The sequence below is a fragment of the Triturus cristatus genome, chromosome 8 (genome assembly GCF_964204655.1).
Source record: "Triturus cristatus chromosome 8, aTriCri1.1, whole genome shotgun sequence".
Taxonomy (NCBI): domain Eukaryota; kingdom Metazoa; phylum Chordata; class Amphibia; order Caudata; family Salamandridae; genus Triturus; species Triturus cristatus.
In genome coordinates this window covers 837536382-837759716 of record NC_140591.1, presented here as the reverse complement: position 1 = coordinate 837759716, position 223335 = coordinate 837536382, and the positions used below count along the sequence as shown (strand labels likewise).

General features: G+C 43.1%; 1 protein-coding gene across 2 annotated transcripts; it reads right to left on the bottom strand.

Moving 5' to 3' along the window:
• Positions 1 to 110105: 110105 nt before the first annotated feature.
• On the bottom strand, positions 110106 to 223044 carry PIGA (phosphatidylinositol glycan anchor biosynthesis class A). Of its 2 annotated transcripts, XM_085622319.1 has the most exons (6): positions 222749 to 223044; positions 216194 to 216962; positions 183846 to 183978; positions 143698 to 143830; positions 140467 to 140673; positions 110106 to 112974 (listed from the first exon to the last, which is right to left on the bottom strand). In XM_085622319.1, exons 2-6 carry the CDS (start codon positions 216900 to 216902, stop codon positions 112723 to 112725), a joined length of 1434 nt encoding a protein of 477 aa, XP_085478445.1. In that variant the 5' UTR covers positions 216903 to 216962; positions 222749 to 223044; the 3' UTR covers positions 110106 to 112722. The 2 variants fall into 2 exon arrangements, with proteins under 2 accessions (XP_085478445.1, XP_085478446.1); XM_085622320.1 differs by lacking the exon at positions 140467 to 140673 and having other exon boundaries at positions 222749 to 223025.
• Between the last annotated feature and the right edge of the window lie 291 nt (positions 223045 to 223335).

The following is a 223335-nucleotide window of genomic DNA, read 5'->3' as shown; positions in this document are numbered from 1 at the left end:
CACATGCCACGGGCGAGACTTATTGGCTGTGCCAACACTTGTTGGGAGCGATGAGGGTCAACCTTGTACAGCTGAAACACACTTAAAAATAAAAGATGGAGAGGTGTGACGGTATGTTGACAGTGTCTTTCCTTGAGCCCCTTAGGCCTCTAATTGCGCTGAGGAACAGAAAAATGTGGAGTCTCTGAGCCTTGCTGACAGTGGTATTTGTTGGCAAAGAGAGAAACTGCGCTCATTGGGCTCCCCTGCATGAAGCATGACCGTGCGCTTCAGAGAAACCATCCTATTTCCACCCAGCTGTGAATAGTAGTAGCCATTTTGGGCCTACGCTACACATTGAGACTGCAAACAAGGCTGGGTTTGAGGAGGAGCTCAGCCCAACTGGAGAGCAGTAAGGCGGAAGAGAGATAATCCGGCCTGAGTTCATGGATGGGTGGAATGAAAATTAGGCAGGATCCAGCTTATGTAGTGTCCTCCACATAATCAATGGAGGTGCTTGACTGAGTTCCTGCTTCTTCCCCATAACATTTCTGAAGATGCCGGTGTTCCCCTGGTGACAGGAACAATAAAGTGTTAAAGTAAAACCACTAGATGCCTAAACCTAAAGAACCTGCCAAACAAAAGGGACTTGAGGATTACTGTAAGTATGCACTGAGAGGCACCCACTAGACCTGCCAAGGGATAATTGTGCCAAGAAAGGTGTGACACTTGTTCATTTAACGAAGGAAGACCAAAGGGATTTCTGGCTGAGCTCCTTCTAAAGTTTTACGATATGGTGCCAACCCAGCTCAAAACACTGAACTAGATATGACCACTGTTCATGTTGAAATGCCCAAAGATTCCCAAGCTAGTGGGGAGCATGTGGAGACAACCAAAAAGTAATTGTGGCCCTGAATCAAGAGATGGAAAAGTCCTGGTTGGTATAAACCCATTTAGAGTAGGAACTGAAGGATATCTGAGATAAGTGTATGGATTTGGATGACAGATCATGCAGGGACAATTTCAGAAAACGCAATGTGAAAGAAGCAAAAGGGGATAGATGTTGTCAAGTATACAGATCTCTTCTGAACTCTCCTTCAAGAAGACGAAAGCTTAAAAAACCTGATTATCAGAGTCCACAGGGTCAGAACTCCCCCTCCCCCTGAGGAGCACCAGAGGCTCGACTTAGAGATATAGAGACATCATAGTGAAACTGGGCTCTTTGCAACTCAAAGGTAGAATCATAAATTCTAAAGAGAAGCAAAAAGCTCGGAAGACAGAGGACTTTATATGTCGAGGTCACCCTGTAACATTTTTCCAGGATCTCTTGCAGGACACACTGAATGGATGGACCCAGAAACCAGAATGGCAGCCAAATGAGATGTGAGAGAAATCACGACTAACAAGGAGAGCAATAAGTAGACTACGATAAAACAACAATGGATTAAGTGTGCTGGATTTAGAAGCACGGGACGGTGCGACCTCACATCCTCTACCTACCTGAAATAAGGGCGGACACAATGCTAGAAACAGCTATCTTATTTAACTCCAGTGTGACTATGGCAGGTTCAACCTACCATGTGAGTCTTCGTGGGGCAGGGGGACAATGGAGGAAAGGGGGACCACAGCACATTCCATCACTGTGCTAGGGATGTATTTACTTTCTTCCCTCAGGGGAAAGCACTAATGTTTGGGGTTTGAAGTTAAGTTGCTTTTGTTGTGCAGTTGGTGGGGGGGTAATAAGGAAATCAGTGCTGGTTGTCAGGGATTTTCTATCTTCGCGGTAGTCTGGCTTCGTAGCATGAGAGGTGCACTGATACTATGGGTTAACACAGTCCTAAATCAAGCGCAAATACCATGCCTACTATTGGTAAATATTTTATTCTGGAATGTTAGGGGCCTATAGTCCCCCATTAAGTAGCATAACAAATGAAGGGATATAAGGAGGGACAACCCAATATATTTTGCATTCAGGAAAGACATTCCACTAATGCAACACAAAGCATGTCCTCTTTGATATTGGGCTACCACTGCAACAAAGAGATGTGGATTGGTGCTCACCATACATAGGAAACTCCCTCTCCAAGTTGGCAAAATGATATGTGACACATTAGAAGGCAGGTTTGAATACTTTGAGGGACACCAAGGGGGGAGTGCCATTGTCATACTCACCACATATACACCGAATGCTAGGCAGTACATCATTTATTTCTCTGTATTTGACAAGCTGAAAGAATGGGCCCTTCGGGTACTTCTCTGGGTGGCAGGCTTCAACTCAGTCCTTGTTGCTACACTAGGTAGGCATCCCCCCAAAAAAATCATTATAGGGAACAATGTTACAGACCCTACGGAATAAATTTCAAGACCAGGGTGTCATAGATATCTGGAGGGAAACACATGCTCAGGCTATGGAAGTCACTAAGGGCCCAATTATGAATTCCATGGTCCATGGGACCGCCAAACCCGTAGTGGCGGCCCCTGAGCCGCTAGACTGGCGGTCCACCTGCTATATTACAACTACGGCGGTGGGACCACCACAGATCTGCTGCTACCGCCAGGATCCTTGATCCCATGGCAGTGGTGCAGCGGTCTGAGGATTAATATGCTGGCAGTGCCACAGTGGCACCACCAAGCATATGCCCTCCTTTTCATGGCGGTGAGCCCACCATGCAAAGGGTGGCTTGAGGAAATTAAGGGGGCCCTACAAGGCCTCCTGTTGCCTCTGTGCATGGAGATGCATGCAGGGGGGCACAAGTTGTGCCCCCATGTGTTTTTGGCACCCATGTTCCTGCATGGACAAAAATGCACAACATTGTGCATTCTGTCCGTGCAGGAATGGGCTGTGGTGCTCCTACGACAGTACCTTTCTAAGGCTCTCCTATGAGCCTTAGAAAGGCACTGCCATGACACTGCTGCCACATGACCGCCTGCCATGATTATAGCTTGTAATCTGGCGGGCGGACTGACTATGGGTTTGGTGGTCTTGGAGCTGCAGCCTGCTCCAAGACCGCCAAACTCGTAATCAGGCTCATACGTTTCTACATTAATAGATCCTGCTCAAAAATAGATCTAACTTCGAGTACTTATTCCATTCTGCAATCTACAAAATCTGTTACTTTAGGGACGAATGCAATAGTCAACCATTCTAAGCTCACTCACAAACTGGATTTCGGGCTGTGAGCCAATAGAAGCAGTGGCTGGATATTTGGAAGATCTTTACTGAGGGACTGGCATCATAGGTGATCACTCCAAATATCCTCTGGGATGTTTTTACCCAAGTCTTTAGGGGTCAATACACTGCTGTGCAGAAGGTGCAGAGACTTATAAATAACCTTATTAGAGAAAAATTAGAGGCAGAACTTACAGCAGCAGAGCAGAAACATTGAAGTCCAGTACTCTTAAGCTTCTTCATGAAGTGACATCCAAGAGGAGATAACTTAATCTTCTGTTGATGGAGAAATCAGAAAAATCATTTTTACGCTTGAAGCCAGGTTGTTATGAGAAGACCATCTCAAAGCTATGGTAAGGGAGGTTAGAAGACCTGCCAAACCTGCGGGGAGGGTGGGAAGATACTTTATTGTATAAAAGGATGAAGGTATTCATCCTCCCTAGAAATCTATACAATCAACAAGGTATCCCTCTGAAAGAAGAGACACTCTTTAGAAGGGGGTTGTTACGTGCAGCACCTATACACACCTTCCAAAAAAGGTGAAAAAAAGGGAAAAATCTATTTTATAAATAACCCTCACCCACTCTAATAGTGCCATGCTTCATCATCGGGTTCACCCTGACCCTTAAAAGTCAGGGTGGGCTCAACCATGTTCCAGGGAGCTCTTTCAACATTATTGTCTAGGAGGCATAACACTAAGATACAAATTCCTCATCCACTACCAAGGTATCCCTTTATTAGTGAGGTGGATGGGAGAGATTAAAACCAAGTTTGAATGGAATGTAGGATATTTTGATTCCACAACCGTTTAATTCACCAACATGTTTCAGCATTACGCTATTGTCTAGTTTAGGTCCTGGATTTTCATCAGGGTGGGTTGTTTTTCTAATACTCCCCCAGTGACCAATTTTTATGTAAGAGTTTTCTATGTGGCATACATACCGAATCAAGGCATGCATGGCTTTTCATGGCTGTGTAGATATGGAGTAAGGCGAGGCAGTGGTGCAAGTCGCTGCCTTGCCTTACTCTGAGTGAAAGAGGCCTTCCATGGGTGTTGCTGTGGATGTTCCCACTCAAAACCCATGGAATTTGACACAGCCCCAGGTTCACTATATCAGGCAAACCTAGGGCAGCACCAAAACCTTGTGCCTCCCCAGAGCAGGCATAACAAATGTTTAATTTCTCCCCTTTTTTCCCTCTTTCTATGTGTGGTGCATTCTGCAGCACACATAGAAAGATAGAAACGCCTCTTGTGATTGTTTTTGTGCAGGAAAGTGCCCCTTTCGGCACAAAAACAATCCGGCCAACAATACAGACACCCTTGCATCATGGTGCAAGGGTGTCTGTATTGGCGCATGGATGCAAAATGTGCGCTGGCTGTAAGGACAGGAATGCACTGTGTCTTGTAATATTGTCCTTACGAGTTGGCATAGGTCAGCGCAGCAAGAAGCCTTGTGGTGCTGCCGTATGCCAATTTCTTGTAAATATGCCCCCTAGTTTGGTACTTTTCACAATACCCATGTTTTCCATTTGTATTACAAGCCGAGGTACCTAACTAGAATGGCATAATTTTTTATTTAAGTCAATGTTTTGAGTGGAAACCCAGGTTTCCAAGTGCAAGATACCGCAACTTATTCAAAATGCATTTACCGCCATGTCATCCTCTGCACATGAGCTAAGACAGTAACGGAGCACAGAGGTCGAATACTGGGAAAGGTAAAATTGGATGAGAAACAGAAATTGAGACAGCACACATTTTCATGATAGTTGTTTTTTCAAGTAGTTTCCTCATATTGATGGACAATCTGGTCATGGATATTGACTCATTTGAGCCAGTCAGTCAGTCAAAATTAACTTTATTCGGCTAATTAAAGCCATAAAAGTACAACAACAAAAAAGAAAGCGGGTCATTCTGCAAACATTATAATACATGGATATATAATCCATAATCAGTTAAGATCCCACCATTTTAACAACCATAAAACAAACATATAAAATGAATAAGTAGACAATAAAACCATAAAACAATTCACAATCATCATAAAATCCTACTCAACACGTAATTCATGGTCTGCAGCCCCCTTGGGGAACAACAAAATAAGATACACACCATCGTATAATGTGTCCATTCATACAAAATAGAACACACATCATAAAAAGCATGACGAGAAAAAAGAATACATAAATAAGAGATCAGCCCACCATGACATAATTAGACCTGGGAGTAAAAAATAAAACTTGCCCTACATACACTTGCTCGTATTTACAATTAAAATAAAGATGAATTCATATTAGACAAGACTGCAACATAAGAAAAATAAAAATATGTTCTTTTAATTTTTATTTTACATAACATGATTAGGAACCATGTCTGCAGGCTGACTCAAGGGGAGCCTATTCCTATGTCTAATCGCCCCGTTAAACAACTGGCTACCCCAAAGCAGACCATAGTTGACGCTAGCGTTTATAAATAGACCAACGCCGGCCTAACTTGTACAAAATTGCAACTTCTAAGCAAAGGGAGGATAAACGTTCTACGCAATAGATTGTAATAGGCACAGAAAAACGTTATATGAAGAGTATCTTGATCTGAGAAGTTGTCACAGGGGCAGGGATTTAATGTGCCCTCTTTAAAGTAACCTCTAGGGAAGGCTAGTAGCCAAGGAATCATATTCAGTCTAAATCTTGTCAGAACAAAAAGATGATAAGGTTTATTTATATAAGATAGATATGGTTGCATCTGTTGGCCCGAGCTCAGTGTGACAAATCTTCTCACCATAGGGTTTTTTCAATTCGTTCTCCTCCCTTAATCCTTTTCGTCTGTCTCAAAACTGCTTCATGAGGTCTCTAATGGCCAGTTTACCCAATGCTATACGACTCAAGAATAAATCGGGGCAGCCAAGGATTTCCATCTGGTCCTTGATGTATTTCATCCAAGGAATGTCTAATGCCCTTTCTAAGGTGAGACAGTCTTGGATGCTCAGTTGATTTAAATTTAGGGTAGGTTGGGCCCAGATTCTCAACCAACGTAGTAGAGGCGCAACCGCAATCTGATCAGAAATAAAACTGTCGCGGCGCTCACTTGATCCTCTCCTCAGGATGACGCTGATGCTTATGTAGGGTTCCCCCTCCCATCCGTCCCCAGCCCGGATTCGTGTAAATGACCCTCGGGCTCAGGAGACAGGTGGGTGAGGGAAGGAGAGAGTCAGCAGGGATAGACACCTGTAATGAGACAAAGAGAGAGGATTTAGTTGCTTCTCCTTCTCTCCCGGAGGCAATCCTATTTTCCCCTGGTGTCCCCTGCGTTACCTGTCTCGTCCTCTCTCCCCTGGTTGGGTGGAGCTGTGATCAGAGCTCTGGTTCGGATGGACAGGGGCAGCACAGCTCTTGTACTTTCGCTCTGGCTGAAAAGGACCCAAATACGTCTTTTGAGCCTCTCAAAGGCGCTACCACTCGAGACCCGGGAATCCGTGGGGTCGAGGAGCGCCTGGGCGAAGGGTGCAGGCAAGGAAAACACGGGGGTCAGGAACACTCTCCCACCGCTGGTGGCGCTTCCACTCAAGGCCCAGGAATCCTTGGGGCCGAGGAGCGCCGGAGTAGCGGTCTCAGAGGGGGTGCTTCCTGAGGGGTGTCTTGGCAACGGACACACCCACTGGGGAAGGGTGAAGGTGAACGGAGGGCACTCACCTCAGGAGACTGTTAGTGCCGGTGGAAAGTCGGGTGATTCCGGAGACGGAGGGCGCAGGACGGTGGGCACCGGTTGTCCGGCGCTTCAGGAGGCGAACTCTTCAGTCGCAGAATCCGGGTTAGGCTGTGGTTCGGGGAACTCAGCGGGGTCCGTAGATGCGGGTCGTGGGCCGTTGGTCAGCTGCTGATTACGAAAGCGAATCATTAGCGCCGCCTCTCTGCGTAGTTCCGTCTTTTAACCAACCGCGCTCCCGGTCACGTGGGGGAGCTCGGTTGCTACGCCTTGTGGGAATTGTAGTGCCGGCGGGATTCTCCCTTGATTCGGTTCCGCTCCGTCCTGCCCACGCGATGATGACAGCACATCCCCCTTCCCACCGCTTCCAGCGGCGGGAGAGGAACCGGGCTTGCGTGGACAGCGGCGGTGGAAGGACGCAACCAGGCGTGTCGCATGAACAGCAGACGCTGGTTCCCAGGAGTTCTCCTCTGGCCCATACCCTTTCCACGCCAGGAGATACCACAGCTTGCCCCTGACTAGCTTGGAGTCGAGTACCTGTCGCACCACGTATTCTTGTTCGTGGTGCACCCAGACTGGGTCCGGAACTTTTCGGACCGGACAGAAGGAGGGTTTCAGCAGGGAGACGTGGAACACGGGGTGTATGCGCAGGTGATTGGGCAACCGCAGCTGGACAGCCACGGGGTTCACGTGTCGCACCACCGGATACGGACCTATGTATTTTGGTGTGAATGCACTAGGTTTCTTGAACCGGATGTGTCTGGTAGACAACCACACCCTGTCGCCTTTGTGATATTCCGGAGGGTCTCGGCGATGTTTGTCTGCCTGGGCTTTATACCGTGTCTTGGCTACGTGCAGATTGTCTCGGGCTTGTTTGAGGGCTGCGTGAATGGTTTTGAGTCTGTCATGCACCTCGGGAAGAGTGCTTCGGGCCCTCGGGAGGAGAAAAGGGAGAAACCGGGGGTGATGTCCTGACGTAAGAAAGAACGGTGTATGGTGAGTGGAGGAGTGTTGAGAGTTGTTGTAGGCAATCTCCGCTACCCAGAGCCAGTCCACCCATGACTCCTCGGCCTGATCAACGTAACAGCGCAGGTACTGCTTCAGGGTTTGGTTTAGTTTCTCTGTTTGGCCGTCCGTTTGGGGATGGAAGCTGGTGGATAGCGCGGAGTGTATGCCCAGTTCCTCACACCAGACCCTCCAAAAACGGGCGGTGAATTGTGATCCCCTGTCCGATATTATCCCTAGGGGAAGGCCATGTAGCCGGACCACGTGGAGCAACAGTAGTTTAGCCAGAGCTCCTGCCGAGGGTACTTGTTTGCACGCGATAAAATGCCCCATTTTTGTGAGGTAGTCGACGACGACTATTGCCGTGCAACCCTGGTCCTTGGGCAGACCTACTATGAAGTCTATGGAGATCTTCTCCCAAGGGTACTTCGGGGTCGGAAGAGGCATCAGGAGGCCTTGCGCTTTACGATGATCAGTCTTCATTTGGGCGCAGACAGAGCAATTCCGTACCCAGGTCAGGACATCAAGGCGAACAGACGGCCACCAGCATTGTCTTAACACCAACTCCAGGGTTTTGGTCCCTCCCGTGTGACCGGCACAGGGCACGTTGTGACACCAGTCGAAGATGAGTTTGCGGAGTCGAAGAGTAGGGAGTAACACTCGAGAGCCACACATGGGAAGGCCATCGTGGGGTCGCCATTCTTTGTGCCGCTTCAACCAGGCCGACCAGGCAAATGTCTGTATTCCTTTCCTAACGTTCTGCAGGAACGACTCGGTCTTCAGACTGCCCACCACTTGTTCTGGTGACAGAATCGGTTGATCCGGGGTCTCCGCCATGAGGCTGGGGAATTCCTGACGAGACAAGGCGTCCGCCTTCCGGTTTTTGCGCCCGGCCGAAAGGTAACGAGGAAGTGGTACTCAGCAAAAAAGAGCATCCATCTTTTCTGGCGGGGCGTGAGATGACGTGCAGAACGGAGGAACTGAAGGTTGCGGTGATCGGTGAATACCGTCACCTGATGTTGCGCGCCCAGCAACCAATGCCGCCATTCAAGGAACGCTTCTCGTATGGCGAGTAGTTCCTTTTCGGAGATGGTGTAATTCAGTTCGGCCGGGCAGAGTTTTCGAGACATGAAAGCGACCGGATGGAGCTGTCCGGTGTTGGGTTGCCGCTGGGATAAGATAGCGCCGACCGCTACGTCGGAGGCGTCTGCTTCCACGATGAAGGGAAGGTCGGGTTGGGCATGGCGTAAAACGGGAGCGGAGGTAAACGCCTCTTTGAGCTACTCGAATGCTGTTTGTGCCTCAGGAGACCAGACGAATGGAACCCCTTTTCGCGTTAACCGAGTGAGGGGGGTCACCAACTGGGAGAAGTGGTGTATGAATCTCCTGTAGAAATTCGAGAAGCCAAGAAAGCTTTGGACCTCCTTCACCGATCCTGGCTGGGGCCACTCCGCTACGGCTTGCACTTTGCGATGGGTCATCACCTGTCCGGCAGGGGTCAACATCACTCCGAGGAATTCCACCGACGTTACGTGGAACTCACATTTCGTGAGTTTACAGAACAATCGATGGTCTCTCAGGGCTTGCAGTACCGACGTTGCGTGGTGTATATGGTCGTGTAGATTGGATGAAAACACGAGGATGTCGTCTATATACACCACGACGTACTTGTCCAAGAAGTCCCTCAGCACTTCGTTGAGGAAGAACTGGAAGGCAGCCGGGGCGTTACAGAGCCCGAAGGGCATGACCAGGTATTCATACAAGCCGAACCTGGTCTTGAAGGCTGTTTTCCACTCGTCCCCTCTTCGTATGCGAACTAGGTGGTATGCTCCCCGGAGATCCAATTTGGTGTAGATGTTGGCTCCCGTACTTGTTCCAGGAGTACCGGAATCAGTGGCAGTGGGTACTGATTCTTTATGGTCAGTGCATTGAGAGCGCGATAGTCTATACAACAGCGGAGTTCGCCGTTGGTTTTCGGGATAAAGAAGAGGGGAGACGCCGCCGGAGATCTCGAGGGACGAATGAAGCCCAGTTTCAGGAATTCGTCCAGGTATTCACGGAGATGTTGGGTTTCTGGGCCCGTGAGGGCGTAGATTCGGCTGCATGGGACGGTAGCCCCTGGTATCAGGTCAATGCGGCAATCGTATTGCCGATGAGGAGGTAAGTCTTCAGCTCTTTGTTTATCAAAGACGTCTGAGTATGGAGAGTAACAGAGCGGGAGAGCGACGTCTTTTTCGGCGGCTGTGGCCACATGTTGTTTGGGGGTGACACCCGCTTCCGGGCGCCCCTTCACCAGCCGACACTGGCGGTGACAGAAGGCGGAGTCGAACCGTATCGAATTGTTTGCCCACGTGATTTGGGGTTCATGCATTCTCAACCAGGGCAACCCTAAGATGAGGTTGCAGCGGGGAGCGTGTATGACGTTGCAGGTGAGCCATTCGCCGTGGTCTTCCCCTATGGTGACCCACATAGGAGGGGTTTGGTAGGGGATGGGACCGGAGTCCAGCTCTTTACCGTCCACTGCATAGACGAGTTCTGGCTGGTCTTTGAGCAGAAGTGGGATTTCCAGCCTTTCAGCTTCGGTCCTGTCTATGAAGCACCCGGTGGCTCCGGAATCGACCATGGCGCGAACGAGTCGGGGGGTGTAGTTCACCACCACGTATAAGGAAATAAAGAAGTGATTGGGCTCCTTGGTGACGTCGGATTCCGTAGAAGGGATCATTAAGCGGCTTGAAGTCGTCCCCTCCTGAACCTTCAAGCCCTCGAGTTTCCCATCGTTTCTTCGTTGGTAAGGGTTGCCGCTTGGCTGGGGCGAGATCGGCCGGTCTTGGGGCGTACAGGACATTCACGAAGGAAGTGGCCCTTCTTGCCACAATACAAGCAGAGGCCCTGCTTGCGTCGATGGTCACGCTCGCTGAGGGTCAGGGATGCTCTCACCGTCCCTATGTCCATGGGCTCGGGACGGGTCGCTGCGTGTTCTGAGGTACGGGGATGTTCGTACGATGCAAGAGGTTTCTCCTTGTGCTTGTGGTCTCCTTTTCTTTCCCTCAGACGATATTCCAGGCGAGAGGCCAATTCGACCATAGCCACGCAGGTGCGGGGTTGGGGGTCGACCTGGGCGATCACGTCCTTCAGGTCTTCCGAAAGCCCTCGGTAGAAGATCGCTGCTTGTTTAGATTCGGGCCAGTCTGTTTCGGCCACCAGACGTCGAAAGCTGTTGATGTAGCAGAGGAGACCGGTGTGGCCTTGCCGGAGTTCAAGGAGGTCGCCATCGGCGGAGAAGGTGTCAGCCCGGCGATCAAAGGTCTTTTCGAATTCCTGCCGAAAGGTGTGCCAGTCGTACAAGAGGGCGTCGTCTCTCCGAACGATCGGAACCGCCCATTGTGCAGCATCTCCGGCCAGGTAGGAGATGAGAAATGCTACCCGGGCTTGGTTAGTTAGAAACAGTTTAGGTTTGCATTGGAAGTGCAGCAGTATCTGGGTCAGGAACACCTGCACCTTCTGTATCTCCCCATGATATTGTTCAGGGGGAGCCAAAGGCACGTGTGCTGGCATTTCTTCTACCACTTGGGGCGTGGTGGTAGGGAACGTGTGTCCTGCATCAAAGGGGTTTCTTTGAAGGCGGTCAAAGCGGGCATTCAATGCCGCTGTTTCCGCCCGAGATGTGGCTAACTCAGCCTGGACTAAGGCCAGAGCGGCAACCACGTCGTCTAACGAGGCCATCCCTACCTCAGCGTTATCGGGAGGAGGATAATTCGTGGGCTAATGATTCTGTCGCGGCGCTCACTTGATCCTCTCCTCAGGATGACGCTGATGCTTATGTAGGGTTCCCCCTCCCATCCGTCCCCAGCCCGGATTCGTGTAAATGACCCTCGGGCTCAGGAGACAGGTGGGTGAGGGAAGGAGAGAGTCAGCAGGGATGAGACAAAGAGAGAGGATTTAGTTGCTTCTCCTTCTCTCCCGGAGGCAATCCTATTCCCCCCTGGTGTCCCCTGCGTTACCTGTCTCGTCCTCTCTCCCCTGGTTGGGTGAAGCTGTGATCAGAGCTCTGGTTCGGATGGACAGGGGCAGCACAGCTCTTGTACTTTCGCTCTGGCTGAAAAGGACCCAAATACGTCTTTTGAGCCTCTCAAAGGCGCTACCACTCGAGACCCGGGAATCCGTGGGGTCGAGGAGCGCCTGGGCGAAGGGTGCAGGCAAGGAAAACACGGGGGTCAGGAACACTCTCCCACCGCTGGTGGCGCTTCCACTCAAGGCCCAGGAATCCTTGGGGCCGAGGAGCGCCGGAGTAGCGGTCTCAGAGGGGGTGCTTCCTGAGGGGTGTCTTGGCAACGGACACACCCACTGGGGAAGGGTGAAGGTGAACGGAGGGCACTCACCTCAGGAGACTGTTAGTGCCGGTGGAAAGTCGGGTGATTCCGGAGACGGAGGGCGCAGGACGGTGGGCACCGGTTGTCCGGCGCTTCAGGAGGCGAACTCTTCAGTCGCAGAATTCGGGTTAGGCTGTGGTTCGGGGAACTCGGCGGGGTCCGTAGATGCGGGTTGTGGGCCGTTGGTCAGCTGCTGATTACGAAAGCGAATCATTAGCGCCGCCTCTCTGCGTAGTTCCGTCTTTTAACCAACCGCGCTCCCGGTCACGTGGGGGAGCTTGGTTGCTACGCCTTGTGGGAATTGTAGTGCCGGCGGGATTCTCCCTTGATTCGGTTCCGCTCCGTCCTGCCCACGCGACCATGACAAAAACCCGCACCCAGTTCCTCATGTATGTTAAAGATTGGGGTGGATGCGGGGACCGAGAGCAGTTTGCGCATAAAAATGTTCTTGGCCCCTTGAATTTCTTTGACATCTGTATAGCCCCAGATGTCGCTGCCGTAGGTCACCATGGGAACACACTTGGCATTATAAATCTTCATACGTGCAGGGAGTGGTTTTGATCCTATTCTTTTTGCAAAGTCTAGAGTAGCCTCGATGCTCTAACTAACACGTTCTTTTTATGCACACGCTGCGTGCACCATGAGTGTTGGTCATCAAAAAGAACCCCTAAATAGGGAAAAGCGGGAACTTTTACTAACTCAACTCCCTTGCAATAGAATTTAGCCTTCGCTGCCCTCCTTGAGCCAATGGCCATGGCATACGATTTTTTAAAATTAGTAATTAAATCCAGCGACTCCATAAAATCTATAAAAGAATTTAAAAGCCGTTGCAGCCCCCTTGCAGTTCTGGCCACCAAAACCGCATCATCGGCATACAAAAATGCCGGAATCATTTTGGTACCGGCTATAGGTATATCTTTACAACAGGAAGTCAGAGAATCCCCTAATTTATTAATATAGAGGGTGAACAGCAAGGGGGCCAATATGCACCCCTGCCGAACCCCTCTTTTTTCTGCCCAAGAATCTGTCAGGCTGCCATCTTCATTAAAACGTACTGCCGCTATTGTGTTTTCGTGGATGGCAGCAAGAAATGAAATCAGGTCAGCATCTAGCCCTATATCTGTAAGAATCAGCCACAGCTTTGACCTATTAACAAGGTCAAAGGCCGTGGTTAAATCCATAAAGGCCAGGTGGAGATCCCGGCGCTTTGCAACTGTGTACTTCCCTATCACCAAATTGAGATAAGGCATTGGTCCAGAGTGCCCTTCGCCTGCCTAAAACCGTATTGGTGATCGGAGACTATGCTTGCTTGGTCAAGCCACTCTGTTAGATGTGCCAAAACAACTTTCCCCATGATTTTGGCTGCGGAATCAAGGAGGGAAATGAGCCTGTAGTAAGCCGGATCATCCCTTGACCCCTTTTTAAAAATTGGTATAATAACCGCCTTTGCCCATGACGGGGGAAAACCAGACACACAAGCTGCATTAAAAACATGAGTTAAGATCTTAGCCCAAAGCTTGGGGTCTGCTTTATAGAGATCAGCCGGTACTCCATCAGGAACTGGAGCTTTCCCCCTAAGAGTTGATGTAATCACTTTATGAACTTCATCAATTGTAAAAACAAGAGGGGAGCCTACTAGACCAAGAGCGGGTTTCTCTGAGGAAACACCTGAGGTAGTGTCACTATACATTTTTCCAAAATGTTGCACCCACATCTCAGCGGAAACTAAAGAGTCTTTACTGGAGTTTGGTGTATCGTCAAACAAAGGACTGTTTACAACAGACCAGAATCTAGAAGTGTTGGCCAGCACACTGGCTTGGCTAAGCTCCTCCCAGGCCAACGCCCTTAACTGCCTTTTCCTATTCTCTACTGCAAGTTTATAAGCCTTCCTTACATTTTTGACCTGTGATGCCACCCTTGGTTTTTGCTTAAGCTCCTGCATGAGTTCCTTATGGGTGGTCATACAGGTTTTGTCAAACCATTTTTTAAATTCTGGGCACCTTGGTCTACTTGCTGTAGTTAAATTAGAAACAACCTGCTTTACAATTAAGTCAAAGGCATTAAGAATGGATCTTGGTTGGGAATCCTGAACAGATCCTAAACTCCTGGGCTCAGTTAGTAAACAAGCAATCAATAAAACTTTCAGGGGTGATCCTTTCCCACCTCACTCTACGGGCTTGATCTTTAGGAGCAATATTAGCGTTAGTAAGTTGAGTCATGATCCTTCCCTTATTGACAGCATTTATGTAAAGGTCCAATATTAGTGGGTTATGATCACTAACACAGTTTTTTGTAACACTTAATCTCCCTATTACCGACAACAATGGAGATGAAACCAAAATATGGTCAATTATACTGTGACGTGCATGACCAACATACGTAGGTATGGGAACTGTCCTGTTCGATTGCTGGAGGCAAGTCAAGTTATGAGCTGATAAAAGACTTTCTAAAAAAATACCAGACGAGGTGTGTTCAAAATGGGTTAGTCCCTGAGGGCCATGTTCCTCCTCCAGCCTGTCTAAACAGTTAATGGGGCAAGTATGAATGTTAAAATCTCCCAAAACTAATATATCATTGTATGCTTCTGAACTATCTCCATAGTTTTCCAAAAAGGCCATAAGAGCCCTAAGATGCTCTGTCTCTCGAGTTCTAGTAAAAGAATTATAAAAATTAACCACTAGGAGAGTTGGTAAATTCTTCCCTGACAGTTCTACTGCTAACATGTGAGGAGAACAGGAATCAATCGACGTTGCATTATAAGACAGCTTAAGATTGATCATCAATAATAGCCCCCCCCCCTGCTCTGCCCATGCTGGAAGGTATAGCGAATTTACAAAAAGATATAAACCCATCGAGGTAAAAATGGTCATTAGATTCCCATGTTTCCTGTAGGGCTATAATATGGTGTGTAGCAAGAAAAAGTTCCCAAGAGACGTCACCCTTTTTTGTCCTTAAGCCGGCAATATTCCATGTTAAAACTTTCATTATGTCATCATCAGTTATAATCAGGATAAGACCGGATTTTACTATATTAGCTGGAATAATTTGATTCAAAGAGCAAGGAATAGTGGAGTTCGGCAAACTGACCATGGGAGCAAGAATTTCTTCGTCCGGTGTTTCAGAGAAATTATCTAAGATAACAGGTGCTACATCAGGAAGAGATAGTCAGTCTTGGGCATCCAAACCAGAAAAGGCCTGAAACCTATTAAACAAAGAAATAGGGGAAACAACCGACGACGAAAGTCTTGAAGAAGGCTTATAAAAATATCCCAATGGCAAGGCCCAGATACAGTTAGAGTTCTTAAAACAGCAATCCAGGGCCCTCAATATCGATTTAACAACCAATGGGTTACGGAAATTGATGACCACACAATCCCCATCGATGTTCTTTGGCGATTGACCCACCCACCCAATTCTGCGAACCATAATGATGTTGTTACTCATAGGTACCCTAAACCCTTTGTGTTTGGATAACAAGACTGCAGTTTTGTTATGCAGTTGGGTCCAAGATTCAGTTTGATCTGGCCTAAGAGGTGGCACACCAGCCAAGACCAAAACATAAGGACATGCAGGCGGGGGTAAGTCTAATACATCTCCAGAACACTTAACATTCAGAGAATTCATCACATTGGGACCACCCCTACGGTTATTACTGTCTCCGGTAATAGGATTGGCCTGGGCAATGGGGAATAGTCTCGGAGGTCCCGCAAACTGGGACGGTATCTGATCAGATGGATTGAAGGAATTAACCATACCGCCTGTCCCCGGTCCTTCCGGGCCTGGATGTGTATTATTCCCCCCGGGACCAGATGCCACAAATAATGATCGAGATGTGGCAGGAACCCATTACCCATGCTAGCTTTGCCTGCTATGTGGGCCAGTTCCCTGTTGTTACCCCCCACAGGCCCATTCACTTAAGGTATTTCCGGAGCCATAGGGGCTTCGGCTGCCCCCCGTACTGAACATTGACACCCACATACCTCCTGATTAGCTGACGCATTGCTAAACTTTTGAAGATGCAGCAATTTTTCCTCAATCGCCCCTAATTTACATATCAGGGGCGCTAAGAGAACAGTTATTAAAGTCTCTAAGCGTTTCCAATGATCAGGGTCACTCCCGATACCCGCCATGGTATGGAGGTCAATGTTTGGAAGATGGGCCATACCACCATCGGCTTCTAGAATCTGATTCTCGTGTAGCCCTGTATCTTGGTGCATAGATTTAGGTTTATGCTTTTTCCTCTGTGCCACACTTCCACTTGTGCATTTTGCAAGCGGCTCACCATTGCCTCCCGCCAAGGATTTAAAGGAGCGTACCGTGCTTTCCCTTACAGCTCTTTTGGGTCCGGTAGCATGGTCACCTTGGGCTGAACAGGTCGTGGTTAAAGTATGGGCTAGAGATGAAACCGGGGGTGCAGGGGGATCTACTGTCTCCGAGGATAAATTAACCATCGTCTCCTGAACCAGACTCATTACCAGATTTTGGGCAAGATCCAGATTACTTAAGTTGCCCACCTCCGGTACCCCGATGTAACAGCTGAATAGTCAACTAGCTCCCCATCAGAACTTGTAACTGGAATAGCCAAGCTTAGACGATCCAGAATTTGCAGTGCGCCCAAGGGAGATTTAGCCATGATTATACCTCCCAAAGATGACCTTTTTTGTCCTGCATATGTATCCAGGGAGAGTCGTTTTTCAGTGAGCTGAATTTCATGTGTTAAAAGTGACTCTGCCCTTGTCAAAAACACATCCAATGTTCCCACAACCCTCACCCCCGCCCGCGCTCCTGTAGCCTTACGTTTGGTCGTCATAGCCTATGCCTGGGAATATATATAGCACAAACTTCTGGGCAGTCAAACAAACATATTAGCAGATTATATAATAACCTTATGTGGCAGCTGATGTCCAATTGCCTCGTATGACTAAGAGCGGTGGCCCAGCCCTGCCTCCTCCTGGCTCGGACGGGCGCAGGCGCAGCCCGGGCACGCTCGCGTGCGTCTCGCGCCGCGGGAGTGTGGAGATGCTTTTGTTGCACCTCCTGGCGCAACTACGGCGTCACAAGGAACGCAAGCTTTGGAGGATTCTGGGGGCTGCAGTCCTCCACTCTGCCGTTCCCCTCACGGCTGGACCGCAATGATGGCAAGTGCTAAAGGAAGCCGTTTCCCTCACAGCGCAGGCAGGAGTAGTGCACAAAGGCGGCCGGTACCCTCACGGCAATGGTAAGAACTGTGGAATTGGACTCATTTGAGCAATTTCCTCCACTGTGCCACAATAGCATGAGTCTAAATGCAGAGAATTTTCACAGTCAAAGTGGTGGCATTATAATTTCCAGCAGCAGCGGAAACTGATTTTTCAAGAAATTCTAGATCATGTTCTTTAAGTCACTAAAGAGCACACAACAACTGTCAATGCACTGTATCAGTAGCTTTGGTGAAAACTGAATTACATTTAAAAACTGTTTTGTACAAGGCCCAAGTCCTAAAAAATAAAAGTGGGTGGACTAACCTGGTTTGGCAGTATGAAAATGACATCATGGCAACTGACTTCACGGCGTGTGACAACGCACGTGGCATTACAGGAATTGACATCACAGGAAGTGGCATCATAAGCTACGACTTTACAGGAAGTGGCAGAATAAGAAGTGACATCCGATCTGAAGACCTTACATATATGTTTAGCAGGCCTATCATGAGGACTTTTGAGCGAATAACCTCGATCCTTTTACAATGAAGTGCAATGAAGTGCAACTCGAGAGCTGATCCAAGGAAAGCTATTGTGCCTGCCTTAAGAAGGTTGTGTATATTATTTGTACACAAAATATATGGGTGGATGTACGGGAACGCCAGTGCACCGCCCATGTAATGCCTACCAGACATGTGGTAATCCAAGGCAGCAAAATGCAATGCCTTGCCTTAGTTTTTATTTTTTACAAAGCCACTGTTTATTTTATTTGTACACAACATACATGGGTGGATGTACTGGAATGCCAATGTACCACCATGTAATGCCTACCTGACATATGGTGATGCAAGGCAGCGCTTTTGTTTGTTTTTTTAACCAGGCCACGCAAAAACGATCCTATGATGCTATTTACTCTTTGTATGTGTGCTGCAAAATGCAGTACAATTGTAAAGAGGAAACATAGAGGAGAAATAAACTTATTTCTCCTTGTTACACCAGTCTCGGGTAGACTCACTAGTCTGGTGCAAACCTATGTTTACAAGTCTTTATATATTTGGGTTTGCATCAAAATACATGGGTAGATGCACTGGAACGCCCAGGCACCACCCATTGAATGGCCTACCTGACATGAGGCAGCGCAAGGCAGGGCATTGTGCTGCCTTGTGCTTTTTGTTGTTTTTACAAAGCCACACAATTGCAACCCCTACACAAAATCTAGGCCTCAACTTATACATTTGTTTTTTACATTGCAACATCCAGCATCCCCCACTCTCCCCCCCCCCCCATCATGCTGGGCCCTGGGTGCCTGAAAAGGATCCAAGATGAGTGTGAATAGGGACTCCAGGATTTGGAACTCCACTATTATGTGGCATAGGTATAGCAAATCGCCAGGTGTGTCACACCTGAAGACAACCGGGGCATGTAGTATCACCTGATTTACTTTCTTGTGTTGTGAACTGGTGAGGAGGGACTTCATTGATGAAGCATGCCACCTAGGTGTTCAGAAAAAAAAGTTAACTGCATGGGAAAATTATGCAGGTACTACCACACTTCCCTTTTCAGGCCCTGGTCATTTCTAAAATTATCTGTTGGGAGGATGTACTAGTGTCTTACATCCTTTCTCCAGAAATGTATTTTTAATCGCTGGTTGTGTAATGCCTCTTACTGTAGGTTGCTCCATGCTGTCCTTAGGAGGACTTTTCAGTCATTTACTATTACTGATAGACGATTGTACTCCTCAAGGGGAGTTCCTTCTCTTTGGGACAATTTACCTTAGATCTATATTCAATGCAGTTTCAATGAGGTACACATTAGTGTAGATATCGACCCTGCACCATCAATCAACACTTGGAAAGTGGCTTCTAGGGACAAGAGCTATTAGTAGATATGTATATGACACATATTGAGCTTCCCCAAACCAAACCTTAACACTGACACACATAGAGTGGATGGATGAGGAGGCAGGAAAATTGTATCCGATTTATTTACATCAGAGTATTAATGAAACATTGACACATTAACGCCATGTATTATTGTACCATGATGTTAGCGACACTAGCTACAACAAATCACCATGTCCATAGACTTGATAAGACAATTCATGATAAACAAAGATTGCCACATTTCCCACCAAGTGATCTCTCTGTGCAGAACTGAGTACTTTCTTTGTCCAGCACATAGAAGCGTGGACCTGCTTGCCCCTGTACTATAACCTGCCCATCCACAATCAAGAATGACATCAAAGATGGACACAGTTGTGTCATTTCTCGCCTTTGACCCGGTGGCGTGGGGAAGATGTTGGGGGTATCCCTCCAGCGTTTCAGCTATTCTGTTGAGAGCCAATGATATGTGCCCATGGGACTTGGCCACCTAGGCTATAATTACATTTTTCTGTTTCACAATCACATGTATTGCTCTTGTGATAGCACTTATCTTGGCAGTCAGAGCCCCTTTAGACTTGTTCACATTATTTGAGAGGATGTAAATGGCACCCTTGCAAGAGCTGCCCATCCATAAATATATGTCAGATAGTGTTTCCTGTATTGCCTTCAGAGTGGTATTCCTGGAGGCCGCCCCTATGTCTGTGAAGTGGTCATTTGTGCCTGAAAGATACAAGTTCTTGTTTCTGATCCGCACCCACATAGCAGTTAAGGGCTCAAGGTTCATGATTGCATGGTCATCCCTCACTGCCATAAATGTAGTGTTCTGTCTGTCTATACCCTTCTGTTCCACCTCAAAGTATTTCACCTTGCTTATCTCGTGAGACCATACTACACTAGATCTTTGAGCGTGTTCTCTCTCATATGCAGTAATATGTATGTATGTGTGGAGATGATGTCATCGATTTCCTGTGCTGATGCCTCTATGTCCTCTACTAAAAAATGATGGTCCGATCATCATCAGTACATGGGAAGGAAGGGATCTTTGTGTATGCAGCATCAAAGTCTTGTGTGGTATAAACACTTGATGAGGGAGGACCTAGATATACGCAGAACATGTAACAATGTGAAGTGCTGTTACACCACACATATCACGTGTTATAAATACACTTTTAGATGTGTTCTAATTTAGAGACAGGAATGGACATGGTCACAATTTCTATGGTCACTGGTCATGAGACATATACAGTGTTAGTCACAGACGCAAGAGAGAGATGGCCCACTTAATTTTCATTGCTTCGGGATGTGCCAGGGCACATGTACTGGTTAGTCGCTGTTGGGCACTCTACAATGCTGTGTCTTTTTAAAGTGTGAGAGTACTCTTCATGCGGAGACGCATTTTATAAGCTGCTGTGTAGTATGCCCTATACATTATTTGCCCTTGCATGTAGTATATATGATAGAATTTACCTTTTCACGTTACTTATGGCACTATGTGGTGGGTGTATGGCATTTCTCCTACCTGCAGGCTGGATGTAAGGCTGGTAGGGAATGTGTCTTCCATGTGTGAGGGTATACAATTTGATAATTAGAGGAGAGCATATTAGCACATGTGAACGTGAAGGCTCCAATGACCCATTGGGGTTGTCTCTTTTGTCTCTTCTTGAAGGTTTGTGATGTCCTTGCCTTGGAGTCCCCACACCAACCCTGGGATAGACAGAGTGTCCATCTACCCTTTTGTAGCAGTGAGTTGGTCCTGGAACTCTGTTCCATAGCTTCTTGATAGGGCTGCTTACAGTTTTGTGAAAGTGCCTCTTTTGTGCACCACTTCAAGTCATGACCGCTTTTTGAACTTTTGTGGTCCTCCTCGCAGATGCCACAGAATTCTAGCTTCATTCCCTTGTGTGCCTGATGTGTACTCCCTACAACTTGCTCTTCCCTCTAACGCAGCCTCTCGCTTTCTCTCTTTGTCTTGCCATGGGCTCAGCAAGGGGAGACAAATACAAGAACATTTGGTCCCTCTGCCTCATCGGCGTGCATCCTCCAGCACCTTTGACCCTGGGCAGGCCATTGATATCTGCTGAAATTTCTGTAACTTAGCAGGTGTACGACCTCATAATTTGTGGCTACAGGCATTTTGAGCACATTTTCTAAAAAAACGTTGCTCTAGGAGGAGGGAGCATCGCAGAGCTAGATCTGCTAACTACAGAGTGCAAAGATGTGTGCGAGATGTCTAGCATATTTTCTCTACTGGACGTGTACAATTCCAGTATAAAATCCTACACCTAGACAAACTTTAACACTATTCACATATTGGAAGTGTTCTGTACAGTGCAGCACACGTGCAGTGTGTGAAAATATCCCCAAATTTAAATATTACTCCAACTTAAGGCTTGCTTAAAGGAGGCCTTATTGTTTTGCAGCAAGGCCCCACCTCACAACATTGGATCAAAAACCATGGGTGGTAGCGTGTAAACACTGAATACCAACCACAGGATGTCCTCTTAACTCAAAGCAGTGCAAAAAGCAATATTTGTGCTAACTTAAGGCTATTTAGTTTTCAGTCCAACAAAAAGTTTTGTATTAAAAAAGTTAATGCTTCATTGAGACTTTGAGCTAGTTTGCATCACTTTGCTTCGACACAGTCGGTATGAAGCTGCCCCCTTCATGTTTTCTCTAGTTTTGCATTTTTTTCTTCATGTGTATTTAAAGTGGTAGGTCTTTCCCTATCAGCCATAGGCAACCCTCTCCTGGAATCTCAATTCTCCCCCCACCCCCACCAAAAAGGTGGTTGAGGAGAGGATTGAGCCAGGCCACCTTTAAGTGGCTCAGTGAGGGAAGAGTCCACCAAGCCCATCCCATTGGGTTGCGCCTTGCCCTACAGGGGTGTACTAATTTGGGCTTATACCATTACTGGCTTTATACTGCCCACTTTTCTAGACTGCTCCCTGTGCTTCCTGGGTGGACTCCTCAAACATATAGCATGGCTGTTTGTAAAACACCCATTCTTATGGGTTGTTGCCTGCCTTTCATGTGGAGACTCCTCAAGCATGTAAGATGGCAGATTATATTAGGTGCTCCTCTACCGCTCCAAAGTGGAAACCTCAGACCTAAACAGCTTGGCTGGTTGTATCATGCCCATTCCTGTGGCCAGCACGCTGTGTTTCCTGTGTGGACTTTAGAGGTATGTAATTTAGCTGATTGCATATTACTCCTACCTATGGGTTTCTCCCTGCTGCTCCCAGAGATCATATGCCACGGCTGGTTACATAATATCTATACCTATTTGTTGCTGCATTTGTATAGGTAATGTCATTCATATGGGTTACTCTTTTGCTCCTCTCCTGCCCCTGTGTGGACTTCACAGAGCATATACCATAGTTGATGGAATATTGCACCTGCCAATTGTAGCAAGCCCTGGGATTTGACATCCATTGAGAGGGCGGGAAAAAAGCAGACAAGTTTTTTGTTGTTGAGCCAGCCCCGGATATCTGAGTGGAGCTAGTCTCAGTTCAAAAGCTCAGTATATGACTGTAGTCAGATTTAATGCACACTACAGATACCCAGGAGTCAATGATGGCAGTGTTTTAGGTGTTGGAAGGTAGTGAGTTATAATTTTGGGGTAACTGCTGTGTCTTGTCTGCATACAGTTGTAGGATAATTTCTTGCTTGATTACAGGGCCCATCGGAGTTGCACGTGGACGTTGACTCCTCCCTATGGAAAAGGAGAGAGGAGTTTACATGAATCCAGATGGATGTACACATGCTATTGGCGTGGAAGAAGATGAACCAACTGAGAACTGTATGCGTGATGCTAATATAGGTGGAGAGTAAGGAGTGGTGTTTAACAGTGCTGAAAGTTACTGATCTATTGAGCATGACCAAGGAACTTGTCATAACTAAATTGTTTTTTTTTTTGTACAGCAGGGCTTGTGAAAACCTGACATGTAGGCTTGTTGAAGATAGTAGCCATCACTGCAGTTTTAGGTCTCGCATAGGGCAGCGCATTCGCTGCCTCTACAAGTCATGAAGTAATCTGGATATGTGTAGAATCTCCGCCTACTGCAGCTGTTTGTTAGTAATTGGTTCCTGAGCTTCTCTGTTTTCTTGTCTTCGTTTTTGACAGGCTAATGCGCTTTATAGATCAAAGTTTTATTTTTTCAGGAACGCCCATGCAGCACCGCCTAACTGCAGTAAACATGCAGTAAGTGGCTTGAAGGGTTTCTGTTGGAACTCTTTTGTTTCTTTCGTGGCTATTGCTTTCTGCTATGTAGTGTTTTTTTGGGGGGGGATATATTTGCGTTCGTTTTATTACTTTTCTTTATCGGTATTTAAGAAGTTTCTTTGCTCTGTATTTGCAGTGTTTGATGTCTTAGTTGCAAAGCACACTAGGATCCCGATCTATCCGGTTCATACGATGCTGCCTCACAACCCCCTCCATGCCGATTCCAACAAGAGTGCGTGAGGGGAAAAGGATGTAGCGCGCGTGTTCCTCCCTTCGAAATTTCACTCTAGTTGCGCCTCTGCACCTTGCCCATGTACAGATTAGATGGCGCCACAAGTAAAGACAGTCAAGCACGTCACCAAAAGGCAAGTACCGATCTCTCAATGTTCCTAGTTGAACAATTACCTGCCTGCGCATGCTGAATTGTTCTTGTGGCAGCTCGCATAGCAAAACTGTTGTATTTATCGCACAGTTTTTGACACTTTCCCGGTTTGCACGTATTGAAACAGTGCTTATAAAGGATTGTTTAAAAGCGTCTTTAAATAACTTACTACAATTTTGAGATTTACACGCTTATTTTCTAGCATTTCCGTATGTTACCAGTTCTAAATTGGTCTTGTTGCAGTACGCGCTGCAAAATTGTTAGTATTTAATTGCAAATTGTTTTGTGCTTTCCCAGGCTTCACGCATTAAAACTGTGCATTTAAGATGTGTTGGAAGGATTGTAAAAGAGCTCCTGTAGCTAACTTTCTACAATTTCTATGTTTACATACACATTTGCTAATATTTCCATTCCTGCACACATTTTAAGCTTAAAACTTCTCATTAAGAAATCCTTTCCTAGGGCTTAATTTGTAACACATCTAATGCTAGTGCGCCTATTAATGAGCAGATTTAAATAGTATACTTTATTTAGGGGTAGCTTGCTTAATATATAGCCCTGAAACTGTAGGATTGGGCAGGACTAGTGCTTCAAAATCTTAAACATAGCTATTTATTGCATTAATGATGATTAAATACTCATTTTCTTACTGCTGCGTTTTCTGTGATTAATTTGTATCTTTAGTGTTGCCGGGAGTCTTATTAAATAGTTCCTTGTAATGTTAGCAGAGATCCTATTAACAGGTTCGGCATGGTTCACACTTCAGATTTATGCGTATACATAACTGGTGCAGCAGGTGCAGTGACACCAAACCATAGGCTATTAACTATATATTTTTTATTGGACGCCCATATGCACAAAAACAAACACTAAATATTTTAAGTAAAGCTAATTTTTTTATGTACCTGGGCGTAGCAGTGACTTCCATTTTTTTTTTGGAGCTTAGCATCCTGCTGTTAGTTGTTTTGCAGCTCCCAGATGCTGCCAGGCACCAGATTACAATCTTTACTACACGGCTTAAAGCACTTAATTAGCCTGGTCTGGTTTTGTTTCCAACTCTTGAAAACATGTCACACTATAGCAGACTTTCGGTCTGTGTTTTTCATTTGAACTAAATGGGAATGCATTACAATAGCTTTGCCCAGTTACAAAATAAACGTACGCAAATTGTTTTGTTTAAATTGTTTAAAGCGTATTGCCTAAAACATATACTTTTTTTGTAAACACGAAACTGCTTATATTTTTCTACACGTTTAAAAGCGTAGTTGAATTTTTTTTTTTATAAGTAGTTATTTCATCAAGAAAAATAAAGTGCCTGGGTTCACATTATTTGGCAGTTTAACGCAATGTTTTCAGCTTCCTGGATTATATTCCTTTTGTTAGTTTGTTACAGAGAGCACATAAAGTATACATAATGTGGCTTTAATTAAAATTAAAATATTGTTACAATATCGTCTGAAACTACAGCTAAATAATGGCTTTGTTACATTTGCTTTTATAGTGCTTAATTTGTAGCTATAGTGGTGGAGGGGCTATTATAAAAAGTTAGTCTTTACAGTGTATTTTGGGCGGTTAATTTATTGAACAGTGCACACACAAACTGTGCACATGTGTTGGTAAAGTTGTTTTGGAGCTCAAACTGCCAATGCTTATGTTGCAGTGCCCATGGGCCAGCGCTTTTTGGATTGTGATTGCTTTGTTTTATTTTCCGGCATTTTACAAAGTTTCCTGGCTCTGGACTCTTTGCTCAATTTATGAACTCTTTAAAGTTCACGGAAACAGTGTAATTGGCTGCGTGCACCTTGTAGGGATTAGGGAAGGGTACACCGGTGCACATTTTAAAAGCAGTCAACCTAAACCTTGCTTCCATCTATAGCCACGAGTGTTTCTGTAACGCTGGTTTTAGTACAGTGCTTATTTGTTTCTATTTCTTATGACGTGGTGAAAGGCTTTAAAATGTGTACTAGAATGTTAGCAAATATCTTATTAAGAACATGGTCATGGTTTAGAGTTCACATTTATGCGTATGGATTAGTGGTGCAGCAGGTGCAGTGACACCAAGACACAAAGGACGGAGGGACCTGCCAAACCGTGGTTATATGCATTTTAAGCACCAGCACAACAGCTAGAGACAAATTAAATTACTTCTCTCCTTGAAACGTCTTATTAACAGATCCTTTCCTAGGGCCTAATTTGTGACGCATCTAATGCTAGTGCACTTATTAATTTTCCGGTTTAAATAGCATACTTTATTTAGGGGTAGCTTGCTTAACATTTAGCGCAGAAACTGTAGGAATGGGCAAAAGCCATGCTTTAAAGGCTAAAACAGAGCTATTTATTGAATGATGTACAATTTATTACTATCTTTCTTACAGCTGCGTTTACTGGACTGAAATTGTATTTTTAGTGTTGCCGGGGCTTTTATTAAATTGTTCTTTGTAATGTTAGCAGAGATCCTATTAACAGCATGGGCACGGTTCACACTTCAGATTTAGGCGTATACATCAGTGGTGCAGTGATACCAAGACACACAGGACAGTGGGATCCTTAATCACTGGTTATCTGCATTTTAAGATTCTGAACTACAGATAAAGAATAATTAAATGGATACTGGTTGCTACCCGTTTTTTTTGCATAGCAGTGTTTTATGCACGTTTGTTGTAGCCCGACTGTTATCACTATTATCATGCCTAGTTACACATCCTCAGTGTCCGCAACTGTTCACTGTTTTTCCTTTTTTTTAAAAAAAAAACAATAATGCCTTAAAGTTGCCGAGACTCCAATTTAAATGTGCACCAGAATATTAGCAGAGATCCTATTAAGAACATGGGCATGCTTCAGTGTTCACATTTATGCGTATGCGTTATTGGTGCAGCAGGAGCAGTGACACCAAGACACATAAGACAAAGGTGCAGGACAAACAGTGGTCATATGCATTGTAAGCACCAGCACAACGTATACAGATGAGCTTAATTGCTGCACTCCCTGAAACGTCTCATTAACAGATCCTTTCCTATGGCTTAATTTGTAACACGAAGTGAACAGAAACAATGCTTATATTTATAGCCACGATTTTATCTTTAATGCTTTGTTTTAGCACAATGGTTTTTTTTCTATATGTTATAATTGGTTAGAAGGCTTGGAAATGTGCACTAGAATGTTAGCAGATATCCTATTAAGTACTTCAGTGTTCAGATGTATGCTTATGCATTATTGGTGTAGCAGGTGCAGTGACACCAAGACACATAAGACAGAGGGGCCATACAAACAGTGGTCATATGCATTTTAAGCACCTGTACAACGGATACAGATGAGCTAAATTGCTGCACTCCCTGAAACGTCTCATTAACAGATCCTTTCTTAGGGCTTAATTTGTGACACATTTAATGCTAGGTCGTTTATTAATTTGCCGGGATTAAAAAAATTCCTTTATTTAGGGGTAGCTTGTTTAATATGTAGCCCAGAAACTGTATGAACGTGTAGGAGTAGGCCTTTAAAAGCTAAAACATACCTATTTATTAATGTGATAATGATTCAATACTAGCTCTTTGACAGCCGCGTTTACTGACTTAATTTGTATCGTTATTGTTGCTGGGGCTGTTATTAAATTGTTCTTTGTAATGTTACAGTGTGCATAAAAACTGTGCAAATGTGTTGGTAAAGTTGTTTTGGAGCTCAAACTGCCAATGCTTATGTTGCAGTGCCCATCGGCCAGCGCTTTTTGGATTGTGATTAATTAATGCTTCAAAGTTGCCGAGGCTCCTATTTAAATGTGAACCAGAATGTTAGCAGAGATCCTATTAAGAACGTGGGCATGCTTCAGTGTTCAGATTTATGCGTATGCGTTATTGGTGCAGCAGGTGCAGTGACACCAAGACACATAAGACAGAGGTGCTGGACAAACAGTGGTCGTATGCATTTTAAGCACCAGCCCAACGGATACAGATGAGCTAAATTGCTGCACTCCCTTAAACGTCTCATTAACAGATCCTTTCCTAGGGCTTAATTTGTGACGCATTTAATGCTAGGTCACTTATTAATTTGCTGGTTTAAAAAACATACTTTATTTAGGAGTAGCTTGTTTAATATGTGGCCCAGAAACTGTATGAATGGGCAAGAGTAGTGCTTTAAAGGCTAAAACATACCTTTTTATTAAATTAATTACGATTCAATACTAGCTGTTTGACAGCTGCATTTACTGGACTTAATTTGTATCGTTAGTGTTGCTGGGACTGTTATTAAATTGTTCTTTGTAATGTTAGCAGAGATCCTATTAACAGCATGGGCATAGTTCACACTGAGTATTTAGACGTATGCATTAGTGGTGCAGCAGGTGTAGAGGCACCAGGACACAGATGTTAAATTTTGGCGTATACATCAGTTGTGCAACAGGTGCAGTGTACCTGCTTATAGTCACCAAACCATTTCATCGTTGGCTCCTGACTAGATTCCGATTCAATTTAATACATTTTATTTTGGGGGATTATCCGACTTGGTCTAAACCCGAGGATGCTGGATTATGCTCCTGTGATAATTACTCTATCCAAGATACTTTACATTTTGTATTATTTTGTAAACACTATTCTGTGATTCGTAAGAAGTTCTTGGTTCCATTACTTAGACAGAAGGGTTTTCTTCAGGCCAAACCTGCTTTACTCTATTTACAAATGTTAACCAATAATTGGGAAACTTTTTGTATAGCGTCTTTTCTTGTGGCTGCAGTCAGGGTGAGGGGTAGGACTATAGTCAGTAGAACTTTGCCGCTTGACTAGAAAATGGCATGAACTCACGGACTGTTATTCTTCATGTGACCATGCCTGTTTATGCACTTTAGCTTCTTGAGCAATGAAATATCTTTTAGGATTGGTTTTATGATGAAATTAATAGTGTTATTTATTGTATTTTGTATGTGTATATGAATGTAAATGTTGTGTGTACTTTTATGATTTTAATTAATCGATTAAAGTGGATTGAACTGAACTGAACTGAACTGAACAGGTGCAGTGACACCAAGACACAGAGTGTGTCCACAAACAGTGTGATGTTAGTTTGATATTATTTGTTAGCATTACACAAATTCACCCTGAGTCTTGACTCCTCGCTAAATGTACGAACTATTTAACATTTTCAGGAAATGTCTTCCTGATTGTGTGCACCTTGTACGCATGCGATACCGGTGCATATTTTAAAAGCAGTGAACCTAAACCTTGCTTACATTTATAGTCACGGGTGTTTCTTTAATGCTTTGTTTTAGCACAGTGCTTTTTCCCCCCTATATGTTATGACGTGGTTGAAGACTTTAAAATATGCACTAGAATGTTAGCAGAGGTCCTATTAAGAACATAGGCATGTTTCAGTGTTTATATTTATGTGTATGCGTTATTGGTGCAGCAGGTGCAGTGACACCAAGACATATACAACAGTGGGGCCTGCCAAACAGTAATCATATGCATTTTAAGCACCAACATAACAAATACAGACCAATTAAATTGCTGCACTCCTTGAAACTTCTCATTAAGAAATCCTTTCCTAGGGCTTAATTTGTAACACATCTAATGCTAGTGCGCCTATTAATGAGCAGATTTAAATAGTATACTTTATTTAGGAGTAGCTTGCTTAATATTTAGCCCTGAAACTGTAGGAATAGGCAGGACTAGTGCTTTAAAATATTAAACATAGCTATTTATTGCATTAATGACGATTGAATACTCATTTTCTTACAGCTGCGTTTACTGTGATTAATTTGTATCTTTAGTGTTGCCGGGAGTCTTATTAAATATTTCCTTGTAATGTTAGCAGAGATCCTATTAACAGGTTTGGCATGGTTCACACTTCAGATTTATGCGTATACATAACTGGTGCAGCAGGTGCAGTGACACCAAACCATAGGCTATTAACTATTTATTGTTTATTGGACGTCCATATGCACAAAAACAAACACTAAATATTTTAAGTAAAGCTAATTTTTTAATGTACCTGGGCGTAGCGCTTTGTTTTTAGTGCTTTCTTGTTATTTATTTTACGGCTTTTGACGGAGTTTCTTGGGTCCGTACTCTTTGTAAAATATGGGCAAACATGAACTATTTTTATTTCTTGACGACAACAAAGTAATAGCATTTTGTGTGCATTTGAAAGTATGCGATTGCGAAGGGGGGAGTTGTGTTTTTAGCCCTTACTTCAGCAGTGACTTCCATTTTTTTTTCGGAGCTTAGCATCCTGCTGTTAGTTGTTTTGCATCTCCCAGATGCTGCCAGGCACCAGATTACAATCTTTACTACACGGTTTAAAGCACTTAATTAGCCTGGTCCGGTTTCGTTTCCAACTGGTGAAAACATGTCACACTATAGCAGACTTTCGGTCTGTTTTTCGTTTGAACTAAATGGGAATGCATTACAACAGCTTTGCCCAGTTACAAAATAAATGTACGCAAATTGTTTTGTTTACATTTTTTAAAGCGTATTGCCTAAAACATATACTGTTTTTGTAAACACGAAACTGCTTATATTTTTCTACACGTTTAAAAGCGTAGCTGCAAATTATTTTTTATAAGTAGTTAGTTCGTCAAGAAAAATAAAGTGCCTGGGTTCACATTATTAGGCAGTTTAACGCAATGTTTTCAGCTTCCTGGATTATATTCCTTTTGTTAGTTTATGTTACAGAGAGCACATAAAGTATACATAATGTGGCTTAAAAAGAGACTTAATCAGTAATTGGCATTTCCCTCATTATTTAGACCGCAACAAGATGCAAATGCACAACTAACTTCTCCTCCCACCGATTCATATTGAGACAAACCCTCAGTCATTAAATATGGATTACGACTGCCTTTAACCAACAGCGCTACTAGAAAAGAGGCTAAATCAATAATTGGCATTTCCCTCAATAATTGGCATTTCCCTCAATATTTAAGCCGCAACAAGACGCAAATGCACAGCTAACTTCTCCTCCCACCGATTCATATTGAGACAAACCCTCAGTCATTAAATATGACCCCACCAAACCACACCCGGACTCTAAACTCAGGTGCCACGGACCCAACTCAAGGTCCATAAATTACCCAAAAAATATGATCAATAATGCAAAAAAGAACCTAAAGCACAGATCCATAAAACAGCACCCAGAAACACTTATAGTAGACAACTACCACACCGCGACTAATGGCAAGACGAAAACTAACTTCATCCTTCACACAAATCGGCCAACTAAGTGGAAAAACACCTTCCTTCTTTACTTTCAAGTCGCCAAGTCAGTAAACATTCCCTATGGCGAGAAAATCTCCACTACCATCTCCCCTAACTTTAAAGGGGAACTCACAACAGAACAGGAAACATTCTCATACAGGCCACGGACCCGCACCTCACCATTTTTGATCGACACTTCCCAACATTACTCTCCTCTCCAACTCTTCAGGATCCTCAAACCCAATCTCCTATATCCCCCCTCACCCTGACAGCAAACCCTGAACCAATCCAATCTCCCACCCCAGACGACCCACATCACAACTGATGGACATCCACCATCACTAATTATAACCTCAATACCCCTATCATCACACTCCGCCGTCAAACACCCATTACAATGGCTCCAAACGATACCACCAGGTCCAGCAAAAACACAGTTAAGAAACACCACAAGGTGGATCCTAAGCTAAACAGATCAGACTCAATTGACAATCCTTCCGTTACTGAACACACTACAGATACCCCCCCGACTTCAGGAGTCCTGACTCTACCCTCGCAAACTATACACAACTCCATTACTGCCCCTACTCCACCTACCCAAATCATCTCCATATCCAACGCCACCGATAAGCCCTTGGGCACTGACCCCCCTCAAACCACGGCACACTTGCACTCCCCCGACCGACCACCACATGCCCAAACAGCCCACACTCCCAATCCCACTGCCAATCCCCTGGACACGGACCTCCTCCTAACCATTGCTCAGTCCTCGCCCTTGGACCCAAGACCCACTACACCTCCGCCTAACCCCTTGGCCAGAAGCAACAACGACCCGACTCCTCATGTCCAATCTATCCACACTCCTAATTCCAATGATGCCTCTCAATCCCACAACCTACTACTCTCTCCTTCTACTGACTCTAGTCATACACTGCTACAGATGAAGGCATTATGCCCTTTCAACGTTCTTACCCAGTTACTAACCCGAATGGAGCAGAAAATAGACTCCCTAGCGGCAGATATCCTGCACCTACAACAAGACCTCCCCAACCGAATTAAGCCACCTTACTCACACAATCCGGGTAGCTTCACACCTTCCCCCCAGACAATCTCGTTCATGACCCCGCCTGGTACACCATGGCCCACCAACCCTATGAGGAATCAGGCTCATCGACTTAGCCGAACTCTCTGCCCTATCTCAGAACGAGAAGCAGAGGAGATCAACGAATCGTAACTCGCAGTAAGCCAGAACACGGCCCATTTTGCAATCCCTGTTATAGTGAGCACAAATAGAATCCCTACACCTGCCAGCTCGCCAAGACACCCTGTACTATACAGTCTATACATACAGAACACACCAACACTGAGGCTCCTCGTCCTCTATCGTGCATGCTCCTCAACTGCAGATCAGCAGTACAACACGCCACAGATATTGCGGAAGTTATACTTGCGGAAGAATTAGACATCGCATTCCTTACAGAATCCTGGCTCAATGACCATTCTACCCCCATCCTAGACCTTCTCACCCCTCCAGGCTACAACATCACAAGACACGACAGACCAATCAAAACAGGCGGCGGCCTAGCTATCATTCACAAAGAAGGAATACAGCTACAGCTTACCAGAATAAAATCCACTGAATACCAGACTCTCGAGTACCTAGGTGTTGAACTTACAATCAAAGGCACCACTCCCATCAAATTTCACACCATCTACCATCCTCCTGAAGAACTTCACTGAAGAACTAACCAACCTAATAACTCACTTCTCCCTAACAGACACAGAAGACGTGTTCCTAGGTGACTTCAACATTCACTGGAACAACCCAGAAGACACCACTACACAGAACCTCTACAACCTGCTTGAAATAACCAACCTCAAACAACTTTGCAATGGACCAACACACATCAAAGGAGCAACACTGGATACGATCATCACCAAAAAGGAGCTGATCTTGCTGAGATCGATTCCTCCCATTGACTGGTCCGACCAACACCTCATACTATTTAATATTGACTCACATGTCAGAAACCAACCAATACGATCTGACAAACCAAAGTACTGGACCAGGAATATCAAAGGAGTCCCTATAACCGAACTGGAATCCAGGATTCATGCCCAGCTACAACATTCCAATATGACGGCTGATGACCTCGCAGCCCATTTTAATTCCGCAATGAAAGAGATGTTAGATCAAGTAGCTCCACTCAAACTCAAAAATTTGAGATCTACCAAATCTAAATCCTTGTTCAATGTAGATCTTAATAATGAAAGACAACAACTCAGACAATCGGAAACGACTTGGAGACTAAACCCTTCGACTCTCCACGTAGCGCAACTTAGGTCAACCAGACAGGCATATAAAAAACACATCTTTAGAGAAAAGGCCACGTTCTTCCGCACCCAACTAGGCCAGGCAAAGAATAGACCTAGAGAACTCTTCAACATTATAAAAAGTCAAACAAACGTCACACCCTCACAAGAAATAATAGCCACCAAGGATCGATGCGAAGTAATCGCCAGCTTCTTCACAGATAAAGTCACAAATATTGAGCAATCCTTCATCCAAACCCCAAAGCCTCCCTCCCCCGCAAGCTGCCCCCTTTTAACCACCCCTAACCAAACAGATCAAAATCATACCACGGACAACGGTTTCCAGCTGAAGAATGGCGCCAATTGGTCGAACTTCGAACTCATGTCAGAAATCGAAGTCTTCAATATAATTGCCAGCTCAAAGCCTACTTCCCACACTTTGGACCCCCTCCCATCCACAATAGTAAAAAATCTCAACCACATCATTGCCCCTTTCTGGACTAAAATCATCAACGCCTCTCTCACCTCAGGTTGCGTCCCAGACTCCCTACAAGTAGGACAAATCACCCCTATACTCAAGAAACCAGGGACCGACCCCAACGAGCTCAACAACCTCAGACCTATCTCCAACCTTCCGTTCCTAGCTAAAACATTAGAGAAATGCGTTCTCCAACAAATCACCAAACATATTGACGGCTTCAACCTGCTGGACACCTTTCAGTCGGGTTTTAGGAAAGGCTTTAGCACTGAAACAGCGATGCTCAATATTTCAGACGATATCCACAGAGCCTTAGATGAAGGTGAGGCCTGTCTCCTCACCCTTATTGACTTATCAGCGGCTTTCGACACAATAAACCACCCAGCTTTACTTGCGGCTCTGAAGAGGCGTTCTGGCATTAATGGCACTGTACTAGAATGGTTCAGGTCTTTCCTCCAGCACCGCTCGCAACAAATTAAAATCAACTCCTGCCTCTCGGCTCCAACACGAGTCAAACTTGGAGTCCTGCAAGGATCGATCCTCTCACCATCCCTCTTCAATCTCTTCATGGAACCCCTTGCAATTATTTTGAAGCAAGCAGGGGTTCAATACCACCTTTATGAAGATGACACTCAAATATACCACAAAATCAAATCACCCAAGGATGTCCAACACCTCAATGTCACGCTAACCAAGATTCAAACCTGGTTTAACGCAAACCCTTTAAAGCTGAACTCGGAAAAAACGGAATTAATACTGTTCTCTCTGAAAAGTAACCACCGACCAATCCAAGACTGGCTCAAGAAGCTTGATGCCCTAAACTGCCCCCTCGTCCTATCTGACTCGGTAAAATCACTAGGCATTACCCTGGATAAGAACCTGTCAATGAAAGACCACATCAAGAACTCTGCAAAAGGTGCGCTTTACTCTCTAAAACACCTGAAGAAAATTAAACCTTTCATTCCCCAGGATGATCTTAAGACAATTGTACAATCCCTAGTCCTTTCTAATCTGGACTACGGGAACACCATTCTAACAGGTGCTTCATAAGCTCACCTAGCCCCACTAAGGTCAGTCCTTAACATAACTGGCGGAAAAAGATTTGAACACATCTCACCAACCCTCAACGCACTCAACTGGCTTCCCATGGAAGGTAGATGTATTCACAAACTGGCCTGCATTACACACAAGGCCCTCCACACCCAATCCCCCAATTACCTGAACAGCAAACTGGTAAAAGCAGGAAAATCAAGAACTCTGAGAAGCACCAACTCACTGCTTCTCATCCCCCCGAAATTGAAAAGGAAAGTGACCCAATGCCGTTCCTTCTCTGGTAATGTTCCCAGGATATGGAACACACTCCCTACGGACCTCAGATGCATCCCTACTTAAAAAAGGACCTGAAACTCCTGCTCCTCAACCAATACTTCTCTGACCAAGCCAACCAACCTATGCATCAATAGACTAATGGACTCCCCTCTCACGCTGACTTTCAATGATGGGGGTTATCTGACTGTTCCAACCACTGGCGTTTTTCACTCTTTCACTGTATACTTAAGTGTGATGTCTTTGCTTATATATTTATACATCCTCATGTCCTGTGATGTAGTGCAACTTTTTCTTTTCCTTTGTGTTTGTAAAGCGCTCTGATACCCACGGGTCTAGCTAGCGCTATATAAAACTTTATAAATAAATAATAAATAAATAAAAATATTGTTACAATATCGTCTGAAACTCCAGCTAAATAATGGCTTTGTTACATTTGCTTTTATAGTGCTTAATTTGTAGCTATAGTGGTGCAGGGGCTATTATAAAAAGTCTGTCTTTTACAGTGTATTTTGGGCGGTTAATTTATTGAACAGTGCGCATACAAACTGTGCACATGTGTTGGTAAAGTTGTTTTGGAGCTCAAACTGCCAATGCTTATGTTGCAGTGCCCATGGGCCAGCGCTTTTTGTATTGTGATTGCTTTGTTTTATTTTCCGGCAATTTACAAAGTTTCCCGGCTTTGGACTCTTTGCTCAATTTATAAACTCTTTACAGTTTACGGAAACAGTGTAATTGGCTGCGCGCACCCTGTACGGATTAGGGAAGGGTACACAGGCGCACATTTTAAAAGCAGTCAACCTAAACCTTGCTTCCATCTATAGCCACAAGTGTTTCCGTAACGCTGGTTTTAGTACAGTGCTTGATTGTTTCTATTTTTTATGACGTGGTGAAAGGCATTAAAATGTGTACTAGAATGTTAGCAAATATCTGATTGAGACCATGGTTTAGAGTTCACATTTATGCGTATGTATTAGTGGTGCAGCAGGTGCAGTGAAACCAAGACACAAAGGACAGAGGGCCTGCCAAACAGTGGTTATATGCATTTTAAGCACCAGCACAACAGCTAGAGACAAATTAAATTACTGCACTCCTTGAAACGTCTTATTAACAGATCCTTTCCTAGGGCTTAATTTGTGCCACATCTAATGCTAGTGCGCTTATTAATTTTCCGGTTTAAATAGCATACAGTACAGGTACAGTGACACCAAGACACATAAGACAGAGGGGCCGTACAAACAGTGGTCATATGCATTTTAAGCACCCGTACAACGGATACAGATGAGCTAAATTGCTGCACACCCTGAAACGTCTTATTAACAGATCCTTTCCTAGGGCTTAATTTGGGACACATTTAATGCTAGGTAGCTTATTAATTTGCCGGGATTAAAAAACATCCTTTATTTAGGGGTATCTTGTTTAATATGTAGCACAGAAACTGTATGAATGTGTAGGAGTAGTGCTTTAAAAGCTGAAACATATAATATTAATATAGTATTCAACTTTAATATTAACACTACAATATAATGTATATATAAATATATATATTTCACAGACTCCGTTCTTGCAATTCCTTTTCCTCGGAAACAAACAGAAGCGAACCACCAAGGAAGTGCTCAATTTTTCAGTTTATTGCTGCCACCATGACCGCTATGACGCGTTTCGGCCTGCCTCGGCCTTGTTCACATGACGCGTTTTAGGAGTTATCATAATCTATTTAAAGTGACCTGTGCCTCTCACGTGATTTAGCATGGACATTGAAAAAATACTGCAGTTTTTCTTTATGTGAAAAATCAACAACATCAAGACAATGAACTTTTGTCAGATCATCTGTGTACATTGCTCATATAAATATATGTAAACATGTATTGATGTAAACTCATACATAGTCAGTACTATTGTGCAAATCAGCAATTATATATATATAAATAAATAAATACATATACATTGATATACAATTTTAAAACAAGAATATATGGTTAAAATCCAATTTCTTATAAAATCGTATGAAACCTTCGTTATTCTAAAAAAAACATTAAAACAAATATTGTTCTTTTGTAGTTTGTACAATCAAAGGTAAGGTTAAGCATTTTGTGCAAATGGTATTATTGCCTTATAGGAATTTATATTTACACTTGAATGTGTTATGTCAAAAGATTTTTTGTTCCTAAACGTGTTGCTGATCGATCTAAAAATGCACTATGATAAACTTGATCTGCTACATTATCTTGTTGTGTATTGTACATGCTGTTATTAAAAAGAATAAATATATTAATAAATACTATCCTTAAGTGTAAAAAAAAATGATGTAAACATGGACCAAACCATGGTCCTATTTTGAAGAAATGTGACAAGAAAGGGGTGTGGAGGGACTTGGGTCGTGTACGTGAAAATTAATATAATATAGTAATTTTTGTATGTTTTTCTCAAATGATTACACAATATAAATATTGAATATTAAATCGCAGTATGCTGATTTATCGGTAAAAAGATATTCAAGCAAAAAGTTATTATTCTAAAATAATTCACACTTAAGTTGTTAACATATTATAATAATATTATCATGGAGGGATTAAGTTTTTATATCAGTTCATCAAATTCATCATAACCATGTGTGAAAATCTTCGCTTGAATTGTGCCCATTGCGGGTCTTGGTATCTAATTCCAAGATGTATTGCGTTTCAAGCCTTCTTAATTTGGCTTCTCTGTTCCCCCACGTCTGGACACTGGTATAGAATCAATCAAAAAGTAGGAAAAATGTTTCAAATCACTGGCATGCGCTTTTTCAAAATGTCTTGCGACTGGGTATGCTTGATCTCGATTAGTTATAGCTCTCATGTGCTGCAATATGCGCTTATGGGCTTGCAGTTTGCTGCTTCCCACATATTGCAGTCCACATGAGCAGCTTAAAACATATACCACATATTCAGTGCGGCAAGTAAGAAATTTCGAGATTTTCTTGGATGTTTCTGAAAAGGGAGTTTTATATGTGGTTCTGTTGTTCCCATATTGGCATGCTTTGCATGTATTACATTTGACAAAACCCTTTCGGTTAGACAACCAGTTAGTAGACAGTTTAGTTTCTGGGCTGCTATTAACTATTGAATCCTTCATAGATTTTGCTTTCATAAAAGTAATGCTAGGATGTTTGGGCATTAACTTTCCAATTATTGGATCATTTTTAACAACTGACCAATTTTTATCAATTACTCTACGTTTGGCTTTTTGCTCTTTACTGTAGGTTAAGATCAGTCTAGTTGTAGTGCCTGTTTCTGTTGCTTTTGGGAATTTCTTTACTAATAGATCGTCTCTTTTTTTGGCATTAGCTTTATTGATGGCTATATCTAGGGTCTTTGCAGTATACCCTCTCTCCAGGAACCTTTCTTCACTTTGTTTTTGCGCTTCAGCCAGATCTGTTGTATTATTGCAAACTCGACGAATCCTCAGCATCTACCCATAGGGGATACTTTGAATAAGATGCTGAGGATGATGACTTGTTGCGTCAGTAGGCTATTACCTGCCGTGGGTTTTCGATATAGCTTTGTTTCCAATTTCCCATTTTTAATGTAAACCTCTACATCCAGAAAGTAAACATTAGATTTGCTGATGGTAGATGTAAAATGGAGATTGATATTATTATTATTGATGTTATCGACAAATTGTAGTGCTTCAATTTCTGTACCGTCCCATACTAGAAATAAGTCATAAATGTAACGTAGCCATATTTTTATATGGCTATCTACATGTTGTTTAAACTCTTTGTTCAATATCATCTCCTCCCACCATCCCATATGCAGACAGGAGTAGCTAGGGGAAAAACATGTCCCCATAGCTATTCCTCTGGTTTGTTGATATACATTATTGGCAAACAGAAAATAGTTATTTTCCAAACAGTATTGAATCATCGTCATTAACATTTTGCTATGATGAGCCAGATTGTATGGCCTTTTGTCCAAATAGTACTGTGTTGCCCTCATACCATCTTTATGGTGAATACTAGTGTATAGTGATGTTACATCAAGGCATACCAACAAATATTTTAGATCCCATTGAAATGTCTGTAAGTGTCTCAAAAAATCGCCAGAGTCTTGAATAAACCAAGGCAGATTTTTTACCAGATCTTGCAGGAAAAAATCTACGTATTTTGATGTGTTCTCTAGTAATCCTCCGATAGCTCAAATTATGGGCCTTCTTGGTGGTGTTGTAGCATCTTTATGTAGTTTTGGAATAAAATAGATTGTTGGCATTTCAGGGAACTCATTCTTAAAAAAATTCAATTCCTCCATGCTTATCAAGCAGGCACTTCGCCATACATTCAGCTTTGTGTAATATAGGTTCCATGAAGCACGCACTGTTGGCATATTACTTTTTTTGTAACACTTCGTTTCTTCCAATTGTCCCAATGCTTCTTTCATGTATTGGTCTTGAGGCCAGATAACAATGTTCCCTCCTTTGTCCGAATTTCTGATTATTATTTGATCATTTTTTTGAAGTTTTTGCATCAACTTGTTATATTCTTGTTGTTGATATGAATATCTTTTTTTTAATCTTTCAGTGCATGATTTTAGGTTCTTTATTCCTGTCGTGACCAGTTCGTTGAGTATATCCAAAGAATCTCTGACACTTGTAGGCTGAAATGTGGATCTTGGTCTGAAATTAGTTTGAACTGTATTGAAGCCCCCCACATTGGGGCTTGCATCATCATTGGTACTTGTCGTATTTTCTGATATTAATTCCTGTAACTCAGCCAATAACTGGTCATCCTCTATACTTGTTATGTTAGATGTGGTTTGATTTTCGAATTCAAATATGTTGGTACTGACTTTATTCATGCCACTGCGATTGGTCAAATAGAATTTTCTTAATTTAAATTTTCGAACAAATTTGTAAATCTCAACTCGAGTACGCGCATAGTTGAAGTTATTTATGGGACAATATGATAAACCCAATTCTAAAAGTTTCATTTCAGCATTGTTAAGAATCATTAGGGACAGATTTACCACTGTGTTGTTTTTTTTTTCAGTTATTTTCGCTGCCATCTTTTTTTGTATTGTATCTTCTTGTTGCTCGTTGCGCCTCCGATTGCACTGGCGTCTTTCACCTCATTTTCTGTTGAGCCTTTGCTTGTTTGTGAGAGCTGATTTCGCGGCCTCAATGTATGTCTCCGATCTTGCCTCAAGCAGTCCACTTCTTCTGCCAGGGAGAATTTTTGAAACCCAAACCGCGTCGTCATTCTCGCTTGCTCAACTTCATTTTCACTCTCAACAGCAGAACTCAGGTCGGTTGCCGATGATGAGGAGGCCCCATTTCTCTTATATTCTAGTGTGCATCCGTTCGCTGATTTACTTGTTTTGATGTTTTCATGGCATCATATTTTTTCGCGAAAGTAAATACTTGTCCTTGCTTGTAATCGAGCTTGTCCCTCTGAAATTTAAATGCTTTGCGTTTCTTGATTACATCTTCTTCCTTTTCCAATCTGGCTAGCATGTCATCTCTGTATTTTTTAATTCAAGGTGTTATTTCAAGTTTGTCAATTTCAATGTTTAAATCCTCAATTTGTTTTTGTAGTTTGGCTCTGTCACTGTCTGCATATTTGACCAGTATTTCCACCAGTTGGCGTGACGATTCCAAGTTGCTTTCTGCCCAGTCTCTTAACATTTGGGGATCAGGGTTTGGAACAATCATGATTCGTAGCCCACGCGGAATACGTCCCACTTGTAAGTATCGACCCAGTGATCGGTGTTCCCACCATTTCGACTGTTCCATTCTCATTAGTTTTTCCAATCTTTTAAATAACTCTTTGCTATTAGTATTCCCCCCTTGTGTCAGGCTTCCCCGAGCCGGCACTAAATCCGGTGTGCTGGGGGCATCGTCAAACATAAGATCAGCCGCTGCCTCGCGGCTCCTTAAAGCGTCAGCGGTCATGGCAGAAGCACTTTTAAAACTGTTTATTATTGTCTTTGTGAAGGCAATATCGATGTAATATCAATGCCTTGATGTGCACACCTCCTTTACCGGATATTCCCACCCGTTCCTACCTGAACTTGTGGTGATCGATCCCTGGGTCCTCCGACTCGATTTTCGTCGCCGCACTGCAAGTGGAATCTTTCTCCTGGGTATCCGGGGGCTGCTGTGACTGTTCTCGCGCCGAGAATTCCAACAATTTCCGGTACATCTACCAGAGGTAGCTTCCTGTCACAATGCCCAAACAGCAAGGAGGGGGTTCGCCAATGCTGAGGAAGCTGTCTCAGCAAAAATATTTCACAGACTCCGTTCTTGCAATTCCTTTTCCTCGGAAACAAACGGAAGCGAACCACCAAGTAAGTGCTCAATTTTTCAGTTTATTGCTGCCACCATGACCGCCATGACGCGTTGCGGCCTGCCTCAGCCTTGTTCACATGACGCGTTTTAGGAGTCGTCATAATCTATTTAAAGCTTGCTTAACATTTAGCGGGAAACTGTAGGACTGGGCAAAAGCCATGCTTTAAAGGCCAAAACTGAGCTATTTATTGAATGATGTACAATTTATTACTATCTCTCTTACAGCTGCGGTTACTGGACTGAAATTGTATTTTTAGTGTTGCCGGGGCTTTTGTTCTTTGTAATGTTAGCAGAGATCCTATTAACAGCATGGGCATGATTCACACTTCAGATTTAGGCATCTACATCAGTGGTGCAGCAGGTGCAGTGACACTAAGACACACAGGACAGTGGGATTCTTAATCACTGGTTATCTGCTTTTTAAGATTCTGAACTACAGATAAAGAATAATTAAATGGATACTGGTTGCTACCCGTTTTTGCATTGGAGTGTTTTATGCACGTTTTTTGTGGCCCGACTGTTATCACCATTATCATGCCTAGTTACACACCCTCAGTGTCTGCAACTGTTCACTGTTTTTCCTTTTTTTTAAAAAAACAATAATTAATGCTTCAAAGTTGCCGAAGCTCCTATTTAAATGTGCACCGGAATATTAGCAGAGATCCTATTGAGAACATGGGCATGCTTCAGTGTTCACATTTATGCATATGCGTTATTGGTGCAGCAGGTGCAGTGACACCAAGACACATAAGACAAAGGTGCAGGACAAACAGTGGTCATATGCATTGTAAGCACCAGCACAACGTATACAGATGAGTTTAATTGCTGCACTCCCTGAAACGTCTCATTAACCGATCCTTTCCTAGAGCTTAATTTGTAACACGCAGTGAACAGAAACAATGCTTACATTTATAGCCATGATTTTTTCTTTAATGCTTTGTTTTAGCACAGTGCTTTTTTTCCCTATATGTTATAATTGGTTAGAAGGCTTGGAAATGTGCACTAGAATGTTAGCAGATATTGTATTAAGTACATGGGCATGCTTCAGTGTTCAGATTAATGCTTATGCATTATTGGTGTAGCAGGTACAGTGACACCAAGACACATAAGACAGAGGGGCCGTACAAATAGTGGTCATATGCATTTTAAGCACCTGTACAACGGATACAGATGAGCTAAATTGCTGCACTCCCTGAAACGTCTCATTGACCGATCCTTTCCTAGGGCTTAATTTGGGACACATTTAATGCTAGGTCGCTTATTAATTTGCCGGGATTAAAAAACATCCTTTATTTAGGGGTAGCTTGTTTAATATGTAGCCCAAAAACTGTATGAATGTGTAGGAGTAGTGCTTTAAAAGCTGAAACATATAATATTAATATAGTATTCAACTTTAATATTAACACTACAATATAATGTATATATAAATATATATATATATATAATATAATAGTGTTAAAATTTAAGGTGAACTCTAAATAAATGCCATAAAAAAAAATTGTTTCATACGTATATAGACATAAATATATATATGTGTGTATATATATATTCACTGACAAAAACATAGGTTTCAGGCACGTTATAGTTAGGAATTAGCATTTAAAAAACCTTAGAAATTCACTGAAAAAACCATAGGTTTCAGGGGCGTTATAGTTAGCTGGACTTTTCATTCGTACAAAACCATTGAAATTCCCCCGTTATAGTTAGTTAAGCTAACTATAACTCACGCGCCCGCAATGCACTGCTGATGACGTCACATATTACATCACTCATGACATGGTCAGTGACATCACTGATGACATCACTGATGACATCTCAAATGACATCACTGATGACATCATCTTTGTGATAGAGTGGCAGACCTCCTCTCCCCCTAATATAACCTTTGATACACACATTCAAAAATAGAAACTAAAATTTTCAAAACAATAGACATACCAATATCAGTTACAACAACCTATTCAGTAATTCTAAGATCCACATACACATCCACTCATTCACCAACAGTCCTATACAGTCACTCATACATGTACTCACTCATCATATGTACTCATACACCTATACATCCTGTTACACAACGCCACTCATCCATAGAGTTACTCACACACATAGTCACTCATGCTAATAAAGAATCAAACATCCATTTACTTGCATATACAGTTATACACACACCACCACACTTACTTCTACAGAAACGTACACATACTTAGTCTTTTAAACAATCACTTATATAAACACATACTTATTCATACAGGAACTCTTTCAATCTCTCACTGTCACATATACTCACTTATATACACCAATAGTCACATATACTAGTTTAAAACATATGTAGTTACTCATAAAGACACTATTGAGACAGTCATTCACTCACTAACACACCCATGCACACACTCATCCACCAATACAGTCCTGCACACATGCTCTCTTCAACACATACAAACAGTGAGTCACACATTCATGCACTTATGCACTACGTAATACCCCCACCGAACCATACAGACACTCAGACACTCATTCTGATACTCAAAAAACCAACTAATAACCTATATAGACACTCATGTAGCTACTCACCAACCCATGCAGCCACTTATACACAAAGTGAGAGACTGATACAGATATTTACATATTTAAACATTACTCACTAAGCCATGTATTCACTAAGATACACTTAATCAGTCAGTTATACAATCTATTTTTCAAAAACAAATCATCCATTTAGACACTTATATACCCATTTATTCTTCCATCGACCTTGAGATATACATATATAAAACATATGTAATTTTCAGAAAAACACACATTCACTGGATGATGTCATCAGTGATGTCATCAGTGATGTCATTTGAGATGTCATCAGTGATGTCATTAGTGATGTCATGAGTGATGTCACTGACCATGTCATGAGTGATGTAATATGTGACGTCATCAGCAGTGCATTGCGGGCGCGTGAGTTATAGTTAGCTGAACTAACTATATCGGGGGAATTTCAATGGTTTTGTACGAATGAAAAGTCCAGCTAACTATAACGCCCCTGAAACCTATGGTTTTTTCAGTGAATTTCAAGGTTTTTTAAATGCTAATTCCTAACTATAACGTGCCTGAAACCTATGGTTTTTTCAGTGAATTTCAAAGGTTTTTTAAATGCTAATTTCTAACTATGGCTACAGAGATAGGACATGTGAAGAAAGAAGAAAAAACGCACAGAAAGAAAAAAAAGTAATGCAGAAAGAAGCAACAGAAGTCCTCAAAGACCAAGAAAAGTGCAGGAAGAAGGATAATGTGCAGAAAGAACAAACAGAAGAACAGAAAGAAGCCTTGTTGCAAAATCATCCTGTACCCTCAACTTTTTCAGACGGATACTGGTGTTAACTGAGTCTGACTAACCAGTCCTAGAGCCAGTGCTATGTTAAAAGACACTCAGAATACAGTGAAAACACCTACATACACTAGGTAACACTATGCATTGGGGTCCCCCTGTGATCAGCATGACCTCCTCTGTAAGCCCCTAGTATATAATAGGGCAGGTGATTAAAACTACCTCTTAAAACGCGCCACAGGGCGTGTTTGCACACGTCATCTCAGGCCCCGTCCCCTCACTTCCCCACTGTGTAAACACGCCCTGTGGCCGTTTTAAGTTGGGAGATTAAGTTCATTTGAATCCTGAGCGTCCCTAGGGTCAAACTAGACCACTAGGTACCTCCAGTAAGCGCCACAGAGCTGCGTTGCAGAGAGATGTAAAAAGGGGCACGGCCTAGACCACCTCTCTGTAACGCAGCGCAGTGGCGCTTACTGGAAGCCCCTGGTGGGCTAGTTGGCCCCCAGGGTCCCTCAGGATTGAAAGGGAATTATTTCCCCAACTTAAAACGTCCCACAGGGCGTGTTTGCACATGTCACCTCAGGCCAGGGGGTGCATTTGCAGAGTGCTGCTAGGAGGGGGCGTGGCCTCCGGCGCGATGCCGGTCTTTTATTTATTTTTTTAAGAAGGAGGGCTGTGTGGCCCCCCTTCTTTTTCTAATTTACTGGCCCTGGGGACCCCATCCCCCAGGGCCTGCACCCTAATTTTTTTGTTTTAAAAAAAAAAATGTGGCCCTCCCAAGGCCTTAATCGGCCCCGGGGACCCCAACCCCCGGGTCAAGGCCTTTTTTTGTTTTTATTCTTTAGGAGGGGGCTGCGTTGCCCCCCTCCTCAGGCCACTTATGGCCCCGGGGACCCCATCCCCCAGGGCCGGCCTTTGTTTTTTATTATTTTAAAAAAATATATATTTATAGAAACACTTAGGACATGCTGGACAAACCGTATGTACCTATCACCATGACGATTTGCGTGATAATCATTAAAAGGCAACTATGCATAGAATTAATCCACATGGAATGTATTTACACCGCTAGTGAAGCTCTGACGTGTCTGACGCCCTACCGTGCCTAATCCCGGCGCCCCCGCCGGTGGGTACTCTCCAAGTAGACACCCTTGTCGTTTATTTATACAAACATGGGTAGCTATTGACGGGCACATTTAATATACACGCACACCAAGCCATTCAAAGGGGATTCCACAAAAATTCAACCAAACTATGCAAGAAACCCCCCTCACGGTTAATAAAACACACATCCACCACCGGATGTGTAATACTTTTTATTTTACTCTCTGGAAAGGAGACGAACCTCACTTGAGAGTCACAGTGTGCTCCTGGCTGAGCCCAATGCTGTGTTACACCCACCAGTGCCCGCCGAGTGCCTCACACCTCTGTGTTGTATTCCACCAGCTAGTGCGTATGCTATGACACTCTAGCCCATGTGCACTGTAACACCACCCTGTGAATATGTCGTGCCGCACTTGCCTTCGCACGGGTTATATTGCCCGATCTAACGTGCCTTCCTCAATGCCTATGTTATAACGCACAGCGCTATGCCATACATATTACAATCTGGGATCCATATCTTTGTCACAGTGCATATGCAACGTTACACTCCCCAGCACATATTTTATATTACAACTTTAGAGACTAGTTAGGTTACACAACACTGCCCTGTGCATATTACACTCCAAGGCGCATATCGCATAGCACGAGCTAGTGCCTGTGCTATCTCGCGCTCTCCAATGAATCTGTCATTGCGCACAAGGTATTGCATATTATATTTCACGCCCCGGTTCATCTTATATCACACTTTTTGGGGCATAGTTTATACCATATACTATATCTAGTTTTCATTTTCAATCGTGCTCTCAGGACTATGTTCTATATAACACTGCGTCCACCTACCCTTTTCACGGACATTACATTTTGCGATGGGGGGTGGAGGGTCAGGGGGTATTTCTGCCAAGTGAGCCCGGAGTCACAGTCACAAACGTCCTCTTCTTCCTGAATAAAAGTGAGATTATGCTGCATACTTGTTCATATTTTAAGTAGTTCGCACAGACACACATTTTAAAAACAATAAAGTTCCTAATACCCACCTTCTCTGAACAGTTAGCTTGCTGCCCCATCCACCTCCTCCCTATCCTCTGTTGTCTGAATCCATGGACTAGCCTCCTCCCTCCTGCCATGCATGGTCTGATGTGCTGCCACTGCCCTCAATTTAGTATGATGTACCAGTCCCCTCCTCCTGCCCTCCATTGCCCAATTCTATGGCCCATCATTGACCTCCTGCTTAGCCTCTGTGCTTAGCTTGCTGTCCCTATTCTCCTTCCCCCTGCCATCCGATGTCTTTGTGCATGCCCCTGCTCCATCCCATGGACCTGCCACTCCTATCTACTCTGCGTGTTCTGTTGAGCTGCCACTTCCCTCCCACCTGCCTAGCATTGTCAGATGACTGTAACCTGTCCCTGCCACCTCCACCCTGCCTGTCCACATGCCATGCCCCTATCCCCTTCCTCCTGTCCTCCATGGTCCATTTTACTGCCACACCCTTCTGCCCTCCCTGGTCTGTTGTGCTGCAACTGCTCCTCCTGCCTGCCCCGTGCGGTCTGTTGTGAGGCCCCTTCCCCTGAACTCTCTTGTCTGTGCCCAGGTCCTGACCCTCCCTTCTATCCTCCATGGTCCTTTGTGCATGCCCCTGCACCCTCCTTCTTGCCCATCATAGCCATTGTGCTGCCACTAACCCTCCTGCTTGCCATGCATGGTCTTCTGTGCTGCCATGGCCCCTCCCACCTTCCCTGTGTGGTCAGCTAGCTGTCCCTGCCCCCTCCCACCTTCCCTCCATGGTCTGTGTGTATGACATCATAGTCTCATTGTTGCTCTCCATGGTGTGTCTTGTTTCTAGTGCCCATACTGCCTGACCTCCATGGTCATCTTGCTGCTCCTGCCCTGCCCCCTTGCCCCAGCCCTCTTTTTCCATGTGCAGACCCCTATTCCCTCCGTCCTGGCTTGCCTGTTCCATTGTAATGCCCCTGATCCGTCCCTCCTGCCCTTTATGGTCTGTTATGCTGCAGCTTTCTCTCCTGTCTGTCCATTATGGTCAGCTAGCTACCATTACCTCTTTCCCCTCTGTTCTCTGTTGTCCATGTGCATGGTCCTGTCCCTCCCTATTGCTTTCCATGGATTGTTGTGCTGCACTCCCTGATGCCTGCCCTGTAGGGTCAGTTTGGTGCACCTCTCCATGTCCCTCCTGTCCTCTGTTATCCGAGTCCATGTCCCTACCCCAATTCCTCCTGCCTACCATCATCCAATGTACCATACTTGCAAACATTTTGAACTTGGTAAGAGGGAGATTTTGAAAAAAAACTGGGGTATTGATTTTCCCCTTTGAGTTACATTAAAAAAGAGGAGATTGTAGACAGGAGACAGATCAAGTAAAGCCCATTTGAGCTTAAAAACATTGGACGTTTCCTGGCTGAAACGGGTCTGTTGGCATGTATGGTTGTACTACCACTGCCTCTTCCTTCTGCCCACAATGGTCTATTATATTGCCACAGCCTCTCTTGCCAGTCCTGTATTGTTGGTTTGTTGCCCCTGCCCCCCTTTCCACTGCCCTCCATAGTCTGTTGTGCTGCCACTGCCCTTCCTGCCTGCCCAGTGTGGTCAAATTGTTGCCTCTGCACTCTCCTACCTGCCTTCAATTTTCAGAGTCCGTGCCCCTGGCCTCTGCCTCTCAACAGTATCCCAATGAACAACTAGATTGCTAACATTCTATATTTATTACAAAAGTGTGGAACGCCTGACGTCATCTTGATGTAATCAAAACTGTAATACCTAGAGTATTTCCTTTAGAAATTACATATATGAGAGGGTCTTATTTGCATCAAAATTATGGTTAGTGCTCTAAAAAACTAAAATGAGGACATATTTTCTGAGTTTTCAAATAGCGACAAAGAACTTTTAAATTATTTGTAATCTTTATTTTTTTTATCCAGTTGACCACTTGATTAAATGTTGCACCTAGGCGAGAGGATGTGGTGTTACTTCCAGAGCTGCAGACTTTGCAACTGGGGAACCAGGTTGGAGTTTCTGCTTCAGCTAAACATTCTGTGATTCTGGCCAAATCACTTAATCTCCCCATGTCTACAACCAGAATGAATTTGATCTTGTGTGATGTAACCAATGCTCATGTAAAGCACTGCAATACCTGACAAGTCTGCACTATATAAAACTGCAAATACACAAAAAATAAGTGTTTTGCACACTTCTGTCATTGGGCTACATGTGGGCTACATCTGCGTGATATTTGTGCTGCATTTGGGCTCTTTTGTCTCTGGTGGTCATCTTGGGAGATTTATTTGTTATGAAGTTTCCTAATTTCCTCATTTACTGCAGTCTCCTCAGTAGGAAATGCTTTCAGTTTTTTACTTTGATTCCATCAAGAAGGTATTCAGATATGTCACACATTTGCCATAAACTCTGAATGTTAGCACTCCAGTTGCTCATTAGATCACTGTAGTAAAGCTACTGCTCACCACTGAAGTCTGCTGCTGGTATTAAAAGTGTATGTTTCAGTCTGCATGTCAGAATATTTTTATGAAATAGAAGAGAATTTGAGAAGTCAAAATGTGCCCTAATTTTTCTTTCTGCAGAACTATTCATAATTTCTATGGGAAAATGAACCCCCTCATTTTGTTCCATTGTAAATTAAATGTTTTAAGTGTTACCACTTTATTCCAATCAAGATGGCTTTAGGTGTGCCATACTTTTGTCATAAGTAAGACTGTTAGCGCTCTAGTTGTTCGTTAGAACACTCTGGGACATTCTGTCATTGGGCTATACTTGGGCTACATCTCGGTGATATTTGGGCTACATTTGGGCTCTTTTGTCTCTGGTGGCCAAAAAAAACAATAATTAATGCTTCAAAGTTGCCGAAGCTCCTATTTAAATGTGCACCGGAATATTAGCAGAGATCCTATTGAGAACATGGGCATGCTTCAGTGTTCACATTTATGCATATGCGTTATTGGTGCAGCAGGTGCAGTGACACCAAGACACATAAGACAAAGGTGCAGGACAAACAGTGGTCATATGCATTGTAAGCACCAGCACAACGTATACAGATGAGCTTAATTGCTGCACTCCCTGAAACGTCTCATTAACCGATCCTTTCCTAGGGCTTAATTTGTAACACGCAGTGAACAGAAACAATGCTTACATTTATAGCCATGATTTTTTCTTTAATGCTTTGTTTTAGCACAGTGCTTTTTTTCCCTATATGTTATAATTGGTTAGAAGGCTTGGAAATGTGCACTAGAATGTTAGCAGATATTGTATTAAGTACATGGGCATGCTTCAGTGTTCAGATTAATGCTTATGCATTATTGGTGTAGCAGGTACAGTGACACCAAGACACATAAGACAGAGGGGCCGTACAAATAGTGGTCATATGCATTTTAAGCACCTGTACAACGGATACAGATGAGCTAAATTGCTGCACTCCCTGAAACGTCTCATTGACCGATCCTTTCCTAGGGCTTAATTTGGGACACATTTAATGCTAGGTCGCTTATTAATTTGCCGGGATTAAAAAACATCCTTTATTTAGGGGTAGCTTGTTTAATATGTAGCCCAGAAACTGTATGAATGTGTAGGAGTAGTGCTTTAAAAGCTGAAACATATAATATTAATATAGTATTCAACTTTAATATTAACACTACAATATAATGTATATATAAATATATATATATATATAATATAATAGTGTTAAAATTTAAGGTGAACTCTAAATAAATGCCATAAAAAAAATTGTTTCATACGTATATAGACATAAATATATATATGTGTGTATATATATATTCACTGACAAAAACATAGGTTTCAGGCACGTTATAGTTAGGAATTAGCATTTAAAAAACCTTAGAAATTCACTGAAAAAACCATAGGTTTCAGGGGCGTTATAGTTAGCTGGACTTTTCATTCGTACAAAACCATTGAAATTCCCCCGTTATAGTTAGTTAAGCTAACTATAACTCACGCGCCCGCAATGCACTGCTGATGACATCACATATTACATCACTCATGACATGGTCAGGGACATCACTCATGACATCACTGATGACATCTCAAATGACATCACTGATGACATCATCTTTGTGATAGAGTGGCAGACCTCCTCTCCCCCTAATATAACCTTTGATACACACATTCAAAAATAGAAACTAAAATTTTCAAAACAATAGACATACCAATATCAGTTACAACAACCTATTCAGTAATTCTAAGATCCACATACACATCCACTCATTCACCAACAGTCCTATACAGTCACTCATACATGTACTCACTCATCATATGTACTCATACACCTATACATCCTGTTACACAACGCCACTCATCCATAGAGTTACTCACACACATAGTCACTCATGCTAATAAAGAATCAAACATCCATTTACTTGCATATACAGTTATACACACACCACCACACTTACTTCTACAGAAACGTACACATACTTAGTCTTTTAAACAATCACTTATATAAACACATACTTATTCATACAGGAACTCTTTCAATCTCTCACTGTCACATATACTCACTTATATACACCAATAGTCACATATACTAGTTTAAAACATATGTAGTTACTCATAAAGACACTATTGAGACAGTCATTCACTCACTAACACACCCATGCACACACTCATCCACCAATACAGTCCTGCACACATGCTCTCTTCAACACATACAAACAGTGAGTCACACATTCATGCACTTATGCACTACGTAATACCCCCACCGAACCATACAGACACTCAGACACTCATTCTGATACTCAAAAAACCAACTAATAACCTATATAGACACTCATGTAGCTACTCACCAACCCATGCAGCCACTTATACACAAAGTGAGAGACTGATACAGATATTTACATATTTAAACATTACTCACTAAGCCATGTATTCCCTAAGATACACTTAATCAGTCAGTTATACAATCTATTTTTCAAAAACAAATCATCCATTTAGACACTTATATACCCATTTATTCTTCCATCGACCTTGAGATATACATATATAAAACATATGTAATTTTCAGAAAAACACACATTCACTGGATGATGTCATCAGTGATGTCATCAGTGATGTCATTTGAGATGTCATCAGTGATGTCATTAGTGATGTCATGAGTGATGTCACTGACCATGTCATGAGTGATGTAATATGTGACGTCATCAGCAGTGCATTGCGGGCGCGTGAGTTATAGTTAGCTGAACTAACTATATCGGGGGAATTTCAATGGTTTTGTATGAATGAAAAGTCCAGCTAACTATAACGCCCCTGAAACCTATGGTTTTTTCAGTGAATTTCAAGGTTTTTTAAATGCTAATTCCTAACTATAACGTGCCTGAAACCTATGGTTTTTTCAGTAAATTTCAAAGGTTTTTTAAATGCTAATTTCTAACTATGGCTACAGAGATAGGACATGTGAAGAAAGAAGAAAAAACGCACAGAAAGAAAAAAAAGTAATGCAGAAAGAAGCAACAGAAGTCCTCAAAGACGAAGAAAAGTGCAGGAAGAAGGATAATGTGCAGAAAGAACAAACAGAAGAACAGAAAGAAGCCTTGTTGCAAAATCATCCTGTACCCTCAACTTTTTCAGACGGATACTGGTGTTAACTGAGTCTGACTAACCAGTCCTAGAGCCAGTGCTATGTTAAAAGACACTCAGAATACAGTGAAAACACCTACATACACTAGGTAACACTATGCATTGGGGTCCCCCTGTGATCAGCATGACCTCCTCTGTAAGCCCCTAGTATATAATAGGGCAGGTGATTAAAACTACCTCTTAAAACGCGCCACAGGGCGTGTTTGCACACGTCATCTCAGGCCCCGTCCCCTCACTTCCCCACTGTGTAAACACGCCCTGTGGCCGTTTTAAGTTGGGAGATTAAGTTCATTTGAATCCTGAGCGTCCCTAGGGTCCAACTAGACCACTACGTACCTCCAGTAAGCGCCACAGAGCTGCGTTGCAGAGAGATGTAAAAAGGGGCACGGCCTAGACCACCTCTCTGTAACGCAGCGCAGTGGCGCTTACTGGAAGCCCCTGGTGGGCTAGTTGGCCCCCAGGGTCCCTCAGGATTGAAAGGGAATTATTTCCCCAACTTAAAACGTGCCACAGGGCGTGTTTGCACATGTCACCTCAGGCCAGGGGGTGCATTTGCAGAGTGCTGCTAGGAGGGGGCGTGGCCTCCGGCGCGATGCCGGTCTTTTATTTATTTTTTTAAGAAGGAGGGCTGTGTGGCCCCCCTTCTTTTTCTAATTTACTGGCCCTGGGGACCCCATCCCCCAGGGCCTGCACCCTAATTTTTTTGTTTAAAAAAAAAAAAATGTGGCCCTCCCAAGGCCTTAATCGGCCCCGGGGACCCCAACCCCCGGGTCAAGGCCTTTTTTTGTTTTTATTCTTTAGGAGGGGGCTGCGTTGCCCCCCTCCTCAGGCCACTTATGGCCCCGGGGACCCCATCCCCCAGGGCCGGCCTTTGTTTTTTAATATTTTAAAAAAATATATATTTATAGAAACACTTAGGACATGCTGGACAAACCGTATGTACCTATCACCATGACGATTTGCGTGATAATCATTAAAAGGCAACTATGCATAGAATGAATCCACATGGAATGTATTTACACCGCTAGTGAAGCTCTGACGTGTCTGACGCCCTACCGTGCCTAATCCCGGCGCCCCCGCCGGTGGGTACTCTCCAAGTAGACACCCTTGTCGTTTATTTATACAAACATGGGTAGCTATTGACGGGCACATTTAATATACACGCACACCAAGCCATTCAAAGGGGATTCCACAAAAATTCAACCAAACTATGCAAGAAACCCCCCTCACGGTTAATAAAACACACATCCACCACCGGATGTGTAATACTTTTTATTTTACTCTCTGGAAAGGAGACGAACCTCACTTGAGAGTCACAGTGTGCTCCTGGCTGAGCCCAATGCTGTGTTACACCCACCAGTGCCCGCCGAGTGCCTCACACCTCTGTGTTGTATTCCACCAGCTAGTGCGTATGCTATGACACTCTAGCCCATGTGCACTGTAACACCACCCTGTGAATATGTCGTGCCGCACTTGCCTTCGCACGGGTTATATTGCCCGATCTAACGTGCCTTCCTCAATGCCTATGTTATAACGCACAGCGCTATGCCATACATATTACAATCTGGGATCCATATCTTTGTCACAGTGCATATGCAACGTTACACTCCCCAGCACATATTTTATATTACAACTTTAGAGACTAGTTAGGTTACACAACACTGCCCTGTGCATATTACACTCCAAGGCGCATATCGCATAGCACGAGCTAGTGCCTGTGCTATCTCGCGCTCTCCAATGAATCTGTCATTGCGCACAAGGTATTGCATATTATATTTCACGCCCGGTTCATCTTATATCACACTTTTTGGGGCATAGTTTAAACCATATACTATATCTAGTTTTCATTTTCAATCGTGCTCTCAGGACTATGTTCTATATAACACTGCGTCCACCTACCCTTTTCACGGACATTACATTTTGCGATGGGGGGTGGAGGGTCAGGGGGTATTTCTGCCAAGTGAGCCCGGAGTCACAGTCACAAACGTCCTCTTCTTCCTGAATAAAAGTGAGATTATGCTGCATACTTGTTCATATTTTAAGTAGTTCGCACAGACACACATTTTAAAAACAATAAAGTTCCTAATACCCACCTTCTCTGAACAGTTAGCTTGCTGCCCCATCCACCTCCTCCCTATCCTCTGCTGTCTGAATCCATGGACTAGCCTCCTCCCTCCTGCCATGCATGGTCTGATGTGCTGCCACTGCCCTCCATTTAGCATGATGTACCAGTCCACTCCTCCTGCCCTCCATTGCCCAATTCTATGGCCCATCATTGACCTCCTGCTTAGCCTCTGTGCTTAGCTTGCTGTCCCTATTCTCCTTCCCCCTGCCATCCGATGTCTTTGTGCATGCCCCTGCTCCATCCCATGGACCTGCCACTCCTATCTACTCTGCGTGTTCTGTTGAGCTGCCACTTCCCTCCCACCTGCCTAGCATTGTCAGATGACTGTAACCTGTCCCTGCCACCTCCACCCTGCCTGTCCACATGCCATGCCATGCCCCTATCCCCTTCCTCCTGTCCTCCATGGTCCATTTTACTGCCACACCCTTCTGCCCTCCCTGGTCTGTTGTGCTGCAACTGCTCCTCCTGCCTGCCCCGTGCGGTCTGTTGTGAGGCCCCTTCCCCTGAACTCTCTTGTCTGTACCCAGGTCCTGACCCTCCCTTCTATCCTCCATGGTCCTTTGTGCATGCCCCTGCACCCTCCTTCTTGCCCATCATAGCCATTGTGCTGCCACTAACCCTCCTGCTTGCCATGCATGGTCTTCTGTGCTGCCATGGCCCCTCCCACCTTCCCTGTGTGGTCAGCTAGCTGCCCCTGCCCCCTCCCACCTTCCCTCCATGGTCTGTGTGTATGACATCATAGTCTCATTGTTGCTCTCCATGGTGTGTCTTGTTTCTAGTGCCCATACTGCCTGACCTCCATGGTCATCTTGCTGCTCCTGCCCTGCCCCCTTGCCCCAGCCCTCTTTTTCCATGTGCAGACCCCTATTCCCTCCGTCCTGGCTTGCCTGTTCCATTGTAATGCCCCTGATCCGTCCCTCCTGCCCTTTATGGTCTGTTATGCTGCAGCTTTCTCTCCTGTCTGTCCATTATGGTCAGCTAGCTACCATTACCTCTTTCCCCTCTGTTCTCTGTTGTCCATGTGCATGGTCCTGTCCCTCCCTATTGCTTTCCATGGATTGTTGTGCTGCACTCCCTGATGCCTGCCCTGTAGGGTCAGTTTGGTGCACCTCTCCATGTCCCTCCTGTCCTCTGTTATCCGAGTCCATGTCCCTACCCCAATTCCTCCTGCCTACCATCATCCAATGTACCATACTTGCAAACATTTTGAACTTGGTAAGAGGGAGATTTTGAAAAAAAACTGGGGTATTGATTTTCCCCTTTGAGTTACATTAAAAAAGAGGAGATTGTAGACAGGAGACAGATCAAGTAAAGCCCATTTGAGCTTAAAAACATTGGACGTTTCCTGGCTGAAACGGGTCTGTTGGCATGTATGGTTGTACTACCACTGCCTCTTCCTTCTGCCCACAATGGTCTATTATATTGCCACAGCCTCTCTTGCCAGTCCTGTATTGTTGGTTTGTTGCCCCTGCCCCCCTTTCCACTGCCCTCCATAGTCTGTTGTGCTGCCACTGCCCTTCCTGCCTGCCCAGTGTGGTCAAATTGTTGCCTCTGCACTCTCCTACCTGCCTTCAATTTTCAGAGTACGTGCCCCTGGCCTCTGCCTCTCAACAGTATCCCAATGAACAACTAGATTGCTAACATTCTATATTTATTACAAAAGTGTGGAACGCCTGACGTCATCTTGATGTAATCAAAACTGTAATACCTAGAGTATTTCCTTTAGAAATTACATATATGAGAGGGTCTTATTTGCATCAAAATTATGGTTAGTGCTCTAAAAAACTAAAATGAGGACATATTTTCTGAGTTTTCAAATAGCGACAAAGAACTTTTAAATTATTTGTAATCTTTATTTTTTTTATCCAGTTGACCACTTGATTAAATGTTGCACCTAGGCGAGAGGATGTGGTGTTACTTCCAGAGCTGCAGACTTTGCAACTGGGGAACCAGGTTGGAGTTTCTGCTTCAGCTCAACATTCTGTGATTCTGGCCAAATCACTTAATCTCCCCATGTCTACAACCAGAAGGAATTTGATCTTGTGTGATGTAACCAATGCTCATGTAAAGCACTCCAATACCTGACAAGTCTGCACTATATAAAACTGCAAATACACAAAAAATAAGTGTTTTGCACACTTCTGTCATTGGGCTACATGTGGGCTACATCTGGGTGATATTTGTGCTGCATTTGGGCTCTTTTGTCTCTGGTGGCCATCTTGGGAGATTTATTTGTTATGAAGTTTCCTAATTTCCTCATTTACTGCAGTCTCCTCATTTGGAAATGCTTTCAGTTTTTTACTTTGATTCCATCAAGAAGGTATTCAGATATGTCACACATTTGCCATAAACTCTGAATGTTAGCACTCCAGTTGCTCATTAGATCACTGTAGTAAAGCTACTGCTCACCACTGAAGTCTGCTGCTGGTATTAAAAGTGTATGTTTCAGTCTGCATGTCAGAATATTTTTATGAAATAGAAGAGAATTTGAGAAGTCAAAAAGTGCCCTAATTTTTCTTTCTGCAGAACTATTCATAATTTCTATGGGAAAATGAACCCCCTCATTTTGTTCCATTGTAAATTAAATGTTTTAAGTGTTACCACTTTATTCCAATCAAGATGGCTTTAGGTGTGCCATACTTTTGTCATAAGTAAGACTGTTAGCGCTCTAGTTGTTCGTTAGAACACTCTGGGACATTCTGTCATTGGGCTATACTTGGGCTACATCTCGGTGATATTTGGGCTACATTTGGGCTCTTTTGTCTCTGGTGGCCATCTTGGGAGATTTATTTGTTATGAAGTTTACAAATTTCCTCATTTACTGCAGTCTCCTCAGTAGGAAATACTTTCAGTTTTTTAGTTTGGTTCCATCAAGAAGGCATTCGGATGTGTCACACATTTGCCATAAATTCTGAATGTTAGCACTCTAGTTGCTCATTAGATCACTGTAGTAAAACTACTGCTCACCAGGGAAGTCGGCTGCTGGTATTCAAAGTGCATGTTTCAATCTGCATGTCAGAATTTTTTTATGAATTAGAAGAGGATTTGAGAAGTCAAAATGTGCCCTAATTTTTCTTTCTGCACCACTAATCATAATTGCTGTGGCAAAATGAACCCCCTCAGTTTGTTCCTTTGTAAATTAAATGTTTTAACTGTTACCACTTTATTCCAATCAAGATGGCTTCAGGTGTGCCATACTTTTGTCATAAGTAAGACTGTTAGCGCTCTAGTTGTTCGTTAGAACACTCTGGGACATTCTGTCATTGGGCTATACTTGGGCTACATCTCGGTGATATTTGGGCTACATTTGGGCTCTTTTGTCTCTGGTGGCCATTTTGGGAGACTTATTTGTTATGATGTTTCCTAATTTCCTCATTTACTACAGTCTCCTCAGTAGGAAAAACTTTCAGTTTTTTACTTTGATTCCATCAAGAAGGCATTCAGATGTGTCACACATTTGCCATAAATTCAGAATGTTAGCACTCTAGTTGCTTATTAGATCACTGTAGTAAAGCTACTGCTCACCAGGGAAGTCTGCTGCTGGAATTGAAAGTGCATGTTTCAGTCTGCATGTCAGAATGTTTTAATGAAATAGAAGAGGATTTGAGAAGTCACTCAAAATGTGCCCTAACTTTTCTTTCTGCAGCACTAATCATACTTTCTATGGCAAAATGAACCCCCTCATTTTGTTCCTTTTTAAATTAAATGTTTTAAGAGTTACCACTTTATTCCAATCAAGATGTCTTCAGGTGTGCCATACTTTTGTCATAAGTAAGACTGTTAGCGCTCTAGTTGTTCTTTAGAACACTCTGGGAAGCTGCAGTAGAACACAAAGGAATCAACTGACAGTCTCTGCCCTTGTTGGATGTACATGTTTTACTGAGAATGTCAGACTTCATTCTCCCATGACTGAGAAAGATAATGTGAATTTACAGAAAATATGCTCTCAGTTTAGCTTATTGATCACCTTCCAAACCTCTGTGGGAAAAGCATGAGAAAATAGTTTTCTCTCAAACATGATTCATGATATCACAGCAGAAGGCTTTTTCACATGGTAAAATCACCTTAGAACACACCATAATTCCTAAAATGAGTATGGTACCATCAACAAATGATTTATAATGTAACTAAAGTCTTAAAATCTTCTATTAACTGCAAGGCTTTTTAATGAGGTGCTATCATGTATATTGGTCCCAAGATGGCTGCCAACACTTCTTGGATGAAGTGCTGACAGCCAATCAGATCTCACGATGAGATGTGTGGTTAGGCTCCGCCCAGAGATATATATATGATTTTACTTTTGATTTCCTCAGGAACTACTGAACGGATTGACACTAGATATGCAAAAGGCACATCCCTGACCTGAGGACTACCTCTTTGCCAAATTTAAAGTAATTCTGTTCAGCCGTTTGGGCTGTACCTTGGACTAAAGGTCCCTATGGAAAATTGCATGGGAAAAACGCGTTTTGGGACCCCCCTTTTTTCTCAGCCCCCGCTTGACGAATGCCCCCGAGACTTTTAGGGTACAAGCGGAGAGGAGCGCCCCACCTATTTTGAAAATTTCGCGAGGATTCGTCAATCGGCGCCAAAGTTATTCCAAATAGAATGTTGCGGATTTCCTATGGAAACACGGTCCTAACTATAACTATCTACTGGCGACCGCCAGTAGATAATATATATATACACACATATATATATTTTAAAAATATATATACATGTATTTTTAATATAACGCTACAACTGCCCGAACAGTGAGAAGCACTCTAACACCGGCACTGACTTCAAGTCCTTTATTAGGTACAGGTACCATCGCCTGCTGATACCTTAAGCAGCTGTACACCACATACGCCTGACGCGTTTCGAAGATCCAAACTTCTTTCTCAAAGGCTGGTGGTAGTGAAACAGGTAAGCACAGTCAGGGTTCTCGCCACACTTAAATCCACATCATTGCGCATCATGTGATTGATTGCTCTGTATGAGACAGCGCAGAGTGTTATGGGAGTGGAAGTCCCATTAGAGAGGGCCAAATGTTCTGCCGGAAGATTGCAAGCCCGTAGATGAGCCTCAGCAGGTGGGGTACCTTTATCCTGGTGTCGGTGCTCCGCATATCGGAACTGTAAAATCACAACTCCGACGGCTCCCTGGGTTCCCGGGGTGGTGCTTCTCGGCGGCGGGGCTGCCGCCAAAATATAACGCTACAACTGCCCGAACAGTGAGAAGCACTCTAACAGCGGCACTGACTTCAAGTCCTTTATTAGGTACAGGTACCATCGCCTGCTGATACTGCGAAAGACATCGGCAGGCTGACATCTTCCATACCTTTGAAGGAGCTTGCAGCTTGAGAGCTCCGTGTTGTCCTCGAGTGCCTCTCGCAACGTGGGAACAAGCAGAAGCAGTGATGTTATGGCGGCGGCCCTGCCGCTGAGAGTGCACCACCCCAGGAAGACAGGGGGCCACGGGGGTCGGAATTCACCGGCATCCAAATGTGGAATCACAACACAGGATTGAGGAGGAGCCCGCCCGCTGAGGCCCATTTGTGGGTTTAAAAGAATATTTTTCAGCAGGATATTTACACTGCAAAGGGAATAACTTCCTGCCGGCACTTCAACTACCAGAACACTTTGCGCAGATTCATGTAGAACAGCCCATCAAGGGGCGCGCAATCACGTGTATAAAAGAGGCAGTGACCGGACTGTGTTTTAATTCATTTCACCATCAGCCTTTGAGAAAGAAGATGGCTTCGAAACGCGTCAGGCAGTACTGGTGATACGACTGCGAAAGACATCGGCAGGCTGACATCTTCCATACCTTTGAAGGAGCTTGCAGCTTGAGAGCTCCGTGTTGTCCTCGAGTGCCTCTCGCAACGTGGGAACAAGCAGAAGCAGTGATGTTATGGCGGCTGCCCTGCCGCTGAGAGTGCACCACCCCAGGAAGACAGGGGGCCACGGGGGTCGGAATTCACCGGCATCCAAATGTAGAATCACAACACAGGATTGAGGAGGAGCCCGCCCGCTGAGGCCCATTTGTGGGTTTAAAAGAATATTTTTCAGCAGGATATTTACACTGCAAAGGGAATAACTTCCTGCCGGCACTTCAACTACCAGAACACTTTGCGCAGATTCATGTAGAACAGCCCATCAAGGGGCGCGCAATCACGTGTATAAAAGAGGCAGTGACCGGACTGTGTTTTAATTCATTTCACCATCAGCCTTTGAGAAAGAAGATGGCTTCGAAACGCGTCAGGCAGTACTGGTGATACGACTGCGAAAGACATCGGCAGGCTGACATCTTCCATACCTTTGAAGGAGCTTGCAGCTTGAGAGCTCCGTGTTGTCCTCGAGTGCCTCTCGCAACGTGGGAACAAGCAGAAGCAGTGATGTTATGGCGGCGGCCCTGCCGCTGAGAGTGCACCACCCCAGGAAGACAGGGGGCCACGGGGGTCGGAATTCACCGGCATCCAAATGTGGAATCACAACACAGGATTGAGGAGGAGCCCGCCCGCTGAGGCCCATTTGTGGGTTTAAAAGAATATTTTTCAGCAGGATATTTACACTGCAAAGGGAATAACTTCCTGCCGGCACTTCAACTACCAGAACACTTTGCGCAGATTCATGTAGAACAGCCCATCAAGGGGCGCGCAATCACGTGTATAAAAGAGGCAGTGACCGGACTGTGTTTTAATTCATTTCACCATCAGCCTTTGAGAAAGAAGATGGCTTCGAAACGCGTCAGGCAGTACTGGTGATACGACTGCGAAAGACATCGGCAGGCTGACATCTTCCATACCTTTGAAGGAGCTTGCAGCTTGAGAGCTCCGTGTTGTCCTCGAGTGCCTCTCGCAACGTGGGAACAAGCAGAAGCAGTGATGTTATGGCGGCGGCCCTGCCGCTGAGAGTGCACCACCCCAGGAAGACAGGGGGCCACGGGGGTCGGAATTCACCGGCATCCAAATGTGGAATCACAACACAGGATTGAGGAGGAGCCCGCCCGCTGAGGCCCATTTGTGGGTTTAAAAGAATATTTTTCAGCAGGATATTTACACTGCAAAGGGAATAACTTCCTGCCGGCACTTCAACTACCAGAACACTTTGCGCAGATTCATGTAGAACAGCCCATCAAGGGGCGCGCAATCACGTGTATAAAAGAGGCAGTGACCGGACTGTGTTTTAATTCATTTCACCATCAGCCTTTGAGAAAGAAGATGGCTTCGAAACGCGTCAGGCAGTACTGGTGATACGACTGCGAAAGACATCGGCAGGCTGACATCTTCCATACCTTTGAAGGAGCTTGCAGCTTGAGAGCTCCGTGTTGTCCTCGAGTGCCTCTCGCAACGTGGGAACAAGCAGAAGCAGTGATGTATTTTTAATATACAATAAATATACATATATTACTATGTTTTCTAAATAAACATAAAAAAATTAAAAGTTGAATATTATTATATTTATAAGTTTACAGTTTATATATTAAAGTTAAAAAACATATCGAAATAAATATATATAAAAAATGTATACATACATTTTTATATATATACACATATAAATATAAATATATAAATACATATATTTATAGAGATAGATAGATATATATAGCTATATATGTGTAAAAATTACAATGCCACTAACTCTAAATTTTGCAAATGCGAAACCTATTGCATTGGAAATGCTTGTTTTAGTTTTATCTCCACGACTTTTTCCACATTCTCACTGAGAAACAGTGGATGGACAATGGTATAGTCAATAAGCTTGGTCAGGTCTATATTTTTGTTTTCACTTTGTTCAACATTCACCTTGGGGGATCTTGTCACTAACGAGAATAACCACATTTTCTATTACTTTGGACAAAGCCATGTTTTTACTGACTTCCCAAATTTCAACACACTTGCTCTCTCTAAATCTCTCAGAAGTGTATACCACAGCAGTGCTGTTGCCATTAAGGCCTCCCTCCTAGGTGTGTTATCTAGTAAGCAGGGACCTTTAGTGTGTCAGATGTACGACATCGCAGCCAACACATAGGTTGGTAATATTTAAAACTATTAGCCAGTTCATATGATCTATTCTCTATGACTGATTTATAGGCAAGTCACGGGGATTTAAGTTGTATGTGCTATGGTACTGGTAATCAATTGAAAGGAGATGCTGCTGGAGAATTGTGCACCCCCCCACAAAAAAAAAATCAGTTTTAAAGCTATTCTGGCTGTCATATTTTGGAGCAGTTCCAGTGTCTGAATAAAATGTTATGAAGCTTACAGCGGAGCCGGGTGGCACTGTGCTTTTTAAAGGAGGATGGGAATGTGCCATCACAGGAAAAGGTGTTGATAATCAATTCCTATGCAGCAACAGCAGTAGGAGAGAATGCATTGTTGAGCAAGTAAGGCAGCCTATGTCTGTCCTGGGAGCTTGTTTTGAGGGATTGTAGGATGTTGACTAGATCATTGATGATGAAGTCTTTGAAGCTGTACCATTCAGTACTTTCACATGATATGAGGGAATGATTTGTACTCATGAGATACATTTTACCATTATGGGTGTTGATAAAAGCAGGATTTAGGGTGGGTATTTTTCATGGAGTAAGGGATGATGTTACGTGTAGTAATTTTTGACTTTGCAAATTGGCAGTTTAAGCTATATGGCAGATCGTGCGAGAAGCCCTGATTTCAGTGTGAACCTGTTGAAAGTGGCCTCAAAAACATAGCCTGGGCCACAAATAACAAGGGAACCAGTCTTTTCAGGAGAAAACTAGAAAAGTCTGTAAATGCTGCCAAAGAGTTGCGTGTAAAAACGTGGCTCTGACTAGGGGTAGCTGGTACTTGTACACTTGTCATGTTGAGCCATTTGCAGTGCTTTAGAGTTGTGTGTTGGATCTTACTCCACACAGGTGATGTTTGTAATTTGGTTACCCTTTCCTCTCCAGCACCTCTCAAACACTTTGTTTCTCAGAACAGAGTCTTCACCCCATGACACAGGAAGTCCCTAGCAGCATTGGCCAACCCAACAAAGTCCTAGGCTCTTGCTTCTGTGACCACCATCTTTAACTGTATAGATGACCACAAGAGAGACCTTGATTCTGGTGTGGCCCTGCTGACGATGTTCCCAAAATAACTAGCCAAGCCAGAAACAATGATGGAACCTGCTTTATGCAGTAGAAAAATAAATAGGCCAGATTATGGCACAATTTACCCAGGAAATCGAGCACAATCAGTAATTACCTAGGATTTAGAAAACAATAAAACCTGACTATTACCCCAAAATAAAACAACTCCCAGAAGATCATATAAAATATTAGGTTGAGAGATCATATCACTCCAATGGGACACCCTAGGGAGCCAACAGTGCTACGGGAGAGTTGAACACGGTCACTCCTAATCCCATACATCCAAATGCAGCCAGATGGCTCCCTTTGATTTAGAGGGTTACGCCCGTAGAGCAGCTGTGTGAAACTAAAACTGATGAAAGGATTAATGTTTATTTACTACATTTACTACAACTGTGCACAATCTCAATATAGTGCGCTAACCTGTGGCCCATAAAGATGTCATCAACAGAAACCTCCATTTATAACATTTGTAAGCAACGATCATAGGTACCAACAGGCACAATTCTGTCCAATCTTACACCATCCCCAACACCCATGCCTATGTGCTGTAAAGCTACTACCTACACACCACTTCCACCCTGCTTTCAAAACCCACACACTGCATACAACGTCTACCACATTGTCCAAATTACAGCTTCCACCATGTGAACGACACACCCACAGGGTGCCAAAGAACACAATGAAAATCAGAAGCACTGCACCTCATGAGGGATACAAAGTGCTATATAAATGACACCCATGGAATAGGTAGTTGCTCAACAATCCAGAAAACACTTCAGACCTCAAAGTAGTAGGCAAAGTGCTATATAAACATCAGAGCAATACGTAAAACAAGCAGTCTTGAAGAAGGTTGTACAGGGATTCATATCATTTCATGTTTTTTGTCATAGGCTTGTTTGTATCGATAATTTGGGTGTTGTAGGCTTTGCTCAATTTGACATTTTTCGGTGTGGATAGGAGCCAGTGTATCAGTAAGGATGTTGATGAAAACGCTGGTGGTGTCAGGATGGTGCCAAAATCTGCTCGTTGGGAGGAAGGTAAGTCATGGGTTGCTGCATAATTAATGACAATGGGATATTACTGAATATGTTTTAGTGATTCTGGAGGACACTGGCTGTCTTTTTTCTGATGTAAGGTGAGTGGAGATGGCTGGCCAGCCTGCCTTGAAAGAAGGGAAAGTGGGTGGCGCTTATTCCTGACAGGCTAGGATATTTTATTGGGTGGGTGTAGGTATAGTTAAGCAGGTGGTGAGGTTGAACAAGGAGGAGCTAACAGGTGGACTCTCATTGAATACTGTTATGTTTTGTATATTTCTTTGCGCATGAGTGTATTCATGCACATGCTATTTCTTTGATATATTTTGCATGTGCATGCCTTTGTTATAATTTGTATTTATCTGTTAATCCCATACCTCTGCCATGTTCTAGATCCTATGGGAGTTAGGACCTGCAGATGCAAGGAAACAGAGCAGGCAAGGCTGTGTCTGGTGTTAACTCTGTACACTGGAATTAAGACTTAAATGGAGGATATTACTTTTCAGTTCAGTCACCATTATCTCGGCTCAATGAGCCATAAAAGTGCACAGTGCAGAACAAAATATATACTTTAAAACATTATAAATACAAATCTTAGCTCATGACTATATGTAAAACAGTCATATAACATCCGTTGTCAAAAAAGCTGCCAGAGTGCTCAGACAAAAGCCAGAGGAACAAAAACCTCGGCAAAAAGTCCATAGGAGTGGGCTCCTTAAGGGTCCACTATGTCACCCGGGTTTTCTGAGTTAAATATCAAATATATAGAAAACAATCAGTACATAGAAAAAAAGTATAACTATCAATATACAAATAACCATTAAATATCCACCTAAAATTCATAAAACATCATATAAGAACAGTAGCCCTCTGCTTAATGGCACGTTCAATATATATGGCAGCAGAAAAGCAGATCTTGATCGTGGGCAAGGTTAGCAGGTAGATGAAAGCAGCTCTGCAATAACGAGATTTGCTGTGAACAGTGCAGACTTCGTTTAGAAGCTGCTGTCGGACTCAGACTCCCCACACAGATTGGGCCCAAGTAAGACAGGCAAACACAACAAGAAGAGCAAACCTGCTGAGGCACTGGGAGGCTTGTTGCTGGAGAGACTGTTAGGAAGTCTTCCAGGTGACAGCAGTGTTTTCAGTAATGCGAAGACAAACGCCCTGGCTGCAGGCTGTCCAGGTGGTACAGGACACTGGTGGGGCTGACCAGGGCGTTACCTTTAAGTTTCAATTGACGTTTTGAAAGTCCTTAATGTCCATGGATCCTTGTCTTTTGGTTCCTTGGTTCCTTAGTTGTCTTTACTCCTTAATGCAAGCGTCAGTTCTTAGGATCGTCGCCAAAATTGTTGTAAAGAAAGATACAGAGTCCATCTGTACATGTAGGTTACTTCTTTATTAGTAGCTTGGTTCCAGTGTAGGAGATCAGGATAGTAGGAGAAGATAGATGGCTCAAAGACAACCCCACCAGGAGCAGGCTCCGAACAGCTCAGCCGGAGTTGACTAACTGACTCTCTAACACAGAGAAGCACTCAAGCATTCTATGATGTCATGGAACATTCTGATAGAGCAGTACAGTGGAGAATAGTAGACAAGTAATTTACTACACTTATCATGTGCCGATAAGCAGCAGTTTAACCTCGATTACCCCTTCATTTTCAGTTTTTCTACGAGCTTTAGTGTCTGTGCCTGCAGGGAGCTACATTTGGGAACTGGGTGAAGTACACATTTTGTTGTTTATTTTGGAACATTGAGCACAAGCTGTTTTAATGCTTCTAAATTGAATTTTAAGATAAGTGAACTAGTCCCTCCAGAGTGAAGTGAGGACACTTGTCCAGGAATTTTTATTCCTTCAGCTTTTACCCCACAACGTTTCAGCAAACTAATCCTATTTTTGGGTGAAGAAAGGATGCTGAATTTCCTTTGTAATCTTCGCCATGGCTACACACAGTTTTTCTCTTCAATCACTGCAAGCATTTTGGCTGGCAGGGGGAAGCCCATGCATAAAATGGGTGGAGTGGAAGGCTTACTTCCTAAACTTCCTTGATACTAAAGATGAGAATGAAAAAATGGCCCCAGCTCGGAAAAAGAAAATATTTTTACATTCAGTTGGGCCAGAGGGTTTGACAGTTTATGAAGAAATGTCTAAAACACCAGGTGGTGGGGATGTAAATCTGTTTGAAGAAACGGTCAAGGATTTTGATAACCATTTTGGCCTAAAGTATGTATAGGTATTGTGAGATATACTGGTTTTTTTTTAGAAGGAAGTAAAATAAGAATGAAAATGTGGGCATAATGACGGCCTCTTGGCCATTGCGTGTTTAATTGCAATAAAATGTGTTATGAAAAAAATGTGGACGAGTTTGGGGCTGCATTAAGAAAATTAGCGAGTGATTGTAAGTTTGATCATTTGCAGGAGCAGCTCATTAGGGATCAAGTAGTAATGCATGCCAAAGATCCAGCTATACAGGAAAAGGTATGGATAAATGTAGATGCCGAGCCTAAGGATATTTTAGTCATTGTAAAGAAGGAATAATTATCTGGTCGTAGGGCCAGAGAATTAAAAACGGAATCATCTGAGGAGACTGTAACCAAAAATAAAGCAAAGCCATTGAACAAATCTAAGAAAGAGATCACGAAAGGCCAAGAGTACCTTAAAGATAAAGTGATTTTTAGGAGCTATCATTGTGATTGCAGTTCACATCCTGCATCTAGTAATTTTGCCCAGCACTTAAACAAAAGTGTGCAGCGTGTGGTGTAATAGAGCATTAGGCTAAAGTTTATAAGAAAAAGAAAGGTAAAAAAGTTAGGTGTGTGGACGGAAAAGTAAAAAAAGACATACTATTTATAATTCTGGTGAAAATATGGAATATTTTGAGTCCAAAGAATTGTTCGTTTTGAATGTTAATGAGAGAAGCATAGGAGGAAGGAAAAAACCCTTATGTTTGATGATGATTGGAGGTGTGGAAGTACAAAAGTATGCAGACTCTCAATCACTCAATCAATCAGGGTTTTATAAGTGCACTACTGACCCATGAGGGTCTCAAGGCGCTGAAGGGGGTGGGGGGGAGGGGATCAGCACATCTGTTTAGCCAAATAGCCAGGTCTTGAGAGTCTTCCTGAAGTTGTTCAGGGAGGGGGCGCGTCTGATGTCTGCCGGGAGCTCATTCCAGGTCTTTGCCGCAATGTGGGAGAAGGATCTTTCGCCTGCTCTGGCTCTGTCGATGCGCGGGGTTTTAGCCAGTGCGAGGTTAGAAGATTTTAGGTTCCTTTTGGGTACGTGGAAGTTGATTCTGTTGTTGAGGTATCCAGGTCCTGTGTTGTGCAGGCATTTGTAGGCGTGGGTGAGGATTTTGAAGGTGACTCTTTTCTCCAAGGGTAGCCAGTGGAGCCTTCGTAGCTGATGGCTGATGTGTTTATGCCGGGTGATGCCGAGGACGAGACTGGTGGCGGTGTTCTGTATCATCTGGAGTTTGCGGAGTAGGGACTTGTTTATGCCGGCGTAGGGCGCTTTTCAATAGTCCAGTCTGCTGGTGATGAGTGCGTGGGTGACTGACTTCCTTGACTCAGGGGGGATCCACTTGAAAGTCTTGCAAAGGGTGTTGAAGCAGCTGGTGGTGACAGCGACTCTAGATCTCTTTTCACAATTGTTAATGAAGATGTATGGAGGACAAAGTTTGTCAAGCTGTTAGGAGAGCCACTGCTACAAATAGATATTCACCAAGAAGGATTTTCAGGGAAAAATAGATATTATTGGGTACAGCCCTTTGGTTTTCAGGTTTAGGAATAGTGAGTCTTGTGGGAAACTATACATTTCAAGGCAGAGTCCCTCTGTTCTATGTTGGAGAGATCGAGGAGAGCAAGACATTATTTGGAACCCTAACAATCCTGATCCTGTCATGATAATGAGTGAGGGTGAAATTATTGGTGCAGAAGTGTTGAAGAATTTCCCAGAATTGTTCTGTGGCGGTATAGGTAAACTTAAGAACTTTGAGCATAGTATAATTTTGAAAAAAGATGCATGTCCCAAGATACACAAAGTGAGGAATATTCCCTTTTCTCTCAAGGAAGAAGTGGAAAAGGCACTAGATGAGCTAGTTAAAGCTGACATAATTGAACCTATTGAGTCCTCAGAGTGGATTTCTCTGGTTTTGGTTGCTAGACAGAGTAGTGGGAAAATAAGATTATGCATAGACTTGCGCCATTTAAATTACATTGTTGTGGACAAATTTCCTCTTACTAAAATGTTAGTCTTGGTGAAGGATGCGGGATGGTTTTCTACTATTGATCTCTCAGCAGCGTTGTAAAGACCACAGGAAGAGGCAGAGGTAAGTGAAGCAGTCTTTATTGATGAATAAGCCCTGACACCAAAAGGCGTCTAATCCAACCAGCAGTCTTCCTCCAACTGCCACCCTCGCCCAAGGTTCTACTATAGAACAGAAGGACATCATAGAACTATGGGCGAGGGCTCGCGACCAAGAGGGGCAGCGAGAGGCAGGTAGCGAGACCTGAACAAGACGGTATAACGCATGCCAGTATGAAAGTAGAGTAATAAACACAACACATCTCCTTATTTATAACGATTTGTAAAAGAAGGTAGCGGGGAAGGGAGAGGTAGGAAAAATGAGCAAGGAGTGCGCATAGCCTAAAATGGGATACAGAAAGGAAGAGGGGTTAATCACATCCAAAATCCTGTAACCTTTTTGGTAGTATTATTTCTCTACCATGTCTGCTTATAACAGGTTCCCTGACCATAGTCCCAACAACATGGGGACCGTGGGGGTGTGAACCATCTTGTGTAGTGTCAGAAGTTTCAGCAAGAGATGCTTCTCTTGCTATGTCTGTGACGGGGTCAAGTGAAGCGCTAACAAGGGTTTCCTCAATGGGAGTGTTGTGCTGAGGTCATCTTCGGAAAGCTCACTCAAAGGGACACTTAGTGCAGAATCCCTTTCATCCGTGTTGCAGCTCTCACTAGTGTCATCATCCGGATTGCACATAGGAACACTTAGTCTAGCATCTTGGTTAAAACTCTCACTAGTGTCTTCATCTAGAAGCCAATCATATCTAGAGGAGGTGGGTGTACTCTTACGCTCCTGAATAGGGTGCTGAAAGGCCATGGTCCCATCCCCTCTGCACAAGGATAAGGAAGAAAAGTGCCACACTTTCCCATCACTTAACAGTGCGGAATTTTAGTGACCATGAGGGGTTGTGAATAACGGTTAAGTCCTTTCTTAATAAAACCACTTCTTTTCACTCTGACCCAATCAACTACGTGAATGGTGACAAGTTTGCAGGCATGTTTGGAATCGTAGTATTTCATGCTAGTTTGTTGGGAGAGTGAAGTTCTGCTTTTTACTTTTTCCATAGACCAGTCAACTTTCTTTGGGGTCAACCACCCAACAGTATCTTTTGTGATAGGTGTTCTACCTCTTAACAGCACAAATGGGCTAGAACCCGTGGATTCACAAGGTGTAACACGGAAGGCACATAGGTTGCGTACCAATTCCTTCCTCCAAGAAACCTCATTGTGATTAGCGAGTTGTAAAATGCCCTTTATAACACAATTAAATCTCTCTACCGCACAGTTGCCAGTGGGGTGGTAGAGAGAGGTAGTTTTGTGAGAAATGCCATTATCCCTGACAAATTAAAAAAAATATATCAGATACAAATTGTGGACCATTATCAGTCACAATGCATTTAGGCAAACCTCTCAAGAACATTTTTTTGTATAAAATTAACAATGGCTTTAGCGTCTGCATAACGTACAATATCTACCTCGGGCCATTTTGAGAAATGGTCCACCAGCACAATGAGGAAGAATTGTTCACCGTTCTCCCAAATGGGAACACAAATGTCCATACCTAATCTGGTACAGGGCATACTAGGATTGGACAACGGTTGTAGGGGCGGTCTGAAAGTGTGTTGGGACTTGTCAGAGTTCTCACAAGCCGGGCAGTTCCTCACTTTCCTCTCGATTTCCAGGTCTAACCCAGGCCACCAATAGGAATTTGTAATTCTACTTTTGGTCTTGCCAATACCTAGGTGCCCTTCATGGCAAATGTCAAGGAGTTTGGACCGGAGTGAGGTAGGGGGTGTGACTTTACCATTCCTAAGGATAAGGCCACCTTCACAAGACAATTCATGCCTCATCTCCCAGAAAGCAAGTAATTGGTGGGGTAGACTATTTTTTATGGGCCACCCATCTTTGATGTACTTTCCCACTTGACACAAAATGGCATCATTCTCTTGGGCTAATAACCAATCAGCTCTTGAAATACAGGGTACCTCATCAAGTATGTTAGCCACGCAGAAGGATTCGATGTCTAAGGTGGATTCACCCACATCAGGTAGGGGTGCACGGCTCAAACAGTCGGCAACTACGTTCTTGAAACCTGGAACATATTGTACCTTGTAGTTAAATTCCATCATTCTGACTGAAATACATGCAAGGCAGGGGGAGGCACTTTGCAAACCTCTAGTAGTTAGAACCTTGACCAGGGGTTTATGATCACTTCTTAGGGTAACATGAAACCCCCATATGTACTGCCTAAAGTGCTCTAAACCCCATGCACACACCAAAGCCTCACGTTCTATTACAGAGTATCTCTCCTCAGTGGGTGTGATGGAGCGTAAGGCAGAAGCGATAGTCTTTTCGTTGCCCATGCTATCGACCTGGCTTAAGACAGCTGCCAGACCCCTACCACTAGCATGTGTGGTGACAATACTGTGTAGAGAGGGGTTGAAACCTTGTAAGGGTGGGGCGTTGCAAATGCCATTTTTGATTCTGGTGAATGCTTCTTCACACTTATCAGACCACACAAATTTGTTACCCTGTTTTATGAGTTGTCTAAGCAAGAAGGTTTTGGAAGAAAAATCCTGAACACATTTAGCGTAAAATTCAGATAATCCTAGAAAGGCTTTTACTTCGTCCTTGTGTTTCGGGGAGGGAGCTTCTTTTATAGCAGATAACAATTCTTTTTTCGGTTTGATGCCTTCCCCACAAATTTCGGGTCCTAAATATGTAACACTGGTCTCAGCAAATTTGCATTTGCGAACCTCAGCAGTGAGACCATAATTCTCCAAAGTCCGTAGCACCCTGGTTATACCAGCATTATGCTCCTCTCTGTTAACACCCATGACCATTATATCGTCCTGAACAATTAATAGGTTGGGTTCATCTTTAAACAGTATGTGCATGAGTCTTTGGAACATGGCCGCGGCAGAGGCCAGTCCAAAGGGACATGAATTTTACATTGGAATTTCTTTTCTGTTTGCTCTGGCACATTTTAACAAAATGGCCCAAAACACCGCATTAAGTACATTTCTGCTTACGGGAGGGACATGTCTTATCGTTAGCCAAATGAAATCTGCTGCCACATCTAAAACATTTCATGTTCCCTGTCAACATGGCTCTAGGGGTAAAATATTTCTTTTGGGTCGAATCAGGAATAGGTTTTTGTATGATGCTTTTAAAGTTCTTGACCCTAGCAACTGTGGGTTGTTCCTCTCCTTCGGGTTTGTGCTTGTCATCAGAAAGGACAGCTTTAGCACATCTCCCGTCAGTTCTGCTCTCTTGATGGTGTCAATGACTTCTTGAAGGGGGGATTCACCTTTAGCCCATAATTTTTCTTGGATGTTGCGATTGGCAGCTCGCATTACTATTTGGTAGCGAATTAATTCATAAAGCAACTCACCAAATCGACACGGCAAAGCCAAGTTCTTGAGTGCAGCCACAAAGTCTTCAATTGACTCCTCCGAACTTTGTTTGCGATGGAAAAATGTTAATCTGTGGACTGAAACACATACAGTGGGTTTAAAATAGTTGGTTAAATCCTCAAGAGCATTGGTGTAAACATTGCCTTGACTTGCTGGTCTGGGTTTTTTATTGATACGATTATATATTTTCATAGTTTGCGCGCCCAAACAGTGCAGTAGAACTTCTTTTTCCTTTCTGGAGTTAGCTCCTCACCATCCTCCTCGAATGTAGAGATGTAATTTTCGAAGTATTCATGCCAGTCCTCCGATTTGAGAGATGAATCACCAGGCGCAGGGATGAAGGGTTGAGGAGGTGAAAGGTTCCAAACGTTACCAGACGCCATAGAGTAAATGGGGTGAAAGAAGAAGGAACAATAAATAACAGAGAAGAAGAAGTTGAAGCAGTGAAGGAAAGATAATAAACAATTCATTTGTAGAAATGGTGTTCGTAAGATGCACGAAGCAGTGTGTGCATCACTGAAGTATCCAGGGCGTAGTACTTGTTGTGCAGAATAGTGGAAATGAAAGGCAATAGCGATAAGTATATAAAGTGTGCGTATCACTGATGAAGGGACACACTAGAAAAGTAAGTGATAAATAACTAAAACATTCAGTGTAGGTCTGAAGAAAGTGTGTGCATCACTGTTGAATGGCTCTCAAAATAGCCGCTATAACAGAAACGCACTGTGTAACTTCTGAAGAAAGTGTGCGCATCACTGTTGGATAGCCCTTAAAATAGCTGCTATAACTGAAACGCGCTGTGTACTCTGAAGAAAGTGTGCACATCACAGTTGAAAAGACCTCAAAATGGCCGCTGCATGGTGAACACGTAGCCCAAGGGAAAATGGCGTCCACGCACATGCGCTTCAATGACGTAACAAATGCGCATTAATGCCTCAAGGTGGGGTCTGAGGAAAAGCGCAAGCATCATGTTGGTTGGACACAGGCGGGCACCTCATGGAAGGTTAGGTCCAGTAGTAATGACCCAGGAGCAGCACCTCTGCGCGCAGCTTAACAACAAGGACAAAGCGCCAGCAGAGGGGGAAAGCTTCAAGGCGGAACAGATCGCAGAATGGACCACAAGGATCCGGACGCGTCAGAACGAAGTGAGTGCTGGAAGGATGGCTCTCCTTTGTACTGACGTGTATTATGAAATACAGTTAAATGAAGAGTAAACGTTTTACTGCATTCATCACCGCATAGGTGGTTTCCAATATGAAAGGCTGCCTTTCAGACTAGCGTCCTCCGCTGCAATCTTCCAAAGATTAATCTTTCAACGATTTAGTATGTCAACAAAAAATGAGAGGGGGGGACCAGGAGCTAGTTTTGGTCCAATGTCCGTGCTCCAACGTGACTTGTTAAATCAATGAGGACATTGTTCCGGGTTGGAGGTGAAAAAATATTAATAAACACCTGCTCAACGGAGGAATAGAAGAATCAGAGAGTAGAAAGGGAGACGGGAGAGAGAGAGAGAGGGTGGAGGGGAGAGAGAAGTGAAGGTGAAAGAGGCAGAGAGATATATCCCCGGTATCAAGGATCCAATCCCGAAGGGAAGGGCTCAATTTTGCCTCTTAATTGCCCTCACACACCCCGAAGGATGTCATGCTTCATCATCGGGCTCTTTTTGCTCCTCGTCGGGCCGGCGCTGCAATGCCCCACAGTCCCCCGAAGGGTCTCTTTCGCGGAGATCTTTTAAAGAGAAAAGCCGATAGGTGAGTGCGAGTGTGTGGGATAAAAAAAGGGGGGGGGGAATCCAAAAAATTGGTGGTTACGTGCGTGCAAGGTTTGTGAGTAAAATTACCTAGGGGTGTCCAAATAAGGTTTTTTAATAAAAAGACCCGGAGGTCAGAAAGTCACTGGTGGGCGCAATGTGCCCGTGTGACTCAAAATAAGGTCGACATGTTTCACGCCTGCTTAGCCTACAAAGATCAATGGCGTTTCTTCAGGACCTAGCTATGTGAAAAGTTGTGCACGGTGTTGACGGGGGTTCCGGGTTTAGGTAAGGTAATCCGCGTGAGTGAGAGGTTGTGCTTGGATGGAGACCGTGAGGTTCAATGACCTAATGAGCAGTGTATGTCTAGGTATTGTTCCTTAGAGCGATCCAATACTTGTGATACCTAGAAAGGATATAAAAGACAAGGGGAGGTATAGAGGAAGGAGACAACAAGATAAGAAAATATGTAAAAGGGGGGGGGGGTTATAAATACGTGTCAGATGACGCATGGCAAGAACTGTCCATACCCCTGACTGCCATCCATAAAATAGTGTCTCAATCAGTCACATGGTAGCTCACAGAATAAGTAGAACATGAATTGGTACCACATCGAACAAACGACAAACATTACAAACGTAACAGCAAAGATGTAAAAAAGAGTCAAAATTTGGGGAAATTTGTAGTGGTCACAAGGTATCCCCGGTCATGATGGTCGACCTTTGTGGTCAGTAAAGTGGTCAGTAACCATGGCAGGGTGCCACTCACATGGCGGTTGTGGTCAAAATGCTAAAGTGAGCAGTACCACGATGCGTTGTGCCATGCGTGGTGTCCCAGAGGAGAGCAGTGTCAGATTAATGAAAGAAGGTTAGCCCAACAGTAATGTTGGACTAGAATATAATCCATACAAATGTTACACATGCCCTGGCTATGTAGGGGTATAAAATTGTCCAGGTTACTGCATGGGTTCGTGTGTATTCTCTACTAACCCCAGAGGGGTAAACCATGCGTAAGTAACAGAAACACTAAAATCAAAAACAAGGGCACAGTTCTGCTTACCCTCGTGTACATGGGCGAGGGTTTCCTAGGCTTGACCGTTGGCTGCCCGCACCCTATTTGCTGAATAGAAAAACACAGGGGGCAATATTACCACTAGTGCCCCTGAGCGTAAACATGCTGCTTGTGGCTATCGTGGTTGCTGCTTGCGGGATCCCACCATGGTGGGAAGAGGTACTCACGGTTACGTCAGGTGCCGGCTCGTTCCGCACCTACCCTCTGCCAGCGGCTGCCTGCAAGTGGTGTGGGCTGTGTTAGGTATCGCTCTAAAGTAGCTCCTATTAGGGCGTCTCCTACTTCCTAGTTCGTGTGTGAGTAAAGCTTGGTAATGGCCGCCGGGTGCTGCGCATTCCTATGTAGTGTGGTTCTGAGTACACCGTTTTCTAGAATGATCTTGAGGTCCAGGAAAGGTATGGTTGATTCATTCACTGTCCCTGTAAATCATAGATGTGGGTTGAGTTGGTTGACCCATTCCAAAAAGGCATCACAGGTGGTTCTTGTTCCTTTCCAGAAGATCAGGATATCGTCTATATATCGCTTCCATATGATGAGGTTCTCTTTGTATGGATTTTCGTCTGAGAAGATATGCCTGCTCTCAAAGGATGCCATGTACAGTCCAGCCAGGCTTGGCGCAAAGGTGCTGCCCATGCTGGTACCTTGTATCTGGTGGAAGATAGAGGTCTTGTACATGAAGAAATTTTGCTTCAAAGCTATAGTGATCAAGTCCACAATGAAAGCCACTGGTGTGTTGGTTTGGAGGTCTGCTCTTTGTAGTAGATCGTCTACAACCTCGATGGTGGCGTCCTGCGGGATATTGGTGTACAAAGCTTCTACATCCAAAGTCAGAAGTAAGTCAATGGGTTCAGTGTTATTCTCGTTGATTGCCTCTATCAAGTTGAGCACATCCCGTGTGTCCTTAAGGTAAGAGGTGGTGGTCTGGACCAAGGGCCGGAGAAAGTGGTCGCTAAACTGACTCAGTGGTTCCAGGAGAGAGTTAATACCAGAGACAATAGGTCGTCCTGCCGGGGAGTCACTCCTTTGTGTATCTTAGGGAGGACGTAAAAGTAAGGTGTCTTTGGGTCATCGTTGATTAAGAAAGCCGCCTCCTGAGGGGAAATCCAGCCCTCTGTATTCGCCTCGTTGACCAACATACTGATCTGTTTGGATAGTCCCTCAGTAGGGTCTGTATTGAGTTTGCGGTAGTATCTGGTATCACTGAGTTGTTTATCACACTCAGCCTTGTAGTCGTCAATGTCCAGGAGGACAGTAGCGCCCCCTTTATCTGCTGGTTTGATGATAATAGTTTCGTCCCCTCTGAGTGATTCCAATGCCAAGCGTACTTTATTTGGAAGGTTATTATAGGGAGTGCCCTGTGTCAGCCGATTTGTCTCATTGAGTACTGCCTTCTCGAATTTAAGGACCTCGGAGGGGACCATCATGGTGGTGGGTGTAAATTTGGATGGGGGTCTGAGCCCAGAGTCATTTCTATCCTGGATCGGTTTCCCCTGGAAAAACGCTTGGAGTCGTATTTTTCTGAACAATTGATGTAGTGCTAAGGTCTCCTCATCACTCAACCGTTTTTTGGAGAGGTTGACAATTAGGGTCTTTGGTTTATCATGCTCCTGGTTTGTCTTTGTTGTTGTTGACCGGCGTCTTGCCACTGTACTTGCTTCTGACCTCTTCTTCTCCCTCTGCCTCTGTATTGAAAAGGAGGTGGCGGGTTTGGGAAGAAGGGTTGTGGATAGCCGGGCTGTACATATCCTGGCTGTGGTCCGTTGAATGCTGGGAACCACATGGGGCCTTGAGGCGGATAGGGAGGGTGGTGGAAACCATAGGGGTGAGGTGGAATATGTTGGGGTGGGGGGAGAAGGCCAGATTGTTTAGTTGCTCTCCCCAGCTCCTGTCGCTCGAGTTGCTGTAGTCCGACTGCCCTGAGTGGTTGGATGATGTCGAGCCATCTTCTGAGAGGACATCATTATCTGTAGTCTGATGGGTAGACTTTTTCTCTGTCAAATTTCTTGACATCTTTCTGGAGTTTGGTAATTTTCTGTTGTAGTAGATAGTCACCGTGTTCGTTCATCTCATTGTTGTCTCTGCTAGGCGTGTTTTGAAGGGTGAAATGTTGATGCCCGTTTTCAGGCCATCTTCAGAGATCTTGATCTTGATGATCAGGGCTTCCGATAGGCGTTTGGCGGTACTGATGATAAGGTTCAGCCAATCGCGAGTATACTTCCAGGCGATCTGGCTCCATTCTCTTTTGAATATAGGATCATCTAGGAAGATGCGCGGTGCAGTGCGTACAATGAGACCATTGGGGGCTGCATTTGCCCTGAGATATTCGGTCATTATCTGACCATGTAGTGTTACTTTGACCAGTGTTTTCTTAAGGGCAGTCAGTGAGTTCCAGTCTCCTTGGGAGCAGGTGCATGACATATTGCCGTCCATATCAAGTATTGAAGGTGTTTTCAAAATTTCGGAGACAATGTCTTCGCCGTATGCGAGACCTAAGTTGTCCCCCATATTGGATGTTGTCATGTTCACAAAATGTGGTATATAGAGCAAGAGAGTGTAGAGAAAGAGAAAGGGAGGGGTCCCTCGGCTGTGCCGCCGTTCTAAAACTATGTCAACAAAAAATGAGAGGGGAGGACCAGGAGCTAGTTTTGGTCCAATGTCCGTTCTCCAACGTGACTTGTTAAATCAATGAGGACATTGTTCCGGGTTGGAGGTGAAAAAATATTAATAAACACCTGCTCAACGGAGGAATAGAAGAAACAGAGAGTAGAAAGGGAGACGGGGAGAGAGAGAGGGTGGAAGGGAGAGAGAAGTGAAGGTGAAAGAGCTCTTAAATGTATTTGTTTCGTTTTTTGTGATTTTAGGCGAAAGTACTGTGCAATTTCAACTCCTCACCTTTTCTAATTCCACTTACTCGCACCATAAAATTTGACTACACGTCACGCTACTTTGCGTCTCTGTGGGGGGTTTTTTGTAGGATAAGTACAATCTACGGCGCCATCTTTGTTAGCGCTCTAGCTGTCGCTCGGTGGGGGCTTTAAAATCACGCCCATGCCAGCGCGCAGCGCAACAGCTGACTTGCTGAAGGAAATTGTGCTTGTCGGACAGGAACGTCCGTAGTCGCTAATATTAGGCAGCATTTCTCTTTTAAAGCCTTTATTTTCCTCCCTCGCGTTAGGAGGAGGGTAGGAGCTCTTAAATGTATTTGTTTTGTTTTTTGTGATTTTAGGCGAAAGTACTGTGCAATTTCAACTCCTCACCTGTTCTAATTCCACTTACTCGCACCATAAAATTTGACTACACGCCACGCTACTTTGCGTGTCTTTGGGGTTTTTTTTGTAGGATAAGTACAATCTACGGCGCCATCTTTGTTAGCGCTCTAGCTGTCGCTCGGTGGGGGCTTTAAAATCACGCCCATGCCAGTGCGCAGCGAAACAGCTGACTTGCTGAAGGAAATTGTGCTTGTCGGACAGGAACGTCCGTAGTCGCTAATATTAGGCAGCAATTCTCTTTTAAAGCCTTTATTTTCCTCCCTCGCGTTAGGAGGAGGGTAGGAGCTCTTAAATGTATTTGTTTAGTTTTTTGTGATTTTAGGCGAAAGTACTGTGCAATTTCAACTCCTCACCTGTTCTAATTCCACTTACTCGCACCATAAAATTTGACTACACGCCACGCTACTTTGCGTGTCTTTGGGGTTTTTTTTGTAGGATAAGTACAATCTACGGCGCCATCTTTGTTAGCGCTCTAGCTGTCGCTCGGTGGGGGCTTTAAAATCACGGCCATGCCAGCGCGCAGCGCACGCGCGCAGCGGGCGCGCCGATGGCGTGCCAGGGGCGCGCCAGAGGCAAGCCCGTCTGCGCCCGTCCGCGCCAGGACGCCGCCAGCCGCCAGACATCTTGATTGTTTGCAGTCATCTAGTCCTGCTAGGATTCCCATGCGGATATACACACGTGAGCAGTTGATGTCCTTAAATAGGGTGAGCTGTAAGGGCCTATGCCACAATCCATTTGAGGGCCCCTTCTCATGTTTGCACTGTAAGTTTCAATGCATGCAGTGTTATTGTTCCACTACACTCCCACCTCCTCTACTTGACTGTATCTGCTTACCTAACTCCTTGAGGTCAGAGCCTATTAGCCATCCGCCTCCTAGTGGGCAGCCCCAAGCATGGCATTGTATCCTAGCCAATGTTAGGTCCTTGGTTAGACATTCTGCAAATATATGGGATATTCTCACCGACCAGAAGCCCGATATAAGTTTTATAACTGAGACCTGGCTTAAACCCTCTTCCGCCCCGGCCATTGCTCTAGCCTTACCTGAAGGCTATCGTATTCTTAGGCGTGACAGAATAGGTAAAATGGGTGGAGGCATAGCCATAATTCATAAAGAAACACTGGCTGTTACCATCCTTGATCAGCTGGGTACGGAAGCATTTGAATGCATTGTTTTCAGACTAGACCTATCTACACGATGTATCTGGAAAGGCGCATTAGTTTACAGACCGCCTGGCTCCATATTAAATTTCACCAATCAGCTACTCGAATTTATTTCTCCCCATCTTATTACCACACGTAAATTTATCCTACTTGGGGACTTCAACATCCACAGTGAAGATGCCTCTAACCAAGAGGCCACTCTATGCATACAGGATCTAGCTGCAGGGGGTCTAGAGATTATTAATACTGCCCCCACACATATTGCTGGGCATACTCTGGACCTCATTTTCTCCAACTCCATGGATATTAAATGTGGTAAAACGATACCGCTTATTTGGTCCGATCATTCTATGATACATTTTCAAGTGTTGGGTCTTATGGACCCTGTCCTGGTGTCTAACAACACCTCTAACACACGCCTCTACCGATCCTGGCATAAATTAACTACCAACCATCTTTCCTTACTATTCTCAGAGTGGGACTGGAACAGTATGCAAGAGGATGTGGTTCAACAGCTCGATCTTTTTAATCTGAGAGTTAGCAATTTACTGGATAAAGTAATTCCTCTCAAACGCCTCAGATTTTCACCTAAAAGCACTGCTTCTGGATGGTACACGTCGGATTTGCGTGCTGAGAAAAGCACCTGTAAAAAACTGGAGCGGTCTTTGCGTCGTTCACACGATGAACATACTAAAATCTTGTATAAAGCAGCTATGACAACTTACCATAAAAATGTTAAATTAGCCCGTAAATCTCATATTGCAGCAACTTTGGAGCAGGCGGGAAATAATGCAAGGTTACTTTTCCAAATTGTACATGATTTTACAAACCCCAAATCTTGCCAGACTAAGGATAGCTTTTCCCAGTCACTATGTGACAATATTTCCTCCTTCTTTGTGCAAAAGATTGAGAAGATTTATCATAATATTATCTTATCCAATAGTTTTGCTTCTAGCCCTGCAGAAATCATGTTACAACTAACTACCGAGGGACCCCGTTTGACTACTTTCCCCCCTATTTCTGTCACCACTTTCCCCCCTATTTCTGTCACCGATGTACAAATTCTTCTGAAATGCACCAGATCTGGATCCCCACTGGATATTTTACCTGCTAAAATCTCTTCCCGATTTGCGGCCCTGCTGGCACCCCCAGTTTGTTCGATAGTCAACGCTTCTTTAAAATCTGCGACTCTCCCTCCAAAATGGAAACATGCTCAGATCATTCCGGCTTTCGTGCTAAACATAGCACTGAAACGTCTCTGGTGGAGGTAGTGGATAATATCAGAATGGCTCTGGACCAAGGTCAAGCGGCACTTCTGGTGCTGCTTGACCTATCAGCAGCTTTTGACACCCTTTCCCATCAAATTCTCATACAAAGACTCCAGGAGATTGGTGTGGAGGGATCTGCTTTTAGGTGGCTGACTAATTTTCTGTCTAACCGTACTCAGGCAGTGGCAATGGGGCCCTTTACATCGACTCCCACACAGGTTACCAGAGGCGTCCCGCAGGGCTCATGTTTGAGCCCCACCTTATTCAATATCTTTGTGACGCCTCTGGCCAAACTGATGAGAGACCTGGGGTTTAACCCCATTTCCTATGCAGACGATACCCAGCTCCTCCTCACCTTCGATAAAACGAGATCCGACACACATACCATCTTCTCTCAGGGCATGATGGCTATTGCCGCCTGGATGAAAACCAACTATCTCCAGTTAAACTCTGAGAAGTCTTAGATCCTGCTATTCGGAGGTGCAGACATCTGTTGGACACCAAGATGGTGGCCTGAGGAGCTGGGTAAAGCCCCTGTTCCTAAAGAGGTAGTCAAAAACTTAGGCATTAAGCTTGATAAAAAACTCACGATGCAAACCCACGTTAACACCATTGTTGGGTCTTGCTATCACATCCTAGGTTTACTTAGAAGAGTTTTTCCATTGCTTCCAATTTCCACCAGGAAGACTTTAATTCAAGCATTACTCATGAGCAAGATAGATTATTGCAATGCTCTTCTTCTCTCTGCTCATGCCGCCTCTTTGGACAAATTGCAGGTTGTTCAGAACACGGCCGCCCGCCTAGTTACTGATTCACCAGCTAGGACTCCTTCACAGCCCCTACTGCGGGAATTACATTGGCTATCAATCAGGAAAAGAGTGCAGTTCAAAATTGGTTGCATGATTTTTAAGGCTATAAATGAACTTAGCCCTCACTATCTTGCTAAGAAACTGATAATGTATCACCCTATATCCTCCCTCAGATCTGGTTCGCAGAAATTGCTCTCTGTTCCTAGAGTAAAGAAAGCTCGCTCAGGTGGTAAGGCTTTCTCATATCTAGCTCCTACTTTCTGGAACAGTCTTCCCCTCTTCCTTCGAATGGAAATGCCCCTCTCCCGCTTCAGGAAACTTATGAAGACACATCTTTTCTAGCTTACTGACTAGTTTGCTGTTGCTAGTGCAGAGATACCCCCAGGGGTGATTCAGCGCGATATAAAATTATAAATCAAATCAAAGAGGCAGAGAGATATATTCCCGGTATCAAGGATCCAATTCCGAAGGGGAGGGCTCAATTTTGCCTCTTAATTGCCCTCACACACCCCGAAGGATGTCATGCTTCATCATCGGGCTCTTTTTGCTCCTCGTTGGGCCGGCGCTGCAATGCCCGACGGTCCCCCGAAGGGTCTCTTTCGCGGAGATCTTTTAAAGAGAAAAGCCGATAGGTGATTGCGAGTGTGTGGGATAAAAAAGGGGGGGAGGAATCCCAAAAATTAGTGATTACGTGCGTGCAAGGTTTGTGAGTAAAATTACCTAGGGGTGTCAAAATAAGTTTTTTTAATGTTATGGGACCCCTGGTAGAATAAAAAGACCCGGAGGTCAGTAAGTCACTGGTGGGCGCAATGTGCCCGTGTGACTCAAAATAAGGTCGACATGTTTCACGCCTGCTTAGCCTACAAAGATCAATGGCGTTTCTTCAGGACCTAGCTATTTGAAAAGTTGTGCACGGTGTTGACGGGGGTTCCGGTTTTAGGTAAGGTAACCTGCGTGAGTGAGAGGGTGTGCTTGGATGGAGACCGCGAGGTTCAATGATTTAGTAAACACATGAATTTCAGATGGTTCCAAGATGACATCTTGGTGTTTGGAAAGGACAGAAGTAAACATGACAACATTTTGGCTGAAGTTTGTGTATTTTGAAAGAAAGTGATTTGACTGTGGAGCACTCTAAGTGCACGTTTGGGGTACAGTCAGTGACACACCTTGGTCATGTCTTATGTAGTGAAGGGGTCACCACCAAGTCATCACAAGTTTAAGCCATTCATAACATTCCACACCCAACCAATAAGGATGAAGTGAGATCTTTTCTTGGTTTAGTGGTGTTTTATGTGAAGTTTGTCAAAGGTCTCTCCAATAGGGTTTTTAACATAAGACAATTGTTGAAGTGTAAAATGATATTCCTTTGGACAGATGTTTGCAATTTAGAATTTGAAGACATAAAAAAGTAATTAAGGAAGCACCAATTTTAAAAAGCTTTGACCTGGAGTTTGAAAATGTGGTAACCGTAGATGCAAGCAACAAAAGTTTGGGAATTGTATTCTCTCAAATAACTTTACAGAGGAAGGAGAACATTATTGCGTATGCTTCTCGTACGGTGTCCTCCACTGAAGAAAAATTACCTGGAATAGAAAAGGAGACTCTTGCTTGTACCTGGGCTTTGAAGCATTTTATATCTTTTAGTTGGGGTAAGTGTTGCAAAGTCCACTTTGATTACAAACCTTTGGTTAAGCTGCTTACCACCAATGGTCTGTTTAAAGCTTTAGCCAGGATAGCGAGAATGTCCATGGGATCACTGTCAGAGTCAGAACAGAGTCAGAACAAGCGATGCTGTAGGAGTAACCACAATAGGTTCCTCCCAGCTCGCAGGTACCCTGAAGGATCGAATTCTCACTATAATAGAGGTACAGATACTACAGATCTGACCCCTAAAACAAGGGCGGTGAGTACAAAACACCTACCCCACAATAATTTTGGTGACCCATAGGGTGCTCCCAACACTCTTCGGTCCTGACTAAAGCCTCCAGAGTTCCCATGAGGCTGAAACATGTAGACCATCACCAGACCACCACCAGTGCATTGAACCGGTAACTAGGTTTTTATATGCACGACAACTTTTTAGTTTCCCATATCATTAATCTCAAGAATAAAGGATACGAGATTTGATACAGGGAATTTGATCATTTCACATATTTTTGAGCACAAACACGCCCTCTTTTATTTCTGACCGCTACTGTAGAACCAGTTGGTCTTCCTCCGTGTGGAGGTCAGCATATTCACAAAGGAAAAGACCCAATGATCATGCTGGTATGGTGCACGGAGGCGGAGAACCAACATATACCGCCCATCGCCTGTGTACGTATATGAGGGTTTTTTAACGATGGCTTCCCACGTTAATTGAGACCTTGGTTACACAGGACAAGTGGTCCATTTCCCCCCATTTTTGATATTTACACAGTGGCTATTGACATAATGGCCCCATTGGTTTTACGGCTAAGTAAACTTATTGATGTGTTTTCTAGGGGGCATGTAGTCAAAGTGGTAGATTAGGAGCAAGTACTTACATTTCTTGATGGAGTCTTTGTGGATAAAGGGTTACCTGTGCAGATAATTAGCGATAATGAGGTACAGTTTGTGTCTAAAGTGGCTTGAGAATATTTAAGTAAAACTGGTGTCAAGCTTAAGACCACCTCTTTGTACAATCCCAGTGGGAATGGCATGATCAAGAGATTCAACAGCGTACTTAAGAATGCCATTCAGCTTACTACCAAGAAAGGAGGTGATTGGGAAATCCAGAGTTTTAAGACCCTGTGGATGTATAGGACCACTAACCATGAAGCATTGGAAGCTTCCTCTTTTAAAGCTATGAGGGGAAGAGGAGTCAGGACTACATGTAATCCTGAATGGTTAATGCAGGCTAAAGATTCCACCACATCGGTGGAGACAGTAAGGGAACACATTGTCGGTAAACACAGCAAGTACAAACAGATGCTCGATCTCAAGAGAGGATCTGTAAATGGTGTCAATAAAGAGGGTATGTTGGTCAAAGTAAAAAAACCTTGGAAAGTAAACAAAGGTGAAAGCCAGTTTTCTGATCCTTTGCAAGTTACCAAGGTTTTGCGGAATGCAGTGTTATCAAGTGATGGTAATGTATGGAACCTCAGGATTGTGGTTTTAAATAGTTATTGCAATTCCTGGAACACTGCCGGTGGCAGGGCAAGATTTGAGTTGGATGAGGAATTAGCTTAGGAAAACAAAATTGATTCTGAGTCAAGTTATAGGCATGATTACAGAGCGGGGGATGTGCAGTTGGAGGAAGAAGGAGTTACTGAGGAGGAAGTACAGATCAGTTGTTGAATCTGATCAGGGAAGTGAAGAGGTTGTGGAGTCTAAGGATATCGAGGAGAAGAGTAGTGGCAGAGAGACAGTTGACCCACACTTTGATGGTAACAAAAGAGTTCGTGTTCAACCTAGGTAGATGTCGGATTTTGTGTGTGAGACAGATTTGATTAAGTAAATTTTTGTTTTATTGTATAAATGTTTTCATTGATAAAAAAGGGGAAGATATGTTTTATATATGTATTAATGCGTGTGAGTTCTTTTAAAGCCTGTGTATGCGTGTGCTATTTCTTTGGTACATTTTGCACGTGCATGCCTGTGTATTTATTTGTATTCATCTGTGAACCTTGCGCCTCTGCCGTGTTCTAGATCCTACAGGAGTTAGGACATTCAGATACAAGGAAATGGAGCAGGCAAGGCTGCGTCTGGTCTTCACTCCGTATACTGGTGTTCCAACTTAAATAAAATATATTAATTGTCATATTTGATGGACCTCATCATTACACACACATATGGGGAGGCAGAGAGAGTGAAATACCCAGAGTACGCTTTCTATGCATTTTAGATGGAAGCTGCAGAGATGATAATGGAGATTTTTTCAATAAGGTGCTTGGCAGGAAATACATGTGATTAAAGTGAACTGGATGACCCGCAATAGAGGGAGGCATATAGAGAATCACTCATACGAGAACCAGATACCACTAACAGAGTTTGATTAAAACAGTTGCGATCAAACACTTCATAAGAATACAACAAGCAATTTAGTTTCAGTGAAAATACACACCTTAAAGCCTAAAAATAGTATTAAATAAAACCATAATTAATACAGCATCACTAAAAGTAAAATATGGACAGACAGATACATAGAAAGATAGTTTTAACTCCTTTGGAGTGGTAGTTATTGCTTAAAGTAGAGCTACTTTCAAAGATTGGTGCTAAAGCATGGACCTGTGGACTGATTCAAGAGCACTTGAAGGCTCCCAGTACTCGATCATAGTCTACATTATAGGTCCTTAAACATTTTTGAAAAGAATATTCTATGAATTTCACAACCATTATCGTTTGAGGCAGGTGGAGAGAATAAAGGCATTGTGAGTGCGGATCGTCTATGTAAATCTTTTGACAACGAATCCCGTCTTTAAAATTTTTTATTTTTTATTTTGGTCGGAGGGTACATCACAATCAGAAAAAAGATAAGAGGACATAACAAAAATTCAGTCATACTAGACATATAGGTATAAACAATAGTAACTATACATTAAAATGCGTCCAAAAGAAGAACATTCAAATAACATGCAGTACATTCTAGACATTGTCTTGATTCTTAAACTATTTCTATATTCGTCCAAATTTTTGCAATGAGCGAATACATCTAGTTTTAGCCATTGCCCATTCTCTCTCGTTGATATCATACATAAGAGATAGTCACTCTGATAAAGTGGGAGAATTAGGCGTGATCAATTCTCTCGCAATACAAAGACGGGCAGTTACTAATATAATGGACAAGAAGCTCCTGATCCCGGGATTATCACACACCTTAAGCCCCAACATAATCTCTTTAGCAGTAAAAAAAAGGTCAAATCCCAGGCGTTGACCAATATATTGCATAACGTTCTCCCAAAAATCTAATAGCTTAGGACAAGTATAAAACATATGAACAATATTGGTTACCCTCTGGCTGCACTTAGGACAGCATGTTCTATCCCCACCAGCTCGAGCAGGTACCTGCAATGGTTGCTGCCATCTGCTGATTTTCTCTGGAGTATAATATAACATACAAATAGTATGAAATTGTTGCAGTTTTAAGTTGATAGAATGTATAGAATTATCAAATGTATCCAGTGCCAACGCAATTTCAGATATATCCGTAGCAAGTGTCCCACTCCATTTATTAGCTAAATGGCTAATATCAGCGCTTTTTAGATCGCGGAGCTGTAAGTACATAGAACTAATTCCAGCTTTAAGCGCTAGATTTAAAAAGTGTGTAAGTAGTGGATGAGAGTGTGGAACTTGCAGCCCTTTTCATAAGAAGTAATCCCCAAGTTGTAAATATTTAAAAAATGACTGATGTGGGAGAGCAAATAATCGTTGGAGATATGCAAAAGTGGAAAAACCACAATGATCATATAATTGACCCAATCTTTCAATTCCATATGTTGCCCAGCTACAAGCTATAGAGTCATGGAATATACTCGGGAGAGATGGATTACTCCATAAATCAAGGTGTTCATGATTAGTCAGATCTTCAATAAGTGAAGAAAGGTTAAGAATTTTATTCCATATACGAACCATATCTCTAATGGTCTTAAACCACACTCTTTTGTAATAATTGGGATCATTGAACCTGTACAAAAACATTTGTCTATCTGTACTGAGTGCCAGAATTAGCCCAAAATATGGCTGTTTATCGATTAATAAGCTTTGTAATCGCCCAGAGAGTGCATCTCAAAAGTAAAGTTTAAAATCAGGAAGTTGTAAACCTCCAAACTTATCATGAAACTTAAGTAAATGTAAAGCCCAATGTGCCTGCTTATAGCCCCAAATGAAACTACTGACTGCACCCTCTAATTTATTTAAGAAATAATTGGGAACCTGAATAGGAATAGCACGAAATAGGTATAAAAATGTGGGTAAGACTGTCATTTTGATTATATTAACAACAAATCCTGCATAGATGAGACATAGATACTTGTATCGATCCCTGCAACGGCCACCAAAGAAAGCGCGTTGCCAGCCAACCAGCAGTGTTACAAATGCCGAAGAGAAAATTAGCCTAATTCCTTTAGAAAATACCACGCAAATACATAAAAAGTCATATGGGATGCGTCACCCACAATAAAGATTGCGGCTGCAATTCAGAGGCTACTACATACCAATTCTTCCCTTAAACTGAAAATAACGTACAGAGAATTATGCTTTGAAAAAATCAATCCTTTATCTTTTTTTCACATTTTACTTAAAAAAAGGAAACTGTACAAATATATTTTAAATTAAATCTCTAATCTAAATGAATTACTATCCACTAAACAAATACTCATTAAACCCATAAATTGGGTTTCTAAACACCCCTAAATCACTGTAAAACAAATATTTACGATAAAAACTATAGTTAAGATAATCTCCTTATGTATGATACTTATCTGCTCAGAAGCAGCTAACAAAAGAGAAAGAAAATAGAGGACAGGGAGATTTAAGAGGACTTGAGGATTCCATTCTTTGTGAAGAAGTTCTGTGTTCTGATTCCGAGATCTGAAGTATTTCTGCTCAGAAGAGTGAATAAAGGTTTTCTGTATAACGCTAGCCTCCTGTCTTGTCTTGCCGTAAAATCCTGCACAGATGAGACAGAGTTTTTTTTTTTTAAACTTTAATCAGCCAACATGGTACATATGCCTTAAGGTCATCCTTCCAAAAAAACAAGGAAGAAATACAAGTACCTCATTCCCTGGTGATGGGAGTTACTATAGAAGCATTAGGAGAGCTAGAATCCCCATAGAGAAAAGAGATACAATAAACCCAGTTTTAAAACTGTAGAAAACTTCAGAGCAGAACATATGGGTATTCCCTCCTTACACTGATATATGGTGCACAGGATGACATCTGGTGCTGAATTCTAAAAATTGTCCTTAACAAATAATGTCTAGAACACACTAGTCTGAAGTGATACTTTGACATGTTTTCAGAAAAGGTCTGATCACATCCCCAACAGGCGTGACTAGCAAAGAGGGGCATCCAGCCTAAGCTTAAGTTCTTCTTGACTTCTACACACCCTTGAAGTTGAATATGTCTCACTGGCTTTGCTGGGGTATTGACTCTGTTTTTGTTAGTACTGGGAAGAGCTGTAGTTGCAGTAGGAAATGTAGGGTCCAAAACTGTGAGGTTCCTTTTTCTCCATATTACTGCCTTCTATATAAGCATGATCGGCAACCTTGGAAAGAAGTGACAGAGTTTGCAGTCTCTGTGATTTTTTCCAATTGCAAATAAAGCTGCATATCCATGCTCGTCTAATAAGGCTTTACTGCCAAATGGTATGTTGAGTATTATCACCTGCACTTCAAGTTTAAATGAGGCACTCTTAAACCAACCATATTGATGTAGAACCACCCCATTCATCATCTGCCGAAAGTTGGTATTCATTCAATGAGGCATGAGGTAGACCTATTTAATGGAGATGCCTGGGCAGAAATCATTGTGTCCGTTGTTGAAATAGGCCAGTCTAAAAAGGCTTGTGTAGGGATAATTTATAGCGATGTGTTAAAGATGCTGCAGTTGATGAGGGGGCTTGTCAACATTGACATGGACGAGGGTGTAGAGGTTGAGGACAATAGTTCGCTCATCGACAATGATCTTGCTGACAAGACATCTCCCTAGGTAGTCGCTATGAACAAGGAGGAGATTGATGTTGTGGAGACTGTCAATGAGATTGATGTTGATAAGGAAGACAACATCAGTCTTGAAGGTGTTGTTTATGACTGCCGCAGAGGTGTTTGGCAGTAAAGTCACATACCTTGCTACAAAGGGATTTGAGGCGGTCAACACCACAGTGGTTGGTGAAGACTCAGATAATGACAAATCATGCGTCTGGGTTTACAGGCAGTACTAGAGATTTTTTTTGACCAGCCAGGCTGAATTTCCAGACTGCTCTGCTATGCCCCATGAAAAGATGCGAGTCACAGAGAACACCTTAAAACTGCCTCAGGTCCTGTTCATAATTATGTACAGTATTCTACGGCACCCCTCAGCAGATCTCCTCATCCACAGCCAACATCATTTGAAAGGCTATGTAGGATTGGGCCAGTTCACAGCTGCCTAGTGCTCATAGGTGCCCAATAGTAATTGTGAACAGAGCACTGGTGCAGCTGAGAGATGCCCTCCTCTTAAGTTTGTCCCTGAAGGAGTAAGGTATCTCACAGCTGCCTCAGTAGCCTGCTCCCCATGGAGAAAGTGCTGGCTGCTGTTATGTTTCTCTCTTGCCTTAAGGGGTAGTGAATAGGGCATTCAGTTTATTTTACAAACACCATTGGGAAGGTTGGGAATACCCAGATTATCCCCTCCACCTCTGTCCCTGATCCAGGCATGGACGGTTTAATAAATACCATTCAATTAATCTGTTGCTTTATGTTTTTTAAACCCTCTTTCTGCTCCCCTTTGGTAAGGTAAGACAAGGCAAAGGGGCCAGTTGCACATATTTCCCACCAGCTTTGAACAAGTGATATGGTGTAAAAAAATCCCTTTCCCTGCACTTGGCAATCAGTGGGAAGCAAGGGAGTATTTTCCTCTTACAGTGAGCGATGCAAAAGGTACTAATGCATCCATCAAGCAATTGGTCAATATGCTGGAGATAAGGGACGATGGTGCCATCCTGACCATGGGCATTACTTTGGGGTTTGTTTAAGGAGGGGAGGGGAGGAGTGATGTCTTCCTCTGCAGCAGCTTGAAAGGGTTTATTTGTTTGTTCCCAGCCGAGGTTGGGGTGGTATGTTAATCCCTCAGACCAGGATGTGGTGGGGTAAAGAGGTGTCCTTTTTCGGTTTAGCCTGCACCACGCTTGCGCTGTGCTTGTGAAAATTCTTGTATTTATTTATCTGAAAAGGGGGCTCTTATCAGTTCCAAACGCCGAATTACTGTGTTCATTCGCTTTAGTGTGGAACTTCCCCTGCCTGCCCGCATTTACGATGCTTCTAATAAAGCTGCTCACACTGTTTAGGCCCCACTCACTGTCAAAATAAGGTCTCTTCCCACGGAAAAGGCAGACAGCTTCTAATAGTATGCTGGAATGCTTGTTTTTTATTACTTAGTTGTGTAAAGCAGCTGTTTTAGCCTTAGAACATTTGTGGCATTTCCTATTCATGCCCGAGTACCTTTCTTTGCACTTTGTAGGCATTATTGCGTTGATTTTGTCAACTTAATCTATTTCGTCATTATGATCAAATCCTAAATGTTTTAATAAACATTGCACATTAAAAATAGAGTTCATATACAAGCGCTATGCTATATTTTATTTCTAAACAGGCAGCCACAAGTGCAGTTACCTTGCAGACAACAGGGTGATGATTTGAATAGTGCAGCAGCACTGAGCTCAATACTGGTTGGAACTCCTCTAAACACAAACTATGACTACATTTGACTACTAAACAGGCAGTCACAATTACAGTTAAAAGGGGCTTGATTTGAATGGTGCGACTAAACCCAGAAGATTGCTAAAATGTAAAACGAAACAGTCAAAAGTATAGTTACCTTGCAGATACAGTGTCATGAATTTAATGGTGCAACAGGTGCAGTGACAGAGCCCAGAAGTTGTCAGAACTCCTCAAAACACACAGTATTGTTATATTTGACTACTAAACAGGCAGTCACAATGTAGGTCTCCTGTGAGTCAGTCTTCGAGTGTTGATTGTTTTGACCCCTTGATCCAAGCTTTGCGTATTTTTAGATCTGACTCTTTGCCCACTAATGAGCTCATTTTTAACCCTGGTAATATTGTGTCTACTGTTTCACCTGGTAGCCCTCTGCTTTCTTTGTCAGAGTCTATAATTCCAAGTTAGGTTCAAACACTTATTGATCCTACTAAATTGCATATTATTTTGTGGAATGTAGCTGGACTTAGATTCAAAATATCCCTTCCAGATTGGAATGATTAATCAAACAAATATGACATTTGCCTTTTACAAGAAACCTCGTCCGTGAATTCTATCCATAGGCCAAGTTATCTCAACGTTTTTGACACTGCTATTCCTAAGGGGAAGGGCTGCAGGGGGTTTTGTCATTTGGATCCAAAACACAATAAATTGTAAAGTCCACCAACTTAAAATTGGTTCTCATAATATACTGGGCCTTCAGTTAGTTATTGGTAGTAACCTCTTGGTAACCATTCCTAATATTTATGTAAGGGGTCAAGCAAAGGGTCAGTCTCATGCACTCTACAAGCCCTCAAGCATTTTCTTGATCAACATCTCTAACAATATTTTCTTATCTTAGGGGGCTATTTCAATCTTTCGATTTGAGCCATTGTACAACCATGATGTGCATATAACAGGATGAGGACGCTGCTTGGGCAGTCCCTCTTCTAGATATTCAACCTATTCACATATGGGCTCGTTCTGCAGTCCATTTAAAGGCACTCACAATTGAGCATGGCTTGAGGGCACTTAAGGGCCATACCAAATCTGACCCCAAGTGTGCCCACACCTTTAATAAGCCCTTTCATAAAAGTCATATATACTACATTTTAGTTGATCTGAGATTATCGCCAACAGCCATTGATAAGATGGTGTTAGCAAGAGCTGACAGTGACCATAATCCCTTATCTGCAACTTTTAAGGCATTTTGTGAGTTTATTCCCTCAGATATCAATACACCTTCCTATATAAGGGAGGTTATCCTGACAGCAGATAAACGTCATCTGAAATGGCTCCAGATTGTTCATCGTCTAGAAATCCTGGTAGTCATTCAAAAAGAACTTAACTTCGTTCTCACGCAGATTCTGGAGGCCCAAGCGAGAGCTCCTGACCAATTGGTCCTGATCCATGGGGTATTCTTTGAATGTATTTAATCTTTTTATTACCATCTCTAATGTAACTCACAGGAAGAATAGAAGTAAAAAAGCAATCATGGTATAACAAAGAATGTTGTTCAATAAGCCGTTCATTAGCCAATGCCATAATAACAAAGATATGGCCCATATACCAGTACCAAGGAAGATATACAAAAAGGCTATTTTACAAGCCAAAAGAGACTGGGCCGAACAAAGGTGGAGGGCCCCTTTATACACATGCGCTACTGCTGATATTTTCAAATTTTGTTCTTTGATGGCACAGGGCCGCTCCACAGCCACACAGAGTCCGGCCAATAATATGTCCGCTTCTGATTGGGTAAACTATTTTGGCAATTTATATTCTGGTGAACATGTAAACTCCACAGTATCAATAGATATCCTGATTTCCAAAACAATCACCAGTCCTACGCCTATGTTTGAAATAGCAGATATTGTACAGTCTGAATGCCGTCTCGTGTGGGCGAGCAGCTGATCCTAATGGCATCCCAACAGACATTCGTCTTATCTGATATAGAGGCTTGGTCTCATTATATCTTAGCCTTGGCCAATACAATTGCAGCAGGGGCTCCTGCCCCAATTTGTGGAAAGCCGCCACAGTCATATATATATATATATATATATATATATATATATATATATATATATATATATATATATATATATATATATATATATATGTTTTCAAAAGTTACCCCTTCAGATGAAGGGCACACTCGGGATCGCTCCTCATTACAGGTAGGTTTTGCAGCCACAACCTCTTAACTTCGGCCAACGCGTTTCGGGCAGATACGCCCTTCTTCATGGGCCATAGGTGAAGATGACGACAAAGAAGCACTGCCAGTGAAATCCCTCTTTTATTTCAATCAGCATGTTCAATATCACCCAATGCATTCTGGGACTGGTAGTGCGGAAATAACTAACCCATGTGGGCGTCGTCAAAGTCACTCCTTAAAACAATCAAAGTGGGATTACAATGTGCTGCCCGCCTCACTGTACAATATATTTGGCATCTCCCGCTCCACTCGAACTGTACAATCCAAACAGCAAGCAGACCCGCGTGGTCTCGGGGAGATGCCAAATATATTGTACAGTGAGGCGGGCAGCACATTGTAACCCACTTTGATTGTTTTAAGGAGTGACTTTGACGACGCCCACATGGGTTAGTTATTTCCGCACTACCAGTCCCAGAATGCATTAGGTGATATTGAACATGCTGATTGAAATAAAAGAGGGATTTCACTGGCAGTGCTTCTTTGTCGTCATCTTCACCTATGGCCCATGAAGAAGGGCGTATCTGCCCGAAACGCGTTGGCCGAAGTTAAGAGGTTGTGGCTGCAAAACCTACCTGTAACAAGGAGCGATCCAGAGTGTGCCCTTCATCTGAAGGGGTAACTTTTGAAAACAAATTAGTGACCAGCCCTTGGTCACGGAGGAGCACCACCGCCTGTGCCTCGTGGGTCCGTGTGCTGTTGGAATTGATCAGCTACACGGAAGAGGTAATTCCTGTGTGGCCGCTGCTACATCGGAGTTCCACCCCAGAGACCACGCAGGTCTGCTTGCTGTTTGGATTGTACAGTTCGAGTGGAGCGGGAGATGCCAAATATATTGTACAGTGAGGCGGGCAGCTCATTGTAACCCACTTTGATTGTTTTAAGGAGTGACTTTGACGACGCCCACATGGGTTAGTTATTTCCGCACTACCAGTCCCAGAATGCATTGGGTGATATTGAACATGTTGATTGAAATAAAAGAGGGATTTCACTGGCAGTGCTTCTTTGTCGTCATCTTCACCTATGGCCCATGAAGAAGGGCGTATCTGCCCGAAACGCGTTGGCCGAAGTTAAGAGGTTGTGGCTGCAAAACCTACCTGTAATGAGGAGCGATCCCGAGTGTGCCCTTCATCTGAAGGGGTAACTTTTGAAAACACATATATATATATATATATATGTGTAAAAAAAAGCAACCAATCAGCACCATCCCATTATAGGCTAATAAACCTTATAGACTGTATTCAGAAGGTTTTTAGTCATTGCCTTCTCCACAAAATACAAGACTGAATTGAGGAGAGCGACATTGTTAGCCCATTTCAAGCAAGTTTTTGCCGCAGTGTCTCAACCATTGATCGGGTTTTTCGTTTTGTATTAATTGTTTGGAGCACTGTTTTGATCAGTGGGACAGCCTTTATGCCGCTTTTGTTGACTTAAAATCGGCTTTTGATTTGATTCCTCCATACAGACTCTGGAGTGTTTTGGCTGACTTAGGAATGCCCCTGATATTTTATCCCTTCTCATTTGTTTGCATAAAGATAACTATGCATTCATTCTCAGGTGGGATGAAGAGGTGTGGGGGGGGGGGGGATTCAGGCACAGCTGATGGAAGGGGTACCAGTGTGTAAAGGTGTTCACATGGGCTGTGTTCTGGCAGAAGCTGTTTTTACGTTTTATTAATGATATTGTTCCCTTTTTGTCCAAAGTAAAAGCAGATGCCCCATCTTTGGCTGGTTTCAAAACTCTGATTGTTTTATTCACGGATGACACCCTGTTGATCTCCAAGACTCCATCAGGGCTCCAGTAAATATTGACTCATTTTAGTGAGTTCCGTGATGATCGGGCTTGGACATCACTAATCTTAAAACCAAGGCGATGTTCTTTAACTAGCTTTTAAGGGTAGCTTACTTGCATGGGGAGGTCCCCTAGAGAAGGTTGATTCTTTTGCATACCTGGTGGTCACATTTGCAGAGGGCATGTCCTGGCATCTCCATATCAACAAGGCAACTACCAAGCTCAAACAGATTTCAGGTGTAATACTTAAGGAGTTTTTTACATCAAACACTAAACTTATCTCTCCTGCACTTAAGATCTACGAGGCCAAGTGGGGACTTTCAAAACATGACGATCTCATAGTAACAGAGAATAAATTCCTTAGAAATCTTGCATTGCTTCCAGTGAGCACCTCGTTGTACACATTGTGGAGCAACCTGGGTGTCAGTGAGGTCTCAGGCAAAATCTCCTTGCTGCCCTCGTCGTATTGGAGACGCGTGTGGACCACTCCTGAATGTGTCCACTTTGCAGAAAGCCTAAAGGATGGTAAGAAGGCCGACCAAATCAATAAAATCGCATGGCTTACAAACAATGAAATCAGCATTGTACTTGCTGGGGCTCCATGACCTGTGGGATCATCCAGCTTCATCTGCTTTTCCTTCCAAGGCTTTGCTGAAAAAGAAATACTGGTCACTCTTGGTGGCTGAAGTATCTCGGAAAGCAGCCACTGCTAAATTGACCAGGGATTTCATGGACATTAAGTCTACATGGGGACTCGAGTCATTTTGGGATTTAGTGTCTGTTCCACTTCATAGGAAATTATATTTTGAGTTCCGAATAGGCACTTTACCTCTTAGAGTGCTTACATCAGGATGGGCTGGAAATGGAGGCACTTTCTGGCCCATCTGTGTCTCCCATGTTTTGTTTGCGTGCACAGGTTACTCACCCCCTTGGCAAACTTGTCTTGAACCTATATGCAGATTAATAGTTGCACATAGTCATCAGGAAGCCCTTCGTATTTTAAGATCAGATTCGCACCCATTAATGGCTATTTCCATCGCTAAATTCCTGGGTGCCATGTGGGTGTCCGTAGTAAAGCTCTTTGCTGTCCTCCAGATGATTTTATTTACGTGTACTGTGTTTGGTATGCACCTTTTGCTGTTTTAATGGCACTACCCCATCTGAACTGATAACGAACTGTGTACATATTATTGTTTATAAACAACCAATAAACATATAATTAACCTATTTCTTAAAAAAATAAATATCTGTAATAACTTACGTATTTTCTTATACGATCTATCTTATGGTTGATTTGTATTAGGTTTTATATTTTATTTACTGTAAATGGATAGCACTTTTATGGTTCTGGTGGCCGAAATAAAGTGATTTTGATTGATTGAGACTAAACAGGCAGTCACAACTGCAGTTAACTTGCAGTTAAAATAGACTTGATTTGAATGGTGCATTGGCACTTGGGCCAAAGGCTCCCGGGAGTCCACAAAACTCAGATTATCGCTAAATTTTACTACAAAATAAGACAGTCACGACTGCATTTATCTAGCAGGCAATAGGGTCATGATTTGAATGGTGGTGCAGGTGCACCAGGACCAAAAGCTCTAGGCACCCCAATAAACACCCAATATGGTTTTACTGTACTACTATACAGACAGACACAGTTGCAGTTATCTTGCACTTAAAAGGGGCTTGACTTGAATGGTGCAGTGGCACCTGGGCCAAATGCTCTAGAGACCCCACTAAACGTAGAATATTGCTATATTTTACTACTAAACAGGCAGCCACAAGTGCAGTTATCTAGCAGGCACTAGGGCCATGATTTCAAAGGTGCTGCAGGTGTAATGGCATCGGGCTGAAAGTTTTCAGAACTCTTCTAAACACCAAATATTGCTATATTTAATGACTAAATGCGCAGTCACAAGTGTAGTTACCTTGCAGGCACTAGGGTCATGATTTCAATGGTGCAGAGACACCGGGGTCCAAATCTCTAGAAACCCTCTAAACACCAAATATTGCAATTTGTTACTACTAAACAGGCAGTCAGGAGTGCTGTTACCTTACATGCATGATTTGAATGGCACAGCAAGTGCCGTGGCACCAGGCCGAAAAGTTGTCAGAACTCCTCTCAACACATACTATTGCTATTACATCAATTGATTCTAATATTTCCCTCTTTCATGTTTCAAAATATTTTTATTACTTACCTGCACTAAACCACTAGTAACAGCACAATATATTGCCTTTTTGTACACAAACAAGTCATAACACTTTAACAGATTTTGTGTAACTTATATTGTACAACTTACAACAAAAAATAGCTTTTTATTAATGACATAGGCGAAACCTAATGCATTTACCAATGCCTGTTCTTGTTTTGATTGCTAACAGACTGTCTGACAGGCTCAGGAGAGATCTGCTTAAATGGGTCGACCTAAGGCAATCCTGCTTTTACATTAGGCCTCAAGGGACTCAATGTGGAGAGGTGTGGCTCACTGGTTAGAGGCGGCAGACCCGTAAGCAGAGGACGGCCCGGGACCAGGGTTCGATTCCCGACGCGGCAGGGTCGTGGACCAGGGTCAGCGGGCTCGATAATTCTCGCCTCGGTGCCTACTCCAGTCAGGGACCACACTCGGCAACTCTGGGCATTAGCTTGCCTCATCTTCACAACGGCCCCCCCAGACCGCCGGGGATGCTTGGTCGCACCTTAGAGATACCCATTAGGGACCATCTCTCAGAGTGAGCCAGGACGGGTTCCCCAGCGGTCGAAGCGCGGAGATACTCCTCCGGGAGTCGATTCTAGCGCTATATAAACCCACAATTAAATTAAATTAAATGTCTCTCCCGCTAAGCTATTTGTTTTCCCCCTATTCGTACACATTGGGAGGGCTGACCAGTGAGCGTCCTATGTTCCTGTCCCTAAATGAAGCATGTGCATTGTAAACCTGCGTCTCTGAGATTTTGTGTTTATTTAAAGTCAGCACGTGGACCGCTAAACATAGTTTGGTTTTTGACTGGCATAGGGACCTTTGTTTATTTCAAAGAAGTGCGAAGTCTATGCTCCTGCTGGGCATGTGTGAGAGTTGCACAAGGCACTTTCTCTTTGCGTTACATGAATTAAGCTCTCTTCTAGTCTAGATCAATTTCAGTCTTAGGGTAAATCAACAACAAAACCCCATATGTTCCCATTAAATGCGGTCACAGTCTTTTGTATGGGTGATGGTGCCAAATATCAAGCCTAGTTTTGGCACCATAAGGTCCAAGCTTCATTTTGACATGGAGGTAGCAGGAATAAATGTTGAACTTGGTGATGGCGAGGCTGTATTATGAACGGGTTCTACTTCAGTGCCCAGACTCAGAACAGCTCCATGCATCTGCTTTTGCTGAAGCGCACAGTAAAAAAACAAAGCAGTAATTACCTCTTCTGTACGTTACTATGTACAGCTGATACACCAATTCAAGAATGTATTAAGTTAATGTATGCAATATAAGAAAAGCAGTTTCAGCAAAAACGGCTCATGGACCTTTTCTAAGCCTGCTACTGGGCTCTAAATATATTGGTGATATGCCCCCCCCCCCCATCCTCTGGAAGAGGGTCTGTGCCTCCTACGCATATGCTTTTCAGACCATCAAGATATCAACCTAAGAACAGGAGTGTTGGGTGCACTGTCTTAGAGGAGAACATCCATTCGGGAAGCATTCGGATCATCAGTGATCTTTTTGCCACAATTCTGATACAAGAGCATTCAGAAAGCAAAGCTCTGTTTTCTCTTACTAAAAGTAGATGCGGGTGTGCAGATTACCCTCGTCTAAGACTTCACTCTAAATTCAGGTGCAAACCTGCTGGCCACTACATACCAGTGTGCAGTGAACAAGTAATCCAAAGCCATATGAGGAGAGCAATGCTCCCAAAATGGTAGTGGAAAAGTTTTGGGGGTCCAGGAACATTGTGGGTAGTCAGAAGGACATACGAAGTGAATTACCAAGACTTCAGTAGGTAATAGCGGCAGAATCCATCACAGAAAGACTCAGATGTAGCGGCTGCACTTGTATTGCTTTGACAATGAAGGGCACTAAAGCCATCAAACTACAGCAAAATCTGGTGCTTTTCACTTTCTACTGAAATGAAAGGTTTACCCAGTGGTGTTTTATTTGGTATAACAGGTTTTAAACGAAAACCAGACACTCAAAATAGTGCCTAACAATACTGTCAAACTAAGCACATAAAGTTAATTGTAGATTTTACTATTCTTAACTCCACACCTATACATCAGGACAAAATGTATATTGCAAAAAAAAAAAATGGAATGTATATTTGACGCTCTAATGATCGGCTATACCAACAAGGACTTGATATTGATGCAGGACGATATTTTGTCACTCAATATTGTGACTCACATTTTCGACCTCAAATACTCCTTCAGGTTTTCATAACCACCAAGAACAAATTCTTCCACAAACGCCAACCTTGTTGAGATTTTCCTTTACTACATCTCCTCCTCAAAATTATCTGGGTCATTTAGGTTATAATCAGAAGGCATGACTACTTAAACAGTATATAACTTAGGCCCTCGATAAAGAATCTCTCCAAGCTCCCAAAAGGCCAGAACCACGCACTATGGCTCATACTTGGTCTGCAATACTCATCTGGAAGAATCATTCAATTGGCTTGCCAAAAAGGAAAAAAAAACACATCCCTCTAAGATTACTATCCAAAGCTTTGCAGGCCCATGACCAGTCAAATTCCATAGGCCACCTGCCGAAAACCTTTTCATCTGTCCATCTATTTAGCCATGTATATAAGGTTCAGGCGCAGATCCAACCACACTCAAGGCTCCTTACTCAGGCTCGCCCTCCTGGGATTGCTGAGACATGAAGGGGAGTTCCTGAAGGTCAGTCTCTTTGGAAAGTCTCAAAAAGGCTGTGTGGGAGGGATGGGCGAAAAATGAATCTAGGAGGCTTGATATGTCTCTCAATTTTGGCGTTTTATTTTTGGAAGAAGTCCAAACAACAACAAAAAAGGAAAATTAAGTTCAATTGGTGTGTGAGGTTGTTGGATATGCTTTTGGTTCTGCTGTTCTCTTAACAGTGTTTCTCCTCTTTTTCTTTCCAGATCAGAACTTCTGTGGTGGTACAGCCCAGGATCTCAGGGAACAAAACAGGGAGAGAGCGGTGAGTAGAACAGTCCTAGTTTTTTTTTTTGTACAGGACAGGGACCCTCACCACACCCAGGAGTATTAGTCAGAGGTCTTATTCTGGTGAAGACTGAGGTCACATGCTCCCTCTGCCCCTCTCTTCCTCTCACTCGGTTAGGGTTTTGGGCTCTTGTTGTGACAATTAAGGGCCAGGAAAGGGGAAGTGTGCAATGAAATTAAGTGGATTTGTGCCAAGTCAATCCTGGTTGTCTCGTGCTAGCTATTTTCCTTTTTCTTGTATCATCACAGGCAATTTTACTGTACAGATAGTATGCATATCACAGAGTAAACTTTTTTTTCCGTTTGACATTTACAGTTCTACTGGCCTTTTCCTCAGGCCAGGCATCAGGCTCAAAACAAATGGAGGTGCGACAAACCTCTATGGGCCAAACTAACAAAAAAACAATGAAAGAAAAGAGTTGTGACCTTCGCGGAGTGCTGCTGATCATGCGTTAGTTGTGTTCCCAGCCCCGGGTTTCCTCTATGTGCCACCTGACTTTTTCTATTTCAGCCCGGACCTTCCTCTCCACCTCCCCCCTTCCCAAACACATACCATAGAAGCCGCAACTCTCCTGAGTTGCGGCGGGGGATATATACCTCCTGGGGTGACCACCACTCTTCACTCCAGTCCTACGGAGTTTCATGCTCCTCACCCGCTGTCCTCGACTCTGTTGCTGCAGAGGATGTCCTTTCTCGTTCGTTCCTCCAGGGCCAGACTGACCGTAGCGGGCACCGGGCATTTCCCCGGTGGGACGCCAGGGTTGGGGGGCTGGTTTTGGGCCCCTGGAGCCGATTTTGTTTCAGGGCCGTTTTTGCAGCATAGCTGCAATATCGGCCCTGAAAAAGCTGCAAAATTGGCGAAGCAGGCCATGGGAAACAGCTCGGCCGCACCCCCAACCCCCCGGGCGGCCGGGCAAGCACTTTGCCGAGCATGGTTTTGGTCCCCAGTCCGGCCTTGCGTTTCTCCTTGCGGTGACACTTGGTTACTCGTCGTCCTCCGGGTCGGTTACACAGGAAGGTTCCTCTCCTGCTGAGACAGTCTTACAACCACTTTATTCTACTCTGCGTATTCTGGGTACTGCCTCCTATTTCCCCTTTCTGGTCCATCAATGCACTCTTTACTCTCGTCCCGACCCCATGATTGGTTGCTGGTATCTGTACGCCCCCCTCCTTCTGCCATCAGCGGATTCACGGCAAAAGGATTAACCCGTTCCTCTTTTGTTTTTCAGGGTAGGAGCGGTTGGAACTGGGATGAAAGCGGTAAGTTAGGGGTGGATACGGCTGTCGGGTTGGGGTCCCTCAAGGGTAATGATTGTATTTGGGGAGCGGGGCATGATCTTCCTCGTATCCCCTCCACCCTAACTTTCTTGTCTGCAAGACATGATTCTACAGGGTATTGTGATAATCAGCGTTAGTCTGGTTTCTCCCTTTTCTATGATAGGTAAAGAACAGGAAGGGTTGTAATGCTATAAACCATCTCAGTGCCCGGTCATTATGCTCCTTGTTGCAAGACAACCATTCCATGATCCGTATACAAAGTGAATTCCCGGGACTCGATAGCCCATTTGATGGCTAAGGATTCCTTTTCTATTACGGCATAGTGCCTTTCCTGTGGGAATAATTTGTCGCTGATGTATATAACTGGTCCTCCTTGACCGTGTGAGTCCACCTGGGAGAGAACTGCCCCCAAACCTTGCACTAAGGCATCCGTTTGTAAAATGAAGGATTTGGTACAATTATGGCTGAGGAGGACCGGTTCAGATGTGAGGGCATGTTTCAAATGGCGGAGGGCATGCAAAGAAATGGGTGATGAGTTTTTGAGTTCTTTCTCTGTTTTGATGTCCTTCCTTAATAAGTCAGTTAGAGGGGCAGCTGTGTGAGAGAACTCTGGTATAAATCGCCTGTAATACCCCAAGACGCCCAGGAAGGCTCTCGGATCCTCTTTGGTCTTGGGAAAGGGTTGGTTTTCTATGGCTGTGACTTTCTCCCTTTGGGGTTTGATACAACCTTCCCCCAAGAGGTACCCTAATTATTTTACAGATCTAGTGGCTATAGGATTTTTGGCTGCATTAATTGTATTGTAATTTCATTTGTATAGCGCTTACTATACCGGACGATGTGGTAAAGGGTTTTTTCAGCGAATAGCACGATACTCCAGAACCCATAAAGGATTAGTATAGTGAAATATGAAAATAATTTGAGTGGTGGATAGGTTAGTCAGTTATTTAGATTCAGAAGAATAGCGGAAGGATAGAAGAGGGAAAAAAGGTTTGTATTATATAGTGCCTGTTACCCCTGATGGGGTGTTGAAGTGCTTTTTTGGCAAGTAGCACGCTACTCTGGAACCCATAAAGGATTAGTGGTGAATTAGTATAGTGAAATATGAAAGTAACTTGAGTGGTGGATATGTTATTCGGATAGAGAAGGGTAGCGGAGGGATAGAAGAGGGAAAGAGGTTTGCATTTATATAGCGCTTGCTACCCCTGATAGGGTGTTGAAGCGCTTTTTTGACAAGTAGCACGCTATTCTGGAACCCATAAAGGATTAGTTGTGAATTAGTATAGTGAAATATGAAAGTAACTTGAGTGGTGGATATGTTATTCGGATAGAGAAGGGTAGCGGAGGGATAGAAGAGGGTAAAAGGTTTGCATTTATATAGTGCTTGCTACCTCAGATGAGGTGTTGAAGTGCTTTTTCGGCGAGTAGCATGCGACTCTGGAACCAATAAATGATTATTGGTGAATTAGTATAGTGAAATATGAAATTTGAGAAGTGGACATGTTTGTCTGTTATTTTGATTGAAAAGGATAGTGGCGGGATAGAAGAGTGAAGGATTTAGACTTTTTGTTTGTTTGTTTGTTTTGGAGGTCATAGCAGTAGGAGGAGGCTTGGAATGAGTAAAAAGGGATGTGGAGGGGAAGAGTTTAGAAAGGCTTGTTTTGGGGGATCTGTATAGTAAAAGAGGTGTCCGATGATGCAAGGAGGGGTAGAGTAGGGGAGAGTCTAGAAAGGGTTAGGGATGAATAAGAGAGTGGATGAAGAGGATAGATTGATAGAGGTATAGGATGAGAAATAGGGTAGTGCATTGGAAAGAGTATGGTGAGACCCCCCCTCCTTTAGTGCTTGAATCACTCTCGCTAGATGGGATAAGCCTTGTTCACAAGAGGTGCTATAGATAATGATACCGTCTATATAGGCGGCTGCAAAGGTGTTACAAGGTTTCAGTATTGTATTCATAAGCCTCTGGAAGGTTTCCGTGACACCATGTAAACCAAAGGGTAACATGGTAAATTGGTACTGTCCTGCTGGTGTGGAAAAGGCTGTCTTCTCTTTGTCTTGTTCCCTTAGCGGCACCTGCCAATATCCTTTGCAGAGATCTAGGGTACTAATATACTGTGCCTTACCCAATTTTGTGAACATTTTGTCCACCTGACTAAGTGGATATGAGTCAAATGGGATATTTTGTTAACTTCCCTAAAGGCAATGGAAAACCTGATGGATCCATCAGGTTTAGGAACAATGACTACTGGGGAATTCCACTCGCTGGTAGAGGGTTCTATAATCCCCATCTTAAGCATCTGCTGTATCTCGTTTTCAACAGCCTCTCGTCTGGATTCTGGTATTCGATAAGGACGCAGTCTGACTTTTTTCCTTGGAAGGGTCTGTATTGGATGTTCTATAACTGAAGTCTTCCCAGGAGTTAGAGAAAATACTCACTGGAAGGCGTGTAAACAAGAGTTTACTTCTCGTCTTTGCTGGTCTGACAGGTCGGGTCTATGCTTGGTTGATATAAAGGGGGAGGATTTTCATTAGTTTCTAGCAAGCTTGGCTCCTTCCCACTTCTTTTAAAAGATGAATGTGAAATATCTGAGTATTAGTTTTCTTTTCTGGATCCATTTCGAGACATTGGGTACCTGGAGTCATGCGTTCTACCATCCGAAAAGGACCTTGCCATTGCACTAATAGCTTATGGTCAGAAGTGGTCATCATAAGCAAGACTAGATCTGCTACCTCTAGGGTCCTTTCTTTGGTCTTTTTGGGCTTGCTCTAGATGGAATTTCACGATGCTTCAGATTTGGTGTACTTGATTTTTTAGGTTAAGGACATATTTAGGTAGAGGTTTACCCCTTTCTGATTCTTCCTCACACTCTTCCTTCAACATGTCTAACAAGGTACGTGGCTGTCGCCCATAGAGTAATTCAAAAGGGGAATACCCTGTGCTCTTCTGCGGTCTACATCTAATGGCAAACAGGGCTAGGAGCAGCATGTCTTCCCATTTGCGCGTTTACAGTTCTAGCAATTTTTTGTGTCACTTTAAGAGTGGCATTATATCTGTCCACCAGCTCGTTTGGTTGTGGGTGATAGGCTGAGATCCGTATCTGCTTAATCTTGAGTTGTTGACATACTTGTCTCAACAATTTGGAAACAAAAGGTGTTCACTGATCGGTCCCAATTTCCAGCAGAAACTCCACCCGGGAAAATATGCTCATCATAGCCGTAGCTATCTGCATAGCATCGGGCTATCTCAGGGCAACTGCTTCAAAAAAGCAGGTTGCGTAATCAATTAGGACATAACGGCACCCTCTTTGGGAGGGAAGAGGCCCAATCATGTCCATACGCACCCTTGAAAAGGGTTCTTCTATTATAGGGAGAGGTCTTAGTAGAACCCTGGAAGGTGTGGTCCTGCTATTTGTTTGGCAGATGGGACACTCTTTACAATACCTACGAACATGTTGATATATTCCTGGCCAATAGAATTTTTCTAGTACAGCTTTTTCTGTCTTTTCTTCCCCGAAATGTCCTCCCAATAAATGAGTATGGGCCAAAATTAGTACTTTCTCCCTATATTGCTGGGGAACTAGCAATTGTGGGGTACAGGTTTTTCCCCCCTTTTCGATATAGTAGACCCTTATGTAAAAAGAATTGGGGACATACTTGATTGGGGTCATCCATGGGAGAGGCTCTGTTCCAGGCCTCTTTCAGGGTAGGATCTTCTCTCTGAGCAAGGTGAAAGCTCTGGTCATTTTTGCATGTCTTCTTCCTCGGACCGGGCTAGGGCCACACGGTTCCACTCTTTCTTTTCTGCCTTCTGCTTTTCCAGGGGCTTCCCTTGTGGCCATCCATTTTCTGGCATCTGAAAGAGAGGGGCTGTTTGTCTCCATTCTTCCCCTTCTTTCCAGGACTCTTGGAGAAGACTATTCATGTATGGATAGTCTCTTCCCAGTACTAGGGGTCTCAGGTAGTTTAGGGATCAATCCCACTCGCAAGGGTATAGGTTTCATGGATGACTTATGTTAGACCTGCACCTCAGTAGTGGGGTACCGATTATTATCCCCATGCACACACTGTATGTTTACCATATCAGAAATAGATTGCACTCCTACTGAAACCGCCTGAGGTTGTACAACGCTCTGTAAACACCCAGTGGCTACTAAAGCCCACTGGGGTTCTCTATTGACAGTGACCTGGTAGTGGTAACGAGGAATGGGTCCTACCTGGTTGCGATATAGGACTCTTGTCAACCCTACGTCCATTGGTTCTTCTTTTTGAGGACAGGCTTGTGCAAGGTGCCCAAATAGTCCACAATTAAAGCATAGTGGTCATGGCGGCGGGCCACAGGTCCTGGCATTAGTGTGATGGTTTCAGCTTTACACTGGGATGGAGACTTTTGGTACTTTGACAAAATTCCTCTGGGATGCTTCCACAGGGCCTCCTAGCTGCCTTTCTAGAATTCCTGTGCCGGGTAATAGGCACTGGCTATTTCTACAGCTCTGTGCAGGGTCAACTGGGAATGTTGATTAACCCACCGCTGTATGTGGGGGTGTAAGGGAGTTATTGTTCCACATACACTTTTTCTACTATCCCTTCTTTGGAAGACGTTGAGGGTCTCAACCACCTATCAGCCAGATTCTTCACTCTGTAATTTAAAGCTCTCAGGGTTTCTTGGGTTCCTACTTTGATTTGTCGCAATTGAATGCTGTAGGTTTCATCATCTACCCCCATCCTTTCTAGAATGCTCTTCCTAACATCTTCATAGGGGGTGAGACCAAGAGGATTAGCGGCTTGGTATTCATCCTGGAGGTCGCCTGAGAGGAACAGGCCGAGAAATTGTCCCCATTTGTCAGCAGGCCAAGCGGTTGACCTTGCCATTCTGTCGAAGTTTGCAAAAAGAAAAATCTGGATCTTCTCCGGTCACCTATTTTTGCAGAGGGCAAGGTTGTTTGGGTCCTCTGTTGGCGGAGTGCATCTGACAATTTACTGATTACAGCCTCTTGAGACTGGCTATTTTCCTTGGCCACAGCTAGGAATATTTCCATAATCTTTCCCAGTTTATCTTGGCCTTCCATCATCTTATGCACAATAGCCTCCATTGTCTCTGATCCCACTTCTGACACCAGGTGTGGAAGGGATGGGCAAAAAAATTAATCTAGAAGGCGTGATATGTCTCTCAATTTTGGCATTTCATTTTTGGAAGAAGTCCAAACAACAAAAAAAGGAAAAAAAAGGTTCAATTGGTGTGCGAGGTAATTAGATATGCTTTCGGTTCTTCTCTCAACAGTGTTTCTCCTCTTCTTCTTTCCAGATCAGAGCTTCCGTGGTGGTACGTCCCAGGATCTCAAGGAAGAAGACAGGGAGAGAGTGGTAAGTATAACAGTCATAGTTTTTTTTGTACAGGATAGGGACCGTCACCACACCCAGGAGTGCTAGTCAGAGGTCTTATTCTGGTGAAGACTGAGGTCACATGCCTCTCTTCCTTTCTCTGTTACGGTTTTTGGGTTCTCCTTGTGACAATTAAGGGCCAGGAAATGGGAAGTGCCTAATGAAATTAAGTGTAATTGTGCCGAGTCAGTCCTGGTTGTCTCGTGCTAGCTATTTCCCTTTTTCTTTTTCTGGTAACATCACTGGTCATTTTACTGTACAGATAGAATGCATATCACGGTGTAAACGTTTTTTTCTGTTTGACATCTACACAGTTCTACAGGCCTCTTCCTCAGGCCAGGCAACAGGTTCAAAACAAATGGAGGTGCGACAAACCTCTACAGGCCAAAAAAACATAAAATAATGAAAGAAGACATTTGCAGAGTATTGCCGATCATGCGTTAATTGCGTTCCAAGTTCCAGTTTTCCTCTATGTCCCACCGGACTCTTTCTATTGCAGCCCGGACCTTCCTCTCCACCTACACCCCCATCCCGGACACGTACCGCAGAAGTTGCAACTCTCCTGAGTTGCAGCAGTGTGTTTAAACCTCCGGGGGCAACCACCACTCTTCACTCCAGTCCTCTGGAGTTTCGTCCTCCTCACCCGCTGTCCTCAACTCTGTTGCGGCGGAGGATGTCCTTTCTCATTCGTTCCTCCTTGCGGTGATACAGGCTTTAACGTCATCCTCCGGGTTGGGTACAAGGGCAGGTGTCTCCTTCTGCTGACACAGTCTAGCGGCCACGTTGTTCTCCTCTGCGTATTCCAGGTTCTGCCTCTTGTCTCCCCCTTCCAGTCCATCTATGCGCTCTTTACTATCGCCCAACCTTCTGATTGGTTGCTGGTATCTATACTTCCGCTTCCTTCTGCTGTCAGCGGATTCACGGCAATAGGATCAACCCCTTTCTCTTTTGTCTTCCAGGGAAGGAGATGCTTATCGTGCTGGGATGAAAGAGGTAAGTTAGGGGTGGACACGGGTGTCGGGTTGGATTCCCCGAAGGGTAATAGATTGTATTCGGGGAGCGGGGCGTGTTCTTCCTCACAGGCCTAAATCACTATGAGCCCAAAGCACAGAGTTATCACGCTGCTTAGAATCACCATACATTACCAGCCAGAGGAAATCATATACAAGACTCTCTTGGAGGGGACACAGTGGGTGTTTAACAATTTTAAAAAATGAAAGACTTAACTGGTGTTGCCAGCCGGCTCGCGCTCCTCTGCCTCCAGTTCCTGGCACCATGGACCTCACATTCTATCCCTGTGCTGCTCTCAAGCGCCTGAGCAGGAAGAATTAACGCTTGCTCAGGCACAGGGGCCTGTGCTGATTCTCCAACCCAGCTGCGCTATACAGCTGGGTTGGAGAAACCTAAGTGTGCATGTCAGTTTGGTCAGCCTAAGGAGGCCGGCCAAACTGACATATGCACTTAGAAGTGCACATACTACTCGTACTCCCCATTTCATGGCCCGGCCTCGCCCCTCCCTGCACATTCTGGCTCATCCAGCAGCTGAAAAATAAAACTATAATAAAACATTTTTTTATTTTTCAGCTGCTGGCTCTGAGCCAGAGGGGCAATGCTCCGCCGCTATTGCGGAGGAGACTGCGCTGCCTTAGGTCTACCTGTTAAATCTTAACTGTTTCACTATGCATCAAGAGTATTAAGAGGGAACTCAAAATGATTGTGAAACTGAAAAAATATACTCACTATTTTGAACTAAGGGTTTATATCAGAAAGCAGAAGGAAACACGGGTGTGAATGGCAAAGGTGTTTTACACATTTAGCATGAACAAAATTAATGATATATATATATATATATATATATCTATGTAAACAATGCACTTTTTAAGCACATTAGGTCACAACATAAGCTACATTAAACAGATTAATCAGAGGTTCAAGAAAATGTCAGTGATGTCCAGTTTTTTAAGGAGACGAAAGTACATAAGTATAACAAAAACATTTTGGGTGCATTTTAAAGCACTTCTATGCTGATATTTTTAGCGAGAAAGATTCCAGATGAGCAATTTTAAAGCTGTAAAGAACATGTCAACACACCAGGAAATATTATTGCTTTAAGTGTCGTTTTACCTCATTTTTATCCTGACATCCATTTAATAACTATATTTCAGATGCCCACCTACTTTCAACTCAAAAACTCTGCTGCAACATCTTTAACAGTCTACAAAAAACACTGGCAAAGCCAATAAGTCTGGCTTGTAATGTCCTCCTGTGTAGCTCTTGGCTTTGACCAATGCCTACATCTACGAGGGCAGAAATGATCAGGCATGGCAAACAAAACATTCATAAATAACAGTCTGTACATGCATGGGAGGCCATTTTAGAATGTGTTGCATATTTTGCAATTCTTTATTGTTCCAAGATGGCTAGTAAGTTTAGAAGCAATTGGTAAGCCATAGTGAAATGGTAAAGGATGATAAAGTATGCAAACAGTATTTAAAGATGGCCGCCCTTTTGTGTGCACACAGCAGTCTTTAAATGCTTTTTGACATACTTTACCACTGGTTAATTATTTCAAGGTGGTAGACGGCCATCTTGGGGGTGGTGAACTAATAATAAAGTATGAGAAAAACCATCCTAAGCTGATCACACTAGCACCAATGACTGTGCAAGACACAGTGTGCTTTGAAGGGTAGCAAGCTACTTTGTCATGGTGCGATATAATAAAAAATAAAAAAAATAAAAAAACATTGCAAACAATGCCAATAAGTAAAGAAATGGCAAGATTGGCCACGAGCGCTGGCACTGAAGTATACTCTTTTTGGAGTCACATGTGCAAACAAGCATGAGCTAAATGCCATCACTCAGTTTGGAAAGCCAAGGACTGCAGTGGGCTGACTTATTGCCCCATCCTGCGTGCTGTGGTTGGTGGAAGCAAAATGGGAATGGCAATTTAACAGACCAATCATAAGAACACATATGATATCAATAATACTGCGATAAACAACAAAAGATTACTCCACTTTAATGGGAATAAGTATTATTATTGTGCATATCGGTTGTTCATATTGGGAATAAAATCAGCGAGTTACAGTTCTTCCAAACCAATGAATAACGGATGTGTTTAGACTATATAATATGAAGGCAACAAATTAAGAATAATAAGGATTCCGATTACTTACAAGCATTAATGCAACCATTATCATATATTCTCTGTAAATAACTCAAAACTCACAGCTCCGTACTCTATGTAACTGGTTTTCAAAACTACTTTGGTGAAAACTTGTTTAAGATACACATGAACTGCACAAACATTATGGTACCAGAACATCACAAACTAAATATCGGCTGGAAAAAATATTGTGTTCTAAATATGGTTTACAAAATTGTCACCCCAGTGGAGTTAATTGAAAATAGATACGCAATGAAGTGACTTTTCTAGTTATTATACTTGCCAGACGATATTTTTGTTCTCGATATTCTGAAATACAACCGCAAAAACATCAAATCACAGTGACAGGATATTGTCAGCATTGACTGTTCTGGTCTCACACTTTACATTTTTGGCTCTGCGACTTGCAACACTTTTCTTAGAAGCTCTGGAATAACTTTTCAGTGCAATTTCAACATCAAGTAAGCGGGTTAAAAGCAATACATGGCACACATTCACTCAAAATATCAAGGCCGACCATTTTGGACTTAAAAAAGGGATACGTAGCAAGTGCAAAGACCCCTTAAATGACGAGATCCAGGTGTTCTAGCTAGCATACAAGCAGAGGGAGCAATACTCAATGCTTTTAAGAGCAAACTAGAAGGGTCTGAAGTCATCTGTCAAAAATGAAATCCTAGCACATTTCAGAATTATTAGGATGATAAGTGGGGTAAGAAAAGTCAAAAATCACATTTCCTTGAAACAGATGATGCCTAAGTCACAAACACTAGTGCGTTTTAGTATCGTTTCTACCTATCATGGGTTTTTTCTGTACAATTCTTGCAGCTTTGTAAACACGGGAAAGAGCAAACAGATTGCAGCCAATGTTAGGGGGGGGGGGGGAAAAGTGAAATATAAGAATAAATATAACTAAATCCGTGGCAGCGGATATAGGCCACCAACCTCATCTAGTCCTCCATTTTCAGAGTGAAAATCCTACTTGCTCTCAGGCTCTAACCATTTGCCCAACATTTCGCACTGCACTGCGAGAGTGATCGGCTGATAAACATTATATATAAACAAAATAAATATGTGTAAAAGCTATTTATATTTCAGTGTAAAACATATCTATTATAACCGTATACATTACAAATAAAACCATCTGTATGGAGACTAATGTATTTTCCACATACTATTGATTACTGGGAAGCGTATCCTTATGTGAAATAGGCAGCACACATGCGCAGTCCGCTGTTAATATGGAGTCACAATAAGATTCAAGCGAGGCAGTGCATTTACGGGTTTAAAATCTGACAAAAAACAGGTGACATTACTGCATGATTGCATTGGTTTCTCTGTGGAAAACCTTCCTATTAAAAACTTTGAAGCAGCGCAGCAGAAAGATCAAACCTGAAGAGGGCCTCTTGAGAGAGAGAAAAGAAAATACACGATTCGCTCTAACTGCTTAAATGACATGCAACAAGATGTGTCATTACTCCACCTTTATGGGTTACCGGAGGTCCATGGTGACATCATAGAAGTTAAGGAGGAGTCATTGAAGCGAACGTGGCTGTGAGCTGCACCCAGGGCTGGGCGACGGAAAATCGAGAGACCGTTTTGATGATCAGTGCCCCTGACTTTAGTTTTAAATCCTGAATTAAAACTGTAGTGTTAGGATGCATTTTTTCAAAATTTGTTTGTGCTAGGTACTCTACTCCACACTATTTTCCCAAACACCCTTTTAGGATGTCGTACTCACTCGGTCATTGCCTACCACAAAAAAGGGCGTCTTTTGATCAACGGTCCTATTGCTATCAGTAATGCAGTAGTGCTGGGATCCAAGGGTGCACGGGGGGCACTGTATGTCAATTAAACAAACCAAATGTACAGTCATACATAAACACTATAGTGGTTCTTTGTCCATGCTCTACAAATTCTCCTTTTGTTGCATTTAGTCACTCAAACTTTGACAAGAATTACAAAACAAACAGAATAATCTTTTTACAAAATATTCGACACCAAAATGAGTGGGAGACCCACTGACGCACAGTTGGCTTAAAATACAGTATGCACCTGATGTATAAAAGATTATTATTATTTTTTTTCGAGGAACAGCAACACAAAAAACAATTAAAAAAAAAATCTATTAAGATTTAAAACGTAGGCAGCTCATTCTTCCACATTCCCCTAGGACTGTTCACGGCAGTTTTCAAATTAAAAAAGTTGCATAGGTTTTACAGTTTTCCTAAAGTTACCATATCACAATCCTAATTTGAGGTAGAATGTCCAAGTACTCACACTCATTAGAGGCTTTCAGCATTTTGCTACAACACTCTGGTAAGTAATGCACCAAAATATTATACACATGCACCTACGAAAATAATTATTCTAAGTTACAATGTATGGTGTAAACAACAAAAGTAGATGACGTGAATTGTGAAGGTCTTGAGTTCCCCAGTAAACAATATAAATATTCTAAGGCCGGTCCTTTTTTCTACTTTTTTCACTAGAATACTGTTGAGCCCATGGTCCTTTGGGGCCTGTAGCGTCCACAGCTCGATCAATGTTGGAATCTGGAGTTATCCAGTTCAGAAATACAAGAAAAACAAAGCTAAGCACAGTGAAAAGAGCAAATATGTAGCCAGTGACTGAACCACAATGAGTGATATATCTGTTCAGTCTTTCATTCATGGGTAATACCACTTCTCCAGAGACGCGATCATAGACCTATGGGAGAAAAAGAATAGGCTGGTTATAAACAGAACACCTAGCAAGAGCGGACAAAACTATATTTATTGGGTCAGAAAAAATCCACTAGGATCAAACAAACAAAAGCACAATAGCAATCGACCAGAAAAACGAAAATATGAATTGTGTGACTTGACTTAAAAAAAATAAAAATTAAATTATATATGGATGCCGTACAAATAGAACATTGAACGTTGTGTATACACTTCTTGAGGGTGTCACTGGCCAGGCTGAGGTGGAAGATAAAGTACATCTTGGGAAGACGGCGACACCGGGCAAGGTGTATTTTACATTTAGACTGGCTTGTCAACTCTAGACTAAAATAAGTATATATACAGTGAAAACACAAATTCTAATCAAGGATAAGTATAAACATTTATTATTTTTTTCTTTGATATTCCTATTTCTTTTTTATATAGAAACATTTTTTAAAGTAATGTATAGAAAAAGATAAATATATTTACAATTTAACTGTTAATCTATGAACCACATATATTCTCTCCCTTTGACAGTTGATACAATTCATATGCTTTCATGACTTTATATTTCAAATAGTACAATTGTCATAATTTCAGTTCATTTACACACATCATATTTTTCTTTTTTCAACTTTAGTCAAAAGAAGTGTATATTAAAACCCATAAATCACAAATAACTTTATGCACAGAGACTGGCGGCTTGTTGACAAACAACGCGTTTCAGCTAGGCCTTCGTCAGGACTCCGTCACAGTGGTTACTAAACAGAAAATAAACATCATTATAGTTTAGAGTTTAAATGTCCTTTTAAATAAATGAAAAAATATGTATAGCAATGCTAGTTACCCAAATGATAATGGGATCTAGTCTAAGGTTTCTTTCCTTGAGTCCGTATCAAACAGCGACAGTACATGCATTTGAAAGCTAGACTTATAATATGCGGACTTAGTCCTTGATAATATTGTAAGTGTGAAAGAAAGGAGCAGTGCCAAACAAAAGAATCAAAAAAATCTGAGGGCCAATAGTTATCAATGTTCGGACCCAAACTTTCCAACATCAGAAAAGAGTGAATAAGATTGATAGATATCTTTTCTCTAGCTTATATGTTGATAATATTACACTAAAGTTAATCTAAGCTTAACGCACCCTCACATGCTTATTCGGGTACAAGATATTATTAAAACCTTGCAGTAATCAAGCCTACCTCGTGGGTGTCTAGATGACACTGTTCTCGAGCAATTTGAGATATAAAGTGTCTCTATCCTGGATATATGGTGGCTGTATTAATAAAAGGTGAGAGGCAATATTTTAACTTCCAATCGTACTATTGAGCTCCAGGTTCCAATATTATTTCACACAAACTCTGTTTTATATATTACTCAATACCTTCTCTTTACATTTTCTTTTTATGTCACTATATGGTTATTATTCTGACACGGCTACAGATATACCTCATCAAGATGACAGGGAGTCTTCCTTCCTAGGTAACAATTTAATGAACAAGAGGATAAATCAGAAACCGCTCACCGAGGAAGTGCTTAGAAGTATGATTCTAGACATGTATAATTCGTTACAAGGCCTTTAGATACAAGCCAAATCCATTACGATAAAAACCTGAAACGGCTGTACATATGTTTACCTCTCCACAGGTGTTCTGAATCTTCCTGATAAGTTGTTGCTCAATATTGATCTATGAAAGGTAGCACAAACGAAGATTGCCTAAGGGGTTAAATAGACGTGTGTATAATGCATAAACAACATTCCAAACCTACTTATCAGCTTAAAACAGGATATATCATATCACTGATATTGACCACTATCCTGATGATGTTGGGTTGAACTAAGCAATGTTGGAGTGTATTTTTAGGGTCGAGATAAGTTCTCTATTTGAGTCACGATCATGTGCGGATACTGCGAGGAAGAGGAGAAAGGACATTTATATTTGTTAGGCAATCTTCGTTTGCGCTACCTTGCATAGATCAATATTGAGCAACTACTTATCAGGAAGATTCAGAACACCTGTGGAGAGGTAAAAATATGTACAGTCGTTTCAGGTTTTTATCGTAATGGGTTTGGCTTGTATCTAAATGTCTAGAATCATACTTCTAAGCACTTCCTCGGTGAGCGGTTTCTGATTTATCCTCTTGTTCATTAAATTATTACCTAGGAAGGAAGACTCCCTAACATCTTGATGAGGTATATCTGTAGTCGTATCACGATAATAACCATATAGTGGCATAACAAGATTTAAAGAGCAGGTATTAAGTAATATATAAAACAGAGTTTGTGTGAAATAATATTGGAACCTGGAGCTCAATAGTACGATTGGAAGTTAAAATATTGCCTCTCTCCTTTTATTAATACAGCCACCATATATCCAGGATAGAGACACTTTATATCTCAAATTGCTCGAGGACAGTGTCATCTAGACACCCACGAGGTAGGCTTGATTACTGTAAGGCAGGGGTCTTCAAACTGTGGGGCGCGACCCCCAGGGGGGCCGTGGAGTGATGCAAAGGGGGTCGCGCCTTCCCAGTCACACTTCTGCCCAGGCCCAAGGGCTTCAGCCCCCCCCACACTTCCCCCGTCCTGTGTCTCAGCCCGGGCTGCTGCAGTGAAACTTGAGCTGCTGGGGGCTCAGCTGGGCAGTGTCTGGATTCCTATCTCCGGCACCCCCGTGTTTTTTCACAGGTCTTTAAAGACCATTTAACATGCCTTTGTAAACTGCTTACAGAGGCTTAGGTTTTTTTGCTGGTTCCAGTACCCCCTGGGTCCCCACTGTGCCTATTCCTTACATTTGGATTTTACATTCACTGCAGTAGTGTGAGAATGCATTTCATGGAAAGGAATACAAAGTTGGCTTCCTGGGGGCGCCGTGAGTGAAAGTTTATTGTGCTTTTGAAGCACCTGCTGCAGCGTTTCTTTCCCCGGCAATTACCAGGCCTCACATAAATGTCAATATAACTTGTGTGATTAATTATCTTCCTGGAGAGAGATCAGAATGTTGTATAGTTGAGGTTTTGACTTAGGTGATGTTAGTGCAGAGGGTTAATATGCCTGCTGCAAAGAACGTGTACCAAGTAGATTACAGAGTGCATATGATGTGAAGAGATCAGCAGGTTACTGCTTTCAAAAGAGACATCCTTTTGTTACTTGCAATTTATAACTTAAAGTCCTAATAGAGAATAGTGAGCTATTAACTTTCATCCTAGAACAGCATGCACACTACAAAGAATACATTATTAGACCATTGATTAATGTTGCAAAAAGGGTTAATTTGGCTAGAAATCAATTCTTATTATTAAAGGAAACTCCCAACTATGCTGTTTCTTTTTCGACTCTGAGTTTGTGCTTCTCCACACCAAGCACTCTTGAACTATACAGCCTACCAGTATGGATGACATGTGACTCCTATACTTTTAGTCCTTTGGCTTATGTAACATTTCCTATACACTGATTTACACACTTATGATTGATTGTCTCTGTGTAATGTGTGTGTGATGCAAAGTGCTCGGACACCCTACACTGGTATGCGTGGCACTATATAACTAATTCAATGCATCTGAGAGTGTGGGGTTATGGAGACTTGGTCACTGTTAAAGGGTGCTAGTGAGAGAATCCGTGGTGGGGGTGGTCATTGTGGGGGGCACCAACAAACATTGTCGCACAGGGCACCACCAGCACTAAAGCCGGCCCTGGGAAGTATGCACAGATAAGCGCTGAAAATACCGCTTTAGGTGACTGCTTTTTTTTGTACCGACTGGGCCACCAAAATAATCTGCTGGCAACCCTAACCATAGGACTGGAAGTTTGTTGCAGGATCAGCACATTATTTATTTCCTTCACCCTCGATCCCCGATTAATGCCGCAATAGTTTAACTTAGATATTAAAGTCTACGCCCCCGTCAATAACATGCTGAGTTACTTCATGGGTCTGGGAATGCACCCTGCATTCAGACAACTCATTCCTCATTCTCGCCCTTCATTGTCACGCTCACCTTGCACTCACAGTGATCACAATGCACTCACACTGATCACCATGCACTTGCACCATTCACCCGCTCACCCTGCACTCACAGTGATCACAATGCACTCACACTGATCACCATGCACTTGCACCATTCACCCGCTCACCTTGCACTCACAGTGATCACTCTGCTCTCAAAATGCACTTGTCCTGCTCACACTATACCTCAACCTGCAGTCACACGAGTACACTACTCATCCTGCACTCATGTGACACTTCACTCACCTGTCCCCCTCACTACTCAATATGCAACTCACTCAAACAAGCCCATCAGTAATCATACATTCATTCATCCCATTCTGAACTTGCATCCGCACCCAAAATGAGAGAGGACAGCAAGGGAGTAAGAGAATTTGATTGAAGAGGTCAGGGATGAGGAGAAATGTGAATTGCCGAAGAGAAGTGTGGACACGCAAGAAGTGAGTGTGATCCAAAGGTGAGGGCTTCTGTTAGAACAAAGGGGAGATGTGAAAGAGGAATGGGGGGACTGGAGAGGTGTAAGATACAAATAGACAAAAATTTGAATGAAGAGACGAGGTGAATGAGAAGTGCTGAGGGGCACGGGAGGTGACAGGGCCAGAGAGGCCATGAGATAAATGTGAGAGACTGTTAGAGATGAGGGCAGTGAAAGGACAGAATGGCAAGAGGTGATTAAAGGTGAAGTGAGAGGTTGCATGGGGAGAGTTCAGAAGTTGTAAAAAGGGGTGAAAGAAAATGACCTGCAAAGTGAGAGAGGGATCCGGGGTTAGGAGAGGAGAGAGGGATGGAAGGGAGGGGGTGAGAGGAAAGCTGCATGGGTAAAAGGCTTAACTCTACACAAAACCGCCAGGGTTTTAAGGGACCCCTGCTTCTTCCGGTCAGGGCCAGGTGAGCTTCTAATGTGGCAGCACGTATTGCTGCAGAGTGGAAGGCCCTTCACAAAGGTTGACTTGAAATCTTTCTGATGATAATTGCTGTATTTTGGTTATAAATGGGTACTGATTGGGTGAAATCTTTCCTCTGCGTTACTGTGTGTAACAAATATCAAAATAATGAAGCAATGCTATCCCAAAATACGCGGCATCACATAACCTTATTTACATTTTCATCCCACGCAATTTAGTCAACAGGTTTAGACATTTTTGTCAAGAGGGGGTCCTTACGCCTCAAAATGTTGACAGGGTGGTCTCGGCATCCAAAAGTTTGAAGACCTCTGCTGTAAGGTTTTAATCATATCTTGCACCCGAATAAGCATGTGAGGGTGTGTTAAGCTTAGATGAACTTTAGTGTGATATTATCAACATATAAGCTAGAGAAGAGATATTTATCAATCTTATTCACTCTTTTTTCTGATGTTGGAAAGTTTGGGTCTGAACATTGATAACTCTAACTATTGGCAATCTGATTTTTTTGATTCTTTTGTTTAGCACTGCTCCTTTCTTTCGCACTGATAATATGCAGACTTAGTCCTTGATAATATTGTAAGTCTAGCTTTCAAATGCATGTATTGTCGCTGTTTGATACGGACTCAAGGATAGAAACCTTAGACTAGATCCCATTATCATTTGGGTATCTAGCATTGCTATACATATTTTTTCATTTATTTAAAAGGGCATTTAAACTCTAGACTATAATGATGTTTATTTTCGGTTTAGTAACCACTGTGACGGAGTCCTGACGAAGGTCTAGCCGAAACGCGTTGTTTGTCAACAAGCCGCCAGTCTCTGTGCATAAATTTATTTGTGATTCATGAGTTTTAATATACACTTCTTTTGTTTAAAGTTGAAAAAAGAAAAATATGATGTGTGTGTAAATGAATTGAACTTATGACAATTGTGCTATTTGAAATATAAAGTCATGAAAGCATATGAATTGTAGCAGCTGTCAAAGGGAGAGAATATATGTGGTTCATAGATTAACAGTTAAACTGTAAATATATTTATCTTTGTCTATACATTACTTTAAAAAAAACGTTTCTATATAAAAAAGAAATAAGAATATCAAAGAAAAAAATAATAAACTGTTTATAATTATCCTTGATTAGTATTTGTGTTTTCACTGTATATATATTTATTTTAGTCTAGAGTTGACAAGTCAGTCTAATGTAAAATACACCGTGCCCGGTGTCCCCATCTTCCCAAGAAGTATTTTCCCTGTCTGGGTTCTTTATCCTAATTTCAGGGGCCCGTTCTTCTTTTTCCAAAAAAGGAAGATAAAGTACAGAACATCTAAGAATTATTTGTAAGTTACAGTAACACCCAAATTTATGTTTTCACAACACCTATCAGCCAAAGGCCATTGATTGAGTAGGATGGCCAAAGTCAATGTTTAACCCAGTAGAAGATAAAGGGGTAAGCAATAAACAACAAAAAAATTTAAACCGTTGACAAATTAAAAAAGATATGTCTAAACAATATAAATGACAAACATTAGGACTACTTTAATAAGCCACTAAAACATAACAAGGGCATAAAGAAATCAATATCTCTCTGCTACAATAAAGACAATCTTAACCCACCCAAAAAGAAACTGAGATTGGGAATGTGGAGCATAATTATTTTCCATGAGCCGTTTGACGTCTATTGCAAGTGGAGAGGTTAAGGTAGAAACAAAGAATATTGCAACAATATTTTAATCAAACAAGATTCAGAAATGGGCCCGATCAATTGGGGGAGGGGAGGGGTGGGGGGGGGGGGGGAGAAAGAGGTGAAAGTGAGAAGGGGAAGTGGCAATTCTCTGTTCCAGGGGTGGGTCCTCAGGGTCAGAGGAGCGTTGCCCTGCCTGGTGCGAGTGCCGCAGGCAAACACAAATATATAAAATGTCATTTCAATTCCATTTTATTAATTTGCCACCGCACTGGCTCGTGCGGTCTACAGCGAGAGGGTGAGGGCAAGGCTGAATCCTGCAAATGCAGGATGTCAGCACTGATCTACAGTGCACGTCAGATTGGCTGGCCGTCTTGCAATGGCTAGCCCAACATATGCACTGTAGACCCAGCAATCCAAAGGCTGTGAAGCAGCTTGGGGATTGCTGCCACAGGCACCCGCCTTAAAATGAGCACTAGGTGAGCCTGCTCCCACCAATCCTGGAGCTGCTTTCACAGCATGAAAACAGCTTCAGGATTGGTCGGAGTTCCGTTCCACAAGCAGGAAGGAAGTCCTTCCTTTTACTGCTCGTGGAAAGGAGAAGTGCCATAGCAGTCGTGCTCCAGCTCTGCGTTTATGATGAGTTGAGGTCCTTCGCACCACACCATTTTTTTAAGCTAGCCGCCACCGCTGTATTCCAACAATACTCCACTAGTTGAAAATTCCTTTAAATCAGTAAGAGATTAAGCTTGTCTTATTTAGAAACTCTTCTGTAAACCTGTCAAGGAGATTATAACAAGAATGGATATGGGGACAGGCATCAGTGAAATTATTCTGTTTATTGTCACACAAAGACTATCGTGTAAAATGTTCTACCTACTTCGTTAAAGCATCTAGGCACACAACTCTGGAAATTCTGGAGGAGGAACAGCCATACCGATTGTCTAATCAATACACCATGCTAGAACCTAGTGGGGCAGCAATCCTTTTGGTTTCCTTGAACTAGAACTGGACCACCTACTCAGTATTTTGAGAATCTTTCTGAAGTGGTCCCCTTAGCTTCCTACTGAGCAAGAAAACAATTTCCAATCCACTTCGAAGATAAATGGCCTACATTACACCATGCTTTATAAACTTGGCTCCAAAGACTCATTATGTCACTGATAACCTCCCTGAAAGCAGCACCTGGTCCTTCTAAATATTCTGAGAGAGGCTGGGTTTGCTTTGTCTCTGAAGAAGACATTGTATTAACAATGTTGGATAGCTAAAAACAAGCAGCGGTAACGCTAATAAGTATGGCCTTTATTAGAGCTATTGGATTAGGCATGTTGTAGTACAGCGTGGCTGCTATGAAGCATGCCTAATTTATGTTTTTAGAAATGCAATATATAGTTTTTTTTGTTTGTTAAACGTGCTATTAGACAGGGAGGTAAAAATAAAGTGCCAGGAAGATACTATCATTGTCCACATTACAACTCTTATACAGTAGCGGCTCCTGGAGGGAGTGCTGCGGGGCAGCAGGGGAGGGGCCGGGTGGGGGGTAGTAAACTACAGCCGAACGGAGGTAAGTAAATAAATAAAACAAATTACATTGCGCACGCTGCATCGCCACAGCGATGCAGCGTGCGCAATGGGAGGCCCCAGAATTTTGCCTTCCTTTGCTGAACCGGTTTTAGTTAACTTTTAGGACTGTGTGCACTTTTTCCCCGCTAACCTGTGGTGAAGTGCTTGGGCTCTCTCCCTAAAACATGGAAATATTTTGGCCTACACATGATTGGTACATTTAAGCTACTTGTAAGTCCCTAGTAAATAGTACTACATGTCCCCATTGCCTGTAAATTAAATACTACTAGTGGGCGGTAGCACTCATTGTGCCACCCACTAAAGTAGCCTCGTGAATCATGTCTCAGGCCTGTGACTACAGCCTGTAGTGCAGTTTTAAACTGCCATTTCGACTTGGCAAACTAAACCTTATGCCAGGCCTAAACTTTTACCTTTTCTACTTGTAGGGCGCATCGTATTTAAAAAAGCGGAGCATGTGTGTTTACATTATAGAAATTCTGGCAGCGAAAAACTTGTAATGCCTCTGTCTCCCATAGACAAACACTGGGTAGCCGTTGCACCTAATAAGTGCCATGTTCAAATTGGGAGCACATCCAGAAATTATGCTTACACCCAAATGAATTGTAATTTAAAATCCTCTTTAGAGGTAAAGTCAGATTTTAAGTTACAGCTTTGAAAATACCACTTTTGGATTGTAGGCATTTTCCTTAAGGAATGATTGCCCTGCTGCCAGAAGGACTGCTTTGCTGTCTGATGGAAGAGAAATTGACCTGCTTGCCTTGATCACAGGCTATCAAGAGTGACTCCAAGGGTCAGTCGGTTGACCTCCTGTGTGGGCTACAGTACACAACAAGGTTCCAGAGCCTTCCCTGCAACTGCCCAGCACCGACTGGACATGCCTGAGCCCTGCTGTTAGCCTTTACTATAGTCCAGTCCCATTTCTTCAAGAGATGCTCCAGAGGTCCTCAATCCTTGGCTGGCATCAGTGAGAACTTCAAGAAAAAGGTGAAAATCCAGAAGTTTGGGCTCCTCACAACCACAAAGTGATGCCTTCAAGCCAAGAAGTTACTTCCTGCGGCAACCACCGACGCGAAGCTACAACAGGAGCTGCTGTTTGTTCCAACAGTGTCTGTCTACGATGACCGGCAATGTGAAACCTGCACTTTACGCCAACTGTGACCATCCGCAATGATCAACCAATGCAAAGCTCCAGCGACGACTCACTTGCTGCGATACAGCAACAACTGACCAGGACGCTTGACGTGCTCCTCGTCCCAACAAACTCCTTATCGTGACCCCTGCCAACGTGGACGGCACCCTTTGCTCCAAACTTGAGGAGGTAACTCTTCAGCTGGAATAACCTGGTCCCTGGATCAGACTCGCGCACAATCGCGGCTGGCCTGCACTTCTGACTTTCCTGAGGTCCAGCACGATCAGATAGCCACAAGTAGCACGTTGTGCATCTTGGCGATATTTTTACTTAAAAACGTTAAAAATTAATATCTTTGTTTTACTGATTGGATTTTTGTCATTTGGTGACATTTACTTATTAAAATCTACTCTATTTCACTAATTTGGGTTGGAATTTCTCTTGTGTTGTGTTTTTACTTTATTACAGCTTGCGTGCTTCATAAATAGTTTTAACATGTTGCCTCTAAATGAAGCCTAACAGCTTTTGTGCCAAGCTACCGGAGGATGAAGCACAGGTTAATTTAGTGACTTTTGTAGTTCACCTGGACATAGATTGTGTTTATTATTTGAGTGAGTTGGACATTTATTATTTGAGTGGAGATTCCACATCCCTCAGCTAATAACCCAAGGAAGGAATTGATGGAAGGGATTACCCCATGTCAGGCATGTTGTAAAGGGACTTTGGTCCAATATGGATCAGCTCAGGTAGTCTGATAAAGAGAATCCAGAGCAGAATCAAGCATAGGATTCTGTCAAGGTACACAAAAAGGTAGTGTGGGAGAGATTAATAAGAATAAAGTCTGACTACAGGCTTGAGCGGATGCCAGATGTCTACTGAAGACCGGTGTTGGGAGTCAATATATGACACCATACATGACAACATACCATCGGGCATGAAACAGAGGTGGGTTCATTTGCCCAAGCATTCTGATAGCCTACCCAAGAATGCAGATTGATCAGGGTTTAAAGCATAAATGCAGCCTAGGACGAGTGGGATCCCATCTAGTGTACTTTCAAACAAATGATATCTGCCCTGAGGGTCAAGGAGTGTGGTTCCATTGTAAATGGACACCCACCCACCTGTCCCCGCTCAGATCCAAATTAGGGCCCCTCTCGCTAACAGCAGAGTAGCTAGTAGCAAATACCTGGCTACACCAGTGCTTTTGTAGCATGGAGCCCTCTGAAGCTGCTAAGTGAGTTTCCTGCAGGAATGCTATAAGGGCTACCCTGAATACTCAAAATTAGAATCTTTTGACATCTGCTAGTAGAATGCATCCTCCAAATAGTTCATGATTTTGACAAGTAGGTGTTAGCTTGTAATGAGTCCATGTAAAGCGGGTAGGGAAGTAGATTCCAAATAGGAATGGGTGGCTGATAAATCATGCCCCATGATCAGTCAACTGTGTGGTGCAGACAGAATTATGAAAAACATGAACACAAAACATTTGTAATTGACCAAAGGGGGTTTGAACTAGGGGAGGGAGGTAGAACTAAACTGGGCAGCAGGAAAATGGCTATCCGCCCAAACTGTGTAACAGAGATCATAAATCTCAGAAGAGGGTGAGTAGCACTGCCCATCAATGAAAAGGGCGTACATAAGAGGCTCACTCAGAAGAGAAGGCGTTTGCAGTCAGGGTAGGCCCCATTGGGAAGGGAGAGCAAAGTGTGGCAGACCCATTCCCTGTGCGACATCCCCTGCCATGGTTTGTATGACACATTCCGCTATTCACTTTTGGTCACTGTGTAGGAGACCGACATAGCAATGCCATCCATTTTGGCCTTGAGAGAAGAATGTGTTGCAATGGTAGCTCTAGGTGTATCCAACTTGTCCCGCCCTGGCTGCTAGAAGGGCCTCCTCTGGAACAAGGATAGGTTTCCCTTGAAGAATGGCCACAGAACAGGTAGGGCTTGGTCTGTCCATGTTGAGAGGGGAGCTGTATAAAATCCAGGCCAGAGGGTGGAATCCACCATGGCACGTGTATGGAGAATCTGTGGGTTGAGTAGGGTCCTTCTGAGACCACACTGGATTCCTGTATGATGCAGACCTGCTTGCAAACTCCAGTCAGCTCCCACCCCACAATTTTGGGGGTGGGGTAATGAAGGCGAGGCTTGTGGCATGAGTGGTCCAAGCCTACGCAACTGAACGAAAGCCGGACTATTTAGTAGGGTAACCAAGCTGTGGAGGAGTAGTAGACAAGTGCCAAATAAACCAATCTGTGAATTTAAGGACCCTGAAATGCTGACAGATGACGACAACACCAGTCCAAGGTCAGGAGTCTGTTACACCTTCTAGGGATTGGCCATCAGGGAAGGCTCTGGATTAACTGAGGATGTTCCAAGGTAAAGGCCAGTGCCCCCTGGTTACCAATCATAAAATAGGGCTGCCGGCTTGAGAGCAGGCACTTGCTGAGAGATCTGAACCAAGCAGGGGGGCTATCAGGGGCTCTCCGCATGATCTTTGGGTAACTACTACATGAGATGGTCCTACAGGGCCAGTCTATGCAGGGGGTGCTGGTTTTTATGGAGGAAGGTGGTTTGATGTCCTCCACTAAAAGTCTGAAAGGGTGCTAAGGATACATTTCGGATGGCGATCACCTAAAAAGCTCCGAATTAAGTTTGTTTCGGGTGCAGTAGGCCAAGACTGGTCTAAGCTGCCACCACCTCTCGGACCATACTGAGCGGGAACGACCCCCCCTCACTCACTGTAGTTGATGGCAGCTCCCTGTGTGGACCAGTGATAGGGCCTGTGTCAAACATGCTGAAACGCACAGGGCCCTTCTAAGGAAGCAGGCCCCAGTGCAAATAGGGTTCTCTGCCACCCCAGCCAGGAAGATGCACGACTCTCCGTGTAGATGTAACAGGTGGAGCTGCCCCAGCCAGAGGATGTTGCCTCCTGATCTCAGGCCCTACACACAGGCCTGTCCCGATAAACAGGCCATTCGGGTAGGCTCTATTCAAGAGTTTCGGGCCCTTGCTTCTTGGTCCAGCTCCAGGTTCCCCAACTAGCCAGATGGCTCCCCATTGCTAGAAAGCTCCTGCTCTGGCAGGACCGAGCTGGCCTCAGCAAGGAAAGGGCAAATCCGTGGGTGCAGCGCCAGGAGCGATGTTAGATTGCGTCCACCGTCTTGGACTTGCTGACCACGCCCCTCAAAATGTGCATTTTTGATGTGCATGAATGTTATGAAAAATATATATCTAGTTAGTCTCTTTAAATACATGTACCCTATTGGTCCTTTTGTGCAACCATACAATTTTTAAGTTTTGTTGGCACATTCAGTACGATGTATTGGTGCAAACCCTGCATAGATATTGCATTCCAGTATCAAGACATAACGAAATAAGTGGAGATATTTTCATTTTTTCAGCAAATGTGCTCAATATTTTGTTACACTTCTATAATGGACAAACTAATACTGGAATGCTAACTGAGGCATTGTTACCCTGAATGTTTGGAGACCAGCCATATGAAATGTGTGGTTTTTCCAAGCTGCATAATCAATTTTGTAATATTTGCACACTTTGGTAAATTGCAGCAGAATTACTGTTTAAGTGCACGGTTTATTTGATAACAAAAATAAAAAAGTAGTACTATATGGAAAATATGAAGAGGAAAAGTAACTCACCTGTAATCCCAGTTCTCTTAAAGGACAATTCTCATCTAAGTCATAAGCACTGAACAGTCCCGCCTAAGTGTGGGGAACCTGGAACACTTTAAAAAGTATACACATAAGTATAATAAAAATATGTACCATATCTCACATATATGTTTGCAGCCTAAAGAAGGCTAACAATGGCCGGCTTTCATTGAATTTCGATGTTAAAAAGATATCAATTGCAAAGAAATGAGGCACTATAAAAAAAAGCGATCATAGGAAATCTTTCATAAAGGAAAAATAAATTGAATATGAGACATTGTTAGCTTATAGGCTGCAATGGAAAGCATAGTAGAGTAAACTGCCACTATGCCTTTAATAACTTCCTGTATCCCATCATCTTCACATATGACAGGTCAGGTAATTTTTAGGGAAATAAGGAATCCTGGGTGAAGCAATTGTTGAGAGCTGTAACAGTACTTGTCCATGGAAGTGGGAGGGTTACTTATGACTTTGAAGAGGATTCCCTTGGAAGAGAACTTGGATTACAGGTGAGCAGCGTTTCCTTCCCTTCCAGGGTATCCTCATCAATAGTCATATGCACTTAACAGAATATAAAGCCCATCCCCCAAACATGCGGACATGAAATTAAAAACAACTATCATTCACCCAAAAAGGTTCCTTAAAGAAGTCTGCCCTACTCCAGTATCTGCACTGAAGTCTGAATATAGGCAGTAGTGTCTAGTAAATGTATGAACAGATCTACAAGTAGTCGCCTTACATATGTTTGAAATGGGAAAATTCCAAAGAAAGGTAGTAGGAGCCTTTCCTTGTATATAATGTGCTTCAGGCTACAAGGTAGGCGGGTGTCTTTGCTGTCTGGTATGAAAGAATTATACACAGGGGTGGCTCCTCCACTAGGGCAGAAGAGCGTTGCCCCACTGCTTTCTCGCAGAGTGAGAAGCAGAAACATAAAATGAAAATAACTACCATTTTATGTTTCTACTTCTCGCACTGCGAGAAAGCAGAAGGGTCTGGTTGGGGGTGGGCAGGTCTACTTTTTGGCAGGTGAGGAGTGGTTTGCCCATTGCTGAGGGCGTTGACTGTTTGGTCTGCCCTCTGGGGCCACCCAAACCAGTCACGCACACTCTATAGTTCTACATGCAGGCTGCAATGCAGCCTACATGGAGAACATGGCCTCCCCGTAAGCCCTTTCCTGCGAGCCGTCCCCACCAATCACAATGCTCCACTGGAGCGTTGTGATTGGCTTTGGGGAGGGGAGGGAGGCAGCCTGCTTCCTGAAGACACGGGACCAGCGGCGAAAAGGTAGGTTTATATTTGTATTATTAATTAAATTAACAACCCTCGCGCGACTCACCCCCTGCCCATCCCACCCCTGAGACATGCCAGCCTCGACGCATTATATATGATACCATCCATCTAGACATATTGTTCAGAAGGCAAGCCTGGACGTATTGGTCCATAATTTATGAGAAGGCGGTCTCACTGTCTTGTATCCTTTGCTTTGTCTAGATAAAATTAAGGACTCTTAATGTTCAGAGAATGTTTGGCTAATGTGGAAATCCAAAATCACCTTAGGAAGAAATCTGCATTGTGTTCTCGTAACTACTCTATTACTATGGAATATTGTGTATTGTTCAGTAGCGCATAGAGCCTGAATCTCACTAACTCTACACGCAGAGGAAATTGCAACTAGGAAAGTTGTTTTCAATGTTAGATGTTGTAAAGTCGCTTTGTGTATGGGTTCAAGGGGGGGCGCATTAATTTAGACAGAACAATGTTAAGTTCCCAAGGAGAAATAATGGACTTAACTGGTGGAAAAACCTTTTTAATACCTTCTAGAAAATATTTGATCGTAGGTATTAAAAAAAATTACAAAAAATAAAAGAGGTTTGTGATGTAGACTTCCTACAGGCAGTTCTAGATGCAGGGTGAATTTTAATAGAAGAAGCCTGTAAACCAGACCTTGCAAGATGAACATATGTTATCAGTACAACTTCTTGACAGGAGGAAGTATTGTGGATTTTTCGATGTGGTCCACTACAGGAGTGATCGGATGGCTGATTGTGATAGAGTCTATTTTTTTCTCACAACTGTTCAAGAACTGGTTCCACTGGTCCTCCATAAATTGCTGAACAGGTCTCATTTGAAGTCTGGCATGAGGAACTAGAAACATGCAAGAGGGCATCGATCCCAACAGAGATTAAATCGGTCAAACTTTTGGATCAGGAGTTTGCAATAGAGTGCAACACTTCAGTTGGATTGATAGCTGTCTCTCCTGCAAAGCAAACAATTATTATACTGTGTATCTATTAGAGCTCCCTGAGAATTAATGTTTTGAACTGGTGAGGTTGTAGATTTTCTGAGGTTTTTTGAAGACCTATCTTGGTAAGAGTTTGGAGACATATTAGAAAATGGCTCAGTGTTTCTTTTGAGGATGTCCCTTTTATTAGCCTGTCATCCAGGTAAGGGTAAATGAATATTTTTTGTTTTCTCAGATGGGCAGCGATGACAGTCATACATTTTGCATATGTTCAGCGAGCTGACTTCAGTCAGAAGGGAAGGACTTTGTATTCAAAATGCCTTGAACCTACTGTGAACCTTAAAGCTTTCTATGCTTTTTATGATCAGAATGTGGAAGTAGGCATATTGAAGATCTACTGCACACATCCAGTCCCCTTGATGTAGTTGAGGGTAGATCTGGTGTAATGTGAACATTCAGAATTTTTCTTTCCTTATGTAGTTGTTTAGTACCCGAGGTCGAGAATTGTCCTGAACACATGTTTTATTCCTTTTTTCTGAGCTAAAACGTATCCGGAATACACTTCCCATCCTTTTTTATATGAAGGAACCTCCTCCACAGCATTTTTCTGTAGTAAAATGTTCACCTCCTTCTGTAATAGATCTTGCTGATAAGATGTTTTGGTTAGAGTAAGAGATGGAGGAGGGGACTTGAAATGAAGAGAACAGCCATTCTGAATAATATTTGAACCTCTTATCAGCAGCCACTCAGAAAAGTGTGCTTCAATACTTCCTCCCACCGCAGGATCTGGATGTGGGGGAAGATGTAACTTATTGTTGGGTAGGTGTTTTATCCTGCTGCCGATTGCCGATGTTGGCCTCCTTCTCCTCTGGAAGATCTGCGTTGATGGTATTACTGATGCTGTTGTTGCTGGTGGTGGTGCAACCAGTGAGGGGTTTAACCCTCTAGGAATCGTAGCAGCTGTCATAAGGCTTGTGCCTCTTTCTAAATTATTTTTCCTTTTCCAGGTCCACAGTATTCAAAGTGTGCAATTCAATCTTTATCTGGGACATTTCATCATCTGCATGAGCTCTGAAAAGCATGTTTCTTGAGAATGGCAGGCTCAGGATTCTAGTTTGAGCTTCCTTCTGGTTTTAGACCTGTTAGTTCTAGCCAAAAGAATCTCCTAGTTCAAATACCATGGTAATAACCATGAGCGGATAAATCTGAAATGTCAGCAGCTGAACCAATAATCTGATTTGATGCCATCATTTTCTCGTCAATGACCTCCTGAACATATTAGCTGTCTTCCTTAGGGAGTTTATCCATAACCCTTGGTAGGAGTCCCAAACTGATTTATCATATCTACCCAAAACGGCATTGGCACTTGCTGCTTTCATTGTAGAAACTGATGTTCTACAGGTTTTTCTTCCCAGAGTCTCTTCTTTTGCTCTCCTCATCTGGTGGTACGGAAGACGATGGTGCTACTATGTATGGCTTCTTTGCAGCATCCACAATTACCAAAGCCGGTGGAGGATCTGCCCTGAGAAAAAGAGGATCTTGGTCAGGAGGCTTATACTTCTTCAAGAGACTAGACGGAGCAGACTTTATAGATGCATGTGTGAGGAATAACTGAATTTCAAACTCAAGAAGACCCGGGTGGAGAGGTCTTGATGATGATCTTTGATGTAAGGTCTCAAAGATGACAGATGTAGAGGCAGAGGCAGCTGGCATACAAATGTTCATCTTCGATGAACCTCTTACTAGCACCTCACTAAAAGTTGTCCAGCCAATTGGAGAGAACCTCAGTGAAGGTGTGTTCGAGAGAGCTGGAGAATATTTTCTGATTGAAGATCTTGAGGTAGTTGTCCATAAGGGAGACAGTGTTCTGCGTCAAGATGGTGACTTTCTTGGATGGCTTGTTCTAGATCTTTTTGATCTAGAGTGATAAGACTGGTGTCTTTCTCTAGACCTTTTTCAAGATCTATGTCTGGATCCAGGTCAAATGTTGACTGTCCTGTGGTCATGGGAGAACGGAAGGAGATGCTGGGGAGGTTCTAGATGATAAGCTAGGCAATGTTGCTGAACCTGGAGAGCAGCAGTTAGGTAGTGTACCTCTGGTGAAGATGTTCCTGAAAACGTTATATCCAGCGTGTGATGTGATGGTGAATATGTTTGGGTGTATTCAGAACCTGGATTGGCAGGTCTGTCCGGATGAAGCTCCTGTGACCATCTAAAAGATATTTGAATAGATAGTGACAAAGATTTCGCCTTAGATGTCACTTTTGGAGGCTTTGACGAAGTTATGTTGTTGATGAAAGTGGCTTCAGCATCGTCTTGATGTCGACAGGGGTGCAGTCATCGTCAATAGAGGCAGTCTTGACATTGACGGGTGTAGATTTGCCAAAGCCAGAGGTGATTTTTATGTCGACGACTGATGTTATCATTGATGGAGGATCTCGGCAGAGATCGTCAGGGTTCTTTCACCGTCTAGCGTCTCGACATCCTACCTGATGACAGAGAGCAAATAGGTATGCGTCTAATTTTCTACATTATGCTCCTTGACGTCGAACAGCAGCAATGTCTCTTCCTCCAAAGTATTTTCTCCTTGGATCTACCTTTAGGGGAGTCCTTGGAGTGGGGAGAAGAATCTCTAGTAGAAGACGGACCTTCTCTATGGCTTCTAGAAGATCAGGCAGCGAGTTTTTACTTACTTTGATGCAACCCATGTAGTCTAATTTTCTGTCTGTTCTTCAAAGTTTTTATAGAGAAGGAGAGACAATGAGTACAGGAATCAGGGACATGATCTTCCAGATCACACATAATACAGAGCCTGTGGGGGGAGGGGGGTCAGACTGTACCATCTTTTTTCCCCCACAGGAAGGGCATTTCACAATCTGTGAAGGCATTTTTAAACAGAGAAAATGTATAATTTTCAGTCAGAAAAGGGTGTCAAACTCCCCTAAATGACAAGGGATGCAGAGTGAAAACTTTAAGGTTTGTGAATAATTTTACCAAAAAGAAAAAGCTTGGTGCCCAGAGGTCGTGATTAAGGAGCCAGAAAAATGCATTGACCTAACTGACACCTGTGAGGCATAATGAGATACAGGGAGTACTGTGAGGTTCTGAAAGGCACAGTGCCAGTTTTCTCTACTATGCTTTATATTGCAGCCTATTAGTCAACAATGTCTCATATTCTCTTTCTTTTTCATTTTTGAAAAAGGTTTGTGAAAGCTTTTCTATGGTCACTTTTTTATGACTATTACTGAGAATCCCTTGGAAGAGCACTATATATTTTCGAATTCTGTACGACCCAAGGAATCTATTGGGGAAAGCCAGTCCTCCATTGCTTTTCTGATTGCTGGTAGAAAGCGCTCAACATGACATTATACAGATTTTTTGCAATTTTTCAAATTCCAAAATATAGCAATTCCCTTCAGTCTCCATCATGCAGAAACCTCCCTGCATTGGGCATCCCTGCCAAGGCAGGATACCCTACGTTGTTCCTCTTGATCGCCTGAGCGTGGGGATAGCAAACAAATATGTTTTATATGGGATTAGGGAGCCCAAAAGCAAAGAAAACTGATGCAGTGTGGTTTGGAAATTTGGAAACCAACTGCAAGCAAAACTTCGGCCTAGCCTACCCTTTTAAAAAAGAAAATATCAGTAGTATTACCGTCGAGCTATATGCAGACACACCATCACAAACATATGTTTTTTATCCTTTATACATCCTGATGTTTCTTCTGCTGCGTGCCAGACCTTCCTCACATTGATTGGCTGGAAGGTGGATCACACTGAATGGGACCTTTGTCTTATTTTTAGCAATTTTCTTTTCCTAAACATGGTAATTGCTTCAAGTCTTCAGCACGAACAAAGTTTGACCCCCAGGTGTGGTCCTCTGGGTGTCCTTAGAGTGGGGTACCAGGCAAGTGTGGGTTTTCTACAAGTTTGGCCTTCCCACAGGCAATAAAATAGGTTAGTACATTTGGAAAGCAACTGAAAGCAAAATATCAATTTAGGCTACCTGTCTTTTGGTCGTAGGTATCACTCCTGGGATGCTTGGAAACCTACCACAAGCATATTTTTTCAACATCTTCACATCATAAGGTTATTATTTCCAGGAAAATGGCACTGCTTCTCACCTTGAACACTTCACAAACAGTATGCAAAAAGTGACATGCATAACTATAAAGACATTTCTTCAGCTCTCATTGGAGTAGGTGGTAGATTAACAAATCCAAAGTTCATCTCTAAAGTACTTTAAGGCTTCAGTCTCAATGAAGGGGTGGTCCTCCATGTATTCATCTTAAATCCTGCCTCTTATGCTTAGAGAGAATGGTATTCTCATGCCTGGAGAGAATTGCAGTAGGAAAACTGTCCAGATCTTTGTGACCTTTGAACAGCCTGTCAGGTGTGGCCTACTTTCCATGCAGGGCCTACCAAGATGACTTTGACTGCATAGAGTTCTGGCACAAAAATATAACTGGATCTCTAAGAGGAAGGAATGGCACATAAGCCCAGGAGCTTGGACTCAACCGCAGTCTTTTATGCAAGAGTGACTGCACAACATCTCCTGTGCTGCAACCTGTAAGAACAGACACACATTTACCAAGCACTACAGCCTGTACACAACTGCAGCAGTAGACTCTTCGGACAATCAGTTCTGCACAACAAATAAGGTTCATTTATGGTAAAGTTAAATTCAGGTAGTCTACAAAAACTGTATCCCTACTGGCTCATTTATGGCAGTAGGAAAACATTGTTCTTCATTTTCTGCGTTGATCCACTGAGTGGAGGAAAGGTATGAGCTGCCATGTTAACTTCTGTGTGTCTAAAAAAACCCGAAAATAAATACATTAAAACATAAATTGACCAGACCCGCTAATAGCCACTACAGCTGTTAGGCAAAACAAAAATCCTGCTCCATTATTGATCAATAACCCCAAATGAAAAGTGGCATCAGATGGGTGCACTAGGGAAGAAAAGAAGTACAGAAGGAGCATCGTTTGTAAAGGCTGCAAAATATGTGACAATATCTCACCTTTCAGCCTGAGGAATGGAGACTGGATGAAAAGGCAAACTCTGTGAAGGAACAATGGGGCACATGCATCAAGGTAGGCTTTTGCAATTACTTAATTGCGATTGTTAAGGAATCGCAAAAGCCTATGCATGTAGAAAAAGCTAAAAAAATTGCGATTTCTAAACATTCCTTAATTGCGACTCGCAAATTGCGAGTCACATTTAAGGAATGTCTTCCCATTCATTCCTATGGGCCTCGAGGCCCATAGGAATAAATGCACCCCTGAAATCTGCATATGAGTACATGTTGCACACACACATGCCCCAAGGGCATGTGTGTGTTTAGAATGGAACTTTAAAAAATGCACATTAGTGCATTTTTCAAAGTTTTTGCAAATTACCATCAAGTACAAATTATTGTTAATTTGCGATTCCTATTAGCAGAATCGCTAAATTTTTTACTTTAATGCATTGCATTTAAGGAATCTCAATTTGCGATTCCTTAAATGCAATCGTAATTTAAGTAATCGCAATTTAGAGATTACTTAAATTGCGATTTTTGCATTTGGGATGATGCATCCCAAATGCAAAAATACAGGTCGCAAAGGGGCAGATTCTGAGAATCTGGCCGTTTGCGACCGGTTTTTCTTTTGATACATGTGGCCCAATAGGCTTCAACCAGGGTAACTGATATGGCGATCTCAGTTTCAAGCTTCTGTCAGTTAGTCAACTCTGCTTTCATGACTTGACTTGAATAGCTTAGTAGCACTCTGTTCCTTTCTGAAGAACAGGCACAAGCCCTTTACATGCATTATAATAGGTTCATGTTTTCTGCGTTGTCTGATGTGTTGCAGAATATTAGATTAACACCAAATGGGCACGTTATTTAGCCTCGTTGTAAATCTAAAGAGGTTATCCTCTTTGGGGCTCAAGATGTAGGCCAACTTTCCGCTTTGATATCGGTATTACCAGCAGCAAACAATACAATAAACTGTGCACAAATCAGGGATCAGAAGTAAATATTACACCCTAAGCAGCCAAAAGCATGTCCAGGTTCTACTGGAAGGAATCCAAACATTCTAGTCTTAATAAACTACTACATCATAACTCTACCTTCATTCCTACCCTTATGCTTTCTACTCTAGTAGGGGCAGGATGTAGACCTATTTGAAGAACTTCAGGCAACCTTGGAGAAAGAAATGCTGCAAATGGTCTTCAAATATATGTAGAATTGGTTGCAAAGACCCAAATAGGAAAAGAGTTCTTTTAAATCTATTCTGTTGTAAAGAATAGGTCAGCGTGATGGAGGCCAATTTTGTACATCTGAAAAGTGAACAAGTACTTTGGAATCATCTGTAAAGCTGTGACTGGAGCCAGTGTCACCCACTATTTACCAAGCGGCATTCTCCTGATGTGGAAATGTGGAACAATGAGCCTGTTCCACTTCCTTTACTTCTATATAATCTTAACTTTAGCATGTGAATCTCTGGTAGGTCCAGGGCTGCAAAACAGAGTTTCTTACCTGTAACTACAGTTATCTAAATCTTAGCGTCTTTCATATATTCACATGCAACTCTTCCTTTTACAATTTTCTTGGATTCTTTATATTAATTTCATTCCTTTCACTCTTGTGCTTTCAAAATAAATCTGAGGCATGGTAGCCTTTTAGAGGAGGAGGGTGGAGAGAGTGGAAGAGGTTAGAAGATTTCATAACAATTAGTATATTTGCCTGGAGTTTGGGCCAACATAATGGGTAGATGTGCTAAAAATAATATTGCAGTGTTGTATATATTGCTGATGTTTGTGGTCGACTGGAAATTTCAAGAATGAGAATATTAATCATTGCGCTGCTCTACTGATGTCTATATATTTTCTGAAAGGGTGTACACAGGATACCATCTGAAAAGGAAGGCCCCTTGAAAGGTCTGTGGCATTGCCTAATGCAACAATGCCAGCTAGTTACAGTCACCTCATCCTCCAGTGATCCCTTGGACTGTTATCATTGAAGGTCCAACTCTTGCTGAATGGGTTCCATTCAATTTCTGCTATGTGGAATTAGAAAAAAACAGAAAGAAATGGGTGAATAAGTGATTAGCACTGCCGGACTGGAATTGCAGAGAGGTCAGCTATAGAAGTGGCTAGGGCCATTAGCTTTGCCACTCAATCCAGTAATGGAAACAGCTTTCCTTGGGAAGTGTTGAGGCATGCTCAGAGGTAGGTTATGGCTACGGCAGAGAGGATTTAGCCTCATTCAGATGGAATCCCAAGCAGCGAAAGAGTGTAAGGCAGGAATTTGGAATCTTTTTCCTCACCCTTGACCCTTTTATGAGCAAGCTGTCTAAATACAGAAGCACACGACAACCTTTCTTTGAAAGATGTCACCACTAGCACCAGACATTTGGTAAAGTCTCTCAGGCCCCCTTGAGGCCCAATGGAAAGGTTTTGAATTGGTACTGCTGCCCAGCCAAAGAAAATCTCAGATATGACCTGTGGTTCTAATGGCTATATATGTGAAATTACGCATCCTGAAGGTCCAAAGACATCAGGAACTCTCCTTCTTGGAGTAAGGAGAGGGTCTCTAGCAGCATGACCATTTTGAAGGACTGCATCCTTAGGACCTTGTTCAAATCCTGAACATCTAAGATGGGTTCTCAAGCCTCCTGCATTTACTTGACCAGGAAGACCTGGAGTAAAAGCCCCAGATTGTGTGGATTTTCGATACCTAATTTATTGAATCCTTGAGAAGGAGGTTGAGAAATAAGTGCTGAATGAACGATCTGGAGCTCCCAAATGTGTTTAGTGTTGTTCTCTAATTCCAAGATAGAATCTGAATTTTTCCCCATACTGCCTGGAAAGGGGTGTTGGCTGGCTTTGAAGGTGTGAGGTCCACTTGTGCATATCCTTCTCTTATGTGTGTGTAAAGTTCCTCTTTGTTGTTTTGTCCGCATTGCTGTAGTTTTGTGTGTGCCCTTGAGGATATATCATCTAAATGACCCTAGCCTCATACGGCTTGCTCCTGTAACACCCTTGTGGCAGTGCTGGCTCATATTCCAGAATGCAATGGACTCCATTACTGCGGACTGTATGCAGTCTGGGACTACTCAGATTGAAGTAAATTCTTAAACATCCTCTTCTTCTTCCACTGTATTTAAAATGTGAGTACATAGAAGGTAAGTCACTTTGACTGGAGAAGAGCGTCGGGCAAAGCTTAGGGGCACTTCCAGCAACGGCATGCTGGAAATTTCTCCAAAATAGAAACTTATTATTGGGAATAGTGTCAAAGATAGTAGAGATTCCAGTTGTGGAATTATTATTAACAAGTTGAGTAGATAGGCAACTACTTAATAATGTGGAGTAGAAGCCCATCTATGGAGAAGTGGCCAGAGACAAAAAGATGCAGTCAGCAAAGAGGTAGACAAGTAAGACAAGGTGTCAGACAACGAGGTACACATTGATGACACATTCAGTGATAAGGCTGTTGAAGACAGAGTTGTGTCAAAGATGGCTTGTCAGCTGAAAAAAACTTTACAAACTACTTTCTAAGACGGTTGTGGCAGGAATGGTGTCAGAACATCTGCCACTGTCAATTTTCTTACCCTTGACATAGTGGATGATGGTAGGCATAGGGAGCTGCATCAAGAGGTAAAATGCTTTTTTTAAGAGAGATTAATTTTACTGGTGCTTTCTTGGTGAAGCACCAGACATCTCAAGTGTTTCCTTTTCTGCAACATTTTAGCAGAAGATGCTGGAGCAACACTTCTCGCAGAATCATCCCCTGAGGTATGGAGGGAGCATGTCAGTATTTCTCTTTCCTCTTGAAGAAATAAAGCCAGGTGCTCGTCTTTGTTACACAGAGTTTCGGAAAAGAGGACGTTACACATTTTACATTTGAATGGTCTATGCTTAAGATCTATGAAACAAAGGCACTTAAGGTGCAGGTCATCTCCAAACAGTTTCCTAAAGCCAACTATCTGAGCAGGCTATATAGGAAGATTTATTTGCCTTATGGGGAGAGGCTGGCATTCTGGACAATGTCTCAACTGGCCGAGAAGTAAAAAATATCCCTCAAACTCACTCACTTTGATTTGGCCGATGAAGCTGGCCAGGGATGGAAGGAGACAAAAAAATAGAAATTCTAAAGTTCTGAGTTAAGTGGGGTAGATGGAACAGAGCTTGGTCCTGGGACTTCCGCACACTCCACATGCTGTAGAATATCAGACATCTGGGCCTGTCAGTGCAATCACCTCCTTGGTTGAAGTGCTTTTAAATTAGGTGAATGAACTGCTAAACAAACACGGTTCTTGGGCCTATGGCCATTTTAACAATGTTTTTTGCTGTTTTACACTACCAGAGTGTGTCAGCCTGACGACAAGGAATAATTCAAGCATGTCAATCTATTAAACATTCAATGTTGGAGAATCTGATGTAGACCTATTATAAATATGAACAGCTTTTCTGAAATGATTAGATGTTTGTATAAATATTATTTTGCTTGCTTATGTTTAAGCTGAAAATGGCTACGCATAAGCAAAGGTCTACAGGAACTTCATTTATATGATGTGAGCATGAAAATGTCATATTTTGTGGCCTCTGGGGGAAGTGGAGTTTAGAGCACTTCCATCTCACTAGCTGAACTTTGGACTAACTTAATGAAATGGATACTGGCAGTATGACTGAGTGAGCAGAATGCTTGCTGTTGACATTTGTATGTTTCTGGATGTCATGAGTTTCAATTTTGGTAAGGCAAATTCAGCCTTCCAAGATGGGTAAATTGTGTGCCATACATGGGGTAATGTTAATATCCATTGTTAACAGCGCGTAGAAACAGTGGAAGTGCAGTAAGTAGCATTATATAATAAACTCTATTTATTATTATTTATAACAACAACAAAAGTAGTAAAAAGAATATCATCAGAACAGGTTAATAATTATATTGCAAGAAATTGCACTGCATGAAAGTATCCTTTAACACTATTCTGCTAAGTAGTTTTCTGGGAATTTGCGGTCCTGGCGTGGGGGAAATAATTGAACCATGTGAATCTATTCAAGATCCAAGGTTGGAAAAGGAATACTTAAAAAAAAAAAAAAACAATTACCTCCTCAGGTCATTTTGTGGGTGACTGTAATCTGCCTTTCTTATGAACACCATAATGGTGTACCCTGTTTATTTCAAACAGGTAAAGGCTCCTCTTACAAAGCAACACACAGTCCTCAGTTTTGAGCTCTACATGACCCTTCAAGTCTGCAAAGATGGGGCCAATGAAGAGGAGCATACGTAGAGGGCCATATTTACTCCCAAAAAAGCAGTCAAAATGGAATGTTTCCAAACTTAACTCAGGATGATGCACTGGATGAAAGTTTGGGAACTTCTCTGTGACAAGTCTGGGTCAGTTTTTTGTCAACCATAATATATCTCCATACAGTTTTCCTAACTGCCACAACGTTTGTTAATGTTTGGGCTCCAGGCCACAAGATAAATATTTGTCTAGTTTATTGAATAACTACAGACATTGTATCCTTTAAGTAGAGCACATCTAGCAAGAGGAGTCAGTGAGTACCATTTTGACAATGGCTCCCCTTGGAGGTTAAAACTTTCTCACCAGTGGGCGATCTTGCACCCTTAAAGTCACCCGAGCTTACAACCATCTAATGTAAAACTCCAATTAATAGGGCAAATGTGCATAGTTGGAGCGATAGGACATTAGGCCCTCAATCAGAACCACTTGTCGTTGAGGCCACTTTGATGTTAGGCTATATTTAAAGGAACCATAATGTTGTTTCCACTTCACGGTCTCATCAAGTCGCTGGGCTCTCCCGGAGGTTGAGATTGTCTCACCAGTGAATCGCTTGACGTTTGGTTACCTTTTGTTGATGTTCAATCACAGCTGTAGATCTGACATTGAGCTCTCATCATGAAAGATAGTCCCTCTTGTGACCGGTAGTCACTTACCATGATCATCTCCTCTACATTCAGGTTTACTCAATCAGTGCATTAGGTGAGGAAAAATTAACAAGTTCTAAGGATCTGTACTCTGGCATGAGAGGTGGTCCAGCAAGCACTCTGGTGACAGTAGATTCCCCCAAAACCCAATTATACAAATGTCTTCAACCAGTGTAGCACAAGAAAATGTTATTATAGAAAATACCACAAAGAAGCAGTAACAAATGTTACCCTCTGCAAGGCAATCTAGCTGTGCAAGTGGTCACTTTTGAACCAGAAGTATCCACGTGCTTGTTAGGGAAGGACTATGAGTAAAGCAAAACAAGTCACAAAAACAAAGTCGTAGGCAGGAGAAATAAAATGTTCCAAAGATTTGCTAGCTGTGACGATTTCTTTTGTTGATCACTTTGACCCGGGGAAACAGCAGGTAAAGATAAGGATAGGCCTTAGACAGTAAGGACAACCTTCTAAAATGTGCAGACAGTGAGTATTCTTTTCTACCTTCCCACTGCCTACTGTATTATGAGTGGGTAAGAGAATTAGAAACCACAGAGCTGGAATCATTGTAACAGCTCATGCTTACAACAAAAGGTTTCTTTGTTTCAAAGAGTTGACTGTCTACCGTGCTCTCGTCAATCGGGATCTAACATTTACAGGGGTCATCTGCTGAAGTGCAAGGGCAACCATTGTCTTTGGACAATGCCTGCTCAAGGCTGTCACTGACTTATTGGTAAAGATGTTTTTATGTTCAAATGGTGAGTATTTGGAGTTTACTGGGCAAGTAAGGAAGACAAAATACTAAAGGATTTCTCTTTCCTACCATGCAAAGAAGCTTCAATTTCCCTTACTGTCTCTTCTGTGGAGCATCAGAGAAGAGAGCTGCAATGCTATATCAGGTATTACTGTGCGTGGATGCGCACATGCGATCAGGAAAAATTCCATCACTCACAGTCAATTGCCAAAATGGCTGACAAACTGTCCAATGCTGTATGCTGTGTAGGGTGGAAGCAAAATGTGAATAACAGATACACAGACCAATGAATGTGCAATTCTGACCCAAAACCACTGTATATGTGTTTGTATTTTAAATCATTATTGTTTTTGAATGTAGAAGGCTAACAAGAGAGCTCTAGACTTAACCTAAAAACTCTAAAGAGCTCTACAGAATGTAGGGGAAGGGTGCACAGTGGTAGTCTCCTAGTTTCTTATTCACACAGCTTTAGAAAGCAAGTTGTCATTCTCTTCACTAAGTGGCATTGTGACAATTTATTGCCAAAAGAAAAGGGAAAAACATTAAGGTATGGTGAATAATTAAACTTGGGTACACTTACTTTTTCTGTTCTCGCTGCCACATTTCTCCAGGTATATAAACTCTTCACATTGTTGTGAATTGATTCAGGGCTTGGCAATCTTCCTGTCCTCAGATTACCAATTGCCTTTTCTAATCCATCACACAAAGATTTTACTGATGGATCACACAGGATAACTAGACTTTCAGGTAGCACCTCTGGAATCCCACCCACTCTTGTACTCACAACCTGTTGAAGAAGCAATTTGATTTGCTTTAAATATGTCCAAATAATTAAAACTATATTCTAATATAAACAATGGAATGGAAAGCTCCAATGACTATTATGGTTCTCATAAAAAAGTACTATGAAAGTGACTGCATCTACACACACCTTCTAAATACAAAAGCACAAGTAACACAAAGTTTCAATTCTGAAGCATTATATTTTTATGTGCCCAACTACAAGCCTTTCTGCATTGGTTGAAAGACAATGGATGTCTATTGGCGTTACCACAGGTAGAAGAGAGAACCCTGCATTCGTTCTTGCAACCCACATGACCATCGTCTGGCTCTGGCTATTAATCAATATTTACCTCAGATGCTCAGAACATTTTACAAGTGACACAGAATAAATTGAAAACTTGACTCAAGCACAGCTTGTTGCAACTTAGGACAGGTGGTATTATAATTTTCTGACATTAAACTAGAAACACACCACTTCAGTAAATGCGAGGAAGAGATTTATTGCACCACTAAAGCTTGTATGTATACAACTATACAGCTTCTTAGCTCTTTTCAGTGAAGTGCAATAGATTCTCACAATATGATGTAAAACAATTTAAAGACTTACCATCTGTCATTAGTGATCTGTATTGCTTGATGTTCACAGATCTTAACTTTTTGAAACTTAAGAAAAGTGTATTTGTAGAATTCTTTAATGCTTTCATTCCTCTGTCCAGCTCCATTTAACATGGAAAAGGAAATTGTACCAACAAATGGCAAGTCACTAAGAGGGCTGTTTAAAAATAGGCAAGTATCCGCCAGGTCGGCATAAGCCCTAGCATGTAGCACTGTGAACCAACCAGCATTTCTGCCTCATGGTTATCTCTGGAGAAGAAAGTGCATCCACCAATGTGACAGATACAGTTTCACCACTGAAAAATACCAGGGGGGCCGTCAAGTTTTTTTGGCCTACTCTACATTCACTTCAGATTTTCAGGAGCTATAGCGGGGTGGTTGTTGAAAGGCCCTAGAAAATATAACCCTAACACAGGGAACATAGGCATAATAGGAGGCTGGCTGAGATGTGTGGCATACACCACCAGGTTCTTTCTGGTCAAACATTTTACTTTCTGACTTTAGTCCTTTAAGTTTCAAACTACCACAGCAGTACACTTTCAAAGCTCCCCAGGGCCGGGAGTGGGGCACTTTGAGACTAATAGGAAGTCAGGATGATGCCAAATAGCTGGGTCCAGTCTGGGATCAGTTGCCACTAGTCAGCTGCAGGAAAAGGCCTCCTGTAGCCCTCTAGTATCCCTGTAGCCTTATAACGCTTGGCATCTGCTTCTTTGTTTTGGGTACAGCAGGGAAAGCAGATACAATTTTCTAGGCTTTCCGTGGTTCATAAGAGTCAGGTTCTGTCCTCTTGTGATCTTCCACAGATCCAGGAGTTTTCTGAAATGGATTCCAAGAGGTGAGACTTTGATGCCAGGCAGGAGCTAGGGGGTGGGAATGATTTCTAGGCATTCACTAAACAATTGTGTAAAAGTTCCCACTGCCAACCCGACCCACTTAGGCATTTTCAAGATGGCCGAAGTCTATGGCCCCACTACACTTGGGCTCTGAGGACTTGGTGTGTTCTTGGGTTGTCCTATGATAATTCTACTGCCCTTCCATCCAAATCTAAAACGATAATCCAGTTTGGGGCAGTCGCTGTACCATGAATAAAATCAGAGACAGAAGAAGTCTGGTAGAACAAAGCTCAGTTTTCCATCAACCAAAGTATGGATACACAAGATTTGTTTTGGCCTCCTGTTTCCCATCCTTTCAAATGCACTACTAGGGTACCCAGCAGACCTGCCAAGAAGATTTAAAACACTCGAGCAGAATTTTACACCATCAAAAAGAGGTCCACTCTGATTATTGCATGCCTGGCTGCAGGGGGGGTTGGGCAAAGGAAGGGCCCTTCCCAGATGTCACTTATGTCCCTGACAGGGATTGCTCTCTGAACTTAATCCAGTTCACAGACAGCGCAAATGGCAATCCTACCAGAGGAACAGAAACAATTCCCCAAACCCAAGGCCTTTTTCCTGCTCTGGCAGCAGTATTCATACCTCAAAAAGGACTATTCAACTGCCAGGTGCAGATGGAGCTCATGCAAAGGAGCCTCCGGAGGTTTTAGGCAGAGAAAAGGTAACTTTCAAAAAGTAATAGTTAGTAAAATGTGTTCTTTCGATTACAATGTATTGTGAATAATGATTAAAAAGGGCTTTGAATTATATTTCTAGTAATTTCTTCACCAACATTAGCAATATTGAATGAAATAATGCAACCCAGTGTTTTCCTATGGAGCAGCCTGCCTTGATACAGTGAAATTAGCTTGTGGGGCTTTTACAATATAAGGGCATGTTTAACGTGTTTTTTTTTTACATGTTATACTTTTAAATATCATGCATAATACCTCAGCGGTACATAAGGGTCATAGTAACCATGTACATCCTATGAGATTACCTTATGTTACTTTACTCAAGTCTAGGATACCACCCGAATAAAGGTGGCATATCCTAAGGCTTTTTAAGCATTGAACTAGATCCAAGTGTTTTATCCAGAGAAAATAATTTCTAAGAACTCCCTCAGGTCGGCCCTGACCCAGAGGTTGAGTCCGCCCTGGCAGTATCATATCACTAGGGAGGGACGAGGTGGCAAATGATGAAGCATGTCACACTAAGCGAGCGGGCCTACCTTGTCCAATTCTTGGAATTGCCCATTTCTCTGTGACATTTGTAAGTCATAGTTTCAGAACAAAGATGTTTGTAAAAATATCCAGTTTAAAATCCTTTCCAACCAATTTACTGAGTTCATTTTCAAATGTTTTGTTTCAGAAAACCCTTGATCCGGTAATAGGAAAGTCTTTAGAAGGTTACGTTCCCCTCTAGCCACAGCTAGGTACTTATAGCATTTTGCAATGCAATTAATATACCATTATCGCATAACATACGGAGGCCACATAACTAGAAATGATTGCTGCATCAATCTCAAATAAGCAACTCACCTGTAAACCACAGCTGGCTGCTTCCACAATTGCCATACAGAAAGCTTCAGTTAGAGAGGTATTCAGAAAAATGTGTCCCTGAACCAAGACATTCGGAACATCTTTATGTTCCAAGGCCCCCAGCAGCCGAACCCTACAAAGGTAAAAAAGAAGGTTTAAAGGTATTCATATTAAAATATTGCTTTAGGTCAAAAGCCGTTGAAAATATAGTAATCAAAACGTAGTGCAATATCTCTCACCTCCAGAAAATGGAGGTCATGCTCAGTTTTTTTTTCTGCAACAAGATAGGACTCATTGTAATGAGCACAGGAGGAGCATTTGAGGGGCAGGTGTACCTTACTACGAAGAACAGGGTTACCTATTAAAAGATTTTCTACAGATTGGTCCTTTATCATCAGCAAACTTCAGCAGCGAGGAAGAAATACTACATTTACCGCTAAAACATTTTCACTGGATGAATATGAAAATTCCTCCACCCTACACTCGTCCAACTGCTTCCAGTTGCCTTTTCCATTTTATCCGTGGTTCCAACAACGTGTCTGTTCACAGAGATCCCATTAGACTCAAATCTAGTTTTTAATATAATTAAGGCTCCCTGTTTTCTGTTTTTATGGGTTTCTACAGATACATACAGACAGAAAATGTGTCTACTGCCTGCATTTATTTTAAGTGGATACATATAGAAAATTGTGCTCCTTTAAAGTGACTCTTTATGCTGTCTTTGATTAATTATAGGCCAGCAGCTGAGCATATGGACAGCATGGGAAATTAAAAAAACAGGATGAAATGTATTTAAATAATGGCATATGTCAACATACATTTTTGGTATAATGCTAGTATTTACCAGTGGATGTATTGTTATGTAATATTTGACAGCTTAAATAGCTAAAACACGACAGACATTAAAGTATGAGTGCGCATCTATCAGTTAAATAAATATGGAAATGTACAGCTTTTCAACTTCATTTATACGCAAATCACATAATAAATATGGATAAATACAGATAAAATGGCCCAAAAATAAATATGGATGAATACAGATGGAAATGTTAAAAAAATAAATACCATAAAACCAGGAGCCCTAATAATAATTAGCTTCCACGCCAAAATGCGGAGCCATCACAGAAACTGGATAAGGAAACACTGTGCCACAACGATAGATACATCTTTGAATCGACCACTGCAAGAGGTTACATCCTAAATATATATATATATTTTTTTAAAGGAAGAGGATCTTGAAGGTAGGAAGAAAAAAGTTCGAAGAATGGGTGGGTCTGAAAGGAATCTGCGGCTAGAATATTTCTCTACTAGATAAGACGTTACCAAAAGAAAGTAACTTGTCCATTCGATAGAGACATCTAGCCGCAGATTCCTTACCTTAGAATTAGATACCAAAGCAACACCATCCTTGGAGGTGGGTTTGTGAACTGCCCTTACCAAAAAATCCACATATAGAACTAACTGGTCTATGAAAGACCGAAACAACCAGTGGAATGAGAAATTAGGTGAGAATAAAAATAAATCTCACCAGAAGAACCATGAAAGAACCAGAGAGAACAGTAAAAAGAGACACGGAATGGGCAAGCAAAACCTATAGCAATGGAAAAAACATGTCAAAATACACCAACCAATATGATACTATATTACTCAGACTCAAGGTGGGAATTAGAACCATAAATAAGTGAATCCCGTAAAAACAGGGCCACAGAAACGGTTACAGAGCAAAGCTCCATCTATCCCCACCAACTGATTCTATCTTGGGTGAAAACACCAAGAAGAAACCTGGAACACATGTTCAATTAGGGAAGTAGGAGGCATACTTCCACTACAAACCCACTAGGACCAAGCAAAAACACAGAGTCCCATCCTGGAAGAACTCCAGGCAGTGGAACCCACCAGGGAGGACCCACAGCAAGGTGGAGAAGAAAAGCAATGCATGTAGAAATAGCTCAAAAAGGTGACATGGAGGTCATATTACCCAAAAGAAATACAGACATAAGTATTAGAAAAAGATACATAAAATATATATATATATATATATATATATATATATATATATATATATATTTTTTTTTACCCGTCTAAGACATGTCCATAGAAAATTGCCAACCAAATAGATACGTCAAATCTAGTTATGCACAAAACTGTATATAAATATATATATATATATTCACTTAAAAAACCATAGGTTTCACACATGTTATAGTTAGCTGGACATTTCACTCGTAAAAAAACAATGAAATTCCCCCGTTATAGTTAGTGCAGGCAACTATAACTCACGTGACCGCAATCCTCTGCTGATGACGTCAGATATTACACACTGATGACATATGTGTCTTTATGAAAAATAAATATTTGTAATATATGTATAGCTAAAGATTAATGGAAGAAGACATGGGTAAATAAGTGTCTAAATACAGTGATGTAATATCTGACGTCATCAGCAGAGGATTGCGGTCACGTGAGTTATAGTTGCCTGCACTAACTATAACGGGGGAATTTCATTGGTTTTTTACGAGTGAAATGTCCAGCTAACTATAACATGTGTGAAACCTATGGTTTTTTAAGTGAATTTGCAAGGTTTTTTAAATGCTAATTCGTAACTATAACGTGTGTGAAACCTATGTTTTTTTCAGTGAATATATAAACATATAAATATAATCTGCAAATCTATATAAATATAAATTCATGCAAACATATACATATATGCATACATATGCATGGTATGTACATGAAAGTTTGAAAAACTCTAATACAAGCAAAGCTAAAAAGCCACCTAATGACAAACAGAATTGCTTTAACTTAAACGAGGGCGCGACCTATTGCATTTTCAATGCTTGTTTACTTTGATTCCATCAAGAAGGCATTCAGATGTGTCCCACATTTTCCATAAATTCTGAATGGTAGCACTCTAGTTGCTCATTATATCACTGTAGTAAAGCTACTGCTCACCAGGGAAGTCTGCTGCTGGTATTGAAAGTGCATGTTTCAGTCTGCATGTCAGAATTTTTTAATGAAATAGAAGAGGATTTGATAAGTCACTCAAAATGTGCCCTAATTTTTCTTTTTTCCTCACTAATCATAATTTCTATGGCAAAATGAACCTCCTCATTGTGTTCACTCTCTACTACTCTCTCTCTCTACAACTCCCTCTCTACTACTCACTCTCTACTACTCGCTCTACTACTCTCTACCACTCACTCTTTACTACTCTCTCTCTCTACTACTCACTCTCTACTACTCACTCTACTACTCTCTCTGCTACTCACTCTCTACTACTCACTCTCTACTACTCTCTCTCTACTACTCTACTACTCTCTCTACTACTCTCTCTCTACTACACACTCTCTACTAGTTGCTCTCTACTACTCACTCTACTACTCACTCTACACTACTCCCTACTACTCACTCTCTACTTCTCCACTACTCTCTACTAATCACTCTCTACTACTCACTCTGTACTACTCTCTACTACTCACTCTCTACTACTCATTCTCTACTACTCTCTCTCTGCTACTCAGTCTCCACTACTCACTCTCTACTACTCCCTCTACTACTCACTCTCTACTACTCCCTCTACTACTCACTCTCTACTACTCACTCTCTACTACTCTCTACTTCTCACTCGCTACTACTCACTCGCTACTACTCACTCGCTACTACTCACTCTCTACTACTCATCCTCTACTCTCTACCTCTACCTCTCTCTACACGCACACATATGCATTTATATATATGTATGTGTATAAATATGTATATACATACATATATAAACATATATATAATCTGCATATCTATATAAATACAAATATAAATGCATGCATACATATACAGATATGCATCTTATTTACATGAAATTTTGAAAAACACTAATAAAAGCAAAGCTAAAAAGCCACCTAATTACAAACAGAATTGATTTAACTTAAACGAGGGCGAGACCTATTGCATTTTCAATGCTTGTTTACTTTGGTTCCATCAAGAAGGCATTCAGATGTGACACATTTGCCATAAATTCAGAATGTTAGCACTCTAGTTCCTCATTGGATCACTGTAGTAAAGCTACTGCTCACCAGGGAAGTCTGCTGCTGGTATTCAAAGTGCATGTTTCAGTGTGCATGTCAGAACTTTTTAATGAAATAGAAGAGGATTTGAGAAGTCAAAATGTGCCCTAATTTTTCTTTCTGCAGCACTAGTCATAATTTCTATGGCAAAATGAACCCCCTCATTTTGTTCCTTTGCAAATTAAATGTTTTGAATGTTACCACTTTATTCCAATCAAGATGGCTGCAGGTGTGCCATACTTTTGTCATAAGTAAGACTGTTAGCGCTCTAGTTGTTCTTTAAAACACTCTGGGATTTCTGTCATTGGGCTATACTTGGGCTATATCTCGGTGATATTTGTGCTACATTTGGGCTCTTTTGTCTCTGGTGGCCATCTTGGGAGACTTATTTGTTATGAAGTTTCCTAATTTCCTCATTTACTGCAGTCTCCTCAGTAGGCATACTGTCAGTTTTTTACTTTGATTCAATGAAGAAGGCATTCAGATGTGTCACACATTTGCCATAAATTCAGAATGTTAGCACTCTAGTTGCTCATTAGATCAATGTAGTAAAGCTACTGCTCACCAGGGAAGTCTGCTGCTGGTATTGAAAGTGCATGTTTCAGTCTGCATGTCAGAATTCTTTAATGAAATAGAAGAGGATTTGAGAAGTCACTCAAAATGTGCCCTAATTTTTCTTTCTGCAGCACTAATCATACATTCTATGGCAAAATGAACCCTCTCATTTTGTTCCTTTTTAAATTAAATGTTTTAAATGTTACCACTTTATTCCAATCAAGATGGCTTCAGGTGTGCCATACCTTTGTCATAAGTAAGACTGTTAGCGCTCTAGTTGTTCTATGGAACACTCTGGGAAGCTGCAGTAGAACACAAAGGAATCAACTGACAGTCTCTGCCCTTGTTGGATGTACATGTTTTACTGAGAATGTCAGACTTCATTCTCACATGACTGAGAAAGATAATGTGAATTTACAGAAAATATGCTCTCAGTTTAGCTTATAGATCACCTTCCAAACCTCTGTGGGAAAAGCATGTGAAAATAGTTTTCTCTCAAACATGATTCATGATATCCCAGCAGAAGGCTTTTTCACATGGTAAAATCACCTTAGAACATACTACAATTCCTAAAATGAGTATGGTACCATCAACAAATGATTTATAATGTAACTAAGGTCTTAAAACCTTCTATTAACTGCAATGCTTTTTAATGAGGTGCTATCATGTATATTGATCCCAAGATGGCTGCCAACACTTCTTGGATGAAGTGCTGACAGCCAATCAGATCTCACAATGAGATGTGTGGTTAGGCTCCGCCCAGATATGTATATGATTTTACTTTTGATTTTCTCAGGAACTACTGAACGGATTTACACCATATATGCAAAAGGCACATGCCTGACCTGAGGACTACCTCTTTGCCACATTTCAAGTAATTCTGTTCAGCCGTTCTGGCTGTAGCTGTGTCTAAAGGTCCTATGGAAAAATGCATGGGGAAAATGCGTTTTGGGACCCCCCTTTTTTCTCGGCCCCCGCTTGACGAATCACCCCGAGACTTTCAGGGTAAGAGCTGAACGGAGCGCCCCATTAGTTTTGAAAATTTCGCGAGGATTCGTCAACCGGCGCCAAAGTTATTCAAAATAGAATTTTGAGATTTCCTATGGAAACTAGGTTGTAACTATAACTATCTACTGGCGACCGCCAGTAGATAATATACATATACACACAGACACACGCATATATAAACATTCATAGATAATAGAATGAAATATAAATATATCAACAAAAGAGAAGAGACAAATCCAAGACCACAACAACCCTTGCCAATATGTCTGCCAAAGAAGAGCTGTCCTCAGTAGCTAGGCCTAGGGGAGAAAGAAGGCCAGACGCAGGGGAAGACTCTAGCCCACTTGCTTCATCTAGTTCAGTTAATCAACTCTCCATCATAGGAGGATTTGCAGACATTGGCAGTATCAAATCAACTCCTTCCTCATCATCTTCCAAATAATGTTCATGTGATGGTTCTGCATAAACATGAGACATTGTTTTTGCAGCCAACGTTCATCACAACAAACCGGCATCACACCGATGTCTAGAGAAGACAGTGGAAGGGAGTCAGACGGCGCCGTCAGCAGAGTGAGCTCCATAGGCTTATGTGCCAGCACCGAGCTAAGTCGATAGGCGCCGCAGAAGTGAACCCCGAAGGGCTGTGCACCGGCATCGATGAAGACACAGGCCTAACTGCAGCTGAGGGAGAATCTGCCGGTGTGGGCACAATCAAGGCATCCAACGCCTCCTTAGGGCCCAAAGGCGCTCCTCGGGAAGTGAAGACCCAAACATTGCATGGAGAGCATGATAGTAATCTCTCATTTGGGTCAGAGTCACCCCGGCTACAGAAAAGGCAGGGAGGCGCAGAAGAGACTCTTGCACGGGGTTCTAAGCCTGAGAGCACGAGGAGCAGTGGAAAACCACATAATTAGGTGACAAAGCCAGGGGACATTGCAAATTGGATCACTTGTGACGAGACTAACTATGGGACATTGACTGGGAGTAATGTCCACGGGAACGGCTCCTGGAACGGCTCTGCAAAGGAACCTTAGAGCGAGTAGACCAAGACCGATGAGACTTGGAGGATTGTGAGAACTGCACCATCAGGACTTACTCTGACTCTATTCACTTCACACTGTCAAGAATGTAAGTACTCCCAGTTAACCTCAGAACTTCACAGGAGCAGAACAATGCTAATATCCCAACTCCCTACTCAGAATCCAGCTTAGTTCCTCCAATGTGAAGAAGATCTAAGTGAACTCCCAGGGAGAAAAGGGATGGTGATAGAGAAGAGGTTGCCTTGTCTAGGTCTTTTTGGGCTACCCGCTATTCCCTCTACAGCTATCCTTCGTGTCTGATTGCTGAATTCTCAGGGGAATCGCAAGATGAACTGCAACAAAATAGCAAGTTGTGAAAATTCACCTCACTTCTTCTGTAATGTCTACTTTAGCTTTCTTACCCTGTAGACTAACGTTTTAGCATCTCTTCTTTTAACAAATAGATACACTTCACTCTGGTTGATACTTTTTTGTAGACTGTTTGGTTTTTCTTTTGCTGTCTTTCTTTTATGAACTTTTAATTTGGTACTTCACAATTCACTTTCATTCAAAATTAAATATACTGATTTTAAATTAAATTTCTTTAGCCATCAATAACACTTTCCTTTCTTTTCAGGTTGAATACCTGTGTGTGACTGGTCTGGAATAAGGACTTCTTGCAGCTACTGGAATTTGAATATTCAGGTAAGATTTCTATCTTCTTAAACAGTCAACCTTTCTTTAAGACGAGAGACCAGAACGTTCCCTGACTAACTGAACACGCGCACATGAAACACACTGCCCTGCTCTAATTCTCTATGTGCGAACTCTGAAAGACTACACTAACAACTATCCAACTAAATAAGCGCAATGCCAATGACACTACCGCGGAGGAAATCTATGTGAAGTGCGTGGCTCAGAACGCTACATGCGCATGTCAGTTTCTTGTGACCACGGAATACTAGACCTGAAACCACTGTTGCACGTGTTGGTTGCTTCCGGGTTCTTCTGTGACTCTGGAGGCACAAGGCAGACCTTTTAAAACTCCTGCCCTTGCATGAGCGTCTTGAGATGGACCAAGGTTGTGTCAGTTGGGGGAATCCTGACACCACACCATCAGGAGCTACATCTGTTGCTCCTGCGGTGATTCCCGCTTCAGCTTTTGACAGACATCACACTCCTAGGAGTTGTGGAGCTCGCCCAAGGACCACATGCAGACAGAATGAGGGTCCATGGCAGACATCTGTTGAGCACAAAACCCACAAGGCTTAAAACAAGAAGACATAAAAAAAAAATCACTCCGTTCCAACAAAAATACGTCAGAGTAGGCCAAAAAAAAAAAAAAAGAGAGAATGGCCAGAGGAAGCTCTTCTCCCGATCCTTGTTGTAGCATGGAAAAGAAACTGATGTCAGCACGTCAGGGATAGGCTTATAAACTCCGTCGACATCACATCCGATTGACGACGACGCTACGTCAAACGATGCCTGCAACTGACGCGTAGAGGTTCTGCTGGTGCCTGGGGAGAATTCTAAGGTACGAAATCTGCAGCTAGATGGCTCTATCAGATTTAGAAATGTCCAATTTCGGTGTATGATTGTTAGACCTGTCAGCCCTTTGGGTGGTCCCTCCTCATCATTATTTATTTTGTCCCACTTTTGCCTCAAACCCTGTTTGAATTTTTCCTTTTTGGGAACCACCAGACTTTTTCGTGTTGCTGCAGATTCAGGGAGCCATTTTAGCTACCCCTGAAACTTCTGTCTGAGGGCCTGGAGCACAAAATGGTGGCCACCTGTGACATCACCAGCATCCACTGGAACCTACCAGCGCCTTCCAGAACATTCCAGAACCCTGTGACAGTTGGAGGCGGTTTAGAATGTTGGGAAGCTAAGACAGAGAGTTGGCAGTTGGCACCTGACTGGTGAAGAGTGAGCAGCACAAACGTGAAGGAGGAAGGAGTGAAGCAGCAGGGGTGGAAACTTGTGCCTGGAGTGGGGTCCATAAACCCACCCTTGATACTAGTCCCTACTGACGGAGCCCAGCCTAGAGCCCTGTGTGGGAAGAAGTCAGAAAAACCATCCTGAGGACCTGGACAGCAGGAACAGGCCTTAGAAACAAGAGAACAGCAAGATCCTGACCTGGAAGCTGGTTTCCCTGAAGTCCGACGTCGAGTAGCCTAAGACCTGGAGCCCGAGGTGGAGAAGCGGCGCTGACTGGAAAAGCAGACGTCGTACCCGGAGCCGCCAGAGGTCGAGAGAGGGCGCCGTCAGAGGTCGTGAGGAATACCAGAGGTCGAGGAGGAAGTCACCCGAGGTCGAGTGAGCGGCGTCATCGGAGGAGTGAAGTCCGCCCTCCGGAGTCGTCGGAGACCGAGGTGAAGGGTAACGGAGGTCGGGAGTGAGGATCGCACTCCGGAGTCGCCGGAACCTGTGAGAATCGTGCCGGAGGTCGGGAGTGGAGGTCGCACTCCGGAGTCGCCGGAAACCTGTGAGGAGCACCGGAGGTCGGGAGTGAGGATCGCACTCCGGAGCCGCCGGAAGTGGACATCGAGGCAAGGCCGGCCGACGTCATCGAAGCCGAGGTCGCCATCGGACCGGAGCCGCCCGAAGTCGACATCGAGTAAGACTGCCCGACGCCATCGAATCGGAGGCCGAGATCGAACCGAGGCCGCTGACGTCGAGACCGGAGCCGCCGCCGGCGTCGTCAAAGAACTGACATTGTGCCGAGGCCGCCGACATTGAGCTGGAACCGCCTCACGGCGTCGACCCGACTCCAGCGGCGTCGGAGCATCAGAAAAAGGGCAGTAAGTGGAGTAGAGGGCGCCTAAGGCCCTGTGGAGACCTGAGAGACTGCTCTAAGGGGCTAGGGAGGTGCTGGAACCAACCTGACTGTGCCAGGGGTGAACTGGGACTAATCTAGAGAAGTTGTGTGGAGAGAGAGAGCCAGGTCTCTGGTATTTCCCCCCTTTATCTATCTCAGTTTAGGCCTCAGCCTTGACCAAGCCAGGGAGTAGACACCCCCAAGCCTTCCACATCCCCACAAGCTGTGCCTGGGCCAAATCAGCCCTTAGGAATTCAAAAGTGATCTGAATCCATGAGTGTCACTGTCAGCTTTTAAGTATTTATTAGGGGCACTGTATTTATTGTATTTAACCTATTTATTGTTCCACTGTATTTATTGGTCCACAGTATTTATTGATGCACAATATTTATTGGTTACAGTATTTATTGCCTCAGAATATTTAATTGCCTGTCTGTATTGCACTTTTATTTAGGCCTTCAGTATTTATGATCACCCCTATTTATTGAATCATTGAGCCAGTATTTATTTGTCCTGCACTTTCTAAAAAGTTTGTATATTGTGATTGTTATTTATTTTCTCCAATCAGCAACTAAGAGAAAAAGCAGATAAAGAAAGTTATTTTCATAATTTTTACGGTGTAGAGTCGTTTTTGGAACGGATGCACGCATGGTTATTGTTTGGGTATGTTGTATGCTTAGCACGGAGCCTGATTCCTGACCACTCGAGCCAAGCTACCACAGTGTGTCAGGAAGACCACCACCACCCCTTCTAGTGTGGGAGTGGTTTTCCAACATAAATTGGTGTTCAGTGGTGGGATAGAGCTGTGCCTACGCATACTCAACAATAACTGTGGGTAGTCCATAGGCCTACACCGGGAGTTTTCTCAAGAGCGGCCTTCCTAATTGTGGGTTTTTGTTTTTTCCAAATTTACTCTGGTGGTGGGAGGAGGTATTATTAAAGGTACCCCCCTGCATAGTTACTGCACAAAAACCTGTCCTCTAACCTGAGTGGGCAAGATGGAGTTTGTACTAGAGAATCTAGAAACGTACACTGTGGCCCAACTCAGGGAGTTTTGCCAGCGGGAGGGGGTGTACTGTCCCCCAGGAGCAAAGAAGGGTGCACTCCAAACCAGCTTAAGGGCTTGGGGGGAGGCACGCCGAGAAAGCAAGGCTGAGGAGGAAGACAGGGATGGAGAGCCTGACCCCGAGGGGGCTGAGATGTACCAACCTGAGGTGGGGAACCTGTCAGCAGGGCCCAGAACCATTTCTAGGAAGGGCAGCAGTGCCTCTAGCGGTGGCTTGTCTGAAGTGGAGCTAACAGACCGGAGGGAGAAAAGACAGCTCACATGGGACTTAGCAAGGCTGGAAAAGGAGAAGGAGGAGCAGAGGATGGCCCATGAATTACGACTGAAAGAAATAGATCTTCAGATCTTGAGAATCGGGGCACAACCTGTTCCTAATGGTGGCAGCCAAACCCAAGAGATCACCAGGGAACCTAAACCATACCTGCCAAAGGACATAGTAGCTAGCTATGGAGTGGGCGACGATATCGCCAAGTGGCTAGCGGCCTATGAGGTCTCGTTGAGGGCCCATGGGGTTCCAGAGAAGTACTGGGGAGGGGGATTGTACAAGTACATGCCTCCAGCTGGTAGGGATGCTTTATTGGCCCTCGAGGAGGATGAGCAGACCCACTACCCCACCATGAAACTGGCGCTCATCAGAAAGTTTGGACTAACACCTGAAAAGTACAGACAGAAGTTCAGGGGTAGTCACAAACTGGGCACGCAGAATTGGGTGGACTTCCTGGACTATGCAAAGAAGGCACTTGAAGGTTGGATTCAGGGCAGTGAAGTGAGGAACTACGAGGGGTTGTTTGACCTAGTACTGAAGGAACACCTGCTCGAGAAATGTTTCCCTGAACTGCGGCAACACCTGGTGGATAGCAAGCTGACCAGTCCCCGGAAGCTTGCTGAGGAGGCGGACATTTGGGCTAGTACCCGGGTGTCCACAAGGGGGACTGGAGGGGATACACAAAAGGCCGGACAGGGCGCCCCCCAGAAGAAAGAGGGAGGGGAAAAGAAAAAGGAGTTCTCCAAAGGCCCCCAAAATAACTTCCAAGGGAAGGGAACAGGATTCACCCCTAAGGCTAACCCACCCAGAAACCCTAATCCTGGCCAGAGTCAGCAGCCAAGGGTTGTCCATTGCTGTGAGTGCGGTGGCGTTGGACACTATAAAGGAGATCCGAAGTGCTTGAAACGACCACCCCCTCCCACTGGAGGAAAGACCCCCGGAGTAGCTAGTGTAGTGCTCGGGGAGGAGATGCCTTTAATTAAGGGAAGGGAGTGGGCGGGTGTCACTTTAGTGTCCCTGGGAGAACGGGAGATGGTTCCTAAGATCCAGGTGCCCGCAAATACCGCAAAGTATGGGCAATGGGTCACCATCAACGGCCAAAGAGGGGAGGCTCTGAGAGACACAGGAGCCAGTATGACTATGGTGCGTAGCCAACTGGTGTCTCCAGAGCAGGTAATTCCTGATGTACTCCACCCAGCCGCGATGGCTGACGGCAGAACAGGCCACTATCCAGTGGCCGAGGTTCCCTTTGAATGGGGGGGGGTTGCAGGTTCACTTCGAGTTGCCGTAAGCCCTGCCGTGCCAGTCGATTGTCTGCTGGGGAATGACATGGAGCACAACGCTTGGAAGGAGGTGGAATACCGGACTCACACCGAGATGCTGGGTACACCTGACTGGGCCTGTGTTAGCACAAGGTCCGCGACTACCCGAAGAGGGAGTTCATTCCGGCTGGAGCCTGGAACAAAGGCCCAGCCAGCTGCCAGTCAAGGGAAGAACAGAGGACAGGAGGAGCCTGCCTCGGCGTCTCCACCCCGTAGGACGGATAGGCCACCGGAGGTGGTGGACCAGGAGTCTGCGGAGGGGGACGTTACCAACCTGGAGGACCTACCCATCCCGGCCGAGTGGCACGTGGAGGGAGGCCCGTCCAGGGAGGAATTCTGCCAGGGCCAGAGGGAGTGCCCTACCCTTGAGGGGCTAAGGCGACAGGCCGAAGCCCAGGCAGCAGGGAACGTTGAAGGGAACTACAGTGTTTACTGGGAGGATGGCCTCCTCTACAGTGAACCCAAGGCACCCCTACATGGATCGTCACGAGCCTTGGTAGTTCCTCAACGTTATCGAGCCTTCCTTCTGGAGTTGGCTCACGAGATACCATTGGCAGGACACCTGGGGCAAGACAAGACCTTCGCCCGTCTTGTCCCACACTTTTATTGGCCTCAGATGAAAGTGTCGTCCGATACCTACTGCCGGACATGTGTGTCTTGCCAAGCCAGTGGGAAAACAGGGGTGAAGCTGAAAGCTCCCCTGGAACCACTTCCTGTCGTTAGCACCCCCTTTGAAAGGGTGGGCATCGACATTGTGGGTCCGTTAGATCCGCCGACTACAGCTGGTCACAGGTTTATCCTGGTTCTGGTGGATCATGCCACACGGTACCCAGAGGCAATACCTCTGAGGACCATAACAGCACCTGTTGTGGCTAGGGCCCTGATGGGAATCTTTACCCGAGTGGGTTTTCCCAAGGAAGTTGTGTCCGACAGGGGGACCAACTTCATGTCAGCGTACATGCGGGCCATGTGGAAGGAGTGTGGAGTGACATACCGGTTCACCACTCCTTACCACCCCCAGACCAATGGTCTGGTGGAGAGGTTTAAGAAAACCTTGAAGGGCATGATCAGAAGTCTGCCTGAAAGCCTGCGGAGGAAATGGGACGTCCTCCTACCCTGTTTACTTTTTTCTTACAGGGAAGTGCCACAGAAGGGAGTGGGCTTCAGCCCCTTCGAGCTTCTGTATGGGCACCCTGTACGTGGACCTCTCAACCTGGTGAGAGACGGATGGGAAAGAACTCCCAGAAAGCTTCCCCAGGATGTGGTGAGCTACATGCTGGCCTTCCGGTGCCAAATGGCTAAGTTGTGGAAGCAAGCTTCTGACAACTTGGAAGCCAGCCAAGCAGTGATGAAGGCGTGGTATGACCACAATGCTCACCCGGTGGAGTTGGAGCCTGGCCAGAAGGTGTGGGTGATCGAACCGGGAGAGCTTAGTGCCCTCCAGGATCGCTGGTCAGGACCCTTTGAGGTGTTGGAGAAGAAGGGTAAGGCTACCTACTTGGTGGACCTGAAGACCCCTCGTCAGCCCCTGCGGGTGCTGCATGCCAACCGCCTCAAACCCCACCACGAGAGGCCTGAAGTCATCTTGATGATGGTGACTGACGGAGGAGAGGACGTGGAAAGCGAGCCTCTCCCTGATCTGTTTGCGTCTCAAGAGAAGGATGGGTCGGTGGAGGGAGTGATTCTCTCCCCATCTCTAACTCCTGAACAGCAGGAGGACTGTCGCCAGGTCCTGGGGCAGTAATCCTCGTTGTTCTCCCTTGTCCCGGGTAGGACTCACCTGTGCGTCCATGACGTGGACACAGGAGACAGCCCACCTGTGAAGTCCAAGATCTACCGGATGTCAGACAAGGTGAAGGCCAGCATTCATAGTGAAGTCACTAAGATGCTGGAGCTAGGAGTGATCGAACCTTCTAGCAGCCCCTGGTCCAGTCCGGTGGTGTTAGTACCAAAAGCTGCACCACCGGGTGCCCAACCAGAACTGAGGTTCTGTGTGGACTATCGGGGACTGAATTCAGTGACCAAAACTGATGCTCATCCGATCCCTAGGGCGGATGAATTGATTGACCGGCTGGGAGCTGCCCAATATCTAAGTACCTTTGACCTTACTTCTGGGTACTGGCAGATCTCTTTGACTGATGGAGCAAGGGAAAGGTCAGCCTTCTCCACGCCCAATGGCCACTACCAGTTCTGTGTGATGCCCTTTGGGCTCAAGAACGCACCTGCCACGTTTCAGCGCCTGGTAAACCAGATCCTCACCGGAATGGAGAGTTTCTCTGCTGCTTATCTGGATGACATAGCCGTCTTCAGTAACAGCTGGGAGGATCACTTGCGTCACCTGCAAGCTGTTCTCCAGGCCCTGAGACAAGCTGGATTGACGATCAAGGCCAGCAAGTGCCAGATCGGGCAGGGGTCGGTAGTGTACCTTGGACACTTGGTGGGTAGGGGAGCGGTGCAACCCCTCCAGGCGAAGATCGAGGCCATCATGGCCTGGGAACCCCCCAAGACTCAGACTGAGGTCCGAGCATTTTTGGGCCTCACGGGATACTACCGCCGCTTCGTGAAGGGGTACGGTACCATCGTAGCCCCCCTCACGGAGCTCACGTCCAAGAAACAACCTCGACGGGTAGTCTGGACGGAGGCTTGTCAGCAAGCCTTTGAGAGATTGAAGAAAGCTATGTGCGAGGCCCCGGTCTTAAGGGCCCCAGACTTTTCCAAGGAGTTCATTGTCCAGACAGATGCATCAGAACATGGCATTGGGGCAGTGTTATCGCAACTCAACGAAGAGGGTCTGGATCAACCCGTGGTCTTCCTATCCCGGAGACTACTTCCCAGGGAACAGAAGTGGAGTGCAATAGAGCGTGAAGCCTTTGCAGTGGTATGGGCTCTGAAGAAGTTGCGGCCATACCTGTTTGGCTCGCACTTCCTTGTTCAGACCGACCACAGACCCCTTCGTTGGCTGATGCAAATGAAGGGGGAGAATCCCAAGTTGTTGAGGTGGTCTATTTCCCTACAGGGGATGGACTTTCAGGTGGAACATCGGCCTGGAGTGGACCACGCCAATGCAGACGGTCTCTCAAGGTATTTCCGCCTTAGTGATGAGAACTCCCAAGGGGTTGGGTAGCTCTCCCCACTTTCAGCTGGGGGGGACGCGTGTTAGACCTGTCAGCCCTTTGGGTGGTCCCTCCTCATCATTATTTATTTTGTCCCACTTTTGCCTCAAACCCTGTTTGAATTTTTCCTTTTTGGGAACCACCAGACTTTCGTGTTGCTGCAGATTCAGGGAGCCATTTTAGCTACCCCTGAAACTTCTGTCTGAGGGCCTGGAGCACAAAATGGTGGCCACCTGTGACATCACCAGCATCCACTGGAACCTACCAGCACCTTCCAGAACATTCCAGAACCCTGTGACAGTTGGAGGCGGTTTAGAATGTTGGGAAGCTAAGACAGAGAGTTGGCAGTTGGCACCTGACTGGTGAAGAGTGAGCAGCACAAACGTGAAGGAGGAAGGAGTGAAGCAGCAGGGGTGGAAACTTGTGCCTGGAGTGGGGTCCATAAACCCACCCTTGATACTAGTCCCTACTGACGGAGCCCAGCCTAGAGCCCTGTGTGGGAAGAAGTCAGAAAAACCATCCTGAGGACCTGGACAGCAGGAACAGGCCTTAGAAACAAGAGAACAGCAAGATCCTGACCTGGAAGCTGGTTTCCCTGAAGTCCGACGTCGAGTAGCCTAAGACCTGGAGCCCGAGGTGGAGAAGCGGCGCTGACTGGAAAAGCAGACGTCGTACCCGGAGCCGCCAGAGGTCGAGAGAGGGCGCCGTCAGAGGTCGTGAGGAATACCAGAGGTCGAGGAGGAAGTCACCCGAGGTCGAGTGAGCGGCGTCATCGGAGGAGTGAAGTCCGCCCTCCGGAGTCGTCGGAGACCGAGGTGAAGGGTAACGGAGGTCGGGAGTGAGGATCGCACTCCGGAGTCGCCGGAACCTGTGAGAATCGTGCCGGAGGTCGGGAGTGGAGGTCGCACTCCGGAGTCGCCGGAAACCTGTGAGGAGCACCGGAGGTCGGGAGTGAGGATCGCACTCCGGAGCCGCCGGAAGTCGACATCGAGGCAAGGCCGGCCGACGTCATCGAAGCCGAGGTCGCCATCGGACCGGAGCCGCCCGAAGTCGACATCGAGTAAGACTGCCCGACGCCATCGAATCGGAGGCCGAGATCGAACCGAGGCCGCTGACGTCGAGACCGGAGCCGCCGCCGGCGTCGTCAAAGAACTGACATTGTGCCGAGGCCGCCGACATTGAGCTGGAACCGCCTCACGGCGTCGACCCGACTCCAGCGGCGTCGGAGCATCAGAAAAAGGGCAGTAAGTGGAGTAGAGGGCGCCTAAGGCCCTGTGGAGACCTGAGAGACTGCTCTAAGGGGCTAGGGAGGTGCTGGAACCAACCTGACTGTGCCAGGGGTGAACTGGGACTAATCTAGAGAAGTTGTGTGGAGAGAGAGAGCCAGGTCTCTGGTATTTCCCCCCTTTATCTACCTCAGTTTAGGCCTCAGCCTTGACCAAGCCAGGGAGTAGACACCCCCAAGCCTTCCACATCCCCACAAGCTGTGCCTGGGCCAAATCAGCCCTTAGGAATTCAAAAGTGATCTGAATCCATGAGTGTCACTGTCAGCTTTTAAGTATTTATTAGGGGCACTGTATTTATTGTATTTAACCTATTTATTGTTCCACTGTATTTATTGGTCCACAGTATTTATTGATGCACAATATTTATTGGTTACAGTATTTATTGCCTCAGAATATTTAATTGCCTGTCTGTATTGCACTTTTATTTAGGCCTTCAGTATTTATGATCACCCCTATTTATTGAATCATTAAGCCAGTATTTATTTGTCCTGCACTTTCTAAAAAGTTTGTATATTGTGATTGTTATTTATTTTCTCCAATCAGCAACTAAGAGAAAAAGCAGATAAAGAAAGTTATTTTCATAATTTTTACGGTGTAGAGTCGTTTTTGGAACGGATGCACGCATGGTTATTGTTTGGGTATGTTGTATGCTTAGCACGGAGCCTGATTCCTGACCACTCGAGCCAAGCTACCACAGTGTGTCAGGAAGACCACCACCACCCCTTCTAGTGTGGGAGTGGTTTTCCAACAATGATCAACTGACAAAACTGTTTTATTTTACCATACATTCAAAAAGAACTGGCCAACCTCAGAATAAGCAATCGCCTCCAACAGAAAAGGGATCAAACAAAACGAGGCGGGGAGGGAGGCGATCAAAGAATAGACAAAAGGGGAGGCACGATAAACAAATCAGGTGCAGTGCCCAAACTGAAGAAATAGCCATTGGTGAACTTGGAATTACAGGGGATTCCATGATTTGTCAGAATGTAAACACTGATTTAAAGATCGTAAACCTTTCAAATAAAATCTTGGATAATGACGAAATGAAGATTTTGAGTAAGGGTCTTAATTTCTGCCCTACACAAAGGGGTGATTTTGCGAATACACATATTGACCTTTTTAAATTCACTAGGGTATTGAAACTCCAGGTTTTTTTCGCAAATAGACCTTAGGATCCTGGGGGTGATGAGAGGGTTCAGAGTGTTGGAACACACACTATACGCAAAATCCATGATATACACTGTTTACTATCTTTGAACCCTGAGAATGAAGTGAATATCACCACAGTCCTTGAGGATCTTGACATCTGTCGTAGTGCGAGTATTGACAGTGGACTCCGTCCTCAATCCAAATTTATACCCACACACTCTTACCACCGCAATATCGATGAGTTTCATTATAAGGTCACAGAGGACCTATACAATATAGAAACTCCTCGAAGATTCATTTCTAAGTCCGCCAATAATATCACGGCGGCGGAAAGATCGGCTCTCAAGAGGTTGAACAAAGATACGAACATTGTTATAAGAGAAGCCGATAAAGGTGGGAATATCGTTCTAATGAATCATGAAGACTACATGCAGGAGATAGCGAATCAGCTCAGTAATGAGTTGTATTATCGGAAGATTAAGGATAATCCTATTCCCCTAAGTACTATGAGGATTAACGCCAAATTGTTGGAATGGAGGGAGTCAGGTCTTCTTAATGAGGATGAATATCGCTTTATGTGGGTCAATTGTCCAAGCTTCCCATGCATTTATGTACTGACAAAGGTTCATAAGGGTGGGCAGTTCCCACCAGGCAGACCCATTATTTCTGGGGTGGGATCACCGACGGAGAAAATTTCACAATTTGTCGACTTGAAACTACCTTCGTATGTCAGGGACAGTAAGGACATTTTAATGAAATTCAAAGATTTTGACTGGTCTGAGGATCTTATGTTTGTAACTCTAGACGTAGAGAGTCTATATACCTGCATCAATAAGAACTTTGGTATTAGAGCTATACAATCCTTTCTGGATAGAGATGATGCAAGTTTCTATGATTACAATGAGATGATTGCATCTACGATCAATATCATCCTGGATAATAATTTTTTTCTCTTTGATGATCGTTGGTTTCAGCAGATACATGGAACGGCGATGGGTTCCAAGTTTGCTCCCTCTTACGCATGCCTTTTCATGGGTTGGTTTGAGAGGGAGCATGCTTGGAACAGAGATGCCTCCCCCTGGACCAATTACATCGTGTACTGGGGGAGGTATATTGATGATGTGATCTGCCTTTGGTCTGGGTCCACTGACCAACTCAACCAGTATGTGTCCTTTCTAAATACCAATACGTATAATGTAAAATTTACTATGATGTGTCACAAAGAACGTATCAACTTTCTTGATATTCAATTTTATATCAAGCAGGGACAAATACACAGTACATTATATAGGAAGGAGACCGCATGTAACGCTGTATTACATGCAACAAGTTCACACCCTCATTCAGTTAAGAACAATATTCCCTTTGGTGAAATGGTAAGGATTAGGCGGAATTGTAGCGAGGAAGCGACGTTCCATACACACATCAGTGACACCAGGAATAGATTCTTTAAAAGGGGTTACGACCAAAGGATTCTGGACAGAGCGGAATTAAGAATTAACAAGATGAGTAGGAATATTACACTACAAGACAAACAAATCAGGACTGTCACCAATACAAAAGCAAGGTTTATAACCCAATACACTTCCCATAGCAATGCCATCTTCAATATTTTTCGTAAACACTGGCATCTTTTGGTGGGAGTTCCTGGCTTGAAAGATGTGATTGAAAGTAAACCATCTATCACATATAGAAAGGGTACCTCTCTAAAAAGAACTTTATGTCCCAGCTATGTAGTTACTCCAAAAACAACGAAAACCTGGCTACCAAACAAACCTAAAGGTTTTTTTACCTGCGGAACTTGTAATGTCTGTCCGTTGGGTAGAAATAAAACCCTTGTCTTCTCATTTTACACCTCCAGACAATTTATGATTGAGGATTTCATAAATTGTAACACTACTTATGTGGTGTATGTTCTAGGATGTAGATGCGGCATAATTTATGTCGGCAGCACCATCCGCAGTATAAAACTAAGAATTCAGGAACACAGACGGGCTATAAGAACCAATGACACCAGGTATCCAATTACTAATCATTATGTCAGGGAACATCCCGAAGATGTAACATTTTGGTTCCATGCTATTGAACATGTTCCAGCACCAAAGAGAGGTGGCAACAGGGATCTGTTGCTAAGACAGAAGGAATCAAAATGGATATGCCTCTTGAGAGCAACTAGTCTGGGACATAACACGGATGGGGAAATGCACTATTTTTTAGACATCAATACTTTGGGGCTATGTTAACCAATATGTTGAGTTTTCCCCATTACTGCTTAGGTCTTTCTGTCCATATTTAGGATATTTAGGACCTTATGATGGTTTGTCATCTATTCGATTTCCCCCTTTTTTACAATCCTGTTGTGATACAAAGGGTTCTATGCGCAAGTGTCAACGGATATGGGTCATTCTACATTCATTAATATGCTCTGGAATGATATTCTCTACCCATATTTGGCAAACCGCTTGCTTTAATTCATAAAATGCTGTCCCCCCCTTTCTTTTTGACATAGTACCATAAATTCTAACATATGGTTGTTCCCTGGAATTATATCGTTCCACTTGGGAATAAGGGTCATTTCTTGTGTAAAACGGCTGTTTTTCAAATTTGATTAATAGGGCCCGGATATTACACCATATCAAGTACTGGCGGATATATGTCACTTTACATCTACTTGTAATTTTTTGGCATGGTACTTCCCTAGAAGTGCCCTTTTACCATTCAGTCAATAATGCATTACACACCAAGTGCACCACAAAATATACTGTCAGACACTATGCTAAATCAAAGATTATATAGTGTCTTGAATAGAGTTTGTACTTGGTGTTCCCAATTAAGTTTACATAATGGCACATTAACACAAACAATTGTTCCGTGTTCTTGTCCAAAAAAACTTTTCATACATTTTCTTTATTTTGTCCGTTTCTTCTCCCTCTTTCGAGTTGTTGTCTCCCATTCAACTTAAAGGAATGATTGTATTAACATTAGCTTTTAAACCCTAATTGTCGTATTTTAAACTGATCAGTTTAATACGGAGTCAGAATACCATATACAATTTTAAGGTCCATATATTACTCCAATATGGTGCCTTAATACTTACGAATTTTGATTAGGTATGGTGATTACGTTTCTAAGTGTCACGTACTTATTATGACACATGATCTATTGTTTTCGATACACTTAATTTATAATAATTATTCCGTAGAATCAACTTTTAAACCTAAGCTTTATTGTTTCAATAGATCGGCACAATCGGGAGTCAGAATCTCCCATTCGATTGCTTAGTCCATATACCACTTCAATATGGCGCCCAAACATCTGGGACCTTTGATTGCACACCGCAACGCTGTTCCACATGTTTCTACGCGTATTCCCAACACGTGACATGAGGGGCGGTCCTATTTAAGAAGTTTGACTGATGACATACGGTTTCGCCGCGAATTTGAGGAAGTACTCTTTCATACGGTAAGACTGGGATACCGGTGCTTTTCGATACGCATTTATTATGAGATGGAACCTTTACGTAGCCCTATTATATTGAGCGGTTCGTAGAGATATTCTGCGCAGTTTATCCGAGATATTTCTCTCGATATGTCAAGAAATATAAAGACTTATTTTGTATTCTTATTTGGTCTTTATGGCGGGAATTCGGGTGACACTTTAATTATAATACTTCATGACTATATTTGGCGCGTATTCCTAACATAGCAACATAGCAATCTTGCTATGTCGAATCCGTGCCAGCGATTTCTGATGCTTTCCACTTTAGCACTGTTTAATTGATGGATATCTGTAAAGGTATCATCCGGAAGTGAATGCTTCACATTTTAAACACATTAAGCATTTTACATATTACCGTTTCTTACTGCAAGTAAAAACAGGTTAATGGTCTTAAAAAACACCGCCTCACAAGAAAATATATCTGTTATGTACTGCGGATATCCATATAGCAGTTGGTATTCGCTGTGATAGATAGTGGCCCTCATGACCTCGCGGAATTTGTAACAATGGATTATGGATGCGTGTTTAACTCTGCGGATCCATTGTGAATTGGGTTGGAGAATGTTGTTGTGATGTGGGATTAGAAGTATACGCTCATGGCATTCTCCATTTCTTCTTTTAGAAAATGGAGCCCACACATTGGCACTAAATATGCAACTACAATGTTGACTTACTAGTGATTTCGTTTTCTTTGGATCTACTTGGGAGTCCTATTTACAATCGATTTACTTGGTGATATACATAGGACTTAATTGTATATGCACCACTTGACTATTTAAGAGGTAAGATTACTCTCGCTTTCCTCTTGGAATTCCTTGTCTCCCGTATTTTCTTTTTCCTTAACCCTTCGGTAATAGAATTGGTCATGATAATTCCGTAATCCATTTTTACTAGGCCACACAATTTTTTGAACAACTTCAAACAACACCAATTGGAAGTTGACTACCTATCGAAAGTTCTGGAGGTTACCTTCAAGCTATTATCTATGGTAAGAATTGGCAGAAAAATATATTTTTTTGAATGTGGGCGGTAGTCTTAATAATCTCCAATATTCCTCTCGAAGCATTCTTGATAGATACTTCACCTCTACAATTCGTTAGGCCCCTTGACATATGGGGCCACCGATCCGAAATCGCTAAAGTCCTGAATTCAATTAGTTCATGTAGGGATTCTTGTCATATTACCTCTACATTAAATGTTCTATTTTATGTGTTAGGCTGTATACAATTTTAGGTCAGACATTTAAGTAGTGGCTCTTATTGCTTAACTCTTTTCTCCTATATTCAACTGGCTAATGTTTTAGAACTCTGAACATTGTTTGTGGTGTATTTACATGTGCAGTTTGTGTCATTTGTTTTTTCTTATTTGTATATAAATGTATAGTATTATAATATTATAATATTTTTGTTATGTATTATGAGTATTGTGGTATGTTGTGTTTTGTGATGTATATATATACGACGGCATGTGGTTTTGAGAGTACTGGTCTGTTAGGTTAGGCCCGTGGCTGTTGGTATGAAAGTCTTGTGTGTGGTGCGTGAATGGTGGGTAAATGGACCATAAAAAAAAAAAAAAAAAAAAAAAATCTACCCTACTTTAGGAACACACACCAATACAAACACAAATTCTATATTGCAAAATCATTTTCTTTCATCTTCTTCATCCACCAATAGAATACCAGCAACTCCTGGAAATAAGCAAACTTCCCATTCTATCATTAGAGCATAATAGACTTTCAGACATTTGTCCTTGGAGGGATACAACGTTGTGCTCCAAAAACGTCTTGCCATGAATCATCCTCCCTGTCCTTTTCTTCTCCTCCTGGTGAGAATCTTACTATCGGTTGTCTAATACAAAACAAGAGTCCATTCACTAGCTAACAGAAGGCTTCTGAAGTTGTACCATCTCAGCAAAGAGTAGAACAGCATCTTGCACAAACAACCATTCAACGTGCAAACAGACATTTTGATGTTGAGCATTATTTTCCACATAACATAGCATCTACATTGAGGCTAACTTAATTCAGCACCTTATGGGTAGGAGTAAAACATTTGATTATGGTTACCTACTACAAATTTTGCATTTAGCATATGTTTTATTTAAACGTAAGCTAGTGTACATTGTTGATGAGTTTTTTTTGGTATTATTATTTTTTTTAACATCGGTCAGCGTTCACGGCGGAGGTTAGTCATGTACTTTAGTTGTGAATGTGAAGCACAAAACAAAGAACCCCCACCAGCTATTGATTGAATAATTAATTAAGATACACAAAACTGTACATTAATCCTGTGTGTCGATCTGTATTATTCATTTTCCATATTTTACATTTCTGTCATCATTTAATACACAATATCCTCATCTTTTATTCACCTAAATAGAGAAAACTTTTAAACATAAAACGAAACAAATTAATACCCCCAAAAACTATTTTACACCATGATTAATTTACACTCAATGGTTAACATATACAAATAGACACTATTTAGAGTCATTTTATTATATATTCAGTAGCACCATCCAGAAACACATCATTGGATTAGCTTGAACAAGTTTATCGAGAGCCCACTGATGAGTGCACTTTGTATGTATACTGACCCTCTCTCCACAAATCCCAGACAGTTTTCCAACAATGCTATTCACTTGATCCTTTCAAGTACGCAGGGAGGGCCATATTTGCCTACGTGTTTTGACCTCCAGGAACTCTGGACATGCTTGTTTTTATAATGTTATCAGGAATATTGCATATTTCATTTGTGTTTCGACTCTACACGTGTTCAGGGCAATCCTATGTTAAAGAAAACTGATGTGCTTCTTGGTTCCATTTACTTAGTTTATTTGTAAAAGACCCTCTGTTCTTCCCTTCCGCTAGCGCTCTACAGGACTCTAGATCGCAGCTCTCCAGCGTTGCCTTGTGTCCTCGCTTCGTTGGATGCTTGAAAATATTAAATTGATCCCTCACGCCACTCAGGCTTGACAGGATCAAGCCCCTTAGTTGTTTATGGATTTTATGTGTGAATGTGTCAATCTTCTGTTCCAGGCTTGATGCTCATTATATGCTTTCCTATTAACTGCTTCTTCCTCAAACGTCATCTCCCACTCCAAGAACAAAGTGTGTTGAAGACTGAATGATGTGACTTTCAAAATCAGTACACACAGTTTTTGGATTCTATTTGGAAACAATATACATTTGAAGACACAGCATGCAAATTTTAATATTTAAGAAATAATATATGATCATGCATTATTAAAACATATTAATGGATACATTTAAAATGTATTAACAGTGGAGTTCAGACAAAATGAAAACCTTTAAACTGTTATTGAAGGAATTTTATAGTTAATTAACAAATAAAAGAGCCGGACTCCATGGTCAGTTTCTCCAATGTCAAGGAAAACAACCAGTGGTACGGTATAGAAAGCGGTAGTTTTGTAACTTTGAAAATTAATTGTCATGGAGGGTGACAAGTAGTGACAAGTAGTCTGCTAAAAGGACATTTGCTCTGTTACATAACTGTTTGGGGTACTCAATCAATTCTAAATCTTGGTCAGCGATTGCAATTTGTTTGGAATGCAAAAAAAACAGGGGATTTTCGCCTAGATGAGTCTTAACAATAACAAGACAGTTCAGATCAACAAAGTTGCTAAAGGAACTACGGAAGGTGTCACAATTTGCAGTGCGGTGGTCTACCAAGACTGAGACCCATCACCAGAAAGGGGAACCTACTTGTCTTATAAAAATTGGTGATGAGGAACTATTTGTGATGCTGAACGTGTGGATCTCCTATTACAATTATTTCAAATGTAAAATATAAGCAAATCCTGCAGGATAAAAAGCTCTTTTCACTCAATATAAAAGCTGTATGTAATGGAGGGCAAAAAATAGACCGGGTAGGATTCTTTGTTGATAATATTGCCTTTGCTGACTGTAATATTACTGCAATACTTATAGGGCATCAAGGGGTTAAGATGTCTTAGGTTGGAGTGACTATGGGAAGATTGGCATGGTGCTGGGGCTAGGCGCAGGCACGGTGCTGGGGCTAGGCGCAGGCACATATATTATGTTAACAGAATGTGTTATATTAACCCCTTCCATGCTCATGACGGAACGGTTCCGTCATGAGCATCGGTTGAGCTGTGCTCATGACGGAACCGTTCCGTCATGGCCCCGCCCGCGCTCGAACCCTTCAGCACCGCGGGGGAATCCGCGCAGCGCTGAAGGGGTTAAATATTTAAGACATTTATTAAAGATAGGATACCCAGGCTGAGAACAGTCTTAGATTAGTTTAGTTTATAGATATGAACATAAAGTTATTTTTGTTTTAAAAATGTGAATCCTGTCGACCACAAACTCAAAAACGTTCCACTTAGCATAAGGGATGATCTTAAAAGAACATACTGATGAACTAGCTAAAGATGGTGTTATTCAGAGCATGAATTTTGTGGAATGGGTATCCCCAATTTTTGTAGCCAAATGTAAATATTGCGATATAAGGTTGTGTGCTGATCTTAGGTCCTTAAATAAGAGCATCTTGATGGATTGTCATCTTCCCAAAACCTGTGATTATTTTGTGAAAATAAAGCATGAAAGTATTTTTCATCTATTGATTTCAGGTCAGCATACCATCAAACAACCTTAAGTGACAATTTCAGGCCACTACAACCTTTATTACACCATTTGCTGCCTTTCAGTACTTATGGATTCCACTTGGGCTTGTGTCTGCAGTAACAGTTTTTCAGAAAATAATGTTCAATGTATTGGTCTAGAGAAGAGTCAGTCAGCATACCATCTCAAAAACTAAATATTAACAGAGCGTTGCTTGAGAAGGTTTTGAACATTTTGTCGCTGCCTAGGCAGACAGTAAAAAAAGTAATGTGCACACTTATTGCTGACAAAACTGAAATTTTAGGACGCTTCTCTCCTGATGCGATCCTGCCCAAACAGGACTTAGTTAACACAATAGGAAAAGCCCCAGGGGTGTGACTTGGCGGCCAAAATTGTGGCCCCCTAACTCTAGAATTTCTAATCGAGCCGGGCGACAATCCTTACTAAACCTTCAAATGCGGGGCTGTCTGTCAGGATTTAGCCTAGGTGGAACATGTTGTTTGCTCTGCGTCTGATCTCAGAGGCATCATGGGCCCACAATCCAGCGAGAAAATCTGAAGGACACCAGAATTAGTATAACTACTGCTCGCCCAATGCCCCCAAGGGAAGGAGGTTGGGAACAAACAAAACAAACTGAAATAACTTATCAGACAGGTGGGCGTTCGTGCCGGTGGAGAAAGCAGATCATGAGGTATTCAGCCTTGCCAAGGAGTCCGTCTTTTACACACAACCCTGCACACACAAGTACCAATGCACAATCACTTTGTTGCTCAGATAAATGGCTCAGCGGAGAAACAGCAGAATAGGTCCTGCCAGAGTGGTGAATGTTGCCCCCCCTTAAAGAATACTGTGCCATGGAATGAGCTGAGACAAGCCTTTTGTCACTTCACAAGGAAAATGGCCAGATCGACTACATAGTGCTCCCTCGGAGCAGCTAGCACAACTAAAGACGGCTCAAGTCTCTCTATTCTTACACTAAAGCACACTGGGAAAAATAAACCAACTTGTAATTACATCAACATACATGCATACTTGGCAAATAGCACGGGTTTTGTGTTTGCATCATCACACATGCACCCTGTATTGGATAGGATTAGTCATTCGGTCAATCAGAGTTGTAAGACCATGAATGTTAAATCCCTCATTCAACTACATGGATTCAGAGACCCCATCACAGTTGGAGAGACAGTTTTGACTCACAGGGCTTCAAACTAGTAATCATTCGGGCTGTGCAAGACGCGACAGACCCCAAAGTTAGAACAAGCTTGTGATTCCCTGGAGCATGGATAACAAGGGTGATTTATCTAAACCTCTGGAAGAAAGTTGCCTGGCCCAGCAGTCTTACCATTGGAAGGGATTTTTGATCCTGCGCAGAGATCCACAAGGAAGCTCAATACGAAGCAGTGAGCGCTTACTGGGTGGGGTTTAAGTACTCTGATGCCCCCAAGATGGCTGTTGAGATTTAAGAGCCTCCTACTCACTGGTGGAGCCCCAACTGCTAAGGGCTGCCAAGAAGCCAATTAGCATAGCAACAGTCGCAAAGGGCTGCTGATCAGAGTATGAGATAACATACCAGGAAAGAGCAGGTCCCCAGAAGGCCTTTTAAGGGTGGCAACACTTCAGTGCCAGATGTCTAAAGAGTTGTATGGAGTAAGGAACTGGTAATCAAGTATACAGTGTCACTCCGAAGATTGATCAGGGTCATTGCCACCATGCTCCATATCCCAAGACAACTCTCAGTGGAGACATTGCCAAATGTAGATCAGCTTGGAAAGGTGTCATGGGGCAAGTGGCCCTAGGAACCTGGTACCCCGTGGAGTTTTGCACACAGGGGTGTTGCCTTTCGGAGGTGGATGCCGACACTGCCAATGAGCCCACCGACTAGCCCCGATGCGTAGTGGCATTTGATACCCTTTAGCAAGCGATTTGGTGACCCTCACAACATATGGTCCTTGCCGGATGGTAGCTTGGGTTGGTCACGGTGCAGGAGAGGACATGTAGCCAGGGAAATGGCAGGGACCGGAGGTCGGAGAGCCAAATTGTGCAGCGGGTGGTGGGCTGCATTCACAAGATATCGCCCTGGTGTTCTGGGGTGTCTCTCTGGTGGCATGAGAGCTCCTTGTATATTGCAGCCCTAACCATACTGGGAACAAGCTGATAAGCCGGAAGGCTGCTGAAGAGACGAGCATGCTGGGGATTTTGACCCTTCACCCCCAGCATCACGGATGAGGATTCTTCCTCTGATGGGATGTGGGGCAGTGTACGCCTGGCAAAAGCAGGGCATCAGTGAGGTGGCTTGTGTTGTGCCAAGAAATGAGAGGGTGAGTGAAGCTGGGTGTACCAGAAACTGGAGCCCCAGATTGGGAGGAGGAGTGGCTGGCCCGAGATAGGGGAGCTGCCTTGGAACAGGTGGAATCTGGGGAGTGGAGTTTCAGAGTCTCCTGGTAGTGTGATAAACTCCAGGTAATCAGAGACCATACCACCTGGGCCTTCTATGCAATGGAACATGGCAGCCCTTGCAACTGCTGGGCAAAAGGCTTAAAAACTTGGAGTCAACTGGGAACCTTCTCATGCCAGGAATGTTGTCCCTTCCTCCCTGGCGCTGTGTGCGAACTTCCTCCCGTGATGGAGTGCGGGATAGTAGATCCCTGAAAGGATTGGGGCACAAATGAGGATGGCGTGCTGAGGACCTAGATGCTCAGCTATGATCAGTGCCCTGAGCCTTCTAATTGTAAGCAATTTAGTGAGTGGCCTTAGGATTGAATATGTTGTCTGTAAGTGATCCAAACGTTTCCTACAAGAAGGGATCTGGGTAAGAGCAATGCCAGACTTGGACTCTTCCTGCATCAGGAAATCAGTCTAACAGGTGGCCCTGATGGTCACCTCAGGCCTGCTGCAGGTTCTGTATGGCGCCGATCTGGCTGTTGATCAAATTAGTAACTGGGTCCATTCCTTACTGCGAAAACTTGATCCTTCCCTGTCACTCCCCTATTATTCTCTACACTAAGCAGACCGTTATCGTTTTACAGGTCCCACAATGGTAAAGAAAAAAAATGCCAAGGCACCACCAGCCTGAAAATTGACAGAGCGCTGCCTTCTGGAGGTTTGGAAAGTAAGGATAGGGAAATGGAAGAGCCCCAGGCAGAGGAGAGGGTCAAGCTACCTCCTCTGACACTGATGCCATTCTACTAGCAATTAATAACACCAAGCACACTCTAAAGGCTCTTGCCACTTTGCCTTTTTTTGGTCTTTTACGGTTTGTTTTTCCTGTTTTGCGTTGCATGTCCTGCCGCTGCCCTTGCGGCCCCCGCGTGTTCCCGCCTTCCAGCTGCTCATCCTTTTCCCTACCCCTAATTTATGGCTGCTGTGCCAAAGGCACGCCAAAGCAAAGCCCGTCTGCAACCATCCGCGATCAGACCACGACCAGCGCAGGTCCCTGGTCCCCTGCCTCTACTAACTCAGGACTCTCCATGCACTCAACCCTATATTCAACAACTGCCAGCTATTGACGCCAAGCTACTCTCAAGGCCTGTTCTTCTTCCGAAACTGCCGCCGCACCATCACCCACCTCCGGACCCAGACAGCCACCCCCAACCCACCGGGTGCCAACGTACACAAACCCCTGAGCTGCACCCTCCTCAACGTGTGCTCCCTGCACAGACACGCAGTAGAAGTTTGGGACCTCCTCAACACTCAATCGCCAGATGTCGCCTTCCTCACAGAGACCTGGACCAATGCCAGCTCTGCACCAGACATCGCAACCCCCATCCCCAACGGATACAAGATCCTGAGGAAAGACCGCCCCAACCGCCCAGGAGGAGGCCTCGCCACCATCTACAAAAGCTCCCTGCGACTAACAACCACCAACTCGGACGGCGCCTCGCCCCCCATGGAACACATCCAATTCCAGATCCAGCCCAACTACAAAACGACGTGGAACACTGGCCTAGAGAATGCCTGGCCCCCGCTTCCCAACGCCATCACAGACTATATCGCTCCCCACGCCCTCGCCTCCATGGACTACATACTGCTCAGAGACCTGAACTTCCACCTAGACAACCTCAGTGACCCAAGCACCACCGCCCTCCTAGAGAACCTGGCCAACATTGGACTGAAGCAACTAGTCTCCACCCCCCACTCACATGGCAGGATACACTCTCGACCCCTTCTTTGCCGGAAGAAACAACATTCACTTGTCACACCATGGAACCGCTTGAAACCCACCTCACACAAACGCATGCCACGCCTTCCACACAGAAACTGGAACACCTTATCTTCCGCCCTCAGCTGCAGTCCTTCCCCTACCACGACAGACGCCAACACAGCAGCAAACAACCTTCACCAATGGATTGCCAACTGCGTCAACACTCTCGCCCCCCTCCAGAACTCTGCCAGACGACTCAACGCGAAGGCCACCTGCTTCACTATGTACGTCCGAGAATCCAAGCACTCTTTTAGACAACTGTAGAAAAAATGGAGAAATAGCAAAACCTCAGAAGCACGCTCAACTTTCAAGGCAACAACCACGGCACACCACAAACTCATCAAATCAACTAAGAGAAAAAGTATTCAATACAGAATCCTCTCCAACTCCCACATTTCCAAGGAACTCTTCGACATCATACAAGAATTCACCAGACCCAACAGTGAAAGTACTGACGTCCTTCCCTCCCAAGACCTCTGAAACAAACTCAGCTCATTCTTCCACCACAAAATCAAGACGCTCCATGACAACTTCGACGACCATGACCACGGGACCGACACAATACCCCCCACCAGCTACGCCCTCCAGCCGACCCTCCTCATCTGGACCCCTCTCACCACAGAAGACACCATAAAGACTATGGAAAGCATTCACTACGGAGCACCCACTGACCCCTGCCCGCCACACATCTTCCACAGGGCCGCCATTGCACCTTAGACTGGATTCGATCTTTTCTCTAAGGCAGAAAACAAAGAATAAGACTCCCGCCCTTCCTCTCCAAACCTAGAGATCAGATGCGGAGTACCGCAAGGATACTCCCTCATCCCCACCCTCGTCAACGTCTACGTGGCCCCCTTTGCAACCAGACTCCACATAGTCTCATACGCTGACGACACCCAGCTCATCCTCTCCCTCACCAAAGAACTCGACATTCTCAGTCACTGTTTCCAAGAAGGGATGAAGGACGTCGCATCCAGGATGAGCAGCAGCTGCCTGAAGCTCCACTCGGAGAAAATTTAAGTCCTCATTCTCAGATCCACCCCCTCTGCACGGGACAACACCTGGTGGCCCCTCGCCCTCGTAAACCCACCGACCCCTATGGACCACGCTAGCAACCTCAGCATCATACTCGACTGTTCACTCACCATGAACTGCCAGATTAACGACGTGTCCTCCACATGCTTCAACACCCTCCGCATACTCTGCAAGACCTTCAAATGGATCACCCCCCCCCCCCCCCCCCAACTCCAGGAAGACCATCACCCATGTACTCATCACCAGCACACTGGATTACAGAAACGCACTCTACGCGGTAATCAACAAAACACTCCTCTGCAAACTCCAGACCGTCCACAACACCGCAGCCAGACTTTCTTGACTTCCCATGACATGACTACATCACCCAACACCTCAGCAAACTCCACTGGCTCCCCGTCGAAAAAAGAATAACCTTCAAACTGCTCACACACGCCTACATAGCCTTCCATAAAACCAGACCCCAATACCTCAACTAAAGAATCTCCTTTCACACCCCCAAGAGAAACCTCCGCTCTGCCGACCTAGCCCTAGCCACAGTCCCCCGCATCCACAGGGCCAGAGCGAGTGGCAGATCCTTCTCCTACATCGTGGCCAAGACCTGGAACGAACCCCCCCGCATCAGACGAAGCCCGACACTGCACCTATTTAGAAAGGATCTCAAGATCTGGCTCTTCGGATGTCCACGGCGCTGCTCAACGCCCCCCAAGCGCCTTGAGACCCTCACAAGTGGGTAGCACGCTCCCCAAAAATTCCTGATTGATTGATTACATGTGAAGTACTAGATGTCCTAATTCTGTGGCAAGACTTCCAAAATGTCTTTGACAGGGTCACCGAGGCGGCGGGCAGGATTGATGAGCTTGAGGATTCTGTGAGATAGCTGAAGACCAAGGTCCATCAGTTCTCAGTCACACATGTTGCTTGATAGACTGGAAGATGCAGACAGCAGGTACCCCCACAACATCATCTGCAAGTTGGGCTTCCCAGAGGGTGGGGCAGGGGGTTGAAGGCCTTTATTCAGGGCAGCATCTTTACGGATGGCTGCGATCCTGGTTCCCAGTTGAGGAGCTTTCATCCTGATTTGTAATCAAAAGAACTCACAAGGCCTTGTCTGCATGTTCACCACTTTGGGAATCCCCAATACCAATCTTTGCCAGGAGCCTCAACCATAAATACAGAGACATCATGCTCCAGGAGGTAAGGAAAAAGTTTCAACTTATACATGAATCCAGCCAAATCATGATCTTTCCCGACTACACTAAGCTGGTTCAACAACAACTCCGGTCATTCCAAGACATAAAGCAAAAACTGTAGGCAATGCACCTGGAATACTGTCTGTTTTTTCCAACTAAATTAACAGTCATTTGTCTATCCAATACCACTTTTATTTTTGAGACACTAGGGCAGCTTAGGATTGGGCGGCTGAAAGAAAGACAATTCCTTGACCTAATTTTCTGGGTCCCCAGAGGACCACTGCAGATGATAAACCATGATTGAAACAGAAGGAGCAGCTGAGACAAAGCCGGTGAGAAGAGGCTCAGGCACATAGATCTATCCTGCAGACACACTGATGTCCAGCAGCTACTCTCTAGAAATTGTATGAATGATCCTGGTGGTCCTATATTAAGAGTCCCCACTGCTTTCTCAATGGTGTGGTTTTGGTTTACTTCATGCACTAGGCCTCATGATACTGCGATCATTCCACTGAGTGTTTTTTATGGGAGGCCTGGAAGACACTGGTTAAGACGTGATGGGGAGGCCTGGGGTGTGAGGGACATTCCCACCAGTGTGTGCAAATCAGTTATGCCAGGCTCAGAGCTGCAGTACCATACCACCTCTATTGTATATTTTCTCATTTTCTGTTTATTGTTATGTTCAATCTAGGGATGCTTTAGGGGGTTGCAGCTACACGAGCCCAGGGGGGGGGGGGGGGGGGGGAGACCACTCCCCATCTGCAATTCTCCTATGCGAGTAGGTCAACAGATGCTGCTAATTTTGGAGGCATAGGCAGGGTCACTGGAATTGTGCAATTCTGCGATCGCAGTGGTTTTCACATAGTTATAATTTGCCGCATATGCCACATAGTCTATCATGTGCAGTATAATCTGCATATTTAAAAAAAAAATTGTTTCTAGCTCCAACAGCACAAAAGTTACTAAAAATGCAGTGGCACATGATGCTGCGTGGTGGAAGGTCCTTTGCAAAACTGGAATGGTCAACTTTCTGTTGCTTAGTGCTACATTTGGGTGTTACATTGGTACTAGTGGGGTGCAACCAATGCCCAGACAGTGTTATCAAGTTTAAAAATGACAAATAAATGAAGTAATACTATTGCAAAAAGTGCTGCATTATGCCGTATAATTTGTTTTTTTTCTTGCTGCATAACTTAATCAACCCTGCCGCAAAATGTGGCCCTCTTTTGCCGCATATTTCCAGTGACCCTGGGTACAGGTTGGGGGTTTATTGGTCATCTTGGTTGTTTTTGTATTACTGGTTGTTTCCCATATACGCCTGGAAGATGCTTCAACTGCAAGACACACACAGAACATTTGCTCGCACATAGATAAGTTCTAATGAAGGGGTTTATGCTCCCACTCACTTATATGTGGTTTCCTGGAATGTCAATGGTCTTTTAGATAAGCCTAAATGATGCTGGGTGGTGACTCGCCTGTATTTATGGTTAGCGTGTACACTGCTCCCCTTTTGTCTCCCTCCTTACTTGAGCAACTGGTGGCCTGTTCTTGCAGCACTCAGACGGACAATTGATAGTGGGTGGGGACTTTACAGGGGTTGTGGAATGGACACTATACAGATCTTGGATAAGTGGGGGTGTTTTGTTAGCACATTTCATGGAGGCATTCAGCCTATGTGACACATGGCATAGTTTCCACCAGTATGACAGGGGCTACACCATTTACTCTGGACACCATAACTTCTAATTTCAGGCTGGAATACATTCTTCTCCCCGAATCGGACACAAAATTCATCAAAGATGTGGAGATGCTGGCTCGAGGTCTTTCAAATCATTCTCTGCTTAAGTTAACTGTAAGGGGGTGAGTAATCATTGGAGTGGCAGTTAGCAGCTGTCAGCCTGGTTGATCCTGAATTTAAGGCATACATACTTACTGAAAAAAGGGATACTTCTAACAGAACCCCAGCTCTGAGAAATCCCACATTGGTCTCCGAAATGCTTTCAAGGCACATCTCTGTGACAGGAGTATCAACCATTTGGCAGGTTGGAACATTCAGCGAACATTAGCGATTATGTACTTACAATCCATGCTCTTAAAGCTGGAATGCCAGAGTCAATTGATCCCAGACAGAGTTTTCAATGTAGAATCGCCCATTGTAGAGTCAGAATCCGTCTGTTGCTGCTGTGCGAGTAAAGATCACTGGTTTGTCCATCCACAGCCGGTGCTACCAATAAGGTAATAAAGCATCCAAATTATTGCACTGTCTATGTGGGCACAGGGAGTTCCTCAGGCATATAGCCAGTTGGTGGTGGGGAAGCAGGATATGGCTGAATTTGCTACCCATTACTCCTCTCTCGCTGTCAAAGCCCAGACTCAGTGCAGTTGGCATTGGGTAAATTTACTTGAGACCTGCTACTTTCCTCCCTTTTAAGGGGCTCAGTTGTAGGGGAGCATCACAGAGGAGGAGGCCCTTTTCCAGCTTCAGGAAGGGAAATCAACTGATCCTAACAGACACCCTTGTAGATTTCTTCAGTCGTATGGCCTTACACTTGATCCCCATGATAAAGGCAAGGCTTGAAAACGAGATCCTGCCATATGACTCTGGAGTGCGGATACTGTGACTATTTCTAAACCGGTCCCCACCCCCTAAACAGCACTGGCCACTGAGCTCCTTGTGGCCTGGCTGTGAGTCGATGTTTTAATTTGGGAACCTGAGTGGACAAGGGAGATTTTAGATAGAACCTCTGTCTATGCAGAGGGTCTTTTAATATTCTTACCAGACCGACAAGAGCCCAGATCTAGGGTCCTTCAAATAGTTCATATTTCTTGAAAATGTTCTTGCCTCACTATGAATATGTCTAAATCTGTGGTATATACCATAAGAGCACAGCAGAGGATCTGGGCTTCAATGACCCTATCGAATGATGGCTTTAAGTACCTCAGAGTGTATAGGACAGTTGATGAAAGTACAGCTTGGGTCCTCCCTCCTATTTTCCCTTACAGGTCAAGCTGCCATTTTTAAAGTTAGGTAATTGTTGCGACTTCTATGAAGCATTACCAGTTTACGATCCCTTGGACCCTTTTCAAAAGTATTATTATGGTAATCTGGAGCTTCCTCTGGGACATCAATGTGCCCAGAATAGCTACGAGTAAATGTTATAATCCACTATTTGACAGAGGCCTCAGCTCTGGAGACGTTCAGTCGTATTATAGAATGGAACACCTTTCAGAAATAAATTCCGTTCTCCACTTCCCTCAATCAGGTCTTGCATTCACAACAGGGAGATAGGCAATTGGGAATGTGCATTTTTTTCAATACCTTTAAAGGGATCATATCTTGCCATTTCTTCTATCCGCAATAATGCACGTTTTGGAGCTCTGGTGGGAAGACATTTAGAGGTGGTATAAAAGACTCAGTGGGGCTACTCCAGTTTGTGTGGGAATCGTGCTCTGAGATACTGCAGCCCTCAAGGGTTTCCGAGGCTGTGACTTGAAAGACGTATCGATGCTGGGGGTTGTAACGAAAGGGACCCAGCTGGTCTCATTCACTCAACTACAGACCTCCTTCCACCTACATAGTTGACAATTTTTCTGTAAGCTCCAATATAACCATGCTCTACACCCACATATTAAACAGTTGACTGAACTCCCCAAATGTAACCCCTTAGAAAATCGACTATTAATGAGTGAGATGTCATGCAAGCAAATATTCCCGAATCATCATACTACTGTAAACAACTCACCCAACACTTGATTTATTTCCAGCAGCATGGGAAAATAATCTTGGGGGTTTACCAGATGAGGATTGGCGACATCCTGCAATGGTCCCTAGAGTGATCGTGATAGCCATCGCCATGCAATTTATGCTGTTACAAGTGCAATACTCCAAAATTTGGCGCTTGGGGAAGATTTCCTACCCTATATGTGGACATGTTCTGCACTTTTGGACGGGTTGAGGATACTAGGAGAGGAATTGGGCTGGTCTCTAAATCCAGAGCCAAAAATCATACTGCTTCATATTATAGAGGATCTTGACTAATATATATCAGGAGGCCTTCCTGCACCTGGGGCTGTATTTGGAGAAGAGGGAGATCGCAAAAGAGTGGGAGAGTGGATCACGCCCTTCCCCAGAAAGTGGGCCAAAATATTTGATGATTGCATGGCTTTAGAACTACCTATTTATGAATCAGGAGGCTGCCTGAACAAACACACTAAGATCTGGACTTACTGGCAAGATTACAGAGGAATTATTACCGTGGATGGAAAACTGGTGATGCAGGATGTCCTTGTTTACCATTATATACCTTATGTGATGCTTGGTTTGCTGGGCTCCAAAATATATATTTAAGCTATTTGAATATTCTCTTTCTTGGGTGTAAAGTGGGAAGCATGGTGCCGATCCAGGGGGACTATTCTGTATGTAACTGAAGTTGTAAAATCTCAATAAAATTATATTAATTAAAAAAATAATTGCCCCCATTCCATCAAACAAGGAACAAGTAAAATCATCTCTTAGGTTATATGCATATTCTGCCTTCTTCAACCCAGGATTTGCCCAAGTTACCTACCTTTTAAAAATTCTAAGAAGGTGTAATATTCACATGAGAATGTAAGCCTTTTCCAAAGTCATGTCCAGGATTATAAATGCACCTGCTTGTCATCTTATCAACACAGATGCTGACTACTTAATAACAGTAGATGCTAGTAGTGTTGAAATTGGTGTTGTGCTCACTCGAGCTGTGATTGCTAAAGATATTACCATTGATTTTGCTTTGAGAGGTCTTAGGAATTCAGAACTGCCTTATAGAAAAACAGAGAGGGAAGCACCGGTTTGCTTTTTGGCTACGTAATATGTAATACCATATTTGTAGAGGAGGACACCTGTACAAATCATAAACCATTGGTATTTGTGCTTGATGAAAAGGACATGGGAAAATCAAGCTCATGATTATAGGGACTACTGTCACACCTTCATGTGTTTAATTTCAATATTTCTAGTGGAAAGGATTTCCAAGCCAATATTCTTTCCAGGTTTCCTTTAACCAGTAAGGCTCAAGAAACTGTTGAGAAATACCATGAGTATGTGATTGGGGTTGTTAATACTTTACTTGAAATTGAAAATTCCATTTCAGGGAAACAGAGGCTGATTGCAGCAGCGGATTAAGATCTTTATTTGGTTAGGAAACATATCATGTGTGGCTGGCCTATATGTTGAAACCATGGCATTAGGCTCAGGACAAGTGTAGAACATTAAGTTATAACAAGAGGAGAACAAATTGATCCTCCTAATGGTGTTAGATGGAAATTGTCTGAGCTAGCACCTTGTGGACATTATAGACTCCCACCTACAAAACCTATTGACATTGTACGATCGGTGGCCAAGGTTACAAAAAATTACAAATCACAGAAATGTTTGGCTCATGTGGCATTTGTTTGCCAGCGGACAGACATTATGTGGTTTGTAATACACCAGCAATCTTCACTGATGTCCCCTTATGAAAAAATACTCATTGGTTTCATGGGGCCGCACAATGGGACAGGAAAATATAAACAGATTTATAGGGTCAGATTCAAAAACTGTACTTGTAGTACGTTTTTTAGTACTACAAAATAAACTACATAATGTATATTTTGCCTATACTTATATGTGTGGAATTCTCTCCCACGACTGCGGAGTCTCTGCACATGTAAAATATACATTTTTGTAGTTAATGTGAGTGGGACACAGGGGAGTAGGTGGGAAGAGGGGCAGACTTACTGCGAAAGGGGCTGGGATTAGGGAGAAGTGAAAGAAGTTTGGAGAAGGTCAGGGAATGATTTAGGATGGCACATCACCTATCCACACAAGAGTAAGCCAATTGCATTAGTCGGGAGTGGCGACCTGTAACGTACACTAAAGTTTACACTTCAGCTTTGTGAATACCAAAAGTAGTAAACTAACTGCAAAGTGTAAATGTGACAAATTGGGTTATTAGTTGAGTGGGGCCCCACTTGCCAGCACTAGACAACAGCAGCAACATAAGCATGTAAAGGTACCTCACATGCGAAAGACTGAGCTAGACATGAAGACCGTATTTTGCTACTGGGACATTGACTGCTACCTTTACAATCACATTTGGAGTATGAACTATTGAGCTACAAAATACTCTTCATGAGAAGTGACCCAATGAACTGCAACCGTGTCTATGCCTATACTTGGGTAGAAATCCCATAGGCACTAGAGAAACTTCTACAACTGGAAGAAGGCACCAGAGATGTAAGCGCTTACTTAGGAATTGCAGTTAGAATCGCATTCAACAAAGTTAAGCACTAGGCTGGAAAAAAGCATTATTTTGTCTGTTGTTCGAGTGAGAACTTTTGCCACATACTACCTGCCTGAGAAGCCTTTAACTGCTCACCACCACCTGTCAGAGTCCTGAGCAGGAAGTGTGTACTTGGCCCAATTTGGAAAGCCGCAGTAGGATGGACTTCAGGACACCTGCGTCATACTATATCAACACCACAGTCTGAGCCCAGTAGGCCCGGTCTGACATTTGAGTGGTCTTTATACTGTAGCAGGTTTGGATGCTGCAGTCATACAACATTTGAGGAGGTATTCACTTTTCCACACAAGATGGGAACCACTGTCTAAGGTTTCAAAAACGACTTGGGGGTAATGATCATTCAGATTTCATATTCAAACTGCTCCTCGGGCACATAATTTGTGCAAGGTGATGGGTCTCACAGCAGGTAGCAATGGAGTTGGCTCCAAGCAGGAGTATCGAAAAATACAGGCATAATGATGGGCAAGATCTCAGTACCTGGCTGCCATCATTCTTCCAGAAGCAAAAATCAGTGACAGACAAAAGGGTAGACCCTGCCTAGAAACATTCTCACATTGAACAATATGAACTAACCCAAACTCTCATTTCTGGATCACTACCCCACCTTTACAGCTTTGTAGCCTTCTTATCTGACCTACCCATTCTCCCAGGCCAGGTTGCCAACAAGCAAGTAAAAGGAAAAAAAAAAAAGAAACAACTTTGAAGTTCTTCAAAGTACCTTACATTCCAATGAAATGTAGTGGATGAGAGACTCTTGCCATAAAAATGACAGTGAGAAGTTAGATGAATGGCATCTTGTTTTGAGGAAGAGTAAGTAGGTTTAAGATTATTGTATTAGGAAGGTCCATGGCTTAGATCCTCCCATTCATTCCAAGACTCGGGCTACACTCCTTGAGGAAGATCAGCAATCAGAGTAATATCTTCAACAAAAGAAGAACCAAACAGCAAATATGGACAAACTGTCACCTCACAAAGTACCCTGGAAACAATACTTTGAACCATTTATTGCACATTCTGACTCCAAAGTATGAAAGTGCTTAGACCAGTTAGTAGCATCTCACATAATTAGTCACTATATAACAGAGTATTCCTTGAGCTCATTGCTATGGCACTTTCTGTATTATACTGAGGTACATGAACAGCCTTTAATACGTGCAAGCACAATAAAGTTGAGCATTCAGCTTAAACCAAGATGTAAAATGTGTACTGCCTAGATGTAGGTGGGGTACTTTTCCTTATCGTGTGTTGTATGCACTTTGCAATACAGAAACCTCATACCTTTGAGGAAGTATAAAGTGTGAGCAATTTACAAAAAAAACCAAAAAACACTACAAGTGGACAATATTCAACGTACTTTGTTTTGTTTTTTAATTACATCACGAGGATTAGAAACATGGCTGCCAACCTCAACAAAACAGTACGAGCTGCACTTGGGTGTTTCTAAACTTGGCTGTTTAAATTTGTCTTGATAAACATGGTTATCTACTAAAGTCATCTCGAAGTAGATAGCACACGCGACAAACCAAATTGTCTATTTGCATTAAGTTATCAACCTCTGTAAATAAACTATGCTGTATTTGTTCAGAAATTCAAATGAAGTAATGTTTAAACCACAGAATGAGTCACTTACCTGTCATGAAGTTGATACCTTTCTCGCACCTCCTCCAAAACAATTCGCTTTGGCCCTTCTCCTCCTATTAAGAAATTCAAATCTGGATATTTGTGACACAACACTGGAATTATGCCACTCAGTAAATCTATTCCTGACAACACAGAAGGGAAAAAAGGAAAAGGGTTACTTAAAAAGACCAGTTTCTGAACCTTGGCTGAAACGTTTACAACTAATATGATCTGGTGAGAAAAGTACTATTAGTGTGTACACATCAAATAAGATCAGCACACACATAACTAGGTCACACTTCTTGAAATACAAATATGGCCGTGGTAAAAAAATCAATGCGGATTACACATTTTTTTACCAAGCAATGTTGTTTATTTTTTTAACTTCGTTTTGATAAAAGGCAGGGTTGAAGTCGGTAGTTCGAAAACAAACCACAGGCTTGTAAAGTAATTACATGAGATGACATTCAAGTTTTCATTCTTACAGGCGGCCTACAAAAACTACACAAGCAGTTCTGATAAGCAGAAAATTAAATGTTAAAAAGTGAATCACTAAATTTCTACTTCTAAAGCAGTATGCCAAGTTAAGACTTCAAAAATTCTTGTACAAATTCGTAAATAACCACTCCTACAATTTTGAAACCAAGGTGATCTGAAACACGATATTTTAAGTCTCATCAATTAATTTAAATCTAATCTATTTCTTTTTCATTGAAAAAAAATAATAATTGTAGACAGCAAAAGTGATGTTTTGCACGTTTTCGGACCCAAACTTTTACCTGCAAGGAAAATACAAATAAAATAGGAACTGTGGATTCTGAAATGGCTTTAAAACTCCGAAAACCACTCGTAGTAGATTTTCTCCCATGTATGGAGATTTGAACATTTCATACAATATACAAATATCTACAGGAAATCTAGGGAAGTCGTATATTTCCATGAACACTCCATCTGGGTCACAAAGACTAATGCAGAGTTTCCATGGTTGAAAATTCAAATCAGGATCTGCGGTGTTAATACATACTTTACAAATTAAAAGTTTTTTTTACCAGATTAGAGGAAATATGTTGCGCTCTGGAAAAACTCCTGCCACTAAACCCATATAAAACAAGTAGATGTTCCTTCTCTTTCTCAACCAGTAAGCACTCTAGCACTTCCTTTTGTAGAAGTTCTCTGTGTGCACACTTGCTGATGTACAAAAGTCAGCTAAGTCGATGGATTTTTCCCCAGGGTTAAGTGGACAAATATTTTGTCGGGGACCAAATAGTACGCTCCGAGTGTGACAGAGGGCCGCACTGATGCCGTAATAGGTTGGTGGATGGAAACAAATATGCATGTGGGGCTTTGAGTCACAGATGGAACTTTTGCATCCTCTTTCAAGTAAAGTCCCTACTCACTTAATGAAATTTAGTCTTTGAGATTTACCATAAGGCCCACCCCCACCACAGGGGTGGAGTGACGAGAAGCTGGTAACAACTAAAATAGAAGATGTGGATTTTGACTTTGCAAAATGTCCGAGTTGAATACTCACTGTTGGTAAATAGATGGTCAGAAAAGTCAAAATACTGGGGGGGGCGTGGGTTGGCACCCGAGTGAATGGCGGCGCCCGGGTGAGGCTCCGCGGTCCGTCGGGAGGACTCGGCGCTTCGAGGCCAGCTGATGTCTGCCTGAAAACACTTCTGAGCTTCTGAAGAGTTCGGGCATGTTATGTGGCTCTTGCAGACTTCGGAAGTGGCATTTGGACGCTTTTTTTTTTCCAAAGTGAGTTCTCTGGCGGTCCCGTAGTTAGCGCGGCCGCCATTTTGAATTATACGCGCGTCTCCTCAGAATGCTGTCTAAACGTTGTTTTTGCCTGCCTAGGTTATTATGCCCACTGCCCGAACTTCACCAACGCTAATTGGCAGCCTTTCCTGAAGGAGTTTGTGGTGCTTTGCTGTTGCAGTTTTTTTTTCTCTCCCCACAATCTGTCTATACTTCCTCACCTTCATGTATGCAGTACTCAGTGTGGCGACACCCTAATCTCTGCATAACTTGTCCTTCTTAGAGGAATTGTTATTGAAGCGCTCTGCATAAACACTCTCTGTGGTGTTTCACTCAATCAATTGTTATCTGTCTAGAGTGCTGGAGTACTAGCAGTAAAACTTTTTTTTTTTTTTTTGCTTCCGACGCACCAGTGCTTTCAGGCTGACTTGGTGACCGGCAACCAAAGAATACTCTGACTAGAGGAACCTCTCTTACTCAACTTTGATAGTGTTTTCCTGCGCTAACTGCCTTGTCCGCTGTAATTGGTTCCTGGTACTTTGCACTAGCTCTGTCTCGGAGTATGTTATTTGTGTTATATGGGTAGAACAAACCTCTTTTTCCAAACCAAAATGCATTTTTATAAAGAATTCAAAGATCTTTTCTGAATTTTCTAAATTGGAAGATTCTTTAGCTTAATCTTTTAAAAATTCAGATACCACAATGGAGCCCCCATCTACAGCTTCAGGAAAATCCAATACTAAACGCTTAAAAAATGATCCTCCGTCGCCGCCTAAATCATCATCGCCAGTGTCAATGGAGCGATTGTTGGAGGAAATTAGAGCTTTGCGTCCATTTATGGAAGAGACTAATACTAAACTACAAGTTTTAACGGACAACTGGTCTCAACTTGAAGCGAGGGTCTTGTCAGTTGAACATTCTGTTTCCTCTTTTAAGGAGACCTGTGTTACGGTCTCATCTTCACTCTCAAGTTTCCACACTTCAAAAGCAAGTCGAGGACTTGGAAAATCTACGCATTTACGGCCTGGGAGAAGGTCTTGAAGGGACAGACTCCATTGCCTTTTTCAAAGCATTCCTCCCTAAGCTGCCCCATATGCCAGAGGGAACGGTGCTCAATATTCAGCGAGCACATCGGCTTGGCCGCCTACAAGCTCACACTGCGCCTTCATCAATACCACGAGGAATCATCTTATACTTTGAGTATACAGATCTGTTAAAGGTTCTTTCAGCGGTCAGAGCATCTCCCAAAATCATTTGGTCAGGCTCATCCTTGTATTTTGCGCAAGACTATGCTAAAGCTACAGCTAATCGTCGCAAGGCTTTTCTGAATATGTGTGCTGAATTGCGCTCAATAGGCGCCAGATATGGACTTTTCCATCCTTGCCTCTTCAAAGTCACATACAAAAATAGAACAACTACATATGAAGATCCTTTGCGTTTACAAAGCTTTATCAACTCATGCAAACCGACTGTCATGGATTCCTCTGGTTCTACACCTTCTTCTTAATGTTTGCAATGGTTCTTTTCTGAAATGTTGTCTACGAATTCTTCCCTTCATTTCATGGTTTGGTAGTTTAAATGTTTTTTTTTCTCGCTATTGGCATATACGAGGGCGTTTTCTCCTATATTTATCTTGTTTGGGATTCTATTTATCAATGCTCTTAATCCTTACTGTCTGAATTTGTTCTTATGGATTCTCCTAATGTTCACCTTGCTTTGTTGCCACAGACTCCCTACCCTGGTTTTCTGATGTCTTCCCGAACCTCTGCCTCGTTGACCCTGGATGTGTCGTCCATTCCATGTGGTTCCACCCCTCCTCGTCTTCATCCGGCTTCTCCTTCTGTAGGTATGTTTCCCTCCTAGAGTTCTGTCATATTTGTTTTTGTATTTCTCCTGTTTCTTTCCCCTCCATATATTCTTTTCCCTCTCCTTTTCGGTATTGTTCAGTCTTTCTTTTTGTGTATTTCCTCCTGTTTTTCCTACTAGTTCATTCGCTCTTTGCTTCACGGTGGCTATTTTTAAATTTTCATTGTTGTCTCTCTCTCTTACCTCATATTCACTTTCCTATCGCTTTCCTCCGTATCATAGTTCCAGCTATATTTCTTTCTATTTTTTGGCTTTCCCCCATAACACTGTTCATCCCCTTTCACTATTTTCTATTCTTCTTTTCTCTTGCATTCCGGTCCTGGTACTCATATCCATGATCTTTTTTCCATCCACTGTCTTCTCTGATCCTTTCTCTCAATTGATCTGTTGTTAACCATTCTCCCCATTTGTCGTTTTTTTTTTTTTGTCCTCTTAATTTATTATGCCGTTGAGACTAGTATCCTGAAATGTTAGAGGGCTGAATTCCCCTATAAAACGACAAAGAGTTCTGACCCATTTAGCATAATTGCATGCTGATATTGTTTTTTTGCAGGAGACCCACCGAACGGAGAGTGAGTCATTAAAACTTAAAAGAGGTTGGGTAGGAGACGTTTTCTACTCTAACGGTGATGGTAAACGTAATGGGATCATGATGCTGGGTCGCAAATCCCTCAATCACAAATTTATTTCCAAGTATTCTGACGTAGAGGGTCGCTGGCTTAATGTTAAATTGATGTTGAAGGATGTTCCAGTCTCCTTTCGAATTGTATACGGTCCAACTGGTGGGGATTCCTCTTTTTGGTTCTCAATTGCACAACAAATTGCCCGCTGCAGAGAAGATAACTTTATTTTAGTAGGGGATTGCAATCAGGTTTTTGATCCCTTTGTTGATCGTAACTCCAAAGTTTCATTCACTCCCAACAAACCACATAAATCTTTTGTTCATGCTGTCACACAGCACAAACTCTTAGACGCTTGGAGGTTGTGCAACCCCACCACCAGAGAGTATACTTTCTATTCCCCTGTACATCACTCTCAAACACGCATTGACTATTTTTTTGTTTCCCATCATATTTCAAAAGCCCTTTTGAATGCAGAAATAGGACCTATATTGCTATATGATCATGCCCCAGTTTCCATGGATTTAGACATTTTACCTAAAGTTAATGCGCCCAAAAGATGGAGATTCAATAATTCCCTTCTTCTGGATCCTACATTCTCTTCCTCGTTCTCTTCCTTTTTAGATGAATATTTTTCTATAAATGATACTATCTCATTACCTTTCTCAACTCTTTGGGATGCCTTTAAGGCCTCAGCAAGAGATTTTATGATCACCTTTGTGTCCAAGAAGCGTAGTAAAGCGTGCAAGCGCTCGCAATCCCTTTTCCGTGATATTAAGAGACTGGAGCATTCTTTTTATACATCCAACTCAAAAGATGTTCTTGATGCCCTTATAAAAGCAGAACTACAATTTAATAAGGAATCAACCGATAGTGCTTCATTTTACCTCCTGAAATCTAGCGCAAAATATTATGGTGGGAAAAATAAGGCTGGTAAAACTTTAGCCAATTACTTAAAAGTCAAACATAATAAACTTAATATCGATTCTATATTTGATGATAATTTTGTCTTAAAATTTCACGATACGGAAATTCTGAATGAATTCGCCCTTTTTTTTACAAGTCACTGTACGCTTCTGAAACGAATTTCACTACTCATATGCTTTCAAATTTCTTTTCAAACATACACAAAAACCAGAAAAATGTCCCTGATTTGCTGTCCTTAGAAACAGACATTACACAACCAGAACTTTTGGCTGCACTCCAATTTTTTAAAAAAAGATAAGGCATCTGGACCAGACGGTTATACTGTCGAATTCTATCTTCACTTCCATAAATTACTACTACCTAAATTGCATCTTTTGCTCAACTCCTTTCATTCTTCCGGGAAATCGGCGGGCTCTTTTTCAGAAGCTCACATATGTCTGATTTCTAAGGAGGGCAAAGATTTGAAACATTGTAAGAATTATAGACCCATATCACTGGTTAATATAGATTACAATTTTTTTTCTAAAGCACTGGCCTTACGTCTTGACCCTATTTTACCAAATGTATTGGGTAGGGAGCAATCCGGTTTCGTGAAAGGGCGAGTCATCAATGACAATACGAGATTGTTTTTTAATATGTTATCCAAAGCCCCACGTTTCAAACATTCTCTTGCTGCTATAGCGCTTGACGCGGAGAAAGCGTTTGATAGAGTTGAATGGCAATATTTATTTTACACTCTCCATTGGCTTGGTTGAAATATTTAGGTCTACATTTCACACCCACAATTAAAGACACAGTTACTTTATGCTTGACCAATTGTATTAAAAAACTCTCTGAACTCACTACCAAATGGCACCCCCTGTATCTCTCTTGGTGGGGCCGTTTAGATACTATAAAAATGATGCTCTCCCCCATGGTTTTATATGTTATCTCCAATATTCCGGTCCCCATTCCTCCAAAATTATTCAAATTGATTAATTCGACACGGTCTTCTTTCTTATGGAACAATAAGAAATCGCGTATGGCTATTTCCAAGCTAATACGTCCTAAATGGGAGGGTGGGGTTAACTTTCCCAATTTTCCGGTCTACCAAAAAGCTTTTTTATTACGACAGGCCTCTTATTGGCTGCTTGACCCTACGGCGGACTGTCCCTTATGGACATCAGTTGAACTTTCGTTTTTGTTCCCTTTTTCCTTTCAAGAATATCTCTCTTTTTCTCGAAAACCCCAAACACTTTCCACTCCTTTATTTAAATTTACCTCCAAATTTCTTTCCCCTTTACTCCCTTTAATTCCTGATACTCGAGTCTTTTCTAGCCTCCATTTGGCACAACAAAACTTTATTGATAAACAATAGACCCTTTGATTGGAAGCCCTGGAGGCAACGTGGATTAATCTGGGTCCATCAGTTATTTTCAAATAATGAATTTGTTTCCTTTAATTCGCTCCGTCAGTCATATAACTTGCATGCCGCTCTCCTTCCTAAATATCATCTTCTCCGTCGTACGGTGCTTGATGTATTTACTCAATTTGCCAATGTTTCCGACACTTCACATATCACTGATACCCCTACCGACCTGTCCACTCTATTGCGTACTAAACCCAAAGCTTCTGTACTATACACCCTCCTCCAATCAAGAGGTATCCCAAGACAAAAATCGAAGACTGAATCCGCTTGGGAGCAAGATTTTAATGTGGTATGGACCCTATCATTGTGGAATAAGATCTGGACTAAAATACGTAAAATCTCTAGAACAGCTAGTTTAACACAAACACTGTTTTACACTTACAATAGACTTTTACTATCTCCTCACACCTTAAATAAAAGATTCCCTATTGTACAAGGCACTTGTTGGTCTTGTTCATCCTCTGTTGCTGATTTGTTTCATATGCTTTTTTCATGTCCACTTCTACGCACATTTTGGAAACAGGTATGGTCTCAAATTAACCCAATTTTTGGCACCAATATCCCGTTCTTTGTAAAGGACATTTTTTTGGGAAGCCTTTCACCAGTTTGGGATATTTACAAACTTAATGTTAGAATTGTTGATTTACTAATAGCAGTTGCTTTTCAGCAGATAACGAGAAACTGGAAGGACTTTACAAAGATCTCTTACACAGCTTGGTGGTATGATGTATGTCATCATCACAGACTGGATACATTCCTTTTGTTCCCTTTATAAATGGCTGTGAAGCGCATTCAGATATGGTCACCTGTCACAAAAAATTTTGATAAATGTGCTCTGCAACATCTCCCACCAAGTCCGTCTCAACAGGAAGTTCTTAAACGTCCATGACTCTTTTTGATGTTTTTCTAGTTTTTTTTAATTTTTTTTCCTTCTAAGTAGGGACTGCGTCATATCTGACTCTCCTTTTGCTATGTCTTCTTAAATTTCCTTCTCATTTATATCTTTATGCTGGAATATTTATGCACTATATTGTTTTATGATTAAAAATTTATACTGTATAATGCCACCTTTGTACCTTCAATAAAATTTGTTTTTTGAACTAAAAAGAAAAGTCAAAATACTGAATCCCAACAAGCCACAGTCAGCCTTCCATCCTCCTGTGGTTATTTAATCCATTACCCTAAAATGGGTTAACATCCGTTTCCAGAGCTTAGACTGGGTATTTCATGATATAAAAAATATAATTATTATTTTGTCTACATTTCTACCTATGGTGCTACATCATGATAAACATACAATTGTGTGGAATTATTCAATCCAACACGTGTTAAATGTACCAACTAGTTAAAGTTATATTTTCGTTTTTACTGACAGTAAAACTGATCAAACAGGCTTAACTGCAACCCCTTGAATGACAGCTTAGCTACAATTAATGTAATGGTTTTAGGGGAGTCCCCTACCTTCCCTGTACTTGAACGGATTCGTGCTTATTAGCCTTTCTGAAGGAAAACAGGTTCTTAAAGCAGTGCTGAGTAGGACACCTAAGGTGCAGCGGTTTTTTAATCAAATTTATTTTGAAATTAAGGCCTTTTTCTCACATGCAACCTATGTGCAGGGCCCCATGAGGCTTGTCTCCCATCGTCCTGCCAGCAGCCCCATGGTAAACAGAAGCAAGTGCTATTGTTAACTATAGGACGCCATGAACAGGCCACCATCGACGAGCGCCTTACGAGCTGTAAATTGAGCATCCGTAGTTTAGTGGATTTGCTTTCCAGATTAAAAACGTTTACCTTATTTTAAGCTGAACAAGCCAAAGTGCCCTAAAACGCTAGAAATCGTCTGTTCCGGATTAGGTACCGGTGATTTTTATAGTACTGATCCTGTATTTTGGTTCGGCATTGATCTGAAAATTCCCAATGCAATATGTAAGTCTAGTTGTATACCATGGCCCGGGGTCAGAGACAAAACTAACACCATCTAGGAGGAGAAGCAACGGGCTAGAGAGAGGGAGGAGGGAAAAGGTGGGGGTGGAGCAACATGGAAGGTGGAGAGCAAGCAACAGGCAACAGAGAAATGTGGAACAGGATTGGGAGAAGTACAATGGCGAGAGAGCAAAACTGTGTGGAGGGGGGAACAGAAGCACAGCAGTGAGACAGCTGGAACACACCTGCACTCTTGTGGAGTGATAAAGACAAACAAAAAATAAAAAAAAACAGTAGGTCCCTAAAAGCAAACAGTGTAAGGACAAAAATACATTGCCAATGCTTCGGGGGGAGGACGGACAAGATGGACAAAGCAAGCCACTGAATAATAAACAAACAAGTGAGAGTGACAGAAAAACGAATCAATGGTAAGTGGTGGGTGCTAAGCCCCGGCATGTTCTTGGTAGGCCCACAATATGTCTCACAGCCACCAGCGCATGCACGGTCCAAAAAAGGTGTTAACTTACACCCAGGGAACTTTTCCCAATGTTGCTCCTGGCTTGCCTTCAAAAAGTCTTTGGGAGACTTGTCTTGCACAGAGTTTGAGGAGTGGACTGAGAAACAAAGACTCTTAATTAAGGCTCAGGCAATGTTCTGTAAGGTTATGGGGCAGTTGACCAAAAATGTTTTTGAAAGCTATTATGATGAAGATGTGCCTCTTAAAAACAGCCCATCTATTTAACATTTTGTGATATAAAAGTAACTTTGATGTGGTAAACCAACCTTAACGTCATGAAGGCAAAGGTGTGTGTGACCCAAGCATGATGGAGCTGATCTGGATATTACATCTGGGTCTTGTGCCACTCTTCTGATATGGCTTTCACTGAAATCTTATGAGGGCTTCGGTATTACAAAGGACGTTTTTCACAGCTGTACTCCATCTACCTTTATGTTTTCAACAGGTTTACCAATGGCCTTGATGCTGTTATAATGGCAATTCCAGGTTGTATTCCTACGTTGGGAACGGACCATATACCTATATTACTTTATGCCGCTAATGCAGTTCTATGCAGCGAGACAGAAAATGTACTTGGGTTTCTTTTTACGAGGTTTGACAAGTTCTGCACTGAATGTAAACTTAATAACATGCATAAACCAATGTTGCTGGCTGTAGGCCCCAAGAAGAAGTTGAAAACGTTTATTTTTCAATGGAATTGCTCTGGCCAAGACACATAGTTGAACTACCCGGGATTTGATTTGCTGCATCAGGCAAGTGAGAAACAACTGGAAAAAACATCTATAAATATTTTGAATTCAACAGTGTCTAGATTGCAGTTCTTCAACCAAAAACTTTATGCCTGGTTTCTTAATGCGAGCTGGAGATTGTGATTCTCATTGTGCTCAGCTTAAAGCTCTGCCTTTATTAATACTGCTCTGGGCTAACCCCAATGGTGTGGTTTTAAGACACCATGTAAGAGATCTTCTTTCTAGGGAGAGCACCCTATTGCTTTCATAGATTAAACCCATAAAGCATTGGTGCAGTAACTTAGATATTCCTGAAATGTGGCTCTCACCGCCACACACACTAAATGCAAGTGATGGATTTATAGTTCAGTCCAAGTCCAGGTTCCATGAATCGATTGTGAACTCTAACTAGAAGCTCATATTATCGACAACCACAGGCAAGGTCTGTCGTGCCAATAGAAATGTCACCCACCTACACTCGATCAATTTATGCCAGAGTGAGATTAGGAGTTTTGCCAGTTGGTGATGTGATAGGAAAATGAGTAATTTAATATCTCAAGCTGACCTTTGCTAAGGACCATGTGACTGAATTAATTATGCACATTTTTACCGTTCTGCCCCTTACTTGAATAAGCTAGAAACAAAGGCAGGTGGCACTGTATCTGGCTTTTAAAGCACGATATACACGGTAGGCCCTACTTGATGTGCTATTGATCTTATTTTTATAACTCTTCCTTTGCAAATTCTACGTTTTTAACTTCACGATGGCAGACAGTTGAAATTTCAAAAGTTGTAAGGATGAGATGCAAAATCAAAACATTTTTAGATCAATAGTTAATACTTTTGGATTGGTTTACTGCATTTATGGGTTTTTAATTTGAATTAACCAAATAAACTTGAATTTGATTTGCCTTCCTAAAAATCTCAAAATTCTAAACATGTAAATAAGGATATGCATTTTGTTAACACAATTTCAGTTTTTTGTGTTTCAAATTAGAACTTAGGTGCACAACATTTTATGTCTGACCCTTTATGTCCCGGAATACATCAAGGGGTTTCATGGCAGCAAATTCCAGTACTTTATGGAGGTAAATTAACCATGTCAGGATTTTATGAAGCAAATCCAACAGCTGAACTGTCAATACCGTTGATGCTTGAGCATTAACCCATCCTTAAGTCTTGTAACTATTGCTTCACTGCTTTGGAATGCAATTATATTACTGGACCATGAAATTCTTAGCAATTTCAGTTCATAATGGAGGGCATAACTTTAACTAGAGTGGGTCCTGGAAAAATATTAAAACAGTTTTGTAAATGATCAGCTAAGAAGCAAAGCATCATTGACAGCACTCTCTATTACCCAGGACACAATGAACTGACTTTTTACATTCTCGTAGGAATCAAACAGATCCCACTGTGGTAATGCAGATCTCACTGATCTGAAACATTCAGGTAAATTAGTTCCTGATATTCAAGACCTCAAGGACATGTGAAAATAACTACAAAATGTGGATGAATCTTAGCTGAAGCACAAGTTCCTGAGTTTTTTTCCCGCAACAGATGAAACAGTCTTAAATGCCAATTTAGAGTGAACACAGTAGAGGTGATATCTTCATGCACTAACAATAGAAGCTATTTGTAGCCAGGAAAATGACTCAAGAGATAATGACTGACTATCGGGAAAGGCTGTACCGTGAAATTGCTACATTCAATTTAAAAAGTGTTTATAGTTATGGAGATAAGGGGGCACTGACAGAAGTGAAACCAAGATTAGAAAGCTTCCTTCAGTGATGACTAATAAATTACTAATTCAAAACTCACTAACGCAGGAAAAAGAGCATTTGGAATCATCAGGGATGCAACAACAGAACCATCTGCAGTTCCTGCATGATTTTATAAGTTGTTAGCAATGGAACTGCCATATAAAACAACGGGCCTTCCTGAATTTTAAATACTCTCGCAGAACATCACAGAAGCCATGCTTTGCTCTCAGATGATCTCGTTTATCTCACTGCTAAGTGGCAGAAAAAGGCTAAAACCTCAGTTAAAACAAAATGGCTGATTTAAGAGACCATAGAAGGTCAGTGCTTTTTTAGGTCTCGCCTGACCCAGCGCATGTGCTGACCTGGCGAGACATTTAGTAGGTGGGTTTTGAAAGTGCTACCCACATTTTTGTGCTGGCTACAAGCTGGAGTGCACAAGCACAGCTGCTCCCCGCATTCCCCCCTCCCTTCTCGCCCAGCCATCTGCCTTCCCTGCGCCAGCCTTCTGCACCATCTCCGCCCCTCCCCCCGCTGCTGCGCGCGCATCCCTAGCGTGCTTTAGCGCGTCATCGCGATCACTTTCACTTTCAGAGTGATCGCAATGACTTTCGCTTTTACGGCCGATGCTTGTTAATGCTGGTTTCTTCTGCTGAATGTCTCTCGCTTTCTTTCTTCGACTGCCTGTCTCTCTTTCTCTTCCGTTGACTTTCTGTCTGCCTGTCTTTTCTACTTGGCCTCGCTCCTCTCTCGCTCTCTCTTTATGCTTCTATCTCACTCCACTGCCTGTCTCTGCCTCTCTCACTAACCACTGCCTGGCTTGCCTCTCTCTGTGACTGCCTCTCTCCCTCTCTTGGACTGCCTGTCTCAGCTTCACTCTCTCTTTGACTGTCTCTCTCTCACTCCTCTACCCCTCCCGTGCGCTCTCTCTCCTTTGAGTCTGCTGCCGGTCTCTCTCTCTCTTTGACCATCTGCCCCCCCGCGCACTCTCTTCCCTCTACAAGCCCGCCTCTGCCTCGCGCTCCATGCCGCAGTCTCTCCCTTTATCTTTCATTTATGGCCGAGGCGCCGCCAGCCAGAACCAAAACAAACCACAGATATATTTCCGAGCAGTCGAACAGCATTCCCATGCAACGACTTCACGTCGCACTAACCAAAATACCACGCTGGGTTCAGTACCGCGAAAAACGAGAATACCCTCTCGTCTCCAAGGCAGCGGCTATTTATATTTCTGGGTTTGTGGATTTGCCATTTTATGACAAAAAAATAGGAAAGCAGCGAGTCACAGCAAATGCAATAAAAGCCTGGCGTGCGAGGTCAGACCAGAGTGTGAGGAAAACATTTGTTGTTAATGCTCCAAAACCCTTTAGGTTTTTGTGTTGAGCTGAGCGAACATAAAACGTAAAAATCGATTGGTTCGGTTACACCTTCTTACTTAGTGCTCTTGTAATGTGTGGCTGATTTGGTCGTTCATCTCCGCAATGTGTTTTTGACTGCTGTAATAACTGTAGACACTACATGTGGGGTGCGCGCTTTTTATATATCTCTTTCTACAGTACAGATAGAGTGGAAAATGTACCCCTTTTTTTCTGCTACAAGGGCTCTATGCGGCGTTCTTAAATGTTGGCAATTTACCTTTACCTGTGTCTGCTCTGCTGGTGTTTTGCGTTGGAATTGCTGCTTGAAACCACTTTCATCTGTTTGACGTTTCTGTAAGTCTATTGCTTTTGTTGACCCGTCACAGATCCCTTGTAGTGTTAAAACACAGATGTATGGTGTATTCGCTAGTGGCTCCCTCTATGGCGTGCATTTAACAAGCAGCCTGAAGCACCTATGTGTAGGTTCAATTTGTGATGGTTAATGGGTACACCTAATTTGTCTGTCATGCAGCTGCCTGCAAGAGTGTGTTGTCATTGTTTGCATTGCTTCGCTTTCCCCAGCTGGTGCATTCTGCTCTTTGGCGGCATGAAGGCATGGTGGACAGTTGGTACCATTGAACTCTGCTCTGTCTCCCACCTGAGCATCAATACAAGTTGAACTGTTCCAGTTTCCGTGATATTTTGCCCTTTTTAGTTGCAGGTGTCGTTGAATCGCCTGGTTCTTTTGCTTCGCTTCGCTTTAGTCCAATGCACTCTTCCAGCCATGCATGCACGTTTTGACTTGTTACAGTTCAGACAAGTTTAGGCCATACAGGCCACAGAAGCTGCAGTTCCGTGTCATACAAACGTCCTCTAACAACTCCAATATGCAATGTCTGGCTCCCTCTGGTTCTCCATATGAATTTGTGATAGCAAAATAATTAATTTTCTCAATGCAGTATATAGACCATCTGTGTATGCAAAACACCACATGTTATAGAACTTGTAGTTCGCTTTTAAAGATGGTACACTGCATTTCAGGCAGGAGATTCCATAATGGAAAATACTAAGTTTATGGGTGCAGCCCAATCCTGTTGATCCATAGCAGTCTAGGCTTCTGAGAACCACTTGCTTTTCTTGTGTTCTATCCAGTAAGTCACCTCCTCGACTACCTCACCTCCAAGCATTGGCATAGCCAATAGGTCTCGCTTTTGGGACCTTATAAGTGTTTAGCCATGCAACAGTTGATGTTGTTGCACCAGGGATATTGTGCTGCATAACTACATACTTATAAGGTCCCAAAAGCAAGACCTATTGGCTATGCCAATGCTGGTTTTTAAACGCAAAACAGTGCCTTTTAAGTCCTTTTTAGTGACTTTCAGAAACAAATGTTTGTGCTTTTATGGATAGATGCCTCCTAGCCCCCAGTTTCGCTCCTCATAAATCTGTGACACTATACAGAAGAGTGATGTCCTGGTTGTAGCACTTTCAGGGATTGTAGTGAGCATTTGAGGTTAGGGATGAGGTTGGGGGTCAGGTCTTGGAGGGCCTACAAACTCGAAAAACAAATAAGAGGCATTGTCATTTACAATGCCATTAGCTTAAACTCGGGTTACTGCGAGACCTATTGCATTGCAAATGCTTGTTAATATTGTGTATTATTATTGTGATGTTTTTATGAAATGTAATTTGGGGATGTTTCAAAAAACGAACTGTTATGAGAAAATTCATGCTAAAAATTAGATGCAAGATGTTGAATATGGAGATTCATGCCACAACAAAGTAAAATTTGTTAAATGTTTTTAATAAATGAGATAATATTTTGAACTAAATAGGTGTGCAGGTGTAGTACTTTAGTGCATACCAAATACAAGACAACTTGAAAACCCAGAAGGCTTCAATGTGCTTAATAAAACCTAGGTGAGGCTATAAGTGTGGACAAAAAGTGCAGATATTTGTTCAGCAATTTGAATATTTGCAATTTATATTGGAACTAAGTAATCATGCACCGTGTCCAGGATTACAACGCTGGTAACAGCGAAGGGGGGAGGGGTACACTTCAGGGGACCCAGAAATTAGCCAAAGGCCCATGTATATCTGGGAGACATGCGAGTTCGAGGCCCCCCCCACCTTTATTTTGCGTTATGCGATTCGTCCTTTCCTTAAGTTTATGTTAAGTGTATAGATCTCTCCTACAGGAATTTTTTAATGTTTAGGCTGAAAGTTAGTCTCTCTAGTTAGCGCTCCACATTTTCACATTAGGTTCCTATGATATACTCTGTAGTTTTCTTTCATTATGATGAAAACAATCAAAGCAGATCTCAGCACTAAACAGTCAAAGACTGTACTTTCGAAGGTAATCATTCGCACAATAAACAAGAAATTATTTGCCACTTGCAGAAAGTTGGGACGTGAGCTGTAAGAAAGTAGTCACTGAAGTCAGGGATTTTTTGTTTTTTTAAAAAGACTTTAAGGGCACTCCAAAGGTTCCCACTCGTAGTGCACGACGCTGCTGCAGCTGATCAAACTTTGGTGTAAATGGCACGGCCAGTCAGTCAAATAACTGATTTCTGAAGAAATTCCAAAGGCTGGCACAACAGTAAGTTGAAAGGTAACTTTATTGTGCCCCGCAGCCGGGCGACATGCAGTCAGCAATGGAAACAATTTCCCAATCGGCCACAAATCAACACCAAACATTGGAGACAAAGGCAAATGACACAGGCCAATACAGATGGACATAGAAACAGAACACAAAACACATAGAGAGTGTCCAGACAGGAGATAAGACGGACAGCGGACAGATGGTGAGAACATGAGACATAAATTCACAACCTGAAAGAACACAACACCCCTCCCTTTTTTGGGAAAGCAAACATTAAAATAATACTTCCTGCTATAGAAATACACTGAAATAACAAAGGTGGCATTTGGGAAACAAATATTGACATATACTTCCTGCTTTCGAAAATACATTGAAATTACAAAGCCAAATGGAACAGGAAAACCTACAAAACGTTTTTGTAAGGAAAATACATGGACATTTAAAGAGATGAGAAGTGGCGGTTAAATATCATTCCAATAACCAGGTCTTCTGATACCCCTATTACTTTTCTTATATTTAACTCTCATCCTGGTCAAGCTGATTAGGACCTACTGATCTTTGATCTAACAACCTTCTAAATTCACAAGATATTTCTTGTTCACTGACAGACACTTCTTTCGTTGATGAAGTAGTATCAGACACCCTTGGAAACATGTTGTGTGGATGGCAAACTTCCTGTGGATAATGCCACTCTACATAAACTCCACCACTAACCATCTAACACCACCAACATTTTAGAACTTTTAAAAACTTGTTTAGGAGGCATAAATTTCGAACAGCCTTTAGCTCTGAAAACAAGATACTTAACTCTAACATTTTCACTAATCTTGATCTTCGACAATTTGGCGCCGTATCTATGGTCACGCCAGTTTGTCAGTGTGCCAAATGATAATTCCAATTTTTTACTCTAATACATTTTCTGACATTTATTTTACATGAGTATCCCATTTGTAACCCCTCAAAAATAATCCTTTTAATCCTTTCTACCAAACCATTCAACTTTGGAAACTATAGTGAAGTACATTTGTGATCAACGTTATGTTTCAACATAAGATTTTGCATTTGGAGCATAATGGATTGTACACCTTAGTCAAAAATAATGGTTTTCGGAAAGCCCTCCCTATAGAAACTCTCAGTATTAAATACAAACTTCTATTCAACCCATTTAAAAAATAGTCCACCATAACAATTATATCAATCCAATCACTTTTCAAGTGATGAAATGGACCTATTCCACCTCCAACAAGTTTCCACGGTCTGTCAGGGTACCGAACTGGTTGAAAGGGTAGGACATCCATTTTCAAAGGCTTATCAGAGTTAAAACAACAAATCAAACAATTATTCATATCAGGGCCGGCGCTAGGCATAGGCAGTGTGGGCAGCTGCCCAGGGCCCGCAGCCTTTTAACTACAACGGGGCCCCCCACGAGCCCTTCATCCTGTTGAAAATGTGCCATTGTGCGAGTTCCAGGTGGGCAGCCCCCTCCCTTGGGGTTCGCAGTCATGGTGAAGCGTGAAAGACCCAAGGCGGGCCCCCCCCTCTCCTGGGCCATGCTGCCATGGCTGAAAGGTCAATATGACTCCCTCATCACTTTCAGCTGCGGCAGACTGGGCACGGCAGGGTTTCTGGCCAGTATCAGCTTTCTTTTACTGATACCTCTTTCTCTTAGCCTAATCGCTGCATCTACATGATAACAGCGGTTAGGCCAATGCTTGAACTCTCCTGAGGTGTGAAGTGAGCATGAAGGAAAAGCAGAGCATCCTGCAGGGCTCACAACAAAAACAAGCATTTGCAATGCTACAGGTCTTGCGTTTTTAAGATTTAGAGCTAGTGGCGTTGTATAAAATAACCTGGTCAAGCAAAACATGACTGTTTAGTGCGAGTTACGCTACTTGCTGATCTACCATGTGCGTGAATTTTAGAATGCATAGGGCCTTCAAGAGTGGATACAGAAAAGCAGCCTTAGTAGCAAAAAGGGAGCAAGTGATCGGAGATTAAAAAAAAGAAAGCAGGAGAGGCTGAGGGTGAGTGGAAGGAGGTGGGGGGGGAAGTTAGGAAAGCAGGGGACGGCATGGTGGATTGTGGGAACAATAGGGAGGAATGAAAGGCAAGGAAGAAACCAAACCAAAAAAAACACATTTGACAGGAGTTGTAGAGGTGTGAATTGGGCTGTGGGGCAGGGAGATCGGCGCATTGGTGGGGGGCAGGAAGACAACTTCAGAGGGTGGAAGGATAATGTGAGAAAGAGGAGGAGCAAGAAATAAGATAAAAGAGGGTACAGGAGAAAGGAGAAAGACCAGAGGAATAGAAGAAACAGGAGAGGTAAGGCAGGAAGAGGTGTATGGGCATTGGCGTGGAGTTATGGCGCATTATGTTAAGGAGCAGTAACACTCTTAATAGTTTACAAACTGGTTGTCACTCACCGTAAACCCATGCGCCTGGACCGTACAATAAAGCACAAAGAGCACTGTGCAGAAACGATTGTCTGCGATGCACCATAAAAGCAACAATCTCTGTACCGGGGTTATGCTCTCCACTTTCTCACAGAACGGAGGAGTTGAGGGCTGGGGGGGGAAGGGGAAGGGGGTTACTAAAGTACAATAGTTTGAGTCAGCCGAGAAAGGCCCTTCCTGTAAAGCAGCTTTAAATGAGCGCTCTGCTTGGATTAGTGACATATTCACAATAGGACCCTATATATCCTGTTTTATTTAGGACTACGGCGGCATCCTTCACTGGAGAGGAGCATGGGTACTGTTACTGGCATCACTCTGGGCTGATGGTACATCCAGTTTAGTAGTCACTTGCCAGAACGGAACAGAGACCAATGACTCGAATGCATTGAAGACTCAGAGCACTTCTCTCTTAGAGGTTGTAGTCCACAGGACCATTCCTCTTACTATCAATATCTCATTAGGACTACAATCCCCAGAGGGGCTTCTAAAGCTACTTTTACAGATGGGACGTGCTGAACGGACGCAGTGAAGCTTAGTGGTGTTAAAATTAACAAGTGGTGGTTATGCTGCTAGCAAACCGCAATATTGGCTGCCCAAATGGTAGCCGTCTCAGTGATATCCACTTCTTGCAAAGCCTCTTCAACACTGTCAGAAAATGAATGGTCAGTTGACACTTCCTAGGACGTCACTCCCTTTAACATTACATTTTATGCACATTAGAGGGGCCTTGCATGTTCCTATCCTGCCCAGGGCCCCACAAATCCTAGACCGGCCCTGTTCATAGAATTGCTTATGACTGTCTCACACTTTGAAACAAAATCTAATTCTGATAAGCTTCTTGGTAGTTGACTCACCTAAGTTTTCCTTACGCGCCACTGGAAAAATAGTGGATCTAATACCAGATGGAACAAATATGTCACCTCTTGTAACAGAATCTCACTTAATAGATCATTCCTCTTTCACTTTCCAAAAACCATGTAATTCACGTGAGAGAGTTCCTTCTCTGGGCCATGTGCTAACCATTAATTTGTAGACACAGAAGTATAGTGTCCTTTACCATGACACTTCATCAATCTTTCTCTGAAATTTTAATCTGATCTAACTCCAATATGTCAGAAACACTTGACATGACGCATTGCTCCAGGCAATTTTCATTTTCACCAAAACAATCACTAGCCTATCTAGAAAGGCAGTCTGCTCCAGCATTTTCTTAACGTGAAATGAATTGAACATCAAAGTTGAATTTATACAGCTGATACAAAATGTGAATTAGCCTGAAAGCTGCAATACCTCTTCAATTGCTTGACAATACTTAAATTGGTGGTCTTTTCTAAGTATAAAACATTTTGCCCAAAGAAATGCTTTGAAGTGTTCAACCACCCACATGCATCTTACTGCCTCTCTTTCAATAGTGGAGTAACGTTTCACTGTAACTGAAAGTAATCTTGATGAACAAGCAATCCTAGGTTCACGGTTTCTACCTAACCTAGACAAAGAAGAGAGAGAGCAGTCCCCAGACCAATACCACTGGCATCAACTGTAGCAATACAAACAATTTCCTACAAGAAAGAAATGAGTGCTGGAGCATTCAGGATCAAAGTTTTGATCTTGCTAAAATCCTTAGTCAATTCATCAGACCAAATTAATTTTGTGTTTTTCTTTAACAATTTGCACACTGCAATAGTAGGTGAAGAAAATCCTCAACACATCTAGAACAGTATTCACAAAGGCCTGAGAAGGACTACAACTGCTCTTTTGAATAGGGACTTCATTATCGCTTAGAGCAACCCTTGTCTAGGTCTTAACTTGTTGCTTGAGATTGAATGTCCTCGACACTAAACATCTTCTTTTAAGAATTAGCATTTCCCTTTTTGTAAATGCAAACCTGTTTCCCGAAGTATAGAAAACCCTTTATTGAGAAATATATTCTTTTCTTTAATGGCAGACGTTAAGATAATATCACCTAGAAATGCTGCAAGCCCTTTTGTATTCGATTCGTAAAAAGGGAATCCATCATCCTTTGGAATACATAAGCGGCCAAAGGTAGACCAAAAGGCATATATAAATAACAAAGTGCCAAAAATGGAGTGAAAATGTTGTGAAGATGTTTGCAATTATCAGTTAATTCGATCTAGTGATTAACTGCCCTAAGGTCAAGGTGGTCAAATAGTAGTCTCTCTCATTTTGGAAAATATAGCCTGCATTTTAGGAAGAAGATGGCAATCTACCAAGATTGGCTTGTTCAGATATCACAAATCCACACAATCTTAAATCTCCTGCTTCCTTTTTTACCAAATCTATGGGAGATACCCCCTGTGATGACTCAACTGGTTGTAAAACTCATTCCTCAGCAATAAATCAGACAGCTCCCTGTGCACAGTCATAGATACATTTCTCATGTTGTGTTTAACAGTTTGATTTCATGTGAAAACCCCTTAGCTCTCCCTAATGTATTAATAAAAATATTTCCAAACGGATGTAAAGTACAATCAGTATAATAATTCACTGATTAAAACCAGGTAATAATATATCTATTATGTGTTTAAGTCACACCTGTATAGCCTGGATGCCTCCAACCGAATACATTTTAGCATTGGTGTGGCACATACATTTTTCCTTGACAGAGGTTCTATTTAATCTGTATATCTGCAATGAAAACCCCGTAATACATCAATGGAATTACCACAATATGAAAACGGGGGTTGTGTGGTGTGTGTGTAAAAAATAATACAGAAATAAAAATAAATAAACTGTATAAGGAGAACCCAAATCTACTAATACTATAGTTTGCACATTATCAATCAAGAAGCCAATAGCGTGGAAGAACACAGGTTTCAGAATCAATGTTCTTAACAAGGATTTTGTTTCAATATGGGGATTGTTCCAGGCATCTTGATCTTTGATACGGAGAATCATGTTGATACTGCTTTCGGTATCATAGTCTTCAACATCTTGCATGACACTAATTTTCTTGAAGTTATTATTGTATACAGATGCAAAATGCCCCACACTTCTGCATTTAAAAAGCTCTTTTCCTAGTGCTGGGAAGTGTTTTTAATTTGAAAGATGTACTTCAGATCAACATCAGATGTTCAATTTGTTTTCTGATTTTTCATTAACTTTTTCTGAAATTAGTTTGTATCTGATGACACAAACGTCCTCATTAGAACGTTTCCCTTCTGATTAATTTACGAAATGCAATCGCCACACTTTTGACAAAGTCAATCGTAAGTTTTGGCGGGTTTCTGTGTCTTAGCAACTGCTTTTGAATGTTCCTGTTGTACCAATGTACAACAATCTGATCTCAAAAATACAAGTCTAAGGTTCCACCAAAATCACACTGAGATACCAAAATGCGAAAAACTGCTACGTATGCATCGATTGGTTAATTTGGCATTTGTTGATCAGAAGAACATTTATGTTGTTCAAAACAATGTGAGCCTCGTCTTTAAATTGTAGTTTAAGTGTATCTATATCCTCCTGACAACCATTATAATCACCAGTCGTTGTGCCAACAAGAAGTTGGCAGGGAGGAACATGTACCAAAACACATTTTGGGACTCTTTTCCAAGCAATTTCAATAATAAAACTTATTTTTTCCACATAAAAATTCTTACTAACCATGGCAATTAAATAGTTATTAAATAATTTTATCCATGAGCTCCACTTCGTAGATGGTTCACCAGGAGTGTCAAGAGAAAAAGGAGATTGATTGCACTAAATATTGAAAGTAACATGTGGTGATGCTAACAGTATTAAAAAGTAAAGTAAGCAAAATATAAATTCACACTTAAAATGCTGAAGGGTTTTGTTTAGTAACAAGACAATGACATTCCAGTACACAAAGAGGTAAGAAGTTTTTATCTGGTGAAAAACAAGGTCTCTCATCTAAAATGCAGCAGAGCAGCCATAGTGTTCAAGTCACGTAGTGCAGTAGTAGTAGAAATAGCAATGAAACAGGCTCCACCCAAGCCAAATAGCAATATAGCCGGAAACAGTCTGTAGGCTTACCAGAGCGGTTCAGTTAACACCAAACAGCTCTTCTAAATCACCACTGACTGACTTGGATGGAAGTCCAGATTCAGAGTTGTTGATAATGCAGGATTAATATTGGCTGTGGTCTCTCAGCGTGTGTCAATGATTATGGAGACTGAACACAGGACAACATCTAAACAGCCTTGATGCACAGGAAGGAGTCGATGAAATGAAAAAGAGAAGCAGATAAGGGCCTAGAACGAAAATCTTGCTGATATGTAGAAAGTCCAAAGGCCAGCACAGCAGTAAATTGAAAGGTAACTTTATTGGGCACGCGGCCAGGCGCCATGCAGTCCAGTCAGCAATACAGTTTCCCAGCTTTCTAAATGGCCACGAAATCAGGAATGCACACTGAAGACAAAACGCATGTGACACTACAGATACGCAAGACACAAAGCGTGACCAGAAGGGGCATAGAACGGACACCGGGTAGATAGTGATAACATAATGAATAAAAACAGAACATGACAGAATACAGCAATTTCCCAAACTGCAAACGTATGGCACTTTTAACTAAAACACAAAGTCCACTAATCGTCCATCCATATTTATGGCCCTCATTCGGATTTAGCTAGTATATCACAACGCTGACACAAAAAGGAGTTTGCGCATGAATTGGGATTACAATTTGTGGAAGACTAAAAACATAGATAAGTTTTATCATGCATATATTTTTCCAAGTAAAATCTGCATGTTTTGTGGGGGTAAAAACTGCATATTCTGAGTTCTACATCTCTGGAGAGGGGAAAATGACAGTATTTATACTCCTTTTGAGTTGCGGAACTAGTAACGATGCAGTAAAAATGCACCCTGGAAAACGTATTGCTGCAGTGTCAGCCGATTGCTTATGCGGTATTGTCGAATAATTTAACTGAGCTCCCAGAGGTATGACTTCGAAAAAGTTTTCAGAGACTATCCAGAAATTGGAGTATCGACTGCTGAAAATGAAAGCAACTTTCAGAATGGAGGTCTTTGCACTCTGTGTTTTCGTCTCCTAAGCTTGCTCCCCACAACCAGTGCTAATGATTCTAGAGGTTGACTTTGCAACGCGAGTAGTAAAGATAAGTATATGTACTGACATTCACCAGGCCCACATTTCTCGACTGCTTAGCCATTCTGACGGGACAGGAACTTCCCCATTGTGTACCACACCCTGCATACGTGGCACAAGATTACAAAATCATTTTGTTGTTCTTACATAAAGCAAAGCATTATATTTAAGTGGACGGACTGGTTTCCAACCACTAAACCACAAACTGGCACGGATTGTTTCTTCGCCTTTTGAAGCTTCCTTGCAGTCTTGGGTTTGATTTGTTAGACTCGAGGCATTGTCCTAGTCACAATAATGATAACATAGCAACAGTAGGAAAAAAAAATAAAAAGGCAAATCTATGAACCTGTTGAACAAGGCAGGTTTACTACGATGCTATCATTTCATCAAATGCTATGACGTTGGCTTAAGAAGAAAAAAAAAAAATAAATAAAAAAAAAAAACCACACACCACCAATAGAACTGTGCAAACAAAAGAAATCTGCCACAAGTAAATGAAAGCGAATTTTAACATTTAAGGCATGCTGACCTGTTTGAATTTGTATTTGAAACATTTCTAAATAACCAATGCCCCTCCATCACTAACAAATATCTGAAACGGCACCCAGGAGACACATTTCTTCTTACAATGTTCATACAGTCCATCATTTGGAAACAGGTAAGAGGGAGATATTTAAAAATAAAAATCCAAACCAAAAAATAAATAAATCATGGGAATATTTTCCCAACTGACTAACACTGAAACATAGGCAATTTTTGCAGGGGACAGCAAGAATAAAGACTTTATTTTTTTGCTTTTTAAAATCGGGAGTCAGCCTTCTGATTCGTGTCTGTTGGCATATGGGTATTCGCCATTCTTACTTATGCCTACTACCTCTCCTGGTGTATAGGCCATCAAGCTGAACACTCTGGCCATCTCTGTCCAGGGCTTTTCTTTCAGTCAGACTCCAGGTTTAACCCATCTCTTTGCAGTCAGCCTCAAGGCCTCGACGCCAGTAGTTTCTTGGCTTTCCTCTTTTTCTTTCCCTGTGAGAGTGCCATGTGAAGGCTTGCCTGGTGGTGTTTGATGCTAGCTAGCAGAGGGTGGGACCTAGCCAGCACCAGCCTCTTTTCATGTTTCCTTCACGAGCAAGCAGTTGCAAAGCCTGCTGCCAAAGGTTGTGGTTGCCGATGGTGTCTGGCATGCAGATTTGGAGTATTTTCCTCAGACAGGTGTTGATAAAGGTCTGGAAGTTGTTAGGTGTGGTCACCGTTTTCCTCCAAGTTTCTGCTCGATACAGAAGTACAGATTTTACATTGGTGTTAAAAAGCCTGATCTTGGTTTGCATTGTTAGGTCCTTGGGGCGCCAGATCTTTAGCTGAATGAAGGCAGCCCTTGCTTTGCTGCTTCTTGCCTTGCCATGGTCTGTGCCGCCCTGGTCTATGATAGTGGCCAGGTAGTGAAGACCTCCCCCTCTTCCAGTGCATCGCCTGAAAGAGTGAATGCAGTTGTGCTAGCCGTTATCAGCCTTCAGAATCTTGGTTTTTCCCCCCTGTGAATGTTGCGCCAAGTAGTGCTGATGTGACTGTCACTTTGTCCGTCTTCTCTTGCATTTGCAGATGGGTTGGAGAGAGTAGGGCCAGGTCGTCTGCAAAGTCTAGGTTGCCTTGCTGCATCCAAGGGGTCCACAGGATCCCATTTTCCTCCTTGCTGTCAATGTGTTCATGATCCAGTCTATGGCCAGCAGGAAGAGAAAAAGGTGAGAGCAAACAACCCTGGCGGACTCTGGTCCTCACTTCGAAGGCTTCTGTGGGTTGTCCTCCTTGGACTATCCTGCAGGTCAACAACTCGTAAAAGTCCCTGACGATTCGGAAGAGCTTATTTGGCACACCGTAGTGGCGGAGGAGTTTCCAAAGGGTCCCTATGTCCATGCTGTTGAATGCCTTCTCATAGTTGATGTAGTTGACAGAGAGAGGAGAGTTCTATTCCATCGACTGCTAAATGATGATGCACAGCGTTACAATCTGGTCTGTGCAGGATCTATCTTTGGGAAAGCCAGCTTGCTGGACTCACAACGGAGCGTCAACTTGTTCCTTCATTTTGCTCAGAACGACTCTGTTGAATACTTTGCCTGGGGTTGATAGTTATCCCGCTGTAGTATGTGCAGTTACTCAGGTCATCTTTCTTGGGCATCCAGATCAGCTATCCCTCCTTCCAGTCTGATGGCACCCTTTCCTCTTCCCAGATCCTTCCAAACATGGGATAGAGCATGTCTGCTGATGTTTCCATGTCTGCCTCCGATGCCTCTGCAGGAATTATGTCAGGTCATGCTGCCATCACATTTCACAGATGTTTGATGGCTTGCCTCATTTCTTCCTTGGTTGGTCCACTGCAGTCGACTGTCAAGTCCTTATCAATTGGCTGTATGTCTGGTGGAGACTGCAGCATTGGCTGGTTCCGCAGGTCTTCAAAGTGCTCCAACCATCTTCGTTGTTGGCCTTCGTTACCCATGATTGCTTTACCAGCTTTGTCGTTTCCAGGTCTATCTGGCTTGCTGTATCTGCCGTAGAGTTTCCTTGTTATGTCGTAAAGTTCTTTCAAGTTTCCATGGCATGTTGCTTTCTCCGCTTCTGTTGCAAGACCATCGATGAATCTTCGCATGTCTGCTCTTAAGCTTCTCTTTGCTTCCTTGTTGGTTTGGGCATATTCGCCTCGATGGTTCACTTTTTCTGCTTTTGTTTGGCTGGTGTTGACTGCAGCTTTATTTTCCATTCTAGCTTGCATTTTGCACAGAGTCTTGATGGATCTTTATGCTAGTGTTTCTAGGAACCAGTACCCCCTGGCAGGTTCAAGTCACTATTTCTTTGATCTTCACCTATTGGATTTCTACGGGTCTCTGCCATCCTCTACTTCTTGCAGGACTTGAAACTTGTTACTGAGTGTAGTGTTAGGTCACTGGTATTGGTTTTTCAGCTTTCTCCATGGTTTCTTCAGCTTTAACCTGGCCATGACAAGGTGATGGGTCTGATGCTACGTCTGCTCCTCTCATCACTCTCACATCCTGCAGGGACCTCCGGACCTTCTTGGCAATGCAATCATGGTCGATCCGATTCTCGGTTAAATGGTCTAGTGACACCATGTGCCTTGTTTATTCTTTTGTGTGGGAATGTACTACCGCCTATCATCAGACTGTTCAGTGCACAGAGGTCTGACAGCCACTCACCATTCTCGTTCATGTCTCCAAGGCCATAGTGGGCCATAACTTCCTCGTACCCAGTGTTGTTTCTTCCAATATTGGCATTGAGGTCCCCATCAGTATGGTGATGTCTTTCTAAAGGTATTTCTCTAGGATGAACTGGAGCCTGTTGTAAGACTGTTCTTTTTCCTCTTCTTTACTTTTATTTGTAGGTACCTAGCACTGGATAACATTCATGTTGATTCTCTTTTTCTTTGTGTGGAAGGTCGCTGTGATATTTCTGGAACGGTGGACTTCCCATCCAATCAGAGCTCTGTAGGCTGCGGGCATCAGCATCCCTGCTACACTCTCCCAGTAAGTGGGACGTACTCTTCCTGGTGTCCAGAATACAGCAGCATTCCTCCTAGAGTCTTTTCTTTCTGGACTGTGTCCATCTGATCTCGCTGATGCCAAGCAGGGCAAGGTTGTATTTTTTCACCTTCGCTGCCTCTTGGGCTGTCTTGTACATGGGCCTCATGTTCCATGCCACGATGGTGATGGTCTTGGGTGTAAGCAAGTGAATTGGCTTTAATGCTTCTTAGAGGTATCTGGTTTCACCACAAGGCATCATAGATCTCCCTGAAGGAGATTCCTCTGTCCCCAAGGCCAGGTCGACGTTTCTGTAGGTAGGATTTTTTTTAATAGTAGGGTTGTAGGAAGCTGGCTCTCTATGTAGTGTACTAAAATCAGCTACACTGTGCAGAGAGTCCAGTGGATCCCAGATTGGTATACAGAGGCAAAAGTAGATAATACCAACACTATATTTGTGGGTGTGTGGGCGATCAGTTAGGCTTATCAGAGGGTAGTGCTAAGCATTTGTTGTACTCACAAAGGCAATAAATGAGACACACTCAAGAATAAATCAGAGGCCAATTTGCAAAAATAACATTGATTTTTATATAATTTCGGACCAAGAACTGCATTCTAAAAGGTAAGTACTTTATAAGATATTAATTTGCAAAGTTCGCAAAATAACACACTTGTGCACAATTATACACTATAGACGTCTATTAGAGAAACTAGGAAAATGCATATAAAATTGTACAGTTGGATCTCGAGGTTCACCTTCTGGATTTAGGTAAGTAGCAAGGCCATGTTCAGTGTTCCACTAGCGGTTTGTCGGAAGCATCCCAGATTCAGCCGGAAGCAGGATGCAGAGGTAGATGGTAGCAGGCGTTACGGAGAAGGGGGGCACCAGAGAACACACTACACAGGGGGACCTAAAGGTAAGTCAGAGAGGTCCCACTTGAGGGAGCAGGTCGCAAGGGCCTCAGGACCACAGCTGATTCATCAGTACCCAGGCTAGGCCGGCTGGGTGCAGAGCAATTAGGTCAGCCGGGCAGTGTGCGTCAAGATGTCTTCACGTCAGAGGCAGGCAGGTTGCAGGGACCATTCCAGGACAGTTGTGCCACTCGCGTAGTGAGTTTCAGGGGTCTCGACGTCCCTCGATGGGTGCTTGCTTCCTGGGCAGCTGGAGTCTGGATTGGACTCTTCATCTCAGTGTAGGTTGCAGGGGGTCCGTTACCCCCAGAATTGGTGTGGCATGGTGTCTGGGGTCTTCAAACTTGTTGGGGAAACGGATTTGACCCTCCAGAGCCGATGTACCTCTTTTTGCTTGGATGCTGCTCCTTTGAAGCTTCCCACCTTGGAATTCCATTCCTGTGAAGTGCCTCCGCCCAGAGCAGGCATTGTTCCTGGCCTTTGAGCACTGGTTCTCACCCCATGAGGTCAGAAACATGTCTGGTGGTGGCAGACTGGCTTACACTAGTCAGAGACCACACAATTGCTTGGTAGGTTTTCAGGGGGTCTTATGTCCACACATGGGATAAAGTGCATCCTGTATGTAAGGCCTGCAGTAGGGGTGACTTACCTAGACCTCATGCAATGTCTGTGGGCATGGCACACAGGAATGTGTGCCATGTCAACTCTTCAGTTTTCTCTGCACCAAGACACGCAGCCTGCAATGGCAGTTTGCAGTTTACACCTAGGGTGGCACAACCAAGTGGACCCTCTTCAGTCCCAATGCCCTAAGCACCAGTGGTACCATTTACTAGGGACTTTTAGTGGTTGCTGAAGTTGTGCAAATTGGGATACAGTTTTATGAGAGAACACTGGTCCTGGGATCCTGGTTAGCAGGGACCTAGTACACCCAGGTCAAATTTGCGTCAAAACTCAGGCAAAAAGTGGGGGAAGTACTGCAACCCAGTTTCTCACAGAGGGACCTAGCCCCACGCATAATTCCTCAGGCTTTCGCAGCTGGGCTTGCAACTGGCCATTGCAGAGTTGGTATTTGCCATTAATTGCAACCAAATACATATATGTGCACCCCAATAAAAACATGGGAGAACAAGCCACATCTATGATACTTGCTTCTTGAAGATCTATGACCATTTTCAAAATTCATAAGTGACAAAAAATGTGCAAAATATACCAACTCACTCCTCCACTACACAAGTTTCCATCCCCGCCCTTTAAGGGAAAACTTACCATTTGGGCAATTTCTGCATATACGCAGAAACTGCACTCAAGAACCCGACTACAAAAATCAGTCGGTAGACCTGTCTAAGAAACTGGAGGAACGAGGCTACCCCCGGGCCATCATTAACAAAACCAAGAAAAGAGCCAGGAACCAAAATAGGGAGGCCCTCCTGGAAACTGTACCCAAGGACAAGAGTGACCAACCCATCACGTGTGTCACCACATTCAACACAGCCTCCAATGAGGCGGCGAAGCTCATACTCAGAAACTGGAAAATCCTAAACTCTGGACAACGACAATGGGAAACCCCTAGGTTTGCCTACAAGAGGTGCAACAACCTGAAAGACCAACTCGTGAGCACCCGCCCCAGACCCCTGACCAATAGAGAACCCAACACTATCCTGAATGCGTGGGGCCTGCCTAAAATCTCTGGACATTATCCATGCAATGACTGTAGCGTGTGCCATCTTACCAGCCATACGAAAACATTGATACTAGAACCAGACAAAGTGTGGACTCAACGCAGCCACACAAACTGTAATTCACGTAACGTGATCTACCTACTTACCTGCAGCTGCGGCCTCCGATACATCGGTATGACCGCCCGCAAAATAAGAACTAGAGTCACAGAACACAGGAGCACAATCAGGTGCAAGAAGAACATTAGTAAACTGACCAGTCATTTCATCACCCAGGGACACACCCCCAATGACCTGACCTGGACCATCATCGAACAACTACCAGAACTGGCAGTGGATAATGAGAAGAAATTACTCAGCAAGGAACAACGTTGGATATATCGCCTATCCACCCAAACCAATGGCCTCAACGACGCCATACCGTGGAATTCAGTCACACCCTAGACTAGTCACAATTACCTCGCCTGTGTACAGTGGTTAGTCCCCCGTGCCATAGTCCCTCTGTACATAGACATAGATCATGCTCCCCCTTGTGTGTACCACTAGGCTGCCATAATCATGGGCACATGCTTCAACCCCCCTAATACTGCCATGTCAACTTTAGCGCGCAGCGCCTAGCAGCGCATGCGCATTAAGCAGTGATTAACGGGCCGAACCACTCTGGGAGGCGGCGCGTCCCACAGGCATGTTCCCCAATATTAGCGCATACATAGCCAACGCTGATCCCTTCGCGCCTGCGCAGATAAGACCACGCCACACCTAACACGGGTGTTGCCCCTTTCCCCGTACCAACGGCGGCATATTTTAGTTGCTACATGCACCTTAATGCAATCGCGCTATCATACTGAGCATATGCAAAAGACTAGAGTACAAATCACCTGCATTATAATCACGCATTCAAACTGAGCAAGTGCGAGAAACTAGTGCGCAAATCATGAGCATGAGCAACAACATAGCAATCGCGCTGATATACTGAGCATGCACGAGAGACTAGTGTGCAAACCACAAGCATGAACAGCAACAACACAAAGGGGTAGTCTTTCCACCCTTACTATTCTCACAGGTGCTCATCATTACCTTGTTAACCATAGTATAAAAAGCCCAAACGCCGACCGGCTCATTCTACCGGAGGACGACGGCAGGACAACAGGTACAAGGCAGGCACTGACCAGAAAGACTGAGTATGACACCTGACAAGCCTCCAAACAACAAACTGGGTAAGCGCTACTTTCCTCACAGGTCCCTAACCCCTACAGCCTATCTCTTTTTCTCCCATAGGGTCATCCCCTTACCGCTTCCCTCCAGGAAGCCTTGGCTAATAACCCAAAGTGTAAGAACAATTTTCTTGCGCCCTGCCACACTAAGTCAACTCCTTTCAGTGTGATTTCCGTGTTTTAGCCACACCACGCTCCTAATTAGTCGCGTATTTTCACTCTGATGGCGCCACCAGTACCATCACACCTAGCCGACTATAGTCCTCTCACCTTGCACTATAGATCCGGCCACCTAAGCATTGTTGACCATATGTCTAAATTGACTACTGACTCTCTCTGTAAATGTTTTGTCCTTGTTCTTAATGTTTGTTTGTACAGGTATGCATGAGAAGGGAATCCCCCTCTCACATATAGAAAAACGCCTTAGTGAGTGTATCACATAGTCTGTACCACAACACTAAGTCTGTTTTATTTCACCACACCTTTTTTAAAAAAAACGGTCCCGAGGAAAGCCAGAATACTCTAAGGCACTGGCTAAAACATGTCGACCATCTGAAGGACGCAGGGGGCAGTAACTCGCCACCCTCACACGTCCTGTAGCCTTACTTTTAACCGCTGGTGACGGCCCAGTTATTAAAATGTAATTTACCCTCGGGTACTGGGACCACCACCAAGCCGTTTTAAATCACAACTCACCCAACCTCACTGCACTCTCAGCAATATACCAGCTCCGCTGTAATCAGGCGTCGTAGCACACCCGGGACATACTAGGTGTCACTGGGTGGGCCCGATGATGAAGCATGCCACCAACTAGGTTGGTGGGTGAGGGCTTCATGAATACACCAACAAGGTGCCCGTGACAGAACTAATTTGAGTACTGTAACACTTTGGTCAACTTAAGCTAGTCCTCTTTGTTTAATCACATATAAACCCTTGGGGACTCGGACTAGCTAACTAGTCCTCTCTCTCCCTCTTGTTACACGCAAATATACCAAGTCCACTTTAAAATGTGCACACACAAACTTCAATACAATCCATGATAGATAGAACTTACAGAAACCTGTATGATGTAAAACATGCAAAAATATTTCACAAACAAATCCCAGGGTAAAACAAATCTAACATACTCATAAATATGTCACAATATAAACAAACATATTTAACTCTTCAAAAGCCATGTGACAGACGACACTTGTTCCATCCAGGCATGCAAACCACGGTAAAAAAAACCTGCATGAGAACACCCTTTGAATGAGTCAGCATCAAGCTGCCGCAAAGGTTTACAGAAAATAAAAGATGACCAGTTATAAAACAACCAATGAATAACTTATGGCTCAAATCACAAGGACTATTGTGCACTTAGACTGAGGTTTGGTGCGCAAAAGTAGCACCTTACAAAATCAAAATTCCTTTGTGCAACTTTATGTTTGTTCGACCGTGGAACTACCATAGATATGGCAGAATTGCTGCTTTTGGACGTGTTTACTTAGCTGTGATATTTCGGCTTAACAGGGTGGAAGATAATTCAACACTGGGTTAATATATATAAACTCTTAAATATGTACGAATTCACATAACTCTTACAGGTAGTTTCACACCCTAGAAATGTTGACTGCATCAGCAACATTAAAGCCTTTAGTTTATGACATATGAGTTTGGCCTAAACTGTTTTTGCTGTATTGCTCACTTATGTATTTTTTTTTTACCTCCCACTGCTTTAACAGAATGGAAACAAAAATCTAGGGTCTCCAACCGGTTGCTTGTGAGCTACTGTAGCTCTCCAGCTACCTCCGAGTAGCTCACCTGTGTGCAGCCCAGCTTATTAAATTAGAAAGGTTTTGCTTTATTGAATTATTATACATATTAAAACATTGATATTATACAACACTAATATTAGTAGCTCTGAATGTGTTTCATTGAACACAAGTAGCTCTCAGTAGAGAAAAGGTTAAAGAACCTGCGATAATGTATGTACATGCTTACATAATTTGAATATTACATTTAATTGAAAGCAGATGCTTACCTTTTCTGTAAACGAGCCTGCTAGCAACGACAATGGTTGTGTTGGCATTCCTCTTTTGTGGATCTGGAGTGAATTCTGTCGGATCTACTGCATTGGGAATCACCGAAACAATCTCTGGGTTCAGTGCTGCCCTTAGCACCGTGTTCTCTTTGCTGGTATAGGATACACAGATTATGTGACTTGTATCGCAGAGGGACACGGTGAGAAGTTTGTTGGTGAGCACAGAACTGACATCGGCAAATCCAAAGAGTGAATGATCTGTGAACACCGTCCGGAGCCCCAAGGTCTTGGCATGGAAGAGGGCATCGTGGGCCATGGCTGAAAAGGAGCTGTGCGAATGGACTATTTCAACTCTCTCCCGCACAAAAATGTACCTGAGCAGAGGCAGACTGTGGAACAGTGTTGTTGCTGTGGACTGATTATACATAACCTTCAACGGCAAATAATACACTTTGAGGCCATTGGTGATGTAACGGATTCCTTTTCTGTCCCCGTATGCGTGAGTCACAATAATAACTTTGTGTCCCCTCTCGATGAGGCATTGTGACAGCTGATAGATATGACTTTCCACACCTCCCATGTTCGGATAAAAAAAATCTGAGACCATGCATATGCTATGCGCATTAGCACCTGGACAACGTCCACAGTCAACACCATTCGAGTGGGTACTAAGAGGTGCCCTTGGTTGATCGCACATCCGGTAAGACATAGTGAAGCCAGATTTCCTGAATAGTGCTGTTCTGTTTGCAATAGGATTCCAGGATTTGTGCTACATGAAGGAGGGTGAAAAGAAAGAGGGAAGTGTAAGAGGAAATACAGGATTTCATGAAACTCACATTTTCTGATACTGCTTATAAAAGTTGAATAAGAAACCGTAAGGCATATGGCATTGTATTCTACTTAGCTACTGGACATGCCTAAATGGTCTGCAAGCTCAAACTCGAGGCAGTGGTTAGAATGTGTCACTCACAATGGAAGTAACAGTATGACAGCACGACGGTAACTCAACTGTGAACGTTTAAGCATCACCTTGAAAAACCAGTTACAAAAGAAGCCTGGTTGGAAAAAAAAAACAACAAGGTTAAATTGTATTAATTGTATTGTAATTCCATTCATATAGCACTTATTACCCCCTCACAAGGCGTTGAAGCGTTTTTTTCGGCGAGTAGCACACTACGCTGGAACCCATAAGGGATTAGTGGTGAATTAGTATAGTGAAAATATGAAAGTAATTTGAGTGGTGGATATATTAGTCAGTTATTTGGACTGAAAATGATAGTGGAGGGATAGAAGAGGGAAAAAGGTTTGCATTTATATAGCACTTGCTTCCCCTGATGTGGGGTTGAAGGTTTTTTTTGTTTTTTTCTTTCCGGTGAGTAGCACGCTACTAAATCAGAAGGAGTACAATCTAAAACCGGGAAAACAAGTGAAGCCAGGGTTCAAAACAGAAAGGAATTACATAAGTGGTAACACGAAAAAGAAAGACCCAGAAAATAAATAAACAGTAAGATAGTGTTAAGAGACTGTGGCGTGAGAGGAACAGGGTGTGGTAGTCAAAGTAAGGCTAGGGATGAGAGCTGAAAGATGAGCGACAGACTAAGAAAAGAGTGGTTGGGTGGGAGAGGAACTAGGATATAACAAAGTACAATGAATAACTGAAATCAATTCCAACATTTCCATCTATCACTTTTTTGCTGTATAGGTGAGTCTATCTAAGTGGGATGAGTAAGCCCAGTCACAGGTCACTAGCTCAATGTGCCATATGACTCGCGATGCACCTCACAGATGAGGGGTAACAAAGCTCAAACAAGACTATGCTGCATTTCAAAGGAGACGTGGGGAGCAGTCGGATTGGGCTACCCATTTGCAGGCAGGACCAAGTCTAAAACGATGGAGTGGAATGCGTATTGAGTAATAATTAGTTGATGATATCAAAATCAGAGAAACAAAAGAGGTAATCAGAACAAAGGCTTTAAACAGCAAGTTAGTGGCTAACAAATTAACGAAAAATAGAAGCGACAGGATACAAGAACAGGGTGCTAGTCGCATGTTGCTGAGTACGTTTATTTTTGCACATATTTTGAGTAGATTATACATTGCAGAAATGTGTTTTTCTTAAATTACCCTCACTATGCCAGAACTAGGCTTCGTCTTCATCAAGGATTTCCTAAAAGAGATCCTGTGCTTCGGTGTTCAAAATAACAATTGAATAGGTTATCTGCTCTATGTAACAAAATCACATATGCAGTGAAACTCAAATTTCCTTTGGGCTGCTACATTGAAGGACCATGTCGACTCCTACTGTTACGTGAGAAAATGTCATTCTTTGAACAGTTTGCCGTTGTATTTTCATGTAACAAACTTTGTACTGTCGCATCCGCAGCCCCGATGTCAAAAGTGAATTCAATATTTTGTTTATTTAGAGAGAACGGTGTTAAGTAATGTTGATTAATCTGTAAATTGATTGTTTGGTGCGAGTAGGTGTTGCTTAGTTTATGCTGATCATATGGTCTTTGCTATTAATTTTATTATAACAGCTGCTATTTTGGAGGTGAGCTGTGCTGCTGCTTGCCCCGATTCTCAGAGCTAAACCTCTGCTGGTTTGTCTCGAATTCTAGACTTAAATTTATTTTATGATTTTTCCACCATTCCAATGCATTTTTTTTTTTTTAGATACTAATGGTCCAGGTGTGAATGAGTTTCAATTTAGAATAGTTTGTTCATTTTCTTATGAACGGGGAAAAGATGCACTGATCAGGGTAAGGAGCCGCTGGTTCCTTTATCTATTTAGATCGGTTTCCTTACCTCCATATCCAGGTTAAGCAGACAAGAGTTGAAATGAATTACTTATTCTTCATTTGCAGGAGCAGAGTTGCATTATATGGTACCGTGCTCCTTCCTATTTTGAGGCGAGCCATGCCACTGCTTGCCCCGATTCTCAGAGACTAAACCCCTGCCGGCTTGTCTCACATTCTTGGCTTAGAATTATTTTAAGATTTTTCTCTGAGGCTGATCTTATGTCAGACCTGCTGCTGCATTTGATGGCTCATTCCCCATTACGATCCAATTACATGGAGATTAATCTTTTCCCCCTTCTGTAATGCCTTATTAAATATTACACTGTAATGAGTTTTCTAATTTGCTGAAGTCCATATTCTGGTGTTCTTATTCCTCCTCAATGTTTCATTTCTTTGGGGTATTTGGAGTGGGCCGCGTTGCCCCATGTTCTATTCGGGATCAACACTGACCCCAAACCTGCATCAACTCTTTATCTAGTATCTTATCTAGATAATAAAAATAGTGTTCTTCATTGCTGCAGGAGGAATACTGTGGGAGGCAAGAGGAGATGTTTGCGAGTTTAAATCAAGGCAGAATCAACTATATGAAAAGTACACCTTATTTACTAAAATACTGAATGAAATGGATATTAAAAGTAGTAAGGACGAACTTTTTTTTTTCTTTTTTTTTTTTTTTAAACAGGGAGTTTTCTATAGCGCGAAATACACCAGACGATATCAGGTATCAGAGCGCTTTATATGAGCACAGTTTCGTTACAGATGGACACATTCATTTTTGTTACGCACAGGGGTATAAATTGATTTGCACAGGATGTTAAGTGTAGTTGCCGAGACTCAAACCTATTTCCCCAGCTTCGAGGTCGACCGCTCTGGCCATAAGGCTACATCTTCTCCCATTTGATGTAATATATATGTATAGCTACCCCACACAAGCTAATTTAAAGACGCGTTTTGCTTTATTAGTCTTCTCTCAGATCAGGCAATGACTGAGCCCACTGAAATACTGTGGCGCTGCTGTTATCTGAATAAGCAAAAAAGGGTTCAGTCGGGTGGAAGGTAGGTTACTTAGTGGCGCACTGAATGCCCTAACTATAATTTTTAGCAACCTTATCTCAATCGCCTGGACAAGAAAACAATTAATGAATGAAGAATTGAAAACAAAACTCAGGGTAATTTCTACTGTTTTTGTTTATCAGAATTCATTCATTAATAGGTATTCACAAATGCAGTAGTAGAAGGCTGTCAACATACAGTGAATAGGTACATAAAAAAGTGATCATGTGACATAAGTGCTCAGTGCTCAAGAAGTGTACAATATATACAAGGTGGTTGAGGTTTTATATACATGTGAAGGGTAGGCCAGACACTCATGTAGCACCAATGACTTAACACTAATGTTATTATTTTGCTATGTGTAGAGCCTTGGTCTGTCTGGGCCTTGCGTAATCGTCGACGTTTCAACCCGTTGTGTGCCCCTTTCGGAAGTCACGTAGGGTCTTCATCAGGACAGAGCAGGGGATTGGGGGGGGGGCAGTGACAGCCCTGGAAAAGGCCGGACAGAGTCCTGGCTCTTGGCGAGGACCACTGGTGGTAGAATTGCAGTAGTCCCAAGTTGACTGACTTCGCGCAGCGGCAGGACAAGACGGATGCTTGTCTGCCTTCACTTCCTCTCCGACTGAATCGACTTGAATCTACTTGACCTAGAGAAATCACCGCTTGGGACTACTGTGATTCTACCACCAGTGGACCTCGCCAACAGCCAGGACTCTGTCCGGCCTGTTCCAGGGCTGTCACTGCTCCCCCCAATCCCCTGCTCTGTCCTGATGGAAGACCCTACGTGACTTCCGAAAAGGGGCACACAACGGGTTGAAACATCGACGATTACGCAAGGCCCAGACAGACCAAGGCTCTACACATAGAAAAATAATAACATTAGTGTTAAGACTCATTGGTGCTACATGAGTGTCTGGCCTAACCTTCACATGTATATAAAACCTCAACCACCTTGTATATATTGTACACTTCTTGAGCACTGAGCACTTATGTCACATGATCACTTTTTTATATACATATTCACTATGTTGACAGCCTTCTACTGCATTTGTGAATACCTATGAATGAATTAATTCTGATAAACAAAAACAGTAGAAAGTACCCTGAGTTTTGTTTTCAAATCTTTATCAATTAATAGTTTTCTTGTCCAGGCGATTGAGATAAGGTTGCTAAAAATTATAGTTAGGGCATTCAGTGCGCCACTAAGTAACCTACCTTCCACCCGACAGAACCCTTTTTTGCTTATTTACGTATACCCAGGTTCCGAGGGACACAGGGTCACCCCATTATTGTTTAACTGCTGCTGTTATCTGGTCTGATCACACCCATACAGCAGTGCAGATAGCAGCAGGGACTGAGTCCTGGAAAGACCGTTATTCTTTTGGAGACAGAATTTAAGACAATGTTGGGGAGCGCATTCTGTAAGAACCTTAAACAAAGTGCTAGGGAAGCAACAGTTTGATACTTAAATAAAAACATTTAGACAAATTTTTTTTTTTTAAATTAAAAAAACACCACACAAGAAGTAGATAGAGTTGGCCACTCTACTGTACTGTCTGCCCATTCATTGAGACCACAGCAGATAACGGTGTGCTTTCCAAAAACATTAAATAAACGACCCAAACATGCAGGACCCATGCGTCCTGCAATTCAAAAGGTCACCAAAACAAACGCACGCTGAAATAAGAAGGTGCAATGTTTTTTTTTACAATTTTCTTATCCCGTGCGCAGACTTCAGAGCGCTGTCCACCAATCTCTGTGAAATACGTATACAAAACAGCTCTCTTCTGGTGTTTCACTGCCAAACCCAAACAAAAAATGCAGCCAGGCCCAAACATAATTTTGATGAATTGCCGAGTGGGGTGTGTGGTATGTTGATGTTCACATCTGCATTACTATGGTTACGGTTGCTAGATGCAAGCATGGTTCTAGAGTGTGGTGGATGGATGCAGTTGGAGAAGGAACCTGTGAAGGAAGGATGTACCTGCTTACTCTAATAAACTCCTTATCTACATGAACCTGTTTTGGAGCATTATTACAGGGTGTCACGAGTCAGCGAAGCAGTGCAGACAGTGCGCTAATCCACTGACGGTACTGTCTAGACTCTACTTTTTTTGTTAGACGTAGTGAAGCTCCCAACTTTGCAACAGTTGGTAATGAGTCCCTTGAAACTATAATGCTGCTTTCCCTTTACCCATGATTGAAAATAATTGAGGCAGACACGTTGGTCTGAGAATGAAAATGGCTTGTGAATTAAAGGCAGAAAATTCAGTTGAGAATAAATGCACTTAGAGGGGTCTCACGCTTGAAAATGCACGATTGATAGAGGTGAGACGCATATTGCTCCCTTGCTGTCATGGGCCAGGTTGAAGGCAAAAGTCACTGAACACCTCCTTCAATTAAGCAGTGGCAAAAAGACAAGCACGGTCAGGTGACTGCAAGGCATCGCGTGTGTCTGTGTCCTTTACTGCCTTCCTGGCTCTGGGCCACAGCTCCACATTACCCAACTTGTCAGAGGGGTATTTGTGTGGCCCATACTCTAGGTTACAAAATACAAACTACATCTCTGTTGTAACTTCAACACAATTAAATACAGCTTGGTAGTGCCAGACGGCTGAGAAGGTAAAAACGTACGTGATGCATAGCACCATGATCAAACCAGCCATCAGAATATTGTATGTTCGAATTTAGAGCGCATACTTACATTATTCAAAGCGGAACTGCAAGTCCCACATTGCAACGTGTGCTGGGCAAGTGCCAACGCTTGCCTAAAGTAGTAATCGCCCGTGTCGTAGAGGCTTGAGTGAAACCAAAAAAGGACACGGACTTCCTCCAAGAGGGTAACGCGCAGCCCCCAGCATCCATCCTTCCCTATCAGCTGGTTTGCAGAGCTCCGCAGCTTCACCTATGCTCATACCGGAAACAACATAGCCCCAAAGCAGCAGCTCTCTCCATGTTTGTTAAAAAAGAATCACTTCCTCCCGGATATGAACTAGAAATTAAGAGGAGGCGCGTCCGTAGTCATGGAAATCATGGCAACACTGGCTCAAAAACAAACGAAGGACTAGAAATCAAATACGCTTTTAAGGTCGATCCGGCACTGTACTTTGTAGGCTCTGGTGTATTGTCGCATGGTTTTCTGCTTTCCCCCCAATCTTACTTGCAGGTAGCGCACTCTTTTAGTTAATTTTGTTTTGGGACAGGAACACTAGGGCTCGTGTCTTGCTGTTGGTTGCGGTGACCGCTGTCCCGGTTTGCACGCTGGGGTTGACGCACTGCGAAATTCTGTAT

Coding starts and splice junctions, on each gene's coding strand:
- PIGA (XM_085622319.1), bottom strand. CDS start 216,902: ATGTCTTACCGGATGTGCGATCAACCAAGGGCACCTCTTAGTACCCAC. Junction 183,979..216,193: donor CAGGCTCGTTTACAGAAAAG/GTAAGCATCTGC, acceptor CTGTGTTGTCAG/GAATAGATTTACTGAGTGGC. Junction 143,831..183,845: donor AGGTATCAACTTCATGACAG/GTAAGTGACTCA, acceptor TTACCTTTGTAG/GGTTCGGCTGCTGGGGGCCT.